We start from the raw sequence: 281,609 nt of genomic DNA on the forward strand, positions 1-281,609 counted from the left end.
CTCATGATCCGCCCGTCTCAGCCTCCCAAAGTGCTGGGATTACAGGCTTGAGCTACCGCGCCCAGCCAAAACTAAAAATATTTCTAAAAAACCAAGAGTAGGCAGCAAAGGGGAAACAACAAAAAACAGAGGAGACAAACAAAAAGGCAAGCCTGAGCACAGTCAGGTGCTACAGAACGATGTTTCGATCCGCTACACATTGCGTATGTGATGGTACAGCCTATGTATGTAGTAGGTTATACCACGTAAGTTTGTGTAATTGTAAGTACACTCTATGATGTTCACACAATAGTGAATTTTTTTTTTTTTTTTTTGAGATGGAGTCTCACTCTGTCTCCCAGGCTGGAGTGAAATGGCACGATTTTGGCTCACTGCAACCTCTGCCTCCCAGGTTCTCCTGCCTCAGCTTCCCAAGTAGCTGGGATTACAGGTGCGCACCACGATGCCTGGCTAATTTTTGTATTTTTAGTAGAGACAGGGTTTCACCATGTTGAGCAGGCTGGTCTCGACCTCCTGACCTCTGGTGATCCACCCATCTTGGCCTCCCAAAGTTCTGGGATTACAGGAGTGAGCCATCATGCCCAGCCAAAATTTTTTAATGATGGATTCTCAGAACATATCCCTGTCATTCAGTGACACATGATTGTAATGCCATCAGTGATTACATTAAATATAAGTGATCTAAAAGAGATTACAAGATTGGATTTTTTTTTTGAGATGGAGTTTCACTCTTGTTGCCCAGGCTGGAGTGCAGTGGTGTGATCTTGGCTCACTACAGCCTCTGCCTCCCGGGTTCAAGCAATTCTCTGCCTCAGCATCCTGAGTAGCTGGGATTACAGGTGCCGGCCACCACACCCGGCTAATTTTTGTATTTTTAGTAGGGACGGGGTTTCACCATCTTGGCCAGACTAGTCTTGAACTCCTGACCTTGTGATCCACCCGCCTCGGCCTCCCAAAGTGCTGGGATTACAGGTGTGAGCCACCGCGCCCGGCCTGTTGTTTATATTTTATCACATTAAAAAAGCAGACGGATGAAAAATGTATTATGCAAACACTAATCAACAGGTAATTTCACTGGCCTTTTAATTGTTTTGGTTTATTTTTTTTGAGACAGGGTCTCACTGTTGCTCAGGCTGAAGTGCTGAGGTACCATCTTGGCTCACTGCAGCCTTGACCTCCTGTGCCCAAAGTGATTCTCCCGCCTCAGCCTCTCAAGTAGCTGGCACTACAGGTGTGTGCCGCCATGCCGGACTAGTTTTATTTTTTGTAGAGATAGGGTCTCACTATGCTGTTCAGACTGACTCGAACTCCCGAGCTCGAGCCATCCTCCCCACTTACCCTCCCAAAGTACTGGGATTACAGACGTGAGCCACTGCACCTGGCTATGCTTCTTAATTTTCCCATTTCGTAAGTTCGATGTGTAATATTGACATTATCATTGAATTTAAAACATTCACTCACTCTTTTTTTTGGTCTCCCTCTGTCACACAGGCTGGAGTGCAGTGGCACAGTCATAGCTCACTGCAGCCTCGGCAGCCTGAACCTCTTGTGTTCAAGGAATCCTCCCGACTCAGCTTCCCGAGTACCACACCTGGCCTTTACGTCGGTTTTTTTTTTTTTTCTTATTAACTCATTAATTATTGAGAAGTCTGTTGCTTTATTTCCAAAATGCGACGATATTAGTCATCTTTTTTTTTTTTTTTTTTTGAGACGGAGTCTCGCTCTGTGCCCCAGGCTGGAGCGCAGTGGCGCAATTTCGGCTCACTGAAAGCTCCACCTCCCAGGTTCACGCCATTCTCCTGCCTCAGCCTCCCGAGTAGCTGTACTAGAGGCACCCGTCACCGTGCCCGGCTAATTTTTTTTGTATTTTTAGTAGAGACGGGGTTTCACCGTGTTAGCCAGGATGGTCTCGATCTCCTGACCTTGTGATCCGCCCGCCTCGGCCTCCCAAAGTGCTGGGATTACAGGCGTGAGCCACCGCGCCCGGCCTATATTAGTCATCTTTGAGTCAGGTGAGTCCCACAAGTTCCCAGCGTCTCCTCGTGGTCTGTGTTAGGGGTCCAGGCTGACTGGGGTTCACTGGTGTCCACTGGGGGCAGCTCTCGTGCCTTCAGCAGTCCCGAGTCTCCTGCTGAGTGTGGGGTCTGGGTCCCCTCCGGGCTAGTGGATGGCCAGGGTGGCGTAGACGCTGGGCTCAGCTGGAGGTTCCCCTTCCTGGGATGGAGGAGGCTCAGTTGCCTCCCGTCTGAGGGTCAAGCTCTGCAGCTGGGCGTAGGTCACATCCTGGGGGTCTTCAGGTGCAGCAGCCTGCAGTGGGGGAGAGTGAGAGGGAAGGAACATGGTGGGGGTGGGGGAGGCCTGGGGGCCTGGAGAGGAAAGGACCAGCCTCAGTGTCCCTCTGCCTGTCCTCTTCCGCCTGTGTGTCCTTTGTGTCCAGGAATTCCTCGGACAGTGGGGAGGGAGGGGAGGCCATTTCTCTCCTAGGTCCGGAGTGTTTCACCTGGGCGTATGTCACTGCCTGGGGGTCTTCATCGTGTGGCCTCTGCTGGAGAAAGACACTGGTGGGGGGTGTCCTTGAGTCCCCCTGACCCCCTGGAGTCAATTTTCCTCACTGTTCTCAGGGTGATCTGATTACATCTCTTTCCTGATGGAATCTCAGGGACGCCCGAAGGCCGTGGAGAGTCTGGCCGCTCCCTCCCTGTGGTTCTGGCCTCTCCTCCTCACTCTGACCTTGCCCATTTGGCTGCAGCCTCACACGGCCTTCCTGCAAGAGCTCGCTGCTGCCTCGGGGCCTTTGCACGGCTGTTTCTTCTGCCTGCAGGGGCTCGTCCATTAGAGGATCCTGTGGCCCCCTCCGTCCAGGCTTCTCAGATGACAGCTGAGCAGACAGCCCTCCCCTTACATTCAGACTGGCCCCACTGCCCCACACTCTGCCCTTTCCCTGGTTTATGTTTCTTACAGCACGTTGCACTGCTGGACACTGCATTTATTTGCATTTTGTCTCCCACCACGAGGTGAGCTCCAGAGGCGGGGGCGGCTCTGCTCCCTGCTGTGTCTGCAGCTCCCACAGGGAGCCCGATCCACAGTGAGCTCCTGGGAACACTGGCTGGATGAATGAATGAAGCGGAGCCCAGGGGACCGGGGTGGTTCATCTATTCCTCATCCTCCTGAGGCCTGGGGAGCGCTCTAACCACCAGACGGCCAAACAGAGGAGGAGGAGCAGGAAGGGGACCCGGGAGGAGGCCCGCGAGGTCCCAGGACAGCAGGAGAGAGTGAGGTCACAGCAGGCGGGAGGCAGCGTGCTGGACAAGGAGGGGTCCACCGTGATGATGCTGAGAACCGGGTGAAGAGGACAGAGAAGTCCTGCAGGATTAGATCTGGCACCAGGAGGCCTTTGGTGCCCGGGACAGGGGTGGGGTCTCACCTGACTGTCCAGCTCCACCCTGTCCTCAGGCTGTGTGTCCTTCACGGCAGCATCTGCAGGGAAACAGCAAGGGCTTCGTCTCCTGGGAAGGATCCCTGAGAGCTCTCAGTCCTGCTGGCCCCTGCCCAGCTCCCACTAGGGCCACTGAGATCCAGGGAGGCCCCACAGTGGGGGGCGAGACCATCTTCCACGGAGCCCCAGACCCTTCCCAGCCCCTCCCTGTTGCTACTGAAATTTTGGGTCTCCCCAGCACCCCCATTTGTCCCTTCTCTTTCTCTTACAGAGGTTTTCTTCCTGGACGTCAGCAGCTGCGCTGGACCTGGGGGAGGACACGGGAGTGTGAGGGGCAGTCTATGGGCTGTGGCGGGTGGGAGTCTGGGGTCTTCAGGCAGAATTACCTCCTCAGCAGGCCCCTGTCCTTGGGCTCTGGCTCCGCAGCCCCTGCAGGACGCTGGAAATCAGTCTTTCTCTGGTCTGGGTGAAGATGGACAGAGTCTCAGCCCTGGGAACATCAGAACCCCCATTCTACACATGCAACTTGAGGGGAAGAAGGAAAACTAAAAATATCCCTGCATAGATGTTTCAAATATTTTATGAGATAGAAAAAACTCCATGAATACTGAAGTTTGTAAATGCGTGCTGACATTACGTTTCCCTGGAACCGGTTTTCTAAACTGACACCCCCGTGTGTTTGAGTTCCCTCTGGCTGGTGCACCCTCCGTCGGCCCATGGGTCCCACAATTCCCTACTCACCCGATATCTTGTGTTTGCTCTGACGCTGACGTCGGAGGACGAGGAAGAGGAGGAGGAAGAGCAGCAGGACGAAGGCCACCGAGACCCCAATCAAAGCCTCCAGGTATCTTCCCAGACCTTGAGCATGATAACGTCAGGAGTGGGAATGATGTCATTGATGTGAGCACCTACTGTGTGCAGGTGCGTGCCAGGTCTTTCCTTCAAGACCTCCAACCCTTACAAGCAGTTGTGCAACATGGAATTGCCGCCCCCACAACCCATTTCACAGATGCACAAACTGAGGCTCAGAGAGGGGAATCGCCTGCCCCAGGACCCCCAGCCGGGAAGCGGCAGAGCTGGGAAGGGAACCCGGGAGTCTGACCCGCAGCCCTTGTTCCCTGCACCAGAGCTGAGCCCCAGAGATGCAGGGAAAGAGCCTGACCGTCCTGAACCACAGCCCTGCTCCCCTCCCCTGCCCCAGGTCACCGTCACTGCTGCAGGTGGGACAGGACAGGCCCCTGCGGAATCGGGTCTGGGAGGCTTCCCTGGGAGGCCTCCTCTCCCAGGAGGTCACAGCTGGGAGTCAGAGCTGAAAGGAACGTTCCCACCCACAGGCCTCTCTCCTTTACACCTGGAGAAACTGAGGCCCAGGCAGGGGAGGGGCCTGTCCACGTCAGCATCTCCAGAGGGGCCTGAACCTAGGACAGAAGCCACGTCTGCCTCCCCTGGACCCTGCCCACCTTCCTCTCAGAGCCCCCACTCACCACTCTGGGGGCTTGACCCTGAGGGGTTGAGGGGCTGGTCCTCAAGGCCTCCTGGGTCAGGACAGAGAGGTGAGAGCTGGGGCTGCCCTGCTCCCCTATATCAGCCTGGCTCCTCCCCCAGGCTGGGCCCCAACACCTCCCTCTGCCTCGAACCCCCTACTCCTCACCAGCCCAGCCTCAGAGTCCCTGGGACACAAGCCTGTCCTTGAGGGGAGGGGAATGGGATCCTTCGGGAGACTCAGACTGCCCTGGGGGAGGCCGCGCTCCCCAAGAGGGCTCAGTGACTCACCAGGTGTGGAGCGCGGCCCTGTGGGTGGGGGGCTGGAGCCCCCTGAGGGTCCTGCAAGGAGCACCGAGGCAGGTGAGGGACTCGGGCCGTCCATGGAGTGCACCCTTCCACTCCCACTCTCCTGCATCCGCCCAGTGGATCCCCTGGAATCATTCCTCTGCCCACCTGGTACCTTCTGCATGCCAGGCAAGGAGAACGGGTGGCCATGCCTAGGAGAAGCTCTGTTGGCCTCTCCCCTCTGAGGGCTGCGGCCCCTCTGGCTAAACCTCCCTCACTCCATCCCAGCTGAGATCTCCGGGGGCCTGGGCCTGAGCTGAGCCTTTGAGCTCAGAGGGGACAGGATCAGGGTCCTCACCTGAGACCACGAGCTCCAGGGGGTCACTGGGATAAGACAGCAGGTGGGGGTTGGAGCTGAGTGAGCTGTAGCACCTGTAGGTCCCCGCGTGGGCTGAGGTCACAGGACCCATGGGGAATTCAGCCTGGTACTGCTGAGCTTGGTGCTCTGATCTCAGATGCAGCGGGGGATGGGCTGCCCCCTCCCTGGTCAGAAGGAAAGTGTGGAACTGCGCCCGTGACTGACACAGCAGGGTCACGTTCTCTCCTGAGGCCACCGTGGGGCCCGGCTGCACCGAGAGGGAGACCACATCATAGAACTGTTCTGGAGAGAAGAAGGATGGGTGAGGGGCTCCCACCTTGATCTGAGCTGAGACCTCCCCAGGCCTCTCTCTGGAACCCTCAGTCTCTCTGTCTCTGGTTTCTCTGAGTCTCCCCCTCCCTGCCCATACCCTGTCTCTCTCCCTTGGTGCCCCCGCCCCTCATCCCGGCCATCACCACCTGGGTTCCCCTGGCAGGGCCTGTGCAGAGCCTGGGTCCCTGACTGAACCCGCTGGGCTCCTCACCTGCTATCAGGATGTCCAGGGGGTCACTGGGGGCCGACCATTCGGAGGAGAGGTTGTGTGCACCGTAGCATCTGTACTGGCCCCCGTGGGAGCCCCTCACAGGGCTCAGGGTGAAGTTGGCCTGGGAGAGCCCAGCCTGGGGCTGCTGACCGGGGCGCTGGAGGAAGTCACGTTCCCCCTCCTTGTACAGAGCAAATCTGTCGTAGCCGACATCAGAGCCACACTGGAGGATCAAGTGCTCTCCAGGGACCACGATGGGGCCCTGCAGGGTCAGGAGGGAGGGCTTCCTAGACACGCCTGGAGGGAAAGAGGAGCCGGGACTCAGAGAGCTGGTTCCTCCCCGCTTCTTCCTTCTCCCGTCCTGGCCCTGCAGGTCTCACTGTCTCTCACTCTGAGTCTCTGACCCCAGGGCCTCCTTCTCACCCGGGGCTGCCTTGGAGTCATTTCCGAGGAGTGGGGTCTCCCTAGCCCTGGCCCCTGTGCCTGATCCTTCCTCCTCTCCCTGAGAGCTGGGACCTCACAGCAAACACACCGGTGCCTTCCTGAGTCCTCCCCTTCCAGGTGAGGGTGGCCGAGGCCTCCTCCTCCCATGTCAGAGCCTCCCCATGGGGTCTCCCTCACGCCTGCAGCCCGTCCGTCCACACATCACTCTGGGTCCTTTCCAGAGTCAGTCACCAGCCAGACTCCCCACAGCCTGTCAGCTGCCCCGAAAGTGGATTAGAGAAGGCCGTGGTCCCTCACCTGAGGCCAGAATCTCCAGGGGGTCACTGGGGTGGGACCACACCTGGGGGGTGTTCCTATAATAGTAATAGCATCTGAACGTCCACCTGTGGCTGGGGGTCACGGGGCCCACAGGGAACAGGGCCTGGAACTGCCCACTGTGGAGCTGCTGTGAGTCCAGGGTCCGGGAGAGCCTGTGTTCTCCTTCCTCAATCAGAACAAAATGCTGATATCCCTCCGGTGAGCCACATCGGAGGGTCACGTTCCCTCCTGAGGCCACCACAGGGCTGGGCAGGGCTGAGAGAGTGGGTTTGCTGTAGGCTCCTAGGAGAGGAGGCACCGTGTTAAATGGGTTCCCACCTCCCGCATCATCCCCAGGGCTGGGCTGTGAGAGGGAGACGCCCCTGAGAGCTGACCCCCTTCCTGAGGGCAGAGCCTGCGGCTGGGACCCCTGAGTGTCCTCTCACCTGTCACCACCAGCTCCAGGGGGTCACTGCGCTCTGACCAGCCTGCAGGGCTGAGATAGTAACAGCGAAATCTCCCTGCATAGCGCTCTGTCATGTATGGGGTGGAGAATCTGGCCTTGTTCTTGGGCTCCAGTGGTTTCTGTCTGTCCCATGGCACTGTGCTTCCCTCTTTATCCAGACGGTACTCCTGGGCCTCCAGGGTCCCCTGACACCAGATGGTCACGGGGCTCCCCCAGATGATCACAGAGCCAGGCTCAGCCCAGAGGGTGGGTTTGGGGAGGGGCCCTGGAAGGAAATCAGAGGCTGCATCCCAAGACGTCCCCACACTCTGATCCCAGCTCCCAGCCCCAGGAACCCCCGTCATTGCCATCAGTCACCCAGAACTGTGGTCTCCTCCCCCAGCTGCCCATGTGTGGCCCCTGTCCCTAGTGAGGAGGAGGGACCTGGGACAGCTGGGGACACACTCACCTGCCTGCACGTGGGTCCTGGTGTCCAGACTCAGCCCTGGAAGAGAGTTCCCTGTGAAGGATTTGCCCCTGAAGCCTGAGCAGACCCTCCTCACCCTGGTGCCTCCTGAGCTTTTGAGGTCTCCTGATGGACCAGGGCTTGTGTGTGGGGTGGGGTCCCTCCAAGACTCGGATCTCCACCTCCCCATCTGGAAATCTCACCGAGGCAGAGCAGGGCTGTGAGGGCGGGGGTCATGGCGTCTCCTCCCAGTGGCCCGGGCTCTGCAGATGGATGAACCCTCGGTGCTGGCAGGACAGAGACACACACAGGGTGTGGCCGCTCAGAGGCTGGGTCCTTCTTGTCATGGGGTTGTCTCATCCTCAGCCCACAGGAAGGGGAACTGCCCTCCCCAGGAGCCTGGCTCTCATTTCCCCAGGGCTGAGGTGGGGGCAGGCACCAGGCTCTCTGCAGACATTTCAGACAGAAATGGGGTCTCCCCGTCCCCGGGCCACTGTCTGCCTGATTTATCTTTATCTCACTGAGGGCCGGGACACAGCAGCAAATAGACCCGGTGACTTCCCCAGTCAGCCCCTTTCAGGCGAGGGTGACCGTGGGCTCCTCTTCCCTCTCAGAGCCTCCCCATGGGGTCTCCCTCCCTCCTTCAGCCCGTCCATCGGCTCAGCCTCGCGGGGTCCTTACCATGGCAGTCGTCTCTCCAGCCCTGGAGATGCTTCAGGGAAGATGCAGGTCCACGCTGCAGCAGACCCAGGTCCGCAGAGACGCACCTGACACCGGGCTGTGCAGCCCAGGCTGAGCTGCGTGTGGCAGTGAGCACAGAGGAGAAATGCAGGGTCTACCGTGGTGACTCACGCCTGGAATCCCAGCACTTCAGGAGGCTGAGGTGGGTGATGGCTTGAGGCCAGGAGCTTCAGATAGTCCTGGACAACATACTGTGATCCTGTCTCTACGGAAAAGAAAAAAGTGAGCTGGGCATGGAGGCTCATGCCTGTGGTCCCTGCTACTCGGGAGGCTGAGGTGGGAGGATCACTTGGGCCTGGGAGACGGAGGCTGCAGGGAGCTATGATCACCCCTCGGCATTCCAGCCTGGTCGACAGAGCAAGATCCTGTCTGAAAAGGAGAAATAGAGGGGATAGAGAAATTTTATATATATATATATGTTTCATTGTAATCTGTAATCTGATTCTGGGGGAGGGGAGCTGATTATTAATTATTATTTATAATAATAATAATTATTAATTATTATTAATTCCTGATTATCATCCAGGGTTTATGTGACCTTGGACATTAATGTCACCTCCAAGTCTGTTGTCATGAACCCCACTCATCACAGTGGCTGTGGGGTCAGTGGTGCCCAGGACACGGGAGGCTCAGCCGTGGTGGATTTCCAGACCAGTTCAGACTGAAGGGTGGGACAGGAGAGGATCCTGGTGTCGGGTTCCACAGTCGAGGAGGATGATTGACGCCCTCACTCAAGAGCCGACATCGGCTGCAAACACCAAGAAGTGCTGCTTGTGATGCATCTGAAATATGCAGATCACCATAGCCACAGACCCAGAAAGAGAAAGAAAAGTTCCCAACATTGAGACGCGTCCCCTGCAATGAAGAGTTCAAAGCTGAGTGGCCACAGGTGTCCGAGACCACCCAGGGTCACTAGGGAGGAGGAGGTTCCCACCTCCGTGTGGGACAGAAGAGGAACCCCGGGTCCTCCCAGGCAGTGAGGGGTCAGGGCTCTGGGTGGGGCTGGAAGCTGTGGCTCCCCCTCCCGTGTGTGTGTGGACAGGCGTTGGGGGGTCTCTGCTCATTCACTGGAGTCCACACTCAGCTCTCAGCCCCTCCCCTGTGTGTGAGAAACAGATTCAGTCCACGGTGCTCAGACATGGGCATCTGCCCCACAGGTGAGTGTGAGGCTGGCGTTGGTCCCATCCCTGCCGGGCACAATCTTGAGCTGACGCTAAGTTTGGGAGAGTGGGGCAGGAGCAGCGGCAACAATCCCCTTCATCAGGCTGATGCCTGGACAGCTGTGGGAGAACCCTTTATGAAAGGCCAGGTGCGCGGGAGGAGAGCCGCCCCACAGGAATGACAACCATATGAGGAACGTTGTCGAAATGCATTAGGTAGACATTGTGAAGCTGAAAAACTATATTAAATTAACACCATTAAAAAGGAATTTATCTGGGCGTGGTAGCTCATGCCTGTAATCCCAGCACTTTGGGAGGCAGATGCGGGCAGATCACTCGAGGCTAGGAGTTCGAGACCAGCCTGGTTAACATGGTGAAACCCCATCTCTAATAAAAATATAAAAAATTATCTAGGCGTGGTGGTGAGTGCCTATAATCCCAGCTATTCGGGAGGCTGAGGCAGTAGAATCTCTTGAACCTGGGAGGTGGAGGCTGCAGTGTGCTGAGATCACGCCAATGCACTTCAGCTGGGACAAGAGGGAAACTGTGGGCCGGGTGCAGTGCCTCACACCTATAATCCCAGCACTTTGGGAGGTTGAGGCGGGCGGATCACCAGGTCAGGAGATCGAGACCATCCTGGCTAACACGCTAAAATCCCGTCTCTACTAAAAATACAAAAATTAGCCGGGCGTTGTGGCGGGCGCCTGTAGTGCCAGCTACTCGGGAGGCCAAGGCAGGGGAATGGTGTGAACCTGGGAGGCGGAGCTTGCAGTGAGCCGAGATTGCACCACTGCACTCCAGCCTGGGTGACAGAGCGAGACTCCGTCTCAAAAAAAAAAAAAAAAGCGAAACTGTGTCTCAAAAAAAAAAAAAAAGTAGTTTACTAGCCGTATATACCTACTATGCAAACATAACAAAATCAGAAACATAATTTAATCCAGGACAAGACAGCTGAAATAGTAAATATATACATTAGGATAAAATGTTCATTAAATTTTCCATACCGTGGCCAGGCGCGGTGGCTCAAGCCTGTAATCCCAGCACTTTGGGAGGCCGAGACGGGTGGATCACGAGGTCAGGAGATCGAGACCATCCTGGCTAACACGGTGAAACCCCGTCTCTACTAAAAATACAAAAAAAACTAGCCGGGCGAGGTGGCAGCGCCTGTAGTCCTAGCTACTCGGGAGGCTGAGGCAGGAGAATGGCGTGAACCCGGGAGGCGGAGCTTGCAGTGAGCTGAGATCCGGCCACTGCACTCCAGCCTGGGCGACAGAGCGAGACTCCGTCTCAAAAAAAAAAAAAAAAAAAAAAAAAAAAATTTTCCATACCGTATCATGGAAAGAACAGAAATTGAACAATAGAAAAGATTAATATATACAGGAAGTGGAATGAGAAGAAAGAACGTGTCTGTCACGGTTTCAGAAAGAAGGAAGAAGGATGTGAGTTCACGATATGCATGAAGAGCTAATGGTTGAAATTTTTATAGAACTGAAGAGAAAACATCAGTTGATAACTAAATTTAATATCTCCATCATGGTAAAGTGAAAAACATGAGGCATCAATTTAAAATAATCCTAAAACTACCAGAGAAAATGTAAATGACCCTTGAATGAATGACAAGCTCATCGGGACTGGAGTTTGAAAAAGCAAACAGCAGCCCCAGAAGATACAGGAGAAACAACCACAAGGGCTTAATTGTGAGGACAGAGTTCTGTGCTGGGCCTAGTTATTACTATTATAAGTATTATTTATTATTATTTATTATTAGTTTTTGAGATGGAATTTCACTCTTGTTGTCCAGCCTGGAGTGCAATGGTGCGATCTTGGCTCACTGCAACCTGGCCTCGTTATTATTAAAGGACTAAGTTTCAGAGTCAGCTCTGGATAAATCCTAAAACACAAGGAGACTCGGGACATTTGTGAGTTGTCAGGTCAGGTGGTGGTCTTATGAGGAATAAGGAGAGCGTTTTCAGTGTCCTTTTATCAGGTACCACGATAACAGAGAGAGAGATTGAGACAGACAGAGAGAGATGGAGAGACAGAGAAGGAGAGAGAGATATTGAGACAGACAGAGAGAGGGAGACACAGAGAAAGAGAGAGAGAGAGACAGAGCGAGGCATCGCTGGAGCTGCAAGGCTGCAGATATGTTTGCATCTGGGCTCTTTCTGAAAGCCATACTAATGATGTAAATCAGGGAGTGGAATAATGAATCCCAAATGGAGAAGATGAGATGCTACTGTGAATAAAATAAATCAACAGTACATTCGAAAAACTAGTAAGCATAGATCTATCTGTAATCTGTGTATATACAAGTATATACATTTCTACTAAGAATCTGAAAGAGCAAGGAAATGGATTCACGTCTCTGGAGCCTCCAGAAAGGAATGCAGCCACGTCATGGCCTTGATTTTGTCCTAAAAGACCTCTTCAGAATTCTGATATTCAGAACTGTGAGATAATGAGTTTGTGTTGCTGAAGCTGCTCAATATGTAGTAATTTGTTATGGCAGCAATAGCAAACCAATACTAACACAAACAGCCTCTGAAAAGAAAAATAGTGGATATTTCATACTTTTAAATCAACAGTCTGTGAAGAAGAGAAAGTTATACACTTTCACTCAACCAACCACATGTCCTTAAAATTTACAAAGCTTCAATTGAGACACAATGGAGGATTTGAAGAAATACTGATCAGACTTTGATAGATTAAGTGAACAAAATATTTGTGAAAGTTGAATGGCACGAATGTTCAATCTGATGCTTATATATGATGTTTCGATTGTTTATGTTTTATGTAAGTTTGTATAGAAACATTTCTGGAATATACATATAACAACAAAGTGGGAAAGTGTATTTCTTTATATATTTATTTTTGAAACAAGGTCTCTCTCTGTTGCTCCATCTGAAATACAATGGCACTATCCCAGCTCACTGCAGCCTCGACCTCCCCAGGCCTAGGTGGATCTCCCACAACCATCTCCTGAGTAGCTGGGACTACAGGATCATGCCACCTTGCCCAGCTAAATTGTTTTAATATGTATTTTTTGTAGAGACGTGGTTTCGCTATGTTGCCCAGGCTGGTCTCAAACTCCTGGGCTCACGGGATCTGGCCACCTTGGCCTTCCAAAGTGTTGGGATTACTGGTGTGAGCCACCGTGTGAGGCCAGGAATACTTACTTATGAAAACATATTGATCAAAAGTATCTATCTTTTTTTTTTTTTTTGAAACGAAGTCTTGCTCTGTTGCCAGGCTGGAGCACAGTGGCGCGATCTCGGCTCACTGCAATCTCTGCCTTCTGGGTTCAAGCGATTCTCCTGCCTCAGCCTCCTGAGTAGCTAGGATTACAGGTGCATGCCACCACATCCAGATAATTTTTTTGTATTTTTAGTAGAGACAGGGTTTCACCATGTTGGCCCGGATGGTCTCGATCTCCGGACTTCATGATCTGCCCACCTTAGCTTCCCAAAGTGGTGGGATTACAGGTGTGAGCCACTGTGCCCGGCCATATCTATCATTTTTAGACAACAAAGTAAGCATCCAAACTGTTACTACAGGTAACGTTTCCTGATTAGAAATTCCATTAAATTAGCAGCCAACAATAAGAAGACATTTGGAGAAAAAGCAATACTTTGGAAACAAATAGCATTCTAAATATTGATGGGTTTTGGCTGGGTGTGGTGGCTCATGCCTGTAATCCCAGCACTTTGGGAGGCTGAGGCAGGTGGATCATTTGAGGTCAGGACTTTGAGACCAGCCTGGCCAACATGGTGAAACTCTGTCTCTACTGAAAATGCAAAAATTATTTGAGTTTGGTGGCACACACCTGTATTTTCAATGACTCGGGAGGCTGAGACAGGAGATTCACTTGAACCTGGGAAGTGGAAGTTGCAGTGAGCTGAGATCATGCCACTGCACTCTAGCCTAGGCAAGAAAGACTCCACTGCAAAAACAAAAACAAATATTCATGGGTTATAGTTTCACACAACATTAAACTGATAGAACATTAACAAAAAAAAGTCAATGAAATTATAACATATGAACATCTGCGGGATGTAAAGTAAGAGAGTGAGAGAGAGAGAGAGCACAACAATTACCAAACCAAGTTGGAAAGAAGCACCACTACCAGTCCTACAGACATAAAAGGACTAGTGAACCAAAACTAGAAATCTATGCTAAGATGTTCTACAACTTACATTTAATAGAAAATATCTTGGGCCGGGCGCGGTGGCTCAAGCCTGTAATCCCAGCACTTTGGGAGGCCAAGACGGGCGGATCACGAGGTGAGGAGATCGAGACCATCCTGGCTAACACGGTGAAACCCCGTCTCTACTAAAAAATACAAAAAACTAGCCGGGCGTGGTGGTGGGCGCCTGTAGTCCCAGCTACTCGGGAGGCTGAGGCAGGAGAATGGCGGGAACCCGGGAGGCGGAGCTTGTAGTGAGCTGAGATCCGGCCACTGCACTCCAGCCTGGGCGGCAGAGCGAGACTCCGTCTCAAAAAAAAAAAAAAAAAAAAAAAAAAAAAGAAAATATCTTGAAGTATACAAACTACCAAAATTTACTCAAGAACAAATATATAGTGTAACATTTCCTATTTTTATTAAAGAAATTCAACTGGCTGGGTGCAGTGGCTCACACCTTTTTTTTTTTTTTTTTTTTTTTGAGACGGAGTCTTGCTCTGTAGCCCAGGCTGGAGTGCAGTGGCCGGATCTCAGCTCACTGCAAGCTCCGCCTCCCGGGTTTACGCCATTCTCCTGCCTCAGCCTCCGGAGTAGCTGGGACTACAAGCGCCCGCCACCTCGCCCGGCTAGTTTTTTGTATTTTTAGTAGAGACGGGGTTTCACGGTGTTAGCCAGGATGGTCTCGATCTCCTGACCTCGTGATCCGCCTGTCTCGGCCTCCCAAAGTGCTGGGATTACAGGCTTGAGCCACCGCGCCCGGCCTCACACCTTTAATTCTAGCACTTTGGGAGGCTGAGGCGGGCAGATCACCTGAGGTCAGGAATTCAAGACCAATCTGGCTAACATGGTGAAATCCTGCCTCTACTAAAAATACAAAAATTAGCCAGGCGAGGTGGCACATGTCTGTAATCCCAGCTACTCAAGAGGGTGAGGCAAGAGAACCATTTGAACCCGAGATGCGGAGGTTGCAGTGAGCTGAGATCACACCCCTGAATTCTAGCCTAGGTGACAGAGGGAGACTCCGTCAAAAAAAAAAAAAAAAAATTCAACCTACATTCAGAAATCTTTCCATAGGGAAATCTGGCCTGAATGGGTACACTGTTGATTTCTACCAAATATTTGAGAAAGTAATAATAACATGGAAAATCTAGAGGAAGTGAACAAATTCCTAGACACACATAACCTACCATGATTGAACTGGGAAGAAATCTGAATAGACCAATAACAAGTAACACAATGGAAGCTGTAATGAAAAGTCTCCCAGTAAAGAAAAGCCTGGGACCTGATGGATTCACTGCTGAATTCTACAAAACATTCAAAGAATAAATAAAATCAATGCTACTCAAACTATTCTGAGTAATAGAGGAGGGAATACTTCCAAACTCATTCTACAAGGCCATATCACCCTAATACTAAAAGTACACAAAGGCACATCAAAACAAGAAAACTACAGGCAAGATCTCTGATGAATATTGATGCAAAAATCCTCAACAAAATACTAGCAAACCAAATTCAACAATATATGAGAAACATCATTCAACATGATCAGGTGGGATTTAATCCCTGGGATGCAAGGATCGTTCAACATACGCAAATCAATTAATGTAATACATCATAACAACAGAATGAAGGATAAAAACCATATGATCCTTTCAATTGATGCTGAAAAAGTACTTAGTAAATTTCAACATCCCTTACGATAAAAACCCTTAAAAAACTGGGGATAGTTGAAACATACCTCAACATAATAAAAGCTATATATGACAGACCCACAGCTAGTATTATGCAGAATGGGGAAAAACTGAAAGCATTTCTTCTTAGACCTGGAACGTGACAAAGATGCCACTGTCACCACTGTTACTCAACATAGCACTGGAAGTTCTAGCTAGAGCAATCAGACAAGAGAAAGACATAAGGGGCATTCAAATTGGGAAAGAAGAAATCAAATTATCATTGTTTGCAGATGATATGATCTTATCTTTGGAAATATCTAAAGACTTCACAGGAAAACTATTAGAACTGATAAATTCAGTTAGGTTGCAGAATACAAAATCAACATTTAGAAATCAGAAGCATTTCTAGCCAAGCACAGTGGCTTACGCCTGTAATCCCAGCACTTTGGGAGGCTGAGGCAGGTGGATCACGAGGTCAGGTGTTCAAGCCCAGCCTGGCCAACATGGTGAAACCCCGTCTATACTAAAAATATAAAAATTAGCCAGGTACAGTGGTGGGCACCTGTAATCCCAGCTACTTGGGAGGCTGAGGCAGCAGAATCACTTGAACACAGGGGGCAGAGGTTGCAGTGAGCCAAGATCATGCCACTGCACTCCAGCCTGGGCAACAGAGCGAGACTCCATCAAAAAAAAAAAAAAAGAAATCAGAAGTATTTCTATATATCAACAGTCAACAACCTGAAAAAGAATAAAAGCTCATCTCATTTACAATATCCAGATGTAAAATTAAATACCTAGGAAATGACTTAACCAAAGAAGTAAAAGATCACTATAATGAAAACTATAAAACACTGATGAAAGAAATTGAAGAGGACACCACAAAATGGAAAAATATTCCACGTTCATGGATTGGAAGAACCAATATTGTTAGAATGTCCATAGTACCCAAAGCAATCTACAGATTAAATGCAATGCACATCAAATACCAATGACATTCTTCCCACAAATAGAAAAAACAATCCTAAAATGTATGAATCACAAAAGACCCAGAATAATCAAAGCTATCCTAAGCAAAAATAATAAAACTGGAGGCATAACATTACCTGATTTCAAATTATACTACAGAGCTATAGCAACCAAAACAGCATGGTAGTGGTATAAAAGCAGACACATATGTCAATGGAATGGAACAGAGACCCCAGACACAAATCCATACACCAACAGTGTATGGATTTCAACAAAGGTGCCAAGAGTATACACTGGCAAAAGACAGTCTCTTCAATAAATGGTGCTGGGAAAACTCAATATTCATACTCAGAAAAAGGAAACCAGACCCCCATCTTTTGCCACATACAAAAATCAAATCAAAGTGGATTAAAGACTTAAATCTAAGACCTCAAATTGTGAAATGACTACAAGAAAACTGGGGGAAATCTCCGGGATGTTGGTCTGGGCAAAATTTTTTTGAGCAATACCCCAGAAGCACAGGCAACCAAAGCAAAAACGGACAAATGGGGTCAAATCAAGTTAAGAAGCTGCAGAGCAAAGATACAATTAACAAACATTCCCACGGAATGGGAGAAAATATTTGCAAACCCCCATCTGACAAGGAATCCCTAATAACTAGAAGAAATAAGGAGCTCAAAAGACTCTATACGAAGAAATCTAATATTTCAATCAAAAAATGGGCAAATATTTGAATAACCATTTCTCAAAAGAAACAGATGGCAAAGAGGCATATGAAAAGGTGCTCAATATCACTGATCATTAGAGAAACGCAAATCAAAACTACAATGATACTATCTCATTCCAGTTAAAATGACTTATATCCAAAAGACAGGGAATAACAAATACTGGCGAGAATGTGGAAAACAGGGAATCCTTGTATACTGTTGGTGGGAATCTAGATTAATACAACCAGTATGGAGAAGTTTGGAGGTTCCTCAAAAAACTAAAGCTAGAGGTACCGTATGATCCAGTAATCCCACTGATGGGCATATACTCAAAAGAAAGAAAATCAGTCTATCAAAGAGATATCTGCACTCCTATGTTGCCCAAGCTGGAGCACAGTGGTGCGATTTTAGCTCACTGCAACCTTCGCCTCCCGGGTTCAAGTGATTCTTCTGCCTCAGCCTCCTGGGTAGCTAGGATTACAGGCGCCTGCCACCACGCCTGGCTAATTTTTGTATTTTTAGTAGAGATGAGGTTTTGCCACGTTGACCATGCCAATCTCCAACTCCTGGCCTCAAGTGATCCCCCCGCCTCAGCCTCCCAAACTGCTGGGATTTCAGGCATGGGCCACCGTGCCCGGCCAATATATTTACTTCTATTTACTATGCTAGGAGTTCTAATAGAAGAGAACAGAAACATATTTCAATGTGTAACGACCCCTAATGATTCAGCTTTGATGGTAAATATAAATCCATCACCACATGGCAGTCTTACCTGCGCGTCTTGTCTCATCCTTGTCTTATTAGGATGCGAGTGATACTGGATTCAGATCCTGTCCTCTTCCAGCATGACTGCATCTTTATTTACCTAATCACATCTCTAAGGACCCTGTTTCTGCATGAGTTCACACTCACAGGTAAGGGGGTTAAGGTGCCAACATGTCCTTTTGGGGTTACAATGCAACCCATGACACCCATCATGGTTGTGTCCACTGCGGAGCCTCCGTCAGTGCCCAGTGAGTGATCTACGCTGCCCATAATTCTCCCTACCGGCTCTTCTACTGTGATAAAGAAAATAAAAAGAAGAGGGTACAGTTGGCCGGGGGCGGTGGCCACGCCTGTAATCTCAGCACTTTGGGAGGCCGAGGAGGGTGGATCACTTGAGACCGGCCTGGCCAACATGGTGAAACCTTATCTCTCCTCAGAAACAACAACAACAACAACAACAAATTAGCCAGGCATCCTGACACACGCCTGTAATCCCAGCTACTCTGGAGGTCGAGGCAGGAGAATCACTTGAATCCGGGAAGCAGAGGTTGCAGTGAGCGGAAGAAAGAAAAGGGCAAAGGGGCTTGAGGGCGGGAGGCTGGGGGAGCTGCCCGGAGCGGGCGCCGCTGCCATGTTGGGTCTGAAGCGAGGTAGGAGGCGGCGTGCGGAAGCGGCGTGCGGGAGGCGGCGTGCGGGCGCCGCCGCCATGTTGGGTCTGAGGCGAAGGAGGAGCTGCGGGCGCCGCCGCCATGTTGGGTCTGAGGCGAAGGAGGAGCTGGCGTGCTCAGCGGGCGTGAGGAGCGGGCGGCAGCGGTGTGGGATCTGTCTCTGCGAGCAGGCAGGAGCAGCGGCGGCCCCGGCGCCATTGAGCGGGAGCACCCTTAACATCAGCAAGCATCAGCCTCAGTCCAAGGTGGAGATCCACTACGAGGGCATCCTCTACACCATGACACCGAACACTCCCCCGCAGCCCTCGCCAAAGTTCGGTCCTTTGGTCCAGAAGACAGACCGCCAGATGGTCCAGTACCGCCACAAGATGGAGTCTTTGACTCCGTTGTATTCCGTGGGAGTGACATGAAAGACCTCTCACTGTTTGCGAGCCACCGAAACCGAAACCACGGTGTTCTTTGCCTCAAGACCCAGCTATCGTGCAGTTCTCACTAGGCTCATCGACTTCTTCATTCCAGTCCATGGGTTCTTACGGGCCTTTCGGCATGATGCCCATATCCAGCCAGTTCAGTCCACGTTCCTTAGTGGGGCAGCATTTGGTGCTGTTGGTGTTGCTGGAAGCTCTTTGACCTCCTTTGGAATAGAAATATCAAACAGTGGTACCTTGCCCCAAAGTAGTGTGGTTGGTTCTTTCTTTACACAGGATACAAGATCTCTAAAAACACAATTATCTCAGGGTTGTTCAAGCGCTCAGTTCCACCCTTTGAGAAAAAGCCCAACCATGGAACAAGCAGTGCAGACGCCTGGGCCTGCTTACCTGCTCCAGCACCTGTTGGGAGAAGGAGTCCTGTGTCAACCAGGCCTGTGCCATCCACCAGCCAAAAAGCAATAGAGAATCAGGAGCACAGGTGAGCTGAAGCACACAACGTTCCAAGGCCAGAAAATGAGCAACTCAGAAATGATAACAAGAGACAAGTAGCTCCAGGTGCTCCTTCAGCGCCAAGAAGAGGGCGTGGGGGTCGTCAGGGTGGCAGGGGAAGATTTGGTATTCGGCGAGATGGGCCAATGAAACTTGAGAAAGACTTTGAGTTTGAAAGTCCAAATGCACAATTCAACAAGGAAGAGATTGGCAGAGAGTTTCATAATAAATTAAAAGAAGATAAACTTGAGAAACGGGAGAAGCGTGGAAATGGTGAAGATAAAGGAGACTCAGGAGTTGATACCCAGAACAGTGATGGACATGCTGATGAAGAAGATCCACCTGGACGTAAGTGCTATTATAACCAAACTAAATCCTTCTTTGATAATATTTCTTGTGATGACAATAGAGAACAGAGACCAACCTGGGCTGAAGGAAGATTAAATGCTGAAACATTTGGAATCCCACTTTGTCCAAACCGTGGCCGTGGAGGATACAGAGGCAGAGGAGGTCTTGGTTTCTGTGGTGACAGAGGGCGTGGTTGTGGCAGAGGTGGTACCTTGACCACAGTGGATTCACCGTGGTGGATTCAGAGCAGGTTGTGGGGACTGGGAGTTTGCACATTTTGAATATAGGAAAAACACAGCTTTTGGCCCCTAAAAGGTCTGAATTGATGGTACTGCTTTCTGAAAGAAAGACAACAAAGCTGCTGCATAGTCTACAAACAAATCTCTGAAAATAGGTGAATTTCTAGCTCTTCGTGGTCCCGGAAATTGATTTCAGTCTTTGAGAAGAATGAAGAAGTGAATTCGCTGTACGTTTGCCTCCAGCACTGGGTTTTTGTTTTTTGTTTGTTTTTCTGTTTAATTTCAGAGATAAAATGCAGTCAGTTTTTGGGGGAGGAAGGCTTATCTTAAGAATGAGGATCAACTATATTTGGAATAACAGAAGGTTAAGTAATTTCTTCTGTATAGTTAAACTAAAGCAGTAATTCAGTGGGACTTATAAGTATTGTTTCATCACCTAAAGTTTTTTTTTTTTTTTTTAAATCACTGAATTGTATGTGGTAATTGCAGGTTGCCTGCAGATAGGGCCGTGATACTGTTCTGAGCCAAGGAGGGTATGTGTGTGTGTATCTTCCTTCTCCTTTCTTTTGGGGAATCTTGTCATATGAAGTAGCTTATTTCGTCAGTTAATTAGGGTGCTGGATGGTAGAGAATTTTGTCAGTCAACTATATACACACGGTAAATACTGTTTCTTAGGCAAACAACTTTTTATATAGTTGTAAAATTCCTTTATATTCCATTGCCAAAGAAACATTAAAAACTTTGTACAGCTGTATACCAAGCAACTATTTTTTTTTTTAATAAACATTTTAAAGTTAGCAAAAAAAAAGAAGAAAAGGGAAAGGGCAAAGTGATCACTTTTGGCATAAGGTAACCCTTATTTTCTTCCCTGGTGGTAATTTCCCACCAGACAGATCATCTCACCCCAAATCACCTAAAGGTGCAGGCCCAGGATGTGCTTATCTCCCCAGTGGGTCACCTGGAAGCGTGGGGATGCGGGCTGTTGATGACACGCTCCTTTCCTTTACCAGCCCGTAGGTCCTACCTCTGAAAAGACATAGCATTTTCAATTGCAGAGCTCATTATAGAAAAATAAATAAGAACAAAAATATTAAAAGAAAAAGACATAGCATCATTTATGTTCATTCTTATGAATATGTATATTGTCTACAGCTATCTATATCCCTGTTTTATATCTATGTCTATTACACCATCAGAGAGCACGTAAAGTGCAGAGTCTCATCCATAAACCGTTTCTTGCATCTACTGTAAGAGGCCATTCTGATGCTCTGTCAGCCCCAGCAGCACCCAACCACTACATGGCACGCATCCTATCTCAGGTCATCCCCAGGATATCACGTGGCCCTGTTCTCATTGCCCCACTGATTTCATGTGCATGTAGGTCCCTCGATCTGAGATTAAGTCATGAGATGCTCCATTTAACAGGTGGGAGACTCCGCTTCCTGGTGGAGAGCGGCAATGAGCTCAGAGGAACCTGTCTCAGCGCCAGCATCCATCCCGGTCAGGAGGATTTGCTGCCCCCTCCTGGTTGAATGCGCATCATGTTGTCAAGCGGCCACCAGATAACTCGCTGGTCCACTCAAAGGCATCACATCCAGAACACTCTGCTGCTGGTCAGAGGTGAGACTGTCAGCGATAGTGGTGGCTACTTGGTCCTTGGTGAGAGGGAGTCGCTGGTGTTGGTTCCATGCATGTCCTTTTTTTCTTTGATTCCTTTTTTTAAAAAAATTTTTTGAGATGGAATTTCACTCTGTCGCCCAGGCTGGAGTGCAGTGGCGCGATCTTGGCTTACTACAACCTCTGTCCCCTGATTCTCCTGCCTCAGCCTCCTGAGTAGCTGGGATTACAGGCACCTTCCACCACACCTGGCTGATTTTTGTATTTTCAGTAGGGACAGGATTTCGCCATATTGGCCAGGCTAGTCTTGAACTCCTGACCTCAGGTAATCTGCCCACCTTGACCTCCCAAAGTGCTGGGATTACAGGCGTGAGTCACCGCGCCTGGCAGCGTGTCCTTTTTTTCTTGCTCCGTGGCCTTGACACTCATGGGCCCTGCAGAATGCACTGGGACTGCTGAAACAGTCGGCTGAAGCTCGCCGCATTAACCAAGTCATCAGCGGATCCTTAGGTCCCCTAACCCCAGCTGTGGGTGCTCCTGCTTGCTTCTCAGGAGAGGCTCCTGGTCGAGAGCAGGCGTTTCTCCTATCCTCCTCCAGCCTCAGTCTCGGGCAGTTTCTGTGTGCTTGGGCCTTGAGGGTGGGCCTGTCTCCAGGTTTCTGTCCCCGCTCCTCATGGCAGCTGCATTCTACTGGGTAGATTTGTTTGGTGGGGAGGGGTTTTCTGTCCCTATTCCAAATATTCCAAATGTGCATATCTCTAATGGTATTTGTCTAGGATCACCGTCCAGGATTGTTCTCTGCACTCCTCCTATGGTAGAGGGATTTTATGATCCACTTTCTTCCAGCCACAATGAGTCATTACCTGGGATCTGAGGTGGGCAGAATTATCTGAGCCTTTTCCAATGGCTTATGTCTTTTCCTCCATGTGAGAGAAGCACCTGTGTGGGAAATGAGATTTCAGGCCATGCACAGTGGAAGCTCTTTCTGTCTGATCACCAATGTGGGGTCTCCATCTTGCTCCCAGTCAGTCTTGTGAATGCTCAGTTGAGACCCATGGGAAAGAACTTGCGGGTGAGTACACAGTGCCCCCCGTCTTAGGTCCCCAGGTGTGTCTCAATCTCTGGGGAAGCAGAAAACATTGACTCCCCGCATTCACTGTTAGCTGAAGTCCCCCCTCAGTGTGTACAGCAGCCTCCCACCCTTATGAGTTCTGCCTCCGTGGAACCAGTCATGATGCGCCCCCCTTCTTGGCATTCAGGTTACTCAGCTGCTCCTAGAGCTCAGGTGTCTGATGGTCTCAGGAGAAGCTTCCACGATGGAGCTGAACTGAGTTTTCCTCTCTGTTAGGGCTGTGGCGAAACTCTCCAGCTTCCCAAACCCTGGGCAGAGACCTGGATATAGATTAAGTATTTGTTTATTTACTTATGGGATAGAATTCACACCATTTTAAGGTGAGAAATCAGTGTTTTTTGGCGCAATCACCACCTCTATCTAATTCCAGATCATTTCCATGACCCGAGAAAGCCCCCGAGTCGTCATCCAAATTGTCCTCATCCCTCAGCTTAAGAATCAGGAACACACCTTCTGTTTCTATGGATTTGCATACTCTGGATATTTCTTATAAATGGAATCATATAAAGTGTGTCTTGTTTTGTGTCATTTTTCACAATAGGTAAATAGAGAAAACAACCCCAGTGTTTAGCAATTGGTGGATGCATAATCAAAATGTGAACTATCAAGGCGGGCTCCCGCCTGTAATCCCAGCACTTTGGGAGGCTGAGGCAGGTGAATTGCAAGACAAAACACGTCCCTTCCGCCTATGAGCCTGTAAAACTAAAAGCAAGTTAGTTACTTTCTAGATACAATAGGGGTACGGGTATTGGGTAAATACAGCTGTTCCAAATGGAAGAATTTGGCCAAAACAAAGGCCAAACAAAAACAGGGTATGTGGTAGCCCCAAATCTAGCAGGACAGTCCAATCTTAAAGGTCCAAAATGATCTCCTTTGACTCCATGTCTCACATCTGGGTCATGCTGCTGCAGGAGGTGGGTTCCCATGGTCTTGGGCATCCAGGATCCCTAAAATCCCCATGTCTCCATCTGACTGTCCCTTAGACATGGCTCTATGATTTAGTGTTTTGCAGGGCATGCTCCTCCCGTAACAAGTGCAGTGGGTCACTCAGGACTGAGCACTCACAGGCAGAGCCATCGACAGAGAGCTGCAGCATCTTCAGGTCCCATCACCAGCCCCAAGACCCAGAGGGAAGCTGGCCTGAATGCCCCACTGTGTCTCTGCACCCCAGTGAGCCAGTGTCCAGGGGCCTCCCCTTCCTGGTTAGAAGGCACAGGTCAAATGAGCTTCCAGAGTTGCAGAACAAGGTCACGTTCTCTCCAGGCTTACTCACTGGGGGCACAGCTGGGCTGAGAGGGAAGGTTTCTTGTCGACATCTGGAGAGAAAAGAGTTTTTGACTGCAGAGCACAAGACATGCTTACACTGTGCACAGGGCGGGAACAAAGTATTTTTTTTCTTTGTACTGAGGAGTACTCTGCATGTCTGCTGGCATCTATCTTCATCTCTGTTTTATCTGTAGGATCCTGACTGATTGTGTGTGTGTGTGTGTGTGTGTGTGTGTGTGTGTTGTAAGTGTGTCTGCCTGGCTGGCTGCCAGTCATAGGCTTTGTTTTCCTTGACTGGCTTTCTTTCTGCCCGTGTCTCTGTGCCTTACTGAGGAAGAAGTGTGTGAAGAAGTATGTGAAGTTTGTTCATCGTGTGTGAAGAAGATGCTTATGTGTCCCTAGCAGCCGTATAAGATTTGGGCTTCTTCTGGAACATGAAACTGTTGACTTTGAGTTCCTCAGAAAACAGTGCTGGCCTTGCACTTCCTATCCTGAAACTCCAATTCTTATTTCCTACCCTCATGCATGGAAAAGTGCTAGAATCTCCATAGGATCTGCAAGACCTCTATAGAATCTCCAGGGGACCTCCACAGGACCTCCACAGAATCTCAATAGGGCCTCCATGGGACCTCCATAGGATTTTAATAGGACCTCCATAGGTTCTCCATAGGACCCCCACAGGACCTCCATAGAATCTCCATGGGACCTCTACAGGACCTCCATAGAATCTCCATAAGACCTCCATGGAACCTCCATAGGTTCTCCATAGGATCTCCACAGGACCTCCACAGAATCTCAATAGGACCTCCATGTGACCTCCATAGGATCTTCATAGGACTTTCATAGGACCTCCATAGTTTCTCCATAGGACCTCCACAGGACCTCCATAGAATCTCAGTAGGACCTCCACGGGACCTCCATAGGATCTCCATAAGACATCCACAGGACCTCCATAGGTTCTCCACAGGGCCTCCATAGGACCTCCACAGGACCTCCATGGGATCTTCATAGGATATCCATAGGTTCTTCATAAGATCTCCATAGAGTTGTTGTCACATGATCTGCCACTGCAGGGACCAACCAGCATCCCCTACACCCTGAAATGCTGGAAAGGACCGCTTGGTGATAGTGGTTATGGATTTCCTACAGGAGGATGTGTGAAACCACGTTCCTGGGCAACTCTGCAGAGTTCCAATCTCAATTCAAATCCTCCAGGGGCCAGGCTGGAGTGGGTGTCTGGTGTGTCGCTGTGCCTCATTGCACAGAATGGGGGCTTCTGCAGTGTTAATGGGAAACCTTCCCAGAGATAGAGGCAGGGATTGGAGTTATGCTGCCACAATCCATGAAATATTAACTGAGGAAACTGGCTAAGCTTGGACTGTAGTGTTGGACAGGAGACAATGATAAGAAGCGCTCTGGGATAGAATGGTGTGGATTTGTTCATCGTGTGTGAAGAGGAAGATGCTGAGGAAATGAAAGCTCTTCCATTCTGTGACTTGGTTGACAAGAGGAACCAACAGGGCCATCACAGGAGCAATAACCCCATCGGGGAAGGAGACGGAAGGAGGTGTGTTTAAGACACTTAACTGAGTCAGAGAGAGAAGCAGAACCTTCCAGTACCTGGAAAGTGTGGTTTGTTTCTCCCAAACTTCCTCTTTCTGACTTCTTTATTTCTCTACGTGGCAGCACCTTCTCTTCATTTCTCCATCAAAACCTCCGAGCTGTTTAGAGTTCCTCATATATTCTGATGATCAAACCCTTGTTAGAGGAATAGGTAACGAATGTTTCTCCCTGCTTCTGTAGGTCATGACACTGTTGGTTGTTTCCTGAGCTCTGCAGAAGCTTTTTAGTTTGATAAACCCATTTGTCTATTTTTGCTTTTGTTTCCTATGCTTTTAAGGTTTTATTGATAGAATGTTTGCTTGAAGCGTTTCCTCTGTGTTTTCTTCTATAGTTTCATAGTTTCAGGTCTTACTTCAGGTTTCATTCCGTCTGGAGTAGATTTTGTATGTCGTGAGAGATAGAGGTTGAGTTTTGTTTTTCTGCATGTGGATATCCAGTTATGCCAGAAGCATTTATTGAATAGACTGTCCTTTCCCCAGTATATGTTCTTGGCATGTTTTTGATAATTAGTTGGCTGTAATTTCTGGATTTATTTCTAGGTTCTTTGCTCTATTCCATTGTCAGTGTGTTTGTTTTTAAGCCAGTGCCTTGCTGTTTTGGTTGCTGTAGCTTTGTAGTGTATTTTGAAGTCAGGTAGTGTGATGTCTCCAACTTTGTTCTTTTTTTCTCTAAATTATGTTGGCTATTTTGGGTATTTTATGGCTCTATATGAATTGTAGAATTTTAAAATATTTCGGTGAAGAATGACACTGGGATGTTCACAGGAATTACAATGAATCTGTAGATTGCTCTGGGTACTATGGTCCTTTTAATAAATATTTATTATTTGAATGTATGAACAGGAGGTATCTTTCCAGTTTTTTCCTGTCCTCTTTAATTTTTTTTTTTATCAGAGCTTTATAATTTTGTTTGTAGAGGTTTTTACCTTGTCGGTTAAATTTATTAGTAGGTCTTTCAATGTTTGTGGCTGTTATAAATGGGATTTAATTCCTGAATTCTTTTTCAGCCAATTCTGTTCTTCAGGGTCAAGCATCGTGTAAGTTCCCATTTAGGAATGGAATCCGGAATGAGCAGCAGCTGCACACAAATGCCTTTCTCTGATTTCCACTTCAGAGGAGTCCAGGAGGTGACAAGGCACATGGAGCATTGTCACATTTGGAACCCAGTCCTGTGTGATCCCTAAAACACCACCTGATTGGGTGGAACCTCATCTCTGGAATAACCAAGCTGTGTGTGATCCCCGTAAACCACCACCTGATTGGGTTGAAACTCATCTCTGAAATAACCCCAAGGCCATGTTGGTGTCCTCCGTCCCAGTTCAGGTGGTTTCAACATAATGAGATCAGAAAGTTATATGGCCACTTAAAAATGTCAATTGCATGTTATGTAGTACTGCGCAAGGGGTTTCCTCTTCCCGTTCTTACCTGGGTAGTGGCTCATTGTCTGACTGGACTCAGGTGAGGCTCATCAGGCAGGTTGGGGTCATGTTGTGAATGAAACACAAAGTTAACCTGTGAGATCATTGGTCTGACAGATCAAGAGCCACCTTGTTTACCATTTAGTGGCCAGGGCAGCCTGTGGTTTTCACCACCATACTGCAATCTCAGCTCCCTAAATGGCCTGACAAATAAAGATAGATAGGTAAGAAAACAGAGATATGCCATTCCCTGGTTAAATCTCTAAGACAAAAATTAACAGATGCTCTCAAGGATGTGGAGAGAAGAAACCTTTGTACCTTGGTGGGAACGTAAGTTGGTGCAGTCAATATGGAAACAGTATGGAGGTTCCTCAAGAAACTGAAAGTAGAACCACCACACCATCCAGTAATGGCACAGTTGGGTATATTTCTAAAAGAAAGAAAATCAGTATAGCAAAGAGGCATCTGTATCACCATGTTTATTGCTGCAGTATTCACAATAACCAAGATACGGAATCAACCCATGTCCATCAATGAATGAATGGATAAGGAACATGTGGTCTATATACACCATGAAATAATATTCAGCCAAAAAAAGAAGGAAATTGTACCATGTTCAGCAACACAGATGAATCTGGAGGACATTATGTTCGGTGACATAAGCCAGGCCCAGAAAGAGGAACATTGCATGTTCTCACTCATGCGGGAGCTACAAAATTGGGCCTCGTGATGGCAGAGAGTAGAATGGTGGTCAACAGAGGCTGGCAAGGGAGTGTGGAGGAGGGAGATGGAGAGAGGTTGGTGGATGGGTGCATAAATACAGGTGGAGAGGAGGAGTAAGTTCCAGGGCCTGAAAGCTCAGTAGGATGACCATAGTCAGCAACAAATTATTGTATATTCCGCATGAGCTAGAAGTGAAGATTTGAAATGCTCTCAACACAGAAATTATAAATGTTGGCCAGGCACAGTGGCTCATGCCTGTAATCCCAGCACCTTGGGAGGCCTAGACGGGCGGATCACCTAAGGTCAGTATTTCCAGACCAGCCTGGGCAACATGGTGAAACCCCATCTCCAATAAAAATACAAGAATTAGCCAGGCATTTTGGTGCACGCCTGTAATCCTAGCTACGCGGGAGGCTGACCGAGGAGAACTGCTTGAACCTGGGAGACATAGGTTGCATTGAGCCAAGATCACGCCCCTGCACTCCAGCCTGGGCGACAGTGAAAGACTTGGTCTGAAAAAAACAAATATGTGTATATAAATGTTTGGGGTGATGGATGTCCTGGGAACCTTTATTGGATCATTACACATTGCATGCATGAATCAGATTACCACATGCTCCCAAGAAATATGTATGATTATTCTCTATCAAATTAAAAATGTGCTATTTACCAATAATTTGAAGTGGATTGTAGGTCACCAAATGAAAGTCAGCATTCCAGTGCCTGTGTCCAGCGGCCCTTGTGGTTTCCATGTTGAACAGATCCTTCCAGTATTTCCTGATGTGTAACCACTATTTTGGATTACATAGAGTTATCTACTTCCTTTATTTATGGGGTCTATTTTGAGTTTGCCTCCCTATAAAATAAATGTTGCCTCCTTTTGAGCTTCATGTGCTGAAATAGCCGTGCACGGCTTTTTATACTCTTGTGTCTTTACTCAACCTCATGATCGAAGGTTGGTTTGTGTTGCTCTTTGTAGATTTCGTCTGTGCCTTTGCATGTGCTCCTAGTATCCCATGGTGGAATTGAACCACACTTGTTTCTTTTGTTTTAGATGTATTTTTGGGCTTTATGGCTGGTGTGTAATACGAGCACCAGTCATGTCCATGTTGTTGTGAATGAAACCTCACCATACGAACACATTTTCCTCTAGGTTCTGTACTTTTATGTTTATAGCTGTGTGTCTCTTCTTTTTAGTTAGGTACTTCTGATATTCTCCTCAAATTGATTGAAGTAATTTGCAGTCCTACTACGGATGTATTGGATTTCTAAGTCAGCCCTACTACCTATGACTTTGATGTTGTCATTTTCGTCATGCGAAATGAATACCTCAACATTGATCCCTCTCTTCGGGAATGATTGGCAGATAGTCCAGAAAGCACAGGCTGTAGATTTTCTTGCAGAACCTCCTGGGATCATCACATCTGTCCCCGAGGTTCCACCACTCCGAAGGGTGCACTGTCCTCTCCGCTGTTCACCTCCCGGCTGCCTCTTGGGGACTTCTCCGGCTGCGCAGAGCCTCAAATAACAGAATCCCGAGGACCACCAGGATCAAGCCAGCCATGCCCATGCGGATGAGATTCTCCACGGTGTAATCCTGGGGATGTGAGGCTGGGGATCATGGACAAAGAGGCGACAGAGGTCAGGGCAGATCAGCATCACCCAGGACCCCTGGATGCCCACCCAGCGCACGCCCCCCATCTCCTGTTGACAGACCCTGACCCTCTGTGCCAGTCCCATAACTGAGAGCATCTCCTCACTCATCAGTCTTGGGGTCTGACTTGTTTTGTGATGGGCTGAGGGTCTCAGCTCCTCCTGAGAATGAAAACAGAGGGGGAGAGCCCTGAGCCAGCCTCTCCCCTGGGCTCTGCGTTCTTACTCTTCCAGGCCTGATGATGTGGCTTTTACAGAGTTCCTCAATAAATCCTCCCTCTCCTGGAGCAGGGTTCCCTCCAGTCTCCTCATGGAACTAGTTCAGTTTTCCCGTGTTCTATGAATTTAAACATTGCTCCTGAGTCATCTGGGGGAGAGTTTTCTTACATCTCAGGGGCTCAGGATTTGCAACGAAAGTGGTCCCCAGTATAGGGTCACTGAGCCCTGTGTGCTGTCTGTGCAGCCTGGGACACAGGAGCACATAAGCCGATTCCCCCCGAGATGAGAGTTTCACAGATCCACCAATGGAGGACCCAGGCTGCGTGGATGAAGGGTTGGTCATCAGGAGCTCCTGAATGTCAGGAGCACAAAGTGGTGACAGTCTGGGGCTGCATCCTTTTCACTCCAGCTCAGCCACTACCCCTGAGGTTTCACGTTCCATTTAATCTCTAGGTAGCTAATTATTCATGTAGGCAGCAAAAGGTAGAATGTGATACACACACCAAAAAACACAAACACAAATAGAAATCTATTTTATATATATGGTGGGCCATAAAAGCTCTCTCTGCTTTCTGAACAAGCATCTGAAACCACAATAGTGGAAATTTACCAGTCACAGGGATAGTTTTAGATGTATGGGTAGAGATCTATATTTATGTGTGAGTATATATTATCTGAATACATATACAGATAACTAGGTTTTAATGTCACATAAGATGTCGGTGTGACACATGTGTATGTGCAGAGATGGTGAAAGAGAGAGGGAATTAAGCTGCACGGTGTAGGTTGATTACTTGACGTAGATGAGAAGCAGGCAGGTCTGGGCTGAGCTGTGTCATCAGTGAAGGTCACACTTGGAGGTGACACTGAAGCTGATTCCTCAGTAGGAAAAAGAGCCAGGAAGGAGGCGCGTGGAGACCCAGACAGGGAGCATCAGAGGCTCCAGAAAGCAGGTCCCAGAAAGGTCAGCCTGTTCTTCAGAGAGGAATGACCGCTTGTCTGTGGGGTGGAGGGGAAGGCAGAGCAGCAGGGGAGCTGAGCTTCGGGGCTTTGGTGGATTGAGACTAGGCCAGGATGAACTGCCCAGGAAAGGGCGGCCCCAGCATGTCTCTGTCTCTCCCTCCCTCTGAGATCTGGAGAGTGCTGTCGGGTTTCAGGGAGTAGTGCCAGTCACTTGACTTTTTCTTGAAAGATAAGCCCTACCCCCTCCATAGCAAACGTCCAGAACAAGGGAAGTCCACATTTCTATCTGAGGTTTACCAAACCTAGGGAGTGCGTAAGATCAGGGCTGTTACAAAACTGGGTGAGAATAAAAAACAGGCGATGCTGCATATCTTCTTTCGCCAGGTTGCACAAAAAGGCCAGTATGAGATTAAAAACCCAAATAAAAAATGTGGTCAGCGGCGCAGAAGAGGAGCCGTGCACAGTCCCTGAGCTGCTGCGGGAGCAGGTGCGGGTCCCTGTGAGGCTCAGGTGTGCGTTGAGTGCTGGGGAGCTGCCAGGGGAGACAAGGTGAGGGTCAGGTGGCACCTGAATTCTTCTCCCTCCAGGAGGGTGTCTGCTGGGGGTTGGGACCCAAAGCTCTGATTCTGAGGTGGAGACATGAGGAGGGGCGCGGGTGGGGCCTCCGTCTTCCACCTTCAGTCTAATCTCATCTCCTCCAAGGTTCACCCCTGTGTCCTCCCAGCCCTCCCTGCTCTTTACCCTACTGGGACTTCAGGGGTGGGCGCCAGGGGTGGGAGGTCCCCATCTATTTCCACCCTCCCATGGGCTGGATTCTCCCCCTTCACTCCCCTGTTTTCTAGTGTCCCAGAGCTCTCCTGGGTGCAGAGCCTGAGCTGAGCCTTTGAGCTCAGAGAAGACAGGGTCAGGGCCCTCACCTGAGACCACGAGCTCCAGGAGGTCACTCGCCTGACCCTGAGGGGTTGAGGGGCTGGTCCTCAGGACCTCTGGGGTCAGGACAGGGAGGTGAGGGCTGAGGCTGCCTTGCTCCCCACATGAACCCAGCTGCTTTTCCCCTAGGCTGGGCCCCAACACCTCCCTCTGCCTTGAACCCCCCACGCCTCACCAGCCCAGCCTGAGTCCCTGGGACACAGGCCTGTCCTTGAGGGGAGGGGAATGGGAATCTTTAGGAGACTCAGACTGCCCTGGGGGAGGCCGTGCTCCCCAAGAGGCCTCAGTGACTCACCAGGGGTGGATGGTGGCCCTGTGGGTGGGGGGCTGGAGTCTCCAGAGGGTCCTGCAAGGAGCACAGGAGGCCGGTGAGGGACTCGGGCCGTCCATGGAGTGCACCCTTCCACTCCCACTCTCCTCATCCGCCCAGTGGATCCCCGGGAACCATTCCTCTGCCCACCTGGTACCTTCTGCATGCCAGGCAAGGAGAACGGGTGGCCATGCCTAGGAGAAGCTCTGTTGGCCTCTCCCCTCTGAGGGCTGCGTCCCCTCTGGCTAAGCCTCCCTCACTCCATCCCAGCTGAGATCTCCGGGGGCCTGGGCCTGAGCTGAGCCTTTGAGCTCAGAGGGGACAGGATCAGGGTCCTCACCTGAGACCACGAGCTCCAGGGGGTCACTGGGGACAGACAGCAGGTGGGGGTTGGAGCTGAGTGAGCTGTAGCACCTGTAGGTCCCCGCGTGGGCTGAGGTCACAGGACCCATGGGGAATTCAGCCTGGTACTGCTGAGCTTGGTGCTCTGATCTCAGATGCAGCGGGGGATGGGCTGCCCCCTCCCTGGTCAGAAGGAAAGTGTGGAACTGCGCCCGTGACTGACACAGCAGGGTCACGTTCTCTCCTGAGGCCACCGTGGGGCCCGGCTGCACCGAGAGGGAGACCACATCATAGAACTGTCCTGGAGAGAAGAAGGATGGGTGAGGGGCTCCCACCTTGATCTGAGCGGAGACCTCCCCAGGCCTCTCTCTGGGGCCCTCAGTCTCTCTGTCTCTGTTTTCTCTGAGTCTCCCCCTCCCCCTATCCCCTGTCTCTGTCTCTCCCTCCATTGGTGCCCCCACCCCTCATCCCGGCCATCAACACCTGGGTTCCCCTGGCAGGGCCTGTGCAGAGCCTGGGTCCCTGACTGAACCCGCTGGGCTCCTCACTTGAGATCAGGATGTCCAGGGGGTCACTGGGGGCCGACCACTCGGAGGAGAGGTTGTGTGCACCGTAGCATCTGTACTGGCCCCCGTGGGAGCCCCTCACAGGGCTCAGGGTGAAGTTGGCCTGGGAGAGCCCAGCCTGGTGCTGCCGGCCAGGGCGCTGGAGGAAGTCATGTTCCCCCTCCTTGTACAGAGCAAATCTGTCGTAGCCGACATCAGAGCCACACTGGAGGATCAAGTGCTCTCCAGGGACCACGATGGGGCCCTGCAGGGTCAGGAGGGAGGGCTTCCTAGACACGCCTGGAGGGAAAGAGGAGCCGGGACTCAGAGGGCTGGTTCCTCCCACGCCCCTTCCTTCTCCCATCCTGGCCCTGCAGGTCTCACTGTCTCTCACTCTGAGTCTCTGACCCCAGGGCCTCCTTCTCACCCGGGGCTGTCTTGGAGTCATTTCAGAGGAGTGGGGTCTCCCTAGCCCTGGCCCCTGTGCCTGATCCTTCCTCCTCTCCCTGAGAGCCGGGACCTCACAGCAAACACACCGGTGCCTTCCGGAGTCCTCCCCTTCCAGGTGAGGGTGGCCGAGGCCGCCTCCTCCCATGTCAGAGCCTCCCCATGGGGTCTCCCTCACGCCTGCAGCCCGTCCGTCCACACATCACTCTGGGTCCTTTCCAGAGTCAGTCACCAGCCAGACTCCCCACAGCCTGTCAGCTGCCCCGAAAGTGGATTAGAGAAGGCCGTGGTCCCTCACCTGAGGCCAGAATCTCCAGGGGGTCACTGGGGTGGGACCACACCTGGGGGGTGTCCCTATAATAGTAATAGCATCTGAACGTCCACCTGTGGATGGGGGTCACGGGGACCACAAGGAACAGGGCCTGGTACCACCCACTGTGGAGCTGCTGTGAGTCCAGGATCCGGGGGAGCCTGTGTTCTCCTTCCTCAATCAGAACAAAATGCTGATATCCCTGCTGTGAGCCACACTGGAGGGTCACGTTCCCTCCTGAGGCCACCACAGGGCTGGGCGGGGCTGAGAGCGTGGGTTTGCTGTAGACTCCTAGGAGAGAAGGAGGCACCGTGTTAAATGGGCTCCCACCTCCCACATCATCCCCAGGGCTGGGCTGTGAGAGGGAGACGCCCCTGAGAGCCGAACCCCTTCCTGAGGGCAGAGCCTGGGGCTGGGACCCCTGAGTGTCCTCTCACCTGTCACCACCAGCTCCAGGGGGTCACTGGGCTCTGACCAGCCTTCAGGGCTGAGATAGTAACAGTGGTATCTCCTTGCATGGCGCTCTGTCATGGATGGGATGGAGAATCTGGCCTTGTTCCTTGTCTCCAGTGGGTTCATTCTGTCCCAGGGCTCTGTGCTTCCCTCTTTATCCAGTCGGTACTCCTGGGCCTCCAGGGTCCCCTGACACCAGATGGTCACGGGGCTCCCCCGGATGATCATAGAGCCTGGCTCAGCCCAGAGGGTGGGTTTGGGGAGGGGCCCTGGAAGGAAATCAGAGTCTGGATCCCAAGACGTCCCCACACTCAGATCCCAGCTCCCAGCCCCAGGACCCCCCGTCATCGCCATCAGTCACCCAGAACTGCGGTCTCCTCCCCCAGCTGCCCATGTGTGGCCCCTGTCCCTAGTGAGGAGGAGGGACCTGGGACAACTGGGGACAGACTCACCTGCCTGCACGTGGGTCCTGGTGTCCAGACTCAGCCCTGGAAGAGAGTTCCCAGTGAAGGATTTGCCCTTGAAGCCTGAGCAGACCCTCCCTGCCCTGGTGCCTCCTGAGCTTTTGAGGTCTCCTGATGGACCAGGGCTTGTGTGTGGGGTGGGGTCCCTCCAAAACTCGGATCTCCACCTCCCCATCTGGAAATCTCACCAAGGCAGAGCAGGGCTGTGAGGGCGGGGGTCATGGCGTCTCCTCCCAGTGGCCCGGGCTCTGCAGATGGATGAACCCTCGGTGCTGGCAGGACAGAGACACACACAGGGTGTGGCCGCTCAGAGGCTGGGTCCTTCTTGTTATGGGGTTGTCTCATCCTCAGCCCACAGGAAGGGGAACTGCCCTCCCCCGGAGCCTGGCTCTCATTTTCCCAGGGCTGAGGTGGGGGCGGGCACCAGGCTCTCTGCAGACATTTCAGACAGAAATGGGGTCTCCCCGTCCCCGGGCCACCGTCTGCCTGATTTATCTTTATCTCACTGAGGGCCGGGACACAGCAGCAAATAGACCCGGTGACTTCCCCAGTCAGCCCCTTTCAGGCGAGGGCGACCGTGGGCTCCTCTTCCCTCTCAGAGCCTCCCCATGGGGTCTCCGTCCCTCCTCCAGCCCGTCCATCGGCTCAGCGTCACGGGGTCCTTACCATGGCAGTCGTCTCTCCGGCCCTGGAGATGCTTCAGGGAAGATGCAGGTCCACGCTGCAGGCAGACCCAGGTCCGCAGAGACGCACCTGACACCGGGCTGTGCAGCCCAGGCTGAGCTGCGTGTGGCAGTGAGAACACAGGAGAAATGCAGGGTCTACCGTGGTGGGTCACGCCTGGAATCCCAGCACTTCAGGAGGCTGAGGCGGGTGATGGCTTGAGGCCAGGAGCTTCAGATAGTCCTGGACAACATACTGTGATCCTGTCTCTACAGAAAAGAAAAAAGTGAGTTGGGCATGGAGGCTCGTGCCTGTGGTCCCTGCTACTCAGGAGGCTGAGGTGGGAGGATCACTTGGGCCTGGGAGACGGAGGCTGCAGGGAGCTATGATCACCCCTCGGCAATCCAGTCTGGGCGACAGAGCAAGATCCTGTCTGAAAAGGAGAAATAGAGGGGATAGAGAAATTTTATATATATATATATGTTTCATTGTAATCTGTAATCTGATTCTGGGGGAGGGGAGCTGATTATTAATTATTATTTATAATAATAATTATTATTAATTATTATTAATTCCTGATTATCATCCAGGGTTTATGTGACCTTGGACATTAATGTCACCTCCAAGTCTGTTGTCATGAACCCCACTCATCACAGTGGCTGTGGGGTCTGTGGTGCCCAGGACACGGGAGGCTCAGCCGTGGTGGATTTCCAGACCAGTTCAGACCGGAGGGTGGGACGGGACAGGATCCTGGTCCAGACCAGTTCAGACCGCAGGGTGGGACGGGACAGGATCCTGGTCCAGAGCAGTTCAGACCGGAGGGTGGGACAGGAGAGGATCCTGGTGTCGGGTTCCACAGTCGAGGAGGATGATTGACGCCCTCACTCAAGAGCCGACATCGGCTGCAAACACCAAGAAGTGCTGCTTGTGATGCATCTGAAATATGCAGATCACCATAGCCACAGACCCAGAAAGAGAAAGAAAAGTTCCCAACATTGAGACGCGTCCTCTGCAATGAACAGAGTTCAAAGCTGAGTGGCCACAGTTGTCCGGGACCACCCAGGGTCACTAGGGAGGAGGAGGTTCCCACCTCCGTGTGGGACAGAAGAGGAACCCCGGGTCCTCCCAGGCAGGGAGGGGTCAGGGCTCTGGGTGGGGCTGGAAGCTGTGGCTCCCCCTCCCCTGTGTGTGTGGACAGGCGCTGGGGGGTCTCTGCTCACTCACTGGAGTCCACACTCAGCTCTCAGCCCCTCCCGTGTGTGTGAGAAACAGATTCAGTCCACAGTTCTCAGACATGGGCGTCTGCCCCACAGGTGACTGTGAGGCTGGCGTTGGTCCCATCCCTGCCGGGCACAATCTTGAGCTGACGCTAAGTTTGGGAGAGTGGGGCAGGAGCAGCGGCAACAATCCCCTTCATCAGGCTGATGCCTGGACAGCTGTGGGAGAACCCTTTATGAAAGGCCAGGTGCGCGGGAGGAGAGCCGCCCCACAGGAATGACAACCATATGAGGAACGTTGTCGAAATGCATTAGGTAGACATTGTGAAGCTGAAAAACTATATTAAATTAACACCATTAAAAAGGAATTTATCTGGGCGTGGTAGCTCATGCCTGTAATCCCAGCACTTTGGGAGGCAGATGCGGGCAGATCACTCGAGGCTAGGAGTTCGAGACCAGCCTGGTTAACATGGTGAAACCCCATCTCTAATAAAAATATAAAAAATTATCTAGGCGTGGTGGTGAGTGCCTATAATCCCAGCTATTCGGGAGGCTGAGGCAGTAGAATCTCTTGAACCTGGGAGGTGGAGGCTGCAGTGTGCTGAGATCACGCCAATGCACTTCAGCTGGGACAAGAGGGAAACTGTGGGCCGGGTGCAGTGCCTCACACCTATAATCCCAGCACTTTGGGAGGTTGAGGCGGGCGATCACCAGGTCAGGAGATCGAGACCATCCTGGCTAACACGCTAAAATCCCGTCTCTACTAAAAATACAAAAATTAGCCGGGCGTTGTGGCGGGCGCCTGTAGTGCCAGCTACTCGGGAGGCCAAGGCAGGGGAATGGTGTGAACCTGGGAGGCGGAGCTTGCAGTGAGCCGAGATTGCACCACTGCACTCCAGCCTGGGTGACAGAGCGAGACTCCGTCTCAAAAAAAAAAAAAAAAGCGAAACTGTGTCTCAAAAAAAAAAAAAAAAGTAGTTTACTAGCCGTATATACCTACTATGCAAACATAACAAAATCAGAAACATAATTTAATCCAGGACAAGACAGCTGAAATAGTAAATATATACATTAGGATAAAATGTTCATTAAATTTTCCATACCGTGGCCAGGCGCGGTGGCTCAAGCCTGTAATCCCAGCACTTTGGGAGGCCGAGACGGGTGGATCACGAGGTCAGGAGATCGAGACCATCCTGGCTAACACGGTGAAACCCCGTCTCTACTAAAAATACAAAAAAAACTAGCCGGGCGAGGTGGCGGCGCCTGTAGTCCTAGCTACTCGGGAGGCTGAGGCAGGAGAATGGCGTGAACCCGGGAGGCGGAGCTTGCAGTGAGCTGAGATCCGGCCACTGCACTCCAGCCTGGGCGACAGAGCGAGACTCCGTCTCAAAAAAAAAAAAAAAAAAAAAAAAAAAAATTTTCCATACCGTATCATGGAAAGAACAGAAATTGAACAATAGAAAAGATTAATATATACAGGAAGTGGAATGAGAAGAAAGAACGTGTCTGTCACGGTTTCAGAAAGAAGGAAGAAGGATGTGAGTTCACGATATGCATGAAGAGCTAATGGTTGAAATTTTTATAGAACTGAAGAGAAAACATCAGTTGATAACTAAATTTAATATCTCCATCATGGTAAAGTGAAAAACATGAGGCATCAATTTAAAATAATCCTAAAACTACCAGAGAAAATGTAAATGACCCTTGAATGAATGACAAGCTCATCGGGACTGGAGTTTGAAAAAGCAAACAGCAGCCCCAGAAGATACAGGAGAAACAACCACAAGGGCTTAATTGTGAGGACAGAGTTCTGTGCTGGGCCTAGTTATTACTATTATAAGTATTATTTATTATTATTTATTATTAGTTTTTGAGATGGAATTTCACTCTTGTTGTCCAGCCTGGAGTGCAATGGTGCGATCTTGGCTCACTGCAACCTGGCCTCGTTATTATTAAAGGACTAAGTTTCAGAGTCAGCTCTGGATAAATCCTAAAACACAAGGAGACTCGGGACATTTGTGAGTTGTCAGGTCAGGTGGTGGTCTTATGAGGAATAAGGAGAGCGTTTTCAGTGTCCTTTTATCAGGTACCACGATAACAGAGAGAGAGATTGAGACAGACAGAGAGAGATGGAGAGACAGAGAAGGAGAGAGAGATATTGAGACAGACAGAGAGAGGGAGACACAGAGAAAGAGAGAGAGAGAGACAGAGCGAGGCATCGCTGGAGCTGCAAGGCTGCAGATATGTTTGCATCTGGGCTCTTTCTGAAAGCCATACTAATGATGTAAATCAGGGAGTGGAATAATGAATCCCAAATGGAGAAGATGAGATGCTACTGTGAATAAAATAAATCAACAGTACATTCGAAAAACTAGTAAGCATAGATCTATCTGTAATCTGTGTATATACAAGTATATACATTTCTACTAAGAATCTGAAAGAGCAAGGAAATGGATTCACGTCTCTGGAGCCTCCAGAAAGGAATGCAGCCACGTCATGGCCTTGATTTTGTCCTAAAAGACCTCTTCAGAATTCTGATATTCAGAACTGTGAGATAATGAGTTTGTGTTGCTGAAGCTGCTCAATATGTAGTAATTTGTTATGGCAGCAATAGCAAACCAATACTAACACAAACAGCCTCTGAAAAGAAAAATAGTGGATATTTCATACTTTTAAATCAACAGTCTGTGAAGAAGAGAAAGTTATACACTTTCACTCAACCAACCACATGTCCTTAAAATTTACAAAGCTTCAATTGAGACACAATGGAGGATTTGAAGAAATACTGATCAGACTTTGATAGATTAAGTGAACAAAATATTTGTGAAAGTTGAATGGCACGAATGTTCAATCTGATGCTTATATATGATGTTTCGATTGTTTATGTTTTATGTAAGTTTGTATAGAAACATTTCTGGAATATACATATAACAACAAAGTGGGAAAGTGTATTTCTTTATATATTTATTTTTGAAACAAGGTCTCTCTCTGTTGCTCCATCTGAAATACAATGGCACTATCCCAGCTCACTGCAGCCTCGACCTCCCCAGGCCTAGGTGGATCTCCCACAACCATCTCCTGAGTAGCTGGGACTACAGGATCATGCCACCTTGCCCAGCTAAATTGTTTTAATATGTATTTTTTGTAGAGACGTGGTTTCGCTATGTTGCCCAGGCTGGTCTCAAACTCCTGGGCTCACGGGATCTGGCCACCTTGGCCTTCCAAAGTGTTGGGATTACTGGTGTGAGCCACGTGTGAGGCCAGGAATACTTACTTATGAAAACATATTGATCAAAAGTATCTATCTTTTTTTTTTTTTTTGAAACGAAGTCTTGCTCTGTTGCCAGGCTGGAGCACAGTGGCGCGATCTCGGCTCACTGCAATCTCTGCCTTCTGGGTTCAAGCGATTCTCCTGCCTCAGCCTCCTGAGTAGCTAGGATTACAGGTGCATGCCACCACATCCAGATAATTTTTTTTGTATTTTTAGTAGAGACAGGGTTTCACCATGTTGGCCCGGATGGTCTCGATCTCCGGACTTCATGATCTGCCCACCTTAGCTTCCCAAAGTGGTGGAATTACAGGTGTGAGCCACTGTGCCCGGCCATATCTATCATTTTTAGACAACAAAGTAAGCATCCAAACTGTTACTACAGGTAACGTTTCCTGATTAGAAATTCCATTAAATTAGCAGCCAACAATAAGAAGACATTTGGAGAAAAAGCAATACTTTGGAAACAAATAGCATTCTAAATATTGATGGGTTTTGGCTGGGTGTGGTGGCTCATGCCTGTAATCCCAGCACTTTGGGAGGCTGAGGCAGGTGGATCATTTGAGGTCAGGACTTTGAGACCAGCCTGGCCAACATGGTGAAACTCTGTCTCTACTGAAAATGCAAAAATTATTTGAGTTTGGTGGCACACACCTGTATTTTCAATGACTCGGGAGGCTGAGACAGGAGATTCACTTGAACCTGGGAAGTGGAAGTTGCAGTGAGCTGAGATCATGCCACTGCACTCTAGCCTAGGCAAGAAAGACTCCACTGCAAAAACAAAAACAAATATTCATGGGTTATAGTTTCACACAACATTAAACTGATAGAACATTAACAAAAAAAAGTCAATGAAATTATAACATATGAACATCTGCGGGATGTAAAGTAAGAGAGTGAGAGAGAGAGAGAGCACAACAATTACCAAACCAAGTTGGAAAGAAGCACCACTACCAGTCCTACAGACATAAAAGGACTAGTGAACCAAAACTAGAAATCTATGCTAAGATGTTCTACAACTTACATTTAATAGAAAATATCTTGGGCCGGGCGCGGTGGCTCAAGCCTGTAATCCCAGCACTTTGGGAGGCCGAGACGGGTGGATCACGAGGTCAGGAGATCGAGACCATCCTGGCTAACACGGTGAAACCCCGTCTCTACTAAAAAATACAAAAAACTAGCCGGGCGTGGTGGTGGGCGCCTGTAGTCCCAGCTACTCGGGAGGCTGAGGCAGGAGAATGGCGGGAACCCGGGAGGCGGAGCTTGTAGTGAGCTGAGATCCGGCCACTGCACTCCAGCCTGGGCGGCAGAGCGAGACTCCGTCTCAAAAAAAAAAAAAAAAAAAAAAAAAAAAAGAAAATATCTTGAAGTATACAAACTACCAAAATTTACTCAAGAACAAATATATAGTGTAACATTTCCTATTTTTATTAAAGAAATTCAACTGGCTGGGTGCAGTGGCTCACACCTTTAATTCTAGCACTTTGGGAGGCTGAGGCGGGCAGATCACCTGAGGTCAGGAATTCAAGACCAATCTGGCTAACATGGTGAAATCCTGCCTCTACTAAAAATACAAAAATTAGCCAGGCGAGGTGGCACATGTCTGTAATCCCAGCTACTCAAGAGGGTGAGGCAAGAGAACCATTTGAACCCGAGATGCGGAGGTTGCAGTGAGCTGAGATCACACCCCTGAATTCTAGCCTAGGTGACAGAGGGAGACTCCGTCAAAAAAAAAAAAAAAAAATTCAACCTACATTCAGAAATCTTTCCATAGGGAAATCTGGCCTGAATGGGTACACTGTTGATTTCTACCAAATATTTGAGAAAGTAATAATAACATGGAAAATCTAGAGGAAGTGAACAAATTCCTAGACACACATAACCTACCATGATTGAACTGGGAAGAAATCTGAATAGACCAATAACAAGTAACACAATGGAAGCTGTAATGAAAAGTCTCCCAGTAAAGAAAAGCCTGGGACCTGATGGATTCACTGCTGAATTCTACAAAACATTCAAAGAATAAATAAAATCAATGCTACTCAAACTATTCTGAGTAATAGAGGAGGGAATACTTCCAAACTCATTCTACAAGGCCATATCACCCTAATACTAAAAGTACACAAAGGCACATCAAAACAAGAAAACTACAGGCAAGATCTCTGATGAATATTGATGCAAAAATCCTCAACAAAATACTAGCAAACCAAATTCAACAATATATGAGAAACATCATTCAACATGATCAGGTGGGATTTAATCCCTGGGATGCAAGGATCGTTCAACATACGCAAATCAATTAATGTAATACATCATAACAACAGAATGAAGGATAAAAACCATATGATCCTTTCAATTGATGCTGAAAAAGTACTTAGTAAATTTCAACATCCCTTACGATAAAAACCCTTAAAAAACTGGGGATAGTTGAAACATACCTCAACATAATAAAAGCTATATATGACAGACCCACAGCTAGTATTATGCAGAATGGGGAAAAACTGAAAGCATTTCTTCTTAGACCTGGAACGTGACAAAGATGCCACTGTCACCACTGTTACTCAACATAGCACTGGAAGTTCTAGCTAGAGCAATCAGACAAGAGAAAGACATAAGGGGCATTCAAATTGGGAAAGAAGAAATCAAATTATCATTGTTTGCAGATGATATGATCTTATCTTTGGAAATATCTAAAGACTTCACAGGAAAACTATTAGAACTGATAAATTCAGTTAGGTTGCAGAATACAAAATCAACATTTAGAAATCAGAAGCATTTCTAGCCAAGCACAGTGGCTTACGCCTGTAATCCCAGCACTTTGGGAGGCTGAGGCAGGTGGATCACGAGGTCAGGTGTTCAAGCCCAGCCTGGCCAACATGGTGAAACCCCGTCTATACTAAAAATATAAAAATTAGCCAGGTACAGTGGTGGGCACCTGTAATCCCAGCTACTTGGGAGGCTGAGGCAGCAGAATCACTTGAACACAGGGGGCAGAGGTTGCAGTGAGCCAAGATCATGCCACTGCACTCCAGCCTGGGCAACAGAGCGAGACTCCATCAAAAAAAAAAAAAAAAGAAATCAGAAGTATTTCTATATATCAACAGTCAACAACCTGAAAAAGAATAAAAGCTCATCTCATTTACAATATCCAGATGTAAAATTAAATACCTAGGAAATGACTTAACCAAAGAAGTAAAAGATCACTATAATGAAAACTATAAAACACTGATGAAAGAAATTGAAGAGGACACCACAAAATGGAAAAATATTCCACGTTCATGGATTGGAAGAACCAATATTGTTAGAATGTCCATAGTACCCAAAGCAATCTACAGATTAAATGCAATGCACATCAAATACCAATGACATTCTTCCCACAAATAGAAAAAACAATCCTAAAATGTATGAATCACAAAAGACCCAGAATAATCAAAGCTATCCTAAGCAAAAATAATAAAACTGGAGGCATAACATTACCTGATTTCAAATTATACTACAGAGCTATAGCAACCAAAACAGCATGGTAGTGGTATAAAAGCAGACACATATGTCAATGGAATGGAACAGAGACCCCAGACACAAATCCATACACCAACAGTGTATGGATTTCAACAAAGGTGCCAAGAGTATACACTGGCAAAAGACAGTCTCTTCAATAAATGGTGCTGGGAAAACTCAATATTCATACTCAGAAAAAGGAAACCAGACCCCCATCTTTTGCCACATACAAAAATCAAATCAAAGTGGATTAAAGACTTAAATCTAAGACCTCAAATTGTGAAATGACTACAAGAAAACTGGGGGAAATCTCCGGGATGTTGGTCTGGGCAAAATTTTTTTGAGCAATACACCAGAAGCACAGGCAACCAAAGCAAAAACGGACAAATGGGGTCAAATCAAGTTAAGAAGCTGCAGAGCAAAGATACAATTAACAAACATTCCCACGGAATGGGAGAAAATATTTGCAAACCCCCATCTGACAAGGAATCCCTAATAACTAGAAGAAATAAGGAGCTCAAAAGACTCTATACGAAGAAATCTAATATTTCAATCAAAAAATGGGCAAATATTTGAATAACCATTTCTCAAAAGAAACAGATGGCAAAGAGGCATATGAAAAGGTGCTCAATATCACTGATCATTAGAGAAACGCAAATCAAAACTACAATGATACTATCTCATTCCAGTTAAAATGACTTATATCCAAAAGACAGGGAATAACAAATACTGGCGAGAATGTGGAAAACAGGGAACCCTTGTATACTGTTGGTGGGAATCTAGATTAATACAACCAGTATGGAGAAGTTTGGAGGTTCCTCAAAAAACTCAAGCTAGAGGTACCGTATGATCCAGTAATCCCACTGATGGGCATATACTCAAAAGAAAGAAAATCAGTCTATCAAAGAGATATCTGCACTCCTATGTTGCCCAAGCTGGAGCACAGTGGTGCGATTTTAGCTCACTGCAACCTTCGCCTCCCGGGTTCAAGTGATTCTTCTGCCTCAGCCTCCTGGGTAGCTAGGATTACAGGCGCCTGCCACCACGCCTGGCTAATTTTTGTATTTTTAGTAGAGATGAGGTTTTGCCACGTTGACCATGCCAATCTCCAACTCCTGGCCTCAAGTGATCCCCCCGCCTCAGCCTCCCAAACTGCTGGGATTTCAGGCATGGGCCACCGTGCCCGGCCAATATATTTACTTCTATTTACTATGCTAGGAGTTCTAATAGAAGAGAACAGAAACATATTTCAATGTGTAACGACCCCTAATGATTCAGCTTTGATGGTAAATATAAATCCATCACCACATGGCAGTCTTACCTGCGCGTCTTGTCTCATCCTTGTCTTATTAGGATGCGAGTGATACTGGATTCAGATCCTGTCCTCTTCCAGCATGACTGCATCTTTATTTACCTAATCACATCTCTAAGGACCCTGTTTCTGCATGAGTTCACACTCACAGGTAAGGGGGTTAAGGTGCCAACATGTCCTTTTGGGGTTACAATGCAACCCATGACACCCATCATGGTTGTGTCCACTGCGGAGCCTCCGTCAGTGCCCAGTGAGTGATCTACGCTGCCCATAATTCTCCCTACCGGCTGTTCTACTGTGATAAAGAAAATAAAAAGAAGAGGGTACAGTTGGCCGGGGGCGGTGGCCACGCCTGTAATCTCAGCACTTTGGGAGGCCGAGGAGGGTGGATCACTTGAGACCGGCCTGGCCAACATGGTGAAACCTTATCTCTCCTCAGAAAAAACAACAACAACAACAACAACAAATTAGCCAGGCATCCTGACACACGCCTGTAATCCCAGCTACTCTGGAGGTCGAGGCAGGAGAATCACTTGAATCCGGGAAGCAGAGGTTGCAGTGAGCGGAAGAAAGAAAAGGGCAAAGGGGCTTGAGGGCGGGAGGCTGGGGGAGCTGCCCGGAGCGGGCGCCGCTGCCATGTTGGGTCTGAAGCGAGGTAGGAGGCGGCGTGCGGAGGCGGCGTGCGGGAGGCGGCGTGCGGGCGCCGCCGCCATGTTGGGTCTGAGGCGAAGGAGGAGCTGCGGGCGCCGCCGCCATGTTGGGTCTGAGGCGAAGGAGGAGCTGGCGTGCTCAGCGGGCGTGAGGAGCGGGCGGCAGCGGTGTGGGATCTGTCTCTGCGAGCGGGCAGGAGCAGCGGCGGCCCCGGCGCCATTGAGCGGGAGCACCCTTAACATCAGCAAGCATCAGCCTCAGTCCAAGGTGGAGATCCACTACGAGGGCATCCTCTACACCATGACACCGAACACTCCCCCGCAGCCCTCGCCAAAGTTCGGTCCTTTGGTCCAGAAGACAGACCGCCAGATGGTCCAGTACCGCCACAAGATGGAGTCTTTGACTCCGTTGTATTCCGTGGGAGTGACATGAAAGACCTCTCACTGTTTGCGAGCCACCGAAACCACGGTGTTCTTTGCCTGAAGACCCAGCTATCGTGCAGTTCTCACTAGGCTCATCGACTTCTTCATTCCAGTCCGTGGGTTCTTACGGGCCTTTCGGCAGGATGCCCATATCCAGCCAGTTCAGTCCACGTTCCTTAGTGGGGCAGCATTTGGTGCTGTTGGTGTTGCTGGAAGCTCTTTGACCTCCTTTGGAATAGAAATATCAAACAGTGGTACCTTGCCCCAAAGTAGTGCGGTTGGTTCTTTCTTTACACAGGATACAAGATCTCTAAAAACACAATTATCTCAGGGTTGTTCAAGCGCTCAGTTCGACCCTTTGAGAAAAAGCCCAACCATGGAACAAGCAGTGCAGACCGCCTGGGCCTGCTTACCTGCTCCAGCACCTGTTGGGAGAAGGAGTCCTGTGTCAACCAGGCCTGTGCCATCCACCAGCCAAAAAGCAATAGAGAATCAGGAGCACAGGTGAGCTGAAGCACACAAGGTTCCAAGGCCAGAAAATGAGCAACTCAGAAATGATAACAAGAGACAAGTAGCTCCAGGTGCTCCTTCAGCGCCAAGAAGAGGGCGTGGGGGTCATCGGGGTGGCAGGGGAAGATTTGGTATTCGGCGAGATGGGCCAATGAAACTTGAGAAAGACTTTGACTTTGAAAGTCCAAATGCACAATTCAACAAGGAAGAGATTGTCAGAGAGTTTCATAATAAATTAAAAGAAGATAAACTTGAGAAACGGGAGAAGCGTGGAAATGGTGAAGATAAAGGAGACTCAGGAGTTGATACCCAGAACAGTGATGGACATGCTGAAGAAGAAGATCCACCTGGACGTAAGTGCTATTATGACCAAACTAAATCCTTCTTTGATAATATTTCTTGTGATGACAATAGAGAACAGAGACCAACCTGGGCTGAAGGAAGATTAAATGCTGAAACATTTGGAATCCCACTTTATCCAAACCGTGGCCGTGGAGGATACAGAGGCAGAGGAGGTCTTGGTTTCTGTGGTGGCAGAGGGCGTGGTTGTGGCAGAGGTGGTACCTTGACCACAGTGGATTCACCGTGGTGGATTCAGAGCAGGTTCTGGGGACTGGGAGTTTGCAGATTTTGAATATAGGAAAAGCACAGCTTTTGGCTCCTAAAAGGTCTGAATTGATGGTACTGCTTTCTGAAAGAAAGACAACAAAGCTGCTGCATAGTCTACAAACAAATCTCTGAAAATAGGTGAATTTCTAGCTCTTCGTGGTCCCGGAAATTGATTTCAGTCTTTGAGAAGAATGAAGAAGTGAATTCGTTGTACGTTTGCCACCAGCACTGGGTTTTTGTTTTTTGTTTTTCTGTTTAATTTCAGAGATAAAATGCAGTCAGTTTTTGGGGGAGGAAGGCTTATCTTAAGAATGAGGATCAACTATATTTGGAATAACAGAAGGTTAAGTAATTTCTTCTGTATAGTTAAACTAAAGCAGTAATTCAGTGGGACTTATAAGTATTGTTTCATCACCTAAAGTTTTTTTTTTTTTTTTTTTTTTTTTTTTTTTTTTTTTTTTTAATCACTGAATTGTATGTGGTAATTGCAGGTTGCCTGCAGATAGGGCCGTGATACTGTTCTGAGCCAAGGAGGGTATGTGTGTGTGTATCTTTCTTCTCCTTTCTTTTGGGGAATCTTGTCATATGAAGTAGCTTATTTCGTCAGTTAATTAGGGTGCTGGATGGTAGAGAATTTTGTCAGTCAACTATGTACACACGGTAAATACTGTTTCTTAGGCAAACGTAACTTTTTATATAGTTGTAAAATTCCTTTATATTCCATTGCCAAAGAAACATTAAAAACTTTGTACAGCTGTATACCAAGCAACTATTTTTTTTTTTTAAATAAACATTTTAAAGTTAGCAAAAAAAAAAAAAAGAAGAAAAGGGAAAGGGCAAAGTGATCACTTTTGGCATAAGGTAACCCTTATTTTCTTTCCTGGTGGTAATTTCCCACCAGGCAGATCATCTAACCCCAAATCACCTAAAGGTGCAGGCCCAGGATGTGCTTATTTCCCCAGTGGGTCACCTGGAAGGGTGGGGATGCGGGCTGTTGATGACACGCTCCTTTCCTTTAAGCCCGTAGGTACTACCTCTGAAAAGACATAGCATTTTCATTTGCAGAGCCCATTATAGAAAAATAAATAAGAACAAAAATATTAAAAGAAAAAGACATAGCATCATTTATGTTCATTCTTATGAATATGTATATTGTCTACAGCTATCTATATCCCTGTTTTATATCTATGTCTATTACACCATCAGAGAGCACGTAAAGTGCAGAGTCTCATCCACAAACCGTTTCTTGCATCTACTGTAAGAGGCCATTCTGATGCTCTGTCAGCCCCAGCAGTACCCAACCACTACATGGCACGCATCCTATCTCAGGTCATCCCCAGGATATCACGTGGCCCTGTTCTCATTGCCCCACTGATTTCATGTGCGTGTAGGTCCCTCGATCTGAGATTAAGTCATGAGATGCTCCATTTAACAGGTGGGAGACTCCGCTTCCTGGTGGAGAGTGGCAGTGAGCTCAGAGGAACCTGTCTCAGCGCCAGCATCCATCCCGGTCAGGAGGATTTGCTGCCCCCTCCTGGTTGAATGCGCATCATGTTGTCAAGCGGCCACCAGATAACTCGCTGGTCCACTCAAAGGCATCACATCCAGAACACTCTGCTGCTGGTCAGAGGTGAGACTGTCAGCGATAGTGGTGGCTACTTGGTCCTTGGTGAGAGGGAGTCGCTGGTGTTGGTTCCATGCATGTCCTTTTTTTCTTTGATTCCTTTTTTTAAAAAAATTTTTTGAGATGGAATTTCAGTCTGTCGCCCAGGCTGGAGTGCAGTGGCGCGATCTTGGCTCACTACAACCTCTGTCCCCTGATTCTCCTGCCTCAGCCTCCTGAGTAGCTGGGATTACAGGCACCTTCCACCACACCTGGCTGATTTTTGTATTTTCAGTAGGGACAGGATTTCGCCATATTGGCCAGGCTAGTCTTGAACTCCTGACCTCAGGTAATCTGCCCACCTTGACCTCCCAAAGTGCTGGGATTACAGGCGTGAGTCACCGCGCCTGGCAGCGTGTCCTTTTTTTCTTGCTCCGTGGCCTTGACACTCATGGGCCCTCCAGAATGCACTGGGACTGCTGAAACAGTCGGCTGAAGCTCACCTCATTAACCAAGTCATCAGCGGATCCTTAGGTCCCCTAACCCCAGCTGTGGGTGCTCCTGCTTGCTTCTCAGGAGAGGCTCCTGGTCGAGAGCAGACGTTTCTCCTGTCCTCCTCCAGCCTCAGTCTCGGGCAGTTTCTGTGTGCTTGGGCCTTGAGGGTGGGCCTGTCTCCATGTTTCTGTCCCCGCTCCTCATGGCAGCTGCATTCTACTGGGTAGATTTGTTTGGTGGGGAGGGGTTTTCTGTCCATATTCCAAATATTCCAAATGTGCATATCTCTAATGGTATTTGTCTAGGATCACGGTCCAGGATTGTTCTCTACACTCCTCCTATGGTAGAGGGATTTTATGATCCACTTTCTTCCAGCCACAATGAGTCATTACCTGGGATCTGAGGTGGGCAGAATTATCTGAGCCTTTTCCAATGGCTTATGTCTTTTCCTCCATGTGAGAGAAGCACCTGTGTGGGAAATGAGATTTCAGGCCATGCACAGTGGAAGCTCTTTCTGTCTGATCACCAATGTGAGGTCTCTATCTTTCTCCCAATCAGTCTTGTGAATGCTCAGTTGAGACCCATGGGAAAGAACTTGCGGGTGAATGCACAGTGCCCCTCTATCTTAGGTGCCCAGGTGTGTCTCGATCTCCGGGGAAGCAGAAAACATTGACTCCCCGCATTCACTGTTAGCTGAAGTCCCTCCTCAGTGTGTACAGCAGCCTCCCACCCTTATGAGTTCTGTCTCCGTGGAACCAGTCATGATGCTCCCCCCTCCTTGGCATTCAGGTTACTCAGCTGCTCCTAGAGCTCAGGTGTCTGATGGTCTCAGGAGAAGCTTCCACGATGGAGCTGAACTGAGTTTTCCTCTCTGTTAGGGCTGTGGCGAAACTCTCCAGCTTCCCAAACCCTGGGCAGAGACCTGAATATAGATTAAGTATTTGTTTGTTTATTTACTTATGGGATAGAATTCGCACCATTTTAAGGTGTAGAAATCAGTGTTTTTTGGCGCAATAATCACCACCTCTATCTAATTCCAGATCATTTCCATGACCTGAGAAAGAAAGCCCCTGAGTCATCGTCCAAATTCTCTTTGTCCCTCAGCTTAAGAATCAGGAACACGCCTTCTGTTTCTATGGATTTGCATACTCTGGATATTTCATATAAATGAAATAAAAAAAAATGTGTGTTGTTTTGTGTCATTTTTCACAATAGGTAAATAGGGAAAATGACCCCATTGTTTAACAATTTGCGGATGCATAATCAAAATGTGACCTATCAAGGCGGGGCTCGGTGGCTCCCACCTGTAATCCCAGCACTTTGGGAAGCTGAGGCAAGTGAATTGCAAGTCAAACACGTCCCTTCCGCCTATGAGCCTGTAAAACCAAAAGCAAGCTAGTTGCTTCTTAGATACAATAGGGGTACAGGTGTTGGGTAAATACAACTGTTCCAAATGGGATAATTTGGCCAAAACAAAGGGCCTACAGGGCCCATGCTAGCCCCAAATTCAGTGAGGAAGTCCAATCTTAAAGGTCCAAAATGATCTCCTTTGACTCCATGTCTCACATCTGGGTCATGCTGATGCAGGAGGTGGGTTCCCGTGGTCTTGGGCATCCAGGATCCCTAAAATCCCCACGTGTCCAGCAGGCTGTCCCTTAGACATGGCTCCATGATTTAGTGTTTTGCAGGGCATGCAGCAGGCATGGGCTCCCCCCATAACAAGTGCAGTGGGTCACTCAGGACTGAGCACTCACAGGCAGAGTCATTGGCAGAGAGCTGCAGTATCTACAGGTCCCATCACCAGCCCCAAGACCCAGAGGGAAGCTGGCCTGAATGCCCCACTGTGTCTCTGCACCCCAGTGAGCCAGTGTCCAGGGGCCTCCCCTTCCTGGTTAGAAGGCACAGGTCAAATGAGCTTCCAGAGCTGCAGAACAGGGTCACGTTCTCTCCAACCTTAGTCACTAGGGGGCACAGCTGGGCTGAGAGGGAGTTTCTTGTAGACATCTGGAGAGAAAAGAGTTTTTGATTGTAGAGCACAAGACATGCTAACACTATGCACAGGGCAGGAACAAAATATTTTTTTTCTTTGTACTGAGGAGTACTCTGCATGTCTGCTGGCGTCTGTCTTCATCTCAGTTTTATCTGTAGGATACTGACTGTGTGTGTGTGTGTGTGTGTTTGTGTGTTTGTGTGTCTGTGTTGTATGTGTGTCTGCCTAGCTGGCTGCCAGTCATAGGCTTTGTTTTCCTTGACCGACTTTCTTTCTGCTTGTGTCTCTGCATTACTGAGGAAGAAGTGCGTGAAGAAGCATGTGAAGTTTGTTCATTGTGTGTGAAGATGATGCTTATGTGTCCCTAGCAGCCATATAAGATTTGGGCTTCTTCTGGAACATGAAACTATTGACTTTGAGTTTCCTCAGAAAACATAGTGCTGGCCTTGGACTTCCTATCCTGGAACTCCAAGTCTATTTCCTAAGCTAATGCATGGAAAAGTGCTAGAATCTCCATAGGATCTGCAAGACCTCTATAGAATCTCCATGGGACCTCCACGGGACCTCCATAGGATCTCCACAGGACTTTCATAGGACCTCCACAGGTTCTCCTAGGACCTCCACAGGACCTCCATAGACTCTCAATAGGACCTCCATGGGACCTCCATAGGATCTCTATAGGACTTTCATAGGACCTCCATAGGTTCTCCATAGGACCTCCACAGGACCTCCATAGAATCTCAATAGGACCTATCCACAGGACCTCCATAGAATCTCAATAGGACCTATCCACAGGACCTCCACAGAATCTCAATAGGACCTCTATGGGACCTCCATAGGATTTTAATAGGACCTCCATAGGTTCTCCATAGGACCTCCACAGGACCTCCATAGGTTCTCCATAGGACCTCCATGGGACCTCCCTAGAATCTCAATAGGATTTCCACAGGACCTCCACAGAATCTCAACAGGACCTCCATAGGATCTCCATAGGGCTTTCATAGGACCTCCATAGTTCTCCATAGGACCTCCACAGGACCTCCATAGGATTTCCATAAGACATCCACAGGACCTCCATAGGTTCTCCATAGGATCTTCACAGGGCCTCCATAGGACCTCCACGGGACCTCCCTGGGATCTTCATAGGATCTCCATAGGACCTCCATAGCATCTCCATAGGATCTTCACAGGACCTCCATAGGTTCTTCATAAGATCTCCATAGAGTTGCCACATGATCTGCCACCAGCCGGCGTCCCCTACACCCCGAGATGCTGGAAATGACCACTTGGTGATAGTGGTTATGGATTTCCTACAGGAGGATGTGTGAAACCACGTTCCTGGCAACTCTGCAGAGTTCCAATCTCAATTCAAATCCTCCAGGGGCCAGGCTGGAGTGGGTTTCTGGTGTGTCACTGTGTCTCATCGCACAGAATGGGGGCTTCTGCAGTATTAATGGGAAACCTGCCCAGAGATAGAGGCAGGGATTGGAGTTATGCTGCCACAATCCATGAAGTGTTAAGCTGAGGAAACCGGCTAAGCTTGAACTGTAGCGTTGGACAGGAGACAATGATAAGAAGCGCTCTGGGATAGAATGGTGTGGATTTGTCCATCGTGTGTGAAGAGGAAGATGCTGAGGAAATGAAAGCTCTTCCATTCTGTGACTTGGTTGGCAAGAGGAACCAACAGGGCCATCACAGGAGCAATGACACCATGGGGGAAGGAGACGGAAGGAGGTGTGTTTAAGACAGTTAACTGAGTCAGAGAGAGAAGCAGAACCTCCCAGTACCTGGAAAGTGTGGTTTGTTTCTCCCAAACTTCCTCCTTCTGACTTCTTTATTTCTCTGTGTAGCAGCACCTTCTCTTCATTTCTCCATCAAAGCCTCTGAGCTGTTTGAGTTCCTCATATATTCTGATGATCAAACCCTTGTTAGAGGAATGGGTAACGAATGTTTCTCCCTGCTTCTGTAGGTCATGACACTGTTGGTTGTTCCCTGAGCTCTGCAGAAGCTTTTTAGTTTGATATACCCATTTGTCTACTTTTGCATTTGTTTTCTATGCTTTTAAGGTTTTATTGATAGAATGTTTGCTTAGACCAATGTCTTGAAGCATTTCCTCTGTGCTTTCTTCTACAGTTCCATAGTTTCAGGTCTTACTTTAGGTCTTATTCCGTCTCGAGTAGATTTTGTATATCGTGAGAGACAGAGGTTGCGTTTTGTTTCTCTGCATATGGATATCCAGTTATGCCAGAAGCATTTATTGAAGAGACTGTCCTTTCCCCAATATATGTTCTTGGCATGTTTGTTGATAATTAGTTGGCTGTCAATTTCTGGATTTATTTCTAGGTTCTTTGCTCTATTCCATTGTCTATGTGTTTGTTTTTAAGCCAGTGCCTTGCTGTTTTGGTTGCTACAGCTTTGTAGTGTATTTTGAAGTCAGGTAGTGTGATGTCTCCAGCTTTGTTCTTTTTTCTCTAAATTGTGTTGGCTATTTTGGGTATTTTATGGCTCTATATGAATTTTAGAATTTTTTAATATTTTGGTGAAGAATGACACTGGTATGTTGACAGGAATTACAGTGAATCTGTAGATTGCTCTGGGTACTATGGTCCTTTTAATAAATATTTATTCTTTGAATGTATGAACAAGAGGTATCTTTACAGTTTTTTCCTGTCTTTAATTTTTTTAAATCAAAACTTTATAATTTTTTTGTAGAGGTTTTTACCTTGTCGGATAAATTTATTAGCATGTCTTTTATTGCTTGTGGCTATTATAAATGGGATTTAATTCATGAGTTCTTTTTCACCCAGTTCTTTTCTTCAAGGTCAAGCATCATGTAAGTTCCCATCTAGGAATGGAATCTGGAATGAGCAGCAGCTCCATGCAAATGCCTTTCTCTGATTTCCACTTCAGAGGAGTCCAGGAGGTGACTAGGCACATGGAGCATTGTCACATTTGGAACCAAGCCCTGTGAGATCCCTAAACCACCACCTGATTGGGTTGAACCTCATGTCTGAAATAACCCCAGGGCCATGTTGGTGTCCTTCATCCCAGTTCCGGTGGTTTCAACATAATAAAATCAGAAAGTTATATGGCCACTTAAAAATGTCAATTGCATGTCATGTAGTACTGCACAAGGTGTGTCCTCTTCTGAGGCCCATTCTTACCTGGGTAGTGGCTCATTGTCTGCCTGGACTCAGGTGAGGCTCATCAGGCAGGTTGGGGTCATGTTGTGAATGAAACACAAAAGTCAACCTGTGAGATCATTGCTCTGATAGATCAAGAGCCACCTTGTTTGCCATTTAGTGGCCAGTGCAGCCTGTGGCTTTCACCACCGCACTTCAATCTCAGCTCCCTGATGGCATGACAAATAAAGATAGATAGGTAAGAAAACAGAGATATGCCATTCCCCGGTTAAAATGGCTGTTATCTCTAAGACAAAAATTAACAGATGCTGTCAAGGATGTGGAGAGAAGAAACCCTTGTACCTTGGTGGGAACGTTGTTAGTGCAGCCAATATGGAAACAGTGTGGAGGTTCCTCAAGAAACTGAAAGTAGAACCACCACGCCATCCAGTAATCGCACAGTTGGGTATATTTCCAAAAGAAAGAAAATCAGTATAGCAAAGAGGTGTCTGCATCGCCATGTTTATTGCTGCAGTATTCACAATAGCCAAGATACGGAATCAACCTGTGTCCATCAATGAATGAATGGATAAGGAACATGTGGTCTACATACACAATGAAATAATATTCAGCCAAAAAAAGAAGGAAATTGTACCATGTTCAGCAACATAGATGAATCTGGAAGACATTAGGTAAAGTGAAATAAGCCAGGCCCAGAAAGCGGAACATTGCATGTTCTCACACATGCGAGAGCTACAAAACTAGGCCTCGTGATGGCAGAGTGTAGAATGGTGGTCAACAGAGGGCTGACAAAGGAGTGTGGAGGAGGGGGATGGAGAGAGGTTGGTGGATGGGTGCAGAAATACAGGTGGAGAGAAGGAGTAAGTTCCTGGGCCCGAGAGCTCAGTAGGGTGACCACAGTTAGCAACAAATTATTGTATATTCCACATGAGCTAGAAGTGAAGATTTGAAATGTTCTCAACACAGAAATTATAAATGTTTGCCAGGTGCAGTGGCTCACACCTGAAATCCCAGCACCTTGGGAGGCCTAGGCGGGTGGATCGCCTAAGGTCTGTATTTCGAGACTAGCCTGGGCAACATGGTGAAACCCCATCTCCAATAGAAATACAAAAATTAGCCAGGCATTTTGGTGCACACCTGTAATCCTAGCTACACGGGAGGCTGAGAGAGGAGAACCGCTTGAACCTGGGAGGCATAGGTTGCAGTGAGCCAAGATCGTGCCCCTGCACTCCAGCCTGGGTGACAGTGAAAGACTCGGTCTGAAAAAAAAATATGTATATATAAATGTTTGGGGTGATGGGTGTCCTGGGAACCTTTATTGGATCATTACACATTGCATGCATGAATCAGATTACCACATGCTCCCAAGAAATATGATTATTCTCTATCAAGTCAAAAGTGTACTATAGACCAATAATTTGAAGTGGATTGTAGGTCACCAAATGAAAGTCAGCGTTCCAGTGCCCGTGTCCAGCGACCCTTGTGATTTCCATGTTGAACAGAACCTTCCGGTATTTCCTGATATGTAACCACTATTTTGGATTACATAGAGTTATCTACTTCCTTTATTTATGGGGTCTATTTTGAGTTTGCCTCCCTACAAAATAAATGTTGCCTCCTTTTGAGCTTCATGTGCTGAAATAGCCATGCACGGCTTCTTTTTATACTCTTGTTTCTTTTTTTTCTTTTTTTTTTTTTTTGAGACGGAGTCTCGCTCTGTCGCCCAGGCTGGAGTGCAGTGGCGCGATCTCGGCTCACTGCAAGCTCCGCCTCCTGGGTTCACGCCATTCTCCTGCCTCAGCCTCCCGAGTAGCTGGGACTACAGGCACCCACAACCGCGCCCGGCTAATTTTTTGTATTTTTTTTTTAGTAGAGACGGGGTTTCACCGTGGTCTCGATCTCCTGACCTTGTGATCCGCCCGCCTCGGCCTCCCAAAGTGCTGGGATTACAGGCGTGAGCCACCGCGCCCGGCCTACTCTTGTTTCTTTACTCAACCTCATGATCGAAGGTTGGTTTGCGTTACTCTTTGTAGATTTCGTCTGTGCCTTTGCATGTCCTCATAGTATCCCATGGTGGAATTGAACCGCACTTGTTTCTTTTGTTTCAGATGTATATTTGGGCTTTATGGCTGGTGTCTAATATGAGCACCAGTCCTGTCCATGTTGTTGTGAATGGAACTTCACCATACGAACACATTTTCCTCTAGGTTCTGTACTTTATGTTCATAGCTGTGCGTCTCTTTTTAGTTACGTACTTCTGATATTCTCCCCAAATTGAAGTAATTTGCAGTCCTACCATGGATGTACTGGATTTCTAAGTCAGCCCTACTACCTATGACTTTGATGTTGTCATTTTCGTCATGCGAAATGAATACCTCAACATTGATCCCTATCTTCAGGAATGATCGGCAGATAGTCCAGAAAGCATAGGCTGTAGATTTTCTTCCAGAATGTCCTGGGATCATCAGATCTGTCCCTGAGGCTCCATGTCTCTGAATGGTGTATTGTCCTCTCTGCTGTTCACCTGCTGGCTGCATCTTGGGGGCTTCTCTGGTTGTGCTGAACCTCAAATAACAGAATCCCGAGGACCACCAGGATCAAGCCAGCCATGCCCATGCGGATGAGATTCTCCACTGTGTAATCCTGTGGGTGTGAGGCTGGGGATGGTAGAAGAAGAGATCTCAGAGGTCAAGGCAGATCAACATTACCCGGCACCCCTGGATACCCAGCCAGGGCACCCCCCATCTCCCGTTGACAGACCCTGACCCTCTGTGCCAGTCCCATAACTGAGAGCATCTCCTCACTCACCAGTCTTGGGGTCTGACTTGTTTTGTGATGGGCTGAGGGTCTTAGCTCCTCCTGAGAATGAAAACAGAGGGAGAGAGCCCTGAGCCAGCCTCTCCCCTGGGCTCTGCGTTCTTACTCTTCCAGGCCTCATGACGTGGCTTTCACGGAGTTTCTCAATAAACCCTCCCTCTCCTGGAGCTGGGTTCCCTCCAGTCTCCTCATGGAACTAGTTCAGTTTTCCCGTGTTCTATGAATTTAAACATTGCTCCTGAGTCATCTTGGGGAGAGTTTTCCTACAGCCTGACAGTCATGATCTGCAAGGAAAGTGGTCCCCAGTACAGAGGTCACTGAGCCCTGTGTGCCGTCTGTGCAGCCTGGGACACAGGAGCATATAAGCCGATTGCCCCCGGGATGAGAGTTTCACAGATCCATCAGTGGAGGACCCAGGTTGCATGGATGAAGGGTTGGTCCTCAGAGGCTCCTGAATTTCAGGAGCACAAAGTAGTGAAAGTCTGGGGCTGCCTCCTTTTCACTCCAGCTCAGCCACTACCCCTGGGGTTTCACCTTCCATTTAATCTTTAGGTAGCTAATTATTCATATAGGCAGCAACAGGTAGAATGTGATACACAGAAAAACATAAACACAAATAGAAATCTATTTTATATATATGGTGTACCCTAAAAACTCTCTCTGCTTTCTGAACAAACATCTGAAACCACAATAGTGGAAAGTTACCAGTCACAGGGATAGTTTTAGATGTATGGGTAGAGATCTATATTTATGTGTGAGTATATATTATCTGAATACATATACAGATAACTAGGTTTTAATGTCACATAAGATGTCGGTGTGACACACGTGTATGTGCAGAGACGGTGAAAGAGAGAGGGAATTAAGCTGCACGGTGTAGGTTGATTACTTGATGTAGATGAGAAGCAGGCAGGTCTGGGCTGACCTGTGTCATCAGTGAAGGTCACACTTGGAGGTGACACTGAAGCTGATTCCTCACTAGGAAAAAGAGCCAGGAAGGAGGCGCGTGGAGACCCAGACAGGGAGCATCAGAGGCTCCAGAAAGCAGGTCCCAGCAAGGTCTCAGCCTGTTCTTCAGAGAGGAATGACCGCTTGTCTGTGGGGTGGAGGGGAAGGCAGAGCAGCAGGGGAGCTGAGCTTCGGGGCTTTGGTGGATTGAGACTAGGCCAGGATGAACTGCCCAGGAAAGGGCGGCCCCAGCATGTCTCTGTCTCTCCCTCCCTCTGAGATCTGGAGAGTGCTGTCGGGTTTCAGGGAGTAGTGCCAGTCACTTGACTTTTTCTTAAAAGATAAGCCCTACCCCCTCCATAGCAAACGTCCAGAACAAGGGAAGTCCACATTTCTACCTGACATTTACCAAACCTCAGGGAGTGCGTAAGATCAGGGCTGTTACAAAACTGGGTGAGAATGAAAAACAGGCGATGCTGCAAATCTTCTTTCGCCAGGTTGCACACAAAGGCCAGTATGAGATTAAAAACCCAAATAAAAATGTGGTCAGTGGAGCAGAAGAGGAGCCGTGCACAGTCCCTGAGCTGCTGCAGGAGCAGGTGCGGGTCCCTGTGACGCTCAGGTGTGCGCTGAGTGCCGGGGAGCTGCCAGAGACAAGGTGAGGGTCAGGTGGCACCTGAATTCTTCTCCCTCCAGGAGGGCATCTGCTGGGGGTTGGGACCCAGAGCTCTGATTCTGAGGTGGAGACATGAGGAGGGGAGCGGGTGGGGCCTCCGTCTTCCACCTTCAGTCTAATCTCATCTCCTCCAAGGTTCACCCCTGTGTCCTCCCAGCCCTCCCTGCTCTTTACCCTACTGGGACTTCAGGGGTGGGAGCCAGGGGTAGGAGGTCCCCGTCTATTTCCACCCTCCCATGGGCTGGATTCTCCCCCTTCACTCCCCTGTTTTCTAGTGTCCCAGAGCTCTCCTGGGTGCAGAGCCTGAGCTGAGCCTTTGAGTTCAGAGAAGACAGGGTCAGGGCCCTCACCTGAGACCATGAGCTCCAGGAGGTCACTCGCCTGACCCTGAGGGGTTGAGGGGCTGGTCCTCAGGACCTCTGGGGTCAAGACAGGGAGGTGAGGGCTGGGGCTGCCTTGCTCCCCACATGAACCCAGCTGCTTTTCCCCTAGGCTGGGCCCCAACACCTCCCTCTGCCTTGAACCCCCCACGCCTCACCAGCCCAGCCTGAGTCCCTGGGACACAAGCCTGTCCTTGAGGGGAGGGGAATGGGATCCTTCGGGAGACTCAGACTGCCCTGGGGGAGGCCGCGCTCCCCAAGAGGCCTCAGTGACTCACCAGGGGTGGAGCGTGGCCCTGTGGGTGGGGGATTGGAGCCTCCAGAGGGTCCTGGAAGGAGCACAGGGGGCAGGTGAGGGACTGGGGCTGTCCATGGAGTGCACCCTTCCACTCCCACTCTCCTCATCCACCCAGTGGATCCCCGGGAACCATTCCTCTGCCCACCGTACCTTCTGCATGCCAGGCAAGGAGAACGGGTGGCCATGCCTAGGAGAAGCCCTGTTGGCCTCCTCCCCTCTGAGGGCTGCGTCCCCTCTGGCTAAACCTCCCTCACTCCATCCCAGCTGAGATCTCCGGGGGCCTGGGCCTGAGCTGAGCCTTTGAGCTCAGAGGGGACAGGATTAGGGTCCTCACCTGAGACCACGAGCTCCAGGGGGTCACTGGGGACAGACAGCAGGTAGGGGTTGGAGCTGAGTGAGCTGTAGCACCTGTAGGTCCCCGCGTGGGCTGAGGTCACAGGACCCATGGGGAATTCAGCCTGGTACTGCTGAGCTTGGTGCTCTGATCTCAGATGCAGCGGGGGATGGGCTGCCCCCTCCCTGGTCAGAAGGAAAGTGTGGAACTGCCCCCATGACTGACACAGCAGGGTCACGTTCTCTCCTGAGGCCACCGTGGGGCCCGGATGCACCGAGAGGGAGACCACATCATAGAACTGTCCTGGAGAGAAGAAGGATGGGTGAGGGGCTCCCAGCTTGCTCTGAGCTGAGACCTCCACAGGCCTCTCTCTGGGACCCTCAGTCTGTCTGTCTCTGTTTTCTCTGAGTCTCCCCCTCCCCACCCATCCCCTGTCTCTGTCTGTCTCTCCCTCCCTTAGGACTCCACCCCTCATCCCGGCCATCACCACCTGGGCTCCCCCGGCAGGGTCTGTGCAGAGCCTGGGTCCCTGACTGAACCCGCTGGGCTCCTCACCTGCTATCAGGATGTCCAGGGGGTCACTGGGGGCCGACCATTCGGAGGAGAGGTTGTGTGCACCGTAGCATCTGTACTGGCCCCCGTGGGAGCCCCTCACAGGGCTCAGGGTGAAGATGGCCTGGGAGAGCCCAGCCTGGGGCTGCTGACCAGGGCACTGGAGGAAGTCACGTTCCCCCTCCTTGTACAGAGCAAATCTGTCGTAGCCGACATCAGAGCCACACTGCAGGGTCAGGGTCTCTCCAGGGACCATGATGGAGCTCTGCAGGGTCAGGAGGGAGGGCTTCCTAGACAGGCCTGGAGGGAAAGAGGAGCCGGGACTCAGAGAGCTGGTTCCTCCCCGCTCCTTCCTTCTCCCGTCCGGGCCCTGCAGGTCTCACTGTCTCTCACTCTGAGTCTCTGACCCCAGGGTCTCCTTCTCACCAGGGGCTGTCTTGGAGTCATTTCCGAGGAGTGGGGTCTCCCTAGCCCTGGCCCCTGTGCCTGATCCTTCCTCCTCTCCCTGAGAGCCGGGACCTCACAGCAAACACACCGGTGCCTTCCGGAGTCCTCCCCTTCCAGGTGAGGGTGGCCGAGGCCGCCTCCTCCCATGTCAGAGCCTCCCCATGGGGTCTCCCTCACGCCTGCAGCCCGTCCGTCCACACATCACTCTGGGTCCTTTCCAGAGTCAGTCACCAGCCAGACTCCCCAAGCCTGTCAGCTGCCCCGAAAGTGGATTAGAGAAGGCCGTGGTCCCTCACCTGAGGCCAGAATCTCCAGGGGGTCACTGGGGTGGGACCACACCTGGGGGGTGTTCCTATAATAGTAATAGCATCTGAACGTCCACCTGTGGCTGGGGGTCACGGGGCCCACAGGGAACAGGGCCTGGTACCACCCACTGTGAAGCTGCTGTGAGTCCAGGGTCCGGGGGAGCCTGTGTTCTCCTTCCTCAATCAGAACAAAATGCTGATATCCCTGCTGTGAGCCACATCGGAGGGTCACGTTCCCTCCTGAGGCCACCACAGGGCTGGGCGGGGCTGAGAGCGTGGGTTTGCTGTAGGCTCCTAGGAGAGAAGGAGGCACCGTGTTTAATGGGCTCCCACCTCCCACATCATCCCCAGGGCTGGGCTGTGAGAGGGATACGCCCCTGAGAGCCGACCCCCTTCCTGAGGGCAGAGCCTGGGGCTGGGACCCCTGAGTGTCCTCTCACCTGTCACCACCAGCTCCAGGGGGTCGCTGAGCTCTGACCGGCCTGCATGGCTGAGATAGTAACAGCGAAATCTCCCTGCATGGCGCTCTGTCATGAATGGGGTGGAGAATCTGGCCTTGTTCCTGGGCTCCAGTGGTTTCTGTGTGTCCCAGGGCTCTGTGCTTCCCTCTTTATCCAGACGGTACTCCTGGGCCTCCAGGGTCCCCCGACACCAGATGGTCACGGGGCTCCCCCAGATGATCACAGAGCCAGGCTCAGCCCAGAGGGTGGGTTTGGGGAGGGTCCCTAGAAGGAAATCAGAGGCTGGATTCCAAGACATCCCCACACTCAGATCCCAGCTCCCAGCCCCAGGACCCCCCGTCATCGCCATCAGTCACCCAGAACTGCAGTCTCTTCCCCCAGCTGCCCATGGGTGGCCCCTGTCCTTAGTGAGGAGGAGGGACCTGGGACAGCTGGGGACACACTCACCTGCCTGCACGTGGGTCCTGGTGTCCAGACTCAGCCCTGGAAGAGAGTTCCCTGTGAGGGATTTGCCCCTGAAGCCTGAGCAGACCCTCCTCACCCTGGTGCCTCCCGAGCTTTTGAGGTCTCCTGATGGACCAGGGCTTGTGTGTGGGGTGGGGTCCCTTCAAGACTCGGATCTCCCCCTCCCCATCTTGAAATCTCACCGAGGCAGAGCAGGGCTGTGAGGGCGGGGGTCATGGCGTCTCCTCCCAGTGGCCCGGGCTCTGCAGATGGATGAACCCTCGGTGCTGGCAGGACAGAGACACATACAGGGTGTGGCCGCTCGGAGGCTGGGTCCTTCTTGTCATGGGATTGTCTCATCCTCAGCCCACAGGAAGGGGAACCGCCCTCCCCCGGAGCCTGGCTCTCATTTCCCCAGGGCTGAGGTGGGGGCGGGCACCAGGCTCTCTGCAGACATTTCAGAGAGAAATGGGGTCTCCTTGTCCCTGGGCCACCGTCTGCCTGATTTATCTTTATCTCGCTGAGGGCCGGGACACAGCAGCAAATAGACCCGGTGCCTTCCTCAGTCAGCCCCTTTCAGGCGAGGGTGACCGTGGGCTCCTCTTCCCTCTCAGAGCCTCCCCATGGGGTCTCCCTCCCTCCTTCAGCGCGTCCATCAGCTCAGCGTCGCGGGGTCCTTACCATGGCAGTCGTCTCTCCAGCCCTGGAGATGCTTCAGGGAAGATGCAGGTCCATGCTGCAGGCAGACCCAGGTCAGCAGAGACGCACCTGACACCGGGCTGTGCAGCCCAGGCTGAGCTGCGTGTGGCAGTGAGCACAGAGGAGAAATGCAGGGTCTACCGTGGTGGCTCACGCCTGGAATCCCAGCACTTCAGAAGGCTGAGACGGGAGGATGGCTTGAGGCCAGGAGCTTCAGATTACCCTCGGCCAAATAGCAAGACCTTGTCTGTAAAAAAAAAAAAAAAAAAAAAAAAAAAGCAAAAAAATTAGCCAGGCATGGCAGCTCACACCTCTAGTCCCAGCTACTCAGGAGGCTGAGGTGGGTGATGGCTTGAGGCCAGGAACTTCAGACAGTCCTGGGCAACATACTGCGACCCTATCTCTACAGAAAATAAAAAAGTGAGTTGGGCATGGAGGCTCATGCCTGTGGTCCCAGCTACTCAGGAGGCTGAGGTGGGAGGATCACTTGGGTCTGGGAGGCAGAGGCTGCAGGGAGCTGTGATCACCCCTCGGCAATCCAGTCTGGGCGACAGAGCAAGATCCTGTCTGAAAAGGAGAAATGCAGGGAATATAGAGAATAAAACATATATATATATATAAAAAAATACATCCATATATAACATATATATACACACATATATATACTATATATTATATATACACACACACACACAGTCCTTGGAGTGTGTGTTTCCTTCTTACCAAACAGTCCCTCTCTTGTACTTTCCCTTTTTTCCTTGTTGCAGCATCACCCACACCCCCGGGAATGAGGCTCTGAGTCGGTCCTGCCTCCTCAGTGCCCCTTGCGTCCTTGGTCGTCCTTCGGCGCCTCCGTCCATGTTCAGGATTTTCAGAACAGTTTGTTAGGTCTGTAATCTGCTTCCGGGGGAGGGGAGCTGATTTTTATTTAATTCCTGATTATCATCCACGGTTTATGTGACCTTGGACATTAATGTCACTTCCGAGCCTGTTGTCATGAACCCCACTCATCACAGTGGCTGTGGGGTCAGTGGTGCCCAGGACATGGGAGGATCAGCCATGGTGGATTTCCAGACCAGTTCAGACCGGAGGGTGGGACGGGAGAGGATCCTGGTGTTGGGTTCCACAGTCGAGGAGGATGATTGACACCCCCAATCAAGAGCCGACATCGGCTCCAAATACCAAGAAATGCTCCTAGTGATATGTCTGAAATACACAGATCACCACAGCCACAGGCACAGAAAGAGAAAGAAAGTTCCTCACTTTGAGATGCGTCCCCTGCAATGAACACAGTTCAAAGCTGAGTGGCCACGGGTGTCTGGGACCACCCAGGGTCATTAGGGAGGAGGAGGTTCCCACCTCTGTGTGGGACAGAAGAGGAACCCCGGGTCCTCCCAGGCAGGGAGGGGTCAGGGCTCTGGGTGGGGCTGGAAGCTGTGGCTCCCCCTCCCCTGTGTGTGTGGACAGGCGCTGGGGGGTCTCTGCTCACTCACTGGAGTCCACGCTCAGCTCTCAGCCCCTCCCCTGTGTGTGAGAAACAGATTCAATCCACGGTGCTCAGATATGGGCGTCTGCCCCACAGGTGAGTGTAAGGCTGGCGTTGGTCCCATCCCTGCCGGGCACAGTCTTGAGCTGAGGCTAAGTTTGGGAGAGTGGGGCAGGAGCAGTGGCAACGATCCCCTTCATCAGGCTGATGCCTGGACAGCCCTGGGAGAAACCCTTTATGAAAGGCCAGGTGCGTGGGAGGAGAGCCGCCCCACAGGAATGACAACCATATGAGGAAAGTTGTCGAAATGCATTTAGTAGATATTGTGAAGCTGAAAAACTATATTAAATTAACACCATTAAAAAGGAATTTATGTCTGGGCGTGGTAGCTCATGCCTGTAATCCCAGCACTTTGGGAGGCAGATGCGGGCAGATCACTCGAGGCTAGGAGTTCGAGACCAGCCTGGTTAACATGGTGAAACCCCAACTCTAATAAAAATACAAAAAATTATGTAGTTGTGGTGGTGAGTGCCTGTAATCCCAGCTATTCAGGAGGCTGAGGCAGGAGAATCTCTTGAACCTGGGAGGTGGAGGCTGCAGTGTGCTGAGATCACGCCAAAGCACTTCAGCTGGGACAAGAGTGAAACTGTCGGCCGGGCACGGTGCTCATACCGTGCTCACACCTGTAATCCCAGCACTTTGGGAGGTTGAGGCGGGTGGATCACAAGGTCAGGAGATAGAGACCATCCTGGCTAACACAGTGAAACCCCGTCTCTACTAAAAATACAAAAATTAGCGGGCGTCGTGGCGGGTGCCTGTAGTCCCAGCTACTCGGGAGACTGAGGCAGGAGAATGGTGTGAACCCGGGAGGCAGAGCTTACAGTGAGCCGAGATTGCACCACTGCACTCTAGCCTGGGCGACAGAGCGAGACTCCGAGACTCGTCTCAAAAAGAAAAAAAGCGAAACTATGTCTCAAAAAAAAAAAAAAAGCGAAACTGTGTCTCAAAAAAAAAAAAAAAACCAAAGTAATTTACTAGCCGTATATATCTACTATGCAAACATAACAAAATCAAAAACATAATTTAATCCAGGACAAGACAGCTGAAATAGTAAATATATACATTAGGATAAAATGTTCATTAAATTTTCCATACTGTATCATGGAAAGAACAGAAATTGAACAATAGAAAAGATTAATATATACAGGAAGTTGAATGAGAAGAAAGAACGTGTCTGTCAAGGTTTCAGAATGAAAGAAGGAAGAGGGATGTTAGTTCACGATATGCATGAAGAGCTAATGGTTGAAATTTTTATAGAACTGAAGAGAAAACATCAGTTGATAACTAAATTTAATATGTCCATCATGGTAAAGTGAAAAACATGAGGCATCAATTTAAAATAATCCTAAAACTACCAGAGAAAATGTAAATGACCCTTGAATGAATGACAAGCTCATCGGGACTGGAGTTCGAAAAAGCAAACAGCAGCCCCAGAAGAGACAGGAGAAACAACCACAAGGGCTTAATTGTGAGGACAGAGTTCTGTGCTGGGCCTAGTTATTACTATTATAAGTATTATTTATTATTTATTATTAGTTTTTGAGATGGAATTTCACTCTTGTTGTCCAGGCTGGAGTGCAATGGCGCGATCTTGGCTCACTGCAACCTGGCCTCGTTATTATTAAAGGACTAAGTTTCAGAGTCAGCTGTGGATAAATCCTAAAACACAAGGAGACTCGGGACATTTGTGAGTCGTCAGGTCAGGTGGTGGTCTTATGAGGAATAAGAAGGGCGTTTTCAGTGTCCTTTTATCAGGTACCACAATAATAACAGAGAAAGAGAGAGATTGAGACAGACAGAGAGACACGGAGAGACAGAGAAAGAGAGAGAGATATTGAGACAGAGAGAGGGAGAGGGAGAGGGAGACAGAGAGAGAGAGAGAGAGAGAGAGAGAGAGAGAGAGAGAGAGAGAGAGAGAGACAGAGCCAGGCATCGCTGGAGCTGCAAGGCTGCAGATATGTTTGCATCTGGGCTCTTTCTGAAAGCCATACTAATGATGTAAATCAGGGAGTGGAATAATGAACCCCAAATGCAGAAGATGAGATGCTACTGTGAATAAAATAAATCAACAGTACATTCGAAAAACTAGTAAGCATAGATCTATCTGTAATCTGTGTATATACAAGTATATACATTTCTACTAAGAATCTGAAAGAGCAAGGAAATGGATTCGCGTCTCTGGAGCCTCCAGAAAGGAATGCAGCCACGTCATGGCCTTGATTTTGTCCTAAAAGACCTGTTCAGAATTCTGATATTCAGAACTGTGAGATAATGAGTTTGTGTTGCTGAAGCTGCTCAATATGTAGTAATTTGTTATGGCAGCAATAGCAAACCAATACTAACACAAACAGCCTCTGAAAAGAAAAACAGTTGATATTTCATACTTTTAAATCAACAATCTGTGAAGAAGAGAAAGTTATACACTTTCACTCAGCCAACCACATGTCCTTAAACTTTACAATTTACAAAGCATCAATTGAGACACAATGGAGGATTTGAAGAAATACTGATCAGACTTTGATAGATTAAGTGAACAAAATCTTTGTGAAAGTTGAATGGCACAAATGTTCAATCTGATGCTTATATATGATGTTTCAATTGTTTATGTATTATGTAAGTTTGTATAGAAACATTTCTGGAATATACATATAACAACAAAGTGGGAAAGTGTATTTCTTTATATATTTCTTTTTGAAACAAGGTCTCTCTCTGTTGCTCCATCTGAAATACAATGGCACTATCCCAGCTCACTGCAGCCTCAACCTCCCCAGGCCTAGGTGGATCTCCCACAACCATCTCCTGAGTAGCTGGGACTACAGGATCATGCCACCTTGCCCAGCTAAATTTTTTTAATATGTATTTTTTGTAGAGACGTGGTTTCGCTCTGTTGCCCCGGCTGGTCTCAAACTCCTGGGCTCACGGGATCTGGCCATCTTGGCCTTCCAAAGTGTTGGGATTACTGGTGTGAGCCACCGTGTGAGGCCAGGAATACTTACTTATGAAAACATATTGATCAAAAGTATCTATCTTTTTGTTTTTTTTGAAACGAAGTCTTGCTCTGTCGCCAGGCTGGAGCACAGTGGCGCGATCTCGGCTCACTGCAATCTCTGCCTTCTGGGTTCAAGCGATTCTCCTGCCTCAGCCTCCTGAGTAGCTAGGATTACAGGCGCATGCCACCACATCCAGATAATTTTCTTGTATTTTTAGTAGAGACAGGGTTTCACCATGTTGGCCCGGATGGTCTCGATCTCCCGACTTCATGATCCGCCCACCTTAGCTTCCCAAAGTGATGGGATTACAGGTGTGAGCCACTGTGCCCGGCCATATCTATCATTTTTAGACAACAAAGTAAGCATCCAAACTGTTACTACAGGTAACGTTTCCTGATTAGAAGTTCCATTAAATTAGCAGCCAACAATAAGAAGACATTTGGAGAAAAAGCAATACTTTGGAAACAAATAGCATTCTAAATATTGATGGGTTTTGGCTGGGTGTGGTGGCTCATGCCTGTAATCCCAGCACTTTGGGAGGCTGAGGCAGGTGGATCATTTGAGGTCAGGACTTTGAGACCAGCCTGGCCAACATGGTGAAACTCTGTCTCTACTGAAAATGCAAAAATTATTTGAGTATGGTGGCACACACCTGTATTTTCAATGACTCGGGAGGCTGAGACAGGAGATTCACTTGAACCCGGGAAGTGGAAGTTGCAGTGAGCTGAGATCATGCCACTGCACTCTAGCCTAGGCAAGAAAGACTCCACTGCAAAAACAAAAACAAAAACAAATATTCATGGGTTATAGAATCACACAACATTAAACTGATAGAACATTAACAAAAAAAGTCAATGAAATTATAACATATGAACATCTGCAGGATGTAAAGTAAGAGAGTGAGAGAGAGAGAGAGAGAGAGCGCACAACAATTACCAAACCAAGTTGGAAAGAAGCACCACTACCAGTCCTACAGACATAAAAGGACTAGTGAACCAAAACTAGAAATCTATGCTAAGATGTTCTACAACTTACATTTAATAGAAAATATCTTGAAGTATACAAACTACCAAAATTTACTCAAGAACAAATATATAGTGTAACATTTCCTATTTTTATTAAAGAAATTCAACTGGCTGGGTGCAGTGGCTCACACCTTTAATTCTAGCACTTTGGGAGGCTGAGGCGGGCAGATCACCTGAGGTCAGGAATTCAAGACCAGTCTGGCTAACATGGTGAAATCCCACCTCTACTAAAAATACAAAAATTACCCAGGTGAAGTGGCACATGCCTGTAATCCCAGCTACTCAAGAGGGTGAGGCAAAAGAACCATTTGAACCCGGGAGGTGGAGGCTGCAGTGAGCCGAGATCACATCACTGAATTCTAGCCTAGGTGACAGAGGGAGACTCCATCAAAAACAGAAAAAAAAAAAAAAAAAAGAAATTCAACCTACACTCAGAAATCTTTCCATAGGGAAATCTGGCCTGAATGGGTACACTGTTGATTTCTACCAAATATTTGAGAAAGTAATAATAACATGGAAAATCTAGAGGAAATGAACAAATTCCCAGACACAACACAACCTACCATGATTGAACCGGGAAGAAATCTGAAGAGACCAATAACAAGTAATGAGATGGAAGCTGTAATGAAAAGTCTCCCAGTAAAGAAAAGCCTGGGACCTGATGGCTTCACTGCTGAATTCTACAAAACATTTATAGAATAAATAAAATCAATGCTACTCAAACCATTCTGAATAATAGAGGAGGGAATACTTCCGAACTCATTCTACAAGGCCATATCACCCTAATACTAAAAGTACACAAAGGCACATCAAAACAAGAAAACTACAGGCAAGATCTCTGATGAATATTGATGCAAAAATCCTCAACAAAATACTAGCAAACCAAATTCAACAATATATGAGAAACATCATTCAACATGATCAGGTGGGATTTAATCCCTGGGATGCAAGGATCGTTCAACACACGCAAATCAATTAATGTAATACATCATAACAACAGAATGAAGGATAAAAGCCATATGATCCTTTCAATTGATGCTGAAAAGGCACTTAGTAAATTTCAACATCCCTTACAATAAAAACCCTTAAAAAACTGGGGATAGTTGAAACATACCTCAACATAATAAAAGCCATATATGACAGACCCACAGCTAGTATTTTGCAGAATGGGGAAAAACTGAAAGCCTTTCTTCTTAGATCTGGAACGTGACAAAGATGCCCACTGTCACCACTGTTACTCAACATAGCACCGGAAGTCCTAGCTAGAGCAATCAGACAAGAGAAAGACATAAGGGGCATTCAAATTGGGAAAGAAGAAATCAAATTATCATTGTTTGCAGATGATATGATCTTATCTTTGGAAATATCTAAAGACTTCACAAGAAAACTATTAGAACTGATAAACAAATTCAGTCAGGTTGCAGGATACAAAATCAAAATTTAGAAATCAGAAGCATTGCTAGCCAAGCACAGTGGCTCACGCCTGTAATCCCAGCACTTTGGGAGGCTAAGGCAGGTGGATCACGAGGTCAGGAGTTCAAGACCAGCCTGGCCAAGATGGTGAAACCCCATCTCTACTAAAAATATAAAAATCAGCCAGGCACAGTGGTGGGCGCCTGTAATCCCAGCTACTTGGGAGGCTGAGGCAGGAGAATCACTTGAACACAGGGGGCAGAGGTTGCAGTGAGCCAAGATCGTGCCACTGCACTCCAGCCTGGGCAACAGAGCGAGACTCCATCAAAAAAAAAAAAAAAAAAAAAAGAAATCAGAAGTATTTCTATATATCAACAGTTAACAACCTGAAAAAGAATAAAAGCTCATCTCATTTACAATATCCAGACGTAAAATTAAGTACCTAGGAAATGACTTAACCAAAGAAGTAAAAGATCACTATAATGAAAACTATAAAACACTGATGAAAGAAATTGAAGAGGACACCACAAAATGGAAAAATATTCCATGTTCATGGATTGGAAGAACCAATATTGTTAGAATGTCCATAGTACCCAAAGCAATCTACAGATTAAATGCAATGCATATCAAATGCCAATGACAGGCCGGGCGCGGTGGCTCAAGCCTGTAATCCCAGCACTTTGGGAGGCCGAGATGGGTGGATCACAAGGTCATGAGATCGAGACCATCCTGGCTAACCCGGTGAAACCCCATCTCTACTATAAAATACAAAAAACTAGCCGGGCGAGGTGGCGGGCGCCTGTAGTCCCAGCTACTCGGGAGGCTGAGGCAGGAGAATGGCGTGAACCCGGGAGGCGGAGCTTGTAGTGAGCTGAGATCCGGCCACTGCACTCCAGCCTGGGCGACAGAGCGAGACTCCGTCTCAAAAAAAAAAAAAAAAAAAAAAAATGCCAATGACATTCTTCCCACAAATAGAAAAAAATATCCTAAAATGTATGAATCACAAAAGACCCAGAATAATCAAAGCTATCCTAAGCAAAAATAATAAAACTGGAGGCACAACATTACCTGATTTCAAATTATACTACAGAGCTATAGTAACCAAAACAGCATGGTAGTGGCATAAAAGCAGACACATATGTCAATGGAATGGAACACAGACCCCAGACACAAATCCATACACCAACAGTGTATGGATTTCAACAAAGGTGCCAAGAGTATACACTGGCAAAAGACAGTCTCTTCAATAAATGGTGCTGGGAAAACTCGATATTCATACTCAGAAAAAGGAAACCAGACACCCATCTTTTGCCACATACAAAAATCAAATCAAAGTAGATTAAAAACTTAAATCTAAGACCTCAAATTGTGAAATGACTACAAGAAAACTGGGGGAAATCTCCGGGATGTTGGTCTGGGAAAAATTTTTTGAGCAATACCCCAGAAGTACAGGCAACCAAAGCAAAAACGGACAAATGGGGTCAAATCAAGTTAAGAAGCTGCAGAGCAAAGATACAATTAACAAACATTCCCACGGAATGGAAGAAAATATTTGCAAACCCCCATCTGACAAGGAATCCCTAATAACTAGAATAAATAAGGAGCTCAAAAGACTCTATACGAAGAAATCTAATATTTCAATCAAAAAATGGGCAAATATTTGAATAACCATTTCTCAAAAGAAACAGATGGCAAACAGGCATATGAAAAGGTGCTCAATATCACTTAGAGAAACGCAAATCAAAACTACAATGATACTATCTCATTCCAGTTAAAATGACTTATATCCAAAAGACAGGCAATAACAAATACTGGCGAGAATGTGGAAAACAGGGAACCCTTGTATACTGTTGGTGGGAATCTAGATTAATACAACCAGTATGGAGAAGTTTGGAGGTTCCTCAAAAAACTCAAGCTAGAGGTACCGTATGATCCAGTAATCCCACTGATGGGCATATACTCAAAAGAAAGAAAATCAGTCTATCAAAGAGATATCTGCACTCCTATGTTGCCCAAGCTGGAGTGCAGTGGCGCGATTTTAGCTCACTGCAACCTTCGCCTCCCGGGTTCAAGTGATTCTTCTGCGTCAGCCTCCTGGGTAGCTAGGATTACAGGCGCCTGCCACCACGCCTGGCTAATTTTTGTATTTTTAGTAGAGATGAGGTTTTGCCACGTTGACCATGCCAATCTCCAACTCCTGGCCTCAAGTGATCCCCCCGCCTCAGCCTCCCAAACTGCTGGGATTTCAGGCATGGGCCACTGTGCCCGGCCAATATATTTACTTCTATTTACTATGCTAGGAGTTCTAATAGAAGAGAACAGAAACATATTTCAATGTGTAACGACCCCTAATGATTCAGCTTTGATGGTAAATATAAATCCATCACCACATGGCAGTCTTACCTGCGCGTCTTGTCTCATCCTTGTCTTATTAGGATGCGAGTGATACTGGATTCAGATCCTGTCCTCTTCCAGCATGACTGTATCTTTATTTACCTAATCACATCTCTAAGGACCCTGTTTCTGCATGAGTTCACACTTACAGGTAAGGGGGTTAAGGTGCCAACACGTCCTTTTGGGGTTACAATGCAACCCACGACACCCATCATGGTTGTGTCCACTGCGGAGCCTCCGTCAGTGCCCAGTGAGTGATCTACGCTGCCCATAATTCTCCCTACCGGCTCTTCTACTGTGATAAAGAAAATAAAAAGAAAAGGGTACAGTTGGCCGGGGGCGGTGGCGCACGCCTGTAATCTCAGCACTTCGGGAGGCCGAGGAGGGTGGATCACTTGAGACCGGCCTGGCCAACATGGTGAAACCTTCTCTCTCCTCAGAAACAACAACAACAACAACAACAACAAATTAGCCGGGCATCCTGACACACGCCTGTAATCCCAGCTACTCTGGAGGTCGAGGCAGGAGAATCACTTGAATCCGGGAAGCAGAGGTTGCAGTGAGCGGAAGAAAGAAAAGGGCAAAGGGGCTTGAGGGCGGGAGGCTGGGGGAGCTGCCCAGAGCGGGCGCCGCTGCCATGTTGGGTCTGAAGCGAGGGAGGAGGCGGCGTGCGGAGGCGGCGTGCGGGAGGCGGCGTGCGGGCGCCGCCGCCATGTTGGGTCTGAGGCGAAGGAGGAGCTGCGGGCGCCGCCGCCATGTTGGGTCTGAGGCGAAGGAGGAGCTGGCGTGCTCAGCGGGCGTGAGGAACGGGCGGCAGCGGTGTGGGATCTGTCTCTGCGAGCGGGCAGGAGCAGCGGCGGCCCCGGCGCCATTGAGCGGGAGCACCCTTAACATCAGCAAGCATCAGCCTCAGTCCAAGGTGGAGATCCACTACGAGGGCATCCTCTACACCATGACACCGAACGGTCCCCCGCAGCCCTCGCCAAAGTTCGGTCCTTTGGTCCAGAAGACAGACCGCCAGATGGTCCAGTACCGCCACAAGATGGAGTCTTTGACTCCGTTGTATTCCGTGGGAGTGACATGAAAGACCTCTCACTGTTTGCGAGCCACCGAAACCACGGTGTTCTTTGCCTCAAGACCCAGCTATCGTGCAGTTCTCACTAGGCTCATCGACTTCTTCATTCCAGTCCGTGGGTTCTTACGGGCCTTTCGGCAGGATGCCCACATCCAGCCAGTTCAGTCCACGTTCCTTAGTGGGGCAGCAGTTTAGTGCTGTTGGTGTTGCTGGAAGCTCTTTGACCTCCTTTGGAATAGAAATATCAAACAGTGGTACCTTGCCCCAAAGTAGTGCGGTTGGTTCTGCCTTTACACAGGATACAAGATCTCTAAAAACACAATTTTATCTCAGGGTCGTTCAAGCGCTCAGTTCGACCCTTTGAGAAAAAGCCCAACCATGGAACGAGCAGTGCAGACCGCCTGGGCCTGCTTACCTGCTCCAGCACCTGTTGGGAGAAGGAGTCCTGTGTCAACCGGGCCTGTGCCATCCACCAGCCAAAAAGCAATAGAGAATCAGGAGCACAGGTGAGCTGAAGCACACAACGTCCCAAGGCCAGAAAATGAGCAACTCAGAAATGATAACAAGAGACAAGTAGCTCCAGATGCTCCTTCAGCGCCAAGAAGAGGGCGTGGGGGTCGTCGGGGTGGCAGGGGAAGATTTGGTATTCGGCGAGATGGGCCAATGAAACTTGAGAAAGACTTTGACTTTGAAAGTCCAAATGCACAATTCAACAAGGAAGAGATTGGCAGAGAGTTTCATAATAAATTAAAAGAAGATAAACTTGAGAAATGGGAGAAGCCTGGAAATGGTGAAGATAAAGGAGACTCAGGAGTTGATACCCAGAACAGTGACGGACATGCTGATGAAGAAGATCCACCTGAATGTAATTGCTATTATGACCAAACTAAATCCTTCTTTGATAATATTTCTTGTGATGACAATAGAGAACAGAGACCAACCTGGACTGAAGGAAGATTAAATGCTGAAACATTTGGAATCCCACTTTGTCCAAACCGTGGCCGTGGAGGATACAGAGGCAGAGGAGGTCTTGGTGTCTGTGGTGGCAGAGGGCGTGGTGGTGGCAGAGGTGGTACCTTGACCATGGTGGATTCAGAGCAGGTTCTGGGGACCGAGAGTTTGCAGATTTTGAATATAGGAAAAACACAGCTTTTGGCCCCTAAAAGGTCTGAATTGATGGTACTGCTTTCTGAAAGAAAGACAACAAAGCTCCTGCATAGTCTACAGACAAATCTCTGAAAATAGGTGAATGTCTAGCTCTTAGTGGTCCCAGAAATTGATTTCAGTCTTTGAGAAGAATGAAGAAGTGAATTCCCTGTACATTTGCCACCATCACTGGGTTTTTGTTTTTTGTTTTTTGTTTGTTTTTCCGTTTAATTTCAGAGATAAAATGCAGTCAGGTTTTGGGGGAGGAAGGCTTATCTTAAGACGTGAGAATCAACTATATTTGTAATAGCAGAAGGTTAAGTAATTTCTTCTGTAGAGTTAAACTAAAGCAGTAATTCAGTGGGACTTATAAGTATTGTTTCATCACCGAAACTTTTGTTTTGTTTTTTTTAAATCACTGAATTGTATGTGGTAATTGCAGGTTGTCTGCAGATAGGGCCGTGATACTGTGTTCTGAGCTAAGGAGGGTGTCTGTGTGTATCTTTCTTCTCCTTTCTTTTGGGGATCTTGTCATGGGAAGTAACTTATTTCGTCAATTATTAGGGTGCTGGATGGTAGAGAATTTTGTCAGTCAACTATGTACACACGGTAAATACTGTTTCTTAGGCAAACGTAACTTTTTTATATAGTTGTAAAATTCCTTTATATTCCATTGCCAAAGAAACATTAAAAACTTTGTAAAGCTGTATAAAAAGCAACTATTTTTTTTTAAAAATAAACATTTTAAAGTTAGCAAAAAAAAAAAAAAAAAAAAAGAAGAAAAGGGAAAGGGCAAAGTGATCACTTTTGGCATAGGGTAACCCTTATTTTCTTCCCTGGTGGTAATTTTCCACCAGGCAGATAATCTAACTCCAAATCACCTAAAAGTGCAGGCCCAGAATGTGCTTATCTCCCCAGTGGGTCACCTGGAAGGGTGAGGATGGGGGCTATTGATGACACGCTCCGTTCCTTTCCCAGCCCACGTGTTCTACCTCTGAAAAGACATAGCATTTTCATTTGCAGAGCCCATTATAGAAAAATAAATAAGAACAAAAATATTAGAAGAAAAAGACATAGCATCATTTAGTGTTCATTCACATGAATATGTATATTGTCTACAGCTATCTATATCTCTGTTTTATATCTATGTCTATTACACCATCAGAGAGCACCTAAAGTGCAGAGTCTCATGAACAAACCGTTTCTTGCATCTACTGTAAGAGGCCATTCTGATGCTCTGTCAGTCCCAGCAGCACCCAACCACTACATGGCATGCATCGTATCTCAGGTCATCCCCAGGATATCACGTGGCCCTGTTCTCATTGCCTCACTGATTTCATGTGAGTGTAGGTCCCTCGATCTGAGATTAAGTCATGAGATGCTCCATTTAACAGGTGGGAGACTCTGCTTCCTGGGGGAGAGCCGCAATGAGCTCAGAGGAACCCGTCTCAGTGCCAGGATCCATCCCGGTCAGGAGGATTTGCTGCCCCCTCCTGGTTGAATACACGTCATGTCGTCAAGCGGCCAGCAGATGACTCGCTGGTCCACTCAAAGGCGAACACTCTGTTGGTCACAGGTGAGACTGTCAGCGACAGTGGTGGCTACTTGGTCCTTGGTGAGAGGGAGTCGCTGGTGTTGGTTCCATGCATGTCCTTTTTTTCTTTGATTCCTTTTTTGACAATTTTTTTGGAGACGAAATTTCACTCTGTCGCCCAGGCTGGAGTGCAGTGGCGCGATCTTGGCTCCCTACAACCTCTGTCCCTGATTCTCCTACGTCAGCCTCCTGAGTAGCTGGGATTACAGGCACCTTCCACCACACCTGGCTAATTTTTGTATTTTCAGTAGGGACGGGATTTCGCCCATATTGGCCAGGCTGGTCTTGAACTCCGGACCTCAGGTACTCCGCCCACCTTGGCCTCCCAAAGTGCTGGGATTACAGGCGTGAGTCACTGCGCCTGGCAGCATGTCCTTTTTTTATTGCTCCATGGCTGTGACACTCATGGGCCCTCCAGCATGCACTGGGACTGCTGAAACAGAGCCGGCTGAAGCTCACTGCATTAACCAAGTCATCAGCGGATCCTTAGGTCCCCTAACCCCAGCTGTGGGTGCTCCTGCTTGCTTCTCAGGAGAGGCTCCTGGTCAAGAGCAGACGTTTCTCCTGTCCTCCTCCAGCCTCAGTCTCCGGCAGTTTCTGTGTGCCTGGGCCTTGAGGGTGGGCCTGTCTCCATGTTTCTGTCCCCGCTCCTCATGGCAGCTGCATTCTACTGGGTAGATTTGTTTGGTGGGGAGGGGTTTTCTGTCCCTATTCCAAATGTGCATATCTCTAATGATATTTGTCTAGGATCACGGTCCAGGATTGTTCTCTACACTCCTCCTATGGTAGAGGGATTTTATGATCCACTTTCTTCCAGCCACAATGAGTCATTACCTGGGATCTGAGGTGGGCAGAATTATCTGAGCCTTTTCCAATGGCTTATGTCTTTTCCTCCATGTGAGAGAAGCACCTGTGTGGGAAATGAGATTTCAGGCCATGCACAGTGGAAGCTCTTTTTGTCTGATCACCAATGTGGGGTCTCCATCTTGCTCCCAGTCAGTCTTGTGAATGCTCAGTTGAGACCCATGGGAAAGAACTTGCGGGTGAGTGCACAGTGCCCCTCTATCTTAGGTCCCCAGGTGTGTCTCGATCTCTAGGGAAGCAGAAAACATTGACTCCCCGCATTCACTGTTAGCTGAAGTCCCCCCTCAGTGTGTACAGCAGCCTCCCACCCTTATGAGTTCTGTCTCCGTGGAACCAGTCATGATGCTCCCCCCTCCTTGGCATTCAGGTTACTCAGCTGCTCCTAGAGCTCAGGTGTCTGATGGTCTCAGGAGAAGCTTCCACGATGGAGCTGAACTGAGTTTTCCTCTCTGTTAGGGCTGTGGCGAAACTCTCCAGCTTCCCAAACCCTGGGCAGAGACCTGGATATAGATTAAGTATTTGTTTATTTACTTATGGGATAGAATTCACACCATTTTAAGGTGAGAAATCAGTGTTTTTTGGCGCAATCACCACCTCTATTTAATTCCAGATCATTTCCATGACCCGAGAAAGCCCCCGAGTCGTCATCCAAATTGTCCTCATCCCTCAGCTTAAGAATCAGGAACACACCTTCTGTTTCTATGGATTTGCATACTCTGGATATTTCATATAAATGGAATCATATAAAGTGTGTCTTGTTTTGTGTCATTTTTCACAATAGGTAAATAGAGAAAACAACCCCAGTGTTTAGCAATTGGTGGATGCATAATCAAAATGTGAACTATCAAGGCGGGCTCCCGCCTGTAATCCCAGCACTTTGGGAGGCTGAGGCAGGTGAATTGCAAGACAAAACACGTCCCTTCCGCCTATGAGCCTGTAAAACTAAAAGCAAGTTAGTTACTTTCTAGATACAATAGGGGTACGGGTATTGGGTAAATACAGCTGTTCCAAATGGAAGAATTTGGCCAAAACAAAGGCCAAACAAAAACAGGGTATGTGGTAGCCCCAAATCTAGCAGGACAGTCCAATCTTAAAGGTCCAAAATGATCTCCTTTGACTCCATGTCTCACATCTGGGTCATGCTGCTGCAGGAGGTGGGTTCCCATGGTCTTGGGCATCCAGGATCCCTAAAATCCCCATGTCTCCATCTGACTGTCCCTTAGACATGGCTCTATGATTTAGTGTTTTGCAGGGCATGCTCCTCCCGTAACAAGTGCAGTGGGTCACTCAGGACTGAGCACTCACAGGCAGAGCCATCGACAGAGAGCTGCAGCATCTTCAGGTCCCATCACCAGCCCCAAGACCCAGAGGGAAGCTGGCCTGAATGCCCCACTGTGTCTCTGCACCCCAGTGAGCCAGTGTCCAGGGGCCTCCCCTTCCTGGTTAGAAGGCACAGGTCAAATGAGCTTCCAGAGTTGCAGAACAAGGTCACGTTCTCTCCAAGCTTACTCACTGGGGGCACAGCTGGGCTGAGAGGGAAGGTTTCTTGTCGACATCTGGAGAGAAAAGAGTTTTTGACTGCAGAGCACAAGACATGCTTACACTGTGCACAGGGCGGGAACAAAGTATTTTTTTTCTTTGTACTGAGGAGTACTCTGCATGTCTGCTGGCATCTATCTTCATCTCTGTTTTATCTGTAGGATCCTGACTGATTGTGTGTGTGTGTGTGTGTGTGTGTGTGTGTGTGTGTTGTGTGTCTGCCTGGCTGGCTGCCAGTCATAGGCTTTGTTTTCCTTGACTGGCTTTCTTTCTGCCCGTGTCTCTGTGCCTTACTGAGGAAGAAGTGTGTGAAGAAGTATGTGAAGTTTGTTCATCGTGTGTGAAGAAGATGCTTATGTGTCCCTAGCAGCCGTATAAGATTTGGGCTTCTTCTGGAACATGAAACTGTTGACTTTGAGTTCCTCAGAAAACAGTGCTGGCCTTGCACTTCCTATCCTGAAACTCCAATTCTTATTTCCTACCCTCATGCATGGAAAAGTGCTAGAATCTCCATAGGATCTGCAAGACCTCTATAGAATCTCCAGGGGACCTCCACAGGACCTCCACAGAATCTCAATAGGGCCTCCATGGGACCTCCATAGGATTTTAATAGGACCTCCATAGGTTCTCCATAGGACCCCCACAGGACCTCCATAGAATCTCCATGGGACCTCCACAGGACCTCCATAGAATCTCCATAAGACCTCCATGGAACCTCCATAGGTTCTCCATAGGATCTCCACAGGACCTCCACAGAATCTCAATAGGACCTCCATGTGACCTCCATAGGATCTCCATAGGACTTTCATAGGACCTCCATAGTTTCTCCATAGGACCTCCACAGGACCTCCATAGAATCTCAGTAGGACCTCCACGGGACCTCCATAGGATCTCCATAAGACATCCACAGGACCTCCATAGGTTCTCCACAGGGCCTCCATAGGACCTCCACAGGACCTCCATGGGATCTTCATAGGATATCCATAGGTTCTTCATAAGATCTCCATAGAGTTGTTGTCACATGATCTGCCACTGCAGGGACCAACCAGCATCCCCTACACCCTGAAATGCTGGAAAGGACCGCTTGGTGATAGTGGTTATGGATTTCCTACAGGAGGATGTGTGAAACCACGTTCCTGGGCAACTCTGCAGAGTTCCAATCTCAATTCAAATCCTCCAGGGGCCAGGCTGGAGTGGGTGTCTGGTGTGTCGCTGTGCCTCATTGCACAGAATGGGGGCTTCTGCAGTGTTAATGGGAAACCTTCCCAGAGATAGAGGCAGGGATTGGAGTTATGCTGCCACAATCCATGAAATATTAACTGAGGAAACTGGCTAAGCTTGGACTGTAGTGTTGGACAGGAGACAATGATAAGAAGCGCTCTGGGATAGAATGGTGTGGATTTGTTCATCGTGTGTGAAGAGGAAGATGCTGAGGAAATGAAAGCTCTTCCATTCTGTGACTTGGTTGACAAGAGGAACCAACAGGGCCATCACAGGAGCAATAACCCCATCGGGGAAGGAGACGGAAGGAGGTGTGTTTAAGACACTTAACTGAGTCAGAGAGAGAAGCAGAACCTTCCAGTACCTGGAAAGTGTGGTTTGTTTCTCCCAAACTTCCTCTTTCTGACTTCTTTATTTCTCTACGTGGCAGCACCTTCTCTTCATTTCTCCATCAAAACCTCCGAGCTGTTTAGAGTTCCTCATATATTCTGATGATCAAACCCTTGTTAGAGGAATAGGTAACGAATGTTTCTCCCTGCTTCTGTAGGTCATGACACTGTTGGTTGTTTCCTGAGCTCTGCAGAAGCTTTTTAGTTTGATAAACCCATTTGTCTATTTTTGCTTTTGTTTCCTATGCTTTTAAGGTTTTATTGATAGAATGTTTGCTTGAAGCGTTTCCTCTGTGTTTTCTTCTATAGTTTCATAGTTTCAGGTCTTACTTCAGGTTTCATTCCATCTGGAGTAGATTTTGTATGTCGTGAGAGATAGAGGTTGAGTTTTGTTTTTCTGCATGTGGATATCCAGTTATGCCAGAAGCATTTATTGAATAGACTGTCCTTTCCCCAGTATATGTTCTTGGCATGTTTTTGATAATTAGTTGGCTGTAATTTCTGGATTTATTTCTAGGTTCTTTGCTCTATTCCATTGTCAGTGTGTTTGTTTTTAAGCCAGTGCCTTGCTGTTTTGGTTGCTGTAGCTTTGTAGTGTATTTTCAAGTGAGGTAGTGTGATGTCTCCAACTTTGTTCTTTTTTTCTCTAAATTATGTTGGCTATTTTGGGTATTTTATGGCTCTATATGAATTGTAGAATTTTTAAATATTTCGGTGAAGAATGACACTGGGATGTTGACAGGAATTACAATGAATCTGTAGATTGCTCTGGGTACTATGGTCCTTTTAATAAATATTTATTATTTGAATGTATGAACAGGAGGTATCTTTCCAGTTTTTTCCTGTCCCCTTTAATTTTTTTTTTTATCAGAGCTTTATAATTTTGTTTGTAGAGGTTTTTACCTTGTCGGTTAAATTTATTAGTAGGTCTTTCAATGTTTGTGGCTGTTATAAATGGGATTTAATTCCTGAATTCTTTTTCAGCCAATTCTGTTCTTCAGGGTCAAGCATCGTGTAAGTTCCCATTTAGGAATGGAATCCGGAATGAGCAGCAGCTGCACACAAATGCCTTTCTCTGATTTCCACTTCAGAGGAGTCCAGGAGGTGACAAGGCACATGGAGCATTGTCACATTTGGAACCCAGTCCTGTGTGATCCCTAAAACACCACCTGATTGGGTGGAACCTCATCTCTGGAATAACCAAGCTGTGTGTGATCCCCGTAAACCACCACCTGATTGGGTTGAAACTCATCTCTGAAATAACCCCAAGGCCATGTTGGTGTCCTCCGTCCCAGTTCAGGTGGTTTCAACATAATGAGATCAGAAAGTTATATGGCCACTTAAAAATGTCAATTGCATGTTATGTAGTACTGCGCAAGGGGTTTCCTCTTCCCGTTCTTACCTGGGTAGTGGCTCATTGTCTGACTGGACTCAGGTGAGGCTCATCAGGCAGGTTGGGGTCATGTTGTGAATGAAACACAAAGTTAACCTTTGAGATCATTGGTCTGACAGATCAAGAGCCACCTTGTTTACCATTTAGTGGCCAGGGCAGCCTGTGGTTTTCACCACCATACTGCAATCTCAGCTCCCTAAATGGCCTGACAAATAAAGATAGATAGGTAAGAAAACAGAGATATGCCATTCCCTGGTTAAATCTCTAAGACAAAAATTAACAGATGCTCTCAAGGATGTGGAGAGAAGAAACCTTTGTACCTTGGTGGGAACGTAAGTTGGTGCAGTCAATATGGAAACAGTATGGAGGTTCCTCAAGAAACTGAAAGTAGAACCACCACACCATCCAGTAATGGCACAGTTGGGTATATTTCTAAAAGAAAGAAAATCAGTATAGCAAAGAGGCATCTGTATCACCATGTTTATTGCTGCAGTATTCACAATAACCAAGATACGGAATCAACCCATGTCCATCAATGAATGAATGGATAAGGAACATGTGGTCTATATACACCATGAAATAATATTCAGCCAAAAAAAGAAGGAAATTGTACCATGTTCAGCAACACAGATGAATCTGGAGGACATTATGTTCGGTGACATAAGCCAGGCCCAGAAAGAGGAACATTGCATGTTCTCACTCATGCGGGAGCTACAAAATTGGGCCTCGTGATGGCAGAGAGTAGAATGGTGGTCAACAGAGGCTGGCAAGGGAGTGTGGAGGAGGGAGATGGAGAGAGGTTGGTGGATGGGTGCATAAATACAGGTGGAGAGGAGGAGTAAGTTCCAGGGCCTGAAAGCTCAGTAGGATGACCATAGTCAGCAACAAATTATTGTATATTCCGCATGAGCTAGAAGTGAAGATTTGAAATGCTCTCAACACAGAAATTATAAATGTTGGCCAGGCACAGTGGCTCATGCCTGTAATCCCAGCACCTTGGGAGGCCTAGGCGGGCGGATCACCTAAGGTCAGTATTTCCAGACCAGCCTGGGCAACATGGTGAAACCCTATCTCCAATAAAAATACAAGAATTAGCCAGGCATTTTGGTGAACGCCTGTAATCCTAGCTACGCGGGAGGCTGACCGAGGAGAACTGCTTGAACCTGGGAGACATAGGTTGCATTGAGCCAAGATCACGCCCCTGCACTCCAGCCTGGGCGACAGTGAAAGACTTGGTCTGAAAAAAACAAATATGTGTATATAAATGTTTGGGGTGATGGATGTCCTGGGAACCTTTATTGGATCATTACACATTGCATGCATGAATCAGATTACCACATGCTCCCAAGAAATATGTATGATTATTCTCTATCAAATTAAAAATGTGCTATTTACCAATAATTTGAAGTGGATTGTAGGTCACCAAATGAAAGTCAGCATTCCAGTGCCTGTGTCCAGCGGCCCTTGTGGTTTCCATGTTGAACAGATCCTTCCAGTATTTCCTGATGTGTAACCACTATTTTGGATTACACAGAGTTATCTACTTCCTTTATTTATGGGGTCTATTTTGAGTTTGCCTCCCTATAAAATAAATGTTGCCTCCTTTTGAGCTTCATGTGCTGAAATAGCCGTGCACGGCTTTTTATACTCTTGTGTCTTTACTCAACCTCATGATCGAAGGTTGGTTTGTGTTGCTCTTTGTAGATTTCGTCTGTGCCTTTGCATGTGCTCCTAGTATCCCATGGTGGAATTGAACCACACTTGTTTCTTTTGTTTTAGATGTATTTTTGGGCTTTACGGCTGGTGTGTAATACGAGCACCAGTCATGTCCATGTTGTTGTGAATGAAACCTCACCATACGAACACATTTTCCTCTAGGTTCTGTACTTTATGTTTATAGCTGTGTGTCTCTTCTTTTTAGTTAGGTACTTCTGATATTCTCCTCAAATTGATTGAAGTAATTTGCAGTCCTACTACGGATGTATTGGATTTCTAAGTCAGCCCTACTACCTATGACTTTGATGTTGTCATTTTCGTCATGCGAAATGAATACCTCAACATTGATCCCTCTCTTCGGGAATGATTGGCAGATAGTCCAGAAAGCACAGGCTGTAGATTTTCTTGCAGAACCTCCTGGGATCATCACATCTGTCCCCGAGGTTCCACCACTCCGAAGGGTGCACTGTCCTCTCCGCTGTTCACCTCCCGGCTGCCTCTTGGGGACTTCTCCGGCTGCGCAGAGCCTCAAATAACAGAATCCCGAGGACCACCAGGATCAAGCCAGCCATGCCCATGCGGATGAGATTCTCCACTGTGTAATCCTGGGGATGTGAGGCTGGGGATCATGGACAAAGAGGCGACAGAGGTCAGGGCAGATCAGCATCACCCAGGACCCCTGGATGCCCACCCAGCGCACGCCCCCCATCTCCTGTTGACAGACCCTGACCCTCTGTGCCAGTCCCATAACTGAGAGCATCTCCTCACTCATCAGTCTTGGGGTCTGACTTGTTTTGTGATGGGCTGAGGGTCTCAGCTCCTCCTGAGAATGAAAACAGAGGGGGAGAGCCCTGAGCCAGCCTCTCCCCTGGGCTCTGTGTTCTTATTTTTCCAGGCCTCATGATGTGGCTTTTACAGAGTTCCTCAATAAATCCTCCCTCTCCTGGAGCAGGGTTCCCTCCAGTCTCCTCATGGAACTAGTTCAGTTTTCCCGTGTTCTATGAATTTAAACATTGCTCCTGAGTCATCTGGGGGAGAGTTTTCTTACATCTCAGGGGCTCAGGATTTGCAACGAAAGTGGTCCCCAGTATAGGGTCACTGAGCCCTGTGTGCTATCTGTGCAGCCTGGGACACAGGAGCACATAAGCCGATTCCCCCCGAGATGAGAGTTTCACAGATCCACCAATGGAGGACCCAGGCTGCGTGGATGAAGGGTTGGTCATCAGGAGCTCCTGAATGTCAGGAGCACAAAGTGGTGACAGTCTGGGGCTGCATCCTTTTCACTCCAGCTCAGCCACTACCCCTGAGGTTTCACCTTCCATTTAATCTCTAGGTAGCTAATTATTCATGTAGGCAGCAAAAGGTAGAATGTGATACACACACCAAAAAACACAAACACAAATAGAAATCTATTTTATATATATGGTGGGCCATAAAAGCTCTCTCTGCTTTCTGAACAAGCATCTGAAACCACAATAGTGGAAATTTACCAGTCACAGGGATAGTTTTAGATGTATGGGTAGAGATCTATATTTATGTGTGAGTATATATTATCTGAATACATATACAGATAACTAGGTTTTAATGTCACATAAGATGTCGGTGTGACACACGTGTATGTGCAGAGATGGTGAAAGAGAGAGAGGGAATTAAGCTGCACGGTGTAGGTTGATTACTTGACGTAGATGAGAAGCAGGCAGGTCTGGGCTGAGCTGTGTCATCAGTGAAGGTCACACTTGGAGGTGACACTGAAGCTGATTCCTCAGTAGGAAAAAGAGCCAGGAAGGAGGCGCGTGGAGACCCAGACAGGGAGCATCAGAGGCTCCAGAAAGCAGGTCCCAGAAAGGTCAGCCTGTTCTTCAGAGAGGAATGACCGCTTGTCTGTGGGGTGGAGGGGAAGGCAGAGGAGGAGGGGAGCGGAGCTTCGGGGCTTTGGTGGATTGAGACTAGGCCAGGATGAACTGCCCAGGAAAGGGCGGCCCCAGCATGTCTCTGTCTCTCCCTCCCTCTGAGATCTGGAGAGTGCTGTCGGGTTTCAGGGAGTAGTGCCAGTCACTTGACTTTTTCTTGAAAGATAAGCCCTACCCCCTCCATAGCAAACGTCCAGAACAAGGGAAGTCCACATTTCTACCTGAGGTTTACCAAACCTAGGGAGTGCGTAAGATCAGGGCTGTTACAAAACTGGGTGAGAATAAAAAATAGGCGATGCTGCATATCTACTTTCACCAGCTTGCACAAAAAGGCCAGTATGAGATAAAAAACCCAAATAAAAAATGTGGTCAGCGGCGCAGAAGAGGAGCCGTGCACAGTCCCTGAGCTGCTGCGGGAGCAGGTGCGGGTCCCTGTGAGGCTCAGGTGTGCGCTGAGTGCTGGGGAGCTGCCAGGGGAGACAAGGAGAGGGTCAGGTGGCACCTGAATTCTTCTCCCTCCAGGAGGGCGTCTGCTGGGGGTTGGGACCCAAAGCTCTGATTCTGAGGTGGAGACATGAGGAGGGGCGCGGGTGGGGCCTCCGTCTTCCACCTTCAGTCTAATCTCATCTCCTCCAAGGTTCACCCCTGTGTCCTCCCAGCCCTCCCTGCTCTTTACCCTACTGGGACTTCAGGGGTGGGAGCCAGGGGTGGGAGGTCCCCATCTATTTCCACCCTCCCATGGGCTGGATTCTCCCCCTTCACTCCCCTGTTTTCTAGTGTCCCAGAGCTCTCCTGGGTGCAGAGCCTGAGCTGAGCCTTTGAGCTCAGAGAAGACAGGGTCAGGGCCCTCACCTGAGACCACGAGCTCCAGGAGGTCACTCGCCTGACCCTGAGGGGTTGAGGGGCTGGTCCTCAGGACCTCTGGGGTCAGGACAGGGAGGTGAGGGCTGAGGCTGCCTTGCTCCCCACATGAACCCAGCTGCTTTTCCCCTAGGCTGGGCCCCAACACCTCCCTCTGCCTTGAACCCCCCACGCCTCACCAGCCCAGCCTCAGAGTCCCTGGGACACAGGCCTGTCCTTGAGGGGAGGGGAATGGGAATCTTTAGGAGACTCAGACTGCCCTGGGGGAGGCCGTGCTCCCCAAGAGGCCTCAGTGACTCACCAGGGGTGGATGGTGGCCCTGTGGGTGGGGGGCTGGAGCCCCCTGAGGGTCCTGCAAGGAGCACAGGAGGCCGGTGAGGGACTCGGGCCGTCCATGGAGTGCACCCTTCCACTCCCACTCTCCTCATCCGCCCAGTGGATCCCCGGGAACCATTCCTCTGCCCACCTGGTACCTTCTGCATGCCAGGCAAGGAGAACGGGTGGCCATGCCTAGGAGAAGCTCTGTTGGCCTCTCCCCTCTGAGGGCTGCGTCCCCTCTGGCTAAGCCTCCCTCACTCCATCCCAGCTGAGGTCTCCGGGGGCCTGGGCCTGAGCTGAGCCTTTGAGCTCAGAGGGGACAGGATCAGGGCCCTCACCTGAGACCACGAGCTCCAGGGGGTCACTGGGGACAGACAGCAGGTAGGGGTTGGAGCTGAGTGAGCTGTAGCACCTGTAGGTCCCCGCGTGGGCTGAGGTCACAGGACCCATGGGGAATTCAGCCTGGTGCTGCTGAGCTTGGTGCTTTGATCTCAGATGCAGCGGGGGATGGGCTGCCCCCTCCCTGGTCAGAAGGAAAGTGTGGAACTGTCCCCATGACTGACACAGCAGGGTCACGTTCTCTCCTGAGGCCACCGTGGGGCCCGGCTGCACCGAGAGGGAGACCACATCATAGAACTGTTCTGGAGAGAAGAAGGATGGGTGAGGGCCTCCCACCTTGATCTGAGCGGAGACCTCCCCAGGCCTCTCTCTGGGGCCCTCAGTCTCTCTGTCTCTGTTTTCTCTGAGTCTCCCCCTCCCCCTATCCCCTGTCTCTATCTGTCTCTCCCTCCATTGGTGCCCCCACCCCTCATCCCGGCCATCAACACCTGGGTTCCCCTGGCAGGGCCTGTGCAGAGCCTGGGTCCCTGACTGAACCCGCTGGGCTCCTCACTTGAGATCAGGATGTCCAGGGGGTCACTGGGGGCCGACCACTCGGAGGAGAGGTTGTGTGCACCGTAGCATCTGTACTGGCCCCCGTGGGAGCCCCTCACAGGGCTCAGGGTGAAGTTGGCCTGGGAGAGCCCAGCCTGGTGCTGCCGGTCAGGGTGCTGGAGGAAGTCATGTTCCCCCTCCTTGTACAGAGCAAATCTGTCGTAGCCGACATCAGAGCCACACTGGAGGATCAAGTGCTCTCCAGGGACCACGATGGGGCCCTGCAGGGTCAGGAGGGAGGGCTTCCTAGACACGCCTGGAGGGAAAGAGGAGCCGGGACTCAGAGGGCTGGTTCCTCCCACGCCCCTTCCTTCTCCCATCCTGGCCCTGCAGGTCTCACTGTCTCTCACTCTGAGTCTCTGACCCCAGGGTCTCCTTCTCACCCGGGGCTGCCTTGGAGTCATTTCCGAGGAGTGGGGTCTCCCTAGCCCTGGCCCCTGTGCCTGATCCTTCCTCCTCTCCCTGAGAGCCGGGACCTCACAGCAAACACACCGGTGCCTTCCGGAGTCCTCCCCTTCCAGGTGAGGGTGGCCAAGGCCGCCTCCTCCCATGTCAGAGCCTCCCCATGGGGTCTCCCTCACGCCTGCAGCCCGTCCGTCCACACATCACTCTGGGTCCTTTCCAGAGTCAGTCACCAGCCAGACTTCCCAAGCCTGTCAGCTGCCCCGAAAGTGGATTAGAGAAGGCCGTGGTCCCTCACCTGAGGCCAGAAGCTCCAGGGGGTCACTGGGGTGGGACCACACCTGGGAGGTGTTCCTGTAGTATCCATAGCATCTGAACGTCCACCTGTGGCTGGGGGTCATGGGGCCCACAGGGAACATGGCCTGGTACCACCCACTGTGGAGCTGCCGTGAGTCCAGGGTCCGGGGGAGCCTGTGTTCTCCTTCCTCAATCAGAACAAAATGGTGATATCCCTGCTGTGAGCCACATCGGAGGGTCACGTTCCCTCCTGAGGCCACCACAGGGCTGGGCAGGGCTGAGAGCGTGGGTTTGCTGTAGAATCCTAGGAGAGAAGGAGGCACCGTGTTAAATGGGCTCCCACCTCCCACATCATCCCCAGGGCTGGGCTGTGAGAGGGAGACGCCCCTGAGAGCCGACCCCCTTCCTGAGGACAGAGCCTGGGGCTGGGACCCCTGAGTGTCCTCTCACCTGTCACCACCAGCTCCAGGGGGTCACTGCGCTCTGACCAGCCTGCAGGGCTGAGATAGTAACAGCGAAATCTCCCTGCATGGCGCTCTGTCATGTATGGGATGGAGAATCTGGCCTTGTTCCTGGGCTCCAGTGGTTTCTGTCTGTCCCATGGCACTGTGCTTCCCTCTTTATCCAGACGGTACTCCTGGGCCTCCAGGGTCCCCCGACACCAAATGGTCACGGGGCTCCCCTGGATGATCACAGAGTCTGGCTCAGCCCAGAGGGCGGGTTTGGGGAGGGGCCCTGGAAGGAAATCAGAGGCTGGATCCCAAGAGGTCCCTCAGCCCTCAGATCCCAGCTCCCAGCCCCAGGACCCCCCGTCATCGCCATCAGTCACCCAGAACTGCGGTCTCCTCCCCCAGCTGCCCATGTGTGGCCCCTGTCCCTAGTGAGGAGGAGGGACCTGGGACAGCTGGGGACACACTCACCTGCCTGCACGTGGGTCCTGGTGTCCAGACTCAGCCCTGGAAGAGAGTTCCCTGTGAGATTTGCCCCTGAAGCCTGAGCAGACCCTCCTCACCCTGGTGCCTCCCGAGCTTTTGAGGTCTCCTGATGGACCAGGGCTTGTGTGTGGGGTGGGGTCCCTCCAAGACTCGGATCTCCCCTTCCCCATCTTGAAATCTCACCGAGGCAGAGCAGGGCTGTGAGGGCGGGGGTCATGGTGTCTCCTCCCAGTGACCCCGGGCTCTGCAGATGGATGAACCCTCGGTGCTGGCAGGACAGAGACACACACAGGGTGTGGCCGCTCGGAGGCTGGGTCCTTCTTGTTATGGGGTTGTCTCATCCTCAGCCCACAGGAAGGGGAACTGCCCTCCCCAGGAGCCTGGCTCTCATTTCCCCAGGGCTGAGGTGGGGGCAGGCACCAGGCTCTCTGCAGACATTTCATATAGAAATGGGGTCTCCCTGTCCCTGGGTCACTGTCTGCCTGATTTATCTTTATCTCACTGAGGGCCGGAACACAACAACAAATAGACCCGGTGCCTTCCTGAGTAAGCCCCTTTCAGGCGAGGGCGACCGTGGGCTCCTCTTCCCTCTCAGAGCCTCCCCATGGGGTCTGCCTCCCTCCTCCAGCCCGTCCATCGGCTCAGCGTTGCGGGGTCCTTACCATGGCAGTCGTCTCTCCCGCCCTGGAGATGCTTCAGGGAAGATGCAGGTCCATGCTGCAGCAGACCCAGGTCAGCAGAGACGCACCTGACACCGGGCTGTGCAGCCCAGGCTGAGCTGCGTGTGGCAGTGAGCACAGAGGAGAAATGCGGGGTCTACCGTGGTGGCTCAGGCCTGGAATCCCAGCACTTCAGGAGGCTGAGGCGGGTGATGGCTTGAGGCCAGGAGCTTCAGACAGTCCTGGACAACATACTGTGATCCTGTCTCTACAGAAAAGAAAAAAGTGAGTTGGGCATGGAGGCTCATGCCTGTGGTCCCTGCTACTCGGGAGGCTGAGGTGGGAGGATCACTTGGGCCTGGGAGGCGGAGGCTGCAGGGAGCTGTGATCACCCCTCGGCAATCCAGTCTGGGCGACAGAGCAAGATCCTGTCTGAAAAGGAGAAATGCAGGGAATATAGAGAATAAAACATATATATATATATAAAATATATATATACACACATATATATACTATATGTACAATATATATATCATATATAATTATATATAGTATATATAATATATATATACACACAGTCCTTGGAGTGTATGTTTCCTTCTTACCAAACAGTCCCTCTCTTGTACTTCCCCTTTTTCCCTTGTTGCAGCATCACCCACCCCCCTGGGAATGAGGCTCTGAGTCGGTCCTGCCTCCTCAGTGCCCCTTGTGTCCTTGGCCGTCCTTCAGCGCCTCCGTCCACGTTCAGGATTTTCAGAACAGTTTGTTAGGTCTGTAATCTGCTTCCGGGGGAGGGGAGCTGATTTGTGTTTAATTCCTGATTATCATCCAGGGTTTATGTGACTTTGGACATTAATGTCACCTCTGAGCCTGTTGTCATGAACCCCACTCATCACAGTGGCTGTGGGGTCAGTGGTGCCCAGGACACGGGAGGCTCAGCCATGGTGAATTTCCAGACCAGTTCAGACCGGAGGGTGGGACGGGAGAGGATCCTGGTCCAGAGCAGTTCAGACCGGAGGGTGGGACGGGAGAGGATCCTGGTGTTGGGCTCCACAGTCGAGGAGGATGATTGACGCCCCCACTCAAGAGCCGACATCGGCTCCAAATACCAAGAAATGCTCCTTGTGACACGTCTGAAATACGCAGATCACCACAGCCACAGGCACAGAAAGAGAAAGAAAAGTTCCCAACATTGAGACGCGTACCCTGCAATGAACAGAGTTCAAAGCTGAGTGGCCACAGGTGTCCGGGACCACCCAGGGTCACTAGGGAGGAGGAGGTTCCCACCTCCGTGTGGGACAGAAGAGGAACCCCGGGTCCTCCCAGGCAGTGAGGGGTCAGGGCTCTGGGTGGGGCTGGAAGCTGTGGCTCCCCCTCCCCTGTGTGTGTGGACAGGCGCTGGGGGGTCTCTGCTCACTCACTGGAGTCCACGCTCAGCTCTCAGCCCCTCCCCTGTGTGTGAGAAACAGATTCAGTCCACGGTGCTCAGATGTGGGCGTCTGCCCCACAGGTGAGTGTGAGGCTGGCGTTGGTCCCATCCCTGCCGGGCACAATCTTGAGCTGAGGCTAAGTTTGGGAGAGTGGGGCAGGAGCAGCGGCATCAATTCCCTTCATCAGGCTGATGCCTGGACAGCCCTGGGAGAAACCCTTTATGAAAGGCCAGGTGCGCGGGAGGAGAGCCGCCCCACGGGAATGACAACCATATGAGGAAAATATAGGCAGCTGGTGAAATGCATTAGACAGACATTGTGAAGCTGAAAAATAGCAAATTGAATTAATACCATTGAAAAGTAATTTAATAAATATATACACCTACTATGTAGTCATAAAGTGAAAAATTTGACCAGGCGTGGTAGCTCATGCCTGTAATCCCAGCACTTTGGGAGGCCAAGGTGGGTGGATCACCTGAGGTCAGGAGTTTGAGACCAGCCTGGCCAACATGGTGAAACCTCGTCTCTACTAAAAATAAAAAAACAATTAGCCGGGTGTGGTGGTGCACACCTGTAATCCCAGCTACTTGGGAGGCTGAGGCAGGCGAATCACTGGAACCCAGGAGGCGGAGGTTGCAGTGAGCTGAGATGGCGCCACTGCACTCCAGCCTGGGCCACACAGCAAGACTCTGTTTCAAAAAAATAAAAATAAAATAGAAAAAGTAAACAACTTCTAAAGTGATTCAAGCCCTAGAAGGGTTCAAATGAACATGAGACCAAAGGAAGTAAATAAGAAGGAGGAGGGGATTTGTGAGAACACATTTTAAATGGTCCATTTTCAAAGCATGGACCTTCTCAGCACTGGCAGCCAGTCTGCGGATTTAACAAACCGCAGGGCTCATGCTCCCAGCAAATCACAGTAAATGAACAGAATGTAGAGCGGGGGTCAGCCCATAGAAGGGAAAAAAGTTTCGTTACTGGGAAATTACAAGTTAAGCGGGGAAGGGGACGAGATATATAACCTTATAAGGGGGATAATGAAACTCAGGGGAAGTCTGGGAAGATTGTAACCTCATAGTACTGGACCAGTGAGGAAGTGAGGGAGGGACTTGCGTGCTAGGAGATAAATTACCTGCTGTGACTGCCCCAGGTGTGCCTGCCTAGCAGACGCCCAATCTTGCAAGACCCTATTAAAAGTCTCAGGTTCAGGCCGGGCGCGGTGGCTCACGCCTGTAATTCCAGCACTCTGGGAGGCGAGGTAGGCGGATCACGAGGTCAGGAGATCGAGACCATCCTGGCGAACACGGTGAAACCCCTTCTCTACTAAAAAAATACAAAAAACTAGCCGGGCGAGGTGGCGGGCACCTGTAGTCCCACCTACTCGGGAGGCTGAGGCAGGAGAATGGTGTAAACCCTGGAGGCGGAGGTTGCAGTGAGCTGAGATCTGGCCACTGCACTCCAGCCTGGGTGACAGAGTGAGATTCCGTCTCAAACAGACAAACAAAAAGTCTCGCTTTTGCTGTTGCCCGTGCCTCTGAGTGCATTCTTTGGGTTTTCAGGGGTGAGTGTGTTTCTCACACTGACTGTCCAGCTCCACCCCATCCTGGGCTGTGGGTCCTTCATGGCAGTGTCTGTTCCCCTGAGCCCCAGCCCCTTCCCAGCCCCTTCCTGTTACCACTGAAACTGCAGGGCCCCCATCTGCACCCCAGGTGCACCCTCTCTTCCTGTCACTGAGGTTTTCTTCCTGGATGTCAGCAGCTGGGCTGGACCTGGGGGAGGACAGAGAGTGTGGTGGGCGGGGAGTGTGGGAGTCTGGGGTCTTTGGGCAGAATTACCTCCTCTGAAGGCCTCTGTCTCTGGGCTCTGGCTCCACAGCCCCTGCAGGGTGTTGGAAATCAGCCTTTCTCTGGGCTGGGTGAAGAAGGACAGAGTCTCAGCCCTGGGAACCTTAGAACCACGCACCCTGTACATGCGACTTGAGGGGAAAGAAGGAGACTTGAAAACACACTCATATATGTGTGTGTATATATATATACACACACATACACACACACACACACACACACACACACACACACACATATATATATATATATTTTTTTTTTTTTTTTTGAGACAAGGTCTCGCTCTGCCGCCCAGGCTGCACTGTCAGCTTCGCAGCCTCTGAGGTTTTCGGACTTGGATGGGCTTCCTCGCTCCTCAGCTTGCAGACGGTCTATTGTGACACCTCACCTTGTGATCATGTGAATCAATACTCCTTAATCAACTCCCCTTTATACATACACCTATCCCATTAGTTCTGCCCCTCTAGAGAACCCCGACTAATACATAATGTTTCTGAAATACGCAGCCCTAGAAGGAAATGAGAAATGAAACTTCCTGACACCGGCAGGGAACCTCAGGAAGCAGCAAGCTCAGAGCCGAGTGGCTGCTGGTGACTTGCAATGTCAGGGAGTCACTAAGGGGCACGTTTCTACTTCTGTATGAGACAGAGGAGAACCCCAGGGCCCTCACAGTCAGGGAGGGGTCGGGGTTTTGGGTGAAAGTGGGACGTTGTGGCTCCTCCTCCCCTGTGTTTGTGGATGGCACTGGGATATCTCTGCCCATTGACTGAGGTTCATGGTCAGCCCTGAGCTGCCTCCTCCATGTGTGTGTGAAACAGATTCACTGTAGACTTGTCAGACATGAGGTTCACACTGGACCCTCCCCTGCTGGTTACAGCCCTGAGCAGACTCTCGAGACCCGGGCAGGTGGTGCCTTCCTCCCCTTTTCAAGCCTAACTCCCAGTACAGCCCTGGTAGAAACCCTCTCTGACAGATGAGATGCTGGGAGGTGTGTGTCCAAGAATGAGAAGAAAGAGCAATCATCCTAATGATAACAAGTGCTATGATTGGCTGCCTGCCATGGCTCATGCCTATTTTCCCAGCACTCTGGGAGGCCGAGGTAGACAGATCGCTGGAGCCCAGGAGTTCGAGACCAGCTGGGCAACATGGTGAAACTCCATGCATACTAAAAAGACAAAAAATAACTGGGTGTGGTGGTGCATACCTGTAGTTCCAGGTACTCCCACGATGGGAAGGCCTGCTCTGGCTCCCAGGGGGACAAATCTCTTACAGGGAACTCTCTTTCAGGGCTGAGTCGGGGCCCCAGGACCTGCATGCAGGCAGGTGACTCTGTCCCCAGCTGGGATTACAGGCATCCGCCACCACACCCAACTAATTTTTGTATTTTTAGTAGAGACGGGGTTTCACCATGTTGGTCAGGCTGGTCTTGAACTCCTGACCTCAGGATATCCTCCCGTCTTGGCCTCCCAAACTGTTGGGATTACAAGCATGAACCACCATGCCCAGCCCTTTTGCTCATGTCCTAATTGGATTTTTTCTTTTTCTTTTAACTTTTGTTTCAAATTCAGGGATACATGTGCAGGTTTGTTATACAGGTAAACTGTGTTGTGACAGTTTGTTGTGTAGATTATTATTATTATTATTTTCTTTTTTTTTTTTTTTTAGAGACAGTCTCACTCTGTCGCCTACTCTGTCACCTAGGCTGGAGTGCAGTGGTGCGATCTCGGCTCACTGCAAGTTCTGCCTCCCGGGTTCATGCCACTCTCCCACCTCAGCCTCCCGAGTAGCTAGGACTACAGGCGTTCACCACCACGCCTGGCTAATTGTTTTGTGTTTTTAGTAGAGACGGGGTTTCATCGTGTTATCCAGGATGGTCTCCATCTCCTGACCTTGTGATCCACCCGCCTTGGTCTCCCAAAGTGCTGGGATTACAGGTATGAGCCACTGTGCCAGGCCTATTATTTTCAATATTTCTCCACTTTATTAAGGTTGACCACCATGATATTTATGTATCTAAACATTTTCTGTAAGTTTTCAGTGATGTTTAGATTCTGAATTATTTTTCCAGAATTAATTTAGGCACATTGGTTTGTATTTTATAGAGAACACTTATCTTTAGGACACAGATAGGAAAAATATAATTTGCAAATATTACAAAAATGATTCCAAATCTCAGCTGACCTCTTTCCCAATTGCATCCCGTCATTTTGTCTTTAGTGACAGTAGAGACCAAAACCAACCACCTACACATCTCTGTGTGAGATTCTGGTGGCTTAGAAATCCCTGAAAGAGCAGTAAACTGTGATTATTGAAAAGCTCAGAACACTGGCAAGGCTTAAGTGCAAAGTGTCTAACAGAAGGCCACAAGAATTGCTTTCCTTTTTTTTTTTTTTTTGAGACAGAGTCTCACTCTGTCACCCGGGCTGGAGTACAGTGGCCGGATCTCAGCTCACTGCAAGCTCCGCCTCCCGGGTTCACGCCATTCTCCTGGCTCAGCCTCCCGAGTAGCTGGGACTACAGGCGCCCGCCACCTCGCCCGGCTAGTTTTTTGTATTTTTTTAGTAGAGACGGGGTTTCACTGTGTTAGCCAGAATGGTCTCGATCTCCTGGCCTCGTGATCCGCCCGTCTCGGCCTCCCAAAGTGCTGGGATTACAGGCTTGAGCCACCGCGCCCGGCCAAGAATTGCTTTCCTAAAGGGAGCTAGGAGCTATAACTGTCATTTCGGAATGCACTGAAATAGTGTTGCCTAGTGTGAGTGCTGCACAGAAACTTCCAGTCATTTCTTCTGGATCTATTATTCTGGATAAGTTTCCACTATCATAGCAGGGGCCTGCCCTCCAGCTGCACAGGCAGCCACTAAGCCATACTGACCTCCTCCCTTCTGTAATCTGTTGGCAGCTGCCGTAACCAACCTGCAGCCAGTGGCTCCAAACGGGTGTCCCAGGGGCAGAGATCCACCCTAGTTATTAAACTTCTCCAAAGGAGGCAATCCCAACCTTGGTTTTTCTACCGGTGTAGTTTTGTGAAAACCAATTAGAATCCATGGCTCTAACGTTTGCCAAAATCTGACCCGAGACAGCTTCATGAAATTCAAAAGCATCAGTATCATTCATGGTTATTCCTGCCTGTTCTAGAACTTCTGGAGTGGCATACATTGGTCCGAGTCATAGTTGGTCTTTTGGATCGTGAGACACATACATAAAATCCCTCAAATATGCCTTCGACTTATAACCCATGGCCAGAGCTTTTTCCTCTGCCATAATCAACATTGCAGATGCGCCAGCAGTCAAGAAAGAAGAATTTCAGCTGTCACTGTGCCGTAGGGCTTGATGAATGCAGGTTTTAGTTTGGCCGTCTGCTCCAATGAGGAAGGATGGATGCCATTATCTTTGGTAACTGTATTTTTTCCTGGTACTTCGAATGGTACGTCATCAGAAAGGAATCCTTCATCCTGTGCCTTCTTGGCCAGACTGGGAGAGCACAGTGCGTCTTCACACTGTTCCAGCCAAGAAACAGCAAAGGAGGTGGCCTGTTGGTCTGCAGAGTGACCCATGGTCTCACCAGTGGAGAACTTGGCAACCGCAGGGAGCTCAGGTGCTAGGAAATTCAATCGGAATTTAGAGATTAAAGACAGTCGCCGGCCCACAGTTTTGGTTTTATTGAGAGCAAGCACCAGTTTTCTCACTTTCCTTGAATGGTGAATAGGGACATCGGACATCAGCTGGACGCCACCTGCCACGATCACATCACACTGGCCAGAAGCAATCAAGTCAACACCTGTGGTCATGACTTGGTCGGCAGAGATACAAGCCATGGTGACAATGTGAGCAGGAGTCTTGTCAGAGAAGTCAGTTCCAAGGGCAGCCTCTCTAGCCACATTGCTTGTTTTCACTTCCTGAATAACTGTGCCAAAGATGATATAATCAACTTCCTCGGGGACACTGGTCTGATGCAACAAACCCGTAAATGCTGCTCTAGCCAAATCATGTGGCGTCAGATCTTTATAGAAAGCGCCTGACAGCAAAAATGGAGTGCGAACACCATCCACCACCACAATATTCCTTATGTTGGGTTTGGCTAATGTCTTCTTCATTTTGGTCTGGACGGCTTTCAGATAAAGCTAAAAATCCAATGATCCATCCATACAGGAACCAATCCAGAAACCAGGGTCGTCTACGTATAAGTGATCAACTGTGCTGGTCAGATTCTCTCTCTGGGGCAGCTCACAGCTGGAGGAACAGCTCAGAGGTCTTATAACTGGAAGACAAAATAAAAAAATCTGAGGGCCTGTTTCGATGTAGTGGGAAGATTTTTTACTTTTTATTTTTTTGAGACAGAGTTTCTCTCTGTTGCCTGGGCTGGTGTGCAGTGGTGCAATCTCGGCTCACTGCAAGCTTCACCTCCTGGGTTCACACCATTCTCCCGCCTCAGCCTCCTGAGTAGCTGGGACTATAGGTGCCCGCCACCATGCCTGGCTAATTTTTTTTTTTTGTATTTTTATTAGAGACGAGGTTTCACCGTGTTAACCAGGATGGTCTCAATCTCCTGAGCTCATGATCTGCCCATCTTGGCCTCCCAAAGTGCTGGGATTACAGGCGTGAGCCACCATGCCCAGCCATGTAGTGGGAAGAGTTTTAAAAATGTAAGTCAAGATGGTAGTCATTCTGGAAACTTAACTGATGTTCCTACTCTGAGCAAGGTTCAGACCCAAGTGCCAAGGCTCTGACTGTTGTGCAGATTATTTTGTCACCCAGATATTAAGCCTAGTACCCATTAGTTATTTTTCTTGATCCTTTCCCTTCTTCCAACCCCCACCTTTCAATATGTCCCGCTGTCTGTTGTTCCTCTCTGTGTCCACATGTTCTCATCATTTAGCTCTCACTAATAGGTGAGAACATGAGGTATTTAGTTTTCTGTTCCTGAGTTAGTTTTCTGAGGATAATGACCTGCAGCTCCATCCACATTCCTGCAAAGGACATGATCTCATTCTTTTTTTATGGCTGCATAGTATTCCATGGTGTGTGTATATGTATGTCTGTGTGTATGCATGTATGTGTGTGTGTATATATATATATATATACACCTCATTTTCTTGATCCTGACTGTGTATTTTCAAATAACCTGTCTTCACTAATTATTCTTCTGCTTGATCAATTCTGCTATTAAAGGCCTCTGACGCATTCTTCAGTATGCCAATTGCATTTTTTTCAGTTCTGGAATTTTTCTGCTTGATTTTTGAAAATTATTTTAATCTCTATGTTAAATTTATAAGATAGAATTCTGAATTCCTTTTCTGTTTTATCTCGAGTGTCTTTGACATTCCTCAACAAAACTGTTTTGAATTATTTGTCTGAAAGTTCAGATATTTCTGCTTCTCTAGGATTGGTCCGTGGTGCCTTATTTACCTCATTTAGTGAGGTCATGTTTTTCTTGATGGTGTTGATGTTAGTAAATGTTCTTCATTGTCTGGGCTTTGAAGAGTTATATGTTTATTGTAGTTTTCATTATCTGTGCTTATTTGTAGTAATCCTTCTTGAAAAGGCTTTTCAGATATTTGAAAGAACTTGATTGTTCAGCCTAAAAGCTCCTCCAGTTGATAAACAACTTTAGCAATGTTGCAGGATACAAAATCTATGTACAAATTCACTAGCATTTCAATACACCAACAACAGCCAAACTGAGGGCCAAATAAGAAAGGCAATCCCATTCACAAGTGTCACACACACACAAAATAAAATACTAGGAATACAGCTAACTGGGGAGATGAAAGATCTCTACAATGGAAATTATAAAACACTCCTTAAAGAAATCAGAGGAGACACAAACAAACGGAAAAGCATCCCATACTCATGGATCAGAAGAATCAATATCATTAAGATGGCTATCTTGCCCAAAGTAATGTACAGATTCAATGCTATTCCCCTCAAACTACCAACAACATTCTTCACAGAAGTAGAGAAAACTATTATAAAATTCATATGGAACCAAAAATGAGCCCGAATAGCCAAGGCAATCCTAAGCAAAAAGAAAAAAGCTGGGGGCATCACATTACCCGACTTCAAACTATACTACCAGGCTACAGTAACCAAAACGGCATGGCACTGGTACACAAGCAGGCATATAGACCAACGGAACAGAATGGGGTGCCCAGAAATAAGGCCACGCATCTACGACCATCTGATCTGTGACAAAACTGACAAAACAAGCAATGGGGAAAGATTCCCTATTCAATAAATGATGCTGGGATAACTGGTTAGCCATATGCAGAAGATTGCAACTGGACCCCTTCCTTATACCATACACAAAAATTAATTCAAGACAGATTAAAGACTTAAATGTAAAGCCCAAAACCATAAATCCCTAGAAGACAATCCAGGCAATACTATCCTGGACATAGGAATGGACAAATATTCCATGACAAAGACACCAAAAACAATCACAACAAATGCACAAATTCACCAGTGGGATCTAATTAAACTTAAGAGCTCCTGCACAGCAAAAGAAACTATCAACAGAGTGAACAGACAACCTACAGAATGGGAAAACGTATTTATAAACTACGCATCTGACAAAGGTCTAATATCCAGCATCTATAAGGAACTTAAGCAAATTTACAAGAGAAAAACAAACAACCCCCTTAAAATGTGGGCAAAGTACACAAACACACACTTTTCAAAAGAAGACATACATGTGCCAACAAGCATACAGAAAAAACCTCAATATCATTGATCATTAGAGAAATGCAAATCAAAACCACAATGAGATACCATCTTGCACCAGTCAGAATAGCTATTATTAAAAAGTCAAAAAATAACAGATGCTGGTGGGATTGCAGAGAAAAGAGAACACTTATACACCATTGGTGAGAGTGTAAATTAGTTCAACCATTGTGGAAAGCAGTATGGCGATTCCTCAAAGAGCTATCAGCAGAACTACCCTTCAACCCAGCAATCCCAATTCTGGGTATATACTCAGATGAATATAAATCATTTTACCATAAAGACACATGGACGCAAATGGTCATTCCAACACCATTCACAATAGCAAAGAAATCGAATCAACCCAAATGCCCATCAATGGCAGACTGGATAAAGAAAACGTGGCACATATGCACTATGGAATACTATGCAGCCATAAAAATGAATGAGAGCATGTCCTTTGCAGGGGCAGGATGGAGCTGGAGGCCATCATCCTTGGGAAACTAATGCAGGAACAGAAAACCAAATACTGCATGTTCTCACTTATAAGTGGGAGCTAAAGGATATGAACACATGGACACATAGAGGGGAACAACAGACACTGGGGTGCATTTGAGGGTGAAGGGAGAAATGAGGGAGAGGGTCAGGAAAACAGCCTAGTAATCCCACCACTTTGGGAGACCGTGGAGGGTGGATCACGAGGTCAGGAGTTCGAGACCAGCCAGGCCAAGATGGTAAAACCCCATCTCTACTAAAAATACAAAAATTAGCCAGGTGTGGTGGTGGGCACCTGTAGTCCCAGTTACTTGGGAGGCTGAGGCAGGAGAATGGCGTGAACCTGGGAGGTGGAGCTTGCAGTAAGTGGAGATTGCACCACTGCACTCCAGCCTGGTGACAGAGCGAGACTCCGTCTCAAAAAAAAAATGAAAAAAAAAAACCACACACAAAAAAACAAAACAAACCCCCTTGACACAAGTTTATCTATCTAACAAACCTGCACATGTATCCCTGTGCTTAAAAGTGAAAAAAATAAAGGCAATATGTGTCAGATTTGTGGTGCTGTCTGCTGTTTCGCCCCCATATGGAAATGGGTGCCTGACCCCTGCTTTTTTCTTTGCTTATCGTGGCTAGGATTTGTGAATGTAATTACCATTCTCAAGAATGAGCTTTTTTGGCTTCATTGAGTTTTCACGTAGTTGTTTTGTCCTCATTAGTAACTCCTCTTGTTATTTTTGTCCACTTCCTCACACCTTCATTTGGAATAATTTGTCGTTCTTTTTCTAAATTCTATCATTGCCAAGGTCATTAATTACGTAGGTTTTATTCTTTTCTAATTCATTCACTCATTTGTAGTTTTCCGATTTCATCATTTAATGTGTAATATTTACATTATCATTCAATTTATACCATTCTCTAATTTCTGTTTTAGTTTTCTCAGCTCATTGATTTATTGAGAAGTCTGTGGCTTTATTTCAAAAATGCAAGGATATTAGTCATCTTTAACTGCAGAATCGAGTGAGTCCCAAAGTTCCCAGGATATCCTAGTGGTCTGTGTTAGGGGTCCAGGCTGGCTGGGGTTCATTGCTGTCCACTGGGGGCAGCTCCCGTGCCTTCTGGAGTCCCTGAGTCTCCTTCTGTTGAGTGTAGGATCTGGGTCTCCCATGGGCTAGTGGATGGCCAGAGTCTCAAAAGACTCTGGGCTCAACTGGAGGTTCCCCTTCCTGGGATGGAGGAGGCTCAGTTGCCTCCCGTCTGAGGGTCAAGCTCTGCAGCTGGGCGTAGGTCACATCCTGGGGGTCTTCAGATGCAGCAGCCTGCAGTGGGGGAGAGTGAGAGGGAAGGAATGTGATGGGGGTAGGGGAGGGCTGGGGGCCTGGAGAGGAAAGGACTCACCTCAGTGTCCATCTGCCTGTCCTCTTCCGCCTGTGTGTCCTTTGTGTCCAGGAATTCCTCGGACAGTGGGGAGGGAGTGGAGGCCATTTCTCTCCTAGGTCCGGAGTGTTTCACCTGGGCGTATGTCACTGCCTGGGGGTCTTCATCGTGTGGGCTCTGCTGGAGAAAGACACTGGTGGGGGGTGTCCTTGAGTCCCCCCTGATCCCCTGGAGTCAATTTTCCTCACTATTCCCAGGATGATTCGATTACATCCCTTTCCTGATGGAATCTCAGGGACGCCCGAAGGCCGTGGAGGGTCTGGCCGCTCCCTCCCTGTGGTTCTGGCCTCTCCTCCTCACTCTGACCTTGCTCATTTGGCTGCAGCCTCACACGGCCTTCCTGCAAGAGCTCGCTGCTGCCTCGGGGCCTTTGCACAGCTGTTTCTTCTGCCTGCAGGAGCTCGTCCATTAGAGGATCCTGTGGCCCCCTCCGTCTGGGCTTCTCAGATGACAGCTGAGCAGACAGCCCTCCCCTTACATTCAGACTGGCCCCACTGCCCCACACTCTGCCCTTTCCCTGGTTTATGTTTCTTACAGCACGTTGCACTCCTCGACACTGCATTTATTTGCATTTTGTCTCCCACCACGAGGTGAGCTCAGGAGGCGGGGGCGGCTCTGCTCCCTGCTGTGTCTGCAGCTCCCACAGGGAGCCCGATCCACAGTGAGCTCCTGGGAACACTCACTGGATGAATGAATGAAGGGAGCCCAGGGGACCGGGGTGGTTCATCTATTCCTCATCCTCCTGAGGCCTGGGGAGCGCTCTAACCACCAGACGGCCAAACAGAGGAGGAGGAGCGGGAAGGGGAGCCGGGAGGAGGCCCGTGAGGTCCCAGGACAGCAGGAGAGAGTGAGGTCACAGCAGGCGGGAGGCAGCGTGCTGGACAAGGAGGGGTCCACCGTGATGATGCTGAGAGCCGGGGGAAGAGGACAGAGAAGTCCTGCAGGATTAGATCTGGCACCAGGAGGCCTTTGGTGCCCAGGACAGGGGCGGGGTCTCACCCGACTGTCCAGCTCCACCCTGTCCTCAGGCTGTGTGTCCTTCACGGCAGCATCTGCGGGGCCAGAGCAAGGGGTTCATCTCCTGGGAAGGTTCCCTGAGACCTCTGAGTCCTGCTGGCCCCTGCCCAGCTCCCACTAGAGTGGCCGAGATCCAGGGAGTGACTGTGATGTCCCCGAGGTCCCATAGTGTGGGTTCAGACCACCTTCCCCTTGGCCCCAGAACCTTCCCAGCCTGTGCTCATGCCCCCATTGCTACAGAAACTTTGGAGCCCCCTTGCCCACCCCAGGTGCCCCCCTCTTCTCGTCACTCACTGAGAATTTCCTCCTGGGCGTCAGCAACTGGGCTGGCCCTGGGGGAGGACACGGGAGTGTGAGGGGCAGTGAGGGGCCTGTGCGGGCGGATGGGAGTCTGGGGTTGTCAGGCAGAATTACCTCCTCTGCAGGACCTGGTCCTTGGGCTCTGGCCCCGCAGCCCCTGCAGGACGGTAGAAATGGGCTGGGCAGAGATGGACAGAGTGTCAGGCTTGGGAGAATTCGAACCAGCTGCCCTGCACACACAACTTGAGCAGAAAGAAAGAAACCTGGAGGCCCACTGGCCCTGAGGTTTTAAATACATCATAAATTTAAAGTAAAATCAGGAGAATCAAGCACTGCCACGCATGCTCACATTTATTCTCTTCTTTCTCGATGTTTCACCTGGGAATTTCTGGAGCAGTTTTTCTTTCTTTTTTTTTTTTTTTTTTTTTTTGAGACGGAGTCTCGCTGTGTCTCCCAGGCTGGAGTGCAGTGGCGTGATCTCGGCTCACTGCAAGCTCCGCCTCCCGGGTTCACGCCATTCTCCCGCCTCAGCCTCCCAAGTAGCTGAGACTACAGGCGCCCGCCACCACGCCCGGCTAGTTTTTTGTATTTTTAGTAGAGACAGGGTTTCACCATGTTAGCCAGGATAGTCTCGATCTCCTGACCTCGTGATCTGCCCGCCTCGGCCTCCCAAAGTGCTGGGATTACAGGCTTGAGCCACCGCGCCCGGCCTCTGGAGCAGTTTTTCTAAGCTGAGTTTCCTGTGTGTTTGGGTTCCCTTTGGCTGGTGCCCTGAGCCCACCCTCGGTCAGCCCACGGGTCTCCTCATTCCCTACTCACCCCATGTCCTGTGTTTGCTCTGATGCCGATGTCAGAGGAGGAGGAAGAGGAGGAGGAAGAGCAGCAGGATGAAGGCCACTGAGACCCCGGTCACAACCCCCAGGTGCCTTCCCAGACCTTGAGCGTGATGACGTCAGGAATGGGTATGACGTCATTGATGTGAGCACCTACTGTGTGCAGACGCGAGCTAGGTCTTTCCTTCATGAGCTCCAACCCTCACAGCAGTCGTGCAACATGGGATTGCCAACCCCCCAATTCACAGAGGAGCAAACCGAGGCTCAGAGAGGGGAATCGCCTGCCCCAGGCCCCCCAGCCTGGAAGAAGCAGGTCTGGGAAGGGAACCCGGGACCTTGAGTTTTCCCCAGCTGTTCTCCTGCTGCCCTACCAGGTGGACACCCGCTTCCTGCTCTGGGTCTCTTCGTCTGACAGGAGAGGCCTGTCCTAGTGTCTCCATCTGGGGCTGGTGTCCTCCTTACGACCCTCCCTTCCCCAGCACAGCAGGACCTGGGGGAAGGAGTGGGCTGTGCAGGACGGACCCTGCATTGCTGTCACCCCCAGCTGAGCCAGGTCCGCTTCCCACTCTGCCGAGTTCCCACACTCCCATGCAGCACCTGTCTGGATAGAGGCTCTGTGTGTATCTGGGAAGGGCCGAGGGTAGCAGGAGGGCTGTGTCCCTGCTGAACTCTGTACAGGGCCAGATCCCGAGATTTCACTTACACCTCACAGCGGTTCTATGAGCTGGATGGGACTGAGTCCGTTTACAACTGCTGAACCTGACTTGGAGTAGAAAATTGACCTGCCTGGGGCCCCACAGGGGGATGCAGCCGAGCTGGGAAGGGAACCCAGGAGTCTGACCTGCAGCCCTTGTTCCCAGCACCAGAGCCGAGCCCTGGAGATGCAGGGAAAGAGCCTGAATGCCCCAAACCATGGCCCTGCTCCCCTCCTCCACTCCAGGTCTCCATCACTGCTGCAGGTGGGACAGGACAGGCCCCTGAAGAATCCCACCTGTGCAGGCCTCTCTCCTTTACACTTGGAGAAACTGAGGCCCAGGCAGGGGAAGGGCTTGTGCACGTCACCATCTCCGGAGGAGCCTGAACCTAGGACAGAACCCAGCCCTGGCTCCTCCGGACCCCGCCCACCTCCCACTCAGAGCCCCTCACTCACCACTCTGGGGGTCTGACCCCGTGGGGGTGAGGGGCTGGTCCTCAGGGCCTGCTGGGTCAGGATGAGGAGGTGAGGGCTGGGGTGGCCCTGCCCCCCACGTCAGCCCGGCTGCTCCTCCCCCAGGCTGGGCCCCAACACCTCCCTCTGCCTCGCGCCCCCCGCCCCTCACCGGCCCAGCCTCGGAGCCCCTGGGAGCCTGTGGCCCCTCCTGTGGCTCTGCCCGGCTCCCTGGAGGGAAGCTCGTGCTTGAGTCTTTGAGGGGAATGGGATCCTCCAGGAGACTCAGGGCTGCCCTGGGGGAGGCCGTGCTCCCTCTGAGCCCAGATCTCAACGACTCACCAGGTGTGGGGGTGGAGCCTGTGGGTGGGGGGCTGGGGTCCCCAGAGGGTCCTGGGAATAAGCACAGGCAGGGAGTGAGGAGCTTTGGTGCTGGAGTCCCCTCCTCCACTGAGACCCCTCCCTCCACCTGCTCTGTGGCTTCTCCGGAACTTCCTTCTGCTTACCTTTCACCTTTTGTGTCCCAGGAGATGGGGCCAAGGGTGGGCGTGCCTGGGGTGCCCCCACTGTCCTCCTCCCCTCTGAGGGGTGAGTCCCCCTCTGGCTGAGCCTCCCATCACGACCCCCCCAACCCCGACTCCATCCTAGCCCAGAGCTCTCCTAGGGGCAGGGTCCGAGCTGAGCCTTTGAGCTCGGACAGAACAGGGTCAGGGTCCTCACCTGAGACCACGAGCTCCAGGGGGTAACTAGGGCTTGACAGCAGGTAGGGGTAGGACCTGATTGCGCTGTAGCATCGGTAGGTTCCACCCTGGGCTGAGGTCACAGGACTCATGGAGAATTCAGCCTGGTATGTATAAGACTGGTACTTCGACTTTAGACGCAGCGGGGGATGGGCCGCACCCTCCTTGGTCAAAAATAAAGTGTCTATGTTGTGCCATGATTGACACAACAGGGTCACGTTCTCTCCTGAGGCCACCGTGGGGCCCGGCCGCACTGAGACGGAGGGTGTGTCACGGATCAGTCCTGGAGAGAAGAAGGATGGGTGAGGGGCTGCCTCACCTTATTCTGAGCTGAGACCCCCCCAGGCCTCTCTGGGAGCCTCTGTCTCTGTTTTCTCTGAGTCTCCCCCTCCCCACCCATCCCATCTCTGTCTGTCTCTCCCTCCCTTGGGACGCCCCCACCCCTCATCCCGGCCATCACTAACTGGATTCCCTGGCAGGGCCGGTGCAGAGCCTGGGTCCCTGACTGAACCCGCTGGGCTCCTCACCTGCGATCAGGATGTCCAGGGGGACACTGGGGGCCGACCACTTAGGGGAGAGGTTGTGTCCACCGTAGCATCTGTACTGGCCCCCGTGGGAGCGGCTCACAGGGCTCAGGGTGAAGCTGGCCTGGGAGAGCCCAGCCTGGGGTTGCTGGCCAGGGCGCTGGAGGAGGACATGTCCCCCTTCCTGGTACAGAGCGAATCTGTCGTAGCCGACATCAGAGCGACACTGCAGGGTCAGGCTGCCTCCACGGGCCACCACAGGGCCCTGCGGGGCCAGGAGGGAGGGCTTCCTAGACACGCCTGGAGGGAAAGACGAGTTGGGACTCCGAGGGCTGGTTCCTCCTCTGCCCCTTCCTTCTCCCGTCCTGGCCCTGCAGCTCTCACTGTCTCTCACGCTCTGTGTCTCGGATCCCAGGGGCTCCTTCTCACCTGGGTCTGTCTTGGAGAAATTCCAGATCACTAGTGTCTCCCTGGCTCCTGGCCACTGCCTGTCTGGTCTGTCCTCTCCTCACAGGGGGACAGGAAATTGCAGCAGATACACCCAGTGCCTCCCTGAGTTGACCCCTTTCCAGGTGAGGGTGACTCAGGCTCCTCTTTCCCTATCGAGCCTCCCCATGGGGTCTTCCTCACAGCTTCAGCCCATCCATCAGCACATCCTCCTGGGGTCCTGGCCATGATCAGTCATCAACCAAACTCCCAACAACCTATCTGGCTCCCCAAAATTATATAAAGAAGCCTGGTGGCCTTTTCACCTGGGACCAGAATCTCCAGGGGGTCGCTGGGGTTCGACCACGCCTGAGGGTTTTTCCTGTAGTAGTAATAGCATCTGAACCTCCACCTGGAGCTGGGGGTCACGGGACCCACAGGGAACAGGGCCTGGGATGGCCCTTTGGGGAGGTTCTGTGAGTACAGGGTCCTGGGGAGCTTCTGTTCTTCCTCAACAAGAACAAACGTGAGAAATCCGTTCCGTATATCACACTGGAGGGTCACGTTCCCTCCTGAGGCCACCACAGGGCTGGGCAGGGCTAAGAGAGTGGGCTCTGCATAGAATCCTAGGAGAGAAGGAGGCACCGTGTTAAATGGGACTCACAACTCCCGCATCATCCCCAGGGCTGAGCTGTGAGAGGGAGACGCCCCTGAGAGCCGACCCCCTTCCTGAGGGCAGAGCCTGGGGCTGGGACCCCTGAGTGTCCTCTCACCTGTCACCACCAGCTCCAGGGGGTCACTGGGCTCTGACCAGCCTGCAGGGGTCTCAAAGTAGCAGCGGTATTGCCCTGCAGTGCTGTACACCGCGGAGCGAATGTGGAACTTGGCCTTGGCTCCAGGCTCCAGTGGGTTCTGTCTCCCCCAGGTCCACGGGAGTCCCTCCTGATCCAGACGGTACTCCTGAGTCTCCAGGGGCCCCTGACACCAGAGGGTCACGGGGCTCCCCCTTATGATCACAGAGCCTGGCTCAGCCCAGAGGGTGGGTTTGGGGGGGGTGCCTAGAATGGAATCAGAGGCTGGATCCCAAGACATCCTCATCCCTCAGATACTAGCTCCCAGCCCCAGGACCCTCCAGATGTCCCCATCAGTCAGCCCAGAACAGCGATCTCCGCCCCCAGCTGCCCGGGGTTGGGTCTTTGTCCCCAGTGAGAAGGAGGGACCTGGGAGAGCTGGGGACAGACTCACCCGCCTGCACGTGGGTCCTGGGGCCCAGACTCAACCCTGGAAGAGAGTTCCCTGTGAGAGATTTGCCCCCCGAAGCCTCAGGAGTTCCTCTCCTCCCTCAGAGCCTCTGATAGACCAGATTCTCTGACAGACCAGAGCCTGGCTTTAGACTGAGTTCCCTCCAAGACTGGGGCCTTCCTTTCCCCTCTTCAAACCTCACCGAGGCACATCAGGACTGGGAGGGTGAGGGTCATGGCGTCAGCTCCCACTGGACTCAGCTGTGCAGGCGGATGAGACCACAGTGCCTGGCGGGACACAAAAACACGCAGAGTGTGGACTGGAGGCTGGGTTCTCCCTGTCACAAGGCTGTCCCGTCCGCAACAGGAAGGGGAACCGCCCTCCCCAAGAGCCTGGCTCTCATTTCCCCAGGGATGGGGCTGGGGTGACCTCCAGGCTCTCCGCAGACATTTCAGACAGAAATGGGGTCGCCCTGAGCCCTAGCCACTGTCTAGTGACCTACGCTCAGCTCACCAAGGGCTGGGGCAGAGCAGCAAAACCCGCTTCTCCGGGAATGAACCCCTGAATCATTCCTGCCTCCTCAGTGCCCCTTTGTCCTTGGCCGTCCCTCTGTACCTCCAACCACGTTCAAGGTTTTCAGGACAATTACTCAGGTTTGTCATCTGACTCAGGGGGTGGAGGAGGGAGCTGAATTTTATTCCCACTTCCACTGATTATGTGACCTTAGACAATAAAGTGGCTTTTGCTTGAGCCTTGTTCATTTGGAGCTTGTGGTCATGACCTCAGCTTCTCAGAGTGGACGTGGGGGTCAGTGGTGCCTGGGACATGGGAGAGGGCTCGGCCATGGTGAATTTCCAGACCAGATTAGGACAGGAGTGGTTGGGGCGTGAGAGGATCCTGGCGTTGAGCTCCGTAGTTGAGGAAGATGTTTGATGCCCCCACTCAAGAGCCCCCATCTGCTCCAAATACCAAGAAACGCTCCTTATAATATGTTTGAAGTTCCCGGCATGGTGGCCCACCCCTGGAATCTGAGCGCCTAGGGAGGCTGAGGATGGAGGATCCCTTGAGCTCAGAAGTTCAAGACCAACCTGGGGAACATAGTGAGACCCCGTGTCTGCCTATAATAAAAAAGAAATAATCAGGTGTGTTTGTGCACGACTGCAGTCCCAGCTATTTGGGAGACGGAGGTGGGAAGATTGCTTGAGCCTGGGTGGTCCAGGTTGCAGTGAGGTACGATCACAGCACTGCACTCCAGCCTGGGTGAGACAGCAAGACCCTGTCTCAAAACATACATACATATATATATAATCTGAAATATGTAGATTATGAAAGTTTTGTGCAGAAAAAGAAATGAAAAGTTTTTTTTTAACTTGAGAAGGTTGCACATCAAAGAACAGAGTTGAAAGCTGACAGCTAGCATGTGTCTAAGATCATCCTGGGGTCATTAGGGAGGAAACTTCCACTTCTGTGTGGGACAGAGGAGGAACCCCAGGTCCTCACAGTCAGGGAGGGGGTAGGGGCTCCAGATGAAACTGTTTGTGGACAGGAGCTGGGATATCTCCACCCACTGACTGAAGTCCGGATCAGCATGGGGCCGCCTCTCCTGTTTTTGTGTTTAACAGATTCAGCCGCCGGGCGCGGTGGCTCACGCCTGTAATCCCAGCACTTTGGGAGGCCGAGGTGGGGGGATCATCTGAGGTCGGGAGTTCGAGACCAGCCTGACCAACATGGAGAAACCCTGTCTCTACGAAAAATACAAAAAAACTAGCCGGGCGTGGTGGCGGGCGCCTGTAATCCCAGCTACTTGGGAGGCTGAGACAGGAGAATTGCTTGAACCCAGGAGGCGGAGGTTGCGGTGAGCCGAGATCGTGCCATGTGCTCCAGCCTGGTCAACAAGAGCTAGACTCTGTCTAAAAACAAACAAACACACACACACACACACACACACACACACACGAAAAAAGCCCCAAAAACCAGATTCAGTCCACTGTTGTCAGACAGTGCGTCTGTCATATGTGCGTCTGTCCCACATATGAGCGTGAGGCTGGCATTAGTCCTGTCCTCCTGGGTACAAACCAGAGCTGATGCTACTTTGGGGACAGCGAGACAGGAGCAGCTGCCACAATCCTCCATCATGAGGTCTGATGCCAGGGACAGCCTTGGGAGAAATCCTTTTTGCAAGATCAGGTGTGTGGGAGGAAAGTCACCGGACAAGAATGAATAACAAATGGTATATTAAACAAAAAAGGCGTCTGTTTATTTATTAGTATTCTTTAAACAACTGGGTATGTATTGAGATGAGTTAGGCAGATGTTGCGAAGGCAAAATTGTACCTTAAATTAATACCATTAAAAATAAGATCATATTGGCCGGGCGCAGTGGCTCATGCCTGTAATCTCAGCACTTTGGGAGGCTGAGGTGGGCAGATCACGAGGTCAGGAGTTCAAGACCAGCCTGGCCAATATGGTGAAATCCCGTCTCTACTAAAAATACAAAAATTAGCCGAGTGTGGTAGTAGGTGCCTGTAATCCCAGCTACTCAGGAGGCTGAGGTGGGCAGATCACAAGGTCAGGAGTTCAAGACCAGCCTGGCCAATATGGTGAAATCCCGTCTCTACTAAAAATACAAAAATTAGCTGAGTGTAGTGGTAGGTGCCTGTAATCCCAGCTACTCAGGAGGCTGAGGCAGGAGAATTGCTTGAACCCAGAAGGTAGAGGTTGCAGTGAGCCGAAATTATGCCACTGCACTCTAGCCTGGGCAACAGAGCAACACTTTGTCTCAATAAAAGTAAATAAATAAAATAAAATAAAATAAAAAAGTCATATCATCTGCAAACAAGGATAATTTGACTTCTTCCTTGCCAATTTGATGCCTTTTATTTCTTTCTCTTGTCTGATTGCTGTAGCTAGAACTTTCAGAATTATGTTGAATAACAGTGGTGAACGGGGGCATTCTTTGTCATGTTCAAGATCTTAGAGGAAAGATTTTCAGTTTTTCTTTAAGTATGATACTAGTTATGGATCTGTCATGCTTGGCTTTTATGATGTGGAGGTATGTTCCTTCTACACCTAGTTTTTGAGACAGAATCTCGGTCTGTCACCCAGACTAGAGTGCGGTGGTACGATCTCAGCTCACTGCAACCACAGCTTCCTGGGTTCAAGTGAGCACATCAGCTAATTTTTGTATTTTTAGTAGAGATGGGGTTTTACCATGTTGGCCAGGCTGGTCTCAAACTCTTGACCTCTAGTGATCTGCCTGCCTTGGCCTCCCAAAGTTCTGGGATTATAGGCGTGAGCCACTGTGTCTGGCCACACCGAGTTTTTTTGTTTTTTTTTTAAGGCTTGTTGATTTTTATCAAATGCTTTTTTGGCATCAATTGAAATGATCATATGCTTTTTGTCCTTCGTTCTGTTGATAAGATGTATCACACTGATTGATTTGTATATGTTAAATTATCCTTGTACCCCAGGGATAAATCCCGCTTGGTCATGATGAATGATCTTTTTAAATGTATTGTTGAATTCAGTTTGCTAGTGTTTTGTTGAACATATTCGCACCGATATTCATCAGACATTGACTTGTAGTTTTATTTTCTTGATTTGTCTTGGTCTGTTTTTGGTATCAGGGTAATACTGGCCTTGTAGAGTGACCTTGGAAGTTTTCCCACCTCCTTTTCTCTGAATAGTTTCAGTAGAATTGTTACCGGTTCTTTAAATGTTTGATAGAATTCAGCAGTGAAGCCATCGGGTCCTGGGCTCTGCTTTACTGGTAGACTTTTTATTATGGCTTCAATCTTGTCAGTTACTTGTTATTGGTCTATTCAGAGTTTGTATTTCTTTTCTTTTCTTTCTTTTTTTTTTGAGACAGAGTTTCGCTCTTGTTGCCCAGGCTGGAGTGCAGTGGTGCGATCTTGGCTCACTGCAACCTCCTCCTCCTGGGTTCAAGAGATTCTCCTGCCTCAGCCTCCGGAGTAGCTGGAATTTCAGGTATGCGCCACCACACCTGGCTAATTTTGTATGTTTAGTAGAGATGGGGTTTCTCTAGGTTGGTCAGGCTGGTCTCGAACTCCCCACCTCAGGTGATCTACCTACCTCAACCTCCCGAAGTGCTGGGATTACAGGTGTGAGCCACCACGCAGGGCTCAGAGTTTGTATTTCTTGATGATTGAATCTTTTTTTTTTTTTGAGACGGAGACTTGCTCTGTTGCCCAGGCTGGAGTGCAGTGGCGTGATCTCGGCTCCCTGCAAGCTACGCCTCCCGGATTTACACCATTCTCCTGCCTCAGCCTCTCAAATAGCTGGGACTCCAGGCACTCGCCACCACGCCCAGCTAATTTTTTTGTATTTTTAGTAGAGATGGGGTTTCACCATGGTCTCGATGTCCTGACCTTGTGATCCACCCACCTCGGCCTCCCAAAGTGCTGGGATTACAGGCGTGAGCCACCACGCCTGGCCATAGAAGCAGTCTTTGAGCTCTGAGATTCTCTTCTCATCTTGGTCTATTTTGCCGTTATTACTTTTTATTGTATTATGCAATTTTTGTAATGAGTTTTTTGGCTCTGTAAAATCAGTCTCTTTCTTTTTTTTTTTTTTTTTTGGAGACGGAGTCTCTCTTTGTCGCCCAGGCTGGAGTGCAGTGGCCAGATCTCAGCTCACTGCAAGCTCCGCCTCCTGGGTTTACGCCATTCTCCTGCCTCAGCCTCCCGAGTAGCTGGGACTACAGGCGCCCGCCACCTCGCCCGGCTAGTTTTTTGTATTTTTTAGTATTTTTTAGTAGAGACGGGGTTTCACTGTGTTAGCCAGGATGGTCTCGATCTCCTGACCTCGTGATCCGCCCGTCTCAGCCTCCCAAAGTGCTGGGATTACAGGCTTGAGCCACCGCGCCCGGCCCCAGTTTCTTTCTTTCTTACAATGTCTATTTCATCTTCCACCTCTTGTGTCATTTTACTGGGTTAGATTCCTTGGATTGGATTTCAACTTTCTTCCGTACCTCAACGATCTTTGTTTGGCATCCAGATTCTGAATTCTACGTCTGCCATTTTAGCCATTGCATTAAAAATGCAATCCTGACAGATGGCCACATAATAAATGAAAGTAGCACTGAACCTCTATCACCCCATCCCCCAGTCAGGATCAGCTTGGAATAAGGAGGGACTTCTCCTTGCTGGAAAAAGCTGAGAAAAGGACCTAGCAGCTTCCATCAACACTTTGGACACCTGTAGATCTCACCATTGGAGATTCCCTTTCACAGATGCTAAGCACAGCTGATGGAGCTACCCACCACACAGCTGCACTCACCCAGGAGAAAAGACCGACACTGTGCCCCACTGTCCATGGCCGTTGTGGCTCTGGCACTATGCCATTGTGGAATGGGATCCACTTCTGGATCTCCAGGGGACACGTAGCCACAGCATCCTTCCATTGCTGAGGGGTTGTCACCGCTGAGCCAGCCTTGCCTAGTGGCCTGCCATCCCCGGGCTGAGCTGCTGCTATTCACTATCCTGTTGTGCCAAGCTGCCATAGAACCGCTCTATCCACCTTTCCCAGTAGCAGATGCATCCTGACCCTCGGGCACTGAGCTGAAGTGGAAATGGTGCCCTGGGTTTCACAAGAGTAATGACCCTGTGCCTGTGCTGATGTGACAACCTGTGTAGTAGGGTTCTCCAGGGGGACAGAACTAATGGTGTATATATATGTGTGTGTATGTATATATATGTCTGTGAATATATATTATTATGTTAGTGTATCAGTCAGGGCATATATATTATTATATCAATGTATTAGGGTTCTCCAGGGGGACAGAACTAATGGTGTATATATATGTGTGTGTATGTGTATATATATGTCTGTGAATATGTATTATTATATTAGTGTGTTAGTCAGGGCATATATATTATTATATCAATGTATTAGGGTTCTCCAGGGGGACAGAACTAATGGTGTATATATATGTGTGTGTGTGTGTATATATATATGTCTGTGAATATATATTATTATATTAGTGTATTGGTCAAGGCATATATATTATATTAACAGAACTAATGGTGTATATATATGTGTGTGTGTGTGTATATATATATGTCTGTGAATATATATTATTACATTAGTGTATTAGTCAGGGCATATATATTATTATATTAATGTATTAGGGTTCTCCAGAGGGACAGAACTAATGGTGTATATATATGTGTGTGTGTATATATGTATAAAATCATATGTATGTATACATATGTGTGTATATGTACACATATGTGTGTATTATGTGTATATATACACACACATATGTGTATATATATACACACAGAGTATATATACTATTATATTAATGTATTAGGGTTCTCTAGAGGGACAGAACTAATGGTATATATGTATATATATAGATATGTGTGTGCATATATCATATATGTATATTATATATACTGTATATATGTGTGTGTATATACCATACCATACATATATATACACCATACATATATATGTATATACACCATATATATATATGGATGTTTATTAAGTATTAACTCACACTCTTTTACAAAATTAGCCAGGCGTGGTGGGGTGCACCTGTGGTCCCAGTTACTCGTGAGGCTGAGGCAGAAGAATCAGTCGAACCCGGGAAGCGAGGTTGTAGTGAGTCATGATTGTGCCACTGTACTCCAGCCTGGCGACAGAGTGAGACTCCATCTCAAAAAAAAGTTAAAATTAAAAAATAACTCACACTATCACAGCATCCCACAATGGGCTGTCTGCAGGCTGAGGAGCAAGGAGAGTGAGTCCGAGTTCCAAAACTGAAGAACTTGGAGTCTGATGTCCAAGGGCAGGAAGCATCCAGCACAGGGGAAAGATGTAGGCTGGGAGGTTAGACCAGTTTCATTTATTCACGTTTTTCTGCCCGCTTTGTATTTGCTGGCAGCTAACTAGATGGTGCCCACCCAGGTAAAGGGTGGGTCTGCCTTCCCCAGCCCACTGACTCAAATGTTAATCTCCTTCTGCAACACCCTCGCAGACACATCCAGGATCAATACTTTGCATCCTCCAATCCAATCACGTTGACACTCAGTATGAACCATCGCACCCTGCATCCTGGTAGAACAATGCCCTGGCCTCCGAAATCAGCCATGTCTTCCATGCCTGAGCTAAAGTGACACCCTGCCTCTGGACAAAGTGGTGCCATGGCTGAGCTGAGCATCCCCGGGGTGATCTGACGTGTTACCCCATTTCCCAGGGAAATAGAGTATTGACTGAGCAGAGATACATGGCCCTGTAGACTGAACAGCTGTGGTAGTCCGCTTCCCTAGAATTAGACCAGCCCCCTTGAGTCCGCGCTGCAGATACGCCTCTTCCCAGGCAGTGAAGTAATCCTTATAACACTCCCTATTTCCCAGGGCCCAATAAGCACCTCCATTTGTCTATTCTGGGGTCCCTGCTGCTGCTGAACCTGGCCTCATATGCTGTAGGAGATTTATTTACTTTTATTTTTTTTTTTTTGAGACAGAGTCTTGCTCTGTTGCCCAGGCTGGAGTGCAATGGCTCAATCTTGGCTCATTACAACCTTTGCCTCCCGGGTTCAAGCGATTCTCGTGCCTCATCCTCCCGAGTAGCTGGGATTACAGGTGAACAGCACCACGCCCGGCTAATTTTTGTATTTTTAGTAGAGACAGCGTTTCACAATGTCAGTCAGGCTGGTCTCGAACTCCTGAACTCAGGCGATCCACCTGCTTCGGCCTCCCAAAGTGCTGGGATTACAGGCATGGGACACCGGACCTGGCCCATTTATTGTCTTTATAGCTATACCTATTATGTATATCATCTACAGCTTTCTATATCCCTATTACATCTATGGTAGCAGAACCCCCAAACTGCAGAGTCTCATTCACAAACTGTTCAATACATCCAATTTTAAGAGGCCATTTCAATGTTCTTTCGGTACCAGTAAAATCAAGCCACTGCATGGTACATATCTCAGGTCTTCCCCAGAATATCCTGTGGCCATGTTCTCATTCCCTCCACTGATTTTGTGGGCATCTGCATTTCCATTCTGAGAATAAGTCTTGGGCTATTTCGTTTAAACACGTCAGACATTCGGAGTCCTCACAGACTCCTTCCAAGAGCTCCGACAAACCCATTTTCAGCACAAGCATCCACTGGACTAAGGGAGGTTTGCTGCCCCCTCCTGGGTCGAATGTGTTCCATGTCATCAAGTCGTTACCAGGTGGATTGCTGGTCCCTTCTATGGATGGCATCACATCCAGACCTCTCTACTGGTCACAGGTGAGACTTTCAGCTACAGTGGTGGCTACATGGTCCTTGGTGAGAGGGAGTCGCTGGTGTTGGGTCCATGCATGTCCTCCTTTCTTGCTCCATGGCTATCCCATTCATGGGCCCCTCCTGCTTGCACTGGGACTGCTGACCCCACAGCTGGATGGACTCCACCGCATCAATCCTGTACTCCACCTGGTGCCTGCCCCCGCTGTGGACTGCTCTTGCTTGCTTCTCAGGGGTAGGCGCACGGTGGGGAGTAGAAATTTCTCCCGTCCTCACCCAGCCTCAGTCTTGGGCAATTTCTTTCTTTCTTTCTTTCTTTTTTTTTAATTATACTTTAAGTTCTAGGGCACATGTGCACAATGTACAGGTTTGTTACATATGTATACATGTGCCATGTTGGTGTGCTGCACCCATTAACTCGTCATTTACGTTAGGTATATCTCCTGATGCTATCCCTCCCCACTCCCTCTACCCCATGACAGGCTCCAGTGTGTGATGTTCCCCTTCCTGTGTCCAAATGTTCTCATTGTTCAATTCCCACCTATGAGTGAGAACATGCGGTGTTTGGTTTTCTGTCCTTGCGATAGTTTGCTGAGAATGACGATTTCCAGCTTCATCCATGTCCCTACAAAAGACATGAATTCGTCCTTTTTGATGGCTGCATATTATTTCATGGTGTATATGTGTGACATTTTCTTAATCCAGTCTATCATTGATGGGCATTTGAGTTGGTTCCGAGTCTTTGCTATTGTGAATAGTACCGCAATAAACATACATGTGCATGTGTCTTTATAGCAGCATGATTTATAATCCTTTGGGTATATACCCAGTAATGGGATGGCTGGGTCAAATGGTATTTCTAGTTCTAAATCCTTGAGGAATCGCCACACTGTCTTCCACAATGGTTGAACTAGTTTACAGTCCCACCAACAGTGTAAAAGTGTTGCTATTTCTCCACATCCTCTCCAGCACCTGTTTCCTGACTTTTTTTTTTTTTTTTTTTTTTTGAGACGGAGTCTCACGCTGTTGCCCAGGCTGGAGTGCAGTGGCGCGATCTTGGCTCACTGCAAGCTCCGCCTCCCGGGTTCCCGCCATTCTCCTGCCTCAGCCTCCTGAGTAGCTGGGACTACAGGCGCCCGCCACCGCGCCCGGCTAATTTTTTGTATTTTTAGTAGAGACGGGGTTTCACTGTGGTCTCGATCTCCTGACCTTGTGATCCGCCCGCCTCGGCCTTCCAAAGTGCTGGGATTACAGGCTTGAGCCACCACGCCGGGCCTGTTTCCTGACTTTTTAATGATCACCATTCTAACTGGTGTGAGATGGTATCTCATTGTGGTTTTGATTTGCATTTCTCTGATGGCCAGTGATGATGAGCATTTTTTCACGTGTCTGTTGGCTGCATAAATGTCTTCTTTTGAGAAGTGTCTGTTCATATCCTTTGCCCACTTTTTGATGGGGTTGTTTGATTTATTCTTGTACATTTGTTGAAGTTCTTTGTAGATTCTGGATATCAGCCCTTTGTCAGATGGGTAGATTGCAAAAATGTTCTCCCATTCTGTAGGTTGCCTGTTCACTCTGATGGTAGTTTCTTTTGCGGTGCAGAAGCTCTTTCATTTAATGAGATCCCATTTGTCAATTTTGGCTTTTGTTGCCATTGCTTTTGGTGTTTTAGTCATGAAGTCCTTGCCAGTCTTGGGCAATTTCTATGTCTGTGGGCCTCGGGGGTGGGGCTCTCTCAGTGTTCGTGTCCTCCTTCTCCTTGGCAGCTGGATTGTACCTGGTAGCTTTGGTTGATTAGGGCAGGAATTTCCTGGCCCTCTCCTGACATTTGTATATCTGGGATTATCAGAAAATTTCCTCTGTACTCCTAGTGATAGACTCTTAAATCTACCTTGTTACGTCCACAATGGGTTGTTTCCTGTATTGTGAGATTGGCAGGTTTTGCCCATCCTCTCCCAATGACTTAAGTCTTTTTCTACACATGGGAGAAGTATCTACACATGGGAGAAGTATCTACACATGGGAGAAGTTTCAGGCCATGCACAGTGGAAGGTAATCATGTCTGACCACAAATTTTGGGTCTCCACCTTACTTCTAATCTATGTTGTGAATGTCCAGTTGAGATCCACGGAAAAGAGCTCGTGGCTGAATGTGAAGTGCTCCTCCGTCTTAAGTTCCCAGAGATCCTCGTCTCTTGGAGGCCAGCAAACACCGACTCTTGAATTCCTGACAATTTCATCTGATTTCTCTTTCCCAGCTTGTATGGCAGCCTCCCACCCTCGTGTGTTCTGCCTCTGTAGAGGCTGTCATGGCATCCTACTCCTCCTTGGAATTCAGGTTACCCCGTTGCTCCCAGAGCTCGGATTTCTGATGGTCTCAGGTGAAATATACATTATGGAGTTGATCTGAGTTTTACTCGTGGTTAGGATGGCAGTGAAGCTCTTTTTTTGGGGGGGGGATGGGGAGGCATGGAGTTTCACTCTTGTTGCCCAGGCTAGAGTACCATGACACGATCTCTTGGCTCACTGCAACCTCTGTCTCCCGGGTTCAAGGGATTCTCCTACCTCAGCCTCCCTAGTAGCTGGGATTACAGGCATGCGCCACCACACCCAGCTATTTCTTTGTATTTTTAGTAGAGATGGGGTTTCATTATGTTTGCCAGGCTAGTCTCAAACTTCTGACCTCAGGCGATCCACCCGCCTCAGCCTCCCAAAGTGCTGGGATTATAGGTGTGAGCCACTGTGCCCAGCTAGTGAAACTCTTTCCAGCTTCCCAAACCCTGGGCAGAAGCCTGGATATACATTATTTATTTATTTACTTAGTTATGTGACATAACTCACACCATATGAAATGCACCATTTTTTAGTGTACAAATAAATGGATTTTAGTGTCTTCACTATGCTGTGCAATCACCATCCCTACCTCATCCCACAGCATTTCCATCACCTCAGAAAGAACCTCTTAAGTACTCAATCCTAATTCTCCCCTTCCCTCAGCCTTAAATCACTAGTCTACTTTCTGTTTCTATGGCTTTGTCTATTCTGGACATTTCATATGAATGAAATCACACCAAATATACATCCTTTTGTAGCTGTTGATGGAAAAGAAGTGGTTACCATGAAGGAACTGAAGTTTTCCAAAGACAAAATTATAATGTGGCCTGACAGAAGAAGCATAGAAATTGTAGCCGGGCGAGGTGGTGGGCGCCTGTAGTCCCAGCTACTCGGGAGGCTGAGGCAGGAGAATGGCGTGAACCCGGGAGGCGGAGCTTGCAGTGAGCTGAGATCCGGCCACTGCACTCCAGCCTGGGTGACAGAGCGAGACTCCTTCTCAAAAAAAAAAAAAAAAAAAGAAGAAGCATAGAAATTGATAACAAAAGCAAATCCATCCCAACGTACCATGAATCTGGTCATGCCATTATTGCATATTACACAAAAGATGCAATGTCTATCAACAAAGCTACAATCATGCCACAAGGGCCAATATTTGGACATGTGTCCCTGTTACTTGGTGATGACAGATGGAATGAAACAAGCCCAGCTGCTTGCACAAATGGACATTAGTATGGGAGCAAGAGTGGCAGGGGAGCTTATATTTGGAACTGACCATATTACAACAGGTGCTTCCAGTGATTTTGCTAATGTCACTAAAATAGCAAAGCAGATAGTTATCAAATTTGGAATTAGTGGAAATCTTGGAGTTATGACTTACAGTGATACAGGGAGACTAAGTCCAGAAACTCAATCTGCCATTGAACATGAGATAAGAACCCTTCTAAGGGACTCATACAAATGAGCGAAACTTATCTTGAAAACTCATGCAGAGGAGCATAAGAATCTAGCAGAACCTTTATTGACCTGTGAGACTTTGGGTGCCAAAGAGATTCAAATTGTTTTTGAGGGGAAAAAGTTGGAAGTGAGAGGAGAACTCTCTTGATATGGATGCTTTGCTGGTTTTATTGCAAGATTGTAAGTAGCATTGCAGTAGTCTCCTTTTTGCAACGCTTTCTCCTCATTCTCGACGTGATGTAATTTAAGGGTGTGAAACATTTTGTCAATCTTTTGTCACATTTACTCAATTTTGGTTATTCCCATCGTGACTCCTATTGCAAATCAGCGTCCTGTGGCAAATATATTAAAAAAAAATAAAGAATTATCAGGATTAAGGACAGCTCATTTGGGAAATGTCAATTAGTTATTAAGTTGAAAGTAACTAATGATTTTATGGTTGATTACTAGATGTGAATAAAAATTCTCCTTTTTTGCTGGGCGCGGTGGCTCATGCCTGTAATCCCAGCACTTTGGGAGGCCGAGACGGGCGGATCACGAGGTCAGGAGATCGAGACCATCCTGGTTAACATGGTGAAACCCTGTCTCTACTAAAAATACAAAAAATTAGCCGGGTGTGGTGGTGCGCGCCTGTAGTCCCAGCTACTCGGGAGGCTGAGGCAGGAGAATGGTGTAAACCCGGGAGGCGGAGCTTGCAGTGAGCTGAGATCCAGCCACTGCACTCCAGCCTGGGTGACAGAGCAAGACTCTGTCTCAAAAAAAAAAAAAAAAAATTCTCCTTTTAGCCTTCTATATACATCAGTGGCAACTTAATTAAGATGCATTATGTTCCAGATTGACCATAATCTAAATGTAGAGAATTGTAAGCATACAGTTGCAACTCGAATTTAAATGATTATAACCTTTTGGCACGGTGTGGTGTCTCACACCTGTAATCCCAGCACTTTGGGAGGCTGAGGCGAATGGAAGGCTTGAGGCTAGGAGTTCGAGACCAGCCTGACCAACACAGTGAAACCCTGTCTCTACTAAAATACAAAAAAAAATAGACACCTGTGGTGGCGCACGCCTGTAATCCCAGCTACTTGGGAGGCTGAGGCACAATAATTGCTGGAACCCAGGAGGCAGAGGTTGCAGTGAGCTGAGATCACACCACTGCACTCTAGCCTGGGCAACAGAGTGAGACTCTGTCTCAAAATAAAATAAAATAAAATAAAATAAATAATTATAACCTTTCAAAAATGAAAAAAAACCAACAAATGTATGTCCTTTTGTGTCATTATTCATGATAGCTAAATAGTGAAAGCAACTCAAATGTCCATCAATTGGTGAATGCATAAACAAAATGTGATACAGCTGTAGAATGGAATATTCTTCAGTCACATAAGGTAACAAAGACCAGTGACATGTTATAACATGCATAGACCATGAAAACATGATTCTACGTGAAATTGGGTTTTTGTCATTGTTGTTGTTAATGTGATAAATTTATTTTTATTTATTGTTTTTTAAAAAAATTCAATAGTTTTTGGGGAACAGGTGGTGTTTGGTTACAGGAATAAGTTCTTTAGTGGTGATTTTTGAGATTTTGGTGCATTCATCACCCGAGCAGTGTACACTGTACCCAGTGTGTGGTCTTTTATCCGTCATCCCCCTCCCATTGTTCCCTGTGAGTCCCCGGAGTCCATTATATCATTCTTGTGCCTTTACATCCTCATAGCTTAGCTCCCACTTATGAGAAGAGACGATGTTTGGTTTTCCATTCCTGAATTACTCCACTTAGAATAATGGTCTCCAACTTCATCTAGGTTGCTGCGAATGCCATTATTTTGTTCCTTTTTATGGCTGAGTGGTATTCCATGCACACACACACACATACACACACACACGTTTTTCATATGTTTGTGGACCGTTTGTGTATCTTCTTTTGAGACTTGTCATAAAGGGAACTGGATTTGGAGGGAACAATTTTATGGCTATTTTTCAGTATAATCATCAGGTGAATATAGTGCCTCTTCAGCCAGTGTTACTTTAACCCATTGCCTGTAGCCAGGAAGGGAGACGTTTATCACAGAGACAGGCACCAACCTGGGATGCTTTTCCTCAAAGGTGAGTGACTGTAGTGTGAGCCCTAAATTTCAGTGCAGTTTGGTCCTGATTTGGCACAAGATATGCTTTATCCACTGACGTGAAGTGTCCAGGTGTTTTTCGTATGGTTTTGTCGCTGAAAGACACAACTCCCTCTAATCTAAGACATCCTCTCCAAATCCCACTGAGGCACAGGAGTGACACTAGGGATGGGGTCCCGGAACTTACTGCGAGAGATTCGCCTCCTGAACCCTGGGCGGATCCTCCCCACCCTGGGATCTCTGCGAACCTCTGGGGTCTCCTGTTCAATCAGGACCAAGTTGTGAGGTGGGATTCCTCCCAGGCTACGGTCTCCCCGCTCCCTCTTTCAATTTCATCAACACAGATCAGGAGCGTGAGTGTGGGAGTCATGGCGTCTCCTCCCACAGCCCCTGGCTGTGGAGATGGACGAGGCCACAGTTCCTGGGTGGAGTAAATCTACTGGAAGCCTGGGTTCTCCGTCATGAGGCTGTCCCATCAGCAGCCCCACAGGACGGGGAACTGCCCTCTCCGGGAGCCTGGCTTCCATTTCCCCAAGGCTGGGGCTGGGGCAGGTACTAGGCTCTCTTCAGATACTTCGTACAGAGATGGTATCTCCCTGACCCTTTTCTGCTATTTGCCCCATCGGTCCTCATCTCACCAAGGGTCAGGACATAGGAGCCAATAGACCCAGCACCTTTCTGAGTCTGTCCTGTCCAAGTGAGGGTCACTGGGGCCTTGTTCTTCTTCTTAGAGCCTCCCCGTGGGGTCTCCTTCCTTCCTTCAGCCTGTCCATCAACACAGCATTGTGGGATCCTTACCATGGAGGCCCAGCCCTGGGGATGCTTCAGGGAAGCTGCAGGTCCCTGCTGCAGGGCGGACTCAGATCAGCAGAGACGTGTCGCACACCTGGCTGTGAACTTCAAGTCGAGCTCCAAATGGCAATGAGAAAAAAGGAGAAATAAAGAAATGCTGACTCTTCTTTTGTCTTTGGAGTCTGGGTTTTATTTCTTCCAGTTTCCTTCTTAGACTTCCCTCCTTTTTTTTTTTTTTTCTTATTTTTTAGCAGTGTTCACCTCCCCCTCCCTTAAAAGTAACCTCTGAGTCATTCCCGCCTCCTCGGTGTCCCTCCCACCCTCAACCCCGCTTCCTTGGGCATTCCCCTGCATCTCAGTCTGCCTTCAAGGGTTTGGAAACAAGTACTTAGTCTTGAGTTCTGATTTCGGGTTGGGATAGGGACTTAATTTTTTCTGAATTGCTGACCTTCACCCCTGCCTGCATGACCTTGGGCAGTAAGTCCCATCTCTGAGCCTCGGTTTCCTCATTTGGGGCCTGTTGTCATGAACTCCCCTCCTGAGCGGTTCGGGGGCCAGTTGTGCCTGGGTCATGGGAGGGCCTCGGTCATGGCACATTTCCAGACCGGGTTAAGACTTGAGGGGTGGACACATGCGTGGATCCTGGTGTTGGACTGTACAGTCACGGTGAGCGACTGACGTGCTCAACAGCCCACATCTGCTCCCAGCACTGGGAAAACCTACTTACAATGTGTCTGAAATATGTAGGCACAGTCCTACGAAGAAAATGAGAAATGAAACTTCCTGTCATAGGCAGGAAACCTTAAGAAGCAGAAGAGGTCGGGGCTGAGCGGCTGCTGGTGACTTGCAATGTCAGGCGGTCACTAAGGGGGAGGTTTCCACCTCTGTATGAGACAGAGGAGAACCTCCGGGCCCTCACACTCAGGGAGGGGTCATGGTTTTGGACGGAAGTAGGGAGTTGTGGCTCCTTCTCCCCTGTGTTTGTGGATGGCACTGGGGTATCTCTGCCCATTGACTCAGGTCCATGGTCACCCCTGAGCCGCCTCCTCCATGTGTGCGAAACAGATTCACTGTAGCGTTATCACACATGGGCGTCTGTCCCGCATGTGAGCCTGAGGCTCACATTGGCCCCTCCCCTGCTGGTGACAGCCCTGAGCAGACTTGTGTGGCACTGGCGGGTGGCACCATCTCCCCTTTTCCAGCCTTAACTACCAGCACAGCCCTGGTAGAAACCCTCTCTGGAAGAGGAGGCATGTGGGAAGCATGTGTCCAAGAATGACAAGAAGGAGGAATTATCCTCATGATCAAAAGTGCTATGATGGGCCGGGCACCGTGGCTCATGCTTGCAGTCCCAGCACTTTGGGAGGTCAAGGCGGGCCGGTCACTTGGGCCCAGGAGTTCAAGACCAGCCTGGGCCACACAGCAAAACCTCTTCTCTACAAAAAATACAAAAATTAGCTGGATGTGGTGTCATGAATAATGGCCTCCAGCTCATCCAAGTTGCTGCAAAACTCAGTCCCTTGTACAACTGTTGCAAAAAATTAAAAATACCTAAGCAGATACCTAACCAAGGAGGTGAAAGATCTCTACAAGAAGAACAATAAAACGCTGCTGAAAGAAATCGTAGATGGCACAGCAAAACAGAAATATATCCCATGCTCATGGATTGGAAGAATCAGTATTGTGAAAATGATCATACTGCCCAAAGCAATCTTCATATTCAATGCAATTCCCATCAAAATGCCAATATCATTTTTCACAGAATTAGAAAAAACAATCCTAAAATTCATATGGAACCAAAAAAGAGCATGAATACCAAGCCAATCCTAAGAAAAAGATCGAATGTAAATTTAATACACATATCCTAGGCTGAATTGCGGGGCTTTTTTTATTTTTTCTTTTTGATAGAGTCTCACTCTGTTGCCCAGGCTAGAATGCAGTGGCATAATCTCCTCTCACTGCAACCTCTGCCTCCTGGGTTCAAGCAATTCTCCTGTCTCAGCCTCCTGAGTAGCTGGGATTACAGGTGTGCGACACCATGCCTGGCTAATTTTTGTACTTTTAGTAGAGACAGGGTTTCACCATGTTGTCCAGGCTGGTCTCAAACTCCTGACCTCAAGTGATCCACCTGCCTCAGCCTCCCAAAGTGCTGGGATTACAGGCATGAGCCCCTGAGCCTGATCTGAATTGTGGGTTTTAAAATGTTATTTTTATATTACATAATTTTCAACTCATTAAAAAAATACAAAGAGGTCTGGCCTGGAAACAACAACAACACCACCACCACCACCACAAATCCTAAAATTATTTCTTGGTAAAAATGCAAATTATTTCCAATGGATTTGCATGCTCATTGGGATTGGAACTTCCAACACCAAATTCAGCACCAGGAGATACTAAAGAAATGCCTTCAGAAATTCATGGTGAGCGAAGAATTCTATGTTAACCCAAATTACTAAAGACAAAGGTAAACGACCTGTTGGCAGCTTGTCTCACACATTAAACCCAACACGTCAGGCTTCATCTTGAGAAACGGGGACGGGTTGGCCGTAGTCACCTTAACCATTACATGTACTTTCCCTTCTACATCTTTTTCCTTATGCTTTATTTAATATAATTCAGGACATAGGCACGGGCAAAGATTTCATGGCAAAATCACCAAAAGCAATTGCAACGAAAACTAAAATTGACAAATGGGATCAAATTAAACTAAAGAGCTTCTGCGCAGCAAGAGAAACCCTTATCAGAGCAAGTAGACAAGCTACAGAATGGGAGACACTTTTTGCAATCTGTCCATCTAACAAAGGTCTAACATCCAGAATCTACAAGGAACTTAAACACATTTACAAGAATGAAACAAACTCATTAATAAATGGGCAAAGGACATGAACAAACACTTGTCAAAAGAAGACATTTATGCAGCCAATAAACATGAAAAAAAGCTCCACATCACTGATCATTAGAGAAATGCAAGTCAAAACCAACCACAACGGGATACCATCTCACACCAGTTGGAATGGCGATTATGAAAAAGTCAAGGAGAAACAGATGGTGGTGAGGTTGCAGAGAAATAGAAACACTTTTACACTGTTGGTGGGAATGTAATTAGTTCAACCAGTGTGGAAGATGGTGTGGCGATTCCTCAAAGATCTGGAACCAGAAATACCATTTGGCCCAGCAGTCTCTGGGTATGTACCCAAAGGAATGTAAATGATTCTATTACAAAGATACATGTACCCGTATGTTTATTGGAGCACTATTCATAGTAGCAAAGACATGGAATCAGCCCAAATGCCCATCAACGATAGACTGGATAAAGAAAATGTGGCACATATACACCATGGAATACTATGCAGCCATAAAAAGGAACAAAATCATGTCCTTGTGAGGGACATGGATGGAGCTGGAAGCCATTATCCTTAGCAAACTAACGCAGGAACAAAAAACCAGACACTGCATGTTCTCACTTACAAGTGGGAGCTGAACAAGGAGATCACGTGGACACAGGGAGGGGGACAACACACACTGGGGCCTGCTGGAGGAGGGGGGGTTGGGAAAGGGAGAGGATTAGGAAAAATAGCTGATGCATGCTGGGCTATACCTAGGTGATGGGTTGGTAGGTGCAGCAAACCACCATGGCACACGTTTACCTGTGTAAAAAACCTGCAGACCCTGCACATACACCCCAGAACTTAAAATAAGAATAAATAAATAAAAAATTTCACAAATCTTGATAGAGAGTGAAAGGGAAAGGAAGGTATTTCCAGAGCTACATTTAAAATTTTTTTACTGTTTTCACACTCAGTGAAAGCAATTCTAAATGATGAAACTTAGTTGGAAGATCACAGGATTCAAAATGTGTAATGTGATACCCTCGAGGGAGGAAAAATGGGAAAAACCACACACTAAAACACACACTTACACACACGTGCACATGCACCCTCAGAGACACACACGTGGGTGAGTACTCAGACTGGGAAAACCACACACTGAAACACACACACACACGTGCACATGCACCCTCAGAGACACACACGTGGGTGAGTACTCAGACTGGGAAAACCACACACCGAAACACACACACACACACGTGACCATGCGCCCTCACAGACACATCCATGGGTGAGTACTCAGAGTTCAGCTAATGTGTAATTAGGGCCCGTTTTCTCTACAGTGAGAGCAGAAATGAATCCTTATTCAAAAATATAGAATTGTTTGTGAATCTTGGCAATTGTGAATCGTGCTGAACTTAGGAGTGTGGACATCTCTTCTGTGTGTCAATATCATTTCCTCTGGGTTTGCTGGATTACACGGTGGTTGCACGTTTAGTTTTTTGAGAAGCTTCCATACTGTTTTCTAAAATGGCTGTATTAATTTACACATCCACCAATGGTATGTAAAGATTTTCTTTTCTCCCCATGCTCAACAATCTGATCTTCTACCATTTTCATAACAGGCAATGTAATAGCTGTGAGGTGATATCTCACTGCAAAATTTCACTTTTTACACATACATGTGTATACATATGTGTATATATATACATACACATGCATATATGTACATACGTATCTGTACATATGTGCATATGTACGTATGGATGTAGCCATATGAATGCATACTTTTTCATATATAAATATACATATATACATATAAACTTCAATAAGCTATAACCTCACGTCTGTTAGGATGGTTACTATGAAAAAGAATAGGCCGGGCGCGGTGTCTCATGCCTGTAATCTCAGCACTTTGGGAGGCTGAGACGGGTGGATCACCTGAGGTCAGGAGTTCAAGATCAGCCTAATCAACAAGGTGAAACTCTGTCTCTACTAAAAATACAAAAAAATTAGCCGGGCATAGTGGCAGGCGTCTGTAGTCACAGCTACTTGGGAGGCTGAGACACGAGAATTGCTTGAACCCGGGAGGCGGAGGTTGCAGTGAGCCGAGATCACGCCACTGCACTCTAGCCTGGGCCATGGAACATGGGTCCATCTAAAAAAAAAAAAAAAGTAGAGTAGCAAGTGTTGGCGAAAAAGTGGAAAAATGGAACCCTGCACTCTGCTAGTGGTAATGTAAATGAGTACAATGACCGCAAAAATACTATAGATGTTTTTCAGAAGTTAACAATCAGAACTGCCCTACGCTGCAACAATTTCACTGCCGGGTGTGTATCTAAAGGAAACGACATCAGTACGTTGAAGAGATGCCCGCCCTCCCATATTCATGACAGCTTTAGTCACCATAACCAAGACATGGAACCCGCCCAAGTGTCCACCAGCAGGCGAGTGGATACAGAAAAGGAAGTGCTCAGAGTATCCACAGCGAAAAACTACTCAGCCTTCTAGAAGAAGGAAATCGTTTCATTTGTGACATGGATGAGCCTCGAGGACATCATGCCACGTGGAGTAAAGAAGACACAGGAAGACCCCTGCTGCCTGATCTCACTTATGTGTGGATTGCCCCAGTTCAGCTCATGGAAGTAGAGTTGAAGGTGGTTCCTGGGAGCTGAGGGGGCGGGGGTGGAATCAGAGAGCTGCATCGAAGGATACCGTGTTTCAGTTAGACAGGAGGAGTGAGTTTAGCAGATCTGTTGTACAATACAGTGACTACAGTTGCTCACAATGGATTGTATACGCGAACACTGGTAAGAAAGTAGATTTTAGGGCCGAGTGCAGTGGCTCACACCTATAATCCTAGCACTCTGGGAGGCCAAGGTGAGTGAATCACGAGGTCAGGAGTTCAAGACCAGCCTGACCAACATGGACAAACCCCGTCTCTACTAAAAATACAAAATTAGCCGGGTGTGATGGTGCATGCCTGTAATTCCAGCTACTCGGGGGGCTGGGGCAGGAGAATTGCTTGAACCTGGGAGGTGGAGGTTGCGGTGAGCTGAGATTGCGCCATTGCCTGGGCAACAAGAGTGAAACTTCGTCTCAAATAAAAAAAAAAAAGTAGATTTTAAATATTCTCTTAACAAAAAGATAACTATGTGATATTACAGATACGTTAATTAGCTTGACCTACTGATTTCACAGGGTATTCATATATACTAAAATATCATGTTGTACACCCTCAATATGTAGACTTTTAAATTGCCAAATAAAATAAAGTAAAACATTAAAATAAAATAAAAAATATTATTTTGAAGCAAAAAAAAAAACCTGTAGAGTTTAAAACGTGCCTTTTATAGAATGGAAAATTCCATTTTATATGTGATGACTTTTTTTTTTTTAATTTTTTGAGACAGAGTCTGGCTCTATGGACCAGGCTGGAGTGCAGGGGTGGGATCTGAGCTCACTGCAAGCTCCACCTCCTGGGATCAAATGATTCTCCTGCCTCTGCCTCCCCAGTAGCTGGGATTGCAGCGTTAGCCACCATGTCTGGCTAATTTTTGTATTTTTAGTAAGAGATGGGGTTTTACCATGTTGGCCAGGCTGGTCTTGAACTCCCGGCCTCAAGTAATCTGCCGCCTCTGCCTCCCTATGTGTTGAGATTTCAGGCGTGAGCCACCGCACCCAGGCACATTGCCTCTTTTTCTATTCTCAAGAAACATTTGTGACGCTCTGGGTGTGTTTGTGCATTTCATTAGTGTGTCAATATTTGTAAAAAAATCACCAATGAAGCTTCGTGAACTGGAGTTTATACCATGGGAACATTTTTTTTTTTTTTTTTTTTTTTTTTTTTTTTTTTGAGACGGAGTCTCGCTCTGTCGCCCAGGCTGGAGTGCAGTGGCTGGATCTCAGCTCACTGCAAGCTCCGCCTCCCGGGTTCACGCCATTCTCCGGCCTCAGCCTCCCGAGTAGCTGGGACTACAGGCGCCCGCCACCGCGCCCGGCTAGTTTTTTGTATTTTTTAGTAGAGACGGGGTTTCACCGTGTTAGCCAGGATGGTCTCGATCTCCTGACCTCGTGATCCGCCCGTCTCGGCCTCCCAAAGTGCTGGGATTACAGGCTTGAGCCACCGCGCCCGGCCCATGGGAACATTTTTATTAGTCAGTATATTTCACACACACACACACACATCTAAAATGAGTCAGATTCTCTGATCACTCTTACGTTCATTAAGTAAACTCCAGTTTTGAATATTTCATCTATTTAATCTGCATTTTCTAGTATATTGGCATAGGTTTGCACCCTGTTCTGTTGTTAGTTTTTGAAAATGTGTGTAGGGTCTGCCGGGCTGTCTGCTTCTTCGCGCCCACATGGAAATGCGTGCCTGCTCTTTCTTTTTCTTGCTCAATGTAGTTAGGATTTATGAGTGTAATTAATATTTTCAAGAATCAGCTTCACTGGCTTTGTGGAATTTTCACGTTTTGGTGTTTCCTCATGAGCAACTCTGCTTTTTCTTATTATTCCCTTTCTCACACCTTCATTTGGGATAATTTGTTATTCTTTTTCTAAATTCCTGATACGAAAGCCAACGTCGTTCATTTCCTAGTGTTTTGTTTTGTTTTGTTTTTTCTTTTCTACTTTTTTCATTTGTGGTTTGTAGTTTTTCCATTTCATTGTGTGGTGTGTAATATTTATATTGTGATTCAGTTTCAAGCACATTCTTACTTCTGATTTTAGTTTTCTCAGTTAACTCATTGATTATTGAGAAGTCTGTTGTTTAATTTAAAAATGTAGGGATATTAGTTATTTAGACTACAGAATCAAGCGATTCCCAAAGTTCCCAGAGGTCCAGGCTGACTGAGGTTCATTGCTGTCCACTGGGGGCAGCTCCCGTGCCTTCAGCAGTCCCGAGTCTCCTGCTGAGTGTGGGGTCTGGGTCCCCTCCAGGTTAGTGGATGGCCAGAGTGGCGTAGACGCTGGGCTCAGCTGGAGGTTCCCTTTCCTGGGTTGGAGGAGGCTCAGTTGCCTCCCGTCTGAGGGTCAAGCTCTGCAGCTGGGCATAGGTCACATCCTGGGGGTCTTCAGATGCAGCAGCCTGCAGTGGGGGAGAGTGAGAGGGAAGGAACGTGGTGGGGGTGGGGGAGGCCTGGGGGCCTGGAGAGGAAAGGACTCACCTCAGTGTCCCTCTGCCTGTCCTCTTCCGCCTGTGTGTCCTTTGTGTCCAGGAATTCCTCAGACAGTGGGGAGGGAGGGGAGGCCATTTCTCTCCTAGGTCCGGAGTGTTCCACCTGGGCGTATGTCACTGCCTGGGGGTCTTCATCGTGTGGGCTCTGCTGGAGAAAGACACTGGTGGGAGGTGTCCTTGAGTCCCCCTGACCCCCTGGAGTCAATTTTCTTCACTGTTCCCAGGATGATTCGACTACATCCCTTTCCTGATGGAATCTCAGGGACGCCCTAAGGCCGTGGGAGGTCTGGCCGCTCCCTCCCTGTGGTTCTGGCCTCTCCTCCTCACTCTGACCTTGCTCATTTGGCTGCAGCCTCACACGGCCTTCCTGCAAGAGCTCGCTGCTGCCTCGGGGCCTTTGCACGTCTGTTTCTTCTGCCTGCAGGGGCTCGTCCATTAGAGGATCCTGTGGCCCCCTCTGTCCAGGCTTCTCAGATGACAGCTGAGCAGACAGCCCTCCCCTTACATTCAGACTGGCCCCACTGCCCCACACTCTCTGCCCTTTCCCTGGTTTATGTTTCTTACAGCACGCTGCACTGCTGGACACTGCATTTATTTGCATTTTGTTTCCCACCATGAGGTGAGCTCCAGAGGCAGGGGTGGCTCTGCTCCCTGCTGTGTCTGCAGCTCCCACAGGGAGCCTGATCCACAGTGAGCTCCCTGGGAACACTCGCTGGATGAATGAATGAAGCGGAGCCCAGGGGACCGGGGTGGTTCATCTATTCCTCATCCTCCTGAGGCCTGGGGAGCGCTCTAACAACCAGACGGCCAAACAGAGGAGGAGGAGCGGGAAGGGGACCCAGAAGGAGGCCCGTGAGGTCCCAGGACAGCAGGAGAGAGTGAGGTCACAGTAGGCGGGAGGCAGCGTGCTGGACAAGGAGGGGTCCACCCCTGACGATGCTGAGAGCCAGGGGAAGGAGGACGGAGAAGTCCTGCAGGATTAGATCTGGCACCAGGAGGCCTTTGGTGCCCGGGACAGGGGCGGGGTCTCACCCGACTGTCCAGCTCCACCCTGTCCTCAGGCTGTGTGTCCTTCACGGCAGCATCTGCTGGGACACAGCAAGGGGTTTGTCTCCTCGGAAGGTTCCCTGAGACCTCTCAGTCCTGCGGGCCCCTGCCCAGCTCCCACACGGGGCCACTGTGATGCAGGGAGGGGCTGCGATGTTCCCGAGGTCCCACAGTGTGGGGTGAGATCATTTCACCCTGAGCCCCAGACCCTTTCCAGCCTGTGCCCCTTTCCCCATTGCTATGGAAACTTTGGGGCCCCCATCTCCTCCTGGCTGGTCGCCTCCCCCATCTCCTCCTGGCTGGTCGCCTCTTCCTGTCACTCACAGAGGTTTTCTTCCTGGGTGTCGGCAGCTGGACTGGACCTGGGGGAGGAAAGGGAGCTTTAGTGGCAGTGTACGGGGGCCCAGTGGGAGTCTCGGGTCTTCGGGCAGAATTACCTCCTCTGAAAGCCTCTGTCTCTGGGCTCTGGCTTCACAGCCCCTGCAGGATGTTGGAAATCAGCCTTTCTCTGGGCTGGGGGAAGAAGGACAGAGCCTCAGCCCTGGGAACATCGGAGCCCCCTGCCCCCCACACACAGCTCGAAGGTAAGGAAGGAAACCTGAAAACACTCCTGCCTCCATGTTCCAAACGCCCCATGAGATGGACAGAGCCCGAAGGACACTTTACATTTGTAGATGGGACTGACATTAAGTGCTTTCTCCATTCGCCTGGTGAGAAATGCTGGAACAGTTCCTCAAAGCTGCATTTGCCCAGTGGTTTGGGTTCCCTTTGGCTGGTGCCCTGAGCCCACCCTTGGTCGGCCCATGGGGTGCCCCCTTCCCTACTCACCCGATGTCCAATGTTTGCCCTGACGTCGATGTCGGAGGACGAGGAAGAGGAGGAGGAGGAGGAAGAGCAGCAGGACGAAGGCCACCAAGATGCCAGTCACAACCCCCAGGTGCCTTCCCAGACCTTGAGCATGATGACATCAGAAATGGGGGTGATGTCATTGAAATGAGCGCCTACTGTGTGCCGGACCTTCTGTTCACCACCTCCAACCCCCACAACAGTCGTACAGCACGGAATGGAAACACCCACCCACCTTACAGATGGAAAACTGAGGCTAAGAGAGGGGAATCACCTGCCCCAGGACCCCCAGCCGGGAAGCGGCAGAGCTGGGAAGGGAACCGGGAAGTCTGACCCGCAGCCCTTGTTCCCTGCACCGGAGCTGAGCCCCAGAGATGCAGGGAAAGAACCTGACCGTCCTGAACCACAGCCCTGCTCCCCTCCCCTGCCCCAGGTCACCGTCACTGCTGCAGGTGGGACAGGACAGGCCCCTGCGGAATCGGGTCTGGGAGGCTTCCCTGGGAGGCCTCCTCTCCCAGGAGGTCACAGCTGGGAGTCAGAGCTGAAAGGAACGTTCCCACCCGCAGGCTTCTTTCCTTTACACCTGGAGAAACTGAGGCCCAGGCAGCGGAGGGGCCTGTCCACGTCACCATCTTCAGAGGAGGCTGAACCTAGGACAGAATCCACCCTGCCTCCCCGGACCCCGCCCACCTTCCTCTCAGAGCCCCCCACTCACCACTCTGGGGATCCGACCCCGTGGGGTTGAGGGACTGGTCCTCAGGGCCTGCTGGGTCAGGATGGGAAGGTGAGGGCTGGGGCTGCCCTGCTCCCCACGTCAGCCCGGCTGCTCCTCCCCCAGGCTGGGCCCCAACACGTCCCTCTGCCTCGACCCCACCCCTCACTGGCCCAGCCTGAGCCCCTGGGAGCCTGTGGCCCCTCCTCTGGCTCTGCCCAGCTCCCTGGAGGGAAGCCCGAGCTTGAGTCCCCGAGGGGAATGGGACTCTGGGAAATGTGGGGGAGGCCGTGATCCCTCCAAGCCCAGAGGCCTCAGGGACTCACCAGGTGTGGGGGTGGGACCAGTGAGTGGGAGGCTGGGACTCCCAGAGGGTCCTGGGTTAAAGAATGAGAGGAAGCTGAGGAGCGGGGCTTCCTTGCAGTCCCCACCTCAAACCAAATTTCTCTACTCGGGCCATGTGGCCTCCTCAGGCCGCTCCCTCCACCCACTTCTCCTCTTCATGATGCTGGTGACGCCGCTGAGGGTGGGCATGCCTGGGAGGGCCCTGTTGTCCTCCTTCCCTCTGAGGTGAGTGCCCTTCTGGCTAAGCCCCGCTTAGATCCCTGCTCACTCCATCCCAGCCCAGAGCTCTCCTGGGGCAGGACCTGAGCTGAGCCTTTGAGTTCAGAGAGGACAGGGTCAGGGCCCTCACCTGAGACCACGAGCTCCAGGGGCTCACTGGGGTGAGTCAGGAGGTAGGGGTTGGAGCTGAATGAGCCATAGCACCTGTAGGTCCCTGCGTGGGCTGAGGTCACAGGACCCATGGGAAATTCAGCCTGGTATATGTGAGACGGGCGCTTTGATTTCAGATGCAGGGGGGCATCAGCTGCTCCCTCCTTGGTCAGAAAGAAAGTGTCCATCCATCCCTGTGACTGACACAGCAGGGTCACGTTCTCTCCTGAGGCCACTGTGGGGCCCGGCTGCACAGAGAGGGAGGGTCTGGCATGGGTCTGTCCTGGAGAGAAGACGGATGGGTGAGGGGCTGCCCCACCTTGTTCTGAGCTGAGACCTCCCCAGGGCTCTCTCTGGGACCCTCAGTCTCTCTGTCTCTGTTTTCTCTGAGTCTCCCCTTCCCCACCCATCCCTGTCTCTGTCTGTCTCTCCCTCCCTTGGGACCCCCACCCCTCATCCCGGCCATCACCAGCTGGGGTTCCCCAGCAGGGCCTGAGCAGAGCCTGGGTCCCTGACTGAACCCACAGGGTTCCTCACCTGAGATCAAGATGTCCAGGGGGTCACTGGGGGCCGACCACTCGGAGGAGAGGTTGTGTGCACCGTAGCATCTGTACTGGCCCCCGTGGGAGCCCCTCACAGGGTCCAGGGTGAAGTTGGCCTGAGCAAGCCCAGCCTGGAGCTGCTGACCAGGGCGCTGGAGGAAGTCACGTTCTCCCTCCTTGTACAGAGCAAATCTGTCGTAGCCGGCATCAGAGCCACACTGGAGGGTCAGCTTATCCCCACCGGCCACGACAGGACCCGGCTGCACTGAGAGTGACGGCTTCTTAGAAACACCTGGGAAAAGGTGGTCACGGTTTCCAGGAGCGACCCTCAGGCTTCCCCACAAACCCTCCCTCTCCCCCCGGGCCTCACCACTGCTGATCTTCCTGTGTCTCTGGCCCCAGGAGCCCTGAGCCCTCTCGTCCCAACATCATCCCACCTGGCGCTGCCCTGAGACGCGGCTCCTCCCCACCTGCCCGGAGACTCAGGGAACTCCAGGCAATGCTGTGAATTTCTCACCTGGGACCAGGAGCTCCAGGAGATCACTGGGTAAAGACCACACATAGGGAAAGGTTGAGTCATAACCATAGCACCGGTACGACCACCTGCGACTCGGGCTCACGGGGCCCACGGAGAAGACGGCCCGGGATGACCCACGGGTATGGGGCTGGGAGTTCAGGCGTTGTGGGTGTTCATCTTCTCCTTCCTTACACAGAATGAAGCCACCTGATGCCACCTGTGAGTCACACTGGAGGGTCACGTTCCCTCCTGAGGCCACCACAGGGCTGGGCAGGGCTGAGAGGGTGGGTTTTCTGTAGGCTCCTGGGAGAGAAGGAGGCACCGTGTTAAATGGGCTCCCACCTCCCGCATCATCCCCAGGGCTGGGCTGTGAGAGGGAGACACCCCTGAGAGCCGACCCCCTTCCTGAGGACAGAGCCTGGGGCTGGGACCCCTGAGTGTCCTCTCACCTGTCACCACCAGCTCCAGGGGGTCACTGAGCTCTGACCACCAACTGTGGCTGTAATACTGACAGCGATACCGCCCTGCGTCTTCCCAGGTGATGGATGGGATGGGGAACTGGCCCTTCTTCACAAGCTCTGGTCGTATCAATGTAATCCAGGATGTTGATTTTCTCTCCCTATATAGACGGTACTCCCGGGCTTCAAGGTTTCCCTGACACCTGAGGGTCACGGGACTCCCCTGGGTGATCACACGGTCTGGCTCAGCCCAGAGCATGGGCTTGGGGAGGATTCCTAAAAGGAAATCAGAGGTCGGATTCTAAGTCATTTCCCACCCAACAGATCTCAGCTGTTGGCTGTAGGACCCTCCAGACGCCCCCATCAGTCAGCCCAGATCTGCTATTCCCCGTCCCCAGCTGCACGGGGGTGGCCCCTTGTCCCCAGTGAGTAGGAGGGACCTGGGACAGCTGGGGACAGACTCACCTGCCTGCACGTGGGTCCTGGGGCCCAGACTCAGCCCTGGAAGAGAATTCCCTGTGAGAGATTTGCCCCTGAAGCCTGAGCAGGTCCTCCCCTCCCTAGGATCTTTGTGAGCCCCTGGGGTCTCCTTATGCACCAGAGTTTGGCTGTGGGGTGAGGCCCCTCCTAGGTTAGAATCTCCCCTCCCTCTTCAAATCTCACCGAGACAGATCAGGACCGTGAGGATGGGGGTCATGGCGTCTCCTCCCACTGCCCTGCTCTGCGGATGGAGGAGCCCTCGGTGCTGGCAGGACAGAGACACACAGAGAGAAATAGCCTCCCCTCCTTCCCACCCTGTGCGGACGCTCGGAGGCTGGGTCCTTCTCCCGGGGTGTTGTCATCTGCAGCCACACAGGAAGCGGAACTGACCTCCCAGGATCCTGACTCTCATTCTCTTAGGGCTGAGGTTGGGCAGGCACCGGGCCCTCTGCAGACATTTCAGACTGTAATGGGGTCTTTCCTGACCCCCAGCCACTGTCTGTCTGGTTCATCCTCGTCTCACTGAGAGCCGGGATGTAGCGGCAAATAGAACTGGTGCTTCCTGTGTCTGCCCTTCCAGATGAGGGTAGCGGAGGCTTCCCCTTCCTTCTCACAGCCTCCCGCAAGGTCTCCCTCCCTCCTTCAGCCCGTCCATCAGCACACGTTGTGTGGTCCTTACCATGGCAGTGGTCTCTCCAGCCCTGGAGATGCTTCAGGGAAGACGCAGGTCCATGCTGCAGGCAGACTCAGACCAGCAGAGACGCATCTCACAACTGACTGTGCCGTCCAGGCTGAGCTGTGTGTGGCAGTGAGGACAGAAGAGAAATGCAGGGAAATAGGGGAAGAAAAGTTGACTTCTTTCTTGGCACTGGACTGTGGGTTTTCTTTCAATAGTTCCCTCTCAACTTCCCCTTTTTAATTTTTTTTTTTTTTTTTTTTGCTACAGCGTCCACCCCCTCCCCCCAGGAACAAACCTCTGAGTCTTTCCTGCCTCCTCGGTGCCCCTTGCGTCCTTGGCCGTCCCTCTGCACCTCAATTCCTGGTCAACATTTTGGGAACAATGGCTTATGTTCGCGCTTTGATTTGAGGAGCTGAGGAGGGAGTTGATACTTATTTGATGACTGGTTTTCATCCACTGCCTATGTGACCTTGGTCTGTAGTGTCCCATCTCTGAGCCTCAGCTTCTTCCTTTGCAGGCTGTTGTCATGAATCCCACTCGTCACCGTGGTTGTGGGGTCAGTGGTGCCTGGACATTGGGAGGGGCTCATTTGTGCTTGATTTCCAGACCAGGGTAAGACCTGAGGTGTTTGGGACATGAGAGGGTCTTGGTGTTGGACTCCACAGTCTGTGAAGGTGATTGATGTGTCCACTTAAGATGTCGCATCTGACCCTGATGGAGAAATGTACATCAGGCATTTCTGAAATACCCAGAGCATCAATGTCATGAGCAGAAAAAGACATGTGGAAGCCCCGAGTGTAGAAGGATCCACAAGAAAGAACAGAGGCCAGAGGTGAGATGCCACAGGGTCCCGGCACCATCAAGGGCTCATTAGGGTGGAGGTTTCCCCACAGAGTGGAGCCGGGAGAGGAACTTCGGGATCTGTAATAACAGTGAGGTGCTCAGGGCTCCAGACCAAGGTGGGAGGCTGCGTCTTCCAGCCACACCTGAGGCTCGAGTGGACCCCAAGCAGCCCAGAGGAGTTCCCTCAAAGGAGTGCACCAAACCGTCCAGTGATAGAGCTGCTGGGATTTCAAAGAAAGAAGCACTAAACACCAGGGTGTCCATAGAGCATTTATTAGGGGGACTGCCATAGAATGAGGCATCCTTGTCTCCTTGCCCAGTGTCTCCTTGTGGATCTCAAGGATGTGCTTCCACATAGCAGCATGTTCTTCAGATGGACAAGGAGACACTGGGTGTTCTATCCAAAGCTTTAACCTAAAATAAAAATAAACACAAAAATAAACCCCTAGAGAATATGATCTCTCAGTACAGTTGTTTCTTGGGATACACAGGCAACTCGTTTCAGTGCCCCCTACACTTAACAAAACTTGCTGGTACTCCAGCCCTGACATTGTCTCTGCTGGACCTGCATATAGGAAAAGCCCGCTGTTCATATACACAAGTTTTGCTTCTCACAAATGCAATAGTTCTAATCCCCATTTATTTGAAAACAGTGTGGCCGGGTGCGGTGGCTCAAGCCTGTAATCCCAGCACTTTGGGAGGCCGAGACGGGCGGATCACGGGGTCAGGAGATCGAGAACATCCTGGCTAACACAATGAAACCCCGTCTCTACTAAAAATACAAAAAAAAATAGCCGGGCGAGGTGGCGGGCCCCTGTAGTCCCAGCTACTGGGGAGGCTGAGGCAGGAGAATGGCGTAAACTCGGGAGGCGGAGCTTGCAGTGAGCCGAGATAGCGCCACTGCACTCCAGCCTGGGCGACAGAGCGAGACTCCGTCTCAAAAAAAAAAAAAAAAAAAAAAAAGAAAACAGTGTGCACATAAGAGACCCCAGGAATTCAAGGTTGCATTGCTCCAGGGTTGCCTGGATTTTGAGTGTATTTGGGAATGAGAAGCAGGGATTATAATCTGGAGTGCATGGCATGGCAAGCCACAGTGCATCCGGGGAGGGAATTGTGAAGTTGGGATATATGCTGGTTTTCACCTACGGTTCCTGGTTCATAACTCCCATAGCGCTTGTTACAGTCTTTCGTTAGAATGTTGGCTGTGTTGGGCTTAGGCGGCGCCTCTGACCTCCTTCTGCCCTTCCTTCACCTGCCCAAGGCAAGACTCCAGTGTTCCCTGCCTTTCTGATGGTGGCTCTTAAGACCCTCCCAGAAGATGGTCTCACCCTGTTCCTTGTGGGAGGAAATGCTGACATCATGAAGCTTCCATAAAAGCCCAAGAGGACTGGGTTTCATGAGTTTCTGGATGGCTGAGCATGTGGAAGTTCCTGGAGGGTGGCGCCCAGGGAGGGCATGGAAGCCCCGTGGCCCTTCCCCCGTGCCTCCTGCTATGTGTCTCTTCATCTGTGTCCTCTGCAGTGTGCTTTGTATTCAACCAGGAAATGTCAGTGTTTCTCTGAGTTCTGTGAGCTGCTACAGGAAATTAATCAAACCCAAAGAGGAGGTCATGGGATCCCCATCTTGAAGCCAGTCGATCAGAAGTTCTGGAAGTCTACGCTTGGGAATGGTGTGGGGGACAGTCTTGGGGACTTAGCCTTTACTCTGTGGGATGTGGGACTGTCTCTGGGTAGACAGCATCAGAGTTGACTTAGAGGACACCCAGCTGCTGTTCGCTACTGGGTCTGGGGAAAAAAAAATCCCACACATCTGGTCCTAGAAGTCTTCTTCTGTGTTGATGATTCCTGTGATGTGAGAGTAGAGGAAAAGCACTGTAGAGAGAGCTCTCTGTACGTAGAGAGGTAAAGGAAGTTCTTATCAGCAACAAGGGAGAGGCTGACAGCTGCCTAGAAACAGAGTTCCCTGGTTCCAGAGGTTCAAAGCCAGAGTTGCTGTCAGTCCTTTGGAGGAGATGGCATTGCTGAGCAAGTGTTCTCTCAAGAGCATCTTATCTGAATTCCTGACGTCCTAAAGAATAGCTAGTGATAAACCTTGTCAAAGCAGGAGGAGGGTGAAGGACGTGGAAGAGGGACAGAACTAACCTTAAACCTTTTGATTTATGATACTGGGATGACGTTTTCCTCATTTAGGTCTTTTGTTATTTCTTTGAGCAGTAGTTTTAAATTGTCAATGTGAACGTATTGCATCTCTTTGGTTAAATGTATTTCTCTTTTTTTTTTTTTTTTTTGAGACAGAGTCTCACTCTGTTGCCCAGGCTGGAGTGCCATGGCACCATCTCAGCTCACTGCAACATTTGCCTCCTGGGTTGAAGCGATTCTGCTGCCTCAGACTCCTGAGTAGCTGGGTTTACAGGCGTGTGCCACCACGCCCAGCTACTTTTTGTATTTGGATAAATGTATTTCTATGCGTACTTTTCTTGCAGACACTGCTGTAAATTGACTTGTTCCTCTACTACACATGTTGAAATGCTGAGCTCCATTAGCTATAAATGTGAACATAGTTGGAAATAGAGTCTTTGCAAATGCATTTAAGGTATGATCAAGAGATCATAATGAATTAGAATGGGTCCTAATTTGATCTGAGTGATATCATAATCTGAAGAAGAGAAGAGACACACAGAGAAGAATGGGTGTAAATACAGAGGTACCCAGGTAGACGTAGGCTGAGAAGATGGAGGCAGAAATTGGCGCAACACTGCCCCAAGCCAAGGAGTGTGTGAACCAGCAGAAAGTAGGACAAGTCATTTAAGAATTCTTCCATCGGCCAGGTGCAGTGGCGTACACCTGTAATCCCTGCACTTTGGGAGGCCGAGGCGGGTGCATCACCTGAGGTCAGGAGTTCAAGACCAGCCCGACTAACATGGGGAGACCCCCGTCTCTACTAAAAATACAAAGATGAGCCGGGAATAATGGTGCACACCTGTAGTCCAATTACTCGAGAGGCAGAGGCAGGAGAATCGCTTGAACCTGGGAGGGGGATGTTTCAGTGAGCCGAGATCGCGCCTTTGCTCTCCAGCCTGGGTGACAGAGCGAAACTCCATCTCAAAAACAAAACAAAACAAAACAAAAGAACAAAACATTCTTTCATTGAACCTGCACAATTATGTTAACATCTTTCTTATGTTGTGCTTAGATTTTTAAGTGAGCCGTGTTATCTCTCACATCAGATATTAATATGTTTGTCTTTTGTGGATATACTAGGATAGCAGTGTCAGAGTTTCATTTGACCTGTGCCATAACACTGAAGCCGAAGTGATCATTGCCTCTGAATTAGAAAGGACTGTAGGTAGATGGGTGAGCTCTCAGTAATATGTGCCACAGGTGCCTGGTGCTCATTAGTGAAGACACCTGTGTCACTCACTTCCCAACCCTACATTCAGTGACAATGGCACCTTGATTTGGGCTATGAAAAGAAATATTTATGTCACAGAAACTGGTAGATACCACCAATAATAGCATTTGAAAGATGTCTTTTTCAGAATCAGCATAGCTGTGGTGTCACTTGAAATGTGTGAGTGATGATTCCAAGAGGTGATATTTCAGGAAAAGTTGCACACAGAGCATCTGAGAAGGAGGGAAGGGCTCCAAGGGTGCAGAGAGGCTGTCAGCGTCTCAGGGTGGATTTATCTTTACCTGGTTGGAATTTGATCTGTCGTTGACTTAGTTGGTGGTTCAGGTTTGGATCTCTGAACTGAAGAGATGGCGACTCGGTAAGGGACATCAAGGAGTGTGACAATGAAGAATAAGGAAGACTGTGTTACATGCTGTGGACCAGAGCACGCAGGTGTGCGGAGGTGTGGACCCAACGCTGCCTTGTGGGATGGAGCCTCATGTCTGGGGATGGGAGAAAAGGGGGATCCATTCGAGGAAAGTCAACATTCATAGTTAAAAAAATGTATCACAGTTTAATGATCTTCTAGGAATCACCCCAGACAGTTTCCCTGCACACAAATATGGATTCCTGTCTTTGGAAGTGACCAGCAGAGAGTTCAGATAACGTAGGTCCTAGATTGTCCTCCAGAACTTCCTGGGATCATCAGATCTGTCCCTGAGGCTCCACCACTCTGAAGGATGCATTGTCATCTCTGCTGTTCACCGGCCGGCTGCATCTTGGGGGCTTCTCTGGCTGTGCTGAGCCTCAAATAGCAGAATCCCGAGGACCACCAGGACCAAGCCAGCCACGCCCATGCGGATGAGATTCTCCACTGTGTAATCCTGTGGGTGTCGGCCTAGGGGTGGTGGACAAAGAGGTCACAGAGGTCACGGCAGGTCAGAATCACCCAGGGACCCCTGGATGTCCACCCAGGGCACCCACCTCCCCTGGACAGTCCCTGACCCTCTGTGCCAGTCCCATAACGGAGAGCATCTCCTCACTCACCAGTCTTGGAGTCTGTCTGGTTTTGTGACGGGCTGAGGGTCTCAGCTGCTCCTGAGAATCAAAACAGTGGAGAAGAGCCCTGAGGCCCGCCTCACTCCTGGGCTCTGCATTCTTCTCTTCCCCTGTGTCTCTTGACATGAGTTTTATGGAGTTCCTCAGAAACCCTTCCTCTGCTGTAGCAGGGTTCACTCCAGTCTCCTCATTAATTATGTCAGACTTCCTGTGCCCTACAAATCCAAGCTCGGCTCCTGAGTCATTCGGGAGAGTTTTCCTGCACCCCAGGAGCTCAGCATCTATAAGGAAAGTGGTCCCCAGTCCAGAAATAACCGAGACCTTGGGTGCTCTCTGTGCATCCTGGGACCTTGTGTGCTCTCTGAGCCCTCACAGGCTGCAAGGATCAGGTGCAGGACTACAGCAGTCAATTCCCCTGGAGATGAGAGTCTCACGTATCCACCAGCTGAAGACGCAGGCTCCATGGAGGAGGGGTTGGACCTCAGGGGCTCCTGAATGTCAGGAGCACAAAGGGGTGAAAGTCTGGGTCTGCCTCCCCTTCATGCCCTCAGCCACTTCACCTGGGGTTTCATCTTCCGTTTAATCCCTAGGTAACGAATTCCTCGTGCAGGCAGGAACCCCTAGAATGCAATACAGGTGAGCACACACCCACACACACAGATAAGCATGTGCTAAGTGGTGGTGCTATCTGAGCTTCATAAATCAATATTTCTGCTTTCAGGAAGTGTGAATTTAGCTGAGAAAACCAATAACAAACATGTAAAGACCTGTCACGTCAAATGTATTAAGCATATGGATGAATACACATAAAAATGTATTCAGATATACCTACACACATTCAGATGTAAGTATGTAACTGTACATAAACATGTGTATATATGTAAAACTTCAGATATATGCTTAATATGAAGTTATATACATGTTAGTATTTGAGTGAGAAATATTGCTATGCAATTTAGAAATAAAGAAATCAAATTTCCATGTTTTATAATTTATATAAATTTTACCAGAAATTAAAAGAGATCTACTGAAAAGTAATTAGAAAGGAGTGATTCTGTCGTGAGTGAACACGAATTTAAAAGAATATGCTCAAACCAGTCGCTTTCTCATGGATACCTCTTTCTTATTTTAAAAAAGATAAAGAAATCAAATATCTCACCTAAAAATTGTTAAAGATGTTGAATAAGTCTTTAAGTTAAAATGAGCATACAATATTCTTATGAGTAAAATTTCAAAACACTTCTTAAATTCATTAAGAAAATTTCCATTTTGAATGTCTAAAGGAGGAAGATTTGATATTAATGAGAAATTTGTTTCTACATTGAATGTGTGAATTAAATCAAGACCCAATTAAAGGGGGAGTATCATTCATGATTTTTAAATAATAAATGCATACAACAAACACAATTATAAATTTATATATTCAAATATTGTTTTAAAAGTTTTAGATAAAAAGGAACGATGGACACGTGCGTATAGAAAACGCAGAGTAGAAATGAGTTGTACAAAGGATGAGCTGTGAATAATTCCCTAACTCGTTCAGGGAGCAGGTGCACAGCCCCTTCTTATTCTCAGGGGTACCCTGAGCACAGAAGCCTCCAGATGGGCACAGGAGGGGCAGTGTGAGGGGCACCCACAGCTGGGGTGCTTCTCTCTAAAGGAGCGGGTCTGGGGCACACTCCAGCCTCATCACAGTCAGATCCCACCGAGGCCCGAGCAGCTTCTTCTCCAGTCCTGAGACGGCCCAGGGACCCCGCAGGTGTGGGTGAGGGGCTCATTCTCAGGGACCCTTGGAAATGAGAAATGAGAGCTGCCAAGGGAACGTCTGTCTGTCCTCTCTCCATCTCTCCTGCCTCTCTTCCTCCTCCATCAGTCCAGCATCTTCCCCGTGTCCAAGTCAGACTGGGCCCCAGATCCTGCTGACCCAGCCTGTTCTCCTTTCTCTACTCATCACACATCCTGCAGGACAAGGTCGGAGTCTGGGGGTCCTGCAGAGCTGAGCCAGGTGTTGCTTTTAGTAGAAAAATGGAGAGATTTTCTCTTATACATGAGACAGAGGCGATTGTCAACCAGTGGGGTTTGTAAACTTTTGTTCTTTCCAAAATAGTGTGGCTTTGTCTTACTAAGCTGAGATTCCAGGAGGGATGAGCAAAACTGCACGCACCTGCCCCCATCTCTGTTGGTTTTTTTTTTTTTTTTTAAACCCTTACAGTTATTGGGACAATCAGGACAGGGCCTGAGAGGGCTGCACGGGGGAGCAGATCTAGGATGAGCCGCATCCCAGATGCCCCAGAAGGTCAGAAATGAAGGGGCTTTGGGGTGATCAGATCCAGGCAGCTCCCCGTTATTCAGATGGGGAATCCTGGGTGCAAGGAGAACCAGCTTTTTCAGAATTTCCACCTCCCAAGGAGAGGGTGAGCCATCACAGTCCCAGCCCCACCTTCCTGGGCTCTTCCCACCTGACTCCTAGAGCAAGCACCTGCCTGTGATCTCCACTGGCCCTGGCTCCCCATGAGAGGTGATGGCTCCTGGGAATCCTGCTCGGGGAGGGGGAAAGTCCCCGCTGCTCCACTCATCAATGCCGAACCTCAGACACCTCCCTCCCCTCTGACCACCACGGAGGGAGCACCTGCCCCATCCCTGGAGCACCAGGAAGCCACGAGGACCACACCCTACTGTCCACCCTGCCCTCTGCTGCCCTGGAAATCAGACCCTGAATATTGGAGGTAGCATTGAGATGAGTCTAGAAACTTCTCTTGAGCTGGGAGTGGCTGTTTTTGTCACCCATGAGTCAGGACTTAGAGGTTGGGACCCCAGAGGCTCTGATTCTGAGGTGGAGACATCAGGAGGGGAGCGGGTGGGGCCTCCATCTTCCACCCTGAGTCTAATCTCATCTCTGAGGTTCACCCCCATCTCCTCCCAGCCCTCCCTACTCTTTACCCTACTGAGACTTCAGGGGTGGGAGCCAGGGGTGGGAGATCCCGTGTATTTCCACCCTCTCATGGGCTGGGCCCTTCCCTGCGGACCCTCCCCCTTCACTGCCCTCAATCATTATTGTTCCAGAGCTCCCCTGGAGGCAGGGCCTGAGCTGAGCCTTTGAGCTCAGAGAGGACAGGATCAGGGCCCTCACCTGAGACCACAAGCTCCAGGGGGTCACTGGGGGCCGACCACTCGGAGGAGAGGTTGTGTGCACCGGAGCATCTGTACTGGCCCCCATGGGAGCCCCTCACAGGGCCCAGGGTGAAGTTGGCCTGGGAGAGCCCAGCCTGGGGTTGCCGGCCAGGGCGCTGGAGGAGGTCACATCCCCCCTCCTTGTACAGAGCGAATCTGTTGTAGCCGGCATCAGAGCCACACTGGAGGGTCAGTTTCTCCCCAGGGGCCACGACAGGACCCGGCTGCACTGAGAGTGACGGCTTCTTAGAAACACCTGGGAAAAGGTGGTCACGATTTCCAGGAGCGACCCTCAGGCTTCCCCACAAACCCTCCCTCTCCCCCTGGGCCTCACCACTGCTGATCTTCCTGTGTCTCTGGCCCCAGGAGCCCTGAGCCCTCTCGTCCCAACATCATCCCACCTGGCGCTGCCCTGAGACGCGGCTCCTCCCCACCTGCCCGGAGACTCAGGGAGCTCCAGGCAACGCTGTGAATTTCTCACCTGAGACCAGGAGCTCCAGGAGATCACTGGGTAAAGACCACACATAGGGAGAGTGTGAGTCATAACCATAGCACCGGTACGACCACCTGAGACTCGGGCTCACGGGTCCGACGGAGAAGACGGCCTGGTATGACCCACGGGTACGGGGCTGGGAGATCAGGCATTGTGGGTGCTCATCTTCTCCTTCCTTACACAGAATGAAGCCACCCGATGCCACCTGTGAGACACACTGGAGGGTCACGTTTCCTCCTGACGTCACCACAGGGCTGGGCAGGGCTGAGAGGGTGGGTTTTCTGTAGGTTCCTAGGAGAGAAGGAGGCACCGTGTTAAATGGGCTCCCACCTCCCGCATCATCCGCAGGGCTGGGCTGTGAGAGGGAGACACCCCTGAGAGCCGACCCCCTTCCTGAGGGCAGAGCCTGGGGCTGGGAGCCCTGAGTGTCCTCTCACCTGTCACCACCAGCTCCAGGGGGTCGCTGTGCTCTGACCACCAACTGTGGCTGTAATACTGACAGCGATACCGCCCTGCGTCTTCCCAGGTGATGGATGGGATGGGGAACTGGCCCTTCCTTACAAGCTCTGGTCGTATCGATGTAATCCAGGATGCTGATTTTCTCTCCCTATATAGATGGTACCCCAGGGCTTCAAGGTTTCCCTGACACCTGAGGGTCACGGGACTCCCCTGGGTGATCATACGGTCTGGCTCAGCCCAGAGCATGGGCTTGGGGAGGATTCCTAAAAGGAAATCAGAGGTCGGATTCTAAGTCATTTCCCACCCAACAGATCTCAGCTGTTGGCTGCAGGACCCTCCAGACGCCCCCATCAGTCAGCCCAGATCTGCTATTCTCCATCCCCAGCTGCACGGGGGTGGCCCCTTGTCCCCAGTGAGTAGGAGGGACCTGGGACAGCTGGGGACAGACTCACCTGCCTGCACGCGGGTCCTGGGGCCCAGACTCAGCCCTGGAAGAGAGTTCCCTGTGAGAGATTTGCCCCTGAAGCCTGAGCAGGTCCTCCCCTCCCTGGGATCTTTGTGAGCCCCTGGGGTCTCCTTATGCACCGTTTGGCTGTGGGGTAAGGTCCCTCCTAGGTTAGAATCTCCCCTCCCTCTTCAAATCTCACCGAGACAGATCAGGACCATGAGGATGGGGGTCATGGCGTCATCTCCCAACGCCCTGCTATGCGGATGGATGAGCCCTTGGTGCTGGCAGGACAGAGACACACAGAGAGAAATAGCCTCCCCTCCTTCCCACCCTGTGCGGACGCTCGGAGGCTGGGTCCTTCTCCCGGGGTGTTGTCATCTGCAGCCACACAGGAAGCGGAACTGACCTCCCAGGATCCTGACTCTCATTCTCTTGGGGCTGAGGTTGGGGCAGGCACCGGGCCCTCTGCAGACATTTCAGACTGTAATGGGGTGTTTCCTGACCCCCAGCCACTGTCTGTCTGGTTTATCCTCGTCTCACTGAGAGCCGGGATGTAGCGGCAAATAGAACTGGTGCTTCCTGTGTCTGCCCTTCCAGATGAGGGTAGCGGAGGCTTCCCCTTCCTTCTCACAGCCTCCCCCAAGGTCTCCCTCCCTCCTTCCGCCCGTCCATCAGCACACGTTGTGTGGTCCTTACCATGGCAGTGGTCTCTCCAGCCCTGGAGATGCTTCAGGGAAGACGCAGGTCCATGCTACAGGCAGACTCAGATCAGGAGAGACGCATCTCACAACTGACTGTGCCGTCCAGGCTGAGCTGTGTGTGGCAGTGAGGACAGAAGAGAAATGCAGGGAAATAGAGGAAGAAAAGTTGACCTCTTTCTTGGCACTGGACTGTGGGTTTTCTTTCAATAGTTCCCTCTCAACTTCTCCTTTTTTTTTTTTTTTTTTTTTTGCTACAGCGTCCACCCCCTCCCCCCAGGAACAAACCTCTGAGTCTTTCCTGCCTCCTCGGTGCCCCTTGCGTCCTTGGCCGTCCCTCTGCACCTCAATTCCTGGTCAACATTTTGGGAACAATGGCTTATGTTTGCGCTTTGATTTGAGGTGCTGAGGAGGGAGTTGATACTTATTTGATGACTGGTTTTCATCCACTGCCTATGTGACCTTGGTCTGTAGTGTCCCATCTCTGAGCCTCAGCTTCTTCCTTTGCAGGCTGTTGTCATGAATCCCACTCGTCACCATGGTTGTGGGGTCAGTGGTGCCTGGACATTGGGAGGGGCTCATTTCTGCCTGATTTCCAGACCAGGGTAAGACCTGAGGTGTTTGGGACATGAGAGGGTCTTGGTGTTGGACTCCACAGTCTACGTAGGTGATTGATGTGTCCACTTAAGATGTCACATCTGACCCTAATGGAGAAATGTACATCAGGCATTTCTGAAATACCCAGAGCATCAATATCATGAGCAGAAAAAGATGTGTGGAAGCCCCGAGTGTAGAAGGATCCACAAGAAAGAACAGAGGCCAGAGGTGTGATGCCACAGGGTCCTGGGACCATCAAGGGCTCATTAGGGTGTAGGTTTCCGCACTGAGTGGAGCCCGGAGAGGAGCCTCGGGATCTGTAACACAGTGAGGAGCTCAGGGCTCCAGACCAAGGTGGGAGGCTGCGTCTTCCAGCCACACCTGAGGCTCGAGTGGACCCCAAGCAGCCCAGAGGAGTTCCCTCAAAGGAGTGCACCAAACCGTCCAGTGATAGAGCTGCTGGGATTCCATAGAAAGAAGCACTAAACACCAGGGTGTTCATAGAGCATTTATTAGGGGGACTTCCATAGAGTGGGGCATCCTTGTCTCCTTGCCCAGTGTCTCCTTGAGGATCTCAAGGATGTGCTTCCACATAGCAGCATGTTCTTCAGATGGACAAGGAGACACTGGGTGTTCTATCCAAAGCTTTAACCTAAAATAAAAATAAACACAAAAATAAACCCCTAGAGAATATGATCTCTCAGTACAGTTGTTTCTTGGGATACACAGGCAATTCATTTCAGTACCCGCTACGTGTAACAAAACTTGCTGGTACTCCAGCCCTGACATTGTCTCTGCTGGACCTGCATATAGGAAAAGCCCGCTGTTCATATACACAAGTTTTGCTTCTCACAAATGCAATAGTTCTGATCCCCATTTGTTTTAAAAACGTGTGCACATAAGAGACCCCAGGAATCCAAGGTTGCGTTGCTCCAGGGTTGCCTGGATTTTGAGTGTATTTGGGAGTGAGAAGCAAGGATTATAATCTGGAGTGCGTGGCATGGCAAGCCACAGTGCATCCGGGGAGGAAAGTGCGATGTTGGGATATATGCTGGTTTTCACCCACGGTTCCTGGTTCATAACTCCCATAGCGCTTGTTACAGTCTTTCGTTAGAATGTTGGCTGTGTTGGGCTTAGGGGGGCCTCTGACCTCCTCCTGCCCTTCCTTCACCTGCCCAAGGCACGACTCGAATGTTCCCTGCCTTTCTGATGGTGGCTCATAAGTCCCTCCCAGAAGATGGTCTCACCCTGTTCCTTGTGGGAGGAAATGCTGACATCATGAAGCTTCCATAAAAGCCCAAGAGGACTGGGTTTCGTGAGTTGCTGGATGGCTGAGCTGTGGAAGCTCCTGGAGGGTGGTGCCCAGGGAGGGCATGGAAGCCCCGTGCCCCTTCCCCCATGCCTCCTGCTATGTGTCTCTTCATCTGTGTCCTCTGCAGTGTGCTTTGTATTCAACCAGGAAATGTCAGCATTTCTCTGAGTTCTGTGAGCTGCTACAGGAAATTAATCAAACCCAAAGAGGGGGTCATGGGATCCCCAACTTGAAGCCAGTCGATCAGAAGTTCTGGAGGTCTGCACTTGGGAAAGGTGTAGGGGACAGTCTTGGGGACTTAGCCTTTAATCTGTGAGATGTGGGACTGTCTCTGGGTAGACAGCGTCAGAGTTGACTTAGAGGACACCCAGCTGCTGTTTGCTACTGGGTCTGGGGGAAAAAAAATCCCACACATCTGGTCCTAGAAGTCTTCTGTGTTGATGATTCCTGTGATGTGAGAGTAGAGGAAAAGCACTGTAGAGAGAGCTCTCTGTACATAGAGAGGTAAAGGAAGTTCTTATCAGCAACAAGGGAGAGGCTGACAGAGCTGCCTAGAAACAGAGTTCCCTGGTTCCAGAGGTTCAAAGCCAGAGTTGCCGTCAGTCCTTTGGAGGAAATGCCGTTGCTGGGCAAGTGTTCTCTCGAGAGCATCTTATCTGAATTCCTGACGTCCTGAAGAATACCTAATGATAAACCTTGTCAAAACAGGAGGAGGGTGAAGGACATGGAAGAGGGACAGAACTAACCTTACACCTTTTGATTTATGATACTGGGATTACGTTTTCCTTATTTAGGTCTTTTGTTATTTCTTTGAGCAGTAGTTTTAAATTGTCAATGTGTATCTATTGCATCTCTTTGGTTAAATGTATTTCTATTTTTTTTTGAGACAGAGTCTCACTCTATTGCCCAGGCTGGAGTGCCATGGCACGATCTCAGCTCACTGCAACCTTTTCCTCCTGGGTTGAAGCGATTCTGCTGCCTCAGACTCCTGAGTAGCTGGGTTTGCAGGCGTGTACCACCACGCCCAGCTACTTTTTGTATTTGGATAAATGTATTTCTATGCGTACTTTTCTTGCAGACACTGCTGTAAATTGACTTGTTCCTCTAATATACATGTTGAAATGCTGAGCTCCATTAGCTATAAATGTGAACATAGTTGGAAATAGAGTCTTTGCAAATGCATTTAAGTCATGATCAAGAGATCATAATGAATTAGAATGGGTCCTAATTTGATCTGAGTGATATCATAATCTGAAGAAGAGAAGAGACACACAGAGAAGAATGGGTGTAAATACAGAGGTACCCAGGTAGACGTAGGCACTGAGAAGATGGAGGCAGAAATTGGCACAACACTGCCCCAAGCCAAGGAGTGTGTGAACCAGCAGAAAGTAGGACAAGTCATTTAAGAATTCTTCCATCGGCCAGGTGCAGTGGTGTACACCTGTATTCCCAGCACTTTGGGAGGCCGAGGCGGGCGGATCACCTGAGGTCAGGAGTTCAAGACCAGCCTGACTAACATGGTGAGCCTCCCGTCTCTACTAAAAATACAAAGATGAGCCGGGAATAATGGTGCACACCTGTAGTCCAATTCCTCGAGAGGCAGAGGCAGGAGAATCGCTTGAACCTGGGAGGGGGGATGTTTCAGTGAGCCGAGATCGCGCCTTTGCTCTCCAGCCTGGGTGACAGAGCGAAACTCCATCTCAAAAACAAAACAAAACAAGGCCGGGCGCGGTGGCTCACGCCTGTAATCCCAGCACTTTGGGAGGCTGAGACGGGCGGATCACGAGGTCAGGAGATCGAGACCATCCTGGCTAACACAGTGAAACCCCGTCTCTACTAAAAAATACAAAAAAATAGCCGGGCGAGGTGGCGGGCGCCTGTAGTCCCAGCTACTCGGGAGGCTGAGGCAGGAGAATGGCGTAAACCCGGGAGGCGGAGCTTGCAGTGAGCCGAGATCCGGCCACTGCACTCCAGCCTGGGTGACAGAGCGAGACTCCGTCTGAAAAAAACAAACAAACAAACAAACAAAAAAAAAACAAAAGAAGAAAACATTCTTTCATTGAACCTGCACAATTATGTTAACATCTTTCTTATGTTGTACTTAGATTTTTAAGTGAGCCGTGTTATCTCTCACATCAGATATTAATATGTTTGTCTTTTGTGGATATACTAGGATAGCAGTGTCAGAGTTTCATTTGGCCTGTGCCATAACACTGAAGCCGAAGTGATCATTGCCTCTGAATTAGAAAGGACTGTAGGTATATGGGTGAGCTCTCAGTGGGATGTGCCACAGGTGCCTGGTGCTCATTAGTGAAGGCACCTGTGTCACTCACTTCCCAACCCTACATTCAGTGAGAATGGCACCTTGATTTGGGCTATGAAAAGAAATATTTATGTCACAGAAATTGGTAGATACCACCAATAATAGCATTTTAAAGACGTCTTTTTCAGAATCAGCATAGCTGTGGTGTCACTTGAAATGTGTGAGTGATGATTCCAAGAGGTGATACTTCAGGAAAAGTTGCACACAGAGCATCTGAGAAGGAGGGAAGAGCTCAAAGGGTGCAGAGAGGCTGTCAGGGCATCAGAGTGGATTTATCTTTACCTGGTTGGAATTTGATCTGTCGTTGACTTAGTTGGTGGTTCAGGTTTGGATCTCTGAACTGAAGAGATGGCGACTCAGTAAGGGACATCAAGGAGTGTGACAATGAGGAATAAGGAAGACTGTGTTACATGCCGTGGACCAGAGCATGCAGGTGTGCAGAGGTGTGGACACAACGATGCCATGAGGGATGGAGCCTCATGTCTGGGGATGGGAAAAAAGGGGGATCCATTCGAGGAAAGTCAACATTCATAGTTAAAAAAATGTATCACAGTTTAATGATCTTCTAGGAATCACCGCAGACAGTTTCCCTGCACACAAATATGGATTCCTGTCTCTAGAAGTGACCAGCAGAGAGTTCAGATAACCTAGGTCCTAGATTGTCCTCCAGAACTTCCTGGGATCATCAGATCTGTCCCTGAGGCTCCACCACTCTGAAGGGAGCATTGTCATCTCTGCTGTTCACCGGCTGGCTGCATCTTGGGGGCTTCTCTGGCTGTGCTGAGCCTCAAATAGCAGAATCCCGAGGACCACCAGGACCAAGCCAGCCACGCCCATGCGGATGAGATTCTCCACTGTGTAATCCTGTGGGTGTTGGCCTAGGGGTGGTGGACAAAGGTCACAGAGGTCAGAGCAGGTCAGAATCACCCCAGGACTCCTGGATGTCCACCCAGGGCACCCACCTCCCCTTGACAGCCCCTGACCCTCTGTGCCAGTCCCATAACCGAGAGCATCTCCTCATTCACCAGTCTTGGAATCTGTCTGGTTTTGTGACGGGCTGAGGGTCTCAGCTGCTCCTGAGAATCAAAACAGTGGAGAAGAGCCCTGAGCCCAGCCTCACTCCTGGGCTCTGCATTCTTCTCTTCCCCTGTGTCTATTGAGATGAGTTTTATGGAGTATCAGAAACCCTTCCTCTGCTGTAGCAGGGTTCCCTCCAGTCTCCTCATTAATTATGTCAGACTTCCTGTGCCCTACAAATCCAAGCTCGGCTCCTGAGTCATTCGGGAGAGTTTTCCTGCACCCCGGGAGCTCAGCATCTATCAGGAAAGTGGTCCCCAGTCCAGAAATAACTAAGACCTTGTGTGCTCTCTGAGCCCTCACAGGCTGCAAGGATCAGGTGCAGGACTACAGCAGTCAATTCCCCTGGAGATGAGAGTCTCACATATCCACCAGCTGAAGACGTAGGCTCCATGGAGGAGGGGCTGGACCTCAGGGGCTCCTGAATGTCAGGAGCACAGAGGGTTGAAAGTCTGGGTCTGCCTCCCCTTCATGCCCTCAGCCACTTCACCTGGGGTTTCATCTTCCGTTTAATCCCTAGGTAACGAATTCCTCGTGCAGGCAGGAATCCCTAGAATGCAATACAGGTGCACACACACCGGCACACACAGATAAGCATGTGCTAAGTGGTGGTGCTATCCGAGCTTCATAAATCAATATTTCTGCTTTCAGGAAGTGTGAATTTAGCTGAGAAAACCAATAACAAACATATAAAGACCTGTCACGTCAAATGTATTAAGCATATGGATGAATACACATAAAAATGTATTTAGATATACCTACACACATTCAGATGTAAGTATATAACTGTACATAAACATGTGATATGTAAAACTTCAGATATATGCTTAATATGAAGTTATATACATGTTAGTATTTGAGTGAGAAATATTACTATGCAATTTAGAAATAAAGAAATCAAATTTCCATGTTTTATAATTTATATAAATTTTACCAGAAATTAAAAGAGATCTACTGAAAAGTAATTAGAAACGAGTAATTCTGTAGTGAGTGAATATGAATTTAAAAGAATATGCTCAAACCAGTCGCTTTCTCATGGATACCTATCTCTTATTTTAAAAAAGATAAATCAAATATCTCACCTAAAAATTGTTAAAGATGTTGAATAAGTCTTTAAGTTAAAATGAGCATACAATATTCTTATGAGCAAAATTTCAAAACACTTCTTGAATTCATTAAGAAAATTTCCATTTTGAATGTCTAAAGGAGATTTGATATTAATGAGAAATTTGTTTCACCATTGAATGTGTAAATTAAATCAAGACCCAATTAACGGGGGAGTATCATTAATGATTTTTAAATAATAAATGCATACAACAAATAAATTATAAATTTATATATTCAAATATTGTTTTAAAAGTTTTAGAGAAAAAGGAACGATGGACATGTGCGTATAGAAAACGCAGAGTAGAAATGAGTTGTACAAAAGATGGGCTGTGAATAATTCCCTAACTCGTTCAGGGAGCAGGTGCACAGCCCCTCCTTATTCTCAGGGGTGCCCTGAGCACAGAAGCCTCCAGATGGGCACAGGAGGGGCAGTGTGAGGGGCACCCACAGCCGGGGTGCTTCTCTCTAAAGGAGCGGGTCTGGGGCACACTCCAGCCTCATCACAGTCAGATCCCACCGACGCCCAAGCAGCTTCTTCTCCAGTCCTGAGATGGCCCAGGGACCCTGCAGGTGTAGGTGAGGGGCTCATTCTCAGGGGCCCTTGGAAATGAGAAATGAGAGCTGCCAAGGGAACGTCTGTCTGTCCTCTCTCCATCTCGCCTGCCTCTCTTCCTCCTCCATCAGTCCAGCATCTTCCCCGTGTCCAAGTCAGACTGGGCCCCAGATCCTGCTGACCCAGCCTGTTCTCCTTTCTCTACTCATCACACATCCTGCAGGACAAGGTCGGAGTCTGGGGGTCCTGCAGAGCTGTGCCAGGTGTTGCTTTTAGTAGAAAAATGGAGAGATTTTCTCTTATACATGAGACAGGGGAGATTGTCAACCAGTGGGGTTTGTAAACTTTTGTTCTTTCCAAAATATTGTGGCTTTGTCTTACTAATTTGAGATTCCAGGAGGGATGAGCAAAACTGCATGCACCTGCCCCCATCTCTGTTGGTTTTTTTTTTTTTTTAACCCTTACAGTTATTGGGACAATCGGGACAGGGCCTGAGAGGGCTGCAGGCGGGAGCAGATCTAGGATGAGCCACATCCCAGATGCCCCAGAAGGTCAGAAATGAAGGGGCTTTGGGGTGGTCACATCCAGGCAGCTCCCCGTTATTCAGATGGGGAGTCCAGGGTGCAAGGGGAACCACTTTTTCAGAATTTCCACCTCCCAAGGAGAGGCTGAGCCATCACAGACCCAGCCCCACCTCCCCGGGCTCCTCCCACCTGACTCCTAGAGCAAGCACCTGCCTGTGATGGCCCCTGGCCCTGGCTCCCCATGAGAGGTGATGGCTCCTGGGAATCCTGCTCGGGGAGGGGGAAAGTCCCCGCTGCTCCACTCATCAATGCCGAACCTCAGATACCTCCCTCCCCTCTGACCACCACGGAGGGAGCACCTGCCCCATCCTGGAGCACCAGGAAGCCACGCGGACCACACCCTTACTGTCCACCCTGCCCTCTGCTGCCCTGGAAATCAGACCCTGAATATTGGAGGTAGCATTGAGATGAGTCTGGAAACTTCTCTCGAGCTGGGAGTGGCTGTTTTTGTCACCCATGAGTCAGGACTTAGAGGTTGGGACCCCAGAGACTCTGATTCTGAGGTGGAGACATCAGGAGGGGAGCGGGTGGGGCCTCCGTCTTCCACCCTCAGTCTAATCTCATCTCTGAGGTTCACCCCTGTCTCCTCCCAGCCCTCCCTGTTCTTTACCCTACTGAGACTTCAGGGGTGGGAGGCGGGGGTGGGAGATCCCGTGTATTTCCACCCTCTCATGGGCTGGGCCCTTCCCTGCGGACCCTCCCCCTTCACTGCCCTCAATCATTATTGTTCCAGAGCTCCCCTGGAGGCAGGGCTTGAGCTGAGCCTTTGAGCTCAGAGAGGACAGGATCAGGGCCCTCACCTGAGACCACTAGCTCCAGGGGGTCACTGGGGGCCGACCACTCGGAGGAGAGGTTGTGTGCACCGTAGCATCCGTACTGGCCCCCATGGGAGCCCCTCACAGGGCCCAGGGTGAAGTTGGCCTGGGAGAGCCCAGCCTGGGGCTGCCGGCCAGGACGCTGGAGGAAGTCACGTCCCCCCTCCTTGTACAGAGCGAATCTGTCATAGCCGGCATCAGAGCCACACTGGAGGGTCAGGCTCTCTCCAGGGGCCACGACAGGACCCGGCTGCACTGAGAGTGACAGCTTCTTAGAAACACCTGGGAAAAGGTGGTCACGGTTTCCAGGAGCCGACCCTCAGGCTTCCCCACAAACCCTCCCTCTCCCCCTGGGCCTCACCACTGCTGATCTTCCTGTGTCTCTGGCCCCAGGAGCCCTGAGCCCTCTCGTCCCAACATCATCCCACCTGGAGCTGCCCTGAGTCGCGGCTCCTCCCCACCTGCCCGGAGACTCAGGGAACTCCAGGCAATGCTGTGAATTTCTCACCTGGGACCAGGAGCTCCAGGACATCACTGGGTAAAGACCACACATTGGGAGCGCTCGAGATATAACCATAGCACCGGTACGACCACCTGCGACTCGGGCTCACGGGGCCCACGGAGAAGACGGCCCGGGATGACGCACGGGTACAGGGCTGAGAGTTCAGGCGTTGTGGGTGTTCATCTCCTTCCTTATACAGAATGAAGCCGTCAAATGGCACCTGTGAGTCACACTGGAGGGTCCCGTTTCCTCCTGAGGCCACCACAGGGCTGGGCAGGGCTGAGAGGGTGGGTTTTCTGTAGGTTCCTAGGAGAGAAAGAGGCACCGTGTTAAATGGAGCTCCCACCTCCCGCATCATCCCCAGGGCTGGGCTGTGAGAGGGAGACGCCCCTGAGAGCCGACCCCCTTCCTGAGGACAGAGCCTGGGGCTGGGACCCCTGAGTGTCCTCTCACCTGTCACCACCAGCTCCAGGGGGTCACTGGGCTCTGACCAGCCTGCCGTGGGGTTACCATAGATGCAGCGATACCGCCCTGCATCTTCCCAGGTGATGGATGGGATGGGGAACTGGCCCTTCTTCACAAGCTCTGGTCGTATCAATGTAATCCAGGATGCTGGGTTTTTTTCCCTATATAGACGGTACTCCAGGGCTTCAAGGTTTCCCTGACACCTGAGGGTCACGGGACTCCTCTGGGTGATCACACGGTCTGGCTCAGCCCAGAGGGTGGGCTTGGGGAGGATTCCTAAAAGGAAATCAGAGATCAGATTCTAAGTCATTTCCCACCCAACAGATCTCAGCTCTTGGCTGCAGGACCCTCCAGATGCCCCCATCAGTCAGCCCAGATCTGCTAATCCCCGTCCCCAGCTGCACAGAGGTGGCCCCTTGTCCCCAGTGAGGAGGAGGGACCTGGGACAGCTGGGGACAGACTCACCTGCCTGCATGTGGGTCCTGGGGCCCAGACTCAGCCCTGGAAGAGAGTTCCCTGTGAGAGATTTGCCCCTGAAGCCCGCGCAGGTCCTCCCCATCCTGGGATCTTTGTGAGCCCCTGGGGTCTCCTTATGCATCAGAGTTTGGCTGTGGGGTGAGGTCCCTTCTAGGTTAGAATCTCCCCTCCCTCTTCAAATCTCACCGAGACAGATCAGGACCGTGAGGATGAGGGTCATGGCGTCTCCTCCCAACGCCCTGCTCTGCGAATGGATGAGCCCTCAGTGCTGGCAGGACAGAGACACACAGGGTGTGGCCACTCGGAGGCTGGGTCGTTCTCCTGGGGTGTTGTCATCTGCAGCCACACAGGAAGCAGAACTGACCTCCCAGGATCCTGACTCTCATTCCCTTAGGGCTGAGGCTGGGGCAGGCACCGGGCCCTCTGCAGACATTTCAGACTGTAATGGGGTCTTTCCTTATCCCCAGCCACTGTCTGTCTGGTTTATCCTCATCTCACTGAGAGCTGGGATGTAGCGGCAAATAGAACTGGTGCTTCCTGTGTCTGCCCTTCCAGATGAGGGTAGCAGAGGCTTCCCCTTCCTTCTCACAGCTTCCCCCAAGGTCTCCCTCCCTCCTTCAGCTCGTCCATCAGCACACGTTGTGTGGTCCTTACCATGGCAGTGGTCTCTCCAGCCCTGGAGATGCTTCAGGGAAGACACAGGTCCATGCTACAGGCAGACTCAGACCAGCAGAGACGCACCTCACATCTCGCTGTGCCATCCAGGCTGAGCTGCGTGTGGCAGTGAGGACAGAAGAGAAATGCAGGGAAATAGGGGAAGAAAAGTTGACTTCTTTCTTGGCACTGGACTGTGGGTTTTCTTTCAATAGTTCCCTCTCAACGTCTCTTTTTTTTTTTTTTTTTTTTTGCTAGAGCGTCCACCCCCTCCCCCCAGGCACAAACCTCTGAGTCTTTCCTGCCTCCTCGGTGCCCCTTGCGTCCTTGGCCGTCCCTCTGCACCTCAATTCCTGGTCAACATTTTGGGAACAATGACTTATGTTTGCGCTTTGATTTGAGGAGTTGAGGAGGGAGTTGATACTTATTTGATGACTGGTTGTCATCCGCTGCCTATGTGACCTTGGTTTGTAGTGTCCCATCTCTGAGCCTCAGCTTCTTCCTTTGCAGGCTGTAGTCATGAATCCCACTCGTCACCGTGGTTGTGGGGTCAGTGGTGCCTGCTACATTGGGAGGGGCTCATTTGTGCTTGATTTCCAGACCAGGGTAAGACCTGAAGTGTTTGGGACATGAGAGGGTCTTGGTGTTGGACTCCACAGTCTACGTAGGTGATTGATGTCGCCACGTAAGACGTCACATCTGACCGTAATGGAGAAATGTACATCAGGCATTTCTGAAATACCCAGAGCATCAAGGTCATGAGCAGAAAAAGATGTGTGGAAGCCCGGAGTGTAGAAGGATCCACAAGAAAGAACAGAGGCAGAGGTGAGATGCCACAGGATCCCGGAACCATCAAGGGCTCATTAGGGTGGAGGTTTCCCCACAGAGTGGAGCCGGGAGAGGAACCTCAGGATCTGCAATGACAGAGAGGGCCTCAGGGCTCCAGATCAAGGTGGGAGGCTGCGTCTTCCAGCCACACCTGAGGCTCGAGTGGACCCCAAGCAGCCCAAAGGAGTTCCCTCAAAGGAGTGCACCCAACCGTCCAGTGATAGAGCTGCTGGGATTCCATAGAAAGAAGCACTAAACACCAGGGTGTTCATAGAGCATTTATTAGGGGGACTTCCATAGAGTGGGGCGTCCTTGTCTCCTTGCCCAGTGTCTCCTTGTGGATCTCAAGGATGTGCTTCCACATAGCAGCATGTTCTTCAGATGGACAAGGAGACACTGGATGTTCTATCCAAAGCTTTAACCTAAAATAAAAATAAAAACAAAAATAAACCCCTAGAGAATATGATCTCTCAGTACAGTTGTTTCTTGGGATACACAGGCAATTCATTTCAGTACCCGCTACGTGTAACAAAACTCACTGGTACTCCAGCCCTGACATTGTCTCTGCTGGACCTGCATATAGGAAAAGCCCGCTGTTCATATACGCAAGTCTTGCTTCTCACAAATGCAATAGTTCTGATCCCCATTTGTTTGAAAACAGTGTGCACATAAGAGACCCCAGGAATTCAAGGTTGCCTTGCTCCAAGGTTGCCTGGAGTTTGAGTGTATTTGGGAGTGAGAAGTAAGGATTACAATCTGGAGTGCATGGCATGGCAAGCCACAGTGCATCCGGGGAGGAAAGTGTGATGTTGGCATATATGCTGGTTTTCACCCGCGGTTCCTGGTTCATAACTCCCATAGCGCTTGTTACAGTCTTTCGTTAGAATGTTGGCTGTTTTGGGCCTAGGGGGGCCTCTGACCTCCTGCCCTTCCTTCACCTGCCCAAGGCAAGACTTGAATGTTCCCTGCCTTTCTGATGGTAGCTCTTGAGACCCCTCTAGAAGATGGTCTCACCCTGTTCCTTGTGGGAGGAAATGCTGACATCATGAAGCTTCCATAAAAGCCCAAGAGGACTGGGTTTCATGAGTTTCTGGATGGCTGAGCTGTGGAAGCTCCTGGAGGGTGGCGTCCAGGGAGGGCATGGAAGCCCCGCGCCCCTTCCCCCGTGCCTCCTGCTATGTGTCTCTTCATCTGTGTCCTCTGCAGTGTGCTTTGTATTCAACCAGGAAATGTCAGTGTTTCTCTGAGTTCTGTGAGCTGCTACAGCAAATTATTCAAGCCCAAAGAGGGGGTCATGGTATCCCCAACTTGAAGCCAGTCGATCAGAAGTTCTGGAGGTCTGCACTTGGGAATGGTGTGGGGGACAGTCTTGGGGACTTAGCCTTTAATCTGTGAGATGTGGGACTGTCTCTGGGTAGACAGCGTCAGAGTTGACTTAGAGGACACCCAGCTACAGTTCGCTACTGGGTCTGGTGGAAAAAAAATCCCACACATCTGGTCCTAGACGTCTTCTTCTGTGTTGATGATTCCCGTGATGTGAGAGTAGAGGAAAAGCACTGTAGAGAGAGCTCTCTGTACCTAGAGAGGTAAAGGAAGTTCTTATCAGCAACAAGGGAGAGGCTGACAGCTGCCTAGAAACAGAGTTCTCTGGTTCCAGAGGTTCAAAGCCAGAGTTGCTGTCAGTCCATTGGAGGAGATGCCATTGCTGGGCAAGTGTTCTCTCGAGAGCATCTTACCTGAATTCCTGACATCCTAAAGAATAGCTAGTGATAAACCTTGTCAAAGCAGGAGAGGGGTGAAGGACATGGAAGTGTTTCTTGTGGGTTTTTTTTTTAAGTCCTTAGAAACAGTTCTTTTTTTTTTTTTTTTTTTTTTTTTTTTGAGACGGAGTCTGTCTCTGTCACCCAGGCTGGAGTGCAGTGGCCGGATCTCAGCTCACTGCAAGCTCCGCCTCCCGGGTTCACGCCATTCTCCTGCCTCAGCCTCCCGAGTAGCTGGGACTACAGGCGCCTGCCACCTCGCCCGGCTAAGTTTTTGTATTTTTAGTAGAGACGGGGTTTCACTGTGTTACCCAGGATGGTCTCGATCTCCTGACCTCGTGATCCGCCCGTCTCGGCCTCCCAAAGTGCTGGGATTACAGGCTTGAGCCACCGCGCCCGGCCGGAAACAGTTCTTATCTGAGACCTGGAAGCATGAGCGTCTTCTCCTTCAGGCCTTTCTGGCCCTGTGGGGTGTGAGTTTGACCAAAGTCATCTCATCCTTGCACCTGTGACTTTCCTATTGGGTGTCTGCAGTGAAGGCACTGGGTTACGAAGTTTAACCTGAGAGTTTCAGGAATTTGGTTGAGGGGAGGGCTCGTTTCTATATTTTTAGCAAAAGGGTTAATTTTTCAGTGTTTTCTAGAAACAACCTAAAGTGCTTTATGAGTACTTGGGGATGCTCAAGACCTCCGCTTGGGTTCCAGCCTGCAGGTGGAAACAGGCATCTGTCCAACCCACAGAGCAGTCGTGGCACTTTCTCTCTCTCTCAGAACAAGGAAAAAAGTGGAGGAAACTGTGGGACCTTAGAGACTGTGGCTCTCCGTCTTTTGTGTTTGTGGACAGACCCTGGGATAACTCAGTGACCCAGGCCACACTCAACACTGAGCCACCTTCCTGGGTGCACACGACACAGACTTGCTTTATCATTGTTGGACTGGGCGTATCTGGCACTTGAGTGTGAAGGTCACATGGACCTCGCCATGCTGGGCATAACAAGGAACTGATTCAAAACTTGGGAGTGTGGACACTGCAGGGCAGGAGTGGCTACAGGAATGCCCTCATCAGTTTTCATTCCTGAGTCAGTCCTGGGAGAAACCCTGTATGGAAGATCATGTGTGTTGGGAGAAAAACCCACCCCCGAGGAATAAAAATCAAACAGTCCATTAGAGAAAAAACAGGCAACTATAGAAATGAATTAGGAAGCTATTGTGATGTGAAAAATAGTAAATTATATTAACACAGTTAGAAATAATTTCATCAAGAATGAGACACAGCTGAAACAATAAACATTGTATTGGTGTAGAATATTTATTAAAATTTTTCATTAGTCATCAGAGAAAAACTAGAAATAAAAAAATAGAAAAGATAATTAATGCACACAAGAAATGGAATGAGAAGAGGAAACAGATATCTCTCTATAGATCACACTTTCAGAATGAGGGAAATAAGGAGTATGTTAGTAAATACTTGCAAAGAAATAAGTTGACATTTTTACAGAAATGAAGAAAGAACATGAGTTTAATGTGCATAAACTCATAAATAACATTAATGTCTTAACTATGATAGAGCAAACAATACCTAGAATAGATACAAAGTAATTTTAAAATTACTGGAGAAAATGAAAATTATTCTCAAATGAAAGACAAGCACGTTGGGACTGGATTTCCCAAGAGTAAAAAGTGACAAGAAAATGACTGGGGGTTGAAGTTCCAGTTGGCTGAATGGAAAGGGCTGGAGTCTGCCTGCTCACCAAGAGGACCCAAAATGGCAAGTAAATAACAACAGGTCAAGTGGATCTTCCAAGAGGATGCTGGGGTTCACCTGAGAACCATGAGGACACGTAGAGAAGAGAAGAGAAAAGGTGGGAGCCAGGAGAGGCTCCTAACATGGGGAAGGGGTGAGAGAGTGAGAGATTCCCTAACACGGGGAAAGGGTGAGTGAGTGAGAGATTCTCTAGCATGGGGAAGGGGTGAGTGAGTGAGAGGCCTCCTAACAAGGGGAAGGGGTGAGTGAGAGGCTCCTTAACAAAGGGAAAGGGTGAGTGGGTGTGAGGCCCCTGGGATCCACACCCCTGCCTTGGCCCTTTACAATTCTGGTCACAGGAGAGCCCCTGACCCCCCTTGGCCTGCAGAGGCACACAGGGAGTTCCTGGAGATGGTGCAGAGGCACCTCTGGAGCCCACGTGGAGTCCCACAGGCTTCTGATCCCTGAGCAGCCTGGGTCCAGCTGCCACTGCCTTAGCAAGGAGGGAGGAGGCCAGGCACCTCTGTGGGCCCCAGAATCAATATGACAGCTGGGGCACAGGAACAGCGAAGCTGAGCACCACACAGCTCCCCACCTCTGTTGTGTCCTGCTAAATTGGGCTTCCTTCCTGTTAAATTGGGCGTCCTTCCTGTTAATGGGGCTTCCTTCCTGCTAAATGGGGCTTCCTTCCTGCTAAATGGGGCTTCCTTCCTGTTAAATGGGGCTTCCTTCCTGCTAAATGGGGCTTCCTTCCTGCTAAGGGGGCTTCCTTCCTGATAAGTGGGGCTTCCTTCCTGCTAAGTGGGGCTTCCTTCCTGCTAAATCGGGCTTGCCAGCTGCAGGGCCCCAGTGCACCCGTCCTACCCCCACCTGAATACCGTGGCCCCGGCTTGGTGCCCTCTGAAAGCCCAATGCTCAGAGACCCCTGACAAGCCCTTTGCAGTCACTGCCACCTCTGCCTCTGCCCCTAGGCTGCCCCAGGCTCAGGGAGGGTGTGGGGAGGCCTGGCACTTTTGCATGTCCCCAACAGCAAAACCGAGTGCCACTTTTTCAGGTGGGCAGTGTGAGCGGGCTCTGTGCCCCACAGCTGCCAGTCTCCAGTGCCCCAGCCAAGGGGCCCTGCCCTCCCTAGTGACAGGCCCACAGCACAGCCACCCTGCCCCCACCTGGACATTTCAGCTGCAGCCTCCAGCCCTTCTGAGAGCCCAGTCCCCACAGGCCTGTGATCTGCCCACGGGCTCTACCACCTGAGCCTTCTGCCTGCCCCGCCTGAGAATTCTGCCTGTGACCTGGGGACCAGCCCAGCCCTCCCCATCACAGCCAGCACCTGAAGCCTGGAACAGCCGAAACCCAGTCAAGCTCCTACAGGACTCGCACACACTGTCCAGCCGGCCACCTAGGGGCCTGCGATCCGGGAACTGCCTGCCCTTTCCTACCCTGCTGGCACCTGACCAGTCACCCCAGGGCCTGAGGTCGGGCCCACCCAGCCAGCAACACCACCACAACTGACGTCCACTCTCCCATCCAGAGACGCAGAACCCCCCACATCCCACCTACATGAAGCAGCTGCCACGTCGGACAACAGACAGCCGTTCAGGGTCTGCACTGGGCTGAGGGAGGAGGCTCTGCCTTGGAACCATGACTACAGAGAATGGCAAGGCGGGTGTTTCCCACGGCTCCCAGCCACACCGTGGACAGCCGCTCAGGGTCTGCACTGGGCTGAGGGAGCAGGCTCTGCCTTGGAACCATGTCTGCAGAGAATGGCAAGGCAGGTGTTTCCCACGGCTCCCAGCCACACCGTGGCCTGGGGAGAGACAACAGTGTGAGTCTGAACTGAGACTCACGAGCCCTGGAGCAAGGGTGTGATAGGGAAACAGACAATGTTCCTCCTTATGGGACTGGAAGCGGATGTAGCTCCTTCATCCCCTGCAGAGACCTCAGGGCATTTTACCAGGCGCTGCCCCAGCCATGTCCATCAGGACTGGTGCCTGCACTCATCATTAGGATATTCGTGGGCAAGCCAGGGGTTCCAGCTCTGCCCCGCTGTGTTCTCTCACCCCGTTAGAACAGGAAGCTCCGGGCTCCAGACACTCCACGGTCCAGCCCTTCCGCTGAAACGACAGACAGCACCTCACAGGAAACACGCCAGGTCCATATGCACCTGCTTGTGCTGAGGGTGGCTCTTACCCTTAAGCACCAGCTCCCGGCCTGCGATTTGAACTGAACAGCCCAACACAAACCGTGCTGCAGAAGCGCCCAAGGCTATGGGAAAAAGCCAAAAGACTCTTCCCAGCATGCTCTGCAGTCACGCTCCCCGCGGGGCCGGGGGGAAAATGCGCAAAAGAAATCCCATCCAGATGAAAATAAATTCAAAGAGAGTAAGTGGCAGCCTCTCCAGATGAGAAGGAATCCGTGCAAGGATCCTGACGCCGTGAAAAATCTGAATATTGTGGCACCACCAAAGGATCGCACTAGCTCTCTAGTGATAGACGCTGAAAACAACGGAAACTCAGAAAGGACAGATAAAGAATGAGACAGAGAAAAAAACATTACAAAGAATCAGTGAAAGAACGTTGGTTTTTTAAAAGCATAAATAAAATTGAGAGATGGCTGACTACACTAATCACAAAAAGGAGATTTAAGTAAGTACAATCAGAAATGATCAAGTTGACAGTACAACTAACACCACAGAAATACAAACGATCATCAGAGACTACTAGGAACAGCTTTATGCACATAAACTAGAAAACCTAGAGAAATGGACGAATTCCTAGACACATATAGCTTCCCAAGATCTCACAGGCAAAAAATAGAAACCCTAAACAGACCAATAACGACCAATGAAAAAGGATCAGTACTAAAAAGTCTTCCAGCAAAAAGGCCCAGGAACAGATGGATTCACGGCTGAACTTTGCCATATGTACGAAGAAGAGCTGGTGCCAATCATACCGAAAGTATTTCAGAAAATCAAGCTTGTGGAATTCTTTGCTAGTTCATTCTACAAAATCAGTATCATGTGGATAGCAAAATCACACAAGGATCCAACAGAAAAATAAAACTACAGGCCAAGAAACCTGAGGAACACAGATGCAAAAATCCTCAAGAAAATACTAGCAAACGGAATCTAACTGTGTATCAAAAACATAATTCATCATGCTCAAGTTGGCTTGATTCCAGGGATGGAAGGATGGCTCAATATATGCAAGTCAATAAAGATGACTCATGAAATAAACTAAGAACAGAAAGCATATGATCATCTCAATAGATGCAGATAAAGCATTCAAGAAAGTCCAACATCCCTTCACGATAAAATCCCTCAACAGACGAGGCATGAAAGAAACATACCTCAAAATAATAAGAGCTCCGGCATGACAAACCCACAGTCAATATCAAATTGAATAGGGAGAAATGAAAACTTTTTCCCAGGAAAATGGGAATGGGATCCTCCGTAATTCCCTGGGGTCTCCTACTGGCCTACCTGTGGGGCAAGGTCCCTCTCATACTGGAATCTCCCATTCCCCTCGTCAAATCTCAGTGAAGTGAACCATGGCCATGGGCATGAGAGTCATGGCGTCTCCTCCTACTGGCCCCGGCCGTGCGGGTGGATAAGGCCACAGTGCCCACTGGACAGAGACACACAGGGCCTGGGCACATAGAAGCAATGTTCTCCCACTTACTGGATTTTCCCACCAGCATCTCCACGGGTGGTGAACTGTCCCGGACCCCACCACGAGCCTGGCTCTTGTTTTCCCAGGGCTTGGACTTTCTTGAAGGCTTTATCTGCCTCTATTGAGATGATTGTATGTTTTTTGTTCTTAGTTTATGTCGTGAGTCACGTATATTGAACCATCCTTTGAGACAGGCACCAGGCTTTCTGCTGATATTTCAGACACACAAGGCATCTCTCCTGATCTCCTTTCGCTGTCTGCCCGACCGGTCCTCATCTCACTGAGGGCCAGGATGTAGCTGCAAATGGACGTGGTGCCTCCCTGAGTTGGTCCCTTCGAGGTGAAGGCAACGGAGGGTTCTTCCTTCCTCTCAGAGCCTCTCCGTGGGGTCCCACTCTCTCCTTCAGGTCACCCGTAAACACACCCTTGTGGGGAACTTACCGCGGCCAGTCTTCTCACCAGTCCTGGGGAAGCTTCAGGGAAGATGCAAATTCAGGCTGCAGGGCAGACTCAGATCAGCAGAGACTCCTCTCACGTCTGGCTGTGCAGTTCCAGTTGAGTTTCACTGTGGCAATGAGCAGAAAGCGGAAATACAGGGACACAAGGGAAGGAATCGTGACCCTTTTCCCAGAACTGGAGTGTGGGTTTTCTCTATGCAAAAAAGTTCCCTTCACGAACTTCTCATTTACTCATCGCAACGGTCATCCGCCCCCGTCTCCCTGGAAACAACATTGGCCTGACTCTGCCTTCTTGGTGCCCCCCCTTTCTTTCAAACACTCCTGTTCCCATCCTGCGCTCCTGTGTTCAAGGTTGTGGGACAATACATAGGGTTAGCACTCTGATTTGAGGGGAAATCTCGTCTTTATTTAATTATTCGTGTGTTACCCCTTGCCTGTGTGACCTTGGGCAGTAACTTCCCATCTCTGAGCCTCAGTTTCCTCATTTGGAGCCTGTCATGAACTCCATTTCTCACAGGGTGGCTGGGTCATTGGTGCCTGGGGGCTGCAGGGGGCTCAGCCATGGGTAATTTCCAGAGAGGTGAAGACAGGAGAGGTGGGGGCGTGAGGGGATGCTGGCGCCCACCATCAAGGCCTGTGATTGAGGTTTGCACTCAGGAGTGCCCGTTTGTTCCTGCCCTTGAGAGATGCTTCTCACAATATTTCATCAACACCCCGGTTATCACAGTCATGTGCAGAAAATGGGAAATGAAAGCTGGTCAGAAGGAGAAACACCTACATTAAAGAGAAAATTAAAACTGACAGAGCATTTGTGTCTGGTGCCATTAGGGGTCATTAGGGAGGAAGCAATTAAGTCACCAGGGTGCATGCATTTAAGCATGAAATGCAAATCATTTCTGAGATGGAGTCTCATTCTGTCCCCCAGGCTGGAGTGCAGTGGCGTAATCTCGGCTGATCGCAACCTGCGCCTCCCGGGTTCAAGCGATTCTCCTGCCTCAGCCTCCCGAGTAGCTGGGACTACAAGCACGCACCACCACACCTGGCTAATTTTTGTATTATAGTAGAGACGGGGTTTTGCCATGTTGGCCAGGCTGGTCTTGAACTCCTGACCTCAGGTGATCCACCTGCCTCAGCCTCCCAAAGTGCTGGGATTACAGGCGTGAGCCACCGCGCCCGGCCAAAATGCAAATCTTGACCTATCATGAGAAACTGAAAAATAGGAGTAAATTAAAAAATATAGGCCGGGCTCGGTGGCTCACGCCTGTAATCCTAGCACTTTGGGAGGCCAAGGCGGGTGGATCACAAGGTCAGGAGATGGAGACCATCCTGGCTAACACGGTGAAACCCCGTCTCTACTAAAAATAGAAAAAATTAGCTGGGCGTGGTGGCGGGCGCCTATAGTCCCAGCTACTCGGAGGCTGAGGCAGGAGAACGGTGTGAACCCGGGAGGAGGAGCTTGCAGTGAGCCGAGATCGCGCCGCTCACTCCAGCCTGGGCGACAGAGCGAGACTCCGTCTCAAAAAAAAAAAAAAAAAAAAGGTCAATGACTCCAAAACGTAGAATATGAGATGCCGCAGTGATGAAAGTGGGAAACAGTCTAGTATTTGAAAATCACACACACACACACACACACACATGCACACACGAATGCAACCACACGGGAGCACACACATATGAGTACATGTGCATGTACACGTATCAGTACTCAGAGTTCGGCTACGGGGGAATTAGAACCTGTCTTCTCTAAAGGCGAGGATAAATGAATCTTCATTCAAAAATATATAACTGAATGAATACTTAACTAAATAGGCGAAGTTATTCCAAACTATTCATTTTTTTACCCTGTACGTAAAAGAGTAATTCACCCACTGAAGGATGAGTTAAATAGCTCAGTAGCCCCAATAACACCTAGGCATGAAACACAACAGTACCATCCAAAATAAAATGATAATTTACAATCGGTAAGTGAAGAAAGGTATGCTATTAAAATATCTATTGGAAATATTAATACCCAATAAAATGTAACATGATACAAAAACTTTCAGAAATAAAAACTAAAATTTTGTGTTTTAATGAAGATGTAAGAGCTGGGCATGAAGGGTTTTTGCAGGTTGAGGTGGGAGGATCACTTGAGCCCAGGAGTTCAAGACCGGCCAGGGCAACATAGTGAGACTCATCTTCATTTATTTTTTTAAAGAAGGTATTAAAGATGACAAAAGGTATGTAAACTTTTTTTTTTTTTTTTTTTTTTTTTGAGACGGAGTCTCGCTCTGTTGCCCAGGCTGGAGTGCAGCTTCGAGATCTTGGCTCACTGCAAGCTCTGCCTCCCACGTTCACGCCATTCTCCCGCCTCAGCCTCCCGAGTAGCTGGGACTACAGGCTCCTGTCACCATGCCCGGCTGATTTTTTGTATTTTTTTGTAGAGACGGGATTTCACCATGTTAGCCAGGATGGTCTCGAACTCCTGACCTCGTGATCTGCCCTCCTCGGCCTCCCAAAGTGCTGGGATTACAGGCGTGAGCCCCCGCACATGGCCAAAGGTATGTAAACCTTCATGCATCTAACCATAGGTTCTTGAAATTATATAACATAAAGTTATATTTATTTGGTGATTCAAACAAATGTTTATCAAGACCTGATAGGTTAAGAGAAAAAATTAATGAGTAAAGTGTACACATTAATGTTCAATCTCAATTACATACATATGGTAAAACATTCTAGTTACACATGTTATGGGACTTGTATAGACAAATTCTGATTCTGATATGTGTGTATACATATATATGTTAATATATGATATTTACGTATCATGTACAAATACTATATATAGTACAAATACTATATATACACACACATTATATATGTGTGTAGATGTATAGAGAAATATTATAAAGTTTGTATAGAACAAAGAATCCACATATATTTGGATATATAGGATACATACACTTAGTCAAAGTGTTATGTGTGTATTACTCACATATCACATAAAAACACTATGTGTGTATACACTGTATGTGTAGATGCTACTGTACAGTATATACATGTGTGTGTGGGTGTATATATGCGTGTACATTTATGAACACATATCTCAAAGGAGGAAATGCCCATATTTAAGGCAGGCATTGCACATAAAATATTAAGTATTTAGTAGATGAAAAAGGAAAAAACTCTTTCTACATGGCTGTCTTACACATTATATTCCCAGACACAATTGTTATTCAATTTGCAGTCAACAATCAAAAGATACTATGAGAAAATCTCACTATTGCTCAAAATTAATAGAATCCTCAGTCATTTTGTATGATATGTATTTGAATTCACGATGTACTAAGAAATATTTTGCTAGATGGATGTTTGTATCTTATAGTGTTTGGATGATTATTTTCCTTTTTGAGGTATATGAAGAATTCCATTTCCATTTTATGAAATGGAAGCCCTGAGGAGATTGCCGTGGAACCAGTGAGGAATTTCTGGCAGAGGAAAGTAGACGGCAGTCCTGGGAAAAATTACTGTGTGAAAAACTGAGGAAGAAGGAATTAGGGCTCCTGGATGGGGTGAAGACCCATATACAGAGTATCTCCGAGCCCTGAGAGTAGAGCAGTGTGTTCAGGGCCCTGAGCCTGTGGAAGGAATCTTCTCTGAGATGTGAGTCTGTGGAATGTGTGTTGTAAGACCTGCCTTTTACTAGTATAATCCAGCAAAAGCCCTTGGGTGAGGACCCAGTTTTATTTTAGGAAATGTGGGGACAGTATATTTCTTATTCATATTTGTGCAGATTTCATAGTGCTGGTCAGTCATGTAGAAGGCGGAGGTCAGTGTGTTCACAGGATTCGCACCCGAGAGTCAGGAGGCACACGCGGGGGTCCGTGGAAAAGGCTGGCGGCCTGGTATGGCGGGAAGGTCATCAGCGATAGACGCTAGAGTCTCTTGCTTGATCTTGCTGAAATCTGGCTCAAATGTTTGGCCTGGCACAACCAAACTAGAACTTGGAAGATGCTGTATAGATAAAACCTAATATTGTAACCATTCATATTGTTATGGATATGAACATAACATTGAAAATGTCCTTAATAAGATTTCTTTATTCTAGAAGGTAGATGGTAAATGATGAGATTTCTTTATTCTAGAGGGTAGATGGTGAATGATGAGATTTCTTTGTTCTAGAGGGTAGATGGCGAATGATAAGATTTCTTTATTCTAGAGGGTAGATGGCAAATGATAAGATTTCTTTACTCTAGAAGGTAGATGGCAAATGATAACATTTATTTACTCTAGAGGGTAGATGGTGAATGATGAGATTTCTTTATTCTAGAGCGTAGATGGCAAATGATAAGATTTCTTTATTCTAGAGGATAGATGGTGAATGATAAGATTTCTTTATTCTAGAGGGTAGATGGTGAATGATGAGATTTCTTTATTCTAGAGGGTAGATGGTGAATGATAAGATTTCTTTATTCTAGAGGGTAGATGGTGAATGATGAGATTTCTTTATTCTAGAGGGTAGATGGTGAATGATAAGATTTCTTTATTCTAGAGGGTAGATGGTGAATGATAACATTTGTTTATTCTAGAGGGTAGATGGCGAATGATAAGTTTTCTTCTAGAGGGTAGGTGGCGAATGGTAAGATTTGTTTATTCTAGAGGGCAGGTGGCAAATGATAAGATTTCTTTACTCTAGAAGGTAGATGGTGAATGACAAGGTTTCTTTACTCTAGAGGGTTGATGGTGAATGATAAGATTTCTTTATTCTAGAGGGTGGATGGGGAATATTCGGTCCCTCATGTTTCTCACGTTCCTCCCTCCAAACATTCTATTCTATGCAGCAGGGTTTTACATCCTTCAAACACAACAGTGGTCTTTGACCTAGACATGTTGAACTCTTTAGTGCTAGGACTCAAGTTCTCTTGCTGTTTTGGGACAATTCAGAAAAGAATCAGCCCCAGTCCTTTTGCATACTTCTGTCTGACTGTCCTAGGTGAGTAGAAAGAAACAGTTCAACTGCTTGACAAGATTCATTGACCTGAGGTCTTGTCTGCAGCTGGATTTCTATTCTACTTCTGTGATTTTCCTTTCGTGGATCACCAACGCACTGCAAACGCCTATCATTGCTTTTGACATGGGGTACTTTGGTTCTTCCTGGAAAGGCAGGGAGTCTCGGAGTGAGGAGCTCACAGATCATAGGCAGATTGAAATGTTTTCAGCAAGAATAGGCAAAGCCATAGAGACAGAAAGCACACTCGTGGTTAGCAGGTGCTGGAGGGAGGAAGGAATGGGGGGTGGCTGCTGACTTGGTGTAGGGTGATGACAATGTGTGGAACAGGATGGCAGTGATGGTTACACAATGATCTGAGGAGAAGCTGCACAGGTAGCATCTGAGAAGGAGGGAAGGGCTCACAGGGTTCAGAGAGGGTGTCAGGGCATCAGGGTGGATTTATCTTTTCCTGGTGGAAATCCGATATTTCCCCCATTGATTTAGTTACTGAAGCGTGTTTGGAACTCTAAACTGAAGAGATGGAGGCTCAGTAAAGCACACCAGGGAGTGTGGCAATGAGGAATAAAGAAGACTGTGTTACGCGCCATGGACCAGAGCACGCAGGTGTGCAGAGCTGTGGACCCAACGCTGCCGTGTGGGATGTAGCCTCATGTCTGGGGGTGGAAAAAGAAGGGGATCCAACCAAGGGAAGTCAACATTAATAGAGAGGAAAGGTATCACATGTTAATGGTCCTCCATGGATCACCCTGGAAAATGTCTCTGCAATCCAACACTGATTCCTCCTTCTGGAAATGATCGGCAGACAGTCCAGATACCATTGGCCCTAAATTGTCTCCCGGAACCTCCTGGGATCACCAGATCTATTCCCAAGGCTCCCACTCTGAGGGGTGCATTGTCCTCTCTGCTGTTCACCTCCCGGCTGCATTTTAGGGGCTTCTCTGGCTGTGCTGAGCCTCAAATAACAGAATCCCGAGGACCACCAGGATCAAGCCAGCCATGCCCATGCGGATGAGATTCTCCAGTGTGTAATCCTGGGGGAATGAGGTGGGAGATGGTGGACAAAGAGGCCGCAGAGGTCAGGGCAGATCAGCAACGCCCAGTACCTCTGGATGTCCACCCAGGGAACCCACCTCCCCTTCACAGGACCTGACCCTCTGTGCCAGCCCCATAACTGAAAGCATCTCCTCACTCACCAGTCTTGGGGTCTGAATTGTTTTGTGATGGGCTGAGGGTCTCAGCTGCTCCTGAGGATCAAAACAAAGGAGAAGTACCCTGAGCCAGCCTCTCTCCTAGGCTCTGCATTCTTATCTTCCCCTGTCTTCTGACACGAGTTCTAGTGAGTTCCTCAGTAAACCCTTCCTCTGTAGCAGGGTTTCCTCCAGTCTCCTCATGGAACTATTTCAGCTTTCCTGTGTTCTACAAATCCAAACATTGCTCTTGAGTCATTTGGGAGAGTTTTCCTGTACCCCAAGGGCTCAGGATCTGCAAGGAAAGTGTCCCCAGTATAGAAATCACTGAGCCCTGGGTGCTGTCAGTGCAGCCTGGGACACGAGCACATGAACCAATTCCCCCGGAGATGAGAGTTTCACAGATCCACCAGCTGAGGACCCAGGCTCCGTGCATGAGGGGTTGGTCCTCAGGGGCGCCTCAATGTCAGAAGCAGAAAGGGGTGAAAGTCTGGGGCTGCCTTCCCTTCATGCCCTCAGCCACTTCACCTGGGTTTTCAATGTCCAATTAATCTAACTAATTCTTCATATAGTCAGGAAAACCTAGAATGATGTGATACCTTCCCCTCCATCCCCACTCACAAACATCTGTCTGCTAAATAGTGGTGCTATTAGAGGTTCATAAATCAGTATTTCTGCTTTTACAAAGTGCGAATCTAGGTGAATCTAGACCAGTAACAAACATGTAAACTCCCACCACACAAAATATCTTTTTATTTATTTATTTACTTATTTATTGAGATGGAGTCTCTCTCTGTTTCCCAGGCTGGAGTGCAGTGGCATGATCTCAGCTCACTGCAACCTCCGCCTCCCAGGTTCAAGCAATTCTCCTGCCCCCAGCGTCCCAAGTAGCTGGGATGACAGGTGCGTGCCACCACCCCCAGCTAATTTTTTGTATCTTTAGTAGAGATGGGGTTTCACCATGTTGGCCAGGCTGGCCTCGAACTCTCTACCTCATGATCCTTCTGCCTCAGCCTCCCAAAGTGCTGGGATTACAGGCATGAGCTACCGCACCAGGACTATTTTTATTTTTATTGAGATGGAATCTCACTCAGTCGCATAGGCTGGAGTGCAGTGGCGCTCTCTTGGCTCATTGCAACCTCTGCCGCCTGGGTTCATGAGGTGATTCTCATGGTTCAGCCTCCTGAGTAGCTGGCACTACAAGGGTGTGCCACCATGCCCAGCTATTTTTTTTTGTATTTTTAGTAGAGACGAGCTTTTACCAGGCTGGTATCAAACTCCTGACCTCAGGTGATCTGCCCGCCTTGGCCTCCCGAAGTGCTGGGATTACAGGCGTGAGTCACCGTGCCCGGCCATCAAATATATTAAGAATATGGATGAATACATATCAGATGAACTTGGATATGCCTACACACATACTCAAATGTAACTTATATAACCACACATAAATATGTATAGATATAAAGCTTTAGATATTTATTTAAGATGTATTACATACATATTGGTATTTGAAGTGAGAAATATTGGCAAGCAATATAGAAGTAAAGAAGTAAAATTTCCGTTGTCTCATGGTTTGTATAAATTTTATCAGGAAATTAGAGGAGATCCATAGAAAAGCAGTGAGAATGGGGTCATTTGGTAGTGAGTTAGCACGAAACACAATGAATATACTCAAACTCGGCTTTCTCATGGATAATTACCTTTTATTTTTAAAATATGAAAGAATAAAGTACTTCACTTATAAATTGTTAAAGGTGTTGAATAATTCTTTAAGTTGGAATGAACATAATTCTTCAAATGTCCGCCCAGGACACCCAGCTCCCCTTGACAGGACCTGACCCTCTGCGCCCAGCGTCTTCACCGCGAGCGTCTCCTCACTCGCCGGCCTTGGAGTCGGACTTGGTTTGTGGTGGGCTGAAGGTCTCAGCTGCTCCTGAGAATCAAAACAGAGGAGAAGAGACATTCAGATGTAACTTATATAACACATTCTGCCTAAGGTTATATACAACTTACATAACTTCCCTGTCAAGGAGAGGTGGGGGTCTTGGGTAGACATTTAAAAAATTATGTCCATTTTAATTTAAAGAATTATTCAACACCTTTGACAATTTATAAGTGAAGTATTTGATTCTTTCATATTTTTTAAACAAGAGGTAAGTACCCATGAGAAAGCTACTGGTTTGGGTATATTCATTGTATTTCATATTAACTCACTACCAAATTGCCCTCTTCTAATTTAAATTTAAATGATCAAATTTAAAGCACCTCCTTTTCCTATAAAAGAGGTTTATTTAGATGTTAGAATCATGCAGTGATTGGACAAGATTGGACATGAACCCACCCGGGCCCAGGGTTGAGCTGCACTGCAGCCCCCGCTGACCTCCCGCGGGTTTCACGAGCCACACGGAGCCCCCCGGTCAGTTTCCCTGGGGCCACTGTGCTTTGAAACATCCAAACACTTCTGAAGTTCATTAAGGAAACCTCAATTTTTAATATGTAGGGGAGGAAGACTTGAGGTTAACGAAAAATGGATGTCTACATTGAATATATAAATTAAATCACAGCCCAATGAAAGAAATATAATTATTTTTAAATAATAGGTTCACATAACTGAAATAAAAATTATAAATTTACATATTCAAGTATTGCTTTAAAAGGTTTAGAAAAGAAGAGAGTAACAATGGGCAAGTGCATATAGAAAACGCAGAGTAGAAATGAGTTATACACAAGATGCACTGTGAATAATTGCCTAACTCATCCAGGGAGCAGGTGCACGGCCCCTCCTTAATCTCAGGGTGCCCTGAGCACAGAGGCCTCTAGGTGAGCACAGGAGGGGCCGTGTGAGGGACACCCACAGCTGGAGTGCTTCTCTCTAAAGGAGTGGGTCTGGGGCGGACTCCAGCCTCATCACAGTCAGATCCCATTGAGGCCTGAGCAGCCTCCTCTCCCGTCCTAAGACGGCCCAGGGACCCCGCAGGTGTGGGTGAGGGGCTCCATCCTCAGGGGCCCTTGGAAATAAGAAGTGAGAATGGCCAAGGGAGCATCTGTCTGTCCTCTCTCCATCTCGCCTGCCTCTCTTCCTCCTCCGTCAGCTCAGTATCTTCCCCGTGTCCAAGTCAGGCCTGGACCCCAAATCCTCCTGACCCAGCCTGTGCTCCTTCCTCTACTCATCACACATCCTGCAGGACAGGGTAGGGGCCTGCAGGACATGCAGAGCTGTGACAGGAGTGGCTTTCGGTATAAAATTGGAGGGATTTTGTCTTTTACATGAGAGAGGGGAGATTCTAAAACAGTGGGACTTTGTAAATCTTTGTTGTTTCAAAATAGTGTGGCTTTGTCTTACTAAGCTGAGATTCCAGGAGGGATGAGTAAAACTGCATGCACCTGCCCCCATCTCCGTTGGCTTTTTAACCCTTACAAGCCTCCGTTATTGGGAGAATTAGGACAAGGCCAGAGAGGGCTGGAGATGGGAGCAGGTCTAGGAGGAGCCACATCCCAGATGCCCCAGAAGGTCAGAAATGAAGGGGCTTTGGGGTGGTCACATCCAGGCAGCTCCCCGTTATTCAGATGGGGAGTCCAGGGTGCGAGGGGAACCAACTTTTTCAGAAGTTCCACCTCCCAAGGAGAGGCTGAGCCATCACAGTCCCAGCCCCACCTCCCCGGGCTCCTCCCACCTGACTCCTAGAGCAAGCACCTGCCTATGATCGCCCCTGGCCCTGGCTCCCCATGAGAGGTGATGGCTCCTGGGAATCCTGCTCGGGGAGGGGGAAAGTCCCCGCTGCTCCACTCATCAATGCCGAACCTCAGACACCTCCCTCCCCTCTGACCACCAAGGAGGGAGCACCTGTCCCAACCCTGGAGCACCAGGAAGCCACGCGGACCACACCCTACTGTCCACCCTGCCCTCTGCTGCCCTGAATCAGATCCCGAATATTGGAGGTAGCATTGAGATGAGTCTAGAAACTTCTCTTGACTTGGGAGTGGCTGGTTTTTTTTGTCACCCACGGGGTCAGGACTTAGAGGTTGGGACCCCCAGAGGCTCTGATTCTGAGGTGGAGACATCAGGAGGGGTGTGGGTGGGGCCTCCGTCTTCCACAGTCATTCTAATCTCATCTCCTCTGAGGTTCACCCCCGTCTCCTCCCAGCCCTCCCGACTCTTCACTCCACTGAGACTTCAGGGGTGGGAGCCAGGGGTGGGAGGTCGCATCTATTTCCACCCTCTCATGGGCTGGATCCTCCCCTGCGGACCCTGCCCCTTCACTCTCCTCCTTCATTATTGTTCCAGAGCTCTGCTGGGAGCAGGGCCTGAGCTGAGCCTTTGAGTTCAGAGAGGACAGGGTCAGGGCCCTCACCTGAGACCACGAGCTCCAGGGGGTCACTGGGGTGAGTCAGCAGGTAGGGGTTAGAGCTGAGTGAGCCGTAGCACCTGTAGGTCCCCGCATGGGCTGAGGTCACAGGACTTATGGGGAATTCAGCCTGGTACTTATGAGATTGGCGCTTTGATTTTAGACGCAGGGGGGGATCAGCTGCTCCCTCCTTGGTCAGAAGGAAAGTGTGCATCCATCCCTGTGACTGACACAGCAGGGTCACATTCTCTTCTGAGGCCACCGTGGAGCCCGGCTGCACTGAGAGGAAGGGTCTGGCACGGATCTGTCCTGGAGAGGGGAAGGATGGATGAGGGGCTGCCCCAACTTGTTCTGAGCTGATACCTCCCAGGCCTCTCTCTGGAACCCTTAGTCTCTCTGTCTGTTTTCTCTGAGTCTCCCCCTCTCTGCCCATCGCCTGTCTCTGTCTGTCTCTCTCTCCCTTGGGACCCCCACACCTCGTCCCAGCCATCACCATCTTGGCTCCCCCAGCAGGGCCTGTGCAGAGCGTGGGTCCCTGACTGAACCCGCTGGGCTCCTCACCTGAGATCAGGATGTCCAGGGGATCACTGGGGGCCGACCACTCGGAGGAGAGGTTGTGTGCACCGGAGCATCTGTACTGGCCCCCGTAGGAGCGGCTCACGGGGCCCAGGGGGAAGTTGGCCTGAGAGAGCCCAGCCTGGGGCTGCCGGCCAGGGCGCTGGAGGAAGTCACGTCCCCACTCCTTGTACAGAGCAAATCTGTTGTAGCCGGCATCAGAGCCACACTGGAGGGTCAGCTTCTCCCCAGGGGCCACGACAGGACCCGGCTGCACTGACAGTGACGGCTTCTTAGAAACACCTGGGAAAAGGTGGTCACGGTTTCCAGGAGCGACCCTCAGGCTTCCCCACAAACCCTCCCTCTCCCCCTGGGCCTCACCACTGCTGATCTTTCTGTGTCTCTGGCCCCAGGAGCCCTGAGCCCTCTCGTCCCAACATCATCCCACCTGGAGCTGCCCTGAGACGCGGCTCCTCCCCACCTGCCCGGAGACTCAGGGAACTCCAGGCAATGCTGTGAATTTCTCACCTGGGACCAGGAGCTCCAGGAGATCACTGGGTAAAGACCACACATAGGGAGAGCGTGAGTCATAACCATAGCACCGGTACGACCACCTGCGACTCGGGCTCACGGGGCCCACGGAGAAGACGGCCTGGAATGACCCACGGGTACGGGGCTGGGAGTTCAGGCATTGTGGGTGTTCATCTTCTCCTTCCTTACACAGAATGAAGCCGTCAAATGCCACCCGTGAGACACACTGGAGGGTCACGTTCCCTCCTGAGGCCACCACAGGGCTGGGCAGGGCTGAGAGGGTGGGTTTTCTGTAGGCTCCTAGGAGAGAAGGAGGCACCGTGTTAAATGGGACTCACACCTCCCGCATCATCCCCAGGGCTGGGCTGTGAGAGGGAGACGCCCCTGAGAGCCGACCCCCTTCCTGAGGACAGAGCCTGGGGCTGGGACCCCTGAGTGTCCTCTCACCTGTCACCACCAGCTCCAGGGGGTCGCTGGGCTCTGACCAGCCTGCCGTGGGGTTACCATAGATACAGCGATACCACCCTGTGTGCTCCCAGGTGGTGGATGGGATGGGGAACTGGCCCTTCTTCACAAGCTCCTGTGGGATCCGTGTAATCCAGGGTGCTGTTTTTTCTTCTCTATATAGACGGTACTCCTGGGTCTCCAGGCTCCCCTGACACCTGAGGGTCATGGGACTCCCCTGGGTGATCACAGAGTCTGGCTCAGCCCAGAGGGTGGGTTTGGGGAGGGTGCCTGGAAGGAAATCAGAGTTCAGATTCTAAGTCATTTCCTACCCAACCCAACAGATTCCAGCTCCCAGTCCAGGACCCTCCAGATGCCCCCATCAGTCAGGCCAGATCTGCTATTCCCTGTCCCCAGCTGCACGGGGGTGGCCCCTTGTCCCCAGTGAGGAGAAGGGACCTGGGACATCTGGGGACAGACTCACCTGCCTGCACACAGGTCCTCCGGCCCAGACTCAGCCCTGGAAGAGAGTTCCCTGTGAGAGATTTGCCCCTGAAACCTGAGCAGGTCCTCCCCTCCCTGGGATCTTTGTGAGCCCCTGGGGTCTCCTTATGCACCAGAGTTTGGCTGTGGGGTGAGGCCCCTCCTAGGTTAGAATCTCCCCTCCCTCTTCAAATCTCACCGAGACAGATCAGGAGCGTGAGGATGGGGGTCATGGCGTCTCGTCCCACTGCCCTGCTCTGCAGATGGATGAGCCCTCGGTGCTGGCAGGACAGAGACATGGGGTGTGGCCACTCGGAGGCTGGGTCCTTCTTATGGGGTTTTGTCATCTGCAGCCACACAGGAAGTGGAACTGCCCTCCCCTGGAACCTGGCTGTCATTTCTTTAGGTCTGAGGTAGGGGCAGGCCCAACCCCTTTGTAGACATTTCAGACAGAAATGGGGTCTTTCCTGACCCCCAGCCACCGTCTGTCTGGCTTGCCTTCATCTCGCTAAGACCTGGGATGTAGCAGGAGAAAGAACTGATGCCTTCTTGAGTCAGCCCCTTTCAGGCGAGGGCGACCGTGGGCTCCTCTTCCCTCTCAGAGCCTCCCCATGGGGTCTCCCTCCCTCCTTCAGCCTGTCCATCAGCTGAGCGTCGCGGGGTTCTTACCATGGCAGTCGTCTCTCCAGCCCTGGAGATGCTTCAGGGAAGATGCAGGTCCATGCTGCAGGCAGACCCAGGTCAGCAGAGACGCACCTGACACCGGGCTGTGCAGCCCAGGCTGAGCTGCGTGTGGCAGTGAGAACACAGGAGAAACGCAGGGAATAAAGAGAGGAAGTCGTGACCCTCTTTGTGGCCTTGGACTATAGATTTTCTTTCTAATCAATAGTAATCCCACCCTTTTGTTAACTTCCTCCCTTTTTGTTTTCTACAACGTCCACCCCTGACCTCCCTGGGAACAAACCTCTGAGTCTTTCCGGCCTCCTCGGTGCCCCTGGCGTCCTTGGCTCTCCCTCTGCACCTCAATCCCTGTTCAACGTTTTGGGAACAATGACTTATGTTTGAGCTTTGATTTGGGGAGTGGGGGAGGGAGCTGATATTTATTCAATGACCGGTTATCATCCACTGCCTACGTGACCTCGGGCGGTAATGAACCATCTCTGAGCCTCAGTTTCTTCCCTTGCAGCTTGTTGTCGCAAATCCCACTCGTCACCATGGTTGTGGGGTCAGTGGTTCCTGGGACATGGGAGAGGATCCTTGGTGCTTCATTTCCAGACCAGGTGAGGACATGAGGTGTTTGGGATATGATAGGATCAGAGCATTGGATGATTGATGTGTTCACTCGAGATCTCACATCTGAGATCCCTAATGGAGAAATCTACAGGCAGCATTTCTGAAATACGCAGAACATAACTGTCAAGAGGCATGGAAGCCCCCAAGTGTAGATGTCATGAGGCATGGAAGTCCCCAAGTGTAGATGGATCCACATTAAATAACGGAGGTCAGAGGTGGGTCGCCACAGGTGCCCAGGACCCTCACGAGGTCATTAAGGTGGAGGTTTCCACCAAAGGTGGCCCAAAGTGATTAGACTCAAAATGCCAGACCTGCCTTGGTTTATTTACTATAGAGAAACGGATTCAAATGTTTAGGAAGATTGAAATGTTAGAGAGGAGTTGTCATTCAAAACTCCTCATCTAAATTGGAAGAGTCTAGAAGATGTATCTTTCTTTTTTTCTTTTTCTTTTTTTTTTTTTTTTTTTTGAGACGGAGTCTCACTCTGTTGCCCAGGCTGGAGCGCAGTGGTGTGATCTCAGCTCACTGCAACCTCCATCTCCTGGGTTCAAGCGATTCTCCTGCCTCAGTCTCCTGAGTAGCTGGAATTACAGGCGTGCGCCACCACACCCAGCTAATTTTTGTATTTTTGGTAGAGACAGGATCTCACCGTGTTGGCCAAGCTGGTCTCGAACTCCTGACCTGAAATGATCCACCAGCCTCGGCCTCTGAAAGGCGTGAGCCACCGTGCCCAGCCGAAAATGTATCTTTCAACAATCTTGTGAGAAATAAATGTGTGAGGGAAGACCCAGAATTGTGGAAGAGCTCTGTGATGATTTTTCTTTTTAGATTCAAACTTCAGGCGAGAGCTGCTGAATCGAGAAACATAAATGTAACTAGAGTCATTGGATCCCAGAGTGGCAGGGGCCATGCGGCGAAACTCCACTAACAAAGGCGAGATTGGTGTGACCACAGTAATGCAAAGCAGACTCAAAGCAGCAATTGAAATCATGTGACTTATGCGACCATGTGGTGCTTGCTAGTTTGTCATGGTGTTCCCATAAGTGAAATAGATAAGAAACCTACTTAATTTTAATCTGTGTCATCAGAAAATGGCTGGGTAAAGTAAGCAAAAGTTTAACCTGAATCATAAAAGCATACACAGCAGTCCCTTAATCAATTCCTGGAATGGAGCCAGTTTATAGGCCCAGAACCCCTTGAATTATGATGAAGGCCACATTTCCTTGACATTGCCTCTGCTACACTGCCATTTACACTGTTAATCTCCCTCCCAGCCTTCCTGAAGGAGACCTATGACCTTTTGTCAGGGCAACTGTGCACTAGAGAAAAACACAGTTACCAGACATCTTGGGTGCTACTGGACACTGATTCTGAGCTGATACTCATTCCAGGAGACCCAAAATATCAGTGACCCTCCAGTCAGAAGGGGTTTGTGGAGATCATATGATCAACATAGTCTGAGCTCACGTCTTTCTCAGTGTAAATTCAGTGAGTCTCAGACCTATCCTGTTGACCATATCCACAGATCTGGTATGAACAATTGGAATAGACAACTATTCAATTTTCTTTCTTTTTCTTTCTTTCTTCTCTCTTCTTTCTTAGTCCTCCTCTCCCTCCCCCTCCTCCCCTCCCCCTCCTCCCCTCCCCCTTCTCCCCTCCCCATCCCCCCCCTCCCCTCCCCTCTCCTCCTCCTCCTCCTCTTCCTCCTCTTCCTCCTCCTCCTTCTTCCTCTTCCTCTTCCTCTTCCTCTTCCTCTTCCCCTTCTTCTTCTTCTTCTTCTTCTTCTTCTTCTTCTTCTTCTTCTTCTTCTTCTTCTTCTTCTTTTTTGAGATGGAGTCTTGCTCTGTCGCCCAGGCTGGAGTGCAGTGGCACAATCTCAGCTCACTGCAACCTCTGCCTCCCAGGTTCAAGCAATTCTCTTGTCTCAGCCTCCAGAGTAGCTGGGACTATAGGCACGTGCCACCATGACCAACTAATTTTTGCATTTTTAGTAGAGACGGGGCTTCACCTTGTTGGTCAGGCTGGTCTCGAACTCCTGACCTCAGGTGATCCACCCACCTTGGCCTCCCAAAGTGCTGGGGCCCCACACCTGGACCTCTCTTGCCTTCTCATGGGAGAATTGTGTAACAGTCCTTGCTAACCTCAACTTCCACCTCAGACGGAGCACTGTATGATTTCCTTCCTCAAATTTGTTCCAGTTCTTGGGCCTCATTGAGGTCACCACCAACCTCTCGGTTTGGGGGATAGTAAGAGTTTAGTTTTGCAACCACAACTCAGTGACAGAAAAAAGGATTTCAAAGACACAGCAGTGCTTAACTATGCTCCTTTCTCATCTCAAATTTCTTCCCAAATTAGCTAAACCCATGCTTAACCCCTTAAGGTAAATACCTCTCGTAACTCTTCACCTGTCCATACAGAATTCATGTGTGTGTGACTCTAGGTTGTACCAGAGCCCAGCATACAACAGAGCCAAAGGCTGTCACTGCCTTTTCTATTGTTCTGCCTCATCCAATTATCTCTGTGGTCCAGTGCAGCTTAATACTACTACTACTAAAAGTAATAATCACTGACTCACTTTTAATGATTGGGTCCACCCATCTGTCCTGTTCTGCAATGAATGACTATAGCATCCAAACCTTTTTTTTTTTTTTTTTTTTTTTTTGAGGCAGAGTTTTGCTCTTGTTGCCCAGGCTGGAGTGCAATGGTGAGATCTTGGCTCACGGCAACCTCTGCCTCCCAGATTCAACCGATTCGCCTCCCTCAGTCTCCTGAGTAGCTGGGATTACAGACATGCGCAACTATGCCTGTCTAATTTTGTATTTTTAATAGAGACAGGGTTTCTCCATGTTGGTCAGGCTGGTCCCGAACTCCTGACCTCAGATGATCTGCCCACCTTGGCCTCCCAAAGTGCTGGGATTACAGGTGTGAGCCACCATGCCAGGCCGCATCCAAGCCTCTTTTTCAGGAACAAGAAACACTACAGTGAACAAAATCTCCCATTGTTAATTCAATGTATAAACTCATGAGAAAAAAGCAAAAATTTTTTAAGGAGATAAATTAGAAAAAAAAAAAACCATGTGCAGACGGATACATGGACAAAAAATTAAGCTACCTAGAGATCTCAAATATGTGTTAACCTAATACAAGGACTATTAGAGAATATAGGTGAGCAAGAATCACTTAACCTACTTTGTCATGGAAAATGTCTTTGCGGATGTGACAGGTTTGGTAAGAACCAAACAATGAGAAGGTGGTCACTATATAAAGATCCAGAAAAATAATATTATTCAATATAAGATCAGCTGATTGAAGTATTTTGTGAACCAATATGCAGAAAGTTTCCTAGTGTGGACAATACTTATTTAATTATGAGCAAATTTAATAAGTGATGTGAAGTAACATAGATCTGTATTTACAGATGTGCAATAAATTGTTAAGTAAAAATCAATAAAGAAATAAAATGAGAAAAAACCTATCTACAATAAAACCATGAATCTCAAATCATTGGATGGAGAGAAATATACATATGCAGAATACTCTCTGAGAAGAACTAGAATAAGGAGATATGTGGCCGGGTGCAGTGGCTCACACCTGTAATCCCAGCACTTCATGAGGTCGAGGTGGGTGGATCACTTGAGGTCAGGAGTTCGAGACCAGCCTGACCAACATGGTGAAACCCCATCTCTACCAAAAATACAAAATTAGCCGGAAATGGTGGTGCACGCCTGTAGTCCCAGCTGCTCGAGAGGCTTAGGCAGGAGAATCACTTGAGCCCAGAAGGTAGAGGTTGCAGTGAGCCAAGATCGTGCCATTGTACAGGAAGTTTCAAACCCAGGAGAGATTATCTTTCAAGTACTCAGTGTTGTGGTTTCCCCTGCCAGGGTGACAACCTGATGATTATGGAAATCTAATCAGAAAACTGCTATCTTGCTTTTGTTCCTGCCTCCACACGATGAAAACAGTTACTGGTGGAGACAAAATATGTCCAGAGTAGACAGAGGTCACAGAAAAAGTGAATTCTGACACGTTCTTTCCCAGGAAGTTACTGGTACAGAAGTTTAGAGCTGAGAGACCTTTTGGAAATAAGGATGGCATTCTGCCTTTGATGGATGGAAGAGTACCATCCCAGATTTAGATAGAGTTTGCTAAAGGCATCTATCTTAGAGTGGCTGAGCCATCTCCACTTCAAGCTATCACTCTCTGTGAATTACCCACCCACTTGTCCTACAGAATATGAGGGACCTTTTAGTCTGCTCTTCCGGTTGCGGACCTGATTCCACAGGTGCCTGGGGCATCTTTGCCATCCCTAGGAATCAGCACCATGGACAGGGACAAGGACTCGTGTCCACTCCTCTCTCCACTTCAGCTGGACCTCTCCTTCCTTCCTTCCTTCCTTCCTTCCTTCCTTCCTTTCTTCCTTCCTTCTTTCCTTCCTTCCTTCTTTCCTTCCTTCCTTCTTTCCTTCCTTCCTTCTTTCCTTCCTTCCTTCCTTCTTTCTCTCTCTCTCCTTCCTTCCTTCCTTTTTCTTCCTCTTTCATTATTTCTCTCTTTTTCTCTTTCTCCCCTTCCTTCCTTCTTTTCCTTCCTTCCTTCCTTAGTTTCTTTCTTTCTTTCTCTTTCTTTCTTTCTTTTTCTTTCTTTCTTTTCTTTCTTTCTTTTCCTCTCTTTCTTCCCTTCCTTCCTTCCTTCTTTCCCTTTCTTTCTCTCTCTTTCCTTCCTTCCTACCTTCCTTCCTTCCTGCCAACTTTTATTTCAGATACAGGGGGTACAAGTACAAATTTCTTACATGGGAATATTGCTTGATGCTGAGGTTTAGAGTATGGATCACATCACCCAGTTAGTGAGCATAGTGCCCAATAAGTAGTTTTCTAACCCTCCTACACCCTCTAGTAGTCCACAGTGTCTATTGTTCCTATCCTTATGCTCATCTTTTTCTTTACATATTTCATCTCATGCAGCTAATTTTTTTATTTTTAGTAGGGACGGGGTTTCACCATGTTGGCCAGGATGGTCCTGATCTCTTGACCTCATGATCCACTCTCCTTGGCCTTCCAAAGTGCTGGGAATATAGGCGGGAGCCACTGCTCTCGGCCCAAAAATATTTAACATTGATAAATATATGTTGTCAGGATTTTAACATTTTTTTCCTGAAGAAATGGTTGAAGCTACCTTAGGACAGAAACTATAGGAGATGAACTCAGAACCCCTTATTGTTCAAAAGAGCAAAGGAGTCACCAAGTACCCTCAGACTCATGTGACCAGAAGAAAAAGGGTTCCCAATGGAGGATTCTTATTGGCAAAGTGTGGGACATTTATAGCATCAAATAATATTTGTAATGGATAAAAAATGAATAGATACAAACTCTATGTGTTTAATACCGCTATAAACAAAATACAACATACAACACTTCACATTTGGGATATGGTAAAGAACCAAATCACTACATTGCAAAGTTGCAAATGGAGGCAAGACCCAAGTGCTCTCTTTTCTCTATGAAGTACTTCACAGGAAACATTCTTTTTCTCTGTAGAATTTTCCACCTAATAATGTCAAAGAGTGGACATACTTGGGTAATCTGTGTATTGCGTGTATAGGCAATAAAGACCAATGGCTGCCCCAACCCTGAGGTTACAGGTCAATGCTAAATATAAAAATGGGTGGATCCAGTTGAAGATACAGCCATAGGGGCAGAATTGCAAAATGGAGAATGCAAGACACAAGCAAATGAGTTACTGTGTCTCAGTTCTGACATTAAGAAAATAAAAAAAATAAGCAGGGTGCAGTGGCTCATGCCTGTAATCCCAGCACTTTGGGAGGCTGAGGTGGGTGGATCATCTGAGGTCGGGAGTTTGAGACCAACCTGACCAACATGGAGAAATCCCATCTCTACTCCAGCCTGGGCAACAAGAGTGAAACTCCGTCTAAAAACAAACAAACAAACAAAGTCAAAAACCTGTGTTATGCTTTCAAATCCATATTGTTTTCAAAATCTTTAATTTTTACAAGAAACTTACAATTAAATCCCAAGATAGAAGGAGTGGTATTATTAACATGGTGGAATAGACAAGCCTTGCCCTCAGACCCTCTAGGAGCATCCATTTTGACTCCCGTCCATGAACAGAAATATTTCTGCGAGAATTCAGAAGTCCAGTGCAGCATCTTCAGAACCAGAGTAAGGGAAAAAAAAAAAAAAAAAAAAAAAGGAGAAATGATTCTTGAAGAGTGTAGGAAGAAACGTTACCGTGTTTCTGCATTACCCCTCCTCCAAGGTGGCACAGCTCAGTGCCAAGCAAGCTCCCATGGCGTGCAATTCCTACCAGAGGGCTAAGTGGGAGCAGAGTGAGCACACAGCCTCCCAGCCTCAGGGAAAATTGCCCAAGAAGCCCAATCCACCCTGCACCCACCCAGATCACTCAGGAAGTTGGTACGGCCGAATAGTCTAGCCATTCCAAAGGAGCTAGCACCAGGGAAAGACGAAAGACATCACAGTAACCAACACAGAGATCTCAAAAACTGCTGCAGAGCCTAATAACTGACTTGTGGGGCCCATCAAGAGACCCGGGCATGAACCATGGGAGATGCCTCACCTGTGGCCCTCACAAGTGGCTAATGTGTTCCCCAGGAATCTGCATGTACGCCCAAGATGGCTCACATGAGCCTTCACAGACAGTGAGCACACACCTCTTCAAAGGGCAGTCCCAGATCCCTATAGACAGCACATGGGTATCAGCAGCCAGGTAACCGGCTACAGGGAGAAGGCTGGGAAAATATCGCCAGACCAACACAAAATCACAGTTTCCAGAGCTTATATACCTTCTAAGTTATATGTCTATGCGTTAAGTGTGCATTCACCTAAAGATATAAGTGGTTAACTTCTTCTTTTTTTTGTTTTTTGAGATGGAGTCTTGCTCTGTCATCCAGGCTGGAGTGCAGTGGCCTGATCTCGGCTCACTGCAAGCTCCGCCTCCTGGGTTCACGCTGTTCTCCTGCCTCAGCCTCCCAAGTAGCTGGGACTACAGGTGCCTGCGACCACACCCGGCTATTTTTTTGTATTTTTAGTTGAGATGGTGTTTCACCGTGTTAGCCAGGATGGTCTCGATCTCCTGACCTTGTGATCTGCCCACCTCAGCCTCCCAAAATGCTGGGATTACAGGCATGAGCCACCATGCCCAGCCATAAGTGGCTAACTTATTTTAATCTATAACTAAGACCTGAGTCCTGAAGACCTTCCTCTGAAGCCTCAGTAAATTTACTTAATCTGAATGGGTCCAGGTGCTGAGGTGATTCCCTCTGCTTACAAGGTGGGGCCACGGTGGAGAGGGGACCCGGATCCTCCCTCCTACCTGTCACTGCCGGGGGCAGGGGGTGACATCATTTTTACCAGACATTCCAGCTGTGATACACACAGGCACACCACCCTGCAGTGTGTGAGCTCTTGTAAGCTATGCAGAGAGGCGCCTTGTTGATGAAGTCCTGCAGGGCCTGTGTATCTGAGAATTGAGAGACCCTCACTTTATATAGATGGCAGGTGCCAGCCTGCAGAGACCTCTGACAACAGATGGTTGTAGGAAGCTCCGTGATGATCAAGGAAGCTGGGTCAGCCCAGGTGGAGGATCTGTGGAGGGTTTCTGGGAAGGAGTTGGAGCTGAAGTTCCTAGGGGGTGCTCTACTCCCTCAATTTCCCCGGCTGTCACTCCAAGTCACTACCCAGCCTAGTCCTCATAACACCAGGTTCTCTGTGCACCCAGGCCGCCTGCAAAACTACTCTCACGGCTCCATTGGGTTGAACCAGGAAGTCTGGGGAGGATGCACCTGCTTGTGCTGGTCCCATGGATCTTAACACAGCTCTGGAGGAGGGACCCCTATGAGAGCTCATCCTGACCCACACATAGAAGCTGCTCCAGGCCCGTTCTGGGCCCCTGAGAGCTGGCATCACAGATGGAGCTGAGCACATTCTCTCCTTCCTCAAGGACTCAAGCCCCTGAGCCTCTGGGGTCTCCCAAGGGGCCATCAGCTGGAAGTGGGAAGGGAACTCTGTTGCAAGAAAGATGAGTCCCCACATCGGGGCTTAACCTGGGAGGGTGCTTGGCTTCACCCAGGATTCACAGGTAAACCAATAGTGTGAAACAGGAATCTTTTTTTGAATAAGGCTGATCCTTGCAGAGAAGGGCTCACTCACAGTCAGTGCGCCCAAGTTCTACTACATTTGAGCTCTTGGCAACTGTATTTATACTCACGTAAACCTACCTTATATTATATGCAAATTAAGGAGCAAGTCAATGCAGATTGAGGGGAGAGTTATTTAGAACTTTCTAGGAAATGGGCAGTAGCTTCTGAGTCATTGCAATGAAAAGTGGTGGTAACTTTTGGGTCTTTGCCATGGCATTTGTAAACTGTCATGGTACTGGTGGGAATGTCTTATGCCAGTGAGCCACGAGGACAGCTAGGGATCTCTTTTGTCACCTTTTGCTGGTTCCTGCTGGTTTCTTCATTTCATCATGTCTGGATCAGATCCTGTTTTGGTTGGCAGGGTGACCAGAACACAAGTACTGCTGGTCTTTCTACCTCAGCTCCATTCCTCCTCTCTCCCCAAAGCTCCCAGAGACAGAGAAAGGCAATGAGGGTCAAGATCTGGTACTACCTTCCATTGGCCCTCAAAGGTACAAATTATAAAGACCACAAAGCCCAGCAGGGCAGATGGACACACAGGTGTCACAAGCCCTAAGCGCTGTGTCACAGGGCATGGGTTCCTCATAAAGGGCGTCTTAGGAAGGGGAACAGCCTCCCCTGAAGGATGAGGCAGAGGAGACAGCAGGCTCCAGGGATCTTTCAGACAAGATCTGAGTCTCACCTGACTCCCCACATTCTGCCTGACCAGCCTGCCTCCACCTCATGCCAAACCCACACCCAAGGAGTGACCTTGTCCCAGAACATGCAGCTGGAGAAGGCAGGAGAGAAGCCAACTCAACTGCAACTGCAGCGTTAACTCTGCATTTCATCCAGGCTGTGTAACATGGGCCAAGTAACTTCCTTTTCCTGAGTTTCCACGAATGAAAAATATCTTCCTTCCTGCCGTCTGCCTGACGGTGCAATGTATTGAGCAATGACCGTGTGTCAGGAAGGTACTAGGATGTGAAGATCTATTGGTGTGATGGATACTTTTATGTCAACTTGATTGATTCACAGGGTGCCCAGGTATTTGGTTAAACACTATTCTGGATGTGTCTTTGAGGGCATTTCTGGGTAAGAATTGAATCAGTGGGCTGAGTAAAGAAGTTTGTCGGGCCGGGCGCAGTGGCTCAAGCCTGTAATCCCAGCACTTTGGGAGGCCGAGGTGCGCGGATCACAAGGTCAGGAGATCGAGACCATCCTGGCCAACATGGTGAAACCCTGTCACTACTAAAAATACAAAAATTAGCCAGGCGTGGTGGCGGGGGCCTGTAGTCCCAGCTACTTGGGAGGCTGAGGCAGGAGAATCACTTGAACCCGGGAGGCGGAGCTTGCAGTGAGCTGAATTGGCACCACCTCACTCCGGCCTAGGTGACAGAGCGAGGCTCCGTCTCAAAAAAAAAAAAAAAAAAAAAAAAAGAGTGAAGAGGCTTGAAGGCTACAGACGGGAGGTTAGGATGCCCTTCTGGATTTATCTTTTCCTGGTGGGGATCTGACCTTCTCCCATGGATTTAGTTACTGGGTCAGGTGTGGAACTCTGAACTGAAGAGATGGAGGCTCAGTAAAGCACACAGGGAGTGTGGTAATGAGAAATGAAGAGGACTGGCTGACACGCCATGGACCACAGTACACAGGCGTGCGGAGATGTGGACCCAACGCTGCCATGTGGGATGTAGCCTCATGTCTCGGGCTGGGAAGAGAAGGGAATCCAACCAAGGGAAGTCAACATTAATAGAAAGGAAAGGTATCATATTTTTATGGTCCTCTACAGATCACCCCAGACCAGTGTCCCTGCACTCAAACATCCATTCCTCACTCCAGAAATTGCCAGAGGCTGAGGCAGGAGAATCACTTGAACCCAAGAGGCGGAGGTTGCAGTGAGCCCAGATTCCACCACTGCATTCCAGCCTGGCAACAGAGCGAGACTCCGTCTCAAAAAAAAAAAAAAAAAAAAGAAAGAGAGAAAAAAGAAAAACAAACAAACAAAAAAGAAATTGCTAGCAGACAGTCCAGATAGCATAGGCCTCAGATTGTCTTCCAGAACCTCCTGGGACTTTCAGATTCTCTTCCAAGGCTCCAGCACCCAATGGTGCATTGTCCTCTCTTCTGTTCACCTCCCAGCTGCATCCTGGGGGCTTCTCTGGCTGTGCCAATCCTGAAATATCAGAATCCCAAGGACCACCAGGATCAAGCCGGCCACGCCCATGCGGATGAGATTCTCCACAGTGTAATCCTGGGGGTGTGAGGCTGGGGATGGTGGACAAAGAGGTCACAGAGGTCAGGGCAGATCAGTATCACCCAGGACCCCTAGATGACCCCCAGGGCACCCACATCATCTTAACAGGACCTGACCCTCTGTGCCAGTTCCATAACCGAGAGCATCTCCTCACTCACCAGTCCCAGAGTCAGACTTGTTTTGTGACGGACTGAGGTTATCAGCTGCTCCTGAAAATCAAAACAGGGGAAGGGGAAGGGGAAGGAGAAGTTCTTGAAGAGACCTGAGCCCAGCCTCTCCCCTGGGCTCTGCATTCTCCTAGTTCCCTATGCCTCTCAACATGACTTCTATGGAGTTCCTCGATAAGCCCTCCCACTGCTGGAGCAGGGTTCCCTCCAGTCTCCTCACTGAATTATTTCACCTTTCCTTTGTTTTTGCTCGTGAGTCATTTGGGAAAGAGTTTTCCTGCACCGTGAAAGACCAGGATCTGGTCCCCGGTACAGAGGTCACTGAGCCCTGGGTGCTGTCTGTGCAGCCTGGGACACGGGAGCACATGAGCCAATCCTCCCGGAGATGAGAGTTTCATGGATCCACCAGCTGAGGACTCAGGCTCCGTGCATGAGGGGTGGGTCCTCAGGGGCTCCTGAATGTCAGAAACACAAACAGCTGCCTCCCCTTCACGCCACCTCAACCACCTCACCTGGTGTTTCATCATACAATAAGTCTCTAGTTAGCTGATTATTCATGTAGTCAGTCATATATATATGTATGTATATAAATGTGTGTGGGTGTGGGTGTGTGTGTGTGTGTGTGTGTGTGTGTGTATATATATATATATATATGACATTATCAGAGGCCATAAAACAATTTCTGCTTTTAGGGCTAGGCCCGGTGGCTCATGCCTGTAATTCCAGCACTTTGGGAGGAGGGCAGATCACGAGGTCAGGAGTTCGAGACCAGCCTGACCAACGTGGTGAAACCCTGTCTCTACTAAAGATACAAAAAATTAGTTGGGCGTGGTGGTACATGCTTATAATCCCAGCTACTCGGGCATCTGAAACAGGAGAATCGCTTGAAACTGGGAGGCGGAGGTTGCAGTGAGCCCAGGTCGTGCCACTGCACTCCAGCTTGGGCGACAGGGCAAGATTCCGTCTCAAACAAACAAACAAAAAACAATTTCTGATTTTATAAAGTGCAAATCTAAGTGAGAAGACCAATAACAAATGTGTAAAAGCCCGTGATGTGAAATACATTAAGCATGTAGATATACATATAAAAAACATATGCAGATATACCTACACTTATATTCAGATGTAACTTATATAACCATACATAAGTATGTATATATGTTAAACTTTAGATATTTATTTAAGATGCAATTACATGCATATTAATACTTGAAGTGACAAAAATTGATATGCAGTTTAGAAATAAAAAATAAATTTTCAATTTTCTTATAGTTAATTTTATCAGTAAATTTGGGGAGATCAGTTGAAAGATAATGGAAAGGGAAAAATGTCATAGCAAGCTAATATGAAATTAAATGAATATACTCAAACTAAAAGCTTTCTCATGTGTATATCTTACTTAGAAATATAAATTAATCAGGCTGGGCACGGTGGCTCACACCTGTAATCCCAGCACTTTGGGAGGCTGAGGCGGGTGGATCACGAGGTCAGGAGATCGAGACCATCCTGGCTAACACGGTGAAACCCTGTCTCTACTGAAAATACTAGCCAGGCATGGTGGCGGGCACCTGTAGTCCCAGCTACTTGGGAGGCTGAGGCAGGAGAATGGGGTGAACCCAGGAAGCAGAGCTTGCAATGAGCTGAGACTGCACCACTGCACTCCAGCCTGGGTGACAGAGCAAGACTCCATCTCAAAAAAAAAAAAAAAAAAAAAGAAAGAAAGATAAATGAATCAAATATTTCACTTAAAAATAATTAAAGTAGTTGAAGAATTCTTTAGACTAAATGTACACATTCTTATGAACAGAACTTCAAAACACTTGTTAACTTCATTCATAAACTTCAATTTTATATATTAATAATAGAAATACTTGTCGTTAACAACTAATTTTATAAAGCAAATGTAAATATTGAATTACGCCCCACAACAATGGGAGTGGAATTACTGGTTTTTAAATCATAAATCCACATATCTTAAAGAGACAAATTTAAATATTCAAATATTGTTTTAAAAGATTCAGAAGAAGAGAGAGAAAATAGACTAGCATGCCCAGCAAATGCAGAGTAGCAATGAACAGCAGACAAGATGTGCCGTGAATAAGTTCCTAAGTTACTGCTGGGAGCAAGTGCACGGCCCCTCCTTCGTCTCAGGGGTGCCCTGAGCAAAGAGGCTTCCGGTTGAAGACAGGAGGGGTCATGAGAGTGGCACCCACAGCTGGGGTGCTTCTCTTTAAAGGAGCAGGTCTGGGGTGGGTTCCACCCTCATCACAGTCAGATCCCACCGAGGCCGGAGCAGCGTCCTCCCCTGTCCTGAGTGGGCCCAGGGACCCCGCAGGTGTGGGTGAGGGGCTCCATCTTCAGGATCTCATGGAAACAAGAAGTGAGAGCTGCCAAGGGAGGGTCCATCTGTCCTCTCTCCAACTTGCCTGCCTCTCTTCCTCCTCCACCAGCCCCAGCACCTTCCCCATGTTCCAAGTCAGGCCTGGACCCCAAATCCTGCTCACCAGGTCTGTTCTCCTTCCTCTACTCATCGCTCATCCTGCAGGATAGGGTGGGGGCCTGGGAGTCTTGTAGAGCTGCATGGTTTTTAGTAGAAAATCTGAAACAACTTCGTGTGATGTGTGAGAGAGGGGAGATTCTAAACAGTGGGGTTTTTTGTAAATCTTTCTTTCTCGTAATTTTGTGGCTTCATCTCACGAATCTCAGACCCCAGGATGGATAGATACGATTACATGTACCTGCAGCTGCCCCTCTTGGCTTTCTAACCCTTACGAGGTGTCGCTATTGGCAAGAGCAGACCAGGTCTTAGGGTGACTGATAAGAGCTGCTTTTCTAGGTCTGGGATGAGCCACATCTCAGATGCCCCAGAAGGTCAGAAATGAGGGGGTTTTGGGGGTCACTTCCAAGCCCAGGGGGAAGTCATCCTGGGAGAGCCCAGCCCGGGGCTGCTGGCCAGGGTGCTGGAGGAGGTCATGTCTGTCCTCCGTGTATAGTGAACCTGTCATAGCCAACATCAGAGTGACACTGGAGGGTCAGGTTCTCTCCAGGGACCACACAGGGCCCTGTGGGGTCAGGAGGAAGGGCATTCTAGACACACCTGCAGGGGAAAGGAGACGGGAGTGCAGGGGCTGGTTCCTTCTGTAAACCTCCGTCTGGAGTCTTCCTTGCTCTGTTTTTCTTTTTCTTTTCCTCTTTTTTTTTTTTTTTTTTGAGATGGAGTCAGACTGGAGTGCAGTGGCACGATCTCGGCTCACTGCAACTTCTGCCTCCTGGGTTCACGCCGTTCTCCTGCCTCAGCCTCCCGAGTAGCTGGGACTACAGGCACCCGCCACCACGCCCAGCTAATTCTTTGTGTTTTTAGTAGAGACGGGGTTTCACCGTGTTAGCCAGGATGGTCTCGATCTCCTGACCTCGTGATCCGCCCACCTCAGCCTCCGAAAGTGCTGGGATTACAGGCGTGAGCCACCGTGCCTGGCCTTTTTTTTTTTTTTTTTTTTTTTTTTTTTTTTTTGTGAGATGGAATCTCGCTCTGTCACCCAGGTTGGAGTGCAATGACACAATCTTGGCTGACTGCAACCTCTGCCTCCCAGATTCAAGCGATTCTCCTGCCTCAGCCTCCCAAATAGCTGGGATTACAGGTGTATACCACCACACCCAGCTATTTTTATATTTTTAGTAAAGATGGGGTTTCACTGTGTTGGTCAGGCTGTTCTTGAACTCCTGACATCAGGTGATCCACCCGCCTCAGCCTCCCAAAGTGCTGAGATTACAGGTGTGAGCCACCACGCCCGGCCTTTGCTCTGTTTTTCTCACTCTGAACTTGTATCCCTAGGATTTCTGTATTCTCCTTCCCCTTTTTTTCTTTCTTAGCAGGGGCTGCCCTGCAGGTAAGAGTCTCCACAACCTGCCTGGCTCCCCTAAATTGTACGAGAGAAGGCTGTGGCTTCCTCACCTGAGACCGGAATCTCCAGGAGGTCACTGGGTTCTGACCACACCTGTAGGATATGCCTGCGAGAGCCATAGCATCTGAACGTCCACCTGTGGCTGGGGGTCACGGGGCCCACAGGGAACAGGGCCTGGAACTGCCCACTAAGAGACAGCTGTGAGTTCGAGGTCCAGGAGAGATTGTGGTCTCCTTCCTCAGTCAGAATGAACCTGTCGAATCTTAGCCGTGAGCCACACAGGAGGGTCACGTTCCCTCCTGAGGCCACCACAGGGCTAGGCAGGACTGAGAGGGTGGGTTTGCTGTAGAATCCTAGGAGAGAAGGAGGCACCGTGTTTAATGGGCTCCCACCTCCCACATCATCCCCCAGGGCTGGGCTGTGAGAGGGAGACGCCCCTGAGAGCCGACCCCCTTCCTGAGGACAGAGCCTGGGGCTGGGACCCCTGAGTGTCCTCTCACCTGTCACCACCAGCTCCAGGGGGTCACTGGGCTCTGACCAGCCTTCAGGGCTGAGATAGTAACAGCGAAATCTCCCTGCATGGTGCTCTGTCATGGATGGGATGGAGAATCTGGCCTTGTTCCTGGGCTCCAGTGGGTTCTGTGTGTTCCAGGGCGCTGTGCTTCCCTCTTTATCCAGACGGTACTCCTGGGCCTCCAGGGTCCCCTGACACCAGATGGTCACGGGGTTCCCCCGGATGATCACAGAGCCTGGCTCAGTCCAGAGGGCGGGTTTGGGGAGGGGCCCTGGAAGGAAATCAGAGGCTGCATCCCAAGACGTCCCTCAGCCCTCAGATCCCAGCTCCCAGTCCCAGGACCCTTCAGATGTCGCCATCAGTCACCCAGAACTGCGGTCTCCTCTCCCAGCTGCCCATGGGTGGCCCCTGTCCCCAGTGAGGAGGAGGGACCTAGGACAGCTGGGGACAGACTCACCTGCCTGCACACAGGTCCTGGGGCCCAGACTCAGACCTGGAAGAGAGTTCCCTATGAGGGATTTGCCCCTGAAGCCTGAGCAGACCCTCCCCGCCCTGGGAACCTGCTAACACCCTGGAGTTTCCTGATAGACAAGGCCCTGGTTATGGAGTGGGGTCCCTCCCAGACTAGGGTGCCCCTTCCCTGCTTCCAATCTCACCGAGGCAGAGCAGAGCCACGAGGGCAGGGGTCACAGCGTCTCCTCCCACTGGCTGCAGCTGTGCAGATGGATGAGACCATGGTGCCTGGCAGGACAGAGACACACACAGGGTGTGGCCGCTCGGAGGCTGGGTCCTTCTTGTCATGGGATTGTCTCATCCTCAGCCCACAGGAAGGGGAACTGCCCTCCCCAGGAGCCTGGCTCTCATTTCCCCAGGGCTGAGGTGGGGGCGGGCATCAGGCTCTCTGCAGACATTTCAGAGAGAAATGGGGTCTCCCCGTCCCCGGGCCACTGTCTGCCTGATTTATCTTTATCTCACTGAGGGCCGGGACACAGCAGCAAATAGACCCGGTGCCTTCCTGAGTCAGCCCCTTAGAGGGAGACCGTGGGCTCCTCTTCCCTCTCAGAGCCTCCCCATGGGGTCTCCCTCCCTCCTTCAGCCCGTCCATCGGCTCAGCCTCGCGGGGTCCTTACCATGGCAGTCATCTCTCCAGCCCTGGAGATGCTTCAGGGAAGATGCAGGTCCATGCTGCAGCAGACCCAGGTCAGCAGAGACGCACCTGACACCGGGCTGTGCAGCCCAGGCTGAGCTGTGAGTGGCAGTGAGCACAGAAGAGAAATGCAGGGAAATAGGGGAAGAAATCATGACCCTTTCGTGGCCCTGGAGTGTTTCTTTTCTAACCAATAGTACTCTTTTTCTTTTACTTCTCTTAATTTTTTTTTTGTTTTTTTGCAACAGAGTCTACTTCCACCCCACCTCCGGAACAAACCTCTGAATCATTTCTGCCTCCACTGTGCCTTTTGTTTCTTTGGGTTTCCCTCCACACCTCAATCCAAGTTCAACATTTTCAGAGTAATTACTTAGGCTTTGTTTTGAAATTTTTATTCTTATGTATCTATTTATTTTTTAATTTTTGTGGGTACATTACTTAGATTTGGGCTCTGGTTTGCGGAGAGGGGACAACTCTCTCAACAATTTCTTTCTTTCTTTTTTTTTTTTTTTTTTCTGAGATGGAATCTTGACCTGTCACCCAGGCTAGAGTGCAGTGGCACAATCTTGGCACACTGCAAGCTCCACCTCCCGGGTTCACGCCATTCTCCTGCCTCAGCTTCCCGAGCAGCTGGGACTACAGGTGCCCACCACCACGCCCGGCTACTTTTTTTGTATTTTTATTAGAGACGGGGTTTCACCGTGTTAGCTAGGATGGTCTTGATCTCCTGACCTCATGATCCGTCCGCCTCGGCCTCCCAAAGTGCTGGGATTACAGGCGTGAGCCACCACACCCAGCCAGTGGGGAATTGATTTCTATGTAATTCCTGATTATTATCTATGGCCTGCGTGATCTTGGGCAGTACTACCTCGTCTCTGAGCCTCAGTTTCCCTGTGTGGAGCCTGCTGTCATGAACCTCACTCATCACAGCGGATGTGAGGGCCAGCGGCACTTGGCTCATGGCAGAGACTCAATCACAGTTAATTTCTAGACTAGATTAAGACATGAGGGGTGGGGACATGAGAGGACTCCGGTTTCAGTCTCTATGATTATGTCATAGAGATGCAGAAAAAGCATTTGGTAAAATCCTGCATCCCTTCAGGATAAAAATTCTCAACAAACAAGGCATAGAAGGACATACCTCAAAATACTAAAGACCATAGGTGACGAAATCACAGCCAATAGAGCAAACAGGGAAAAGCAGAAAGCTTTCCCCCTAAGAACTGGAGTAAGACAAAGATGTCCGCTCTCACCACTCGGATTCGACGTAGTGCTGGAGGTCCTCGCCGGAGCAATCAGGCAAGACAAAGAAATAACACTTACCCCCAGTGTATGTTTTTGTCAGTTTTGTCAAAGATCAGCTGGCTGTAGATACGTGCCTTCATTTTTGGGTCCTTTATTCTGTTTCATTGGTTTATATGTCTTTTTTTTTTTTCCCCCTGAGTTGGAGTCTCACTGTTACCCAGGCTGGAGTGCAGCGGTGTGATCTCAGCTCACTGCAACCTCTGACGCGTGGGTTCAAGCAATTCTCCTGCTTCAGCCTCCCGAGTAGCTGGGATTACAGGCGCCCATCACCACGCCCGGCTCTTTTTGTATTTTTAGCAGAGTCGGGGTTTCACCATGTTGGTCAAGCTGGTCTTGAACTTCTGACCTCATGATTCATCCACCTCAGCCTCCCAAAGTGCTGAGATTACAGGCGTGAGCCACAGCGCTTGGCCCAGAGTGATTTTTATGAAGGCACAATTAGGGATTAAATGAGACATATCTTACATTCTGAGCTAGTGACAGAAAAATCCCCATCCCATAGCATTTGTGGCTGGGATCTTAGCAGTCAGAACAGACCAAATTCTTACTGCTTCAGGACTGACTGGAGCAATGACTTTTGGAATCTTTAACTTTAGGTCCCAATGGATCTGAAATACGTGCAAAAGTCTGTGGAATATCAAAACATTTAAAAATCTGATAACTGTCAGCATTGCATTTGGACCCCAGCACATTGATAGTCCCTGGTTATTCTTGCTCCCTAAGCCTTGAACACTCAGTCTCTCTTTTTGTAAAAAGATTTCTAATTCTTCAAATAGGATATAGAGTTTACCTTCTTCACACTAATCCCAGAAATGTTCTGTGAACGTAAGATTATCCGTGCACTAAAGTGCACCCTGCTCCCAGAAAGGAGATCCAAGTATAGGATTTTGCACTTACCAGGTTTCCACAGACGTACATCCGTCTCCAACCAAAGCACAACGTGCTATCGCAGATCCTTTCGAATGTCCTAGGTAGCTGTTGCCATCAGAAAACAGATGTGTAAACAGGGGCCAAGGGCTAAATACACTCATACTCCTTGTACAAGCAGGAGAGTGAAGGTTGGGAAGTTTGGCGTGTTCAGAGCATGTTTCAGACGGGGCTACAACAGAGAAGGTAAACAAGAGATGCCAGATAGCCCTGGAAGCAGAAGTTTAGGATGATTCTACATTTAAGGAACTCTCAGAAAATACTTGTACTTCATTTTTTTTTTGTTCTATTTTTGACCCTCGAGGGAAAAAGAGAATTGTATGCCCATTCCATATTATTATTTTATGACCGGCATTCTATGTCTCTAAGAATATGGCTCTCTACGTACACAGAAAATCCGCTTACCAAATGCCATTTCTCACTGGGAAAGTAACTGCCAGGGATTCAGTCTGAGCATGTGGGCAGAAGGGGACATCTTATCTCTGAGATAAAGTTTGGGACACCATGAGGTCATTTTCTTGCTGACAGGTAATTATCATATTACCTACAAGTGTAGTGACAGTGTGTGCATGGGGATTTGAGATGATCTCAGAAAAATACCTGTGAGACGTTCAAATCACTGAGCGCTAATATCAGCTCTAAGTTTAGATCAACTGAGAAGAGAACAAGAGAGAGAGACAGAGACAGAAAGAGACATTGATACAGAACAGAGAAAGAAATAATGAAACAGACAGGAGAAGGGAACACATAGATATAGAGACAGAGAGAAGCAAATACAGAGTTGAGGGAGAAATAATCAGGGGGAAACGTATGTGAGATGTTTGGAGAAATCAGAAATGTTTTGTGTCAGACGGAGGGTATCAGCTACTTCTGAGAATCCAAGGGGAAGGAGATGGAGAGGTTCTTGAAGAGATCTCAGCCCAGCCTCTCCCCCTGGGCTCTGCATTGTTATAGTTCCCTATGTCTCTCAACATGACTTTTATGGAGTTCCTCAATCAACCCTCCCTCGGCTGCGTCCTCACTAAGTTATTTCAACCTTCTTGTGTTCTTTGAATTTAAATTGTGCTCCGGAGTCATTTTTTGACAAGAGTTTTGCTGTACCTCAGAGTTCAGGATCTGCAAGAAAAATCATCTTCTGCAACAGAAATAACTGATCCTTCAACTACTCTCTGTTCAGTGTACAACACGGACCACATGACCTAATTCCTCCATAGATGTGTCTTTCCGCTTATTCACCAGCTGAAGACCCAAGCTCCACGGATGAGGAAGCTCAGGGGCTCCTGAATATCAGGAATCCAAAGAGTGAAGGCCTGGGGCTGCCTCTCCTTCACTCCAGCTCAGCCAGTTCACCTAGGGTTTCTTCTTCCATTTAGTCTCTCATTAACTAATTCTTCATATAGGCAAGGACACCTAACATGTGACGTACACACATGCACATGTACAAATGTATATATTCTAAATGGTGGTGGTGTACTCTCACCAATGCACCAAGATGGAACAGTCTCTCATTGTCTGAGATAATACCTGGAGTTCTTTTTTTTGCTTTTTTTTTTTTTTCTGAGACAAAATCTCACTCTGTTGCCGAGGCTGGAGTACAGTAGCGCGATCTCGGCTCACTGCAACCTCCACCTCCCAGGTTCATGCGATTCTCCTGCCTCAGCCTCCCGAGTAGCTGGGACTACAGGCGCCTGCCACCACACCCGGCTAATTTTTGTTATTGTTGTATTTTTAGTAGAGACAAGGTTTCACCGTGTTAGCCAGGATGGTCTTGATCTCCTGACCGCGTGATCCACCTGCCTCGGCCTCCCAAAGTGCTGGGATTACAGGCATAAGCCACACGCCCGGCCTATTTCTGCTTGTATGAAGTGTGAATGTAGGTGGGAAGATGAATAACAAGCAGGTAAAGACCCACACTACGTCAAACATACTAAGCACATGGACAAGTATACATATGTAGATAAAAACACAAATACATTCAGATGCAACTTACATAATCATTTATAGATACATCTATATAATACTTTAGATTTTTAATATGTAGTTATATATTAATATTTGACATGAGAAATATTGCCATGCAATTTAGAAATAAAGTGAAATTTCAACTTTCTTGTGAGTTATATATATTTTATTAGTAAATTAGAGGGGATCAATTGAAAATAATTGGAATTAAGAAATTCTGTAGTAAGTGGTATAAAATAAAATAAATGTACTCAAACCATTTACTGTATCATGTGTACCTAGCTTTTATTTATAAGGAATCAAAGGCCTCATTTACAGATTATTAAAGTGATTGAATAATTGCTTACATTGAAATAAATATATAAAAGTCATAAATAAAATTTCAAGACACTTCTTAAGTTCATCAATAAACCTCAATTTTAAAAGTTTAGGATAGGAAAACTTAACGTAAATAAGAAACTATTTTCTAAAGCAAATATATAAATGAAATCAAGTCCCAAATTAAAATGATAAGTTTATATATTCATGCATTGCTTTAAATGTTTCAGAAGAACAGAGAGGAACAATAGACAAGTGTGCACGGAAAAGGCAGGGTAGAAATGAATGACACACAAGCCGTGCTGTGACTAATTCCCTAACTCATCCAGGGAGCAGGTGCACGGCCCCTCCTTAGTCTCAGGAGTTCCCTGAGCACAGAGGCCTCCAGGTGAGCACAGGAGGGACCGTGTGAGCGGCACCCACAGCTGGGGTGCTTCTCTCTAAAGGAGCAGGTCTTTGGTGGACTCCAGCCTCATCACAGTCAGATCCCACCGAGGCCTGAGCAGCCTCCTTTCCTGTCCTCAGAGGACTCAGGGACCCTGCAGGTGTGGGTGAGGGGTTCACCCTCAGGAGCTCTTGGAAATGAGAAATAAGAGCTGCCAAGGGAGCGTCCGTCTTTCCTCTCCAACTTGCCTGCCTCTCTTCCTCCTCCATCAGCCCCAGCATCTTCCCCGTGTCCAAGTCAGGCTGGACCCCAACTCCTCCTGACCCAGCCTGTGCTCCTTCCTCTACTCATCACCCATCTTGCAGGACAGGGTCGGGGCCTGGGAGTCATGCATAGCTGTGCTGGGTGTTGCTTTTAGTAGAAAATCTGAACCACTTTGTGTGATACATGAGAGAGGGGAGATTCTAAACCAGTGGGGTTTTTACAAATCTTTGCTTTCTCCTAATATTGTGGCTTCATCTCACGAATCTCAGACCCCAGCACTGATGGATACAATTACACGTACCTGCGGCTGCCTCTCCTGGCTTTGTGACCCTTGCAACACATAGTTATTGGTAGGAGCCGGCCAGGCCCAGGGAGGGTTGGAGACTGGGGCAGGTCTAGGATGAGCCACAACCCAGATGCCGCAGGAGGTCAGAAATGAAAGGGCTTTGGGGGTCACTTCCAGGCAGCTCCTTCTTATTCGGATGGGAAAACCCAGGGTGGGAGGGGGAAAAGCTTTCTCAGAAGTTCTGAGGTAGGATGTGGTACTTTGGAGGCGGGGACTCAGACGCCACCCCAGATTGACACCTAGTTAATATAGGGCGGGAGGAGGGGTAGAAGCCGCTGTTCTTAAGACACGCCCACCAGCGTGGCATCTCAGTTTACCATTGCCATGGCAACGCCCGGAAGTTACCGCCCTTTCCCAAGGCGAAGACCCACTGACCGGAAGTTACCACCCTTTCCTAGGAATTTCTGCATACGTGCCCTTTAATTAGCCTATAATTAAAAGCAGGTACAAGAGTGACTGCAGCTGTGTTTCTAGGCTGCTGTTCTGGGCACCCTGCCTGCGGGGCAGCCCTGCTACCTGAGGCGGAGTACCTCTGCTGCTGCTGCTGTGCATGGCCGCTTGACGAGAGGTTGGCGTAACCCTTAAGGGGTTAGGTAACACTAGCTCACCCTTAAATTTTGTTTTATTTTATTTATTTATTATTTATTTATTTGTTTTGAGACGGAGTTTGGGTGTGTTGCCCAGGCTGAAGTGCCATGGCGCCATCTCGGCTCACTGCAACCTCCGCCTCAAGCTCCTAAGTGGCTGGGATTACAGGCGCCCACCACCACGCCATGCTAATTTTTGTAGTTTTTTAGTAGAGAGGGGGTTTTACCGTGTTGGTATCGGACTCCTGACCTCAAGTGATCCACCCACCTGAGCCTCCCACAGTGCTGGGATGACAGGTGTGAGCCACCGCGCCCGGCCTAAATTCTTTCTTAGGCAAAGCCAAGAACTGTCCTGGGCTATGCCCCAATCTGGGAGCTCACCTTCCCCGCATCGTCTAGTGACCAGGAAAGGATGATGAGGACAGCGAGTGAGAGGCAGAGACTTTCAGCCGAGGCAGGGACAATTAGCAGAGAGGTGAGATGGTGGACAGCAGAGATGGTGACAGTCAGCGATCCAAGGAGGGGTGGCAGTGGGTGAGAGACACGGAGAGGTGGCACTGGGCAAGACAGCGAGAGGTTGCTGAGACAGGTGGAGAGACAGCGAGGACAGGGCAGTCTGTGATCAGGGCTCCAAGAGCGGTCACACTGAGGCCGTAACGATAAACAGCTGCTAATGCTGCAGAGCTGTCATACTAACCAGAGGCTTTGCCCTTGGCGCCTTCATCTTTCCCTGGCTGGTGGTGGAGCTCAGCGACGGGCAAGCAGGTGAGACCCCCGCTCCAACCGGCAGGCCCATGGGTTACCAGTCCCCGCACTGGACCCCTGGGTGACAGCTGAGCCCACCCAAGCGGGGGGATCCTGCAGAGACCTTCACCTGGGCCCCATGTGGAAATGTTATTTAGGCTCTTGGGGATGGAGAAGTATCCCCTTTGCCTCCCCACTAATATCTGGTGAGCTATATGAGTAATGCGTGCCCTAGACACCTAAACCTCACCAGAACACAATGCATCCATGTAAGGAACCTGCGTGTGTAGCACCTGAATCTAAAAAAATAGCGTAACATTAAAACAACAACAACAGCATCCAAAAGCCGGGTGAGGTGGCTCACGCCTGTAATCCTTGAAGAGATATTTAATTTGATGGAAAATTTTATAATTCTCTAAAATGTAGATATTGTCTAAATAATTTAAATTAGATTTATCAAAGCAAGAACTGTCTTTATTTTGAAAAATATTGCATTTATTTATTCAAACAATGAAGAAGTTAGTGGATTACAATGTGATTTAACTGGTACTAAAATTTGGGAACTATTAGAATGCTGGTAAAGTACAGATTAGTTAAAAGAAATAGGTGCTTTAGAAAATCAAGGTAATTTCTGAAAGAATATATAATAATCAGTAACAGTTTGGTTCCAGAGTTATAAAGAATGGGGAGAAAAGTGGGAGAGCAAGGAAAGAACACTAAGTTATGCACACAAACAGGTTCAAACTTCTTAGGAAGGAAATGTTTTGTCACAACAAATAGCATAAATTTAGCAAATTTGTATTAGAGACCAATAAATAAATCCAAAAAAGAAGAGGGGAGTGGTCTATGGAACCAGAGAAGAATCTTACAGATGAATTTATATTATACTAAATAAATGTAGAAGGGGAATAATAAAAGAGAGATTCACAAGAAAATATCTGTGAATTTTAGATCAGCTGGGATTATAGATTCCATGCGCCCTTAAAAAACAAGAATTCATGAAAAAGAAAAGACCTTCTCCTTTTCTTTATCAAAGTGATCTTGATGGAGGCACAATTAGAGAATAAATGAGGCATATTTTACTTCCTGGGAGAGTAACAGGAAAATTCCCATCCCACAGCTCTTACGACTTAGATCTTAGCAGTCAGAACAGAACAAGCTTTCACTGCTGATGAACCAAGTGCAATGACAACTCTGAGAAGCTTTAGCTCTACATCATGATGGATTGGGAGCAGGTGCAAAGCCTGTGGGCTATCAAAGCACTTTGACCTCTGGTAAGAGTCAGAGTCATATTTAGACTTTAAAATACTTATATTCTCTAATTATTTCTACTCCCTAATCCTTAAAAATGTAGCCACTTAATATCAAAAAGATATTTTTATTTCTCTGGATGGAAGAGAGAGTTTCCATTCTTCACGCTTAATCCAGAAATTCTCTATAGACGTAAAATCATCGGTGGAAAAAAGTGCATACTGCTCCCCAGGACCTATCAAAAAAGTGATGAAGGTTCATGGTTTTGTACTCATCACAGAAAGTTTTCGGAAACTCACTGGCATCACCAACCAAAGCACAACATGCTGCCACCACAGATATTTCTAAATGTCCGAAGTAGCAGCTTCCGTTAGACAACAGGAGTGTAAGCAGGAGCCAAGAGTGAAACATGCTGTTCACCCTCTTACAAAGACTGTGAGGTTTGGTGTATTCGTCCAGAGAGACTTCAAATGCAGCTATGACAGAGAAGGTAGACAAGACATGTCAGGCATCCCTGGGGTGAGAAAGTTTGGGTGATTCTGTCTCAGAGAAAATATCCCTGCTTCTTGTTTTTTTGTTTTGTTTTGTTTTTTGTTGTTGTTGTTCAGTTTTTACTCTGAGGGATAAAACGAATTATATGTCCACACCATATTTTTATGATAAACATTTCATTCCTCTAAGAATGAGCATCTGAACCTAAAAAATTAGGTCCACGGCCGGGCGCGGTGGCTCAAGCCTGTAATCCCAGCACTTTGGGAGGCCGAGTCGGGTGGATCACGAGGTCAGGAGATCGAGACCATCCTGGCTAACACCGTGAAACCCCGTCTCTACTAAAAAATACAAAAAATTAGCTGGGCGAGGTGGCGGGCGCCTGTAGTCCCAGCTACTCGGGAGGCTGAGGCAGGAGAATGGCGTAAACCTGGGAGGCGGAGCTTGCAGTGAGCTGAGATCCGGCCACTGCAGTCCAGCCTGGGCCACAGAGCGAGACTCCGTCTCAAAAAAAAAAAAAAAAAATTAGGTCCACTTACCAAATGCCATTTTTTTGCTGCAGAAGTAGCTGCTGCCATCATCACATTCTGTGCGTCTGTCCAAAAGGGGCATCTTATCCCAGAGATAAAGTTTTGGGACACCATGAGGTCATCTCCTTGCTGACAGGTAATTACCATTTTATCTGTAGGTACAGTGACAGCGTTCACATGGGGATTTGAGGTGATCTCAGAAAAACACTTGTGAAATGTTTAAATTACCGTAAGTTACTAATAGCTATTAGTTGTGATCAATTGGAGTTAGTTTGGCAAAATATGAAAATCTTAGTTGTAATTTCTTTTTTTTTTTTTGAAACAGATTCTCATTCTGTCGCCCAGGCTGGAGTGCAGTGGAGTGATCTCGGCTCACTGCAACCTCCACCTCCTGGATTCAAGTGATTCTTCTGCCTCAGCCTCCTGAGTAGCTGGGACTACAGGCACGTGCCACCATGCCCGGCTATTTTTTTTTTTTTTTGTATTTATAGTAGAGATGGGGATTCACCACATTGGCCAGGCTGGTCTCAAACTCTTGACCTCGTGATCCACCTGCCTCAGCCTCCCAAAGTGTGATCCTCCTGCCTCGGCCTCCCAAAGTGATGGGATTAGAAGCATGAGCCACCGCCCCCGGCCATGTAATTACTTTTTTAAGGACACTGAAAATAGGCCTCCAATCTCTTCTGGCTTCTAAGATTTCTATTGAGAAGTCTGCTTCTCACCTGATGGGGCTCCTCTTGTAGATGACCTGTCCTTTTTTTCTAGCTGCCTTTAGGTCTTTTTCGTTTGCATTTACACTGATAAATCTGAGGACTGTGTACCTTGGGGATGGTCATCTTATATATAGTATCTGGCTGGACGTCTCTGTGTTTCTTGGATTTGTGTGTCAAACTCTAGCGAGTTTAGGAAAATATTCATGGACTATATCCTCAAATATATTTTCCAAGTTGCTTATTCTCTCTCCTCTTTCAGGAATGCTGACAAGTCATATATTTGGTCTCTTTAGATAATGTATTTCTCAGAGATTTTGTTCATTTTTAAAAGTATTTTTTCTTTATATTTGACTGATTTGATTCAAACAAGTCTTCAAGCTTTGACATTCTTTTCCTCAGCTTGGTCTATTCTGCTGTTAATGCTTCTCCACATATTATGAAATTCGCGTCGTGAATTTTTCAACTCAAGTAGTTCAGTTTGGGTCTTTCTTAAAATTTAATCGTTCATGTCATTAATCACGTTACTGGATTGCTTGGGTTCCTTGGATTGAGTTTCAACTTTGTTCTTGATTTGAATGACCTTCCTTGCGATCCAGATTCCAAATTCTACGTTTGTCATTTGAGACAATTCATACTGATTAAGGACAATTTCTGGGGAGTTCGTGGGCTGGTTTGGAGATACTAGGAGTCATTTCCCTGATTTTTTTCTCATCTGGGAGGGTTGCTATTCCTTTCATTGCAAGGGTATAAGTTGAGTATAGTCTGTTGGCTTTATTTCTGGAAGTTTTCAGACAACTAAGGCATTGATGAATTCTTGCTCTTGGTTTCTTCCAGGCGGTAGAATTGAGTAGTGATTCTTGGTGTTGTCGTTTGGCTGCGATCCAGTAGACGGCGCTTGAGAGCAACAGGCAACAGACAGGCTCGCACTCCACTACGTGGTGCCTTTGCTGACCTTTGTTCTCGACCTTGATACTTTTGAAAAGGTCAGAGCCGTTTTTTTTGTTTTTGTTTTCTGAGACAGGGTCTCACTTTGTCCCCCAGGCTGCAGTGCAGTGGCACGATCTTGGATCACTGCAGCCTCAACCTTCCCAGGCTCAGGTGGGTGACCCCCCCACCTCGGCCCCTGAAGTAGCTGGGACTCTAGGCGTGCGCCACCACACTCCGCTAATTTTTGTATTTTCAGTAGAGAGGACGTCTCACCATGTTGCCCAGGCTGGTCTCGAACTCCTGGGCTTAAGCAGTCCTCCCGCCTCGGCCTCCTCAAGTGCTGGGATTACAGGTGTGAACCACCGTGCTCTGATGTTTCTTCATGTGTAGCAGGACGAGCCGCGGACAAAACCCCTCAGACACTGAGACAGTGAAGGGAGTGGCTTTAATCAGCTGGCAGCCTCCGCAGGCTAGCGTCTTAAAATCGGAGCTCGTCAGGTGCTCAACTTCTGTCCCTTTGAAAGGCTCACGACTCTAAGGGAGTCTGCGTGAGAAGGTCGTGGTCTGATTGACCAAGCCAGGGGGTACGTGACAGGGGCTGCGAGCAGAGCACCGGTGGTCAGAGTGAAACAGAACAGCACGGGAGGTTTCACAATGTCCTTCCAGACAATGTCTGGAATGTACAGATAACAACAGTTGCTAGGTCAGGGGTCGAATTTTAACTGCCAGGCTTAGGTCAGGCAGGCCCAGGCCTGGTTTCGGGTCTGGTTCCTAGGCGCCGGGCTACCTGCCTTTAGTTTAGTTTTTAGTCAAATACATCCCTTGTCCTCCTCTGGCTCTGCAGATCTCACCGTCACTTACACTCTACGTCTCTGGCCCCAGAAGCCCTTGTTCCCCTCATTCCACCCTCACACTTGGGGCTTGCCTGGGAGTGAGATGCACAGCAACCTGTCTGATGCCTCAAAGAACGTTTGGGGTTAAGACGGGACTTCCTCACCTAAGAACAGGAGCCCCAGGGAGTCCCTGGGTTCTGACCACACCTGAAGGGTGTTCCGACTTCCTCACCTGAGAACAGGAGCCCCAGGGAGTTGCCGGGGTCTGACCGCACCTGAAGGGTGTTCCTGTTCTTGCCATAGCATCTGAACACCCACCTGCGGCTGAGGGTCATGGGGCCCACAGGGAACAGGGCTTGGGACTGTCCACTAGGGTGTTGCTGAGAGTCTAGGGTGCAGGGGAGGCTGAGTTCTCCTTCCTCAGTCAGAATGAATCTGTCCAGTTGCAGCCGTGAGCCACACTGGAGGGTCCTCTCTTAAAGTCACAACAGGCTCGGGGGGCTGAGAAGGTAGATTGGCTGTAGAATCCTAGGAGAGAAGGAGGCAGTGTGATCTCTGAGGCTCAAGCCTCCCACCTTATCCCTTAGGGCTGGGCTGTGAGAGAGAGACGCCCCTGAGAGCAGACCCCTTTCCTGAGGGCAGAGCCTGGGGCTGGGACCCCAAGGTGTCCTCCCACCTGTCACCACCAGCTCCAGGGGGTCAGTGAGCTCTGACAAGTCACTGGGGCTGAAATAGTGACAGTAATGTCATCCTACATATTCATTTGTTATGGACGTGATAGGAGAACTCAGCCTGTCTCCAGGCTGCACTGGGCTCTGTCTGTCCCAGGGCACTGGGCTTCCCTCTTTTTTTTTTTTTTAATTTTATGTTTTGTAGATGGAGTCTTGCTCTGTCACTAGGCTAGAGTGCAGTGGCACAATCTCGGCTCAGTGAAACTTCCGCCTCCCAGGTTCAAGCGATTCTCCTGCCTCAGCCTCCCAAGTAGTTGGGACTACAGGCACCCGCCACCACGCCCAGCTAATTTTTGTATTTTTAGTAGAGACGGGGTTTCACCATGTTGGCCAGGCTGGTCTCGATCTCTTGACCTCATGATCCGCCCGCTTTGGCCTCTCAAAGTGCTGGGATTACAGGCGTGAGCCACCGCACCCGGCCCTGGGCTTCCCTCTTTATCCAGTCGGTACTCCTGGGCCTCCAGGTTCCCCTGACACCAGACACACAGGCCTCTCCCAGGTGATCACAGAGCCTGTCTCAGCCCATGGGGAGGGTTTGGGGAAGGAATGGTTCCTGAAATGGAACCAGAGACTGGATCCCAAGATCTCTTTCACTCCCGGTCCTCCAGCTTAGTCCAAAACCCCTCTCTGTTTTATCACCCTCAGCCCAGAACGACTGTGCCCCCCCAACCCTGAGAGCCCAGGGGCTGGAGTAAGAGAGAGGCTCGTGGAGAACCTGGTAGCCCCTTCTCCCTCCATCACTGACTGAGGCAGAGAAGCACGAACATCGTGATGCCTGCTCTGGGGGCTCCAGCTGTGGGAGAGGAGACCACAGGGCCCTCCAAGACAGACAGATACACGGATGTGGTCACTCAGAGCCTGCTGCTGCCCGTCCAGGTCCCCACAGCTGTGGACCCACAGGAAGGGAAACTGCTTTTCTCTGGGTTTGGCTCTGGTTTTCCCTGGGTGGGGAGGGGGATGGCTTGGGAGGACCCCAGACCCTCTGGACACATGAGCCTCTGCTCCCCTCCCCTGCCCCAGGTCACCGTCACTGCTGCAGCTGGGAAAGGACAGGCCCCTATGGAATCGGGTCCTGGGAGGCTTCCCTGGGAGGTCTCCTTTCCCAGGAGGTCCCAGCTGGGAGTCAGAGCTGAAAGGAACTTTCCCACCCGCAGGCCTCTTGCCTTTACACCTGGAGAAACTGAGGCCCAGGCAGGGGAGGGGCCTGTCCATGTCACCATCACCAGAGGAGCCTCAAACTGATGACGGAACTCAGCCCTTCCTCCCCTGGACCTCGCCCACCTCCCACTCAAAGCCCTGCACTGACCCCATGGGGGTGAGGGGCTGGTCCTCATGGCCTGTTAGGTCAGGACAGGCAGGGGAGGGCTGGGACTGCCCTGCTCCCCACGTCAGCCAGGCTGCTCCTTCCCCAGGCTGGGCCCCAACATCTCCCTCTGCCTCGACCCCGCCCCTCACCAGCCCAGCCTGAGCCCCTGGGAGCCTGTGGCCCCTCCTCTGGCTCTGGAGGGAAGCCGGTACTTGAGTCCTTGAGGGGAATGGGATCCTCTGGGAGACTCAGGACTGCCCTGCGGGAGGCCGCCCTCTCTCCGAGCCCAGAGGCCTCAATGACTCACCCGGTGTGGAGGAGGAGCCTGTGGGTTGGGGGCTGGGATCCCTGGAGGGTCCTGGGAATGGGCACAGAAAGGGACTGAGGAATTGGAGCTATCCTGCAGTCCCCACCTCCACTCAAAGCTCTCCCCTCCGTCTGCCCGGTGGCCTCTCCAAGACCCTCCCTCTCCCCACCTAGCACCTTCTGGACTCCAGGTGAAGGAGACGAGGGAGAACCGCTGTTGGCCTCCTCTCCTCTGAGGGGCGAATTCCTCTGTGGCCGAGCCTCCCTCAGAGCCCCCTTCACTCCATCTCTGCCCAGAGCGCTCCTGGGGGCAGGGCCTGAGCTGAACCTTCGAACTTAGAGAGGGCAGGGTCAGGACCTTTCACCCAAGACCGTCAACCCAAGACCACCAGCTCTGACTGGGGTGTGACAGCAGGTCGGGGAAGGTGCAGTCATGTGAGAATCTTGAAGCTGCCCATGAAGGGAGTGTTTATACCACAGTCATCAACAAATTCCACAAATAAATGCTTTTTAGAAAGCGTTTTTGTTGTCGTTCAGGAAGCCAGTCTATGGGCACAACAGCAGGCTTTTCCATCAGACACCTCTCTTTTGATTCCTAGTGACTGTATTTCTAGAGAAACAACAGATGGAGAGTGACAGGTGGTAGGGCATCACTTTGAACTTAAATTTTGCAAATGCAAATCTGATTTTTGCACATGGATTTAATTATCAAAAGCAAATTCCATGTTATGAGCTGAAAAGATAGTCCCAGTAATACACATCAGAAAATGCACTAGCTAGAAATAAAGAAAGATGTATTACCTGAAAGTGGAGCAGAGCATGAGGTCACAGAGGAGTGGACCCAAACTCACCATAGGGGCAAAGCCTTACATCATAGGGAAGAAAAAGGAAGGGAGGGGCAGTCAAGGAGAGTCAACAATGAGGAGGAAAGCACCACAGTTTAATGGAGGAAGCATCTTCTACAGACACCCAGACACCTTCCTGCACCTGACCCATGCTGCTTCCCCTTGATATTCTCAACAGACACTTCCCCAACTGCTGCCCCAGTCTTGCAGAACCTCCTGGGATCATCAGATCTGTTCCCAGGGCTCCACCACTCTGAAGGGTGCATTGTCTTCTCTGCTGTTCACCTCCTGGCTGCACCTTGTGGGGCTTCTCTGGCTCTGCTGAGCCTCAAATAACAGAATCCCAAGGAACACCAGGACCAAGCCAGCTATACCCATGCGGATGAGATTCTCCACTGTGTAATCCTGGAGGTGTGGGGCTAGGGATGGTGGACAAAGAGGTCACAGAGGTCAGGGCAGATCATGATTACCCAGGACCCCTGGATGTCCACCCAGGGTACCCACCTCCCCTTGACAGGACCTGACCCTCTGTGCCCAGCCCCATAACTGGGAGCATCTCCTCACTCACCAGTCTTGGAATCTGACTTATTTTGTGCTGGATTGAGGGTCTCAGTTGCTTCTAAAAATCAAAGAACAAGGATGTTGGTGAGAAGCTGAAGAGCCTCTCCCCTGGGCTCTGCTTTCTTATATTCCTCCATCTCTCATGGTGTGGCTTTATGTAGATCCTTAGTGAACACATTCTCTGCTCTAGCAGGCCTCCCCTGGTATGTCATTGGGGTTTTCAACCTCTCTCTGCTCTGGGAATTCAGATCTTGTGTCTGAGTCACTTTGGAACAACGTTTCCTTGAGCCCAAGAGCTCAGGACTAGTGAGAAGAATGATCTCCCAACTAGAAAGAATTGAGCTCTTGTGTGCTGTCTTGGATGTGCAATCTTGTGCAACAAGAACATAAAAACTAATTCCCCCAGAGACAGAAATTTCCATTTTTCAGTGGATGAGGACCCAGTCTCTGTGGATGAGGAGTTGGTCCTCGGTAGTTCTTGAAAGTCAGGAGTACAAGGACTGAAGGCTGTGATGGCCCCCGCTGCGTGCTGCCTCAGCCAGCTCCCCTGCGGTTTCATCATTCGTTTACTGTCTTGTTAACTAATTCTTCATACAGTTAGGAACACCAACAATGTGATATACTTAAATATGAAAATGTATTGTTTTCTAAATGATAATGACTGAGCGGGACAGAAAAACATCATTTCTGCTTTTTTGAAGTATGAACCTAGATTGGAAGGTGAAAGCAAATATTTAAAAACATACCCAAACTTAAAGTAAAATAAAAAATAAAAACAAATAAATATAAAAAAATGATGAAAAATATTAAGCATAGGAATGAATACTTGAATGTATGTTTGTGTCTATGTACATAGTACATATATTCATATAAAATATATGTGATTAACATGGCTTCTAAAATACATGTGATTAACATGGTTTGCATTTGTGTCCCTTTGAAATCTCATGTTGAATTTTAATCCCCAGTGTCGGAGGAGAGGCCCAGTGGGAGGTAACTGGTTCGTGGGAGCCGACTTCCCCCTTGCTGCTCTCATGCTAGTGAGTTGTCATGAGATCTTGTTATTTAAAAGTGGGCAACACCTCCCCGTTCTCTCTCTTCCTCCTATTCCAGCCTCAGAAGACGTTCCTGCTTTCCCTCCACCTTCCGCCATGATTGTGTTTCCTGAGGCCTCCCCAGCCATGCTTCCTGTATGGCCTGTGGAACCGTGAGTCAGTTAAACCTCTTTCCTTTATAAATTACCCAATCTCAGGTAGGTTTTTGTTTGTTTGTTTGTTTTTGAGACAGAGTCTTTGTCTGTCCCCCAGGCTGGAGAGCAATGGTGCGATCTCAGCTCACTGCAGCCTCTGCCTCCCAGGTTCCAGAGATTCTCCTGCCTCAGCCTCCTGGGTAGTTGGGATTACAGGCACCTGCCACCACGACCAGCTAATTTTTGTATTTTTAGTAGAGACAGGGTTTTGCCATGTTGGCCAGGCTGGTCTTTAACTCCTGACCTCAGGTGATCCGCCTGCCTTGGCCTCCCAAAGTGCTGGGATTACAGGCGTGAGCCATCGTGCCCAGCCTCAGGTAGTTCTTTTTTTTTTTTTTTTTTTTTTTTTGAGGCGGAGTCTCGCTCTACGCTCTATCACCCAGGCTGGAGTGCAGTGGTGCAATCTCAGCTCACTGCAAGCTCCGCTTCCCAGGTTCACGCCATTCTGCTGCCTCAGCCTCCCAAGTAGCTGGGACTACAGGCACCCACCACCATACCCAGCTAATTTTTTCATATGTTTAGTAGAGATGGGGTTTCACTGTGTTAACCAGGATGGTCTCCATCTCCTGACCTTATGATCCACCTGCCTCGGCCTCCCAAAGTGCTGGGTTTACAGGCGTGAGCCACCGCACCCGGCCCATCAGGTAGTTCTTTATAGCAGTGTGAGAACTGATTAATACAATGATTGTAGATATATATGTATATGTGGCTTTAGATATTTGTCCTAAAAAATATAATGTAGGCCGGGCACGGTGGCTCAAGCCTGTAATCCCAGCACTTTGGTAGGCCGAGACGGGTGGATCACGAGGTCAGGAGATCGAGACCATCCTGGCTAACACGGTGAAACCCCGTCTCTACTAAAAAATACAAAAAACTAGCAGGGCGAGGTGGCGGGCGCCTGTAGTCCCAGCTACTCGGGAGGCTGAGGCAGGAGAATGGCGTGAACTGGGGAGGCGGAGCTTGCAATGAGCTGAGATCTGGCCACTGTACTCCAGCCTGGGCGGCAGAGCGAGACTCCATCTCAAAAAAAAAAAAAAAAAAAAAAAAAAAAAATATATATATATATATATATATAATGTAACTACATATATATTCATAGTTGAGGTGAGAAAGAGGGGCTTACAATTTGGAAATATAAAAGTGAAATTTCCAGTTTTTTATGGTTGATATAAACAGCCTCAGCGTCTTCCCCTTGTCCATGTCAGGCATGGACCCCGGGACCCCAAATCCTGCTCAGATAGAGGAGGACAGACCTAGCTCCTCTGCCCATCATCGCTGCTCCCTCCTTCCTGCCTGGTCCTAGGACACCTCCCTCCCCTCTGACCACCACAGAGGGAACACCTGCCCCATCCTCGGGGCCCCAGGAAGCCACGTGGACCATGCCCCTTTTGTCCACTCTCCCCTCTGCTCCCTTTCCTGAATATTGGAGATAAGGTTGAGACGAGTCTAGAATATTATACTGGGTCAGAGTAACTGCGTTTTCATCTCCCATGGGGTCAGGACTTAGAGGTTGGGACACCCAGACGTTGATTCTGAGATGGAGACATCAGGAGCAGAGCGTGTGGGGCCTCCGTCTTCCACCCTCAGTCTAATCTCATCTCCTCCGAGGCTCACCCCCACCTCCTTCCAGTCCTCTCCACTCTTTACCCTACTGAGACTTCAGGGCTGGGAGCCCCGGGTGGGAAGTCCCCATCTATTTCCACACTCCCCTGGCTAGACCTTCCCCTGGGTGGGAGGTTCCTGTGTGTTTCCACCCTCCCGTGGGCTGGGCCCTCCCCCGTGGACCCTCCCCCTTCACGCTCCTGTTTTTCTAGTGTCCTGAGCTCTCTTGGGGGCAGGGCCTGCGCTGAGAGAGGCTCAGGGCTCAGAGAGGCTGGTGCTGATGGAGGAAGAAGAGGAGTGGGCAAGTGAGACAAACGGATGGACATTCCCTTGGAAGCTCTCCTTTTTCATTTCCAAGAACCTCTTCGAGCTCAGAGAGGACAGGGTCAGGGCCTCACCTGAAACCACGAGCTCCAGGGGCTCACTGGAGTGAGACAGCAGGTAGGGGTCGGAGCTGCGTGAGCCGTAGCACCTGTAGGTCCCCGCGTGGGCCGAGGTCACGGGACTCATGGGGAATTCAGCCTGGTACTGCTGAGCTCTGTAAGTGGATCTTAGACGCAGCGGGGGATGGGCTGCCCCCTCCTTGGCCAGAAGGAAAGTGAACATCGGACCCCATGACTGACACAACAGGGTCACCTTCTCTCCTGAGGCCACCGTGGGGCCCAGCTGCACTGAGAGGGAGGGTCTGTCAGGGATCTGTCCTAGAGACAAGAAGGATGGGTGAAGGGTTGCCCCACCTCGTTCTGAGCTGAGCCACCCCCAGGCCTCTCTCTGGGACCCTCAGTCTGAGTCTCCCCTCCCTGCCCATCCCCTGTCTCTGTCTGTCTTTCCTTCCCTTGGGAACTCCCCGCCCCCATCCCGGCCATCACCACCTGGGCTCCCCCCGGCAGGGCCTGTGCAGAGCCTGGGTCCCTGACTGAACCCGCTGGGCTCCTCACCTGCGATCAGGATGTCCAGGGGGTCGCTGGGGGCCGACCACTTGGAGGAGACATTGTGTGCACCGTAGCATCTGTACTGGCCCCCGTGGGAGCCCCTCACAGGGTTCAGGGTGAAGCTGGCCTGGGAGAGCCCAGCCTGGGACTGCTGTCCAGGGCGCTGGGGGAGGCCATCGCCCCCCTCCTTGTACAGAGCGTATCTGATGTAGCCGACATCAGAGCCACACTGGAGGGTCAGGTTGTCTCCAGGGGCCACGACAGGGCCCTGCAGGGTCAGGAGGGAGGGCTTCCTAGACACACCTGGAGGGAAAGTCGAGTCGGGACTCGGAGGGGCTGGTTCCTCCCGCACCCCTTCCTTCTGGAGCCTTCCTCACTAGGGTTTCCAGTGTCCTTGTTTTTTTCTCATCCTGTATTTGTGTCCCCAGGACCCCCGTCTTCCCCTCATCTTTTCTTCTTTTTTTTTTTTTTTTTTTTTTTTTTTGAGACGGAGTCTCGCTCTGTCATCCAGGCTGGAGTGCAGTGGCCGGATCTCAGCTCACTGCAAGCTCCGCCTCCCGGGTTCAGGCCATTCTCCTGCCTCAGCCTCCCGAGTAGCTGGGACTACAGGCGCCCGCCACCTCGCCCGGCTAGTTTTTTGTATTTTTTAGTAGAGACGGGGTTTCACCGTGTTAGCCAGGATGGTCTCGATCTCCTGACCTCGTGATCCGCCCGTCTCGGCCTCCCAAAGTGCTGGGATTACAGGCTTGAGCCACTGCGCCCGGCCCATCTTTTCTTGTTCGTGGGCTAGCCTGAGGGTAAGGCTCCCAACAGCTCAGCCGCTGCCCTGACTTTGTGTAAGGAAAAGCTACGGCTTCATACCTGACACCAGTAGCTGCAGGGGGTCACTGGGTTCCGACCACACGTACGGGGTGTTGTTTTCATAGCCGTAGCATCTGAACGTACCCCTGTTGCTGAAGGTCAGGGGACCCACGGGGAACAGGGCCTGGAACTTTCCATGGTTGTGTTGGTGTGAGTCCAGGGTCCAGGAGAGCCTGTGGTCTCCTTCCTCGATCAGAGTGAACCTGCCCAGTCCCAGCCGTGAGGCACACCGGAGGGTCACGTTCACTCCGGAGGTCACCACAGGGCTCAGCAGGGCGGACAGGCTGGGTCTGCTGTAGGCTTTCAGGAGAGCAAAGGGCAGCTGTGTTTACGTGGGGCTCACACCTCCCACTTTATCCCGCAAGGCTGGGCTGTGAGAAGGGAGACCCCTTGAAAGCTGAGAGCTGACCCCCTTCCCGAGGGCAGAGCCTGGGGCTGGGACCCCTGAGTGTCCTCTCACCTGTCACCACCAGCTCCAGGGGGTCGCTGGGCTCTGACCAGCCTGCAGGGCTCTGATAGTAACAGTGGTATCGCCCTGCGTGTTCCCACATCATGGATGGGATGGAGAATTTGACCTTGTTTTCAGACTCCAGTGTTTTTAACATGTGCCTCAACATTGAGTTTCCCTCTTTATCCAGACGGTAGTCCTGGGCCTCCAGGGTGCCCTGACACCAGATGGTCACGGGCTTTTTCCAGATGATCACGGGACCTGGCTCGGCCCACAGGATGGGTTTGCGTAGGTTCTCTGGAAGGAAATCACAGGTTAGGTTCGAAGATGTCCCCAGCCCTCAGATTCCAGCTCTCAGCCCCAGGACCCCCCGTCATCCCCATCAGTCAGCCCAGAACTGCTGTCTCCACCCCCAGCTGCCCAGGGGTGGTCCCTTGTCCCCAGAGAGGAGGAGGGACCTAGGACAGCTGGGGACAGACTCACCTGCCTGCAGGCAGGTCCTGGGGCCCAGGCTCAGCCCTGGAAGAGAGTTCCCTGTGAGAGATTTGCCCCCAAAGCCTGAGCAGGTCTTCTTTTCCTTGAGCCCCTGGGGTGTCCTAATTGACCAGGGCCTGGCTATGGATTGGGGTCTCTCTCCTAGACTAGGGTCTCTCCTCCCCCTCTTAAGATCTCACCAAAGCAGAGCAGGGTTGTGAGAATGGGGGTCATGGCATCTCCTCCTCCTGGCCCTGGCTGTGCAGGCAGGTGTGAGCACGGTGCCCGTAGACAGACAGACACACGGTGTGTAGGCACACGGAGGCTGGGTCCTCCCCATCACGAGGTCATCCCATCAGCAGCCCCACAGAAAGAGGAACTGCCCCTCCCCAGGAGCCTGGCTCTCATTTCCCAGCCCCTCTGGAAACAACTTCCTCTCTAAAGACTTCAAGGGCGGAATAATAAGATGAGAAACTCAGCCCAGGGCTGCAGGGGACTGTGACTCCTGTAGTCCGTGAGGACCTTGTTGCTCAGCTAACATGACGTGAGCCCATGAGGGTGAGGAGCTGCAGACCCCGCTGTCTGTTTGGGGCAGAGACAGCAGGAGTAGGTGGGGCTGTGGTGCCTCTTGCTCTGTTCCTCAGCTTCATCTCTTTTGCTCAAAGGTCAACCCCCTACATTTTCAAATCTTCTCATTCCACTCACCCAGCACCTTCTGTGACCCCCAAGTAGGGTAAGGCATGGAGTTAGAGTGAGAATCACCCCCACTTTCATGACTTTTTTCATCCCTTTCTGAGATGGGTTTGCCCTATGACTGGTCCCTGCTGTTTTTCCTTCCTTTTCTATACCAGGCCAGGGCTCTCCTAGCACAGGGATGCATGCTGAGGGTTTAGAATCTTAATGGATGTGGTGCTTGGAGCTCCTGTACTGAGACCAAAATCTTTAGGGGGTCACTGGGCATAAGGAGGAGCTATGTGGACCACAGCACTAGTAGGTCCCCCTGTGGGCTGAAGTCAAAGGACTTAGTGTAAACTTGGCCTGAGAGAGTAAGGTCATGTCTTTCAATCGATGGTTTTGGGGAGGCGCAAGTGACCTGTCCTTGGACAGACAGAAGGTACCCAACCAGATCTCTGAGTAGCACTGCAAGGTCAAATTCTCTCCCGAGAACACTAAGGGTCCTGGCTCAGACAAAGGGAGGGTTTCTTGAACATTTCTAGGAAATACCAAGGTTGTAGTGTGTACAAAGCAGCCCGTTCCCACAAGTCCTGGACCCTGAACTGGGAGACTGGCCTCCTCTCTCTCAGCTCCTGTTAGACTCTTGGTGTGGGTCTGTATAATCTCCAGGCCTCTCACTCTCCTTTTCTAAGTTGCTCTCCTTGGATCACTGCCTCATTTTCTCCTCTACTCTAGGACCGTCTCCCTGGACCCTCATCACCAGGGATGACCCTGGTCCCAGGGCCCTGAGCATATAATCAAGACAGGGGGCTGGGCCGGGCACAGTAGCTCACCCCTGTAATCCCAGCACTTTGGGAGGCCAAGGTGGGTAGATCACAAGGTCAAGAGACTGAGACTATCTTGCCTAACATGGTGAAACCCTGTCTCTACTAAAAATACAAAAATTAGCCGGGTGTGGGGCGTGTGCCTGTAATCTTAGCTACTTGGGAGGCTGAGGCAGGAGAATTGCTTGAACTTGGGAGGCGGAGGTTGCGGTGAGCCGAGTTCGCACCACTGCACTCCAGCCTGGCAACAGAGCGAGACTCTGTCAAAAACAAAAACAGGCCGGGCGCAGTGGCTCAAGCCTGTAATCCCAGCACTTTGGGAGGCCGAGGCGGGCGGATCACAAGGTCAGGAGATTGAGACCATCCTGGCTAACACGGTGAAACCTCGTCTCTACTAAAAACACACACAAAAAACTAGCCGGGCGAGGTGGCGGGCGCCTGTAGTCCCAGCTACTCGGAAGGCTGAGGCAGGAGAATGGTGTAAACCCGGGAGGCGGAGCTTGCAGTGAGCCAAGATCGCGCCACTGCACTCCAGCCTGGGGGACAGAGCAAGACTCCGTCTCAAAAAAAAAAAAAAAAAACAAACAAAAACAAACAAACAAAAAAGACAGGGGGCTAAACGGGAGCTCCTCATCTGCAACCAAGTTGTCCAGTGGGCCCTGGGAGCTGACTACAGGTAGGAAACACTGTGTCCACCATAGTGTCTGTGCCGGCTCCCATGAGTGTGGCTCACAGGGCCCAGGGGGAAGTCAGAGCTGCCCATCTAAGCCCAGAGGAGATGTGAACCTCTCCCTCATTGCTGGTCAGCACAAATCGGTGAAAGCCAGACACCAAATGACACTGGAGGGTCAGGCTGTCTCCTGAGGGCACCTGTGAGCATGGCTGGGCTTAGCGGAAGTGCTGGGGGCTGCCTGTGCTCCCCTGATACCAGCAGATAGTGGTATTTTAGGGAATAAACACCCTATATTGCCCACTAGGATCTGCAGGGATAGGGAGTTCTCAGTGGGCTCATCCTGATGCCTCCCACTCTGAGGTTCTGTCCCTAAGAGGAGAGTGTCACCGAATGCTTCACGTCACCCTAGGGTTTCCCTGGCACCCAGCATGGAATAGTAATTCTGGGGACCTTGCGGACAGATATAGTCAAACAGAGGCTCTCATACCTGGGGGATTCCTCAAGAGGAAGCTTGAGATGCAGAGAGTCCCTGGGCTGTGACCATGCCTACGGGTAGGAGCTAGAAGAACCATCGTATCTTTTTTTTTTTTTTCCAGATGGAGTTTTGCTCTTGTTGCCCAGGCTGGAGTGCAGTGGTGCGATCTCAGCTCACTGCAACCTCCGCCTCCCAGGTTCGAGTGATTGTCCTGCCTCAGCCTCCTGAGTAGCTGGGATTACAGGCGTGCGCCACCACCCTGGGCTAATTCTGTATTTTTAGTAGAGATGGGGTTTCTCCGTGTTGGTCAGGCTGGTCTCAAACTCCCGACCTTGGGTGGTCCGCTCACCTCGGCCTCCCAACGTGCTGGGATTATAGGCATGAGCCACCATGCCTGGCTGAACCATAGTATCTTTGGTTCTCTGCATGGGTGCTGTTCCCAGGGCACATAGGGAAGAGACCTTGGCCCCTCTCATGAGAGATTCTCAATTCCATGTTTCGGGGCTGGTCAACTCCTCCTTCCTTCAGCAGATGGAAAGTGCCTGATGTGTCCAATGACAAGAGAGAAGCAAGTAACTCATAACATAAACAAGGCTACCAGCAGATTTCTCAGCAACAATTTTTCAGACCAGGAGAGAGTTGGATGATATATTTGAAGTGCTGAAGGTAAAAAAAAAAAAAAATCAATCCTGCCAACAAAGAATAAAACATCCAGTAAGGTTATCCCTCAGACATAAAAGAGAGATAAATACTTTTTCATACAGATAAACGCCATGGAACTCATCGCCACGAGAACTGCCTACAATGAATGGTAACAGTAGTTCTTCAAATTGAAATAAAATTACAATGAAAACATGAAAACAAATAACAGCATAACACTTACTGTGAAGTAAAACATAGTCAAATTCAGAACGTCCAGTGATGTAATTACAGTGTAGAAATCACTTTTACTCTAGTAAAAGAGTTAAAAGACAAAAATACTAACAGTAGTTTCACCTAAAATAATTTGTTAATGGATACATAATATATAAAACCTGGAAACTGTTACATCAATAGCATATGTGGATACCAGAAGTTAAAACATACAAATTTTGCATACAATAGAAGTTAAGTTTTTATTAGCCTAAAAAAATCAGAAAACAACAAAATGTCAGTCATATGCTCTTACCTAGAAATAATTGCTTTAAATGTAAATGGATTAAATTCCCCAATTAAATGACACAAAGTGACTGAATTAAATATATAAGATCCAACTCTGCAACCTAAAAGAGATTCATTTTAGCTTTAAGAATACAAGTATGTCGAAAGTGAGGGAATAGAAAAAGTTATTTCACACAAATGGAAGCAAAAAGAGAGCAGGGGGTACTTATACTGATATCAGACAAAATGCAATTTCAGTCAAAAATTACAATAAGACAAACAGGATTATTATAATGGGGTTGAGTCACCATAAAGGAGGTACAGCTTGGGGCCACCCTGGCTTATGTCAGTGACTGGTATCAGTTTTTTGGGAAAGCCAGGACAATGAGGTAACAGTTCCTGATTCCCAGCAGGCAGTTGTGAAGTGGGGTTCCGGGAGGAAGAAGAGAGTTTGGAGATTTCAACATGGGAGTCGTCTAATTAGGTGTAAAAGGGAGGTCCCAAATGGCGATATCACCAAAAGGACAGGAGTAAACCCTCAGGATACAACCTGGGCTAGGCTGTGAGAGCCTCTGACACAGGGTAGGAGAATGGGGAAAATGGAAAGAGAGGTGAAGGTTGAAGAGAAATGAAATCCTGTCTTAGACCTGAGAGACAAAAGAGAATTACAAAGGAGGAGGGTGTAGGGTAGTGATTATGAGTATTAGACCTTAAGGAAAATCCTTGGATGCAAGAGACTGACAAACCGAGGAGAAGCTGGGGCATGTCACTGCTGCTCCCCAATGTCCAACTCAGATTCTGTCCGGATCCAACAGGGGCACCCTTCCCTCGAGGTGCTCCATGAAGCGCACAGTCCGAGATGGGCTCTGGATCTCCTTGGGCTCCAGGGTGAGCCTCAGAGCATTTGGAATGTCCCTTTTAGATCCTGGGGTCTAACCTGTCTGAGGGGAGCCCTCTTGTCCGCATTGCCAAGGTCATTATTGGCCCCCCTCTGGCTGTGCCAAGCTTCTGCCAGGATCACCGCTAGGATCAGCAAGACCACGCCGGCCAGGCTCATGCAGACAATGTTCTTCACCTTGCAGTTCTGGGTGATGGGGGCTGGAAGCAGAAGAAGAAGTATCACTGACAGGTGGAGAAGAGCCAGCCCAGGCCAGGATCCCTGAAACAGAAGCTCCTTCTGAACTTTCCTGGACAGATCCTGCTTCCAAAACCCAGCACTTTCCCTCCACACAGTACATAGATGACTTACCTGAGGAGGAGTCTGCTTCTGTGGGTGAGGGGCTGACTTCATCAGGGGCTCCTAGGAATCAGAAAACACTGATGAAGGACTGAGGCAGCGTCTCCTCCCCTTCTTGGGCTGACCTCAGCGTCCTGAGCCATCTGTGTGACAGTCCCTTTATTGGAAATGCCCCAGCCCTGGATTCCTTGGCAACCACCCACAGCACCTTGAGGTCCCTGGGTTCACAACAGCCAAGTCTTATACAGAGTCAAGTAGAAGGCGCCGGGTTCAGGGTGAGGCTGCCCAACACAACTGCCATTGATCAAACCCAGCTGCAAGATATAGGATGATTCTCACCTTCTCTTGGAACCAAAATTCCCTAGGAGTCAACTGGGGGGACAACATGCCTTTTGTATTTACAAGGATGCAATCCAATTTCAGTGCCCGGTTAGTGTCCACCCAGCCCACTGCAAGAGGCAGGACCCCTGTTCCCCTCAAAGGAAGGGGCAGAGCTTGGGATCTCTGGTTCAACCTTATGTGTGCTCCCAGCCTGGAGTCTGCTGATCTGGCTCTGGGTGAGGGGCTGGGAGCTCCAGGGGGACCAGGGCTGCCTTTGCTCTGCCCAGCTCATCTCAGCCCCTTTATCTCCTGGGTAACTTTTATAGACTTCCCATTCTTCCACTCACAGCTTTAAATATTATCATCTGAGCTGCTTGGAAAAGGAATCAGGAATGGGATGAAGTTAGGATGGCCCCTGTGTGTCCATCCCTAAGAAAGGAAGGATGCATTCTGCTCACCTGTCCCTTGGAGACTCCCTTCTGTCTTAATGTCCAGGGATCTCCTGGGGACATAGTTCTGAGCACCCAGTGAAGAGGACCCTGGGTACTGATGGCAGGGGCTGGGCTGGGTCTGCTGGTGGGATCCCCAGCCCCAGTGGATCAGTAAGCACAGACCGTCTATTGAGGTGGTGATTGTCAGAACTCTGAGATCTGCAGGTCCTAAGAGCTCAGTCTACAAGGACCATGAGGATGTCACTCTTCCTCCATGGGGCTGAAGCCATGAGTCCTACAGACACTGATAAAGCCAGAATAGGACCAGGAGCACCAGGACCCTGGGAACAGGGAGTGGGAGGATAGGAAGGGTCCAGAGAGGTCTCATGCTGGGCTCACAGCCTCCTAGAATGCTCCGTTCAAATAGCAGAGGGAGAAGAGGAGATTGGAACCCACCCTTAGGCAAACTAAGGTCCAGACAATGGTGACCACTTAGCCCCAACAGGCCAACAGGGAGGCAGAGCGGTAGCTGTCTGTTTCAGAATCAGGGTGGGCGCTCAACCCAGTCACTTTTCATCCTCGTCACGTGTCAGGAACCACTGCCCTGCCCTGAGGCAACATCCCCTTAAAGGGTTTGTGATATGGGATATATACATCCCCTGAAAGGACCATCCTTTTGTATCTTTTATATCAGTGTCCTTTGAAATCTTTGTCATCTTTTTACTATCATATTTTAAAATTGTACCTATATACTTCTGTAGGTGCATATATATAGCAATATAAACACGGAAACACAGACACTTATACTCGGACACCCAGAACACACACACACACATATACAGACACACACAGATACACACAGATATGTGGTCTTTATAATGTTTCCCATATTTAAAAATCACACTTGATATATAGATAGGTAGATGTATGATAGATATAGATCCACACGTGCAGACACACTCATGCAGATACACACACTTCTTTCTGATACTCTCTTTCTCCTTGTCACCCTCTTGGAGTCCCTCCCTAGAAGACCCTTTCCCAGAGGGGTCCACACATCCAGAGTTTCCCAGGACAGATGTGGTGCGATGCCCTCCCCGTTTGTGACCAGTATCACCATCCACTGTCACTCTGCACATGACGGACGCTCAGGTCTTGCTAGTGCTGATCTAGTGGGGACAGTAGAGGAGCCTTCCAGAGGCCACTGGGGAGTGCCGGTCGGTGACCGAGTGTGGAGTCTGGCTGCCTTAGAAAACCGTGGGACTTTAAAAATCATTGCCTCATTTTCTTTCCCCCACATGGTAATGAAAAGAGCATTTCCTTTGTGTTGTTGTCGAAAGGAAATGCTTTTGAGGATCAGACACAAAAATCCTATAAATTGGAATTGAAGTGCTGGAAAATGTGGGGCTCCAGTGCTGAGAGAATGCCAGTCTCAACCCCACAAAAAGCCAAGCCCAACCTCAAGCAGGAGAGGGTTGAGGCCCCCACAGCACAGTCCCAGCACAGAAGTCCCTGGGAGTAGACATCCCAGGCTGAGGCTTCTGTTTCTCGGTAGCTGAGGAGGGGTCCCAGGAAGGGGCAGCTGAAATCCCTGCGGACTCCTGTGAATGAGCAGGAGAAGGGTGGGGAGCTGGGGCTTCCTCTGTGCATCCCTGCTCAGCCTGGCCTTCATCTCCTGCCCCATCCACCTGGCCCTCTCCATTATAATCGAGACCCTCAAGACTCCCAGGAAAGGGACACAGAGACATGGGGGCCCAGGGAAAGTACCCTCTCTTCTCCAATTCCACTGAGGGTCCGGACACTCCCTCAGAACATGCTCCTAATCCCAGTACAATGGTCCCAGTACAATGGCACCAGGCACCAGCTGGTCCCTGGGCCATGGACTAACATAGATGAGGCAGGAGCTTCCTCAACTGGACTTGGGGCCAGTTGTATTTGAGGCTGACCTCACCAAGGGGGTTCACTGTGCCAACTCATAGGTACCCTAAATTACTTGGGGTAGTGTCACAGCCTCAAGATAAAGTAGGTGGATGCCCTCCAGGGCTGGACATTAGGGGCCACTCCGGGGCACTGAGAATCTGACCCTGCCATGTGGACATCACAGCAGAACAGAGAGAGAAAGGAGAAAAGACATTCAGCTTTAAAGGAGAAATGCCTACTTTCTCCTTCCCTGAGGTATGGGGGAGCCTCCTCGCTGGACCCCAGCTCCAGGACATCTCAAGACTGACCACTCACAGAAGCATGGATGATATCAAACCAAAGTTTCCCCCAAAGTTCCATCCAGCCCTGGTCAGACCCTGTCACCTGCCCAATGGGAGGTGGGTCACACCCGAGGGGACGGGTTGCCTGGGGCTGTGGCAGGTTCTGCCTCAGTGGAAAGGAATAGGGAGCAGGGACTTCCTGAGTGAAAAAACAGTCATTCCCTTGAATGAGATCTATCCCCTACTCCATCCCTCCACAACCTAGCAGGGCCAGCTCTGAGCCCACCCAATACTAGGGATGAGTGTCCAGGCCCTCTGTGGTGTCCAGTGAGGGCAGAGGGATATGTGCAGAGGGAGAGCGGTAGGCTGTGGACTGAGTCACCCCTGCTGGGACGGGACCCTAGGACCTGGGGGCAAACCTGAGGGCCGAGCTGAGACTGGGGCAGGGCCCAGGTGACGTCCTCACCTTTCACCACCAGGTCCAGGTAGTCGCTGTACTGAGACCATTCAGCGGACTTCCTATAGAGGCAGCGATAACGTCCGGCATTTCCTTCACTTACTGAGTCAATACGGAATCTGGCCTCGGACTCAGATGGACTAGCTTGAGACACATCCTTAGTATCATTGAACTTGGATCTATCCTCCCTCACCAGGCGGAATTGGTCAACCCCAACCGGGCCCCGGCACACGATAGTCACAGGCCTCCCCGGGGGGATCACGGTGCCTGGCTCAGCCGAGATGGAGGGTCTGGGCAGGGGCCCTAGGAGGGAAGCAGAGCAGGATGTCAGTGTCCTCCATGAGGAATGGGCTTCCCCTCCTTGTGAAGGGCAGGAAGGAAATAATGCAGAGACTGCCATGACCTCCACTGCATCGGCACTTGGTGCCCTCGTTTGAGTCAGAGCACTCTTGAGCTGGGTGTAGTGCTTTGCGGAATAGAACAGCATACTTCACAATCCCAGGATCGGTTCTGTGCAGCCGTGTGATGGTGTCTGTGCCAATGAGATGGAGCCTTGTTGGTGAAATTCCCCAGAAGGGATGTTAAAGAGCATTAATTAGGCCAGGAGGGCCCTTTGTTGGGAAAAAAAAAAATCTGGCTGGGCACGGCGGCTCACGCCTGTAATCCCAGCACTTTGGGAGGCCAAGGCGGGTGGATCACCTGAGGTCAGGAGTTCAAGACCAGCCTGGCCAACATGGTGAAACCCCGTCTCTACTAAAAAGACAAAAATTAGCCGGGCATGGTGGTGTCCACCTGTAATCCCAGCTACTCGGGAGGCTGAGGCAGGAGAATTGCTTGAACCTGGGAGGCGGAGGTTGCAGTGAGCCGAGATGGTGCCACTGCACTATAGCCTGGGCGACAGAGCAAGACTCAGTCTCAAAAAAGAAAAAAAAAATCTGCCTTTCCTTCCCTTCCAGCCTGCAAATAAATGTGATGGCTGGAGCAACAACAGCCATTTTGCATCAAGAGGTGAGCTTAGTTCTAGTGGCCTTCAACTAAGATTACAGGTCAGAAAGAGGGAACTGGGACCTGCAACCCTTGGGACATGCTGGAGCTGTCACATGATCTCTGGTTCCCCTCCAGACAGGGGAAGTGGGTTTTCTTTCTGGCAAGAAATGTGGGCAGAGGTTCTCCAGAACGTATCGGGGGTAAAAATCAACAGAATTCTCTGATTGGTTAAAGGCGAGTTAACAAAAGAAGAATCCAGGATACCTGTCTGCTATTTGGTCCAGGACCAGATATCTGCTATCTGGTCCAGGGCAGCCACTGAGAAAGAAAGCAGGGTGGAGGGTGATGGAGAATCACCCTTGTGTGGGTGACAAGCAGAGGTCCAGTTTTGGAGGTTCTTGAAATCAACTATTGTTATCTTGCAGGTATGTGGAGTTGTCGGGAGAGGACTGAGGGGGACGTTTGCGTTGTGTAAATTGGTGTTGGATGCCTCCCAGAGTCCACATGACTCCCACCCAGAGTGACCCTTGGGGTTGGGGTGGGGAGTCCTGCAGACGTGACTCACCTTCCTGTGTGTGGATCATCTGGGCCAGGCAGAGCACTGGAAGAGAAGCCCTAGTGAGAACACCACCCACCACCGGTCAGCCTTCAACTGGAGCCAAGGGTCAGTGTGATGAGGGAAAAGACTGAGCTGCCTGTAGTCTCCAAACCACCCTTATCAACCTTAACTCTCAGTAGGATGGTTTCCTTCCCCAGGCAAAGTTCCAAGGAAACGCCTCTACCAGATACCCCTCTGCGTGTCTTATGTTGAACCCAACCCCATCTCTAATTTCTGTGATATATAAGAGGCCTCAGGTACCTCTGTGATCACCTCGGACCCAGGTGACCCCAAGCGGGCAGGTGCCTGCAGAGGGTGACTCTCCTCTCCCAGGGCATCAGATCATCTTGGGCCACAGACAGGGCCTGGACCCCCTCCCCAAGCCGTTCACCCCTCTGTTTCTCAATTCCCACCTTTGTTCCCAAACTCACTGAAGCCCAGGAAGGTGGTGGGAGGGAGGTTCATGGCTCAGCCTCTCCAGTCCTCTCTGTCCTTGTCCTGTGATGTCAGGACAGGTCTTGCAGTCCAGAAGAGTGCAAGATGTTCTCACAGGGCCTCATGACAGGGCTCAACATACATACCTCACAGGAAGGAAGGCGATCAGCTCTCAGTCCAAATTCAGCTTCCGCTGTGTGACCACAGGGAGGTATTAGTTTCTGCAAGGCGTTTCTAGTGAGATATTTCATAACTAGGCTGAGCCCACATCCAGATAAAACCCACACATTGTTAACTGGTGACAGATAGATAGATGAGAGATGAAGGATGAATGTATGCAAGATGGATGGATGGATGGATACATGGATAGATCGATGGATGGATGGATGGACGGATAAATAAATGGATGGATAGATGGATGCATGGATGGATGGATGGATGCAAGATGGATGGATACTATGGATGGGTAGATGGATGGGTGCATGCATGGATGGATGGATAAATGAATAACGGATGGATGGATGGATACATGGATAGATGGATGGATGGGTGGGTGGATGGATAAATGGATGAGTAGATAGATGGATGCATGGATGGATGGATGGATGGATGGATGGATGGATGGATGAATACAAGGATGGATGGATGGGTGGGTGGATGGATGGATACATGGATGGATGGATGGGTGAGTGGATGGATGGATGGATGGGTGAGTGGATGGATGGATGGGTGGGTGGATGGATAAATAAATGGATGGGGAGGTGGATGGATGCATGCATGGATGGATGGATGGATAAATGAATAATGGATGGATGGATACATGGATAGATGGATGGATGGGTGGGTGGATGAATGGATGGATGGGTGGGTGGGTGGGTGGATGGATAAATAAATGATGGATAGATGGATGCATGGATGGATGGATGGATGCATGGATGCACGGATGGATGCGTGGATGGAGGTATGTATGTATGGATGGATGGATGGACAGACAGGGTATAACGGGGCCTGGGAAACTTACTGGCTGGGCTTCAGCTTCTAACAGGCTGATGGTTCTCTGGCAACACATTTCCACACAAATACTTAGATTCCCCACAGGCAAAAAAAGGAACCGTAAAATTATCCTGACAACTTCATCTGCAAGATGCATGGCACAGAGGGATTTGGCACATGGAGAGGATACTCATCCTAGTTCTGTTCGTGTTCTCCAGGGCAGGCTGCACCCTAGCGGGGGCTATTATGTCCTTGTCCCTGCCCCTTCTCAGCCTAGTATTGGGTGGGCTCAGAGCTGGCCTTGCTGGGCTGTGGAGGGATGGAGTGGGGGGTAGGACAGGGACAGGACAGCGTGTTCCTGTCCCTGACACCTTGTGTCACTGGGATGTGACTCTGATACCTGAGTTCTGCTCTCTCACCTGGCCCCAGGTTATATCCCGTCATTAGAGGGAACTGCAGCAGCGTGCAGAACTGAGGGAGGAGGCTGGACATGGCCAGTCTGATGCTTTCAAATGTCCTCATTCTAAACTGAATGCTCCCTAGTCTGCAGATGTGAATGCACTAAAGAAACAATGTGCAAACATTTGTGGATGGGGCTTCCTGGACTGAGGAGCCTGAAGACACCTAGATAGGCCTGGGATGGTGGTGGATTCTGGTCGGTGCCCTGACGGGCTTCCCTTGCCCATTTATGGTACAGAACATGGGTTCTGTGAATAGGGAAGGGTGGCCTCCTAGCCCCATCCCTGAAGACTGGGAATCTTTTCATCATTTCCTCTATCTGTGCATTCACGGAAGTCTACGCTTTACTCTCAGGCCACTCTTAAGAGCTCCTTTGATAGCGCCAAAAGACTACATTTCTGTAGATCTTCATTCTTTTTGCATTTTCTATTTGTCACAGTGCTTCCAGATAGGTAAAGACATGCCTTGGATCCTGAAATCTGCAGTGGCCTGCTCTGAAATTCCATCACCTGCTCACACGGGGGAGGAAGCTGAGAACTCCACCTCACCCTGGGTCTTCTGAGGTCATGGTGACCTCCCAGGCAAGGGGCCATCACCAAGAAGAGGAGATGGACCAAAGAATCAGGGCATGGAGTTAAGAGCCCGAGACTTCTCCAAATCTTAGCCAAGGGAATTGCCAGTAGAAGCCAGGTCACCGGCAGGGGTACTCCCAGGCAGAGTTAAGGTCCTGGAGAAGTTGTTTTTTCAGGTTCTTTGGGTTAGCAAGGTGTGGTCTGGTAGAGGTGAAGGAGAGGCCCACAGTACTGGCTGTAGTGTCCTCCTGGTACCAGGTGAACTCAGCCTCTGCAAAGGCACAGGGTTGTGAGTTTCCCCAGACTTCATTCTCCAGCTCAAGAGAGATAGCCCTAGTGATCACATTTCTTCAGTAAAAAGAGAATAAGATTCTCGGGTCTGTGATCTCACCATACATCAAGGCCCATGTGCTTTATGGTTCCTGGCCTGAACTCCCCACACTCACTTACCCAGCACCTGCCCAGGCCCACGTTCTCCCTTCACAGAGATGCTCTCCTTGATCATGCTCATCTCAGGTGCTTCTGAGCTCTTTTCCAACTAGCCCTGACTTCTGGGCCTCTGTGTTTGTCTCTTCCTTGTCCAACTGCAGCAAGAATCCTGCTAAGTCAGTTTAACCCTAGTTATCTGCTCACCGTTGATATGTGATCAGGTTCCTCATCCTCCATGTGATGTCCGGTCACCCTTGCCCACCTTCAGCAAGAATCCTGGTTTAGCCAGAATCCCCACACCTATGAGGTTTCCTGATTGTAATGTTTCATCCACTGACCTCTCCCTCCCTGCTCCTTGGCATAAATTCTCCCTTGTTCATGGTGTATTTGAGGTTGAACCCATGTTATTTCCCACACTGCAAAATCCCATCCCCATGGTCCCTCCATCCACAGTGATGGTTGTGAATAAAGTCCCCCTTACTGTGATTTAACAAAGGCCATTGGATAATCTTTTCTTCAATACCCTGCCCAGCTGACGCAAGGCTCTGAGAAAGGGAAGTCCAGACCTTTGGCATCTGCAGTGGACAGAACTCAGGAAGTGGCCCTGGAGGTCTGGGTGCTGTGGATGCCACCCACAGCATCCCTCACATGCTCAGGGTATCTCAGCTTTGCGGTCAGAATCGCTGTCCTTGGGAAAAACTTCTCTTTCTGTGTGAAAACAACCACCCTCAATTCCCAAAGAAACAGGAAGAAAAGGTAGCAATCAAATACCTGTGAAAACTCACCATATGCAGGGACACTAAAGCACGGTGAATACGGTAGTGCCAGGGACTGTCTAAAAATAGGCACAGTGAATACGTAGTGCCAGGGACTGTCTAAAAATAGGCACAGTGAACACGGTAGTGTCAGGGACTGCTTAAAAATAGGCACAGTGAATACAGTAGTGCCAGGGACTGTCTAAAAACAGGCACAGTGAATACATAGTGCCAGGGACTGCCTAAAAATAGTGAAACATTTTAAACTGTCTCTCTACGTGGGAAAGGCTGGCAGGGAGAGAGCGAGGGCACATTATCACACAAACCGAAGGTCTTCAAGGAAGGTGTGTGCTGAGTGGGATGTGCGACAACCTATGTATGAGTGGTTGTTGCAGGAGAGTAACGGGGCAGGCTACCTTCGTAGGATATTTAAGTGAACATGCAGCTTACAAAAGGGCTTGTAAATTATTTTTCGTGTTAGAAAAAAAAAGCCAAAATACACATGCATCGAAAATAGAAAAGATAACAACAGTCAGCATTTGTCTGGCATTTTCCATTGAACAAACTCTGTTTTATTTAATTGAAGCATCATTAAAAACCCAATGAGATGTACTCCACCCCTTAAGAAATTAACAAGTGAAAAGTTAAATAGTACTGCGTGCAAGTGAAAGTATATAAAGCTTGTGTTAGTATGTGAGTATGTGTGTGCGTGTGTGTGGGTATAGGTGTGTGTATGTGTGTGTGAGTGTATGTGTGTGAGCGTTGTGTGTGTGGGGGCATATATGTGCGTGTGCACATGTGCATGTGTGTGGGTATATGTGTGTGCATGTGTGTGGGTATATATGTGTGTGCATGTGTGTGGGTGTATGTGTGTGTGAGTGTGCATGTGGGTATATGTGCATGTGCGTGTATACATGTGCATGTGCATGTGTGCATGTGTGTGGGTATATAGGTGTGTGCATGTGTGTCTTGGTATGTGTGTGTGAACATGTGCTTGTGTGTGGATATATATCTGCATGTGCACGTGTGCATGTGTGTGAGTATATATGTGTGTGGGTATATATGCTGTGCATGTGTGGGGGTGTGTGTGTGGGTATATGTGCATGTGTACGTGTGCATGTGTGTGTGGATATATATGTGCGTGTGCGTGTGTGTGTGGGTATGTTTGTATGTGGGTATATATGTGTGAGCATGTGTCTGTGGGCATATATGTGAGTGTGTGCATGTGTGTGGGGTGTATGTGTGGGTATATATGCATGTGCACATGTGCATGTGTGTGGATACATATGTGTGTAGATATATATGTGTGTGTGTATATATGTGTGTGTGCCCATGTGTGCATGTGTGTGGGCATATATATGTGTTTGTGTGCATGTGTGTGAGTATATATGTGTGTGTGGACACATGTGTGCATGTGTGTGTGGGTATATGTGTGCGCATATGCGTATGTGTATATACGTGAGTACACGAGCGTTACTGTTTCTTTTTTGAAGACATGCACACAAATTAAGCTAAATGAGATGATCTCGCCCCCTAGTGTCTCACAGAGTGATTTTCTGTTTTAGTCTCAGTAGTGACAGCATCTGACCCTGTGAGTGTAGTGGAGACCCAACATGTCCCAGCTTATAGCGGACTTGGGGCTCTCCTGATGTGTGTGTGTGCATGTGTGTGCATGTGGGTGTGTGCATATGTGTGCAAATGTGCATGTGTGAATGTGAGTGTATGCATACTCGTGCATGTGTGTGCAGGTGTGAGTAGGTGGGTCAACTCTCGGCCTTCACCCAGCCACACTTTCCCCAGATGCCTCCTTCATTCTTTGCTGATACATACACTTTTTTTTTTTGGAAATGGAGTCTTGCTCTGTCACCCAGGCTGGAGTGTAAATGGTGCCATCTCAGCTCACTGCAACCTCTGCCTCCCGGGTTCAAGCGATTCTCCTGCCTCAGCCTCCTGAGTAGCTGGGATTACAGGTGCCTGCCACCACGCCCAGCTAATTTTTGCATTTTTAGTAGAGACAGGGTTTCACCATGTTGGCCAGGCTGGTCTCAAACTCCTGATCTCAGGTGATCCACCCTCCTCTGCCTCCCAAAGTGCTGGGATTACAGGCGTGAGTCACCGCACCTGGCCCATTTTCTCTTCATGATAATTGTTATTTGTTTGTAAAATAAAAGTGTCTTAAGTTACAAGTTTCCTTTGACACCCAATAAAGAAATTAGTATTACTTCATAATGCATTTATTTACAAGTTTTTTTGCATGTCCATTGTAAATTTAATATTTTAATTTACAATGAGTTTACAAATAATTTTTACAAATAAATGTTACAAATACAAATAATTTACAATTAGTAAATGAGTTGGAATTTATTTACATGCTTATGACTGCCTTTGCTTAAATTTCTTCCAAAAATAAACTCTGTCCAGATGTTGGTTTTATTATACTTAATTGAATTCTAATTTTATTTCATGTGAGATTATCTGAATACAAGTTGTTGCATAATTGCTACCAAATGGAGTCTTTGCTGTGCATTTGCATGCCCTAGAGTGGGAGGTTTGGAAATTCTGAATGGCCAGGGCACCCTGTGGGTGAAGCAGCCCACTTCCATCGTTGTCCCGTTGCCTGGAGTTGAGACCAGGGGGTGGTCAGGCATCTCCCCTGTGATCCTCCCACCTCAGCCCCTGAAGTAGCTGGGACTCTAGGCGTGCGCCAACACACTCCACTAATTTTTGTATTTTCAGTAGAGAGGACGTCTCACCATGTTGCCCAGGCTGGTCTCGAACTCCTGGGCTTAAGCAGTCCTCCCGCCTCGGCCTCCCCAAGTGCTGGGATTACAGGTGTGAACCACCGTGCTCTGGTGTTTCTTCATGTGTAGCACGACGAGCCGCGGACAAAACCCCTCAGACACCGAGATAGTGAAGGGAGTGGCTTTAATCAGCGGGGAGCCCGTCAGGTGCTCAACTTCTGTCCCTTTGAAAGGCTCACGACTCTAAGGGAGTCTGCGTGAGAAGGTCGTGATCTGATTGACCAAGCCAGGGGGTAGGTGACAGGGGCTGCGAGCAGAGCACCGGTGGTCAGAGTGAAACAGAACAGCACGGGAGGTTTCACAGTGTCCTTCCAGACAATGTCTGGAATGTACAGATAACAACAGTTGCTAGGTCAGGGGTCGAATTTTAACTGCCAGGCTTAGGTCAGGCAGGCCCAGGCCTGGTTTCGGGTCTGGTTCCTAGGCGCCGGGCTACCTGCCTTTAGTTTAGTTTTTAGTCAAATACATCCCTTGTCCTCCTCTGGCTCTGCAGATCTCACCGTCACTTACACTCTACGTCTCTGGCCCCAGAAGCCCTTGTTCCCCTCATTCCACCCTCACACTTGGGGCTTGCCTGGGAGTGAGATGCACAGCAACCTGTCTGATGCCTCAAAGAACGTTTGGGGTTAAGACGGGACTCCCTCACCTAAGAACAGGAGCCTCAGGGAGTCCCTGGGTTCTGACCACACCTGAAGGGTGTTCCGACTTCCTCACCTGAGAACAGGAGCCCCAGGGAGTTGCCGGGGTCTGACGGCACCTGAAGGGTGTTCCTGTTACTGCCATAGCATCTGAACACCCACCTGCGGCTGAGGGTCATGGGGCCCACAGGGAACAGGGCTTGGGACTGTCCACTAGGGTGTTGCTGAGAGTCTAGGGTGCAGGGGAGGCTGAGTTCTCCTTCCTCAGTCAGAATGAATCTGTCCAGTTGCAGCCGTGAGCCACACTGGAGGGTCCTCTCTTAAAGTCACAACAGGCTCGGGGGGCTGAGAAGGTAGATTGGCTGTAGAATCCTAGGAGAGAAGGAGGCAGTGTGATCTCTGAGGCTCAAGCCTCCCACCTTATCCCTTAGGGCTGGGCTGTGAGAGAGAGACGCCCCTGAGAGCAGACCCCTTTCCTGAGGGCAGAGCCTGGGGCTGGGACCCCAAGGTGTCCTCCCACCTGTCACCACCAGCTCCAGGGGGTCAGTGAGCTCTGACAAGTCACTGGGGCTGAAATAGTGACAGTAATGTCATCCTACATATTCATTTGTTATGGACGTGATAGGAGAACTCAGCCTGTCTCCAGGCTGCACTGGGCTCTGTCTGTCCCAGGGCACTGGGCTTCCCTCTTTTTTTTTTTTTAATTTTATGTTTTGTAGATGGAGTCTTGCTCTGTCACTAGGCTAGAGTGCAGTGGCACAATCTCGGCTCAGTGAAACTTCCGCCTCCCAGGTTCAAGCGATTCTCCTGCCTCAGCCTCCCAAGTAGTTGGGACTACAGGCACCCGCCACCACGCCCAGCTAATTTTTGTATTTTTAGTAGAGATGGGGTTTCACCATGTTGGCCAGGCTGGTCTCGATCTCTTGACCTCATGATCCGCCCGCTTTGGCCTCTCAAAGTGCTGGGATTACAGGCGTGAGCCACCGCACCCGGCCCTGGGCTTCCCTCTTTATCCAGTCGGTACTCCTGGGCCTCCAGGTTCCCCTGACACCAGACACACAGGCCTCTCCCAGGTGATCACAGAGCCTGTCTCAGCCCATGGGGAGGGTTTGGGGAAGGAATGGTTCCTGAAATGGAACCAGAGACTGGATCCCAAGATCTCTTTCACTCCCGGTCCTCCAGCTTAGTCCAAAACCCCTCTCTGTTTTATCACCCTCAGCCCAGAACGACTGTGCCCCCCCAACCCTGAGAGCCCAGGGGCTGGAGTAAGAGAGAGGCTCGTGGAGAACCTGGTAGCCCCTTCTCCCTCCATCACTGACTGAGGCAGAGAAGCACGAACATCGTGATGCCTGCTCTGGGGGCTCCAGCTGTGGGAGAGGAGACCACAGGGCCCTCCAAGACAGAGAGATACACGGATGTGGTCACTCAGAGCCTGCTGCTGCCCGTCCAGGTCCCCACAGCTGTGGACCCACAGGAAGGGAAACTGCTTTTCTCTGGGTTTGGCTCTGGTTTTCCCTGGGTGGGGAGGGGGATGGCTTGGGAGGACCCCAGACCCTCTGGACACATGAGCCTCTGCTCCCCTCCCCTGCCCCAGGTCACCGTCACTGCTGCAGGTGGGAAAGGACAGGCCCCTATGGAATCGGGTCCTGGGAGGCTTCCCTGGGAGGTCTCCTTTCCCAGGAGGTCCCAGCTGGGAGTCAGAGCTGAAAGGAACTTTCCCACCCGCAGGCCTCTTGCCTTTACACCTGGAGAAACTGAGGCCCAGGCAGGGGAGGGGCCTGTCCATGTCACCATCACCAGAGGAGCCTCAAACTGATGACGGAACTCAGCCCTTCCTCCCCTGGACCTCGCCCACCTCCCACTCAAAGCCCTGCACTGACCCCATGGGGGTGAGGGGCTGGTCCTCATGGCCTGTTAGGTCAGGACAGGCAGGGGAGGGCTGGGACTGCCCTGCTCCCCACGTCAGCCAGGCTGCTCCTTCCCCAGGCTGGGCCCCAACATCTTGCTCTGCCTCGACCCCGCCCCTCACCAGCCCAGCCTGAGCCCCTGGGAGCCTGTGGCCCCTCCTCTGGCTCTGGAGGGAAGCCGGTACTTGAGTCCTTGAGGGGAATGGGATCCTCTGGGAGACTCAGGACTGCCCTGCGGGAGGCCGCCCTCTCTCCGAGCCCAGAGGCCTCAATGACTCACCCGGTGTGGAGGAGGAGCCTGTAGGTTGGGGGCTGGGATCCCTGGAGGGTCCTGGGAATGGGCACAGAAAGGGACTGAGGAATTGGAGCTATCCTGCAGTCCCCACCTCCACTCAAAGCTCTCCCCTCCATCTGCCCGGTGGCCTCTCCAAGACCCTCCCTCTCCCCACCTAGCACCTTCTGGACTCCAGGTGAAGGAGACGAGGGAGAACCGCTGTTGGCCTCCTCTCCTCTGAGGGGCGAATTCCTCTGTGGCCGAGCCTCCCTCAGAGCCCCCTTCACTCCATCTCTGCCCAGAGCGCTCCTGGGGGCAGGGCCTGAGCCGAACCTTCGAACTTAGAGAGGGCAGGGTCAGGACCTTTCACCCAAGACCAACCCAAGACCACCAGCTCTGACTGGGGTGTGACAGCAGGTCGGGGAAGGTGCAGTCATGTGAGAATCTTGAAGCTGCCCATGAAGGGAGTGTTTATACCACAGTCATCAACAAATTCCACAAATAAATGCTTTTTAGAAAACGTTTTTGTTGTCGTTCAGGAAGCCAGTCTATGGGCACAACAGCAGGCTTTTCCATCAGACACCTCTCTTTTGATTCCTAGTGACTGTATTTCTAGAGAAACAACAGATGGAGAGTGACAGGTGGTAGGGCATCACTTTGAACTTAAATTTTGCAAATGCAAATCTGATTTTTGCACATGGATTTAATTATCAAAAGCAAATTCCATGTTATGAGCTGAAAAGATAGTCCCAGTAATACACATCAGAAAATGCACTAGCTAGAAATAAAGAAAGATGTATTACCTGAAAGTGGAGCAGAGCATGAGGTCACAGAGGAGCGGACCCAAACTCACCATAGGGGCAAAGCCTTACATCATAGGGAAGAAAAAGGAAGGGAGGGGCAGTCAAGGAGAGTCAACAATGAGGAGGAAAGCACCACAGTTAAATGGAGGAAGCATCTTCTACAGACACCCAGACACCTTCCTGCACCTGACCCATGCTGCTTCCCCTTGATATTCTCAGCAGACACTTCCCCAACTGCTGCCCCAGTCTTGCAGAACCTCCTGGGATCATCAGATCTGTTCCCAGGGCTCCACCACTCTGAAGGGTGCATTGACTTCTCTGCTGTTCACCTCCTGGCTGCACCTTGTGGGGCTTCTCTGGCTCTGCTGAGCCTCAAATAACAGAATCCCAAGGAACACCAGGACCAAGCCAGCTATACCCATGCGGATGAGATTCTCCACTGTGTAATCCTGGAGGTGTGGGGCTAGGGATGGTGGACAAAGAGGTCACAGAGGTCAGGGCAGATCATGATTACCCAGGACCCCTGGATGTCCACCCAGGGTACCCACCTCCCCTTGACAGGACCTGACCCTCTGTGCCCAGCCCCATAACTGGGAGCATCTCCTCACTCACCAGTCTTGGAATCTGACTTATTTTGTGCTGGATTGAGGGTCTCAGTTGCTTCTAAAAATCAAAGAACAAGGATGTTGGTGAGAAGCTGAAGAGCCTCTCCCCCAGGCTCTGCTTTCTTATATTCCTCCATCTCTCATGGTGTGGCTTTATGTAGATCCTTAGTGAACACATTCTCTGCTCTAGCAGGCCTCCCCTGGTATGTCATTGGGGTTTTCAACCTCTCTCTGCTCTGGGAATTCAGATCTTGTGTCTGAGTCACTTTGGAACAACGTTTCCTTGAGCCCAAGAGCTCAGGACTAGTGAGAAGAATGATCTCCCAACTAGAAAGAATTGAGCTCTTGTGTGCTGTCTTGGATGTGCAATCTTGTGCAACAAGAACACAAAACTAATTCCCCCAGAGACAGAAATTTCCATTTTTCAGTGGATGAGGACCCAGTCTCTGTGGATGAGGAGTTGGTCCTCGGTAGCTCTTGGAAGTCAGGAGTACAAGGACTGAAGGCTGCGATGGCCCCCGCTGCGTGCTGCCTCAGCCAGCTCCCCTGCGGTTTCATCATTCGTTTACTGTCTTGTTAACTAATTCTTCATACAGTTAGGAACACCAACAATGTGATATACTTAAATATGAAAATGTATTGTTTTCTAAATGATAATGACTGAGCGGGACAGAAAAACATCATTTCTGCTTTTTTGAAGTATGAACCTAGATTGGAAGGTGAAAGCAAATATTTAAAAACATACCCAAACTTGAAGTAAAATAAAAAATAAAAACAAATAAATATTAAAAAATGATGAAAAATATTAAGCATAGGAATGAATACTTGAATGTATGTTTGTGTCTATATATGTACATAGTACATATATTCATATAAAATATATGTGATTAACATGGCTTATAAAATACATGTGATTAACATGGTTTGCATTTGTGTCCCTTTGAAATCTCATGTTGAATTTTAATCCCCAGTGTCGGAGGAGAGGCCCAGTGGGAGGTAACTGGTTCGTGGGAGCCGACTTCCCCCTTGCTGCTCTCATGCTAGTGAGTTGTCATGAGATCTTGTTATTTAAAAGTGGGCAACACCTCCCCGTTCTCTCTCTTCCTCCTATTCCAGCCTCAGAAGACGTTCCTGCTTTCCCTCCACCTTCCGCCATGATTGTGTTTCCTGAGGCCTCCCCAGCCATGCTTCCTGTATGGCCTGTGGAACCGTGAGTCAGTTAAACCTCTTTCCTTTATAAATTACCCAATCTCAGGTAGGTTTTTGTTTGTTTGTTTGTTTTTGAGACAGAGTCTTTGTCTGTCCCCCAGGCTGGAGAGCAATGGTGCGATCTCAGCTCACTGCAGCCTCTGCCTCCCAGGTTCCAGAGATTCTCCTGCCTCAGCCTCCTGGGTAGTTGGGATTACAGGCACCTGCCACCACGACCAGCTAATTTTTGTATTTTTAGTAGAGACAGGGTTTTGCCATGTTGGCCAGGCTGGTCTTTAACTCCTGACCTCAGGTGATCCGCCTGCCTTGGCCTCCCAAAGTGCTGGGATTACAGGCGTGAGCCATCGTGCCCAGCCTCAGGTAGTTCTTTTTTTTTTTTTTTTTTTTGAGGCGGAGTCTCGCTCTACGCTCTATCACCCAGGCTGGAGTGCAGTGGTGCAATCTCAGCTCACTGCAAGCTCCGCTTCCCAGGTTCACGCCATTCTGCTGCCTCAGCCTCCCAAGTAGCTGGGACTACAGGCACCCACCACCATACCCAGCTAATTTTTTCATATGTTTAGTAGAGATGGGGTTTCACTGTGTTAACCAGGATGGTCTCCATCTCCTGACTTCATGATCCACCTGCCTTGGCCTCCCAAAGTGCTGGGATTACAGGCGTGAGCCACCGCACCCGGCCCATCAGGTAGTTCTTTATAGCAGTGTGAGAACTGATTAATACAATGATTGTAGATATATATGTATATGTGGCTTTAGATATTTGTCCTAAAAAATATAATGTAGGCCGGGCACGGTGGCTCAAGCCTGTAATCCCAGCACTTTGGTAGGCCGAGACGGGTGGATCACGAGGTCAGGAGATCGAGACCATCCTGGCTAACACGGTGAAACCCCGTCTCTACTAAAAAATACAAAAAACTAGCAGGGCGAGGTGGCGGGCGCCTGTAGTCCCAGCTACTCGGGAGGCTGAGGCAGGAGAATGGCGTGAACTGGGGAGGCGGAGCTTGCAGTGAGCTGAGATCTGGCCACTGTACTCCAGCCTGGGCGGCAGAGCGAGACTCCATCTCAAAAAAAAAAAAAAAAAAAATATATATATATATATATATATAATGTAACTACATATATATTCATAGTTGAGGTGAGAAAGAGGGGCTTACAATTTGGAAATATAAAAGTGAAATTTCCAGTTTTTTATGGTTGATATAAACAGCCTCAGCGTCTTCCCCTTGTCCATGTCAGGCCTGGACCCCGGGACCCCAAATCCTGCTCAGATAGAGGAGGACAGACCTAGCTCCTCTGCCCATCATCGCTGCTCCCTCCTTCCTGCCTGGTCCTAGGACACCTCCCTCCCCTCTGACCACCACAGAGGGAACACCTGCCCCATCCTCGGGGCCCCAGGAAGCCACGTGGACCATGCCCCTTTTGTCCACTCTCCCCTCTGCTCCCTTTCCTGAATATTGGAGATAAGGTTGAGACGAGTCTAGAATATTATACTGGGTCAGAGTAACTGCGTTTTCATCTCCCATGGGGTCAGGACTTAGAGGTTGGGACACCCAGACGTTGATTCTGAGATGGAGACATCAGGAGCAGAGCGTGTGGGGCCTCCGTCTTCCACCCTCAGTCTAATCTCATCTCCTCCGAGGCTCACCCCCACCTCCTTCCAGTCCTCTCCACTCTTTACCCTACTGAGACTTCAGGGCTGGGAGCCCCGGGTGGGAAGTCCCCATCTATTTCCACACTCCCCTGGCTAGACCTTCCCCTGGGTGGGAGGTTCCTGTGTGTTTCCACCCTCCCGTGGGCTGGGCCCTCCCCCGTGGACCCTCCCCCTTCACGCTCCTGTTTTTCTAGTGTCCTGAGCTCTCTTGGGGGCAGGGCCTGCGCTGAGAGAGGCTCAGGGCTCAGAGAGGCTGGTGCTGATGGAGGAAGAAGAGGAGTGGGCAAGTGAGACAAACGGATGGACATTCCCTTGGAAGCTCTCCTTTTTCATTTCCAAGAACCTCTTCGAGCTCAGAGAGGACAGGGTCAGGGCCTCACCTGAAACCACGAGCTCCAGGGGCTCACTGGAGTGAGACAGCAGGTAGGGGTCGGAGCTGCGTGAGCCGTAGCACCTGTAGGTCCCCGCGTGGGCCGAGGTCACGGGACTCATGGGGAATTCAGCCTGGTACTGCTGAGCTCTGTAAGTGGATCTTAGACGCAGCGGGGGATGGGCTGCCCCCTCCTTGGCCAGAAGGAAAGTGAACATCGGACCCCATGACTGACACAACAGGGTCACCTTCTCTCCTGAGGCCACCGTGGGGCCCAGCTGCACTGAGAGGGAGGGTCTGTCAGGGATCTGTCCTAGAGACAAGAAGGATGGGTGAAGGGTTGCCCCACCTCGTTCTGAGCTGAGCCACCCCCAGGCCTCTCTCTGGGACCCTCAGTCTGAGTCTCCCCTCCCTGCCCATCCCCTGTCTCTGTCTGTCTTTCCTTCCCTTGGGAACTCCCCGCCCCCATCCCGGCCATCACCACCTGGGCTCCCCCCGGCAGGGCCTGTGCAGAGCCTGGGTCCCTGACTGAACCCGCTGGGCTCCTCACCTGCGATCAGGATGTCCAGGGGGTCGCTGGGGGCCGACCACTTGGAGGAGACATTGTGTGCACCGTAGCATCTGTACTGGCCCCCGTGGGAGCCCCTCACAGGGTTCAGGGTGAAGCTGGCCTGGGAGAGCCCAGCCTGGGACTGCTGTCCAGGGCGCTGGGGGAGGCCATCGCCCCCCTCCTTGTACAGAGCGTATCTGATGTAGCCGACATCAGAGCCACACTGGAGGGTCAGGTTGTCTCCGGGGGCCACGACAGGGCCCTGCAGGGTCAGGAGGGAGGGCTTCCTAGACACACCTGGAGGGAAAGTCGAGTCGGGACTCGGAGGGGCTGGTTCCTCCCGCACCCCTTCCTTCTGGAGCCTTCCTCACTAGGGTTTCCAGTGTCCTTGTTTTTTTCTCATCCTGTATTTGTGTCCCCAGGACCCCCGTCTTCCCCTCATCTTTTCTTCTTCTTTTTTTTTTTTTTTTTTGAGACGGAGTCTCGCTCTGTCGCCCGGGCTGGAGTGCAGTGGCCGGATCTCAGCTCACTGCAAGCTCCGCCTCCCGGGTTCAGGCCATTCTCCTGCCTCAGCCTCCCGAGTAGCTGGGACTACAGGCGCCCGCCACCTCGCCCGGCTAGTTTTTTGTATTTTTTTTTAGTAGAGACGGGGTTTCACCGTGTTAGCCAGGATGGTCTCGATCTCCTGACCTCGTGATCCGCCCGTCTCGGCCTCCCAAAGTGCTCCCAAAGTGCTGGGATTACAGGTTTGAGCCACCGCGCCCGGCCCATCTTTTCTTCTTTGTGGGCTAGCCTGAGGGTAAGGCTCCCAACAGCTCAGCCGCTGCCCTTTGTGTAAGGAAAAGCTACAGCTTCTTACCTGACACCAGTAGCTGCAGGGGGTCACTGGGTTCCGACCACACGTACGGGGTGTTGTTTTCATAGCCGTAGCATCTGAACGTACCCCTGTTGCTGAAGGTCAGGGGACCCACGGGGAACAGGGCCTGGAACTTTCCATGGTTGTGTTGGTGTGAGTCCAGGGTCCAGGAGAGCCTGTGGTCTCCTTCCTCGATCAGAGTGAACCTGCCCAGTCCCAGCCGTGAGGCACACCGGAGGGTCACGTTCACTCCGGAGGTCACCACAGGGCTCGGCAGGGCGGACAGGCTGGGTCTGCTGTAGGCTTTCAGGAGAGCAAAGGGCAGCTGTGTTTACGTGGGGCTCACACCTCCCACTTTATCCCGCAAGGCTGGGCTGTGAGAGGGGAGACCCCTTGAGAGCTGAGAGCTGACCCCCTTCCCGAGGGCAGAGCCTGGGGCTGGGACCCCTGAGTGTCCTCTCACCTGTCACCACCAGCTCCAGGGGGTCGCTGGGCTCTGACCAGCCTGCAGGGCTCTGATAGTAACAGTGGTATCGCCCTGCATGTTCCCACATCATGGATGGGATGGAGAATTTGGCCTTGTTTTCAGACTCCAGTGTTTTTAACATGTGCCTCAACATTGAGTTTCCCTCTTTATCCAGACGGTACTCCTGGGCCTCCAGGGTGCCCTGACACCAGATGGTCACGGGCTTTTTCCAGATGATCACGGGACCTGGCTCGGCCCACAGGATGGGTTTGAGTAGGTTCTCTGGAAGGAAACCACAGGTTAGGTCTGAAGATGTCCCCAACCCTCAGATTCCGGCTCTCAGCCCCAGGACCCCCGTCATCCCCATCAGTCAGCCCAGAACTGCTGTCTCCACCCCCAGCTACCCAGGGGTGGTCCCTTGTCCCCAGAGAGGAGGAGGGACCTAGGACAGCTGGGGACAGACTCACCTGCCTGCAGGCAGGTCCTGGGGCCCAGGTTCAGCCCTGGAAGAGAGTTCCCTGTGAGAGATTTGCCCCCAAAGCCTGAGCAGGTCTTCTTTTCCTTGAGCCCCTGGGGTGTCCTAATTGACCAGGGCCTGGCTATGGATTGGGGTCTCTCTCCTAGACTAGGGTCTCTCCTCCCCCTCTTAAGATCTCACCAAAGCAGAGCAGGGTTGTGAGAATGGGGGTCATGGCATCTCCTCCTCCTGGCCCTGGCTGTGCAGGCAGGTGTGAGCACGGTGCCCGTAGACAGACAGACACATGGTGTGTAGGCACACGGAGGCTGGGTCCTCCCCATCACGAGGTCATCCCATCAGCAGCCCCACAGAAAGAGGAACTGCCCCTCCCCAGGAGCCTAGCTCTCATTTCCCAGGGCTTGCTCTGAGGGTGAGCACCAGACTCTCTGGAGATATTTCAGACACAAATGGGGACTCACAAGGGGGTCATTAAGAAGGACGTTTTTGGCCGGGCGCGGTGGCTCAAGCCTGTAATCCCAGCACTTTGGGAGGCCGAGGAGGGCAGATCATGAGGTCAGGAGATCGAGACCATCCTGGCTAACACGGTGAAACCCCGTCTCTACTAAAAAATACAAAAAATTAGCCGGGCGAGGTGGCTGACGCCTGTAGTCCCAGCTACTTGGGAGGCTGAGGCAGGAGAATGGCGTGAATCCGGGAGGCAGAGCTTGCAGTGAGCTGAGATCCGGCCACTGCACTCCAGCCTCGGCGACAGAGCAAGACTCCATCTCAAAAAAAAAAAAAAAAAAAAAGAAAAAAGAAGGACGTTTTTGGCTGGGTGTTGTGGCTCACACCTGTAATCCCAGCACTTTGGGAGGCCAAGGTGGGTGGACCACTTGAGGTCAGGAGTTCGAGACCAGCCTGGCCAACATGGCACAACCCCGTCTCTACTAAAAATACAAAAATGAGCCAGGCGTGGTGGCACAAGCCTGTAATCCTAGCTATTCAGGAGGCTGAGGCAGGAGAACCACTAGAACTCGGGAGGCAGAGGTGGCAGTGAGCCAAGATCACGCCATTGCACTCCAGCCTGGGCAACAAGAACAAAACTCCATCTCAAAAAAAAAAAAAGGACATTTCCACCTCTATGTGGCACAGCACAGGAAGTCCAGGTTCCTCACAGACAGGGAGGAACCAGGGATCCAGGAGAAGGTGGGACGCTGTGGTTCCCCCTCTTCCATGTTTGTAGATGGGCACTGCCATATCTCTGCTTCCTGGTGGGAGCCCATGAGGGGCAGAAAGAGGAACTGCCCCTCCCCAGGAGCCCAGCTCTCATTTCCCCAGGGCTTGTCCTGGGGGTGAACACCAGGCTCTCTGGAGATATTACAGACAGAAATGAGCTCTCCCCTCACTTTGGCTGCATCTATCTGATCTGTCCTTGTCTCACCAAGGGCCAGGATGTAGCAGCAAATGGACCCGGAGTCTTCCTGATTCAGCCCCTTCCAGGGTAGAGGGACTGACGGCTCCTCCTTCCCTCTCAGAGCCTCCCCATGGAAGAGGCTGCATCTCCCCTGTGTGTGTGTGTGTGTGTGTGTGTGAAAAACAGGCTGTCTGTGGTATTGCCACACCTGGACATCTGTCCCACGTGTGAGTGGGAGGTCACATTGGACTCCGCCTTGCCAGCCACAACTTTGGGCAGATGCTAAGTTTGGAAGAGTTGATGCTCCGGGACAGCAGGAGCTGCAACCATCCCCTCGGGACAGGCCTGATTTCTGAGTCATCTCTGGGAGAAGTGTTCTTTGTAAGATCATGTGCATGGGGGAGACGGACAGCATGCACTATATTTGAGAAGAGATAGCCAACTAGAAATTACATAGGCAGATGTTGCTGTGGTGAAAAGAAGTGGGTAGAATTAACACACTTAAAAATCAATTCTATGGCCGGGCACGGTGGCTCACGCCTGTAATCCCAGCACTTTGGGAGGCCCAGGCAGGTCAATCACCTGAGATCAGGAATTCAAGACCAGCCTGGCCAACATGATGAAACCCCATCTCTATACTAAAAATAACAAAAATTAGCCTCATTTTTGAATCCCCTTAAACATTACCAGCCTGTAAATGTCTGCCCTTTGGATTATTCTTTGAATTCAGTATTAATATTTCTCCCATTCCCTTGTTAATAGTAAGCTAAATAAAAACTTGTGCCCATTTTATCCTTCTAGAAGAGTAATTTTTTTTTTTACCTTTTTGGGAAAAAAAAAAAAAGAAAGAAACTTTACCAGAATATATTTAAGATCAAGAATGCTGGTCATAAGCTGTGAAAATCTGTGTCTTGTCTTAACCATTCCATCAGCATAAAAAATGTAGCAACACATGTGAAGTGTTGGTTCCAGGCAAACCTGCTTAAGACTCAATGTTCAAGGTTGTTATTAGGTGGGGGACCATATAGGCATAAGGGTCAGTCACAGGGAAACCAGGGAAAAGCTGGTGTCCGCCAGCTTTTTTTTTTTTATTTTTTTTTTTAACTAGCTCATCAACAGTGAGCTACACTGTTTGCAGAAACAGCCTAGTCAAGACACAGCAGAATTCAATGCTGCAGTCACACAACCCCAGTTTATCTCTTAGGAACGTAGGGAACATTCCAGGAGCCATGTTTAGGAACTAGATGCCAGCTCAGGACCACCTTTACAAGCAAACCCTCCCAACGTTATCCCCCTTGGAGCTGTGAGATTAACTCCTTCTTGCACAACCTGCACCTGAAAAAAATAACAGTCCTCTTGAATGCAGCAGTACGCTGTTCACCCAGAACATGCCTCCAGCTCCTCCAGATTCTTCCGGCCCTATCTCAGTTTTTTTCTGCAGATTCTCCAAAGTTCTGCAAACTGTAAGTAGTAAATCCATACTCATCTTGAGTTTTCATGAGGGAAGCCATCTGGGGCCTTCTCTGGCTGTACTGAGCCTGAAGGAGCATCCCCCAGAGACCACCAGGATCAAGGCAGCATGGTCATTGGGATGAGATTCTCCATGGCAGAGTCTAGAGGGGCGTGGTCAGTAGACAGAATGGAGCACTTGGTGAGGGCTTAGACAGATCACACTTACCTTGGAAGCCCTGGATGGGTGTTTACACATCTACACTCTGGAAAGGGGAGTTCCAGTTATTCCTCACTGTGGGTCTATACTTGGTGGAGGATGGTTGAGAGGATCCACCACTCTGTATGAGTCTGTTCTCACCCTGCTAGGAAGAACTATCCGAGACTGGGTAATTTACAAGAAAAGTGGTTTAATTGACTCACAGTTCTACATGTCTGGGGAGGCCTCATGAAACTGACAATCATGGTGGATGGCACCTCTTCACAGGGCGGCAGGAGAGAGAATGAGAGTGGAGTGAAGGGGGAAGCCCCTTATAAAACCATCAGATCTCGTGAGAACTCACTCACTATCAGTACAGGGAAAACTGCCCCCATGATTCAGTAATCTCCATCTGGTCCCACCCTTGACAGGTGGTGATTATTACAATTCAAGGTGGGATTTGGGTGGGGACACAGAGCCAAATTTCTCCACCTGGTTTCATGATTGATACATGGGGATTATTACAATTCAAGGTGAGATTTGGGTGGGGACACAGAGCTAAACCATATTAGACTCCTATGAATAAGAATGAGGCGGGGCATGAGTAGCCAGGCCACCATTGTATCACCCTACCAGGGCATGTAACCCACCATTGTATCCCCCCACCAGGGCGTGTAACCCACCACTGTATCCCCCACCAGGGCGTGTAACCCACCACTGTATCCCCCCCCCAGGGCATGTAACCCACCATTGTATCCCTCCACCAGGGCATGTAACCCACCATTGTATCCCCCCCACCAGGGTGTGTAACCCACCATTGTATCCCCTCCACCAGGGCGTGTAACCCAGCATTGTATCCCTGCCGCCGCCCAGGGTGTGTAACTCACCATCAGTCCCCCACCAGCGTGTGTAACCCACTATGCCCTGGCTCCTTCACACTCTCCTCCCTTCTCATGGGGGAATTGTATGAGATCCTTGCTGAACTCAACTCCCAGCTCAGGCTTAGAACCCTATGGTCCCCTCCTCAAATGTGTTCAGGTTCCTGGGCCTTGTTGAAGTCACAAACAACTTCTCAGCTGCAGAGATATTGCGGGTTTGGTTTTTACAACAACTCAGGGACAGAGGACAACAATCTCCAGCCTCTGGGACGCTTAACTCTGCTCTTCTCTGGTCTCAGATTAGTCTCAAAATTAGCTAAACCCAAGCCTCACCCTTTGACCTCCAGTAATGCATCACCTGTCAGTATGGAATCCATAGATCTGCATGTAGGACTCCTGGTGTCCCAGGGCCAGGACTATGAATCAGCCAAAGGCTGTGACTGCCTTTCCTTTTCTTTCTTTTTTTTTTTTTTTTTTTTTGACACAAAGTCTCGCTCTGTCGCTCAGGCTGGAGTGCAGTGGCGTGATCTTGGCTCACTGCAACCTCTGCCTCCCAGGTTCAAGCAATTCTCCTGCCTCAGCCTCCTGAGTAGCTGGGACTACAGGCACGTGCCATCACGCCTGGCTAATTTTTTGTATTTTTAGTAGAGACAGGGCTTCACCGTGTTAGCCAGGATGGTCTCGATCTCCTGACCTGGTGATCTGCCCACCGCAGCCTCCTAAAATGCTGTGATTACAGGCATAAGCCACCGCGCCCAGCTTCCTTTTCTTTTTTTGTAGCTCACTCAGCTCTCCGTGTTCTCTGGTTCAACTTAATAGTACTACTAATAATCCAAGTAATAATCTCACTATCTATTCTTCTGTCCATTTATCTGTTTTGTTTTACAATTAATGAGAGACTAGTCATAGATTCCAAGTAACTTTCTCAGGAATAAGAAACACTATAGTGAGCAAAACCTTGCATTGTTCATTCAATTTATGGTAGAAATGGAGAAAGTCAGATGAATTAAGCAAAAATACAAAAGAGCTGAACTATTATTTAAAAACAACACACAGAGGGATAAATAGACAAAATTTAAGCTACCTAGAGGTCTTGGAATGTGTGTTGTCCTTATAAAAAAAAATACCAGTGCCAGCCTGGCCAACACGGTGAAACCCCGTCTCTACTAAAAATACAAAAATTAGCTGGGCGTGGTGGCGCACTCCTGTAATCCCAGCTACTCAGGAGGCTGAGGCAGGAGAATCACTTGAATCCGGGAGGGAGAGAGTGCAGTGAGCTGAGATCTTGCCACTGCATTCCATCCTGGGTGACACAGGGAGACTCTATTAAAAAAAAAAAAAAAAAAAAAAAAAAACAGTGAGTACTAGGGGCAAAGATCACTCAACCCAGTTTGTCATAAAAAGAAAAATGTTTGTGAGGATGTGACAGGTTAGGTAAAAACTGAACAATGAGCAAGAGGAGGATCCAGAAAGGTAATATTGCCCAACATAGGAGCAGATGATTGGGGTCTTTTGATACCAAAAAATGCAGAAATGTTCCTAGTGTATCTAAAATGTATTTGAGAAAGAGGAAATGAAAAAAGTGGTGTAGAGCTGTATTTCCAGGTGTGCAAACAGATGTATGGACATCGACGTGTGCAATAAATTGTTCACTGAAAATCAATACATAAATAAAGTGAGAAATAAAAACACTTATCTGCAATACAGCCATGAGTCTCAGAGCACGGCATGTGGAGAAAACAGAATAAAGAGGTATTTGACTGCCTCTGGAGATGGAAGAAGATGGGAACAAGGATCACCTCTATGCACGTTGGTAAATATATTTGTGTGTGTGTGTGTTTCTTTTTTTTGAGGGAACAAGGATCACCTGTGTGCCCATTGGTAAATATTTGTGTGTGTGTGTGTGTGTGTGTGTGTGTGTGTGTTTTAGATGAAGTCTGACTCTTGTTTCCCAGGCTGGCGTGCAGTGGCACCATCTCAGCTCACTGCAAACTCCGCCTCCACCTCCCAGGTTCAAGTGCTTCTCCTGCCTCAGCCTCCTGAGTAGCTGGGATTACAGGAGCATGCCACCACATCTGGCTAACTTTTTTTTTTTTTTTTTTTTTGAGACGGAGTCTCTCTCTGTCACCCAGGCTGGAGTGCAGTGGCGTGATCTCGGCTCACCGCAACCTTCGCCTCCCGGGTTCCCGCCATTCTCCTGCCTCAGCCTCTGGAGCAGCTGGGACTACAGGCGCCCGCCACCTCGCCCGGCTAATTTCTTTGCATTTTTAGTAGAGACGGGGTTTCACCGTGTTAGCCAGGATGGTCTCGATCTCCTGACCTTGTGATCTGCCTGCCTTGGCCTCCCAAAGTGCTGGGATTACAGGTGTGAGTGAGCCTGCGCCTAGCCCGTATTTTTTTTTTTTTCCAGGAGAGATGGGGTTTCACCATGTTGGCCAGGCTGGTCTTGAACACGTGACCTCAGGTGATCCACCCATCTTGGCCTCCCAAAGTGCTGGGATTACAGGCATGAGCCACCGTGCCCGGCCCCAACTTTTTTTTAAATCAAGTGAGTGACAAGAAGATTCATCTTTTCCACAAGCCTCAGAAGTCCAGGTGATGATTCTGGTTAGAAAGAGCTGTCCGTGGTCGGGCGCGGTGCCTCACGCCTGTAATCCCAGCACTTCGGGAGGCCGAGGCAGGTGGATCACGAGGTCAGAAGTTCAAGACCAGCCTAGCAAAGATGGTGAAACCCCATCTCTACTAAAAATATGAAAAGTAGCCAGGCATGGTGGCGGCGCCTGTCGTCCCAGCTACTCGGGAGGCTGAGGCAGGAGAATTGCTTGAACTCGGGAGGCGGAGCTTGGGAGGCGGAGCTTGCAATGAGCCGAGATCTCGCCACTGCACTCCAGCCTGGGTGACAGAGCGAGACTCCATCTCAAAAAAACAAAAAAACAAAAAAACAAAGAGCTGTCTGGAGTTAAATTCAGACCAGCAGGCTGGGCCCAGTGGCTCACGCCTGTAATGCCAGCACTTTGGGAGGCCAAGGCGGGCGGATCACGAGGTCAGGAGATAGAGACCATCCTGGCTAACCCGGTGAAGCCCCATCTTTACTAAAAATACAAAAAATTAGCCGGGCGTGGTGGCGCCTGTAGTCTCAGCTACTCGGAACTCGGGAGGCTGAGGCAGGAGAATGGGTGAACCCGGGAGGCGGAGCTTGCAGTGAGCCGGGATCGCACCACTGTACTGTCCAGCCTGGGCGACGAGCGAGACTCCGTCTCAAAAAAGAAAAAATTCCAGACCAGCAGTGATTTTCCCTAAAACGAGAATCCTGAGATAGGAGCTTCCATACTCACCACAACTGGAGTCAACTTTACACACAGACCCCAAGGTGTCCAAGTACTTTCCATATAAGTGTTGCTGCTAAAAAAATACAATACAATAATAATAATAATAAATAATAATACAAACTCCAGGCCTCTTGGATTCTAAAAATGGGACTTGTGTATCTCTTTTTTCTCCAGATTTAGCCTGGCCTGTCTTTCTCGAGTTGGCTGCAGCAGGTTCCTTGAGTTCCCAGTGTGGTTGAAATCATAAATATTCCTTCTCTTTCATTTCCCTTTTTCACATCCCCAGACCCACGTGGTGGTTCATCTGGGGAGCCGTATTTCCTTGGGGAGGAAAGTGAGATTTTGAGGAAAGTAACAGTGGGTGTCATACCCAGGGGAGATTAACTTTCAGTTCCTGCAGTTGCCCCTACCGGGCGACAATCTGGTGCTCATAGAAACCTGCTCAGAGAATCTCTTTCTTACTTTTGTTCCTTCCTCAACACAACGGCCACGGTTACCGGTGGAGACAAAATATGTCCGGAGTGGACTGGAGTCCAAGAAAAGGTACATCTGGCATTTCCTTGCCTAGGAAGTCGCTGGCACAGAAGTTCAGAAATGAGTGAGCTTTTGAAAACAAGAACGGGCCCGGCGCAATGGCTCACGCCTGGAATCCCAGCACTTTGGGAGGCCGAGGCAGGCAGATCACCTGAGGTCAGGAGTTCAAGACCAGCCTGGCCAATATGGTCAAAATATTTCAAAAAAAAATTTGAAAGTGCAGTTGATTTTTATTTAAAATACATTCATTAGCCAAATGTTTAATTCAGGGTCACACCTTCAATTTGTATAATAATTGTTCTGATTCCAGCCTTGCTCTTTTAATTCTACACAGAAATAAATGAATTATGGTTTCTCAATTTGCCAATAATTAAAGTAGAATGAAAAGAGAATCATTCTATATTTATATCATGCAAAGTAAAATATATGACTTTCTTAGTCATGTTTAATTTAACAGAAAATTTTGTAAGTATCCAAAATGTAAATGGTTTTTAAAGAATTCAAATTAGGGCTGGGCGCGGTGGCTCAAGCCTGTAATCCCAGCACTTTGGGAGGCCGAGACGGGCGGATCACGAGGTCAGGAGATCGAGACCATCCTGGCTAACACGGTGAAACCCCGTCTCTACTAAAAAATACAAAAAACTAGCCAGGCGCGGTGGCGGGCGCCTGTTGTCCCAGCTACTCGGGAGGCTGAGGCAGGAGAATGGCATGAATCCGGGAGGCGGAGCTTGCAGTGAGCTGAGATCCGGCCACTGCACTCCAGCCTGGGCGACAGAGCGAGACTCCGTCTCAAAAAAAAAAAAAAAGAATTCAAATTAGGATCCATCAAAAATAGGACTGTCTTTATTCTTGAAAAACATTGTATTTGTTTACTCTAATAATGAACAAGTTATTAAGTTACGATGTGATTTAACTGGTATGAGAATTTGGGAAATTAGAAGCTGGTAAAGTACAGATTAGTTAAAAGAAAAAGATGCTTTAGAAAATCAAAGACATTTCTGAAAGAATGTATAATAACCAATAACAGTTTGACCCCAGTGTTGTAGAGGATGGGGAGAAGGTGGAAGAATGAGAAAATAATACACATTTCATGTAGTATATGTGCACAAATCTTTTCCTTTTGTTGGGAAATGTTGTGTCACAACAAAGATAATTAATTTAGCAACTTTGTTCTAGAGATCAATCAATAAATCCAAATAGGAGAAAGAGGAGTGGTCTATAAAAGCAGAAAGCAATCTCACAAATGAATAGATATAGTGTACTAATAAATTGAGCTGGATGGTAACTAAAAGCAACAAGAAAATATCTGTGAATCCTAGACCAGCTGTGATGATGGCTCCATATGCCCTTAAAGAACTGCAATAATTCATGAAAAAGTAAAGACTTTCTGCTTTCTTTATCGAAGTGATTTTTATGGAGGTACAATGTAGGACCAAATGAGGCACGTTTTACTGCTTGGAACAGCAACAGGAAAATTCTCATCCCGCAGCTCTTACAGCTTAGATCTTAGCAATCGGAACAGAACAGGTTTTCACGGCTGAAGGACTGAGCAGAACAACAGTTTTTGGAAGCTTTAGCTCTAAATCCCAGTGGATCTGGAGCAGGTGCAGAGCTTTGGGGACTCTCAGAGCACTTTTAAATCTGGTTAAGTGTCAGAATTGCATGTAGACATCAACACACTTATGTTCCTTGATTATTCCTCCTCCCTAAGCCTTAAACATATAGCCACCTTTTATCAAAAAGATAGTTTATTTGTTTAAGTGGAAGATATAGTTTACTTTCTTTTTTTTTTTTTTTTTTTTTTGAGACGGAGTCTCGCTCTGTCGCCCAGGCTGGAGTGCAGTGGCCGGATCTCAGCTTACTGCAAGCTCCGCCTCCTGGGTTTACGCCATTCTCCTGCCTCAGCCTCCCGAGTAGCTGGGACTACAGGCGCCCGCCACCTCGGCCGGCTAGTTTTTTGTATTTTTTTTTTAGTAGAGACGGGGTTTCACAGTGTTAGCCAGGATGGTCTCGATCTTCTGACCTCGTGATCCTCCCGTCTCGGCCTCCCAAAGTGCTGGGATTACAGGCTTGAGCCACCGCGGCCGGCCTAGTTTACTTTCTTCACACGGATGCCAGAAATTTTCTATTGTTGGTGCAATCAAGTGCATACTACGTCCCAGATCCTATAACAAAGGAGATGAAAGTGTATAATTTTATACTCATCACAGCAAGTTTTCAGAGACTAACTGGCATCACCAACCAAAATACAACGTGGTACCACCACAACTATTTTCAAATGTCCTCAGTAGTAGTTTCCACTGGACAGCAGGTGTGTAAGCAGGAGCCAAGAGTGAAACATGCTCTTCCTAGCAAGAGAGCAAAGACTGTGCGGTTTGGTGTATTCATCCAGAGAGAGTGTTTTAAATGGGGCTATGACAGAGAAGGTAACAAGAGGTGTCGGGCAGCCCTGGACACCCTCAGAAAATATCCCCGCTTCATGAATTTATTTTCTATGTTCAGTTTTGACACTAAAAGGTTATATATATATATATGTGTGTGTGTGTGTGTGTGTGTGTGTGTGTATATATATGTGTGTGTATATATATACACACATATCTCCACCCTATAGTTTATATGACAAACATTCTCACTTGTTCAAGCTGTATTCAATGTCAAGCCCATTTTATTTCCCCTACTACAAAATCCCACCGTTGTGGTCCTTGTACCTACAGTGATGGTTCTGAATAAAGCCCTCCCTACTTTGCTTTAATAAAGGTCACTGGGTAATCTTTCTCTCAACACCTTGCCCAGTGGCCCAGGCTCCAAGAAAGGGAAGGTCAGACCCCTGGCCTGTGCCCTGGATACTCACAGGGATGTCTGTGTGTATATGCTGCTGCCCCATCTGGCCCAGGTGAGGCCTGTCCCCCCTTCCACGTTGGGCCCCACTGCAGCCTCCTGGTGCTCACACCCCAGGGGAATTGGGGTGGGGTCACAAGCACAGGGTAGGCCCTCCCTCTCTGCCTGGCCGCACTGCACTGCCCAGGTGGTGCTTGGGGGCCGTGCAGCACGAGGGACATCTCCACACAGCAATGTCCCCAGACCTCATCACCCTGAGTTCTGGCCCCAGCGTTGGGTGGGTTGGAAGGTGAAGAAGAAAAGACAGTCCCCTGCATCTGATTTTCTGTCTTCTCTCTGGACCCATCCTCCTCCCACTAATACTTCAAGAAATAATAGTGTGGTATTTTTGCTTAATTTCCCCTAAACTATATCTGTCCTGCTTTCCACTGTGACCTCACCGCCTGAACTTCCTAGACTTCCTTGCACTGGAGCAGACAATGGCCTCTGCTCAGCTCAGCTCTCCTGTGCTCTGCAAGGGGTAGAAAAATTCACACATCCTCTCCTATGTCCAGACTGTCCGCCTTCTGCTAAAGAGTTCATTTACCCACCTGTCAACCTCAGAGTCAAACGAACAAGACGTTATGGGAGAAAACACCCAGCTGATGGTTGAAAAACAACCAGAAAAGAAAGACAGAGATACAGAAAAAGAGATAGAGATGGCTGGGCGCAGTGGCTCACACCTGTAATCCCAGGACTTTGGGAGGCCGAGGTGGGTGGATCACCTGAGGTTGGGAGTTCGAGACCAGCCTGACCAACATGCAGAAATCCCGTCTCTAACAAAAATACAAAAAGTTAGCTGGGTGTGGTGGTGCATGCCTGTAATCCCAGCTACTCGGGAGGCTGAGGCAGCAGAATTGCTTGAACCTGGGAGGCAGAGGTTGTAGTGAGCTGAGATCGCACCATTACACTCCAGCCTGGGCAACAAGAGGGAAACTCTGTCTCAAAAAAAAAAAAAAGAGAGACAGAGAGAGAGAGAGACAGAGACACATTGTGAGAGAGAAAGAAAGAGAGAGACAAAGACAGAGACAGATAGAGCAGGGAGAACGTGTCCCACGTGAAGAACAGGGAAAATCAGTCATGATATTCACGCAAGAAAGCAAAGATATAGAGTACAGCAATAGAAAGCAGATCACAGGAGGAAATTAAACCTGAGCACAAATAGAAAATTAAAGCTTAGTACAAATTAAAATTGGGTAGGCCAGCCAGGCACCCACCCTCTTTGAACCAGGACAGAAACCTCCCAGCAGACTGAGCTGCAGTCCGTCCTGGGGTTCATAATATGGAATCAGGAGCCTCACCCGGGTCTGAAGCCCCTGCCTCTGAGACTTGGCCGACCTTGGACCAGTTACTTCATGTCTCGGTCCATAGTTTTTTTTTTTTTTTAATGAGGAAAATAATAGAGCACGCTGTGAAGGGTTTGTAGGATAATTTAATGCGTCCATGTTTGCTTACAACTAAATTAGCAACTGCCCCATAGAAAAAGCTGGCTGAGTTTTTGCTGAATTCTTAAAAATCTTTCTCTCTATATATATATAAAAAATAATATTTTAAAAATATTCTCTTTGTAGTGGGCATGCAGGCTTCTTTTCTAGGATTTTTCATTTGTTTGGTTTGCTTTTTCGGGATTTTTTTCGTATTCTTTTTTTCACTGACAGATAATAATGGCATATACGTACGGGGTACAATGTTGCATTACTCTGTTTTCACACGGCTACAAAGAACCTCCGGGGACTGGGTAATTTATAAAGGAAAGAGGTTTAATTGACTCACAGTTCAGCATGGCTCGGGAGGCCTCAGGAAACTTACAATCATGGCGGAAGGCAAAGGAGAAACAGGCACCTTCCTCACAAGCAGGCAGGAAGGAGAACGAATACAGGAGGAATTACCAAACACTTATAAAACCATCAGCTGTCATGAAAACTCACTCACCATCAAAAGAACAGCATGGGGAAAACTGCCCTGATGATTCAATTACCTCCACCTGGTCTCTCCCTTGACACGTGGGGATTGTAGGGCTTACAATTCAAGATGAGGTGTGGGTGGGAACACAGAGCCAAACTGTCTTAAGTGTTTTGATGATTGGTTTACACGTGCAGTTCTTCTCAGGTGGTGTCTGAAGGGGTGGCCTTCCCCTCCACACCTGTGGGCGTTTCTCGTTAGGTGGAACAAGAGACTTGAGAAAAGAAATGAGACACAGAGACAAAGTATAGAGAAAGAAAAAGTGGGCCCAGGGGACCGGCGCTCAGCATACAGAGGACCCACGCCGGCACTGGTCTCTGAGTTCCCTTAGTATTTATTGATAATTATCTTTGCCATCTTAGAAAAAAGGGAAGTGGCAGGATAATGGGATCATCGTAGGGAGAAGGTCAGCAGTAAGACATATGAATACAGATCTCTGTGACTTAAGTTTAAGGAAAAGGGCTGTGCCTTGATATGCATATGTAAACATCTCCATAAACCTTGTTAGTGCATTAAAAGCAGCATTGCACTAGCAAGTCCCACCTTTCGCCCTAAGGCGGTTTTCTCCTTTCTCAGTAAACGGAACATACAATCGGGTTTTATACCGAGATGTTCCATTGCCCAGGGACGGGCAGGAGACAGATGCTTTTCTCCATCTCAACTGCCAACAACCGCCAAGAGGCCTTCTTTCCTCTTATACTAGTCCTCCTTAGCACAGACCCTTCACGGGTGTCAGGCTGGGGGACGATCAGGTCTTTCCCTTCCCACGAGGCCATATTTCAGCCTATCACATGGGGAGAAACCTTGGACAATACCTAGCTTTCCTAGGCAGAGGTCCCTGCGACCTTTGGCAGTGTGTGTGTCCCTGGGTACTTGAGATTAAGAGAATGGTGATGACTTTTCACCAGCAAGCTGCCTTCAGGCAATTGTTTAACAAAGCACACCCTGCACAGCCCAAAATCCTCTGAACCTTGAGTCACCACAGCACATGTCTCTTGCAAGGACAAGGTTGGGGGTAGGGTCACAGATTAACAGCATCTCAAATACAGAACAAAATGGAGTCTCTTAAGTCTACTTCTTTCTATATAGACACAGTAACAGTCTGATCTCTCTTTTCCCCACAGGGTCTCACGCAGAGCCATGCCCATTGGAGTCTCCACCTCAGGCTTGTGACTGTTTTGGGGTTTTTGTTTTGTTTTGTTTTGAGACAGAGTCTCACTCTGTCGCCCAGGCTGGAGTGCAGTGGCGTGATTTCAGCTCACTGCAAGCTATCCCTCCCGGGTTCACGCTCTTCTCCTGCCTCAGCCTCCCGAGTAACTGGGACTACAGGCGTCCGCCACCACTCCCAGCTAGTGTTTTGTATTTTTAGTAGAGACGGGGTTTCACCATGTTAGCCAGGATGGTCTCGATCTCCTGACCTCGTGATCCGCCCGCCTCAGCCTCCCAGAGTGCTGGGATTACAGGCGTGAGCCACCGCGCCTGGCCTGCTTTTGTTTTTTAAAGACAAACACAGATGAACCCAAATGAGATTCTGTCACCTCCTAGTGCTGCATAGGGTAATTTTCTGTTTCAATCTGCATTTGGGAGAGTACCGTCTGACCCTACAGGTAGGGTGGATACTCAGATATGCCTCAACCAACAGCAGGCTCAGTGATTCCTTGGATTCCCTGAGGCGTGTGAGTGTGTGTGCATGTCTGTGTGTGTGTACGCATGTGTGTGAGAGCATGCATTCCTGTGCATGTACGCGCAGATGTGGACCTGTAGGGTCAGCTCTCTGCCTTCACCCAACCACACCTCCCTCATTCATTCCTGATACACGTGATTTGTCAGAAAACAGTGACACCAACGGGAAGTCCTAAGATGAGCAAATTCAGAATATCTAATGTATAATATCCGTGGTAGTGGGTGCGCTGATGAAACTGATTGTGGCTATCATTGCACAATGTATGCGTATAACGAATTATCACGTTTTACGCCTTGAATATGTACAATCCTGATCAATTAATTTTTTTTTTTTTTTTTTTGAGACGGAGTCTTGCTCTGTCCCCCAGGCTGGAGTGCAGTGGCCGGATCTCAGCTCACTGCAAGCTCCGCCTCCCGGGTTCACGCCATTCTCCTGCCTCAGCCTCCCGAGTAGCTGGGACTACAGGCGCCCGCCACCTCGCCCGGCTAGTTTTTTGTATTTTTAGTAGAGACGGGGTTTCACGGTGTTAGCCAGGATGGTCTCGATCTCCTGACCTCATGATCCGCCCATCTCGGCCTCCCAAAGTGCTGGGATTACAGGCTTGAGCCACCGCGCCCGGCCTGATCAATTAAATTTTAAAAAGAAAACGCTGACACCTCCTTTGTAGGTCCTGTTTCCCACACTCAGCTTTGAACAACTGTGAAGGCAGAGCCTGGGTCCGAGAGACCTATGCACCCAGGACCAGGCCTGAGGTTGCCAGATGTGAGGTATTCAAAATTATTTATTGATGCACAGAGTAAAGCATGATCCAGAGAACGGGGCTTGGCTCTCAGCTGTGTGTGTATAGTGCAGTCTCAAGGATAACTCTTGACTTCTAGGAAGGTCTTTAAGGGTCAACAAGGCAAATAATTACAGCAAAGTCTCTGGGGTCATTGGAGGTTCACAGCAGACACCTAGGACAAGCTTGGAGGCGGCATCACTGCTCAGGAAATCAGCTGATTGGCTGTAGCAGGGTCTCTGGAAATAGCCTGACGGCTGTAGCTGGGCCTCTAGAACAGGCAGGTGACTTCAGCTGGGTCTCTGGAAACAGTCAGGTGAATAAAGCTGGGTCTCTAGAAACAGCCAGGGAACTGTAGCTGGGTCTCTGGAATCAACTGAGAAACTGTCCAAGGAGATGCTCAATTGTAGAAGGGACCACCTGGCTAACGAACCTTCTGGATGCTGGTTAGAAATCTCCAGTCTCCAGCTCATGTCTCCAGGTCGGCTGCCTGGCTGGCTTTCTAGACGAAGATGAGTCCAAGGGGAAGCCTTCCAAATGGCCGCTTCAGGCTTTTCCTAGAGTGACTTTATATCCTCAGGTGTAGAGGTCAGGTGGGCCTGGGGTCAGTGTCTGGCAACAGCTGCATACATGCTGGACTCAGCCATGGGCTCTGTGGACTGTGGGGACACAGCCTGGGCTGTCCTCCGTGTGAGGGCCCAGTGGTCCAGCTGCGCATACGTCACCTCCTGGGAACTCCCTGCAGCCGGGGCCTGGGAGAGAGAGACCCAGGGTGAGGGAGTGCCTGGTGGAGGGTGAGGTGAGGGGTTGTGGGGCTGGAGGGCTGTGGCGGCCATCTCTATGGGCCCCGAGGACCCTCTCCTGAAATTGCATCCGTGTGAAGAGCCCTCCCACAGGGTATTAGGGTTGGTCTACGTGACAATGAACAAGGCAGAAGGGAAGACTCCTGACTTCCAAGCTGAGGCAAAAGACATCGCGCTTCCGCCCCTCCCTGCCACCCATCCTTGGATCCCTCCCTCTGGGGCAATCCGCGGTGTGGAGAGGCCCCTGTGAGAGGAACAGAGGTTTCCTGCCCACAGCCGTGGGAGTGAGCGTCTTGGACGTGGATCCTCCAGCCCACGGGAGCCTTCAGATGCACACAGCCCTCGGCGACCTCTCGACAGCAACCTCAGGACAGGCGGTGAGCCGGAACCGCCCAGCTGAGCCACTCCTGAATTCCTGACCCAAGGAGCTGAGATTTTTTTTAAGCTGCTAAATGTGGGGAACTTGAATAACTAGGAGGAAGGCTCACCGAGGTGTCCATCTCTCTGTCCTTCTCAGGAAGTCCATTGACTGTGGCCTTGTCTGGGGGAGAAAATACATGGCCAGTTTTCTGGGAAGGATGTCACAAGGCAAATCTGCCTGAGACCCCCCAGCTTCAGTTGATATCCTGCATCCAATCGATAATACGACCTTCTAGAATGTTCCCAAAGATTCTTCCCCCCGCCCCCCACATTGCATCTGGATTGGCAAGAAGTTCCCACTTCCCCATCCCAGGCCTGTCCCTCCTCCTCCCCCTTTACCTGCTGTCCTCTCTAGAACATCAACAGCCAGGTCGGGCCTGAGAGGAAAAATAAAAGTGAACCTCGGCCGGGCGCGGTGGCTCAAGCCTGTAATCCCAGCACTTTGGGAGGCCGAGACGGGCGGATCACGAGGTCAGGAGATCGAGAGACGATCCCGGCTAACACGGTGAAACCCCGTCTCTACTAAAAAATACAAAAAAATAGCCGGGCGAGGTGGCGGGCGCCTGTAGTCCCAGCTACTCGGGAGGCTGAGGCAGGAGAATGGCGTAAACCCGGGAGGCGGAGCTTGCAGTGAGCTGAGATCCGGCCACTGCACTCCAGCCTGGGCGACAGAGCAAGACTCCGTCTCAAAAAAAAAAAAAAAAAAAAAAAAAGTGAACCTCAGGGGCAGCCTGGGGGCAGAGGACTGGGTGGAGGTCCAGGAGTCATTCCCAGGGGCCTCACCTCTGCTGTAGCTTCTGCTCCTCGTCCTTGCTTCTGGGGGGCCCTGAGGACAGTCGGGGTACAAATTAAGGAGACCTTCTTCCTAGACTCTCCTGACAGCTTCCCCGGGTCACTCCACCCTGCCCCTGAGACCTACCCTGCTTCATCTGATTCTGGCGATGGAGGAAAAAGAGGACCAGAAGGAGGAGACAAAAGAGGAAGACCACTGAGACCCCGATGAGAATATAAAGATGCTCAGCACTCAGGCCTTGGGAAGCAGGTGCATCTAAGAAAGACAGAAACAGGTGTTCAGCAGTGTGCATTTATTGAGCACCTACTGTATACCACACATGTCACCTGCGTGTCATAGACTTACTAATATATAAAATCTCTCAGGTAAATAATAGTCCTGCAGCACAGGGATCGTTATCCCCTTCTTCCATCACCGGAGTCCTGAGTGCTGGGGCCCTCTGCACAGGGACACAGCCGAGGCCATTGGCAGAGTGGGAATCTGACCAACCCCAAAGCCCAACCTCTTTCTCCTTCCCCAGGAGGCACACGCCAGGCTCACACTCCATAGTCCCCATCACTCACGCTCATTGTGACTGTTGTCTGATGGCCTCTGCGTGGGTCCTGGGAGGGAGGAATTAGAAGGAAGTGGAGTTAGTCCTGAGCTGGACAGAGAAGGCTCTGAGTCCTCCCATGTCCACTGTGGGGATCTCTCTTCACTCCCCAGGACCCTGACCGCTCCTTCTAGACCAACACCATCCAGCAGAGTCTTCTGTGATGATGGAAACTTTCTACATCTACTGTCCAGTATGAGAGTCACACGTAGCTACTGATATTTAAATTTATCCAAAGTTGAATGGTGTGAGAAGCCTGCTGCACTGTCTGCATCTCGAGGGCTCAGTGACCCCATGTGCCTGATGCCATCCCTACTGGATGGTGCAGATACAGTGCGTTTCCTGGGCATGAAGCTGTGGTAGACATCGCTGCTCTCTGCCCTCTGTGGATCTAGGCAGAGACCAACCACCAAGAAGAGGAAGGGAGACCTTCCCTCCCTGACCTCCTTCTGGGTTCCCACCAGAGTGCAAGAATCTCCCCTGTCTGATTTTATCTGCCCTCGCGGCAACCCCCTGATGGGGATGTAACCCGCCCTCCTGTGGGAAGAATCCAAGCCCCGATGTGCTCCTGTTTCCTGAAGCCCTGCAGCTAGTGGGCGAGTGTGTGCGGCGCCGCCCAGGCTCCCTGCGCAGCGCATTCCGGGCCGGCCCGTCATCTCCTCGAACATTCACCCTCCTCTGCACAGTGCACGCCACTACCCAATTCACAGGTAACCAAATGGGGTCCTGCGGGGCTCCCCAAAACCCAGGGTCCGAGCCAAGCGTCTCTCTTCCAGGAACAGCGTCCCTCCCCTTCCCCGCTGCCTAGGTAGCATCTTCAATATCCTTCAAGAAAGGCAGACGTTCTCTCTTGGAGTGTGCTTTCTCTCATGCCTCGTCCACGTTCCAAGGTCCAGGACACCACCCGTTATTCTACACCATGACTTCCTGGGCTTGCTCTTCATAACATTTGCCACCATTTAAAATTGCATATGTATTATACATGTGCAATAGTATACATTTTATATTATTTATAGCCATATGTATCATGTATTATGTAAATGTATAATATATAACAAATATATTTTTAAATTATGTAATCTTGACATAGACATAATTTAATGTATATAGTGTTAATTGTGTATGATTTATAACTTATGTTACATATATTCACTATAATTCACTATAATATATAATGTACAATTTATATTAAATCTAAACCTGTAATTAAATATAAAATATTTTTTCTATTATAGTTATATATAATGTATACATAATAGATAGTATGTTTACATTAATACCTATATTTATTTATTAATTATAACAGCTGAAATTTATACTATATAGTAAATTATCTTTCATATAATATATAATATACATTATAGTCATATGTAGTGATGCACTAACATATTCTTATTATATAATTATCTTATATACATAATATGTGACGGAAAAATATTTATTATAATTTAAATTATAGATCTGAAATTCTCCATTGCAAATCATATATTTTTATCTGTATATGCATGTATGAGAATCTGTGCATTTCTATCACTCATTCTAATTGTTTCTCCCCATTGAAGTTCACAAGGTGGGAGGCCATTGCTCCTCATTCACGGTGCATCACACCCAGAGCCTTCAGTGCCTGTCACAGTCCCTGTGAGGACAAAATACTTCCTCAGTATTAATAGCAGCACCCCTCATTTGGGGTTTTCTAATCAGCACTGATGTCAGCGCTGTGTGTACTTGAACTCAAGTCTCCCCTAAACGATTCTACCGGGGCAGCTATTTTACTGCCTATGTTTCACATGAGGAATTTGGGACACAGGAGGTTTGGGTGAGTCACTCTCAGGCATGGAGCCGGGGGGTGGCAGAACCACCGGGTTTCGAACCATGAACCCAGCCATCTGGCTGCAGGAGGGTCTGTCCTCGTAACCTTTATATGTCACTGCATGAAAGATGAGAGAGGAGAGAGGGAAGGAGAAGGAGAGAGAGAGAGAAAGAGAGGGTAGATATTCCCGCAGACAGAAGGCTAATAAAAACCAGACACTGGACTTGAACCAGGTCAGCTGGACTCAGGAGCACGTCCCATCCCTCTGTGCCCCGGCAGCCCAGGAGCCTCTGAGGGGGTCCAGGTGGAGCACAGCATGGCTCCTCCCACCTCCCCATGTGGCTTCAGCCCCTGGTCCCACCTGCCTGAGCTCACAGCCTGAGCCTCACAGGCCATCACTGGGTGACCAAGGACGACCACTCTGGTGATGGAAACCCAGGTGAAGAAGGGCTCGCAGATGTCTTACGACCCCGTGTCCTCCCCTGGGAGGTTCTAGTCACAGATCACAGGGGGAGATGGACAACTTGAGACCCAGGGACTTGGGGCAGCTTCTCTCCCATCACAGAGTCCAGGGGCAGAGCCAGATGGAAGGGAAGCCTCATGGCTTCATCCTGGTCACCGTTCGCAGGCTATGTCCCCTCCCTGTGGCACCCTCCTCCTCTTACAGGACCTTACTCCACTGTTCAGGCCTCCCCCGGAGATCACAGAGCCAATAGGAGCATCACCGTCCCTCTCTGGGTGTCCCAGGTTGGAAGGTGAGTTCTAAGTCCCTCCATCAGGTGCAGAGAGGGGTGAATAGTGAGGCCATGCCCACAAGGGGGCAGCATGGAGCTCGGGAGAACCCGAAAGTCTGGGGTGGGGCTGCCCGGGTGGGTGGCCCCTGCTCCTGCCCCTGCCCCTGCCCCTTCATAGCCTTGTGCCTTTAAGCAAGAAACTTTAGTTTATGTTTTGCATATTAGAGAGGAGGAGGAGTTAGAGAATCAGACTAGTACCTCCCCCGGAGAGTAGTGCTTGCACTAAGTGTTTTCCACAGTTCCTGGCATGGAACGAGGTTACAATCACGGTACCATTGTTGCTATGGTCTCTAGGAGCATTAGCCACCTCCCAGAGCTGGGCGGGTGTCAGTCCCTTCCCGTGGCCTCCCTAAACCTTGACTCCAAGCCCAGGGCCGAGGGCTGGACTCGGAGCTGCATCCCCAGCACAGATCCCTCTGCAATCCCTTCCGGCTGAGGACCCTGCTACTGACCAGCTGAGGAGTCGGGCTCTGTGACGGGGGAGTCCGTGTCTCCAGAGGTTTCTGTAAACAGGGGCAAGAGAAGGATGTAGAACCCGTCCCAACCAACCTGCCCTCCTCCACCCTGAGCCCCCATCCAAAGGCCGCATGGCCATCAGGCAATCCCAGACAATGTCCCGAGACTCCTGAGAAAACAGGGCAGGGGACAGGAGGCTGGGGAGAGCCCCGCTGCTTGCCCCATTCTCCCTGGGGCTGGTCACTCCCTCTGCTCCTCCCACCACAAGCTCTGCTTGACCTCAGGGGACCTTTGAGGTCCTGGGGGGACATGAAGGTGGGTTGGAGCCTCTCCAGTGGACTTTGACTCCAGGACATCTCTGGGGCTGAGCACACACAGGGGTGCGTGTGGTAACATACCAAAGGTTTTCCCAAAGCACTGTCCAGCCCTGACCAGGGGCCATCCCTGGGTCCTGTGCTCTGCCCAATGGGAGATGAACCACACCAGGAGAAGCACATTGCCTGGGGCAGGTTCTGGCTCAGTGGAAAGGAATAACAAGTGAGACCATCCACCCTGTGTGAAAAGACACTCATCCCCTTGTAGGGGGGTCGCCCCCTAATCTCTGGGAACCCACTCCCCACCCAGCCAAGCAGAGCCAGCTCTGAGCCCACCGGATGCTGGGGCTGAGTGTCCAGGCCATCCGTGGTGTCCGGAGGAGACCAGGGCTCCAGGGACCTAAGCAGGTGCGAGGGCAGAGGGGAGGTGTGTGCAGAGGGAGAGGGGGAGAGGAGGGCTTGGGGGTCAGGAGGAGGGCAAGGGTGGCCACAGAGAGAGGGCAGCAGCTGGGACAGGGTCCAGGGACCTGTGCTCGAGGGCCGAGCTGAGACTGGGGCAGGGCCCAGGTGACGTCCTCACCTTTCACCACCAGGTCCAGGTAGTCACTGAGCTCAGACCATCTGGTGGACTTCACATAGATGCAGCGATAACGTCTGGCATTTCCTTCACTTACTGAGTCAATGTGGAATCTGGCCTCGGACTCAGATGGACTAGCTTGAGACACATCCTTAGTATCATTGAACTTGGATCTACCCTCCCTCTCCAGGCGGAATTGGTCAACCCCAACCGGGCCCCGGCACACGATAGTCACAGGCCTCCCCAGGGGGATCACGGTGCCTGGCTCAGCCGAGATGGAGGGTCTGGGCAGGGGCCCTAGGAGGGAAGCAGAGAAGGACCTCAGCGTCCACCATAGGAAGTCACCATGCCACACGTGTCATTTTAGCGTCACACTTCAGGGATTTTAGCAATTTTGTAGAGTTGTGCAGCCACGACCACAGCCCAACCTTAGAACATCGCCAGGCCTCCTGCACCTTCTACGTGTGCGGGAATCCTCATCGGTGCAGAGTTATTTTCCCAGTTGACAATAAGGACCCCGAGACTTGCTCACAACTTGGGCCTTGCTCAGGGTCACGTGGGAAGTGTCGGAGCAGCCTGGGGCCCCTCATGTCTGCCGAGAGCCCAGGGCCACTTTCCAGAGGGACAGAGGGTGGGAGGGGGCACAGGACGGGGATGACAGGGTCATTCGTGAAGGACAAGGGACAGGGGTGCGAGGGCTCTGGAGATGGCTCGTGCTGGGGCCTGAAGGGCACTGGCCGGTCCCCGGGTGGGACTGAGTGTGGGACGGGGGTTGCCAGGCTCCTGTGAGGGTCCGATGGGGTGAGGGTGAAGCCCCCAGCCCTGACCCAGCCCTGATCTGCTCACAGCAGATGCCCAGCCCGTGACAGGTCCCCATTGCTAATGCAGGTCTCTGTGGAGACACCACCTCTGGGTTTTCCTCTAGTTTCTACTTTCTCCTCAGCCGAATTTGCATTTCCTTGTTATTAAAGCTCTTCAAAAACCCTGTTTATCTCAACTGGGCTTGGGGTGGAGGAGGAAGGGCGGGTTTGACGCCCTGAAACAGGAAGGTTGTGTCAAAATTAGCAAAATCCCTGAGCAGGGCAGAGAGCTGGCAGGGCTTCAATTCGCTCATCCCGTCTTCATTCATTCTCTGTTATTGACAGATTAAAACTGCATATATTGAAGGTGTACAACATGATGTGTTGGTACAGATACACACTGTGGAATCGCTGAATCAAGCTAATTCATATAACCTTACTTTGCATAATTTTTGTGGTGAGAACATTTAAAATCTGCCTCTTAGCGATTTTCAAGCATACGATACATTGTGATTAATCCTTATGTTGCACAATCCTGAACTTACTCTTCCTGTCTAGACGAAATTTTCTATCCTTTGACCAGCATCTCCCCAAACCCACCCATTTGTTCATTTTTCTTTCTTTTAACCATATCTCAGTTACTTATCAATCCGTTTAAAGATGCTTTTCATGGGCTGCTAATTCCACAAATGTGAGAAACACACACAGGGTGCCTGCCCTTTGGAGGTGGACGTCTAGAAGCGAGGACAGATACTGCTCCGAGAATTGTCCAAACTGCAGCTGTGAACTGTGGTTAAGTTTCCTGTGGGTAAGCGCAGGAATCTAGGGGACAGGTGGGCGGTGGAGCTGACCTCCTCTGCAAAGTCCTCAGGGACAGGATGTGGCTGAGAAAATGGGCACGTCCAGACCAAAGAGAGGTACACAGGTCTGATTCTATCTGAAGATAAACAGGGGAAGGGCTCTGAGAAAAAAAAATTCATCTTACAATGAGATAGTAAATGAAAATTTTTGAATACAATTTAAAAACGGTGGAAAGTACAATGGTCATGTCTGTGCTTTCGCAAATCACAGCGTCCCTGGGGTCAGGAAGGGAGCAGGCAGCAGTGGTATGGACAGGCTGCGGCCGGCCTCAGGGAGCCACGGAGGGGAGAGCGGCCACCACTGGGGGGAGACACAGGAAAAGTCAATGAAGAGAGAGGGAAAGATGAGAAAAACTGAGAGTGAAATCACCAGGACTGGGTGACATCATGCATCTAGGAGGATGGAGAAGAGATGGAATGTTCAGAGTCTGCCCTTTGTGACTGTCGTGTTCCCCACCAAGAAGCTGCCGAGTGAAGTGTGGGCTGGTCTGGGGAAAACTGTCGGGCTCAGCCTTGGCCGTGTTGGGTTTGAATTCTCGTTGTAGAAATCGGTGTGTGGAGGTGACGCCTGCACTCCCAGGGTGACCGCAGAGCTACTCACAGCTGCCAAGACCTGGAAGTAACTTGAGTGTCCACTGCCAAATGAATGGATGAGGAAAATGTGGTGTGTCTATGCAATGGAATATTATTCAGCCCTAAAAAAGGAAGGATGTTGTATCATTTGCAACAACATGGATGAACCAGAGGACATTGTGTTAAGTGAAATAAGCCGGGCACAGAAAGACAATTATTACTGCATGATCTCACTTATCTGTGGAATCTAAGAAAAGTTGATCACACGGAAGTAGATAGTAGAATGGTGGTTACTGGAGGCTGCAGGGCCTCCAGTAATATGGGAGAGACACTGATCAAATGATACAGAGTTTCAACTAGCCAGGAGGAGTGAGTTTTTCAGATCTGTTGCACAGCAGAACAATAGTTCATAATAATTTATTGTATATTTCAAAAGTACTAAAAGGAGATTTAAAATATTCTCATCACAATAAAATAAGTATGTGATGGGACTGATATGTTAATCAGCTTTATTTAATCTTTCCACCATGTGTACACACGTCATCAGATCACAATGTACCCTTCAAACATATACAATTATTTGTCAATTAAAAATAAAATTTTTGAAAATAAGAAAGGCAAAATAAGACAGGTGGAGGATGCGAGAGAGAACTGGGTGAGGGTTATGCATTTTACATCTGGAATAGTTTGCAATCTAGGGTGTGTGTGTATATATATATATATTTTTTTTTTTTTTTTTGAGACGGAGTCTCGCTCTGTCACCCAGGCTGGAGCGCAGTGGCCGGATCTCAGCTCACTGCAAGCTCCGCCTCCCGGGTTTACGCCATTCTCCTGCCTCAGCCTCCCGAGTAGCTGGGACTACAGGCACCTGCCACCTCGCCCAGCTAATTTTTTTTGTATTTTAGTAGAGACGGGGTTTCACCGTGTTCGCCAGGGTGGTCTCGATCTCCTGACCTCGTGATCCGCCCGTCTCGGCCTCCCAAAGTGCTGGGATTACAGGCTTCAGCCACCGCGCCCGGCCAATCAAGGGTATACTTAAAGGGGTCCCTCCAGGCCCTCTAAGCATCAACATGACTCCCACCCAGGACTGCCCTTGGGGTGCCAGAGGGGACAGGGAAGACGGGACAAAGGTGTGACTCACCCTCCTGCGCGTGGATCGTCTGGGCCAGGCAGAGCACTGCAAGAGAAGCCCCAGTGAGAAAAATGCCACCACCCAGTCTCCTTACGGGGCTGCTTTCAAAACGGGGCTGGATGGAGCTGGGGGGCGTTCAGCATTTCATCAGGACCAAACCAACCCTCCTCGACATCACTATCTCAGTGCAATCCTTCTTGCTGCAAAATGGTTTCAAGATAAATCCCAAAGTCTCCTCTTCCAAAAAGGCTCCTGCTCCCCCAGCCCTTCTTAAAGCTGACCTCATCCCCATACCCGGGTCCCTGTTTTTAGGACAAGGTCTTCTCTGGTCAGACTTAGGCCCCGGGGAGAGCAGCAGGGCAGTCTTGGGGGAGGAGGACACTTTCCTTCCCAGAATCTTCTGCACTGGAGTCAGGCTTGAGCAGGGAACTCTCCAGACCTCCCGACCCCCTTTCCAGCCTCCCCGCTGCCTCCAGGACTCACCTAGGCCCAGGAGGGCGGTGGGGTGGGGAGACATGGCCCCGGTCCCAGCAGTCCGGCCTGGCCTGGGGTGCACCAGTGCAAGGACAGAACTCTGCAGCAGACACAAGCTGACAGGATGTGCTGGCCAGGGGCCTCCTGCCTGTGGGGTTTCCACAGCAGCTGCCTCACACAAGAGGAAGAGCTTTCTGTCCTGTTCTTTCCCGCCTTCCCACTAGTGAGACAAGAGGGAGGGTGCTGGTTTCTGAAAAATGTCACTTACCCTAAATGTGGCTTAGGATCAGATGACCCTAAACTAGGTACCCGATGTGTCAGCCTCTTTCTAAATCTATGGGACAAGGCAGAATAAAGGTCGGGCAACCAACTGACTTGGACGCCATCCCAACTCCACAAGTCAACGGTCGCAGCTCTTGGGCAAGACGTGACACAACTAGAAGCTGACATTTCCTCGTATTAGAAATGGGAGCCATAGAAATCCTTCCCCAAATTTTTCATACTGTGATCTTTGCTAAAATCCCAACAAGGTATTTAGCATGTTAAAAAATATTCTACGACGCATACTATTTTTTTCAGGAGACAGTGTTGGTGAGGATGTGGAGAAACTGGATCCCTTGCGTACTTCAGTGGGAATTAAAAATTGGGCAATCACTATAGAGAACAGTGGGGAGGTTCCTCAAAAAATTAAAAATAGAGCTACCATATGGCCCAGGAATCCCACTTCTGGGTCTATATTTAAAATAAACAAAACAAAACAAAAAAAATAAATAAAAATTAAAAAATAAAATAAAATAAACAGGCCAGGCATGATGGCTCACGGCTGTCATCCCAGCACTTTGGGAGGCCGAGGCAGGTGGATCACCTGAGGCCAGGAGTTCGAGACTAGCCTGGCCAACATAGTGAAACCCTGTCTCTACTAAAAATACAAAAAAATTAGCTGGGTGTGGTGGTGGCAGGTGCCTGTAATCCCAGCTACTTGGGAGGCTGAGGCAGGAGAATCGCTTGAACCCAGAAGGCGGGGGTTGCAGTGAGCTGAGATTGCACCATTGCACTCCAGCCTGGGCAAGAAGAGCAAGACTCTGTCTCCAAAAAAAAAAAAAAAAAAAATCAGTATGTAAAGAGCCATCTGAACTCCCCTGACCACTGCAGCACTATGCACTATAGCTAAGACGTGAAAATCATCTAAATGTCCATGACAGATGAATGGATATGGAAAATGTGGTACACACACAGGGGAATACTATGCAGCCTTAAACAAGGAAGAAAATTCTGCCATGGGCGACAACACAGACAAACCCTGAGGACATCACGCCAAGCGATGCAGATGCGGAGACCAAGTACTGCATGATGTCACAGGAGGTCTGCAAAGTCACCAGAGTCACAACATCACAGCAGGGAATGGTGGTTATGGGGGCTGGGAGGAAGGGAAAATGGGGAGTTATTAGCAAACAGGCCCTATCTGCTGTCCAACATACGACCTATAAATCATCAATAATAACGTCTTGTTCACTTGAAATTTGTTAATTCATGTTATTTGGAGGGCCCAGAGGAAGACAGGAAGAGAAGGGAATGTTTGAAACTTCTTGGAGACTGATTACATGGTTGTGACCAAGATGCTGATAGTGATGTGAGCAGCGAAGTCCAGACTGACAAGGTCTCAGCTGGAAATGAGGATCTTACTGGGAACTAGAGCAATGGCCGCCCTTGTTACGCCTTAGCAAACAACACTGCTGCATAGCGTCCATGCCCTCGAGATACCACGCCAGGGTATCTGGGGAAGAAATTTCTTTTTTCTTTTTTCTTTTTTTTAACAGAGTCTCGCTCTGTCACCCAGGCTGGAGTGCAGTGGTGCGATCGTGGCTCACTGAAACCTCCGCCTCCCAGGTTGACGCCATTCTCCTGCCTCAGCCTCCCGAGTAGCTGGGACTACAGGCGCCGCCACCTCGCCCGGCTAATTTTTTGTATTTTTAGTAGAGACAGGATTTCATTGTGTTGGCCAGGATGGTCTTGATCTCTTGTCCTCATGATCCACCCGCCTCGGCCTCTCAAAGTGCTGGGATTACAGGCGTGAGCCACCACGCCTGGCTGACTAATTTATTTCTTAAACACACTTCTTACCTGGGAATAAATTCAAATTTGCAGAAGAGTTGCAGAGATACAGAGAGTTCCTATATGCCCTTCATTCAGATCCTTCTAATGTTCATGCTTTACACGACCCCAGCACATCTGCCAGAAAGAAAAAAATTAACACTGATACAGTAATTAAAATGACAGGTTTTATTTAGATTTCATCACCTTTCCACTAATGTTCTTTGCCTGTGCTGAGATCCAATGCAGGGGCACCGTCCTGCCTTTACTTCCCTCTCTGTTAACTGTAGAGAAGGGTTTCTGTTTTCCTAGTTGGGCCCTGATTAATATTCCCCTAGTATCTGAATACCAGGTGCCCAGGAAGGATGGGGGGCAAGGGTGTGGTGCCCACTAGGGAAGGAGTGGCTGGCAGAATCGGCATCTGTCGGTTCCTCCACAATCTAAGGTCACAGAAAACATGGGCAGTTACTCTGGGTTTTTCCGTAAGAGGGGTGATACAGAGCTGTCGTTGTTCCATATTCTCAGAGGGCCCCTCCACCTTTGCATTCCTCTAAGACTTTGATCCCAGCTGGAGAAGGCAAGCTATATGCTTATGTCCAAGGCATGCCACAGACTCAGCACGGCACAGCGTCCTCACTCAAAAACGTTACTTGGTGTGGGATGCACAGGCATGGAGTAATGATTCTCACACTAGACTCAGATACACACACTATATTAGCGACTTAAACACCAATTAAATGTCAAGTGCAAAGACGACATCTGCATAAACAAAATGACGTAAGATACAACGTGAAACGTCATTCAAAGAAGAGTTTGCATTAGAATAGTTCAAATATTTCAAAACTGTTCCAGCACGGTCACTGCGTTGCTGACCAGTCTTCCTCCTGACATGTGGTTGCCGTAGTGATCTCAGGCTTGGACCTCGTGGACAGACTGGGGAACTCAAGCTAAACCCTGGTCCTCACAGAGTTCGGCACATTGCAATCCCGTGTCTTTCCTTCCAATAGAATCCAATCTCAAGGTCCCCAGTTCCTGAGCAGCCCTGGCTTGGCTCAGCCAAAGGGAGGTGTCTAGAGAATCTGAGTCTAGACTGCCCGGAGGTCTGCACTTCTTGCCGTTTTCAGGAGATTCAACTGCAAAGCCCTCCCCAGGTCATCCACATTGGCTCACGTGTCTGTGCCCCACCCTTCCTGCCTGGGAGAAGCCTCTTGTTCAGCCGAAAAAGCAACCTGAGGGTGAGGTGGTAGCAGGGACTCACCCACGTCTCTCGCCATCTTCGGGCCCGGATGGAGCCCTGGAAGGAAGACCTCAAGACGATGGTCATCTCCACAGGATTCCCACCCTGCCCCTGGCTTTGTCCTGAATATTAGCCTTGGCAGCCTGGCCTGGGTTCCGATGCTGGATGAACCTGGCTTTCCACGGGCTCCCACCTCCAGCCTGCGCTGTGGAGAGACCAGGTCCTCGGAACCGTATTTTAACCTTGTCCTCCCTTCCCTTCCGGGGTTTACCAAGACATAGCGGGTGTCGTAGATGTGAAAATGCTTCTGCTATACCAGAGTCAGGAACTGAGCAAAACTGAAAAATGCACAGGATGTGGTCTCCCAGGTGCTAGCATCACAGCTCTAATCTTTAACAAGGTCCAACCGCAGGCACAGAAATAAACAGCTTCTCCCTGCCCTGCACACGTCTCCAATTTTACCCAGGATGGGGCTGAGGAAGCAACACAGATTCACAAATTTTACTTTTTTTTTTTCTTGCATGAGAGCCAAGGCAATAGGAGGCAAGGCTTGCTCCCTAGTTAGTGCCTGACAGGAACCGTATCTCCGTCCCAATCCTTCCATTCAAAGGAGGCGCAATTTGCTTTTACCAAATGTAAAACTCACGTCAAAACCGTGGTGTGAGTATTTACACCAGAGAAATCGGCAAACGCTACACGTCAGGGTTGTTTTTTGTGTTTCCTTTTGCTTTTTTTTTCAAAGAGCTGATGGTCAAGCCTTTACCAGCACACCACTGGTAAATTTCCAAGGGCCCATTTAAAGACATTTTTTTTTGCAGAACACGTAAAAAACATCAACGTGAAGTCAACATGCTCCAGAAAAACCAGAGAATTGATAAAGCATGACTATTTCTGTAGCACATACTCTACCGTTTCCCCCTCCTACCTCAGCTACCATAATCAGCATCTGAAGTCTTATGTTCAAATTTCCCTTGCACTTTTGTAAATATAGTGTTCTCTCATCGATGTGTCTACTTGGTGTGTGTGTGCATATATATACATATAAGTGTGTGTATATGCATATATGTATATATACATATGTATGTATGTGTATATATACATATATGTGTGTGTATATACATATATGTGTATATATACATATGCATGTATGTGTATATATACATATGTGTATATATGCACATATATTATATATAATATGTGTGCATATACATATATGTATGTATGCACGTGTGTATATGGACACATGTGTATATACATATGTGTGTATACACATGTGTATATGGACATATATGTGTATATACGTGTGTGTACACACGTGTATATGGACATATGTGTGTGTATACATATATGCATGTGTGTATATACACATATGTGTGTGTGTGCATGGATATATATATATGCTGTCATTTAAAATTTTTATTTATTTAAGATAGGTCTCTCTCCATCACCGAGGCTGGAGTGCAATGGTGCAATCTCAGCTCACTGCAGCCTCCACTTCCCAGGCTCCAGCGATCCTCCTGCCTCAGCCATCCGAGTAGCTGGGATTACAGGCACGTGACCCCACACCCAGCTAATTGTTGTATGTTTAGTAGAGATGGGGTTTCGCCATGTTGACCAGGCTGGTCTTGAACTCCTGCCCTCAGGTGATCTGCTCGCCTCAGCCTCCCAAAGTGCTGGGATTACAGGCATGAGCCACTGTCCTCAGCCTCTTTTTTAATTTTAGTGCAAAGTACAGTTTTCAAAACAATGTTTGCAATGTCATCAAATACAGAATGAGCATGCATGAATGTTTCCTTAATTCATTCATGATGAAATCATCATTGAAAATTCCTGTCTTTACCCAAATATTTAGCTTCTTCTGTTGCTCTTCATTTGTTCCTGCGTTTCTCCATTTCCACTGGGATTATTTCCTCTTGTCCAAGCCTTTTATTCTGGCAACCAATGAACTTTTCACTCTTTCTATAGTTTTACCTTTTCTAGAGTGTCACATAGTTGGAATCAGACAGTGGATCCCCTATCTGGGCTGACTTCTTTCATGTAATGATATACATTTAACTCTCTTCCACGTCTTTTCATGACTTGAGAGCTCATATCTTCTTTGCACGGGGTAATATTCCATTGTCTGGACACACAGTTAATCCACTCACTGCAGAGCATCTCGGTTGCTTCCAAGTTTGGGCAATTATGAATAAAGTTACCGTAAAGATCCATATGTATGTTTTATGTGACCGTACGTTTTCAGTTCCCTCGGGTAAATACCAAGGAATGTAATTGCTGGATTATACGGTAAGGCTATATTTAGTTTTAGAAGAAATTGCCACACTGTCTCCCAAAGTGGCTGGACCATTTCGCAATCCCACCAGCAATGAATGAGAGTTCCTGTTGCTCCACGTCCTCTCCAGTATGCCAGTATGTGGTATCATCTGCGTTTCAGAATTTGGCCACTCTAATAGGTGTGTCGTGGTAACTTGGTTCCTAAGATACTGAGAGAGGTACAGAACACCAGCTGGGAAGTCAGCCAGAATGAGCTTCTCCTGTGACGTCCCGTCCCACAGCCTCAGTGTCCTCAGACAAGCCACTTCCCCTTTCCTTCTTCTTCTTTTTTTTTTTCTTTTTTTTTTTTTTTTTTTTTTGAGATGGAATCTCACTCTGTAACCCAGGCTGAAGTGCAATGGCATGATCTCGGCTCACTGCAGCCTCTGCCTCCCAGGTTCAAGTGATTCTCCTGCCTCAGTCTTGCAAGTAGCTGGGATTACAGGCATGCACCACCATGCCCGGCTAATTTTGTATTTTTAGTAGAGATGGGTTTTCACCATGTTGACCAGGCTGGTCTTGAACTCGACCTCATGATTTGGCTGCCTCAGCCTTTCAAAGTGCTGGGATTACAGGTGTGAGCCACCGAGCCCGGCCTCCTTATAAACTTCTCTAAATCTAAATTTGTGAATATTCTTTCTTTGAAAGTTGATCAACTGGCCAGGCGCAGTGGCTCACGCTTGTAATACCAGCATTTTGGAAGGCCGAGATGGATGGATCACTTGAGGTCAGGAGTTCGAGACCAGCCTGGCCAACATGATGAAACCCCATCTCTACTAAAAATACAAAATTAGAGGGGCATAGTGGCAGGCGCCTGTAATCCCAGCTGCTCCGGAGGCTGAGAGGCAAGAGAATTGCTTGAACCTGGGAGGCAGAGTTTTGTGGCACTGAGAGCCACATCTGCTGATGCAGTAAGTGCTCTAAAGAAAAAAATATCCGGCTGGGTGCAGTGGCTCATGCCTGTAATCCCAGCACTTTGGGAGGCCAAGGCAGGCAGATCACAAGGTCAAGAGATGGAGACCATCCTGGCCAACATGGTGAAACCCCGTCTCTACTAAAAATACAAAAGTTAGCTGGGCGTGGTGGCGGGCACTTGTAATCCCAGCTACTCGGGAGGCTGAGGCAGAAGAATCACTTGAACCTGGGAGGCGGAGGTTGTAGTGAGCCAAGATCACACCACTGCACCCCAGCCTGGGGACAGAGTGAGACTCTGTCTCAAAATAAATAAATACATAAATACATACAATAGGATACAAGCCGACCTTGTGTGAAAAGGGGACTCGACCCTGAGAGCTGACCCCAGGGTAGCCACCTGTGCTGCGTAGTGTAATTGGCGGCTGAGGACTGACTGAAGAGCAGCTGGGGGGAGACGTGGACGGAGGAGACAGCTTTGGTGAAAGTCCCCATCAGCAGATAATTTTTCTTGTCGTTAAGTTGAGTGGATTCCAGATGGAAAAATAATAAGGAAGAGTATGTGTATTGATTGAGCGGGAGTCTCTAAAAGGCCAAATGAAGTTTTGGTATTTTACCCTCAAGAGAGTGGGAAAGGTGTGGCATCATCATATTTTTGTCTAAAACGTTTCTGTGAGACCGCTTCCTGAAGTCAGAATTGCACGAAGCAAAAAAAGTAAGAGGTAACGTTTTCTGAGCACTTACTTTATGCCAGACACTGCTCTGAGTCCCCTGTATGGATAGTTCACTTAACTTTCCCAACAACTTTGGAAGGGCGTTTTCATCACTAGACTCATTTTACAGATGAGAACCCTGAACTCAGAGGTTAATTAGTTTGATTAGTGTCATGCATTAACACGCATAATTTCATGGATGGAACTGGATTTCAACCCAGGAAGAAAGTATGTCCTTACCTATTATTATTATTATTATTATTATTATTATTATTATTGAGACAGAGTCTTGCTCTGTTACCCAGGCTGGAGTTCAGTGGCACAATCTTGGCTCACTGCAGCCTCCGCCTCCCGGGTGCCAGCAGTTCTCCTTGTCTCAGCCTCCCAAGTAGCTGGGATTACAGGCTCCTGCCACCACGCCTGGCTAATTTTTGTATTTTTAGTAGAGACGAGGTTTCACCATGTGGACCAGGCTGATCTCCATCTCCTGACCTCAGATGATCCACCCGCCTCGGCCTCCCAGAAAGCTGGGATTACAGGCATGAGCCCCTGCGCCCGGCCGTCCTTACTATTATTATTATTATTATTATTATTATTATTATTACTACTACTAAGTCAGAGTCTTGCTCTGTCACCCAGGCTGGAGTTCCGTAGCATGATCTTGGCTCACTGCAACCTCCACCTCCTGGGTTCAAGCAATTCTCCTGCCTCAGCCTCCCGAGTAGCTGGGACTACAGGTGCCCGCCACCACGCCCGGCTAATTTTTGTATTTTTAGTAGAGATGGAGTTTCACCATGTTGACCAGGCTGGTCTCGAACTCCTGACCTCAGATGATCCATCCGCCTCGGCCTCCCAGAATGCTGGGATTACAGGCGTGAGCCCCCGCACCCAGCTGGCCTTACCTATTATTGATATATCATTATATTTCTAAAAGAAAACAAGAAAAACCAAGTGTGGATAGACCAGTTAGAAAGTTGTTGCCTTCCGGCCGGGCGCGGTGGCTCACACCTGTAATCCCAGCACTTTGGGAGGCTGAGACGGGCGGATCACGAAGTCAGGAGATCGAGACCATCCTGGCTAACACGGTGAAACCCCGTCTCTACTAAAAAAAAAAATACAAAAAACTAGCCGGGCGAGGTGGCGGGCGCCTGTAGTCCCAGCTACTCGGGAGGCTGAGGCAGGAGAATGGCAGGAACCCGGGAAGTGGAGCTTGCAGTGAGCTGAGATCCGGCCACTGCACTCCAGCCTGGGTGGCAGAGCAAGACTCCGTCTCAAAAAAAAAAAAAAAAAAAAGAAAGTTGTTGCCTTCCAGGACAGTGATGATTTGCTTGGACTGGAATTATCACAGCAGGAATTTCAGTAAATATGTGGATTTATGCCTGGGAGGTAGGTTCAGAAGAAACACTGATGGAAGTTTGGCTTCCAGAAATATCTGACCAGGTCGTTTTAGAATAAACTTCTCACTGTTCATTTAAAAAAAAAAAACAAAAACAAACTTTAGGCCTGTTGTTGTGGCTTGCGCCTGTAATCCCAGTATCTGGGGAGGCCAAGGTGGGCAGATCACAAGGTCAAGAGTTCGAGACTATCCTGGCCAACATGGTGAAACCCTGTCTCTACTAAAAATACAAAAATTAGCCAGGTGTGGTGGAGGGCACCTGTAGTCCCAGCTACTCAGAAGGCTGAGGCAGGAGAATCTCTTGAACCCGGGAGGTGGAATTTGCGGTGAGCCAAGATCGCACCATTGCACTCCAGCCTGGGCAACAGAACGAGACTCTGTCTCAAAAAAAAAAAAAAAAGAAAAAAAAAATTTAAAAAGATGAACAAAAACCGAAGAACATCTGTCTGTAGAACTTGGCACGCTTCCAAGTCAGAGAGAATTTAGGGTTCCAAGACATAAAAGAGGAAGGAAACCAAGCAAAGGGACTTTATCCTTTGAGGTTAGCTTTATGTTAACGGTTTGCTGATTCTGAAACGAAAGGCAGCAGATGAGAGACCAAAAAGCTGAGTGGGAGCAGGATAAAGAATTTCAACAAAGAACTAGCAAATATAAGAACAAACACGGCCGGGCGTGGTGGCTCACACCTGTAATCCCAGCACTTTGGGAGGCCGGAGGCAGGCGGATCACCTGAGGTGGGGGGTTTGAGACCAGCCTGACCAACAGGGAGAAACCCCGTCTCTACTAAAAATACAAAATTAGCCGGACACAGTGGCTCATGCCTGTAATCCCAGCTACTCAGGAGGCTGAGGCAGGAGAATCTCTTGAACCTGGGAGGCGGAGGTTGCAGTGAGCCGAGATCGCACCACTGCACTCCAGCCCGGGCAACAGAGCAAGACTCCATCTCAAAAAAACAAAAAACACATGAAAATTCCAGAATTAAAAAACGGAGTTTGTAAAATTATAAACTCAACAAATGAGGTTAGTAACAAGCGGGACTCAGTTGGAGAGAGAAGTATTAACTGAAACATGAGTGAGAAAACAAAATCCAGACAGAAGCAGAGACAGATCATAGAATGGAAATACGGAGGCCGGGCGAAGTGGCTTACGCCTGTAATCCCAGCACTTTGGGAGGCCGAGGCAGGCAGATCACCTGAGGTCAAGAGTTCGAGACCAGCCTGGCCCACATGGTGAAACTCCATCTCTACTAAAAATACAAAAATTAGCCAGGTGTAGTTGCGGGCGCTTGTAATCCCAGCTACTCAGGAGGCTGAGGCAGGAGAATTGCTTGGAGGCAGAAGTTGCAGTGAGCCGAGATGGTGCCACTGCACTCCAGCCTGAGTGACAGAGTAAGATTCTGTTTCAAAAAAGAAAGAAAGAAAAAAGAAAGAAAGAATGAAAGAAGAAAGAAAGAAAGAAGGAAACAAAGAAAGAAAGAAAGAAAGAAAGAATGAAAGAAGAAAGAAAGAAAGAAAGAAGGAAAGAAAGAAAGAAAGAAAGAAAGAAAGAAAGAAAGAAAGAGAGAAAGAAAGAGAAAGAAAGAAAAAGAAAGAAAGAAAGAAAATATGGGACGTGGTGAAAACGCTTAACATATGTACAACTGGAATCCCATAAGGGCAAGAAAGACAGAGAAAGAGAATCAGGCAGACACAATATTGGAAGGGTTACTAAACAATATTTCCCAAAACGAATAAAAGACATCAAGCCACACACTAGGTGTCCAGTAGGAACTTAAACCTAACATGTTTATAACCAAGTTTCTTATATTCACTCCCAGATCTGCTCCTTTTAAGGTCTTCCCCATCTCAGTAAATGAGAATTCCAGTCACTAGTTATTTGGGAAAAATATATATATATAGTGTTATCCTTGACTCTATGCTTTTCCTCATATCTCACAGCTGTGAACACATTATAAGACGTTTCCCTTTGAAATATCTCCAGAATCGCATCATTTCCCACCACCTCTGGAAGACCACCCGGGCCTGAACCACTGTCTGCTGTACCTGGATCATTGCAAGAGCTTCCTAATTAATCCTTCTTGCATCTAACATTCCTCGTCTATTAATCTGTTATCCACCCAGTAGCAGAGTTGTCCTGTAAAAAGATAACGTTTCTCCCAAGGATCAGAGACGATCAGACACAGCAGTGGCTGCTCCAAGCCACAAGGACGCCTGCCCACGCATCGTGCCAGCCAAGCTCGTTTCTGGAGTTTTGGGTGGCTCCAGATGAGAGAAGACAATAGCTGAGTTTATGGCTGTCATTCTGGGAAATCATTCCCTTGAGAACAGAACTTTGTCAGAAGAAGGTGGAGTCTACAAAAGATTATGCGGTAAATGACTCAAAATATGATCAGGCAATGGGGGAAAATTAGCCAAGAGCTGATTCCTATGAAATGTTTTTTTATTCCTGTGAAATTTTTGCATAAATCAAGACTGTGGCTTTGGAAGGAGCCCTCCTTGGAGAAGACGTCTTCATTGGAATCAACGGTCCCTGTACAGGTGACTGAGAGGAACACAATCAAACCAACCTCCAGGTAGAGCAGGAAGGACGCCCCTCAGGAGCAAGGAGGGGTCGCCGGGTGAGACCCAGGGTGTCTCCTTAGAGAGTGAAGGTCCCGGGTACCTGCTGCCAGGTCCTGGTGACCAGCCTGCAGAATGGAAGTACAAGGGTAATGCCCAACTACTCACACGGGTGATGTCCTGGATATAGGGCTGATGGTAGCTTACCTGGATTGCTGACATCATTGTCACATGCATGCCACATGCCTTCATGAAAATCAAAGTCTCCCTCCAAAGTTCAAGTCCAATTCCATAAAATAAGGCATGCTGATCATAAAATACAATTTGGCAATTAAGTGGCAGTATAGCAAAAGCACTGGCCACTTTGTGTAACTCCTTAGTGTGGTTTGGATCTGTGTCCCCACCAAACCTCATGTCGAACTGTTATCTCCAGGGTTGGAGGTGGGGACTGGTGGGAGGTGATTGGCTCATGGGGGTGACTCTGGCATGCATGGTGGGAACTGTTGGGAGGTGATTGGTTCATGGCAGTGGCTCCGGTATGAATGGTGGGAACTGTTGGGAGGTGATTGGCTCATGGGGGTGACTCTGGCATGCATGGTGGGAACTGTTGGGAGGTGATTGGTTCATGGCAGTGGCTCCAGTATGAATGGTGGGGATTGGTGGGAGGTGATTGGCTCATGGAGGTGGCTCTGGTATGAATGGTGGGGACTGGTGGGAGGCGATAGGCTCATGGGGGTGGCTCCGGTATGAATGGTGGGGACTGGTGGGAGGTGATTGGTTCGTGGAGGTGGCTCCGGTATGAATGGTGGGGACTGGTGGGAGGTGATTGGTTCGTGGAGGTGGCTCCGGTATGAATGGTGGGGACTGGTGGGAGGTGATTGGTTCGTGGAGGTGGCTCCGGTATGAATGGTGGGGACTGGTGGGAGGTGATTGGTTCATGGGGGTGGCTCCGGCATGAATGGTTTGTCACCATCCCCCTTGGTGCTGTTCTCATGATAGCGAGTGAGTTCTCATGAGATGTGGTTGTTTAAAAGTGTATGGCACCCCTCTCCTCTCTCTCTCCCTTCCTCCAGCTCCAGCCATGTGAAGTGCTTGCTCCTCCTTTGCCCTCCGCGGTGACGGAAGGCCTCCTGAGGCCTCCCCAGAAGCCGGGCAGAAGCCACTATGCTTCCTGTACAGCCTGCAGAACCATGAGCCAATTAAACTTCTTTTCTTTGTGAGTTTCCCAGTGCCAGGTATTTCTTTACAGCGATGCAAGAACGGACTAATAACAGAAAATTGGCACCCGGGATGGACTAACACGCTCCTCTGCCCAAAAGCATTCCAGGACTTCCCATCTCAGTCATACTGACAAGACTTTGCATCTTCTCTCCCCCACCCACCTCTTGGCTTAGTGCTCTGATTGTATCTCCCCCTACTCTCCCCTTCGCGATGCTGATCCAGCCACATGGACATCCTTGCTGTTCCTAGAATACTCCAAGCATGCATCTGCCTCAGGACCTTTGCACGTGCCATGCTTTCTGCCCGGAACACTCTTTCCCCCAGAGATGCATGGGACTCACTTTCCGCCTCCTTCACTCTTGACTCCAATATCCCTTTCTCCTTCAGGCCTCCTTGGACCATCCTATCTAAAGTTGCAACACTCCCTCCAGATTTTATATCACCTCTGGCTGCCTTTTTTCTTTCTTCAGCATATATCACTAATCTTGCATATATTTTACTTACTAATATTGTTTATGATCTGCCTCCCCACTAGAATATATCCCCATGAAGTCATAGATTTTTTTCTGCGGTGTTTCCTATAGTGTCCCTGTACCTAGGACAGTCCCTGGCACATAATACATACTCAATAAATTTTTTTGAATGAATATTTGTTGAGTATCTAAAACCTGGAAACTTATGAATGGATAGACATACACAGTATATAGGAAGTATAAGGAAAGCTACACGGGCATGATTACTGAGTACAATTCCAGAAGCCAGATCTCTAGCTTTTAATTATGGTTGTACCAGTTAGAAGCTTTGTGACTTTAGACTAAGTTTATTAACCTCTTTGTTCCTCTACTTCTTCCTCTGTAAAAATTTTTTTTCAAAGTAATGGTACAGAACTATTGTGACTATTCAGTGAGTTATTAAGTTAAAAGTAATCATATTGGCTGAGGCAGGAGAATCGTGTGAACCTGGGAGGCAGACGTTGAAGTGAGCCGAGATTACGCCACTGCACTCCAGCCTGGCGACAGAGCAAGACTTCATCAAAAAAAAAAAAATTATCTAATG

General features: G+C 49.3%; 9 protein-coding genes, 5 long non-coding RNA genes and 5 pseudogenes across 116 annotated transcripts; 8 read left to right on the forward strand and 11 right to left on the reverse strand.

The window, feature by feature from the left end:
- Positions 1-1,074: 1,074 nt before the first annotated feature.
- On the reverse strand, positions 1,075-34,843 carry LOC102126376 (leukocyte immunoglobulin-like receptor subfamily B member 3). Of its 42 annotated transcripts, XM_065535959.2 has the most exons (14): positions 7,964-8,076; positions 7,764-7,799; positions 7,296-7,580; positions 6,850-7,152; positions 6,109-6,405; positions 5,565-5,867; positions 5,210-5,260; positions 4,921-4,971; positions 4,178-4,294; positions 3,823-3,898; positions 3,706-3,743; positions 3,425-3,477; positions 2,387-2,542; positions 1,641-2,307 (listed from the first exon to the last, which is right to left on the reverse strand). In XM_065535959.2, exons 1-14 carry the CDS (start codon positions 7,995-7,997, stop codon positions 2,161-2,163), a joined length of 1,947 nt encoding a protein of 648 aa, XP_065392031.1. In that variant the 5' UTR covers positions 7,998-8,076; the 3' UTR covers positions 1,641-2,160. The 42 variants fall into 42 exon arrangements, 21 of the variants coding, with proteins under 21 accessions (XP_073880763.1, XP_073880766.1, XP_073880765.1 ...); XM_065535960.2 differs by lacking the exon at positions 4,921-4,971; XM_065535961.2 differs by lacking the exon at positions 2,387-2,542 and having other exon boundaries at positions 4,921-4,968.
- Positions 2,880-4,057, forward strand: LOC141409146 (uncharacterized). Its single transcript, XR_012427990.1, has 2 exons — positions 2,880-3,014; positions 3,708-4,057. It is a non-coding gene; the product is annotated as an uncharacterized lncRNA (long non-coding RNA).
- Positions 4,771-6,669, forward strand: LOC123570368 (uncharacterized). The gene is made up of 3 exons (XR_010583477.2): positions 4,771-4,989; positions 5,722-5,886; positions 6,518-6,669. It is a non-coding gene; the product is annotated as an uncharacterized lncRNA (long non-coding RNA).
- On the forward strand, positions 18,470-20,327 carry LOC102135917 (protein LSM14 homolog A pseudogene; annotated as a pseudogene).
- A 10,189-nt stretch (positions 34,844-45,032) lies between the features above and the next one.
- Positions 45,033-45,935, forward strand: LOC135968577 (protein LSM14 homolog A pseudogene; annotated as a pseudogene).
- A 9,964-nt stretch (positions 45,936-55,899) lies between these two features.
- On the reverse strand, positions 55,900-88,542 carry LOC123570365 (leukocyte immunoglobulin-like receptor subfamily A member 6). 8 transcript variants are annotated; one of them, XM_065535963.1, is made up of 9 exons: positions 88,429-88,542; positions 88,231-88,266; positions 87,761-88,045; positions 87,312-87,614; positions 86,571-86,867; positions 86,017-86,319; positions 85,662-85,712; positions 56,732-56,782; positions 55,900-56,580 (listed from the first exon to the last, which is right to left on the reverse strand). In XM_065535963.1, the coding sequence occupies exons 1-9, from the start codon at positions 88,460-88,462 to the stop codon at positions 56,444-56,446; spliced, it is 1,497 nt and encodes a 498-aa protein (XP_065392035.1). In that variant the 5' UTR covers positions 88,463-88,542; the 3' UTR covers positions 55,900-56,443. The 8 variants fall into 8 exon arrangements, 6 of the variants coding, with proteins under 6 accessions (XP_065392035.1, XP_065392038.1, XP_065392040.1 ...); XR_010583468.1 differs by lacking the exons at positions 55,900-56,580; positions 56,732-56,782 and adding exons at positions 83,079-83,208; positions 84,266-84,470; XM_065535966.1 differs by lacking the exons at positions 85,662-85,712; positions 86,017-86,319; positions 86,571-86,867; ... (2 more) ...; positions 88,231-88,266; positions 88,429-88,542 and adding exons at positions 59,377-59,679; positions 59,932-60,228; positions 60,672-60,974; ... (1 more) ...; positions 61,589-61,624; positions 61,789-61,890.
- On the forward strand, positions 72,170-74,007 carry LOC141409143 (protein LSM14 homolog A pseudogene; annotated as a pseudogene).
- Positions 76,385-77,079, forward strand: LOC135968395 (uncharacterized). The gene is made up of 2 exons (XR_012427993.1): positions 76,385-76,510; positions 76,942-77,079. It is a non-coding gene; the product is annotated as an uncharacterized lncRNA (long non-coding RNA).
- A 3,602-nt stretch (positions 88,543-92,144) lies between the features above and the next one.
- On the reverse strand, positions 92,145-195,600 carry LOC102143922 (leukocyte immunoglobulin-like receptor subfamily A member 3). Of its 34 annotated transcripts, none has more exons than XM_065535940.2 (15): positions 195,452-195,600; positions 194,978-195,062; positions 156,378-156,413; positions 155,901-156,188; positions 134,400-134,702; positions 133,878-134,174; positions 133,321-133,623; positions 132,953-133,003; positions 132,630-132,677; positions 131,897-132,019; positions 131,506-131,581; positions 131,393-131,430; positions 131,054-131,106; positions 130,011-130,166; positions 129,595-129,931 (listed from the first exon to the last, which is right to left on the reverse strand). In XM_065535940.2, the coding sequence occupies exons 1-15, from the start codon at positions 195,461-195,463 to the stop codon at positions 129,785-129,787; spliced, it is 2,016 nt and encodes a 671-aa protein (XP_065392012.1). In that variant the 5' UTR covers positions 195,464-195,600; the 3' UTR covers positions 129,595-129,784. The 34 variants fall into 34 exon arrangements, with proteins under 34 accessions (XP_065392019.1, XP_065392012.1, XP_065392011.1 ...); XM_065535939.2 differs by having other exon boundaries at positions 130,011-130,169; XM_065535938.2 differs by having other exon boundaries at positions 132,630-132,680.
- LOC102131617 (trifunctional enzyme subunit beta, mitochondrial-like) lies at positions 95,218-96,272 on the reverse strand (annotated as a pseudogene).
- LOC102129427 (leukocyte immunoglobulin-like receptor subfamily B member 5) lies at positions 100,301-107,377 on the reverse strand. The gene is given in 14 exon segments (XM_065535951.2): positions 100,301-100,691; positions 100,771-100,926; positions 101,809-101,861; positions 102,121-102,158; positions 102,241-102,304; positions 102,946-103,062; positions 104,110-104,160; positions 104,449-104,499; positions 104,827-105,129; positions 105,374-105,670; positions 106,123-106,422; positions 106,570-106,854; positions 107,042-107,077; positions 107,241-107,377. Coding segments are annotated over 14 exon segments (1,914 nt in total). The 5' UTR covers positions 107,275-107,377; the 3' UTR covers positions 100,301-100,562.
- Positions 118,586-119,338, forward strand: LOC141409144 (ATP-dependent zinc metalloprotease YME1L1 pseudogene; annotated as a pseudogene).
- On the reverse strand, positions 140,801-146,725 carry LOC135968576 (leukocyte immunoglobulin-like receptor subfamily A member 2). 4 transcript variants are annotated; one of them, XR_010583472.2, is made up of 7 exons: positions 146,079-146,725; positions 145,884-145,919; positions 145,410-145,694; positions 144,961-145,263; positions 144,439-144,735; positions 141,297-141,928; positions 140,801-141,147 (listed from the first exon to the last, which is right to left on the reverse strand). XR_010583472.2 is itself a non-coding variant. In XM_065535974.2 (7 exons), exons 1-7 carry the CDS (start codon positions 146,110-146,112, stop codon positions 141,011-141,013), a joined length of 1,143 nt encoding a protein of 380 aa, XP_065392046.1. In that variant the 5' UTR covers positions 146,113-146,725; the 3' UTR covers positions 140,801-141,010. The 4 variants fall into 4 exon arrangements, 3 of the variants coding, with proteins under 3 accessions (XP_065392046.1, XP_065392048.1, XP_065392047.1); XM_065535974.2 differs by having other exon boundaries at positions 141,297-141,347; XM_065535976.2 differs by lacking the exon at positions 144,439-144,735 and having other exon boundaries at positions 141,297-141,347.
- On the reverse strand, positions 147,670-150,187 carry LOC141409147 (uncharacterized). 2 transcript variants are annotated; one of them, XR_012427991.1, is made up of 2 exons: positions 150,064-150,187; positions 147,670-147,826 (listed from the first exon to the last, which is right to left on the reverse strand). It is a non-coding gene; the product is annotated as an uncharacterized lncRNA (long non-coding RNA). The 2 variants fall into 2 exon arrangements; XR_012427992.1 differs by lacking the exon at positions 150,064-150,187 and adding an exon at positions 148,422-148,560.
- A 5,839-nt stretch (positions 195,601-201,439) lies between the features above and the next one.
- On the forward strand, positions 201,440-210,085 carry LOC102127235 (uncharacterized). Of its 3 annotated transcripts, XR_012427995.1 has the most exons (4): positions 201,440-202,327; positions 204,609-204,712; positions 208,426-209,095; positions 209,567-210,085. It is a non-coding gene; the product is annotated as an uncharacterized lncRNA (long non-coding RNA). The 3 variants fall into 3 exon arrangements; XR_006694518.2 differs by having other exon boundaries at positions 208,426-210,085; XR_012427994.1 differs by lacking the exons at positions 201,440-202,327; positions 204,609-204,712 and adding exons at positions 204,859-206,272; positions 206,473-206,568 and having other exon boundaries at positions 208,426-210,085.
- LOC135968397 (leukocyte immunoglobulin-like receptor subfamily A member 4) lies at positions 210,076-216,665 on the reverse strand. Its single transcript, XM_065534870.2, has 8 exons — positions 216,565-216,665; positions 216,374-216,409; positions 215,903-216,187; positions 215,443-215,742; positions 214,588-214,884; positions 214,048-214,350; positions 210,806-210,856; positions 210,076-210,656 (listed from the first exon to the last, which is right to left on the reverse strand). The coding sequence occupies exons 1-8, from the start codon at positions 216,596-216,598 to the stop codon at positions 210,463-210,465; spliced, it is 1,500 nt and encodes a 499-aa protein (XP_065390942.1). The 5' UTR covers positions 216,599-216,665; the 3' UTR covers positions 210,076-210,462.
- A 2,980-nt stretch (positions 216,666-219,645) lies between these two features.
- LOC135968398 (leukocyte-associated immunoglobulin-like receptor 2) lies at positions 219,646-226,931 on the reverse strand. 2 transcript variants are annotated; one of them, XM_065534875.2, is made up of 5 exons: positions 226,815-226,931; positions 226,351-226,386; positions 224,808-225,101; positions 221,401-221,451; positions 219,646-221,249 (listed from the first exon to the last, which is right to left on the reverse strand). In XM_065534875.2, the coding sequence occupies exons 1-5, from the start codon at positions 226,846-226,848 to the stop codon at positions 221,047-221,049; spliced, it is 618 nt and encodes a 205-aa protein (XP_065390947.1). In that variant the 5' UTR covers positions 226,849-226,931; the 3' UTR covers positions 219,646-221,046. The 2 variants fall into 2 exon arrangements, with proteins under 2 accessions (XP_065390947.1, XP_065390948.1); XM_065534876.2 differs by lacking the exon at positions 226,351-226,386.
- Positions 226,932-236,152: 9,221 nt separating this feature from the next.
- LOC102126863 (leukocyte immunoglobulin-like receptor subfamily A member 4) lies at positions 236,153-242,912 on the reverse strand. 2 transcript variants are annotated; one of them, XM_005590289.5, is made up of 8 exons: positions 242,812-242,912; positions 242,621-242,656; positions 242,151-242,435; positions 241,691-241,990; positions 240,832-241,128; positions 240,292-240,594; positions 237,062-237,112; positions 236,153-236,912 (listed from the first exon to the last, which is right to left on the reverse strand). In XM_005590289.5, the coding sequence occupies exons 1-8, from the start codon at positions 242,843-242,845 to the stop codon at positions 236,719-236,721; spliced, it is 1,500 nt and encodes a 499-aa protein (XP_005590346.3). In that variant the 5' UTR covers positions 242,846-242,912; the 3' UTR covers positions 236,153-236,718. The 2 variants fall into 2 exon arrangements, with proteins under 2 accessions (XP_005590346.3, XP_065390943.1); XM_065534871.2 differs by lacking the exon at positions 242,621-242,656.
- Positions 242,913-257,699: 14,787 nt separating this feature from the next.
- Positions 257,700-271,749, reverse strand: LOC102136964 (leukocyte-associated immunoglobulin-like receptor 1). 14 transcript variants are annotated; one of them, XR_012427997.1, is made up of 14 exons: positions 271,462-271,749; positions 270,234-270,341; positions 268,381-268,446; positions 268,122-268,260; positions 267,648-267,683; positions 264,277-264,570; positions 263,379-263,429; positions 260,294-260,332; positions 260,076-260,169; positions 259,857-259,985; positions 259,721-259,763; positions 259,277-259,314; positions 259,006-259,058; positions 257,700-258,466 (listed from the first exon to the last, which is right to left on the reverse strand). XR_012427997.1 is itself a non-coding variant. In XM_065534873.1 (13 exons), the coding sequence occupies exons 4-13, from the start codon at positions 268,153-268,155 to the stop codon at positions 258,320-258,322; spliced, it is 864 nt and encodes a 287-aa protein (XP_065390945.1). In that variant the 5' UTR covers positions 268,156-268,260; positions 268,381-268,446; positions 270,234-270,341; positions 271,462-271,749; the 3' UTR covers positions 257,700-258,319. The 14 variants fall into 14 exon arrangements, 10 of the variants coding, with proteins under 10 accessions (XP_065390945.1, XP_045236925.2, XP_065390946.1 ...); XR_012427998.1 differs by having other exon boundaries at positions 259,277-259,338; positions 259,657-259,763; XR_012427999.1 differs by lacking the exon at positions 263,379-263,429.
- Positions 271,750-281,609: the final 9,860 nt, after the last annotated feature.

The sequence above is a fragment of the Macaca fascicularis genome, chromosome 19 (genome assembly GCF_037993035.2).
Source record: "Macaca fascicularis isolate 582-1 chromosome 19, T2T-MFA8v1.1".
Taxonomy (NCBI): Eukaryota; Metazoa; Chordata; class Mammalia; order Primates; family Cercopithecidae; genus Macaca; species Macaca fascicularis.

Bases quoted from the DNA above. Each gene is read 5' to 3' on its own strand.
- LOC102126376 (XM_065535959.2), bottom strand. From the start codon at position 7,997: ATGACCCCCGCCCTCACAGCCCTGCTCTGCCTCG. The intron at 7,153-7,295 runs GTGAGAGGACAC...CTCCTCTCCTAG, and splicing joins CCTGGAGCTGGTGGTGACAG to GAGCCTACAGCAAACCCACT. The intron at 5,261-5,564 runs GTGAGGACCCTG...TGCTCCTTGCAG, and splicing joins CCTGGAGCTCGTGGTCTCAG to GACCCTCAGGGGGCTCCAGC.
- LOC123570365 (XM_065535963.1), bottom strand. From the start codon at position 88,462: ATGACCCCCGCCCTCACAGCCCTGCTCTGCCTCG. The intron at 85,713-86,016 runs GTGAGGGCCCTG...TGCTCCTTGCAG, and splicing joins CCTGGAGCTCGTGGTCTCAG to GACCCTCAGGGGGCTCCAGC. The intron at 56,581-56,731 runs GTGAGTGAGGAG...TACCATCCCCAG, and splicing joins CAAGTCAGACCCCAAGACTG to CCTCACACCCACAGGATTAC.
- LOC135968576 (XM_065535974.2), bottom strand. From the start codon at position 146,112: ATGACCCCCATCCTCATGGTCCTGATCTGTCTCG. The intron at 145,264-145,409 runs GTGAGAGGACAC...CTTCTCTCCTAG, and splicing joins CCTGGAGCTGGTGGTGACAG to GAACCTACAGAAAACCCACC. The intron at 144,736-144,960 runs GTGAGAAATTCA...ACCTTTTCCCAG, and splicing joins CCTGGAGCTCCTGGTCTCAG to GTGTTTCTAAGAAGCCGTCA.
- LOC102143922 (XM_065535937.2), bottom strand. The intron at 156,414-194,977 runs GTGAGATTGGAA...ACTCTCTTCCAG, and splicing joins CGTGGCTCTGCTCTGCCTCG to GGCTGAGTCTGGGCCCCAGG. The intron at 134,703-155,900 runs GTGAGAGGACAC...CTTCTCTCCCAG, and splicing joins CCTGGAGCTGGTGGTGACAG to GAGCCTACAGAAAACCCACC.
- LOC135968397 (XM_065534870.2), bottom strand. From the start codon at position 216,598: ATGACCCCCATTCTCACAACCCTGCTCTGCTTTG. The intron at 214,885-215,442 runs GTATGAAGCCGT...CTTTCCCTCCAG, and splicing joins CCTGCAGCTACTGGTGTCAG to GTGTGTCTAGGAAGCCCTCC. The intron at 210,657-210,805 runs GTGAGTGAGGAG...CACCATCCCTAG, and splicing joins TAAGTCAGATTCCAAGACTG to CCCCACACCTCCAGGATTAC.
- LOC135968398 (XM_065534875.2), bottom strand. From the start codon at position 226,848: ATGAACCTCCCTCCCACCACCTTCCTGGGCTTCA. The intron at 225,102-226,350 runs GTGAGTCACGTC...CTTCCCTCCTAG, and splicing joins GATGATCCACACACAGGAAG to GGCCCCTGCCCAGACCCTCC. The intron at 221,250-221,400 runs GTAAGTCATCTA...TTCTGCTTCCAG, and splicing joins AGAAGCAGACTCCTCCTCAG to CCCCCATCACCCAGAACTGC.
- LOC102126863 (XM_005590289.5), bottom strand. From the start codon at position 242,845: ATGACCCCCATTCTCACAACCCTGCTCTGCTTTG. The intron at 241,129-241,690 runs GTAAGAAGCTGT...CTTTCCCTCCAG, and splicing joins CCTGCAGCTACTGGTGTCAG to GTGTGTCTAGGAAGCCCTCC. The intron at 236,913-237,061 runs GTGAGTGAGGAG...CACCATCCCTAG, and splicing joins TAAGTCAGATTCCAAGACTG to CCCCACACCTCCAGGATTAC.
- LOC102136964 (XM_045380990.2), bottom strand. From the start codon at position 268,155: ATGTCTCCCCACCCCACCGCCCTCCTGGGCCTAG. The intron at 264,571-267,647 runs GTGAGTCACACC...CTTCCCTCCTAG, and splicing joins GACGATCCACGCGCAGGAGG to GGCCCCTGCCCAGACCCTCC. The intron at 260,333-263,378 runs GTCAGTAGCAGG...CCTCCCTCCCAG, and splicing joins AGAGCCCGACTCCTCAGCTG to GACCCACGCAGAGGCCATCA.